This window comes from Saccostrea echinata, unplaced genomic scaffold (genome assembly GCF_033153115.1).
Source record: "Saccostrea echinata isolate AGI-Se365-2 ecotype Australia unplaced genomic scaffold, CSIRO_AGI_Sech_v1 ptg000010l, whole genome shotgun sequence".
Taxonomy (NCBI): Eukaryota; Metazoa; Mollusca; class Bivalvia; order Ostreida; family Ostreidae; genus Saccostrea; species Saccostrea echinata.
In genome coordinates, this window is record NW_026889759.1 from 13491026 (window position 1) to 13779383 (window position 288358).

A 288358-nucleotide genomic window follows, 5' to 3' on the forward strand; every position below is an offset into this window, starting at 1 on the left:
ACACACGACGCACACCGACGGACGAGAACGGATAGCAATAGGTCACCTGAGTGACTCAGGTGACCTAAAAATACAGTTGAACTTCAGTATCTCAAACATGGATAGCTCAAATACCATGGATATGTTGAAGTGATTGGGAAGTCCTAACCATGTATTTCTTAAGTACTTTACCCTCAATATCTCGAACCCTCAGATTTCTCTCGTTTTTTTCTCGGTCCCATCGAGTTTGAGATAACAACATTTTACTGCATCTTAAATAGTTTTTTGAAACTGAACTCAACACAAATTTTTGAAAAGTGAGCTTAGTGTCAAAAGAAAGGTCAAGGTAAAAAAAAATGATTAAAAATGATTTGAAATATTGTATGATGAAAAGAGTGGTATCTGAAACCATTACATTAACAGCAAGGAGCCCACAACATTATAGAAGCTGATAAACTTTACTTATTATTAGTTGAACCCTAATTGCTAAAATTCATATTCCAAAAAATATGACAACTCAATTTGGGGTAAATAATGATTTATTAATCCACTGTTAAAACATTCCTACTTCATTCACAAACTGGCTTAAGCAAAAAAATTGTATTTATAATCAAGTTTATCTTAATATATCTTTTTATAGTATAATTTATAATCACATAAAACATACCAATGTTTTGACTGAAAACAAATAATGGGCAGCCTATAAGCAGTAAACATCTTGCTCTTTAGAATTCCAAAAATAAGCTCATAAAGCAAAGAAAAGATACTGGCGATGACGATGCCTGAAACTATAACATTAATTTGCAAAATCAAGAAATGATTGCTGATTTTTGGGGTACAGTAGTTTTGGCTATAAATAGATGTAGCTCTTTGCATGACAATAATACAGAGATACTTTCTGAAATGAACATAAGGCACATTACTGTGAATATTTTGTGAATGACTGAAAAATCATTAAATGCTGAACTGAATTTTTAAGTAAATCTAAATGCATATATCAACCCTGACTGTTAAAAGTTATTAGTATACTGCTTCTAAATTATTGCATATATACAGTATAATTACAAATGACAGCCTGGCTTTAAAGTTAATACTTCTGAAAAAGTGAGATTCATTGCCGAAATGCTGGCACCCTGTGACCCAATACATGAACTATAAAGGTAATCAACTATGGTGTCACCATGTTTTTACATGTAAAACATAATATCAATGGACTAGCATGAAGGCTGGCTACTGCGACCTTCATATTTATATGATATGTTATAACATGCTAATATTTCTACAGCTTACAACAGCACTTCTGAACAATAGAATTTTTTATAGAAGTGATTGACACCAATTTTCATTAAAAATATCCATTGTCATTAATCTATTTTTTGGCACAAATCTTAACAATTTTCAAAATTTTGTATATCACATCTATGTTGAACATCATGCACAGGAGGAGGTGGTTCCAGTCCAGTGGCCATGGATGGAGGGATCTAAGATTATCAGGTGTGGATCTTTATCTGGTGTGTTTCTTGCAGTAGGGTTTACCTCCTTTGGCATAGAAAGGCTGACCTTCTAGATTGACTCCACAGGTCTGAAAAGTAGACTCATAGGTATTAACAGTCACTTGAGTAGATGTATTATGCTGCAAAATTTTTCTTGGAATAATCTCTAAACATAAGTCCCCAGTATCTCATAAGCTTCCATAATTTCTTTTACAAACTTAAGACCTAGATGAAAAATGTCTTCCATGTTAAAAAAAAGAAAGCATTGAGCAGATGATGCAGTCATTTTACTTACTGAACAATTAAAACACTCCGAGTGGAAGTTGTTGCCCATGGCCTCTACCCAGTGGTCCCCAGGTTCGATGGGGAAGTCACATCCCTTGCACATAGTCTGGAACATTTGCCTCCAGTCTGAAGGTTTCAAAATAGATAATTCATAATGATGTGCAAAAAGGTATGTAAAAAAATAAATCAATAATGAGAGCAAGATAATGGGAGTAAATACTATAAGAACTTAAAAAGGCAGGGATTTTTTACCAGGTGGTAAATTCCAGGTGAGGGTGGGGCTTATTTTGTACAAGTGTGAATACCTTGAGGGCTAGCAGTCTACCTGTGGTCATTTGTCTCCTAATCCCTATACACTGGCAGTGATTTAATACACAATACATGGGTGCACTACATGAATAGAACTTTGACTTCCTCTACATTGCAAGTGAACCATATTCTGTGCCATTGCACACAGATTTGTGTATGTAGCAGTAATGAGTTGTTTTTGCCAATTGTCTTATTGATAATATGTTGTGGTAATGAGCACCCAAAATTTCAATGAACAAGCTAATTAGAGAATTTGTATCTCCCTCTTAAGGAAAAAAGTAGAACATGCATGGATCAGGGGGGGGGGGGGGGTGTCGGGGGGTCCAGACCCCCCCCTCCCCCCTTGGATTTGCAGATTATTAACTGTATATACTGAAGCAAATAAAAATTACTTTGGACCCCCCACATGTCATAACTACTGGCATGAAATTAGGCGCAGATCCAAATACTTTGTGCTTTATGTGTTATTCACCTCTTCTCATTGGCCTTTTTCTACATACCGGTATATTTTTTTTCATCTGACCAACAAATACTTGTAATTTATCTGAAAATATCACAGATTTCCACTGTCCTCGTAACATCCAATTTCTTCGTTCTTGACACATTTGATATTGTCAAAATTTTCCAAAAAACATGTCTAATTTAGCCTTTACTTAACAGTTCTTACACTAATAGATTTACCATGTAATTATATAAAGTTTGCCAATAACCTGTATTATATGTAATAACTCTCCATATGCTCCTGTGCTAAAAATAGTGCACACAACTTTTAATACAAACAGGGAGTAACTCTAAAACTTTGATCATGATCGATGCCAACAAACTTCCAATTAACTTTTGATAAAAAAAAATTGATCAAGATAAAAAAAAAACAAACAGACGGACACTTTGAGAGGGGCTGGGTGGGGCCAAAGGGAGTTATGGTATAAAATTTCATTGCAAAAGCTTTTTGAGATATCCCCCAGAAACAAAACAGTTACACACAGACAGAATATATGAATTTATGTCCTTGACCTTTGACCTTGACCTCAATTTATATAGGGGTCTTTCTTAGGCTATGTGGAGTTGTGGTATAAAATTTCATTGCAAAAACTCAAAGGCTTCTCGAGATATCGCCCGGAAACCAAAGTGTTATAACTGACAGAATTTATGACCTTGACCTTTGGACCTCAAAATGGATAGGGGTCTTCCTTAGCCATAGAGAATTTTTATGTAAAATTTCATTGCAAAAGCTCAAAGGCTTCTCGAGATATCATACAGAAACGAAAGTGTTACAGATGGACAGAAATACTGACAGACAGTTAGACAGATAGACAAACAGACCCAAATTAATATCCCCCACTTTCAGTGAAAGCAGGGGACAAAAGTAGCGGTCATGAGTCGGAATTTTTTCTAATGTAGCAGTAATGTTGAACTCCCCAATACTTAACCAAGAAGTCCAACTTTTCCTGTGTTGGAATTGACTTTAAGACAATTTATTAGAAGCAAAAAGTAGTACATAAAATTTGACCTCAATAAATTATATTGATTTGTGTTGGTATGCATTTATTATTATGATTTTTTAATAATATTATTTCTTATTATTAAGTAGAGGAATGTACGAAAATTGGTTTGTGAAAAAATTGCCATACAATTGCAAGACATATTTTAAATTAGAAGTTATTGTAAATAAACTTCATCTCAGTAATGTGTGTCAAAATGTTCCAAATATTTAAAAAAAAATATTTGTAAAGCCATATTTAAAATTACTTCCAGTTTGTATGAAAAGTTCCTTGACTCTGTTTTAGCAATTGAACTTACTCCACTATCTAGTCACTACAAGAGTAAGCGGAATGTAGTGAGTGATAAACGCTGACCAGTACCTGCATCCAAATTATCACTTCAGAGAAGGAAATTTAGCTACCATTCCACAGATGCATCTTTTAAACTTGATACAAGTAAGCGAAAACTTCTATCAAATTAAATTGTATAATTACCATTTTCACAATAAGGATTGCCATCTTCCAAATGGAACTGATTTCCACCAATCGGCTGCTTACACTGGTAACAGAGGAAACAGCTTGGATGGTAAGTCTTCTGTAGTGCATTTACACACTCCTATAACAGAAAGAATAAAGGAACTCCATAATCATACAATAGACTAAAACACTCCTACACTACATCATCAAACAATAGACACACACACTCCTAGCACAGAAAGAGTCAAGTTACTACATCATCATACAATAGACACACTCCTATAAAAGAGAGAGTCAGGTTACTACATCATCATACATTAGACACACACACTCCTATAAAAGAGAGTCAAGTTACTACATCATCATACAACACACACACTCCTATAAAAGAAAGTCAAGTTACTACATCACCATACAATAGACACACACACTCCTAAAACAGAGAGAGTCAAATTACTACATCATCATACAACACACACACTCCTATAACAGAGAGTCAAGTTACTACATTATCATACAATAGACACACACACTCCTTTAACAGAAAGAGTCAAGTTAATACATCATCATACAATAGACACACACACTCCTATAACTGAGAAAGTCAAGTTACTACATCATCATACAATAGACACATACCCCTATAACAGAGAGAGTCAGGTTACTATATCTTAAAATTAGGCCCTTCGTAAAATAAAGTTTATCCTCAAATTTTTCATAGTTCGACCCATGCACAATGTATCTCCATTTAATACTGATTAAAGTTCAAAAGCTTTTATGAATTTCCAAAAAACTACAACTACTTTAAAAAGAGTGTTGTCTGGTTTATAATAACAAAATGATTATTTAGTGTAAGGGTATTTAATCTAAAATATTTTCCCACACTTTTCCTTGCACTCTGGATTCAGTCTAATCTGGTCAATTTTCATGGAACTGGTAATATCCAGTTTGGACTAATTATATTGTACTAGACAACTTGCATTCTAAAACTATTCTTATTAGCTTAATGTGTCACTGTTCTCAGAACAGTGTAGTAGACCTCAACATACCCCTACGATGGGTTTTCCACACTTGTTGCAGGTTGGAGCAAAGTATTGCTCATAGTCCTTTTCACAGTACAGGTATCCCCCCTCCTCCACAAATCCTATGTCCAGCAGTTTTTGTCCACACCTAGGATTCTGACACACGAAGTGGTCAGGGCACCAGGTGTTACCCAGGGCAACCACAAAAGGCCCTCTGTAAAATAGAACAGATAATGGTAATGATAACAAAAAGTTATTTCCCTTACAAACAAACTTTATTTTACAATGTCATGTATATCTTTACATTAACAAAATGAAAAATATGTATTTTGAGAAGTGTCTGGTAAATAAAACACTGGCCACTGACTTGTAAAGTTGCATCGCTTGTAGCTATATGCCTTCTTTTAATTGAACTTTTGAAAGCTTAAAGTTAATTGTAGGCCAGTGTGCATAAACATACAGCTGTGAAAAGATCAGATTACCCAAATGAACAGAATGATTTCTCTACCTGATAGAAACACTACAGGATGCACAAATAGGTATCCTGGAGATTCCGGGGGGAGTCTCTCCACTCTTAAAGACCATAGCTTCACCCTTCTTGGCCCTCACAGCATTGACACCAGTGGGGTTCCTGGGAGGTCCCATTTTAGGACCTCCTGGAGCAGCAGGGGCTGGGGGCTGAACTGTTGGGGTGAAGGGCTTGGCAGCTGGAGCACTTGGAGGAGTCCACACCCCTGGTTTGGGAGCTGATGGTGCAGCTAAAAAAAAAACTAGGTAATCTAAGATTACGAAACTCACCTCGACGAATGTTATCTTTAAGTAAGGCAAATTTCACATCATATTCTTTTTTTAGTTAGTGTACATCCCAAGATCAATATCCATGCAAGTTTGGTTTAAGTACGACTTACAGTTACTTGGAAATGGACCTGTTAAAAAACATTTATCCTGTTTACTAATCAAGAAAATTTTGGTCAGTTCCAACATCCAAGGTAAGTCTGGAAGTTTTCATCCTTAGATGCACCATCTATGCAAGTTTAATCATAACAGGCCATAATGTTATATAGCTACTCCAAAAAAAATTATCCTGGTCACTCATCTGGAAAATGTAGGTCAGATTCAGAATCCAAAGCAAGTCTGGAAGTGACCATCCCTAGCTACAACATCCATGCTAATTTGGTTAAAATATGGCTAAAATTCACTCATGTGGAAAATCTAGGTCAAATCCAGCATCTGAAGCAGGTTGGTAAGCGTACATCCCAAGATGCATCATCCATGCAAGTTTGGTCCAGGTAGGGCTTATAGTTACTTGGGAATGGACTTGCTCCTAAAACTTTAACCGGAGCGCCGACGCCAGGGATATAGCATAAGCTCATCTCGACTTTGTCGAGGTGAGCTAAAAATGTTTATGTGATTGATTTAAATTGCAGCTGTGCATGTTTGCATACAAATAATGAGGTGCATATTTTTATCTTAAATTTTACATAAAAGTCAGTAAGAAATTATCAACTATTTCTACTTAAAAGTTAAAATCATACTTATCTAATGTACTTGCCAAAGAAAACAAATAATCAAAATAAAGGTTGTTTTCTGATGTTTCAATTTAATAGGGTCCCAAATATTTACTTCACATATACATGTATGTATATGGATGCAGGGGCCAATGTGCAGAGCAATGGAAATATTCTATACATAAGAGGAAGCTAAACATAGAAGGAAATCAGGTAATAGGTAGATAATTTTACCTGGTGCTGGGGGTGGTGCCTTTGGTGTTGAGGGCTGGTCCCTGTAAAAAGTAAAACATTGTATTTAAGGACAGTATTAATGTCACTAAAAAAATACTTCAGGGATATTTCTCAGAGATTTTGATTTTTACTTTTCACTGAATAAAAAAAATTTAAATGCTATATGCTATTAAATTTCTGAAGTGAAGTGTATGCAATGCTCAGCAGGATACCAATACATGTACTTCAATCATTTAATGCAAAAGATATCATGAGGGTGAATAAATATATAACATAAATTTAGGAATATCACTGACTGCAGGTAAACACAATGAAGGTCATGCAATAAATATGAACACTACATTCAGATTTTAAAATTTCCTGTCTGTGCCAATTCAAAGACTTTGAATGCATATTTATAAAACTGTCTACAAAATTACCCCGCAATTTTTTTTAAAGGGAGTGAAGGTCTGGCATTAAAAAAAACCCAAACTTTTAAAATCTAATTCATCCATCATGAGTCCCCTCCCCCCATTCCCACCTGGCAAGGGCATTGGCACAAACATGAAAGTGTGATTAATGCATTACCCTGCTCCCAACTTCTCTTGGAGCATTTTAAATGTTCTGGAGTGAGTGGGTTTATAATCATCTTCATGCTTGGCTGACTTAGGAGTGTCTTGTTCATGCACCATTTTGAATGTTTCAGATGGACGATACACAATCTTCCCTTCACTGTCCAAATCGCCACCTTTTTCATCTTCTTCTGCCCTGAAACACGCATGCAGGTTTCTAGGTCTACTCTCGCTTCATGCAGATTTCAAATACAATATACATGTAATATGCATTATTTTTAGTTTTCTTGACTTTCAAATATATTGCAAGATTCAATACTGACAAGCATAATGTGCATACTTGACTGACTCAAACTTAACACAACACTTATTACATGCAGCTCTTAAACTTCACAGTTTTTTAAGAGTTAATTTAGTACAGATACTTGAAATATTTTCCTTAAGTACCCCTATTATAAACGCTTCCTGACTAAATCCCCCCATTATAAACACTTCCTGACTAAAGCTATTAGGCTTTTCATATCCCTTTGTTACAGACGAATGAGGCCAAAAGGTTGATAGCATGGCTATTTAATCATTTATAGCATGCCTCTAAATCCATGTTGATTTTTCATTAACTGTGTAAATACAGCATGTCTTGTAAGATTGTTCATGTGAATCTGTAGGATAAAAGATTTTGTGTAGCAACAAAGAGAAATCAGCAAATAATTTTTTATGAAGACCAAAAAAAAAAAAAAAAAAAAATTAAAATACCCTTGCAAGTGTCTGGTACAAAATTTTTCTTCCAGAAATCTAGTAGTCACCTTGAATTTCACCTTCAGATATTTGCAATTAAATGAAAAAACTACAATATATTATATTTACAAACTTAATGAATAAAGAAAATTTAAAATATTGAAATGTGATGCAGTAAACAACTCTGTCCATAATAATACCTGTCTAACTTTTAATTAAAGGTGTGCAAAGGATTTTGATATCACTAATCCATGTTCTACTAGTAACTCAGCTGTACTGTACAAACCATGGCAAAAAAATATTTTGTTTTTACTTAAAATTATGCCTGTAAACTTCATTGCTAATTTTGTCAGACAACCAATGAACAAGTACATGCAAATCCAAACAGCCTGACTGGAGCACTCTGTCCACTCAAACATGCTGCACTTAAAAACAATATAAAAATAACACAAAATTAATCAAACTCCAGAATGATGCAACTCCATGGAACCCATCTTAGAAAGGGCTACATGTCTCCCTCTTCTCTCAAACTTTGACAGTGTACATATTAAATCAATTATTAGTTTCTTTTTTTTATCCAAAAAACTTGCTTCTTTACTTAAACTAACTACCCCCTTTTGTTCTTATCAAAATTTTGTCCAACATACTGTTTTTCTCGAGTTTTAGGATGCACATAATTTATGTAGAAAAGTTCTTTTTAGATGACAAATCATCCATTTAGGGCACCTGCATCAAATGATAAATAAAAATGCACTGTCAAAGTTTTTGGTATAGGAGACACTTGTGTGATAGCACCTTCCCAGTGAACTGATCCATCTAACAAGCAGAAGTTACCTCCAGGGTGGACTTGGCTCGGGCTTAGCAGGGAGATCTACAAACAAAATACCAAAGTCAGAATTCCACGTATGTTCTGAACCTCACTGTGAAACCCCTGATGCTTCGTCAGCCTTCCCTCTTTATAAGGCAAATCAATGAAATATCTTATATGAAAAGTAGAACAGAGATAAGTTGTTTTAATGCCATTTTTTGTGATATTGTTTTACAGTATGAATTTGGTTAAAATCAAATTTTTGCTTCAGATGCTTTAGCAATTAGAGACCAACTCAACCCTACACAAACTGACAACACTTCAATTCACAGCAACTTCAAGCTCAAGCCTGGATTTACAAACACCGTAATTACACAAACACCTTAATTACCCATATACCATGGTGTTTATGTGTCTGATTTCTAGAGATGGATGACAGAATTCAAATCATGCAAAAGTAGGAAATATACTAAAGCCTGGACACAACTGCAAGCAATCTAGTTAAGACATAAGTGTAGGTAGTTATGATTATACACACCTTACTAGCTTGCTAGCACTTTTGGTACTTTCCTCTGAATAGAGTCCTTGGGGGGTATTGAACTGACGTGGTTTGGCATTATAGTTGTTTTGTGTGGTGCTTGGGGAGACACTTCGTACCACTTGTCCAGGAGCAGGCCGCAAGGCTGAGGGGGGTTCTGAAAATTTGGGGGTGTCATAAAAACTCTATGGCATGCATGGTACAATATGCACTTAATTTTGGATGCAGTTTGATAAGAATAGATAATTTTATTAGTAGACTTGATAAAAGCACTTTGAATTAAACAAAAATATCTGTTTTGAATATCTTTAAAAAATGGAACAGAAACATTGTGTGTAGATGTAAATTTTGCATCCGATCATAAAAATGACCTAAAATGACTTCATTCATGGTAATAAATAAATATGCAAGCTAAGGATTTTGAACTGAATCATATTATAATACTACATTGTACAACATATCAATTTAATCTACATGTAATATTCTAATTATGGAGAGCTTAGGAAAAATACAATTTAAATCTGTTCAATAAATTAAATATAAAAAGAGATCAATGAAAAGAGTATTCAGGTCTTTCTTAATTAACAGGTACAAACTTACTTATGTAATTAGATGACACTCTACAGGACAAGCTTTGTGGGGAAATGCTTACCACTACCCAAATGAAAACAAAAATTGTTCTCAGCTGACTCAGAATTTTTTTTTAAAAATATCGATGGTTTGGGAAATTAAAATCTTCAATAAAACTGAAACCTTCATTCTTTGCATAATTCAGTGAAATTTATTAGTCTTCAAATGACTCAATGGCTCTTTTAAGGTTTAAATTCAGGATACGTAAGGAGCAGGTATTTAATAGCTTACTAGTCTTTTTGGCAATTGATCATAATTATTCACACTGCATTCTTAAACAAAGGTGCAGTCTACTCAAGGTATAAAACATGCTCTCAACAACAGGAAAATGTCATTATGCATATCATGTTAAAGGACATGCAACAGGGCCAACTTCACAAATAAATACTGTTATTATGCAACTACAAATACTATTTTTTTTAAAACCATTTCCGATTCCCACCCTAACCTGTTTCCTATTCTCACCAAAACTTCCTCAAAATAATTTTCTCACTATTTCTGAGTACATAATAATGATATGGAGTGCCTTATATATTACAGTATTTTCTACTGATTCACTATTTTAAGAATTTTGCTCCATTTCCTACTTTTTCAATGACAACTGTCTTTTCCTTTCAATTCATATGAAAAGATATTCTTTATCTAAATGAATTTTTTTAATGTAATTTTTTCTTAAAACATGTACCTTTTGGCACAAGTATAAACATTTTATTTTGAAAATGACCTTCACATTTCATTTTAAAACAGCCCAGAAAACAGTTGAAAATTGCTTTAGTTCTCATACATGTTATGTATTCTCTTGAGTCCCCCCCCCCCCACAACACATACACACCCTCTTTCATCAGATTGCTCTACATACACTCTCTGTGTAACATCTAAGATTCCTGATTTCTTTACCTTGTCCACTATCCATCATGCCTTGGAGAAACTTGAAGGACCGTGACTGATAGTTAGAGGGTGCTGGCTTCTCTTCATTATCAGCATATTTCTGTGCAGCAGAGTAGAAACCTGGAGTCTGAGAGGGAGGGGGTGGGGGTGGGGCAGCAGGTATCCCAGAGGGTGCTGGTTTCCTGTATAAAATGTGATATCTTATCATAAGGAAACAAAACAAGGAAAATGTTTGCCTTAGTATTCAACATTTTTCTAATCTAAGAATTTGAAGTTTATGAGGAAATTTCTTTTTATTCTCAAGGAAGAAAAAAAAAAGACATACGGGGAGAAAGAGAGTTGACTAGTTTGCTGTGTGACAGAATCCACATCAGGCCTGGGAGCTGGAGATCCAAATGGTTTAGCTGCTGTATTGTAATTCTGAATAAAAAAATTCAGATCTTTTATAATATTCCTTTTTTAATTCAGCTTGGTAATATTTATATCCACCTTTAAGATGGAACCATACTCTTTCCTTGCTTGCACTACACGTTTACACTTTCAAACCAAAAAAAAAAAAAATGAAAAGAATGTTACACATAACCCTTTTTTCATTTTAAGAAGAAATACCTATTGATAATTGTCTAAAAATTGTACTTTCATTTGTTAACTAAAAAAAAACCTTTTCAATTACAGAAAAAATGTGCTTCCCTCTGAAACACTTAAAACCTATGCTGTAATTTTTCAGGAAAAAAAACCCAAAGTGCTGTGTGAGGATAAAAACAATACCAGTGATAACGTGAATTTTTCACTCTCTTACATTTTTGAAATTAGGAAACTGATTTGTCTGAAAATAGGAATAAAAGGAAAGGCATATGTAACAAGAATACATCACTGACTGATATACAATATTCACATTTCCTTTTTGAACCCTGCTTCATAATAAAGATTCAGTGGCTCCAAACAATGGGAACTTGTTCTCCGCATACAATTATTTTGCAGAGAGGATAATATTTTTTGATAGGAAGCAGTAAAAAAACTCTTTCCTGAACAAATGAATTTTTATATTATAGAATAAATAGTGCACACACACATTCTCCATCATATGATATAAGGGGGTGAACTGAAAATTACCACAAGCTATGCAGTCTCTACGTAACCCCAAAGTAAATCTTGTGGTGAATTATCGTCCTATATCAGCATACTGTCAGACATTGTTTACATGCTTGTTATAAAGTGCTTCCTTTGTAACCTTACATCACCTTATGAACCTATCTAACATTATATGACTAAACCCAACTCTATTCATATTTGTCATTTTAAACAATAAACATATACTTTAACCACTTAAAATTCATTTTTATCTGTGTCCAGCATACAAAAAATTAACATCCTTTATGACTATCTCTCCATCGATAACTTATAGTGTAACAACAAAAGATCCATATCACCTCCTTTTAACAGGTAAATGTTAAAATAACAGCATCTACTTGTTTCATACCTGGGGGCCTGATGGAGGGGCACCAGAGGGGCTAGAATATGAGTTGAATGTGGGGGTTGCAAACTTCTCATAGGTGTGCTGAGGAGGTGGGGCACCCCTGCAAAAATGGAAATAAAATTTGTAGCCATAGATTCTATAATCTCCAGACAGAATTCAAAATTACTTCAACTTGTACAAAAGTGAGGAATCTTTTTTAACTTAAACATCTTAACAGGGCTATACTTTCTATACAGTATTGTAATATTAAAACATGGGATTAATAGAGGATTCTGCATGTATTAATGCGCAACATATGATCATAGTTTAACACTAGAAATTTCAGCTTCAAAATGTTTGTAATTTTGGTTAACACAATTAAGACTGCATACTGGTTCATCATTCAAATTTGGAAATGTATGCCAATGTATTCCCTGCTATAAAGAAACATCTAAAAGTTCTTTTTATCTAATATATACATGTATAAACTTATATTTTCTTGGACAAATGACATCCCCTACATAAGTGCTATAGCATTCCAACAAAGTGATAAAATCTTACATATATTTAGTTCATAAATTCAAGTTACCTACTACAATGAACCGAGCTTCACATATTTTAACAGAATTTTGTAACAAGTATTCAGTGAAACTCAATTTCTAATTTACAATCTGTAATGTGTTAGGGATTGTTGTACATAAATCAAATTCTGAAAGAATTTGTCCAGGTAATGATGCCTATGTAGGCAGAATATTTCAATAAAACTTGCACTCCCAGGTACAATATAGAATCTAAAACATCATTCATTCATAATGTACATCAATACAGTGAACCCACTGAAGAATGTTCTGGGTATACATGTTTTTCTGTGTGCGTATGTGTGTGATTAATAAGCCAAAAGAATGTGTCTGCTTCCCATCTAGGCCTTTATGAAATCTTATCTGATACACTCAGAAAGTATACAGCTATGTAACAATGTACACCCATTGACACAATGCTTTCTCAGCAGATCTCATATTAAAAATCCTCTGTTTCTAAATTACTTGTCGAGAACATGATAAAAGTAAGTTCTCTCACAAAATGGGAATCATTCAGAATTGAATTAGCTGGTAAATTATAGTTCGTTATCATTACTTATCTTTCTGGTTCTGTAAAAACATTTTAATTAAAAATCGGGAGGTTTGAGAACTTGAAGAATATTGTCGATGTAGTGTATTTTTATGCATTCTCAAACTCTTAATCATAACATGGTAAATGCATCAGCTCTAGTCTGAAAAAAAAAATTCAAAATCAATGCAAGTTTTAGACTAATCAATCAAGTATTCATGGTTTTTATTAAATGTCTTGACTCCTCACTGTGGAATTACATGTATTGATGTTTAAAACATCTTTATTCAAATCAAACATTTAAATATTACCTGTACCTGTGTATTTTTACTACCAATTAAATACATAAATGAGGAATTTTTGTGTAGATGGAGAAGTTGTGTATCTATGATCTGCAGTTCTTCTACCTCCCAAATGTTCATAAGATAAACTAATGTAAGCTCTGATGGTCTATCATATACACACAGAAAACAGATGTTTCTCGGAACTACTGATAGACAGATATAACAAGAAGGGAAAAATAACGATGCTTATTGATTTGTTTGACCAGTAAGTCACAATAATTATACATCTAAAATCAAAGTGCTGTGTTAACCCATGCTGCAGTGATTGAATTAAAAGAAGAATCTACATACAACCATTAAATTTAGCCTTACTAATTTACGAAGAATTGAGTTAGCAGAAGATTCAATTGATCGTAATTTTTTCAGATATAAATGCCATCTGCTATAACTTAGCTTTAAAGAGAGATTTTCACACCTATAAAACATTTATAAATTGGCAAAGTTGCATATTATATAGAACACCATTGTTACGACTACTACTATTTACTGACAGGCGGTAAAGAACCTAATGGTGGATGCACCTGACCTTTCAGCACTTAGAATGACATGGAAATATGGGAATATCTTATAGTGATAATCCATTACAACAAGATGATGTATCTGACTATTTTAGCGCTATCTCTATCACTGTTTTTTTTCCTCGTGGAGATTATTGATGGTTATCATTAGATTATGAAGCACTGCAGAGATTGAAGCAATTCAAAAGTAAATATATACTGTGAACAACAAACAATTTTTTAAAAATGTCAAATCTGACTCTTTCTTTGAAATTAAAGTGTGCAAAAATCAGACAAACATTAATAGCTAGTGGACAATTCCATTGTCAAGGCCTCAAATCGAGACAGAAGCCAAGGGGAAATTCTTATTGTACAATTCTAAGTAATGTTTTATATTCCACAAAGACAGGTTAAATGATGCCATAACTGAGATACAGCAAAACATCTGTTACAAAGTACAGTGCCATGCATTATTTGCATCATCATATCTGATTTCAAACAAATTCTCTGTGGGCTAGTAAAAACTACCTATTTCTTTTCAAACATTTGACCCATAAACTTAACTTTTACATTTTAATAGTATCAGGCAATTCACATCAAACACAACAAGAAGATTTTCTGTCTAAACTAGAACTGAGTCATTCATTATTTTTTTTCAGCATTCCCGTACTTACCGATTAGTGATAGACTTTTTTTCACGGATTCTTGAATTTAAAAGAAAAATATGAATTGAAAAGGAAGTGCATGTACTTTAATAAGCCCTGATGAAGGTGCTGGGTGAAAGATTCGTTAAAAAATAAACACTGCACTCTAGATGTCTCAGGATAACACTATATTATTATGAATAAACATATGGGACTTTGGACCCAACCACCCTTTTCAGAAAAATATTCCATAAAATATAATTCAGCTGCATACATGACAAACATGCAAATCAGAATTTATGAGCCCATGGCCAAAACAAAATGCACAGCTTTGCTCTTTAATTTTGTGGCAAATAATTCATTAAAACTGACAGCTTAATATATTTTTTTATAAACCCAGTGCTTTCAATCTGGATGAACGGGGGAAAAAAAATGCTTCACATCCCAAAAAATCCAAGGATGGTCATTTTCATTCCACATACACAAGAAGTAAAAATTCATAATAGTGTAGGCAATAGGGAATGGGACACATTTTGATCATAACATGCACAAAATGACTTTGCAATGAAGATTCTAAAACCATCTGTAATGACTTGTGATGTACCTCTGCAGAAGAAGATCTAATTTGTTGCCAGACCCAATGATTAAGTCCTGGGCTTCCTTGTGTTTGTGATTTGTAGTCTCATGGTTACCAATCTTCAGAATTATGTCCCCTTGTTGGAGACCACACTTGGCTGCCAAGCTTCCTTGGTTCACCTGAAATAGGGGGGAAAAAACCTTGATTTTGAATAAATGAATTGGAACTGTATTCAATTTCCTGCTTAATTTCAATAATTATTTTGAAATCAGGAAATAAACTGATGTCTCACTTGGGATAAATTGAAATAAGCACTAGCATATTTTTCTTTAAAACTTTGAATAAAATGATGTTCAATTTCAATTGAAAGAGAAGATAAATGAAATTACTAAAAATGAAAAATTATGATGCACTAATTAGGTAAAATACATACTAGTGTGTAATATGATTTAAAAAAAAAACAAATGTAAAAACAAATAAACTGTAAATCCACCTTCTATTATATGATCTCTCTCTCTCTCTCTCTCTTAGGAAGATTACATAGGAATATAAGGAAAAGTATTGTTTGATGATGCCAAATACAATAAACTGTATAATCTTTTCCCAAAACAGTGGTTAAACTCTAGATTCTGCCAAATGAAATAAAATGCCAAAAACTCTTCTATTTAATCAAGTTTTCAAAACTAAATGTTGTAACTTTTAGCATGAGCAATTTCACACCCCCACAAAATCTCACTTCAGATAAAGTTGTCTGATAATTTGGATCTTCATGATAGATAAATGATTCTATATTCAACATAAGTCTAAAAGATCACATCTTCCTCCACTGATCATTATTATCACCAGTCTGAAAAAAAGTTATTTTAACTCTGATGCCTGGCTGAATGGTTAGCAGGAAGATAAGAAATGTATACAAATCCTAACAGGTATGTGCCAATGATTACTTTCCAAGAATACCTCCACAGATATTGGCAAGTAATGGCAACACATTCCCTGCTGATGTAACAGTTTCCAAATCATAGAAACAACTTACATCTGTTATTGCTGCATACTATGTTCTGTTCTTTGTATATAGTCATTATAGGTACTCTCTACACAACTATTCATCATAGAAAGGGTAAGTAATATATAGTACGTTAACCCTGTTAACTTTGATGGTGTATCATTTATCCTATATTAATAGTTGATCCTTTTCTGACCCTGTTGTAAAATTCAGTTCAATCTACGGAAGCTGCAATCATGAAGTTAATTATAATATATGATTCACTGAACAATAGAAAGGGATTGTGTGAAAATGCCCAACACTGGAGCCCTGCACATTACTAAAAATAAAAGAATGAATTCAATGTATTATAATGCAAAAACACTGTGAGGATATTACTGAAGTTGCAGTTTAGATTGACGTTAATCTCCTTACACAAAGAGGTACAGTCTTATAACATACATCCATCAAATATTATCATGTATTATTATACACTATCCTACCTATTATTACTGTATGATAAATACACAGAAAACTGTGATTTACAAGTCAATGCATAATAATTAAGGTGTGTCAGTAACAGTATTTTTAATTAGTTCATCACGTAAGGCGACACAAAATTAACGGAGTGGAAAGAGAAATTCACAATTAAGAAACCGGTTCAGAACAATGTTTCTTTCAGGTGAAAATATTGTTTGGGTCATCAGACAACAGTCAAACTGTCAAACTCAGGTCAGTCGACCGGAAAAAATTACAGGTGTGAGTGCAGGTGTCTGCTCAGAGAGGGTGTGTCCTTGAAGTGGAATCAAAAGTGCCGGCTCTTACCTTCAGAATAGTCAATGGGCAGCCGAATTCTTTTCCACCTTGCATTCGAAATCCCCATGGTGTTGTGGGATCAACTCTCTCTAATTTAGCCTCCAATGTTAGAACAGAAGCCATGCTTTAAAAGTCTTGTTTCTGTTTAAGTGTAAGCATGTAAACACTTTTTCATACCCCCCAAAATGACACACAGTTCAATATTCAGCAAGAACTTTTGCACACGGTACGTTCTTCCGAAGGATATTAGCTGGTACCCATACTTTCACGTTAATTCATTATTAAATTTAAGGACTGAGAACTAGTTGTTTAGAAAGGTTCCGAATAGGTCTTGATGGGAACGCCCACTTGATAGGAAATGTGTACTTATAAGGCAGTACGAATATAAATATGCATTATTTATGCTTGTTAGGAAAAGGGAAAAACACAAGAATTAGTCATGAAAGAGTGATTGAAATCATAAACTTAAAGGAACAGAAACTGTCAAAGTGAGATAACGAATGTGGTCGAAATATTTTGCCTATCATGCAGACAGGACAGGTGGATCTAAGTTTTCTTCCTACAAATTTACATTTGTTTAAATTACTTCTCTGATGGAAATTGCTCGTATTAGATGTGGAATTTGTCAGAACTCTTTTAATTTGCATAAACATTTAGACAATACTCACTTTTTTTTATGAAAAAAAAAATTGAATGAAAGACTATTTCTAAAGTCCATATATATATAGGCTAATTGATTCGAATAGTTCTTATTTTATATCACTATCGTTATATTTTAATTTTTCTTCTTTTTTCATATTCTACTCACTAAACCATCCAAACTGTTTTCCTTTATTTGGATTCTATATCAAATACATTTTTTAGACAGACTGGACTTGTAAAAGTGTTTTGATTGAGCTCTCTCTCTCTCTCAACTCAGAAATTGGATGGATTTGTGTTAATATTTTTCCTGTTTATGCATGCAATTTAATTCTGATTTTGAAACACAGATACTCACAGATATTTATAATTATTTTATTGTATTAATAGTTGTCCATTAAAAAGGAGCCTAATTAATTAAGGCCTTAACTTATTTTTTTACAAGATGTTTTTAGTTGTTGGAGACAAAATGATTACCCCCACCCATCCCAACCCCACCCCCAAAAATTACCACCACCACCACCACCACTCACACTCATACAGTATTTAGATATCAGAGGGTATACATGTGTACTTAAGAGTATGCCTATAATTTTCCCCAACAGCTTGAGCAGGATAGACCAACAGATGGCCAAGAAGTTTCTAAGATTTTATCTGACTGTAGGGGGGGGGGGGTGCAGCTTGTCTTTATAAATCTAGGTTAAAAAAACATTTGTGTTGTGAGGTTGTTCGACTCAGTAGACCTGCAAATCCAAATCTCCTAGATTTGTAAACATTATACTCATTGTATTTAGACAGTCTACATAGACACAACAGATGCCAGCCCAATCCTTCACAGTACAATGGATATGTTCTGGTTGATTAAGAAATGCAAACTTTCATTAAAACCTGCTGGTGATAAACTGTTGTTTACATAAGCAGTAGCTGGGGTCAGTGTTCAGGCCAACATTAAAACCCAGCTCTCTGATTCTCTATCAGACTGTTATGTATCACATTAAAATTCACTAATCCTCTCTCTGTGCCAAGATACACTGGTATTTAAAAACACAATATCAGGGGACAGCTCTATACAGTTTGAGAGTAAAGTTAGGGACCTTAAAACTTCACCTCCAATATCACAGAATAGTTTGCTTTGAATTTCAGGACTTTGACCCGGCCTTTAAAGTAACAAAAAAAATCTTCAAGCAAATGTATAGAAATTCCTCAAGAGTAAAAGAGACATCTACATTTTGTATTCTGTGCTACATTTGAAATACATGTAATATTTGATTGCAATATGAAGCAAGGTTGTACCTTAAGTAATACACTAAATGCTAATGTATGAAACCGTATAGCATGTTATTTTAGCGGGGTGCTAATTTTGGCTTATTTTAATGTTTTGGTACATGTAGTAACCCCCTAAAATTTTAATCGCTAAAATAATCAATATTCTTCCTACTTTTCTTTTGCAAGTTTTCTTTTGTAAGGTGTAAAAACCATGTGTCGGCTAAAATAAATGATGCAAAAATTATTAGCATACCTTTGAGCAAGCAAAACACCAAATTTTACACCCGCCAAGAAAACCCGCTTTACGGTATATAAGGATATGACTGGGGAAATACTGTAATTTATATATTGAATAAAAGTGACATTTTTTCACAGTGTGAAAAAACATCAATAATTATTATAAGTTAGTGGAATAAATAAACCATCCTGATAGACTAAACTGCCAAATTTATCCAAATTGTTGTTAAAATCCATGTTTACTATTTTCACTCTTAGACTAACAAGATTCATTCAACTATGATGTCACAGCTTATTACAATGCATTATGAAAAGAGAGAGGCAAAGGGAAAATCAAATGGAAAATTCAATCTGTAGTTGAATATGGAATTTATTTCACAAACAAGACAAGATTTTTATTATATTTTCACCCAAAAATATAAAAAAAATCCTCTCCCACTCATGAAATAAATTCTGTATCCATGCAACTACAAACCATTTAATAATTACTCAATCTTATCAAGGAAATTATTTTATCAGTGAAGAAAACTTGAGGGTATATATGTGGGAACTTTATATTAGGTTTGTGATACTATTTCTACATGAAAGAAGTACATTTCAGTTTTCTCTTTGGAAATAAAACCTATTTATAATATCCCTGTACTTTTATTCAGACTTTCAAAAACAATGCAATAACAAGTGTTATTTTCAAATTTCTATTTAACAGATTCTACAGCATAGTAATACATAAAGCAACTTGTAAACATTTCAACAGGCAATCATATCTATATAATAACAAAGCAGTGATAAACTTCTCAAAATATCAACTGACCAAACAAAATATAGGTAAATAGGTGAATGTCCATATTCTTATATTATGCTCTAAAACAATATCAAGGTTATCACATTTCACAACAGATTAATGTTAAATGTACACAAATTCAAAAGATAATTAACACCCTGTTTAACCTTAAGTAAAAGATATGACAGACCATGAATTCAAACAACTAGATTTTAGATTCACTTAATATCAAGTGCTCTTTCTTAGTTTGCATCTTTATATAAGCATGACATAAGTGGTAAAAATAAATTAAACAAAATTGTTATTCATCATATCTTGAAATATGTTTGCAGTACAAAAATACATAAGGCACAATTATTTGGTTATTTGTTTTTGCTGAACACATATGACAGTATGTATAGCCCTTATTGTTTAGTTTGGGGGGAAAAGTTTCAAAAGAATAATGCCCAACAATAGTTTCTTCAAATGAGCAACTCATTTGCATCAAATATGGAGCATGTATACAAAACAAGAGCAGAATACTAAATACCTGATTACTACTGTATAACTGAAGAAACACAAGGGTGTACTGGGTTTGGATAGCAGGTGCTCTAATAGTGTGGGGAGGAGGGGCCTGAGGTGTGATGTACCCTCTTACCCAGCCCTGGAGCGATAAATTATCAATACAATAAACAGGGTATGTATAATTTATAATAAATAGTAAACCTTATAGGTTAATTATAATTTGGTAAAAAAAAAAAAAAAAAAAAAAAAAAAAAAAAAAAAAAAAAAACAGAACACACAAAGGATATACAAAGAGTGTAAAACATAAATATTTGGAGAACAAATTGCAGCTATATGTACACAAAGGCTACACTATATAAGGTACTGTATAAAGGGAAATTTTCACCCCCATTTCATTTTCGACCCTTTCACCCTACTCACAGGTGGGTGAATTTAAAATGGGGCGAATTCAAAGAACACAGTATAATTTCTTAAATAAAACTGTGACTGGGGAAATTTAAAACAGGGTAAAATTGCTTGCAAGTGTGAAAGGGCAAAAATAACCCTGTATACAGTATTTAAAAGATGGGGGAAAAATAATTTGCATGAAAATTAGCAGATGATATATACTGCAGTTGCATCAAATATTTTTATCAGACAGGTGTTGGTTTTAAATGTACATGTATAAGTCATACCTCAGTAATTGCACATTTGGAGAGAATACTTTTGAAATGTCAAAAGAAATGAAAACAAATGCATGTGTTAATATACTGACCAATTGAAACAACCTGTAAATACTAAAATTGACTTAGATCTATTGACTAAACCCTTCATAACTTTTAGTTTCCCTAATCCTCTTAACTGAGGAAAAATATTACTGGACAGGGAGATCAATCTATTCCAACAAAAATAAATATATTTCAGGAAAAAACAAACTCATATGCATAGTTCTTGGAACAAAACACTTAAGAGCACTTGAGCAGATTAATATCTGGATTTCTCTTCAGAAAAAAAGCACAATAATGTCCCCCAAAACACCAGTCTGCAATGTTGGTATACAGTTTGTGTAGTATATTTTCATTTTTGTCAAGTGCATTATCCAGTATTCAGAATTGAGTTCTCAGTCAAAATCAGAATCTTTCATTGATAAACTGGAACTGCCTTCATATTTGGACCTGGGGGTTGGGCAACTTGTTTGGCATGCACTTCACAGTATAATCTCCCATCTACCACAAAGTACCCTGCAAAAAGGAGATAATTTCATCAGTCAAATAATATTTTAACATATCAGGGGAAAAAAAAACTATTCCAAAAACACCCTTATATTATGCTTCCTGTAAATTTGATCCTTTATTTTTCAAATACAAAACATGATGAGAACAGCCTATGTAATTGAAACTTTATAACTGACAGCTGGCATTGATAATGATTTATGCTTAACCTGTCCTATGCTGAAATTGCAGTCAGTGTTTTGAGAGAGTGCACAACCCACAGGTTAAGGTTGCTTTATATAACAGAAATATGATGAGAGAGGTTTATAATATTAGACGTCTGTGCAGGTTCTACATAAATTCCAACAAGTGAACTTTGACCTTACCTTTCTGTTTCAGGTTCACTCCACAGGAAGTACATTTGAAGCATTGTGGGTGGTATGGTACTCCTTTAACTCTCACAAACACTCCTCTGCAAGTTTACCGAAAAATTCTTATGAAAGTTAATACCCGGTACTTAATTTTTTTTCTATATAATGCTAAACAGCTTCAATCTTTTGAAATAAGAAAATAAACTGTGATCGTGCATAAGTAGAGAGAAAATGAGAGAAAAGTTAAAGGATGTAAACAAAAATTTAGATAGGATGTATTAACCAGTACTTACGTAACAAGCATGTTGCAGTCTCCGCAGTGCATATTCTCTTGGTGAGGTTTGGAGGGGGATGGAGTGACTGGGTCTGGTGCCCTAACAGAACGGAAACCAGATGGCTGGGCTGTAAAATACAAAATTTTGATATTTGATGGGTCACTTGATAAAACCGTTATTTAATTTATTAGCAAAATTTAATTATTCATTTTACATTTATTAAATAATTTAAATTTGTTATGAACAAACCAAGGCAATTCACACCTATAAGAGACACAAAACTGCAAAAGGATTAGATGCTCACCAGAATCAAATGTTGCAAGCAGATATATACACTCGGTCAATATGATTTATAAAGATTAATTTGAAGGAAAAAACTTGATCATTAGAATCATTAAAACAACAAAAAGTGCAAACAATTCATTTTCACTCCACTCCATTGAGAATTGCAATAATGCCACTCTGAGAAACATGAAGCAACAAAAATAAACAAATTCTGCTATAACTGTAAATCCCAGTATTTGAAACTATTTAATTATGCTTAATTTTACAAGGATATCTACATACTAAAATAGAGTTTTTAGTAAAAAATAATGGGATGTAACTTATTATTTAAAATATTTACTGTATGAGTAGGATATGGGAAAAGGTAGTTCTCATATAAAAATACATCTATTTTGTCTCATAAAAATGAAGTTTCAAAATGCAAGATTTTTTTCAATATTACATATATGAAAGTGACACAGTCACTGTAAAATGATTCTCACAATCACCGATAATCTTATACTTCTAATTTTGCATATACAGTATTATACATTTCCACCCTTTCCACTTTGACTTGAATACTTGTATTACAATTTCACTAATAGTGTGGACTTCAAGTGGACAGTGACAAGTTTATTATTTATACTCGCATTACACTGAACTGTCAAACAGCGACTTATGCTGCACATTTCCAACCTATTGGTGAAAATGTCCCAACTACTTGACTTAAAAATATCAAGTTGAAAGCCTGAAAAAGGTCTAGGATTTTCTTATCTTGAAAACTTTTTAACATTTATTTTAGTTTTCTCAAGTATAACAACTAAAAACAGAAAAATAGCACAAAAACCACAACATACTGAGCTTTGTTTCATTTGCAACATGCAAGTTAGTATCATTTTGTGATATGGATTCCGGTTGGTTAGAAGACAAATTTTGGGTGTCACATGACAGATGGTTGTCAGAGGTCACAGGGGTCACATCATCAGCTTCAGAGTTCACAACAGGCACAACACCCTCAGGATTGTCTTCACCTTCCAGTGGTTGATAGGTGCCACTCATTTTAGCTCCAACTGGAGTTTTAGCAATGTCTAATCTAAAAAAAAAAATTAACATACATGAAAATGTGGAAAGAATGTTTCAATATACATGTACAATGTACATGAAATGCACTTTTTATGCTAATTAAATGTTTATATGTACATATTAGACAATCTAACATGTACAGGGACTTTGTAGCAGTACATCTGCATAAAAGTTTTGATAAGAAGATCAATCTTGATATAAGAGGGCAATGCCCTCAGAAATGGAAACCCTGCGGCTAATTAATACCCTATTTCATTTATGCTAATAACTAGACTCACCCCTGCATTTGCTGTTGAATTCCTGCAGTCTGAGCAGCATAGGTGTCTGCTATGTTATTAGCTGAATATAATCCAATGGGAGAATTAAACTGAGCATGGACTACATTGGGAACTGCCTGTTTGGGGGACTGTGGAGTGAATGGCTTGCCAGATCTGTTGTAGCTGCTTCCTATATTCAATGGTTCCTATAAAAACAATGTAAAGGTCAATGTCAGGTCATCTGATGGTCAACAAAACATTCATATGAGGACTAATCTAAAGAAATGTCCTGGCATCCAGTTTCATTTTATTCAGCACTGCATAAACTTAAAACAGAGCAAAATGCACCCCATCTTAATTCTGACTAATAGGGTCTACATGTAAATCATTGAAGTCTCTATATTTTTGTTAAACACAGGGATTAATGCAAAACATTATTAACAGTGTGCAAGCTTTTAAAATATCTGATTACTTCAGGAATAATTCAAAATCCTCAGTCTGGAAGAAAAATTAAAAGAGAGATAAAAAGAGCAAACAGTTTTGGTGATGAAGATGAACTTGGGAAAGAAATGTCATTTTAGAAATCAGTTACACCATGAAAGGCACAACTTTGCTCTATTTCTTGATATTTGAAGCATAAGGATAATTTTTTTTGACAGTATACATAATAGGTAATAGATGGAGTCAGGACTTATATTGCTCCTGCATGTGCTTTTGGATCAAACCTCATCTGTGCACCGTTCAACCTTAAAATGGCATACTGAAGGCAATGGTCAATAGTTGAAAAAATATGGTAAACACTGTATAGTTCTGTAAATTGATCTGGAATTGGTTTTGTGCAGATATATGTGCATGTATCAATGGTAAAGGTATTTTCAATGAATTCAACACACATTCTGGATAAAGTAACTTGTTCTGTGATGTACAACATTATTTTGCCATAAGGGTTGTCTAGACATGTTTGAATGTCTTTTAATTCCTACAAGGTGGAACTTTTGGTCAATTTAACAGGTCAAGGTACACAATTAAAGGGTTTAGTGTTTGGATTTCTGAATTGATAAAACTTACTCTTAATCATCAACAGACTATACTGCAAAGCAAATGACAATAAAAGCAGAAAATTCTCAACAAGTACTCACAATTAATGTCAATGTAAACAATGCAATCTGATCACTTCAACATAAATACAATGTTTATATATGCACCTTTCTATCACTCAATTTTACAGAGTCTTGTCACTATCTAACTTGACTTATTTTGATACCCCAAAAAACCTTATGTATGCTATTTAGCATGAAGCCCTTCTTTATTAAATGAAATGAAGCAAACTTACAGGCTGGTGATCTCTAGTTAGTGAGGTTTTCTGTACAGTCTGAACTTCATCCCCTGTTGCTGTTTTGATGGTGTTCATCTGAGCTGGCCTAAGGTCAGACATGGGGGTAACTTTGGGTTTCCAAATTTTGACTGCACCTCTACAATGAAATGATTTGTATTCAAAATGAGCTCATCAAAAATGGCAATTCCTTTAGGATAAATCTGTGGAAATGCAATATGAAATAATATATTGTTCAGTTGATATACGGTCACCCTTGGGAGCAAATATCATGAAAATGAAACCTTTATGAAGAACACAATTACAAAGCTCTTCTAAATTCCCTTTTGTTCAAATTTAAATACATTTCCCCAAAATACTGATGATGACACTTTAGTGACATACTTACCTTTGCACGGTCATGTTGATGACATTCCCTGCTCTAATGATTTCCATCTTGGCCTGTTCATGTGACAGACCATCTGCATTGGTGTTATTGATGTAAAGGATGCCATCACCTGCTTCCAATCCACTGCGTTCTGCTACACTTCCAGGATTGACCTGAATTCAAAAAACTACTTAAGTGCGACTACTACATTACATAAGTGTATAAGTGTACTCTTTTAAATAAACAGATACTAGTTTAAATTAAAAGAGCTTGATTTTGCACTGTGTAAATTTGTTATTTATCAACAGTTGCTAACATACTAATTCCTCTGCCTTTGACTAAACTTACAGAAACTGTTAATCTTTAGTCTTGAACCCGCCATCAAATAATTGCCCCCCAAAAAGAGTGAAATAAATCACCAGCAAGATGAAAAAAGTTCTCCAATGTGTTTATTCTGACATTTTGTAAATACTCAATGTTCCAATATATTTTTTATTCCCTAAATGATAAATAAATACTGATCCTGTATACAGGTATACAATTTGTTACAGTAGTCAGACACTATGAGTACTTTCAGTACTTTCATTTTGAAATTACTTCTAAAGTTAATTAAATGTGAAATACTTAAATAGATATCTGAAAAATTCAGCAAAGCAATATGATATTAGCCAGACACATGAGGTTTTCTTCAGAATATATATATTTGATTTTTCATACGATGGAGTTGAAATCTTTGATTTGCACATGATAATTCAAAAGGAAACCAAAAAGAGTGAAGTAAATCACCAGCAAGATGAAGAAAAGTCCATCAGTGTGTTTATTCTAGCATTTTGTAAACACTCCACGTTTCATCGCTAAATGATAATTAAACACTGATCCTGCATAAAGGTCTTGAACAGTCAAACACTTTTCTAGTACTTTCAGTACTTTCATTTTGAAATTACCTCTAAAGTTAATAAACATGATAAACGTGAATTACTTACATAAATCTATAAAATTCATAACATGATTTAGTAGTAGTAGTAGCCAGGCACATGAGGTTTTCCTTCAAAATATATATAATTGACATGTTGGCGTTAAAATCTTTGATCCGCACGTGAAAATTCGAAAGGAAGACGTATCCGCTTTCATGCTCTTCAGCGGCAAACCAAATATAGAGCAAGATTCTAATCGCGAAAAGCCCCGTTGCTGGGAATTTGTTTGCAAATAAGCAAAGGATACTTGAAATAACCATTAAACGATTGCTATGTAAGATGACTTATTTTTAGAATCTTTAAAAAAGAATTGAGAACCCGACACTTTCGGAACACCTGCAACTTTTAAACATTTTCTAATCTTACCGATTGTATGGAGAGGGGGGTACTGAAATCTACCCCTCCCTGGAGCCGAAATCCCCAAGAGATCCCTGGGTCCGGGCGGTATAACTGTACCGTGAGGGTCTCTGCCGGTTGATATTCGATGTTGGACATCCTGCCGTCTGCTGGTGTCTGTGGGGTACAGATATTACTTTCACTCCACCGAGGGCATCTGGTACCGTTTAGCTGATGTATAGGCTCATTTTTTGCACACGTTCCCTTTGTTGTTATTTACTCCAGACGTCAAGTTGTGAAAGGTTGTGTTGTGGGCGTGCTATACATTCCAATCTATCTTACGATTAGAGTACACACATAGTTTTAAATGGACGTGTGTATTGGGCGGGGCTTCAGCTATCACTGAATTCTTATATTATCCAAAATATATAGTATTTCATGCATTCATTCAATCATTCACAGGTAATTCCATTCATTTTTCATTGAGATGTCTAAAAATTATCAGATTTAAATCGCAATCCATGACAAAAAGAATTTTACAATCCTATGTTACCTTCCTATGTAGCCTGTACATGTAGGGCCTACATGCATATATCAATTGATTACAAGCAAGACCTTAATTTTACTACTATGGAGGCACAAGGTGCTTCATAATCGTTTAGAAGAGGAATGTAAAAAAAAAATAATTCTAAATATGAAAACTCTCAAAGATTTAAGTCTTCAATTCAGTTATGAAAACCCAGGTTTGTCGAACTCACCCCCCTCTACTCCCCCGAGAACCCCCATCAGGTCCGACTACCCTGGACACGCTTGGGACTCGGATGACTCTCAGATCCCTTGTCTCACTAAAAATTTGAGTCTAGTTACGGCCTTGCCAAACTTTGGAAAGTTATGCAGGAGCATCATATTACTCCAGGAACCTATATGTCCCTGATTACTCATTATGCACATAACCTGAATGAAACATTTTAGAGATGTTTTCTTTTCTTTTGATGACAAACGGGAAATGAGTCATACTTCCAAGTTTTGTTCAAAGGGAAGTACGTTATACACCGGCTACCTGTCTTTGCCAATCTTAATTTATTTCAAGTTAATATACATACAGTGATTGATTTGACCAATTCGGAAATAATGAATTTTATCAATATGATATTATTCTGAAATGGCGGTCCATTTTTAACAATTCTGTCATAAAGTGACGCATGTAAAATAATAAATTTAAAGCTAAATAAAAAGACGCAATGTTTAGTGCAATAATGTATCCCTATACCTGTGACCGACTTTACTGACATTATCTACCACGAGAATGTTGTATGTCAGTCAACCTCTTTTTATGAGTACTGAACTGCATCTTGGTACACATATCGTTTCAGCAACTCTTCTAGAACCTGCTTCATATTGGAAAACTACACTAAACAGATTATCAAATATATTGTTGTATCTTTGAATATTGTAATCATGGCCGTAGGAACCGGGGGGAGGGGGGGCATGGGGGGCCGTCCGTGCCTCCCCCAATAATTTTGCCGATATATATAATATATAGTGTACTAGTATAGAAAAAAAATAGATACTAAGTGCTTGTGCCCCTCAATAAAAACCTCTGATGACCTTTTTTTTTTTTTTTTTTTGCTTGTCAAGAAATTTTTGGTAGTTGATAGTGCTCCCTCAACTGAAAATGTATGGCTGCCCCCCCCCCCCCCCCAACTGAAAATGCTTCCTACGGGCCTGTTGTTTCCTATATAAATCTATGTATGCTAAAAAAGTCTAACATTTCCAATGCTTTACTGAGTGATAAAAAAAATCAATGTTTGATCGCAGAGTGAGATATTGGCACTATGACCGCTTACGTCACACTGTGGGCGTGATCACTATTCGTTGGTGTTCGATAGTGACGGAATTGACCGAGTTTAACCCTAGTGCTGGTAAAAGGTATCTCATGGAAGCCAGCACAAAATACATGTATTTAATTAAAAATAAATATATTGACTGTGCTCTAGGGCAAAATGCGTTTGTCGACCCCTCGAACCAAACCTTTTGCCTTCGCCCTCACGCAAACAGTTTGGTTCTTGGGTGTTTCCCTCGAACGTATTCTATACAAAGTATTAGTATTTTTTTTTTTTACGGTTGGCACCCCCTTTTTCTTTTCTTCATAAGCTTGTCAAGTAATTTCTCGCCGGTTGTCCACCCAAAACCTGAAATCGCTTCCTATATACGTGCCTGAAAGATGTTCTCTGGAAAAGAGCTGGCTTTCATTACTACAGTGGGGTCCATTAGATTTACTTACTGGCTTATAACCCTCCCCCATGGTGTAAAATGTAAAAATAGATTCTTAAAAAGGTTCTAAGAAACTTTACAGAAACAAAACTTTATAGATTTGTAAAACTCTTTATTCATATTGAACTGTTAAATTACATTTTCCCACTTTTCACCAAATTATGTGTCTTGGTCAGACATAAAATTGTTTTACCAAACAGAAATCACTTCTTCAGTGAGAGAGACATCTATTGAAGCAAAGATACTTTAATTTTTTACAATACAAATGGAAAACTATAGAATAAAAAAAAATGAACATCATAGAATACAAATAAAAATTATACAATACAAATTGAAAATTATACAGTACAAATGGAAATTATACAATACAAATGGTTATTATATAGTCTATAAATAGTCCCTTTATAATCTATACAAACGCAAATAGTTCATATTATTATATAGTCTATAAATAGCCCCTATATAATCTATACAAACGCAAACGGTTCATAACACTACATATTCACTGGATTTGAAGCCGTATTCACCGGAGGGTCAGTGCGCGTGCAGCGGCATTGTGACGTCACAATCAAAAACCCCAACGTTGAAAACAATGTGGTTACAACGGCCGGAGCCAGCTGTCTACTGAGCAGGAAAAATGTTAGGCAAGTGTATCACAGGGTTATTTTCCAAACATTTCGATGTCTTACACCCAACAAATTGAAATCACGGAAGTTATAAATTGTAATCTGTACGTTTTTTTTTTATTTTTCTACGACAGAGGTTCGTTAATGAAAAAAGGTATCGTCATGCAGCCTTCAATGTCTTATTTCTTCAAATCCGGACTATATAATAAAACAAATATGGACTCTTTCGGTGGTGAACATGGTTTGTTATTCACCAGAAAAATATCAATATTTTAAAGAAAAACAAGCATTCTGAGAGTATTGCATTAGCAATACTAGTCCCCTACCGGCAAGTGTAATCTGGTTCCCGTTAAAAATTGAAAATGCTATACTTCCGTCAAAAATCAATGAAGCGGGACGAAATGCAAACTTGATCTATAACTAATCAAGGTAAAGTCACATACCAAAAATCAGCTCAATATCTGCAAGCGTTTAGAAGAAAATTGCGGAAAACCCCTAAAAATTGAAAAGGCCGTAATTCCGTCAAAAATCAATGAAGCGGAATGAAATGCAAACTTGATCTGTAACTCATCAAGATACACTTGCATACCAAAAATCAGCTCAATATCTGCAAGCGTTCAGGAAAAAAGTGCGGAAAACCAAGTGGGACAGACTGACAGACAGACAGAGGGACAGACAGACAGACGGACAGACAGACAGACGGACAGACAGACGGACGGACAGACTCAGAGGAAACCTATAGTTCCCTCCGGTTTCACCGGTAGGGGACTAATAAAGCGTCCATAATTGTATAATACTACATATTCACTGGCTTTGAAGCCGTATTCACCGGAGGGTCAGTGCGCGTGCAGCGTCATTGTGACGTCACAATCAATATTTCGAACAACGTTGAAAACAATGGTTCCGACGGCCGGAACCAGTTGTATATCTGAGCAGAAATGTTGTTAGACAAGTCTATCGCAGGATTATTTCCAAACATTTCGATGTCTTACACACAGCGAAAGGAAAGCTATAGTTATAAAGTTGTAATCTTTACATTTTTTTAAAATTTTGTTTACGACAGACGTTCGTTAATGAAAATTGAAACGTCTTGCAGTCTTCAATGTCATTCATTCAATTCCTGACTATATAATGAAACAATTATGGACTCTTTCGATGGTAAGTATATATGGTTTGTTATTCACCAGAAAATTATCAATATTGACCTCGGCTTCGCCACGGTCAATATGGATATTTTTCTGGTGAATAACAAACCATATTCACCACCAAAAGAGTCTATAATTGTATAAAATTATACAATACAAATGGAAAAGATCGAATATTGCAACGTTTGACATGCCATACACTCGTGAAATAAATTCCATATTCAACTACAAAACATTGAATATCCTCTATATATTCACTATATATGTAAAACTTTGATCATCTAATGTGGCCCTGCCCTAACCCGGGGACATAATTTTAACAGACTTGAATCTACACTACCTGAATATGTTTCCCTATAAATATTATTAAACACCACTCTGCTGTTCTTGAGAAGAGAAGACTTTTAAAGAATTTTTCCTATATATTCCAGTGTAAAACTTCGATCTCCTAATGTGGCCTCGCGGGAGTCATGATTTGAACAAACTTAAATCTATACTAACTGAGCATGCTTCCACATAAATCTGACTAATCAGAGCTTTGCTGTTCTTGCCAAGATTTTTTTAAATATATTTTTTCCTATATATTCCCAAATAAAACTGTGATCACGTTATTATCATGGCCCACCCTACCCCCAGGAGATCAGGATGTGAACAATCTTGAATTTACACTACATATATAATGAAGCTTTCATATGAGTTCTTCAGAAGAAGATATTTAAAAGATGCCATTAAATGTTCCATTGTTCTTAATTATATCCCATTGAAAGAGGGCTGACCCTTCATTTGAACATACTTAAACCCCCTTCATCCAAAATGCTTTGATGTAAGTTTGGTTGAAATTGGCCCAGTGATTATTTAGAAGAAGTGGAAGCAGGTTTTTTTGCATTGTATATTGTGTTTATTTAACATGTACATACTTGCTGTTTAGTCCCCTTGTAACGTTCTGACACGTAGTATCAGGGTTCATTTAAAAAAAAAATCTTGTTGGAAGTCTGCACCCACCCCCCCCCCCCACCCCCCAATAAGATTTCGAGTTTTGAAATTCTTTTTTTTTTTTTTTTTTAAATAAAATATCGTTTGTCAAAAATTTTCTCTGCTTGTCAAAAAAAAAAAAATAATAATAATAAATAAATAAATAAATAAAAATCCGTGAACTGCACCCCCCCTCCCCCCAGGTTTTGAAATTTCTGGATCCGCAACTGAAAATTGTACAGTTTTATAAAATGATTCCATAAGATTCAAAACTTGATAAAAATAACTTGTTCGCATCAATTCATGTGAAAATTGTTTGACTGGTCTCCTCTTATGGTGACTCAGCATCCCAAACCCGAAAACCATAAAATCAAACAATTTTCACATGAATTGATGCGAACAAGTTATTTTTTAACAAGTTTTGAATCTTTAGGAATCATTAGGTCCCGAATAAGTCACTTCGTTCCCCGACAAACGAAGTGATTATATTTGGGGGATGATTCTAGTCAGACTGTAGAGGATCGGGATGAAATGCTGTTTGACACATTTCCGACTTTTTAAAAAATTGTACAAGTGAAAGAAATCTTTAAAATATTTTATAATTTTGTGGACATTGCCGATTTTGGGATGTTGTAACTCTTCCCCCTATTTTTTCCGGCTTGTAGCATGTTATCTTCTCAAACAACGTTAGCAATGATTAGAACTTCATTATGACATCATCCACAACACCGACACGTACATCCTCAATACTGTATTAATAACTTTTCTTCACTTTCTCGGGCGCTTATATGTATTTATGATAAAAATCTGTTGTGAAGTCAACAGGATTGTCTTTCCAGGAAAAGAAATAGGGGATCGGAATTTCTTTTAAAAACATTTTCAATAAAATTCTGAGAAAAATTGAGCAAAGAGAATGCTTTTTTTCTATTACCTCTTGTAGTGGACCCCTTTAACGTAGTTTGATCCTCAGGTTCTGAAAATCAGCAGTTAAGTAATTGAAAATGCTCACCAAAATGTCTCTGAATTCACAAACTAATGCGTATTTACCCATGGCATTTCTTCAAAATTCAACATTAAAGTTAATCATTTTATAAAGAGAAAATTATAAAATCTCAGATATATTTTCAGGAAACGCGAATAAAAGCACCAGCTATGCATTTTCTAATTGAAAATTGATCAGCAAAATATTTTAGGATAAAATAGAATAAGTTTCCAGGCATTTGGAGAAATTTGCATGTTTTGTAGTTTATACAGTGTTTTAGTTCTTCTGTTTACTTTCATTGTTATATGATACATAGTATACAAAGTTTGTTCATTGCAAAACATCAAAGGTCACTTGTAATTTCATCCATGCTAATAAGCGTTGGTAATTAGGGCTAGATTACAGGAAATTCGATTTTTCTAAAAATGTATAAAATTTATTTTTGTTCTTTTATGGGGATAAAAACGTCAACTTTGTACAATATTATTTCTAAGACTTGAAAGAACCTTGAACCATATTGAGATGCATAAAATGAAAATTTTAAGCTTCCTTTTGAGACTTTTTAAATTAAATAGTGATTTTAAGAGTTATCTTTCCCGGCTGAGGAGCGAATATCCTTAAGTAGTTTGAAAAAAAAACCCTACTACAACCCGGGTCAAAAGAGCAATGCTGTTCAGTAAGTGTTTCCAATAGGCACTCCCAATATTTAAAAATATATATATACATGTTTATTACATTTTCAACAGTGAAATACTGTGATTTATTTTTTGGATAAAAGTGATATTCTGACATAGTGTGAAAGGATATCAAAGTGATATTCTGTCACAGTGTGAAAGGATATCATAGCAAATAAAATTAAATTCATTTCTGGCCTGTCATAAGATATAGTAACTAAACCATCTTTATAGAGACTAAAACTGACAATTTCTTCCCAATTATGTTGCTAAAATTCATGTTACAATTGCTAAGTTATGATGTCTCAACTGCTCAACTATGACTTTACAGCCTATGACACTGTGTTAAAAGACAGAGGCAAAGGGAAATCAATGAAAATGTAATAAATAGAAAATTCGATTAATGTTTTGTAGTCGGGTATAGAATTTATTTCCCTTGTGAGACAGGATTTTTTTTAAAATTTTCACTCGTGCTTCGCACTCGTGAAAATATCAAAAAGTCCTGTCCCACTCGTAAAATAAATTCCATATCCAACTACAAAACATTAAATATCCACTATATATCTACTATACTATAAACGTTATGCTTATAGTGTAGTAGATATATATTTTTTAACAATTAAGCTGGGGAGAACCTATGGTATTTCCGGTGAAAAAACTACATTGGTTCAAGATCATTTCCTTTATATGTAAATAGTTTATATAACTATAAATAAATCTTTGATAAGTAACTTGCTTTCCCCTCGTTTTTAGTTTTCAATTAGTTTAGTTTTCAATTAGTTTTAATAGTCCAGATACTCTAGGCATTGTGTTATCTCCTCAAAACAGGGCTACATGAGATTGGTTGAGTTATTCTTCCTTGTTTTTCTTTTTCAAATTCTTTTCTGAGGCGTTCCTCGTACTCTTTTTCTCGTCGTTGTTTGGCACCGTCCTTCACAAAAAGTTCGCGACGAGCTTTGCCAGGGGTCTGCGAGTCTCTAGAACGGTAAAAACTATTGTTTTGCAAGGCCTGGCATGACGTCGCTCCGTTGGACATCGTTGTAGTCGCTTCTGTCCTCTGTAGTCGTGGATCTTGCCAATTCTGCTGATATGTCTGTGGAAACCAACTTTCATTTTGACCATTATTACCATACCTCCTCTGCATCTGACTCTTCCAGTAATTCTCCTCAAAATTTTTTCTTCGTATTTCTACCCTGTCTCTCCTACTGATAGCAAAATCATCAGGGTGGCTCCCCTCTTGAGAGGAAGACCGACCTGTCTCGATTTGTTGATTTCTGGAGTTAGTGTATTTTCTATGCATTTGATGTTTTGGATTGTGTTCCTCGTATGAATTTCCTCTACTCCGCCTGTTCATTTCAAAATCATCTGAGGAATAACAGTTTTGTGGTTTTTTTCTCTGAAAAGTCTGCAGTATTTCAATAGAATAAAACAGCAATCATGGAAGATTAAAACAATATTGAAAATTATTTACTGCATTTAAAATAAAATAGGGCAACGAGAGAGAGAGAGAGAGAGAGAGAGAGAGAGAGAGAGAGAGAGAGACTTACTTGATCCTTTATAGGGTTCTTTGGCAAGTCATCATAATTGTAACAGTGATTAAAATTACGTGGCCTTTTCGGTATTTTGTAATCTTTCCAATCGAATGGGGTGTCATTAATCAAATGACTTATATCAGACATCTGAAACGACCCATCATCATTGTTAAATTATATGTACAAAATTACACTTCGTTATACCTTTAAAAATTTGTTCCTATGTAATTTAATACTAATAAAATCTAACATTTCTAATGTTTTACTGAGCAGGCATAAAAAAAAAATCGATGTTTGACCGCGGAGTGAGATATTGGACCTGTCGATGAGATGTTGGACCGCTTACGTCACATAACTGGCGGGGTCAGCTGAATCTCATTTGCATTCGTTGATGATCGACATACATATATATAAAAAAAAAATAAAATAAATAAATAAAAGGTATAACAAAACATTTATTGACTGTGTTCTCGGGCAAAATGCGTTCTGTCGACCCCTCGAACCAAACTGTTTGCCTTCGGCCTAACGGCCTCAGGCAATCAGTTTGGTTCTTGGGTCCGACAAAACGCATGTTGTCCTCGAACCCAGTCAATAAATGTATACTATTATACCCTTCAATAAATTCTGCACCTTCTTGAATATAATTATTTAAAAAAAAAATCAAGTTAAAATGTTCTGAATAAAAACGACGTGCAGAAGGCCTAATCGAAAAAAGCCTCTAGAAACTGTGTCATCAACATATACGTTAGATGTCTCTCTTTGCAAGAGTAACAAAACAAATTAGCTTGTATTCACAAGGATGTGTCTAAGAAAGTAGATAAAATGCCTCCTAAGAGTCGAAATGATGTTAGCTGCAATAATGTATCCCTCTCCCTTTTTTTTTTTTTTTTTTTTTTGGGAGAGGGCTACAACTCCTAAGGATCTCCGTAATGGTGCAAGTGCGGGAGTGATTCACTCCCGCACGAATTTCGGCTTAAATTATCAGTAAATGGCTATTTAATTGACATTTCTTACCTGAACTCTAAAAATGTAGTTATGCAAAACATAAATCAATCCAAACATACACAGAACAATCCATATATCGGTTATTTTTCGTGTATGTCAACATCACAACTTGAATTTATCCGCCATGTTTACTGACCTTGATCGATTTTATTTTGGGACAGCCAATGAAACTAGGGATCTCTAGGGAGCGGATCTCTGTATGAATTACCTTATTTTAGGCATAAATATCGCTGTTTACGAAAAAATGTCACATGGAATAGTTTTATTTATAAATATTTAATGATGCCATACAGCATAATCATTTAGTAACCCCGAAAATCTACTTTAAAAAGTAATTTATAATTTTCAAGCGCAAGTCTCAGTGCATCACGCGAGAACTGTCATGGCTTCTGATGAGAGCGACTGGTAAACAAGCAGATTAATTTTATCTGGTTTTCGCGTTTAACGGGCTATGTTGTTGACAGTGAATAAAAATTTCGCCTTTTTAGAAGTAAGTTGAATGTAAAAACAATTTATTTTGCCTGCAGTCGCCCGTATTTAAAAAATATATTTGCACCATTACAGAGATGCTGTGGAATTGTAGCCCTCTCCAGAAAAAATCAGATAAAAAAAAATCGGAGAGGGCTACATTATTGCAGCTAAAATGATGTCAGTTTGTCAGCGTAGGAGGAACTCAAGCTTAACAGGTTACGATACGGATGTAAAATTCAACATCGCAACTGCATATAGCATGCAAGTTTGATCCAGCCTATGGTTACAAAACACCATTCTATAATTTCCGTTAAAATATATATTTTTTTCAATCTGCTTGTAACGTTCCGTAAAATTTTCTTTAGTTGTATCTGGAACCATTACATGTATTACGTTAGCGCCGAGCTAGTAATACATACATTTATTTCGAGAAGAATTTTTAGAAAAACCAGCAAACAAAATTAGACTCGAATGAATAATTACCATGTCCTTAGGCACAGAAACAGTCTCCGTCAAACTCTTTCTTTTCATTATTTTCTATGTATTTCCGTTAAGACGTACGAAATTGTAACCATGGAAAATAAACGTAACGTCATAAAATGGTTCGCAAAATTTTATCATTACATTACGTGAAATTTTGAACAATACTTTTAAAATCGAAGTATAATTTTTTTTATTTGTTCTCACTATGTAACATGAAATGAATAATGAAATTCTTCAAGGATGTGATGCCACCATTTCTTGAATCCATTTAATGTAATTCATAACTTTCGTGTAAGCTCCTGGGCTTTTCTCCTCTGGAAAACAATAATATTATATTGATTATTGGTATTGATTAATAAGGACAGGAATTATTCTTTGTTGATTGATAAAAAAGCTACTCGTATTGACAGTATGGATGTTATATGAGATTGCAATTCAAGTGAAATGAAAACAAGTAGTTTTACTGCACCTACCAGCACATCCATTTCCCCAAGACACGATTCCCTGGAGATCCCATTTTGTTCCTGACTTACAGACAAACGGACCACCACTGTCTCCCTTTATACAAAAATACGTAAATAAACATCAGGTACCAGCTGTACGAAATATAATGATCCAGTAAAAACTTCATAAAAAGGGGTTACTTTTTCTTGTAAGTTAAACGTCTTTTAAGGATGTCCGCTCCTTAGCTAGACTCTCAAAAGCTTTTATTAATTGAATTTTAAAGACATTTGCACCCTTTAGAAGTTTGTTTAAAAATACTTTTATAGAGAAATAAAAATTTCTTTAATCTTGCGTTGGATACCAATGTTTTATTAACATGAGAAATTGGAAGTGATCGGTAATATCTCAATGATATCACATGCTTTTGAGTACGTATTATATATCAAAAGAAGTTGATAAACAACATCAATATAAAACATACATTTTTTCCCGAATGCCTAGATATAGTTTTGTTTTATCCTTAATCAATTTTCAATTAAAAAAAATATATAGTTGGTTGAGATTTTCCCTATATAATATCATGAAATAAAACGATGAACTTTGAAGAAATAACATGGACAAATACTCATTACTTTGTGAATTCAGTGTCATTTATGATAGCATTTTTCATTTTTATAGAACCCGATGAAATTATATTTTAAAGCAACAAGTTTACGTGCAACTCAGCTCTATATACAGATGTTTATGCATTTTCGTTAACATCTTCATTTCGAACATTAGAAGCTCCGGAAATATTATTAATAATTTTTCTTTTAGTTGCATGTCTATTTTTTATGTATTCTATTCATACTCTGGCATTATCCATTGAATTACCTGGCAGGAATCTATACCGCCTTTATCATATCCAGCACATATCATATTGTCTGTGGCATCTCCGTCCAAGTAATCGGTACTATTACATTTGTCAAGGTTAACGACCGGTAACTGCGCTTGTTTAAGTAACCCGCCGCTACTGGTATCTAGAAAGATCAACGCGAGATGAACTGTTTGCATTTTTTATATCATGACTATATGCCAATGTATGATGGTGTTGTCAATAAATGAATTGAATTGAAGGAAGCTTACACTTTCAAAATCAAAGTTCTTTTTTTAAAAAACATTTTGAGGCCCTGTAACACTTCAAAATGCGATAAAGATGAAAAATGAACTAATACAATATTTATAATTTAAATGCAAATTGTTACTAAAATGTAATATTTTGTTAACATAATGATAATATATGGGGAAAATACCGAATAATATCATTATATAATATTAAAAATAAAGAAAAATTGTGTCATCAGTCAGAATATTCATTCTGTTCAGCACAACATAACATTATATTTGATACTGTATCAATATATATAAATAGAGCAGTATGTTAAAATCATTACACGTTAGCTGAACATTTTTGTTATCAAAAGAGCTAAAAAAAAATCTTGGTTAAGAAAATTCATATTTGATGGTATGTTCATCTCCAAACAAAATGCATTGCAGTAATTTTGTTCCATTTTGCATTGTTAGACCAGCACGCATCAATTTTAATGTCTTGATTCAAATGTTAAGGTGCAGAGATTATGATTTTAGCAGAACAAAACCTTGATATCTTACTTTTAGTATCTCCCCATCCAGTTACCATGCAGTTGGCGCCATCTCGCACCAATACGCTGGGAAGACAAACAGTGCTGACGTAATCATTGAGGGTGAAAGGTCGGTCCAGTTTAAATAGTGTAATATCATTATCAACTAGGTCTGGATCATAGCTCTCGTGCATCAGAATTTTGTCCACCCTTCTTATTTGTTCATGGGGATCCGTCTTTTTTTCGTGGTGTTTTCCAGCTTCTATGGTGAGATGGTCCGTGTTTCGATTGCTTAAAATTAACAACGTTTAAGAAAACTAAGCATGGTTTCCTTACTTTGCAAAAGAAATTGGTTTAACTTTATGAGTGTGAATACTCCATAAACATGCTACAATCAGAAGAGTCGCCTGATTTGCGAAGTTCATAGTGGACAGGTACCCTTGATGTTTCTCTTGCTATTATATATCTACATGTGTGGCTCTGGTTGGGAATTGGTATAGCAGAGATGTTATATTCTGATAAAGTTTTAACCACTTTCGATCAAAAACCGAAAATAAGCACCAATTTCTTTTTTTACATCGGTATTTCTTTGACAAGTACAGTGTTTATTGGGCTTTTTTTTAATTGTATACATTAACATCTAGTTTAAACACATGGAATGTTAATTTGGTAGAAGTACGAGTGTTATAGCATTACAAGACAGTACATTGGTGAGACACAAGGTAACTTTTCTATTTTTGAACTTCATTTCTTCAGCTAAACCTTTTCCAGTCGTAATTTGAATACAACACTCTCATAAAAACTTTAAGATTTTCAATTTGCTAATTATAAGTTTGTTTCTTTCATATTCCGTGCGCTTACTCTTCCACACAATGCGAGGCGGTGATGACCCACTGGGGGTGGATGATACTGCCCCCACAGCTGTGACTTCCGTAATGTTTCATGGAGATCTGCCAGGGCCAGCTGTTGGGGATGGCTTCTCTTCCTCCCACAATTCGAGTATTACCCTCCACTGGTTTAATCGCTGGTCGTCCACAAACACCATCATTACCTAGTTAATTTAAGAAGCAAAGACAATATGCTTATGGGAAATTGTTCTAAGACACCCCCCCCCCCTTCCTGGCACAACGTGCCTGCTGTAAACCAATATCACTCGCAACTGTCAGCCTAGAATCCATCTGCGACTTTTAATTTTTGCGATTTAGGGAATATTATAATTCAAAAATAAATACACCATTGCATAATTCGTTCACGACGAGAAATTAATATTCGCGAGTAAAATAAAGGTTGCATGATGGGTATTTCACACACGCGAATAAAAGTTGGTTTACAGTATCTACACAAATAGCTGTATGAAAGATCTTTATTTGAACGTTTTCAAATGTCGAGGTATGCTGCTCACCACAGACCAACTCATCAGATCCGTCCCCACAGTCGTCATGTCCGTTACAGACCTTGGTGTACGCAATACAGTGAGTGTCTCGGCATCTAAACTCGTCGTCATCACAGTACGCTAAAAGACACCATAAGATGGGTTAAAAGCTAAAGATTGAAATTACAATAAAATATGATTTAAAAAAAAAGATTTCTTAACCACTGACGTAATGGGTCGTGGATGGTGTAGGTCAGATTGAATCCGAAGCCACCACCAGACTCGTCCGTGATGAACTGCATGTACATGTGGTTAGACTCAGTTGTCATCTTTTCGGGGTACACCATGCCACAAACTTTGTCAATCAGTTTACCGTATGTATTTTTCCCATCGTACACTGCTAAGTAGTCATAGTCACAGTTCTCTGTACTCTCTGCCTCGAATGTCTGCAGAAGGGATTAAAGTGGGAATTGATAATTTGAAATGCCTGTCTTTACTGTTTAAGCTAAACTGAAACTTGTGGATTTAATTGGACAGACAACTGAGAAAGCGAAACAGAAATCTTCCAAAGAGTTAACAAAAAGTAGAAAAATGACGAAATGGAGATTGGGACACTGTAAGTAGAAGATAAAATGATAAGTACATTAAACCACAAGGTAATGACTTTTCCAGCAGGTGCGTTAATTTTCCATTGACAGTTTAAGTTATTAGGGTACTCTGTAACGCCGTCGTAAAGATCTGAGATAATTGTTCCTGTTTGCGCTGTGTATACTGTAGGAGTGCCACTACAAGCAGCTATATCCGTGATTTTGTGATCTGAAATTATAGATTTTATGGATAAATTATAGGTTGTATGTTGTTTGGTTGTTCATTTACTTTGAGAATTCCACAAAGTAAACCAACGGTTCTTAAGAATAGCCAACAATTTATCTTTACCATTAGGTCTCACTGCTGTAAAAACTGCCCTGAACCCAATGTCGTGATAGACTTTGTCACTAGTGAAGACAACCATCATATTGTTCGTCTTTGACCATTCTTCGTTAGGCAATCTGTTGCCGCAGATTGTGGCGATTAGACCATCAGAGAAACTAGGACCATCGAAGACTTTTAAGCTATCGTATTTGCACTCATGGGACATCTCCGTTCCAAAGTCTTTAAAGTGGAGCTTGATAATGTATCCCTCTGGACCAAAAATTCTCCAAACACATGTTGTGTTGTCTTTGTAGTGACCACTAGTATCAAACCCTGGGGTTTCTATTGTACCAGGTCCTGTGTAGTAGATGTCCTTATCGCAACCAAAAGGACCGGGATCAACCGTCGGATTAACATACGTGGGGTCAGCTTGGTAAAAGAAAAGTAAGTTTTGAAGAAAAGTAAGTATTGAAATTTCCACACCATTTCATCATATAATATAGGTTAAAAGGCGTATTCATTGATTTGTAACTTCAATATCCATACAAATACATTATAAACATCTTAGAAGAATATATATGGATTCTTAGTTAAGTTATGAAAACTACTGACGTTTTTATTTTTTGTTACAAATACTATGCAGACATACCATCCACAGCAGTCCATTTGATTTGGAAGCCGGCCTGTGATTCTCCTTCATCCGTGAAAAACCTGACGATTCCATGTGATCCTGGGATAATGACTGGAGGAGGGGCCTCAGTACCACAATACTCACCTGGTGGAGATAAAGATGCTATTAGGTTTGTTTGCTATTTGTCAAGAAATTACCCAAAGTTTGTCTGAAAAGATTAAACTTTACCAACAAAATGGCGTCCTCCACTTCCACTGTACACTGTGACGCGATCGTATTCACATATAACAGGCGTCTCACCGGGCTCCACATCAAATGTTTTGTTGAATTCAAGTCGAATATACTACAAAGAAAGACAAAGAAGGGAACTCTACAACTACATGCATTATGACTACTCTCTATTGCTTTTTCATTGCTCTACCAAGTTAAGATTAAGAATGACCAGATCTAACCTTTCCCGGAGGAACATTGATGTCCCAGTGACATTTAGATTCGTTGTTATATTCAATGGGATAATTCATCGAGCTGATGACACCTGATGTTCCGTTTTGTATAGAACTGCTGCCACACCCTGATATTCCTAAAATATGCATCTTTTGTTAAGCTGATAAATCTTATTTTCCACAAACTTAAATAAAATCGCAGTGCTTAGAAAATTTCTTTCCGTTTTTAAGACACCCCTTCTTGTCTGTTGTTAATGCATCTCTTTATTTCTATCCGTGTTTACTATTGAGCTATCTCTACAATCTGTTCAGGCATATCTATGTGATTGTTGTTAAGGTATCCCTACCTTTCTGCAATTGAGATCTCTATATACAATGTATCTGTTAAAACATTTCTACTTGTCTGTTATTAACTAGAACATCGCTTCTTGCCTGTTGTTTTAAGATATCTCAACCTGTCTGTTGTTGACATCTCTTCCTATCCTCTGTTGAGATATCTCTACCCACCTGTTTAGGCATTTAGATATTTTACCTTTTACCAGCTGAAATAAATAACTGCAGTTCTTAGAAGAAAAAAAATTCTCCCTTTTTAGGACCGTTCTACTTTTCTGTTGTTGACATCTCTTCCTGAGTTATTTAGATATCTCTATCAATATACTAAGACATCTCAAGTTATCTGCTGTTGAGATGTCTATCAATATGTGAGACATCTCTTACTGTCTGTTGTTGAGATATCTTTACCAGTATGTTAAGACATCTTTACCTTTCTGCTGTTGAAATACCTTTACCAATATGTTAAGACATCTCTACCTGTCTGCTGTTGAGACATTTCTACCTGTCTGCTGTTGAGATATTACTCAATAAATAAATAAATGAATAATTATAATGATAATAAATACCAATATGTTAAGACACAACACTCCTACCTGTTTGTAGTCCACAGCCCGCCTCGTCATCTCCCCCAGTACAATCAGGTTCACCATCACATAACCAGGTCTTGGAAATACATTTTTGATCCGCCACACAGGCATACTGATGATCCTCACAATTGTCTTGATAAAGAGACATGTTCAGTCAATGTCAGCATAATTACCAATGGGCTGTTGCTAACCTACATGTACTTTGATATTCTTCATTATTTTTCTTATATGTTATCATTTATACCAAACCATTCACTGGTCTTTCGAATTGAAATTCTCCGTTCTAAGTTGAGATATTGTTTGATTTTACATGTTCAACTAATGAAGTAAAGACTAACGATTTTCCCCATTTGTCGGTCTGTCGATTGCACAAATGTCTGGTACCTAACATTTCAATTTAGTAATTCGTATAGGACTGAATGCATTTCAATTATGCTTTGAACAAAGACGATTATGCACCGGTCCAGAGGCAAGTCTCTAAACATTGACTCTGTTCTAACGTTGACCATCATATTTATCCCAAAGAAATAAAGAATTTAAATATGATGAGCATATTTCATTACTGAAGTCTTTTTAGAAAATCAGCTGGGTAAGTACATTGGGCGATACGGGGACCGTATTATGATATCAGAAACATTTGTGTTCTACACACACAAATTTTACTAGCAATGTGAAATAGTGAGGGTTGACTAGCTGTGCGAGAAAATTCAATAATTTGGATTTAGGGGGGCTTTAGCGATGTATGATATGATGCCCTTACTTGTAGCAATTTTGCAGTTATTGCCTTCGTCTGAATTATCCCCACAATCATCTTCTTGGTCACAGATTAAACTCTTCTGAACACATCTGTGGTTCTGACACATAAAGAACGAATGTCCACATCCGGCTGTTCAATAAACAGAGATTATCTATTAATGAACATTCAATGACTTAAAAAACTCAGCCTTTTAATGACTAGTAAAACAAGCATTCTGAGAGTATTGCATTAGCAATACTTGTCCCCTACCGGCAAGTGTAATCTGGTTCCCGTTAAGAATTGAAAATGCCATAATTCCGTCAAAAATTAATAAAGCGGGACGAAATGCAAACTTGATCTATAACTAATCAAGGTAAAACTACATACCAAAAATCAGCTCAATATCTACAAGCGTTTAGAAGAAAATTGCGGAAAACCCTTAAAAATTGAAAAGGCCGTAATTCCGTCAAAAATCAATGAAGCGGAACGAAATGCAAACTTGATCTGTAACTCATCAAGATACAATCACATGCCAAAAATCAGCTCAATATCTGCAAGCGTTTAGGAAAAAAGTGCGGAAAACCAAGTGGGACAGACTGACAGAGGGACAGACAGACAGACAGACAGACGGACAGACAGACAGACAGACGGACGGACAGACTCAGAGGAAACCTATAGTCCCCTCCGGTTTCACCGGTAGGGGACTAACAAGTGTAATCTGGTTCCGTTCCCGTTAAGAATTGAAAATGCCATAATTCCGTCAAAAATTAATGAAGCGGGACGAAATGCAAACTTGATCTATAACTAATCAAGGTAAAGCCACATACCAAAAATCAGCTCAATATCTACAAGCGTTTAGAAGAAAATTGCGGAAAACCCTTAAAAATTGAAAAGGCCGTAATTCCGTCAAAAATCAATGAAGCGGAACGAAATACAAACTTGATCTGTAACTCATCAAGATACACTCACATACCAAAAATCAGCTCAATATCTACAAGCGCTTAGGAAAAAAGTGCGGAAAACCAAGGGGGACAGACTGACAGACAGACAGAGGGACAGACAGACAGACGGACGGACAGACTCAGAGGAAACCTATAGTCCCCTCCGGTTTCACCGGTAGGGGACTAATAATAATAATCTCGTTAATTGATAACAATCTTTTATAACTTGCGATTCAAGGTGAAAGGAAACATTTATTAACATTTGCATGGAATTTGAAACAATATATGGATTTCATTTTGTACAAATTAATTACTTAGAACCTCTACCTGAAGCTTGTTGAAATGTATATTTAAATCTGAAACCAGTAAACTGGTTGCTATCGTCTGAGTGGAACTCCAGATAAAGAGACCGAGATGACGACACAACTTCAACGTCACTTCCTCCACAAAATTTTCCGATTAGTTTAGCGGATTTTGAGTTACCGTCGTAGATGTTCAGATAGTCATAATCACAACTGTAACAGAGTAAGTATCACTCTAATAGAATAATTGTGGTTGGATAGTGTTTCGAAAACGAAATAACGAAGAGCACCACCGAAACAAAGATAAATGGTAATGTATGGAAGGACTTACGGTAGGTAAACTAGCACTTAAAATCTTACAATTCATCAAATGTAATTTGTTAAAATTTTATTTCTGACTCGAAAGTCAAACTTTGGCAAAAACATTACTTTGCATCTGGTTCTAGATCAAAATGGATGGAAGACAACCGGATCACGTGACCAGCACTAGCTCGAATTCTCCAATGGCAGTTGCTATTACGCTGATAATGGTTATGATTGTTGAAGTGTGAATGTGATGTGATTTCTCCTGTATGACGATTTAAATATGATGGACCTCCACATCCAGAATGCCCTGAATCTGAATTGAATCAAGATTGGTTATTCTTTTTATTCTGTAAATAATAAAGAAATTTGAATGCGTATTCAACGAACTGGGAAAAGGGGACACAGGTTATACAATATAAACTAATTTTTCTAAACAACCAAATGGCGCGTTACCAGAATTCAATTATTTGAATTTGCCTGGCTTCGCAGATAAATGTAAAATCCACGAAAAAGTGCCAGCTTACTAGCCCGCTACATGGAGAGTTAATTAGTCTCGCAATCAAGTAAAAATGGACACATCTATGTCACAGACTCAAGACAATACCACTAAAACAATCCCTAATTGAATATAATAGATATCATGGAAATGAAATGCATGCAAATTATCATAAAAGTAATTATTGCAACCCTTCTATGTGGGTATGAACTATGAAATTACTCAACACAGAAAACGCTGATATATCTAGCTTAGAACCCTAACATTCCACAGAAATATACCATAAAAGTTCCTGTTTCTAACGTTCTGAATTTGTTCAGGCTTTTATCAATTTAACTAATCAATTTGTTATATTTTTTTTATAATCTTTCTAACAGGTTTATTGACTCAAATTTTAACTCACTCGGTGTATAGTTTTCTCAAAGAACAATACACATTTTTATTACAATTAAGAAGAATATAAAACTTCAAATAAGTTATTGTTATGGACATTGTAGTGAAACGTAAAGATAATTAAAAGTAATCATGCTCAGTAAAATGTAATGTTCTTCCGTAAAAATTAGAAAGTTATGTATTTTTTAAAGTATTTCACCACTGATGTGAATAATTACGGAAGCTTATTGATGCCAGTTTAAAATACTTTTTGCTTATACGTACAAGATACTTAGTCGTACGTACGAGATAATAAGTCGTACGTACAAGACAATAAGTCGTAATTTCGAGATATATGTTTCCTACGAGATACCAAGTCGTAAGAACGACATAAGTCGTAATTATGAGATAATAAGTCGTAAAAACGACATAAAGTAAGTCGTACAACGAAATAATAAGTTGTACGAACGACATAATAAGTCGAAATATCGAAAAAAAAATAAGTCGTAATAACGAGATACTAAGTCGTACGTACGACATATTAAGTCGAATAAAGAGAAATACATGTATAAGTCATAATTGCGAAATAAAAAATCGTTATGACGACATATTCTTAGTTGTAATATCGAGATAATGAATAGTTATAACGACATAATAAGTTGTAATGACGATCGAAATTCTAAGTCTTTATAACTAGATACTAATTTAAGTCGTACGTACGAGATACTAAGTCATACATACGAGATAATTTGTCGATATTGATATTACCAAGTCGTACATTTGCCATAATAAGTTGTTATAACGAGATTACTCTCCTTCTTCGCATATACACACACAAACACGCTATTTTCACGTTTGTTATCATGTTTTGTAAAATATATAAAATATCATACTTGTCATTATCCTTATTTTCCTGGCCAAAGAATTTCTGAGCTGGATTTTTTGAGCGGATATTGACACCATCACCGCCGAATCCCACCCCTATCCACATTTTCCTTGATAGACCTTTGAATTTTTATTATTTAAATGAATTCTTTTGTTAAAAAGTTTGATATTCTTTCCCATTTCTAATATACTCGATCATTAACACAAGTTACAGAGAATAGCTCTTAATCATCCAGTAAATCAGATATAACAGAAAGATCATCTCGTTTATCTTGGAAAAATTCACTTAAACTACTTTGCCACGCATGGTCACCGATTTTGATGAAACTTTACCCTTTATTACAACTTGACACGAAAAACATATATCGAGTAAAATGTGGTTGTTATGTGTCTTGGTTGCTATGGTAACAGCCGGAAAAGTTTGAAAAATTGAAATTTTCAGTTACTTTGAATCTTTATTGAGCCTTAATAACGACTATTAAAAACAAACAAACCATTCTCACAAAATCATGACACCTTGTTGCCACTTAAGCTAATTTAGAATATATCTCTAAGTAAGTGGTAATCATGGGTACATGTGGAATACATTTTAAATGCAGAACAGAAAAAATGCTGAAAAATGCTCAATATTCACTAATGATAGGTGTATCATGATCAAACTCGATCAACAACTCAAGAAAAACAATAAAAATAGTTGTCCTAAGCAATAAGGTATTGGCATATTTTTCTAAAAAAAAAAAAAAACAACAACAAAACAAAACAAAACATTGTAACACAGTGGAGCCATACAAAATTTGTTGCTAAGTTTTGGTTAATGCCACTATCCAAGGAAATACATGGAAATTCAAAACTGGCAAATGTACATCGTTAAGACCTTGTAACAGATAACATAAGAAAAAAAATGGGAATTACTGCTACTTTGCTGTGTAACCATGGAAACAACGTACAGTGGTTTAAAGTTTTGAATTTTTTTCGTTGCTTTAGAAATATAGTTACCATTTTATCAAGAAACATATGACTCACCTTGAATAGTTCTTATCTGATAGAACTAAAGTTGAATATCATATATTGATGAAGAAAATGACACTGTTGCAATGGTTACCAAGAAGGGAAAATGTTCAGTTTTGTTCCTTTAAAGCAATATTAAACCCCATGTGGTAGCTATTTGCGTCCAGTTAGAGATTGTGTGGAAGTCAGAATAGAAAATCAGGTTAGTTGTTCATAAATATCAATCATAAAAGTTTTGGGAATATACATGCAAGGGTAAAATATCCATGGAAGCAAAATATTTTTCAGCTTGTTATATATATTTTTTCTGCTTATTTCCATAGCAACGCTGTATTTAAAGAATTCAATTTGAATTGTTTGAAATGTGAAAATTAAGACATCACCAATGCCTTTAAAAATTTATCACCAATTAAATAGAAATGTGCTTTTTAAAAAGAAAAGATCAGATTAAAATATAAAGAGATTAAAACCATGACAACCATTGCCAACCAATAATAAATATCACATTTCGTCTTTGGTATGTGTTACGAGGATCTTTGTCTATTATTTGTTTGCATTTCAACCTATAATTGCTTTTATTTTTGAGTGCATAACTTTATAAAAGTGAATAAATAAAATTATTACTTTTAAATTCTTTGTTTCCATGGTAACGTATTTAATAGTTGATTTCCCAAATATGTTTATTGTGTATTTAAGACATGAGACCTTCAACTTAATTTTGGAATCGGTCATTGCCACTGCTGCAAACGTTAACTATGGGACTCTGAGCATGTTGAAAAATGTCATTTTCAAGTTTTATTGCATGTTGCCATGGTAACCATGACACAAACCAACCAATTTTTGTCTGATTTGAGATTCCAGTATCAAAGACTTTCATCATAGATATTGGAGAAATATTTAGATTATGCGTGCCACAGCTCCTATATGAAATTTCAAATCATTACAGAGAATGACTCTTTAAAGCACGCATATTCCTAGTAAGATATGTTATTGTTTGCTGAAAGTTGTTGCCATGGGCTTATTTTACAAATAATATTACATACATGTATTACAATGTTTATTTTGCTTAATCGCAATTTTATGACGAAATTTAAATAATCTTTAACAACTGTTGGAGCAAATATGCGAAAAATAACTTTCTTTGTATTGTTGCTATGGTGAATTTACTGTTGTCATTAAGAATAGATATGCTTGAATAGAAGTCTAAGTTATATATTATGGTTTGAATTTGTTTTTGGTTCCGGAAACTGACAATTAATATATATTTTTCAATATTTTACATATTCTGTTGATAAGAAATTCAAGGACCGGTCCAGAAAATTTATCTCGTACGTACGACTTAGTATCTCGTTATTACGACTTATAATGTTGTTCATACGACTTTTAAAATATCTCGTACGTACGACTTATTATCTTGTTATCACAACTTGATATATCGTTATTACGACTTATCATCTCGTTATTATTACTTACTATATCTCGTTATCATGACTTATAATTTCGTTTGTTATTATTTAATATCTCGTACTAACGACCTATTATCTTTTTAATATCTCGTTGTTACGACTTACTATCTCGTTATTATGACTTCGTATCTCGAGGACTGAATTATTTCGTACGTACGACTTAGTATCCCGTTATCGACTTAGTACCTGTTACGTGTGACATATTATCTTGTAATTATGACTTATTATCTCGTGTGTACGACTTATTATCTTGTTCGACTCTTAGTATCTCGTATGTACAACATAGCAAAAAATATTTTCAACTGGCAGCAATACACGTCCATAAAATAGAGCAGGGGACAGTTCTATCACATAGAACAGGTTTTATATTGTAAAGTATTTTCTATAACATACGGTAACTTGTTATTAGTATCTAGATATAAAAGCTAGTTAATATCGGATATTTCTTGATATTTGCACAGAAAATTCAAGCCTAGTATGCAGTTTTCATATGACGTAATTTGCTGAAAGAAACTCTTATAATCATCGTATTAGGTAACGAAGGTGTTGCATGGCTGTTTAACCAGAATAAATCACAAAGAGAGAAAAAAGTAATATTTTTATCACCCATTTCTTAACTTTTTAAACATGAATATCAAGAAATGACAATGAATGTGATCTCATTTCGAATTGTAATAATCTCCTTAATTTTAGCCACACAAGTTGTGTAAAATGTTACGTCCTCCAGAAATATGTTATATGTTTATCTATTTTTTAGAATTATTTTTTTTACTGCTTGGACTTTCATAATAAAGCACTTTTAAATAAGTAAATTTTTCTTTATTTTATTTAGTTATTAATATTAGAAAAATACATTGTATTTAACCACAAATGTGATAAGGATATCTTTAGTGCAAATTCTTCTTATTTATTAACTTGATACAGTATTGTTCTTTGAAGAATCACCTTCCCAAGTTAAGATTATATATATATTCGAAAATTTAACTTCTCTTTTGTAAAGTTGTACTTACTTGCTATCACTAAATCACTTAAAAAGAGCTGAATCGCAATTAAAAGTATCATTTTAACTGATTTCAGAACACACGTCTAGAAACCCGTGCACATAAGGCTTCTGATTAATGGTGACCTACTAGAACTAAATTGTCCAACCTTGACTGATTCTTGCACACAGACCCAAATTTTGAAATCATAATCAAAATTCCTAGATAATATATATATAGCCTATAGGTAAGTTTCGTGACCTGATTATATTTCAACAAATTAAATAGTTTTGCATTCAAAGTGGTTAAAATTGTCTTAAAATACTGAATTATTTTTATTTTCGAAAAGTATCACGTGTTCCTCATAAGACTTTTTTGAAAATGATAAAATTCTCAGTTGCAGTTTAGTAAGGAGAACGTGAGAACTACAAGGTATGGCGTGTATATTCAGAATTTAGGACTTCATATATGGTGGATATATGCGTTGTTCTGTATATCAACTGATAACAGCTACTATTACATGTATCACAGTGAAAAAGTAATTGTTAAAAAACATGCCACTTTAGCTTAACTTAAAATAAAAGTGTGAAATATGCATAAAAGGCTAGGATTTTTTTTTTTAAAAAATAAGTTATCTTTTTATTGTGAAAATTAATTATCATATTAAAATTCAATTTGAAAAAAAAATGTACGGTAGCGGACACTATACATGACACCATTATGCAAAAAAGTGAAAGCAGTTTGGCTTTTTTCCTATACTTATTATTCTGAACAAAATGTATATTTATTAAATTTTTCAATTTTTTTTTTTAAAAATTCATTTTGTTATTTCACTCTAAGTTATTTTTATGGATCTATCTGACTCTAAAGGTTAAACTGCCGGTTAAGAAAATTGTTTATAAAAAAAAAACCCGATGAGGATAGTTGAAATGTTACATATAACTTCTATAGCTGTTACATTCATTTCACGATAACGAGTGTATGTGTTTCGGTCATTGTACCCTCAGATGTGAGGATTCATGTCTTTTCTCAGAATTAATGAGCACCAAAATGGATGATTTCCAGCTTAATCCGTTAGCCCTTTGCTTCGTGAATATCTACTGTTTCTGCGAACACGTGATGTCAATGACCGAAGTACAGGGTCTTGTTCATGATACATGTGTAAGTATTTTGACCTTGTGTTTGGCATTTGTCCTGCAGGAATAGAACAGAATGGATAGTTTGTGTAATTAATCTAGAATATAAGTTCATGTAAACATGTTTCCTGTAAATAGACTGAAGAATTTATAATAAATCTGGTTTAAGAAGCGGTTTGTAGGATATTTTAACCTTTTATTAGTACATCATCCAACTAATGTTGTGTTTTTGTATAGATCTTATGTAGTCATTAATATGGGGTCTTGTTAACGTCAAAAACATTGCAGCTTTTTCTGCAGTGAATGTCATCCAACGTGTTCTCTTGTGGCAGCTTGAAAAACCAGAACCAACTCGAGTCATTTAGAATCAGCTTGAGTTATGTCTCTTTAATCTTCTACGTGATTAAGTTTGGTGTGAGTGAAACTGGAAATGTATCAAAAATATATTTGTACTTCCAATAAAACAGAGTATTTCCTATAGCTACATGTCTGTTACTTAATTATTATACCGGCACAGTTGGGGTACATGCAAATTGTTATCCCGGTCCGTCCGTCTACTAGGAGTGAAACGGTTCACCGCGGTATCGATGCACCGCGGTATTTTTTCTCGGTTTGATACACGGTGCAAAATCTCTAATTTTCGGTTCGGTTCATTTTTCGGTCGGGATCGTTATTCAGTCGGGTTTGGCATAAGGTATAACACGTTACTCAGAATAAATAAGTATAGAAAACGTAAATTTTTGATGACTGATAGCTTGTAAAATAATTTTTGACAGTCAAACGATTTTAATCAATTTCTTCTAGTCAATTTTCAAATAAAATTCGTAAAATATGTGACTAGATTTAGAAAAAGAAAGCATAAAACAACGTAGAATTTGTTTCCTTCTATCAAAATGTATCGTATCGAAAATAACCGAACCGAGACAAAATTATACAATACGTATCGAACCGTGTAGGAGGTGTATCGTTTCACCCCTACCGTCTACGCTACTACTCTCACATTTAAAGTAGTAGCCAACTCATCTTTTGGAATATGATTTGTGGTGCCTTGAACATAGGCCAAAAAAAAAAAGATTTCGAAACTTTCATTTTCACCCTGAGGGCCATCTGGGGGTAAAAAGGTGTTTTTCTTCAAAAACCTGGTTCCCTGAACTCCTACATTTTTTTTCCATTCATCATTTGGAATATGATTGGTGGTGCCCTATATGTGCAATAAGGTTTTGGATTTTCAATTTTCACCCTGGGTGCCATTGAGGGTCAAAAACGATTCCTACCAAAACCTGGTTCCCTGAACTCCTTTTACATTTTTTGCAGTAGCCAATTCATCTTTTTGAAGATGATTGATGGTGTCCTGTAGATGTGTTATAAGAGTTTGGAATTTTCACAGCCTAGAATCCAAGTGAGGGTGAAAAAACGTCGTTTTTTTCCCTACAAAATCCAGGCTCCATGAACTCCTGTTGCATTTTATACACTTATCTACAAAAAGCTGGTTCCCTAAACTCGATCCTTACATCTTTTGCAGTAGCCGAATCGTCTTTTGGATGGTGATTGGTGTTGTCCTGTAGAAAAGGCTTAAAATTTTGATTTTCACCGTGGGAGCCAAATAGGGGTTAGAAAAGATGTTTTTGTTTAGGGTTTTTTTTAAACAAAAAGCCTGGTTCCCTGAAGTCATCTTATACTAGAATTTTTCACAGATGCCCATTCATATTTTGAATAAGTCTGGGAGTGTCCTGTATATGGGCATTTAGTTTAGGAATTTCAATTTTCACCCTAGGGGTGATTGGGGGTCGAAATGGACTTTTGTGTAAATTACAGAATTATTGTGGCTTCTTCCTTTGACACCCAAATATGAAAGTGAGTACATTTAGAGGCAAATACCTTTTGTGCGCGTATTACTGTGTTATAACAGCATCTAGTTTCAACTTGGAGAAAGAGGGAGTATTAAAAATAGTATTTCGTGAAAGAATCACGTTTCAATATATATTGTATTTCTGTTTCTATTGGCTTTTTTTTTTACCTAATACAATCTATTATTGTTCAGATTTTGATTGACATATTTCATACCAATTGTTAGACCTGTTTTTACACTAAACTTAACTACGGATTATTCCGTCTACCTGATCAAGACATAGAGCTCACAGCGGATGTGACCAGTCGACAGGGGATGCTTACTTCTCCTAGGCACCTGATCCTACCTCTGGAATTTCCAGGGATCCGAGTTCTATGCCCCAATCACAGATTTTTATTGTTTTCAGATTTTTTGAGATTGCTCACTGTTTGTTTTAAGATTTTTTGAGATTGCTCACTGTTCGTTTTCTTCACCTATTTCATCTTTACTCATTCTAGCTACTAAAATTTAATTCTCCGATAATTTTAAGAAACTCTTTCTAACATGTGGTCTTTGAGCTTCCTTTTTACTCTTGATACGTTATCCCCACATTATGATCATTTGAATGATTACACATAATAGATATGAAGACAACTGTTAGCCGGTAATCCTCATCTAAATAACACATAAACATAATATTCGTTATCTGGTCTAGTGTCCGAATCAATTGTTGGTTTCAAATGTAAACTTTCTTTAGTTCACTTCAGTATTGGATTTACATTTCACCAACATACTTGGCGTTGAAATACGTATTGGAAAAGTGAGATAGTTCGTTATAATGTTTTATCAACGATTCTTTAAAAAACAATACCTTCCACTTCTACTTATTATTCACACAACTAACATTAGTAAAACTAAATAAAACATCTCACCTTTTATTTAGAAACTTATGAAGTCTAGCGATAACAAAAATAGAGACACCATTTTTTTTTTATAAATAGATATTTATTCGAAACTTCAGTCCGTTTAATACACTAATGGCTGTATAAAACATGCTGATACACTAGATGCCAAGTCTTATTATGATACAGTAAAAGTAATATCATGCAAAAAGGGAGATATTGCTAAAAGTAAGGACTACTCTTTAAAGCTATATTAATGGCACACATCTACCAGAATAGTCAAAATTAGTCCTAGCCAACCAGTCTTTTATTGCAGCTTGTTTTGATTTCAGTTCTGAACTTGGACAAAGAAATTTTGGCAATTCTATATGATCCTCTGAGGTGATTTTATCGTCATCGCTTGTCAAAGGCACGTTTTCTTTTCCCACTGGCCCGACCTTTTTATTTTCATTTGATTTTGCGCTGCAAAGACGGGATTGGGTTACTTCCCCTGTGTTCTGTTGGTTTTCATCTGTTAGATCCTTCACAGACTCACTGGTTATAGTCATATCGTCCACCCAGCAATGAGGACCTTTTAAGGGTTTTTTGACCTCGGGCTCCTTTTCTATTTTCTCGGGCTCGGGAGGCGGTGGGGGTGGAGGTTCAGGTTCCTTTTCCTTCTTACCTTTTGCACTTCTATAATGAAAGGAAAATACAAAAATCAAGATGGTAATAACAGAATACTGTAAAGAAAATTCAATTTAAAAAAAAAAGAAAGAGAGAATTATTACAGACTGTCCCAGCATACTTTCTTTCATTAAATTCTATTGAAAATAGGTAATTTAGCCATTTTAACAATGTGTAGAAACATTCCACACCAAAGTCAGTGACCTCTCAGTTAAGGTTTATAAGGAAAATGAGGCATGTTTGTGTTTTTACTCGAGCTTAATAGTTGTTGATTTTATAGAAATATTTAGATAATATTAAAACCGAACCTAATGTCAATATGATATAAAAGCATTCAAGCTTTTCCTCGGAGTAGCATGCCTTTTGCAGTAAGTCTTACAGGATACTTTTAGGTTTCTTAGCATATGGGATTTATCGACATTAGTGCTCTTTTAATGAAGTTTTAATTTATTTCCTGGCTTTTGATGATGACCGCTGAGTCCATACAACAGTGCACCGCACTAACTAATGAGTAATCTACGGTGACTAAATGACTCTATGTAAAACAGTCCTAAACTGCTTATCACCCTTAATACTTGAGATTATAGATTTAAAATATAAGAAGATTTTATGTTGTAATGTACTCAGTCAATCTTTTTAATCGTAATTGTCTAGAGTGCTAAAGTTTCAAATTAACAATAGCCTTCTAATTTAATAAGGCAAACAATTGGTTTCTCATTTGCGATTGAACAAATTATTTAACATTATAAGTTTGAAATGCATAATGAATTAAGTTTTGATAAGTTTTCTATAATGTTACAATATGTTTATGTCTCCTTGTTTTTATGTAGATTCTTGTCGTAGATTTTTTATTATGTTTTATTGAAAAGAACAGAAACCTTATATGTAGCATACTGTAATGTTCCAACAAATGATCCTATCAAACCACACTTAGGACAGGTATAAAAGTGGGTGTACCTGAATTCATACTGTCCTTGTGGCCAGTATCAGATAGATCTATATCCTTAAGGTTAACTTGTGCGCCTCTTGCCTTCTGTCCTTTTTGCTAATTAGATAGTAGAAAAAGTTTGATTCACTCTTAGGGAAGGACGTATTTAGATTTTAGAATTTTGTCCGATCTCACTTATTTAAAGGCAATAAAATGTGTTCAAACCATAGAAAAAGTCCATAAAATGGCATTGTAATTTGGTCTGAATGAATTACTTTGCAATTAAGATTTATTGCTATAAATGGTTTGACATGGATCCGGATCTTTTTTTTATGAAATGTTATCATAAACGTTTTAAAATTGTATTGAAAAAAAAAATCATGTAACCAACATCAGCTGAGTTTAAAATTGATCGATCTTTTCATAAAATTTCTAAAGAAGCGGCTTGAGTAATTTTCTATTCCGAACAATAAAGACTTTTTTTTAAATGTTCACAAACTTTGTCCCCACTTACGTGTTCATTAATAACTCAGATCAGGATTTGTATAAAATGTGATACAATTTTACGCAATGCTACCTATTATAAGACGCTTTTGACCAATTTATTACCCCTAAGTTAAAATTCCTTAATATAATTTTCTTTTTAAATTGCAACTGCATTATGCGAAAACAGTCGCTAGTTTTAAAATTTTGAGCCTATCATGACAAGCTACATTAGTTTCTGTTTAATTGAACGAAGTTTATATACAATGTTAAGATATGAACTGCTCTTTGGTTACCTCTGACGATTAATTGTCAATAGAAATTATAACATTTTTTTCAAAGCAATGGTAGCAAGGTTTTCAAACTGACTGGGACTCAAAACATTAACAAGAAATTTGATGGAAAATAAACCCAGGGACATTTTAAAGTCAAAGAGATGGATCTCTGCTTCCATTGTAAATAACAAGGTGTCATAGGGTTATCATCAGAAGAAACAAATTTATCGAGATAAAACTATCATCAAGTCCAAAGAAAAATCAAATTTTAATTTTGGGATTTTATAAAAATGAAATTTCATTGTATATTAAGTAACATAGTTATTAATTTTTTTTTCTGTCCGAAAAAAATACGTATTCTAAAATATGTTCATCTAGAACTGCATAAATTAGAAATTATATTTAAAAAAAACATCATTATCCTCGTTCAAAGACCCCTTTTTGTGGGCCATGATAAACCTCCACGTTTTAATTGTAAATTTAATGATAATCAAATCTTAAATCTGTACTCATTTAACCAATCCAATTAGATACATACATGTCAATAGAGATAACAAATAAAAGGTTAAATTATTAAATTTGTGACAAATGCCTGGACTCTTTCATCTTTTGATATAAATCACTAAGTTGGATATTATTTCTCATCTTAAGGCCGTTACATTCCGCAGTAGTTATAGGCTTTAAGCGTCAATTTTGACACATCATTTGAAACTGAATAAGTCGGGGACTGCAAAACAATAAGTAATGAAAAGAAAAGTCTTCTTCAAATATCAGGGCTTTAATTTTGAAATTTTAATGGATTTATTGTTTATAAAGATATTAAAATACTGGCCGAGATCTTAGCACTTTCCATCAAATCACAATTGATATTGCCATCTATCAAAGAAAAACTTATACGGGTTATAAGGTCCTCTGGTGAGGCATATCTAGGCAATGTACACGTAAGTCTCAAGTATCAAGAGCTATTGGGAGCGAAGAATAAGATAGATCTTAAAATGGTATCCAACCTTTATTGAATTTTCCAATCATACAAATAGTCTTACGTTTTTTTCCCTAGAAAAAAAATAAATATGAGAAACTATCAATATTTACTTTTTTGTGAATGAATTGTAATTTTTTAAGATGTAATGATTGGGTTTTCAGTATTTCAATATCCTTTGTGTGAGGTATTCTTTCCGTTAAAAATAAACACAGGGGAAAACGATTTGACCTAACAAAGAGAAACATTTAATTTAAAATAAAATTACATCTGCAGAATATATATGTTAAAAGTCTCTCCTGTCAATTATATAATTTTTTTTTCAATGTTTGGACTTTAATAAGTCTTTTTGTTATCCTGCTAATGCGAGTTTATTCAGTTTCGTTTTAATGCCATATCGTGGAAGGTATTCTCTGAATTAATCCATTAAAGACTGTCTAACAGAACAGAAGAATTGGCAATGGTGTTCTGTAAACATCCGCACATGTTGCATGAAAATAAAAATCTTCGCCAAAACAATCCAGTCATGTACGGAACAGCTTATAAATAAGCAGGTTAGAATAAAAACACTTATGATTAAAGTGTGAAAAGTTGTCTCTTGGAAATCCTTCGGTTGCAAAATTGATTAAAATCTTTTCGAACACTATACGGACATTTCAGACAAAAGGAATGAAAATATTTAATGAAGAAATATTAAACAGCCCCCGTTACAAATTATTTTATGTACTTTATACATTAGTGAACTAATAAAAAAAAAAGTGAGAAAAAAAATGCATTTTTGAAAAAAAAATTCCTCAATTAAACAATTGACCAATCTTCATCAGAATAAAATGAACAACAACGGGGAACACTTGTACAACTTTTTTTTTTTAAATACAAGAAAATGCTTACTTCTTTGGGCTTTTCCCTCTCGCTTTCGGGCTTTTTCCACGGGATCCGCTACTTTTGGGTCGTTTTCCACTCTTTGGCTTTTTTTCTGGTTCTGGTGGAGGGGGTTCTGGTTTTGGTTCCTCCACAGGTGGGGGAGGGACGGTGTCCTCTTTTTTACTGTCCACAGAACTTATAGATGATTCTTCTTCTAAAGAATAAAACCTGATTTTTGACTGATCACAATGAGGCCTGGTATACGTGTATTCCGACTTAATGGTGCTGCTTTTGGAATCGCAGTCACTAAACACACTGTCCTGGGTGGTGCTATCATCCAGGTCAGGGATAGAGGAGAATTCAGACAAATTACCATTCAAAGGAACCAGATAATACTCGCTCGATGACGATGCTGTCGATCTTGCTGAGGAAGACATCGGCGTTATTACTCGGAAATCGCTGTTACTCTGAGAAAGAGTTTTGCGTATTTCTGATCGAATCTCGGTTGAACGTTCGTGTTTGAATTTGAGAGGAGGTTCTGAATTTGGACGCAATCTGATAGAATTCAAAATCTTACTTCGAGCATTGTACACAATGCTTCCGCTTCTCGAAGGACCTGTAGCTCCGTTTTGATATTTAGGGACATGGCCGGGTACTACAGCAGTGCTGGGACGAATCGCACTATTCTGTTTCTTAGCTTGGATCACAGTATCGAACATTTTATGGCTATAATCTCTCAAATTCTCACTATCTATTCTTGCTTGTTTAACCCTTCGTTCCAAATGTTTCCTGATATATTGTTGGGATTGAGCCATTTTCACTGAGTCTTCTTTAGTATGCTGCATTGGATAATTATTCAGAGTTCTCTTTTGTAACGGAGAATCTGAGGCCGGTTTCCTCTTTTCCTGGGCCTTCCCAGTCAACGCCCTTTGTTGTAGCTTCATCGTTGTGATTCTGAGGTCCCTGAGATTGGATGGTCCGTGAGCAGCATTGTTAGAGAGAACAGCCCAGCGTAATGAATCGGATTCCATGATTTGTTCTCTTTTTATCGTTGAATATAAACCCCTTCGTTCAAGGAAATGTCAAACAAAATATCTTCTGTGGACGGAAGTCATTGTCGCTTATCGGGTGCAACCTTTCAAATAACACGCAAAGAGGAGATCTATTTAACTAGAAACAGTCAGTGTACGCGCGCACAGATCCCTTTTTATGTGATTTAAAGGAATTAATCAAATGGTTACTCCATAATCTGAAAAAGAAATTCTATGTCAGCCAAAAGCTTAGTTCATTCTGATCGGTCGTAAATCCAAATAATAACCAGGTACCGTGAAGTATTGAACACTGTGATAAAAGGTACACTCTAAATATGTAACAAATGTTTGTTTTTCACTCAAGCAAAAAGATAACTACTTGTTAAGAACCGGTTGCAATCTACAGATGTGTTTCTTCCCATTGTAACTAGGGACGCCGTGTACATAATTCGTCCTTTAATGCACCCTGTCTTTCTACTTACAGAGATCTATCGGCGCGCTGTACAGGAATTGCAATCCATTTAACGTACGCAAGATAATGTCTTTTTAAATTTCTGTAGGGTCTAACTTGAGCTGACCCGATGAAACAAACAAGTATACAAGATACAGTTTAAAAGTACCACACTAAGGTCAATATTTGAACATATATGGGATTTTATGCTGTTAGACCTCCAGAGGAAATACAAACTTTCCGCTACTGTAAAGATGCATTCGATCCGATCATCAGCTTTCGTTGATAAAAGCCATCGATTTTTCTATTGTCATGATAGTGGCACTCATTAATTATTATCAATGATGACTTTATGACGTATGATTATGAGAAAATTTCAATTCTTTGTCAAAAGTACCGATAAAAAGATACTTCAACTGCAATGTCTGTGATAACATAATCATTGTGAAATGGTTTTTAAAGAATAGAAAATGCCCTGTTCACACGAACTTACTCTGAGGTGTGTAATTTTCCTGTTGGGCCACTATCGACCTTTTCGACAAATTGTGGAACTGACAACGTAGATATTGCGAATAAACACATTTACAATCCAGAATTTCATTATGCATGATATGGATTTATTGAGCGTCGATAGTCTACACAAAACAAACATGCATACATTGTGTGTATATATCCGTAAAGTGGTACCAAACAGTACAAAATTTATTGACTTGGTTCTCTCTCATAAAATTACCTTTTATAATGGATATTAAAGTATAATTTGTCTTTTAACTGTGAGTGGAAATGGCCTCGTTTTTAGACCGATTTATGCTTCTGATTAACTCATAATTTATTGTGTAAATTGAAATAATCACGTTGTAATTAAGTAGAAAATTGTCTGGAAAAATTCAAATTAACCGTGACTTGTTTTAGCTTATATAACAACATATTAAATCTATTTATCAAACTGGCTCGGAAGCAATCGGGAATTAATCGGTCAACATATCGATTCCAAACAAAAACCGTGATCCCTGAGAAAGGTTACAATGTTCATTTTTTAAGACAATGACTAATTTATGCATGGAAATGTATTTATTGACACTGTTTTCCAAGTAGATCTGTGAACAATATGCAATATTTTTGTCCATAACAAAATCAATTAATCGAGTATTAATTGAAAAAAAATATATTGCAACAAAAAATAAAGAGGGCCCATTGTATACGAAAGTTAAATAGGTCAACCTGTTAAAAATTATTGTGTGCACCATTCTGGCTAATCCACAGTACAATAATGTACCTCTACAATTAAGTGAAGCCCCTGACGTTACGAAGAGTAAAATAATAAAACAACTTTCATAACAAAACAAATTCCATACTTTTTTTTTTATCTTCTTTTGAAAGATTTCTATATTTTTTTAAAATAATTTATTTCACACTTTATATCCTTTTATTTACCTCATGATGGACTTGTAATTCTATCGTATGTCTGGGACCTAGAGGGCCATTATTCATGTCGTGGACATCTGTTTGTATACATTTTACCTCACGATTTACAAATATTTATGTAATCATTTTCCTTAACCTTATTTACTTTAACACATTTTGTGTAAACATTTTGAACATTATATATAAGCTCTTAGTACAATTATAGACGTAACCAAATTTGGTGCCAACACTTAAGACATCAAATTTCCTTTTAACACTTCAGACCTCTTGTAAAAGCTATTCTCTTTATTTTAAAACAACATTTGTACTTTGTCTCGTAATTTATGATATTCTTAGTGTTAAACATGAAATACAAATGAGTATTACTCGTTTTGGGTTTCATCTCACATGTTAAATCTTTATCGGCTCTGCCATGTACTTTTTGGTGTCTGACTTTCTGCAAGCATCAAAATACTTCAAAAAGAAAGAAAGAAAGAAAAATGACATGTGGTGTCAGCACAATATTATTTTATCCAAAGTCTGAATATCTCTTTTCATAAATCAAAGTGATTGTTAAATATTATAAAAATTCACTTGACGTTTGAGCAGTCCCAACACTTCTGAAGGTGATATTAAAAAGATGCTAGAGTTCCTTATTGACAACAGCTATGTAGTCTTTGGGGACTTGTTGCCCTTTTCACACACACACAAAAAATCTTACGACTAAGATAAAAATTTTACTACTCTGTAATTATTTTGTTTGATATGATATTATTTTTTTTCTAAAACATTTTTCACAATATATATATGTATTGCTATGTAGTAGGAATATAAGATTTTTGGTGACCTACTATAGCTTAGATACTTTTGGGAGTATTGGAATTTTTTGTCCTAATTGTAAGATATTTTATGAAAAGGTCCACAGGTCTTCAAACAATCTGTTGGAATTTCGATGGGAACTAATTGTGCTCCTTTCTTAGCTGTCCTGTTTTCATATTCTAGTGAAGCAGTATTCAGAACTTCTACATGAGAAGAAGAACTCTTGCTTTGGCTTTAACTCGACATTAATATATAACGACGACGTCTTATCAATTAACAACAGTTGCTTTCATTCATATGTCGACTAATATATCCCAGTGAACTCGAAATTAAAGGCAATACAGAGTCTGCCACATCTGTATCATATTTGGATATTTTACTGACTATAGACGATAATGGCCAACTACTAACTAAACTGTATGACAACCGGGATGACTTCAGCTTTTCAAACGCCGCCAACTTCCCTTATTTATATTCATGTAGTAATATTCCAATGTCATCTGCATATAAAGTGTTTAAAATATCTCCCACCTGATTCGATTCGCAAGAACATGCCTTCAATACGATTAATTTCTAATTAATTTGATGTTACAAGGATTTCAACAACCTCGTTTAAAGTAAGTTTTTCGCAAATTCAACGGTCGTTATAATGACCTTGTTTGTAAAAATTGTCTGACATGCTGATTTTGTTAGGTACCTTGTAATTTTGACTACGGAGTACTCCATATACCTGATCAATATATACGGCTCACGGCGGGTGTAATCGGTCAACAGGGGATGCTTACTCCTCCTAGGCAGTCGCGAGGTAAGGAGTTGATCCTTACGTCGCGGGTTCGAATCCCACTGTGGGACGTGGAGACCGGTCCTACGGAGGAGACCGTATAGACCGAGGTCCCGTGTCGCAGTAGGTGTTGGCACGAAAAAGACTCCTCACTGCTCAATGGCCGTAAGTGCCGAGCATAGGACAAAATTTGCAGCTCTCCACCGGCAAGTGGTGGCGTCTCCATATGAGTGAAAAATTCTCGAGAGGGACGTTAAACAACAAACAAACAAACAAACAAACTCCTCCTAGGCACTTGATCCAACCTCTGGTGTTTCCAGGGGTCCGTGGTTTTGCCCTGTTCCCGATTCGTTTTGTTTACTGGATTTCTGAGATCGATCACTGTTCGTAATCTTCAATTCTCTCTCTCTCTCTCTCTCTCTCTCTCTCTCTCTCTATATATATATATATATATGAAATGATAGCAAAAATATATCTTAAAACCTGAGTTTTTCGATTTCTTTTAAGACTAAATGATTAAGAAAATTTTTTTTAAAGTGTTTTGGATCAAATAATCCAATGATAATAAATAGCTTGCTTTTATTCATATGTGTGGAGAAAAACAAACACCAGTCTTCTCAGACAGATAAGATCAGCGACATAAGTGAAGATTTATGGAAAATCATTTCAATGCTTATGTAAATAATGCAAACTGTACATATCAATTTTACAATTTGATAAAGGTGCACTTCATTAGCACATCAATAGGACACTCTTCGCTTTAGAATGACGTACGACGCTTATTAAGAAGGGGCCATGGCACAGTACTACATGGCCTCATCTCTGATAAAGGTATGAGATAAAGTGAAGGTGATATGAGATATTTTTTAAAATATTACTGAGTAAGATTCATAGGAATTTATGAGAGTATCTTCTCAGCCTTGATACGTAAAGTGGAACATCTCACCTCATGTTATGTGTACTTTATTTAATAACATTAAACGAACAAAAGAATAGATCTATTATAAACAGGGATACATGTACAAGCTGATCTGTTTTGAGAATTGCTTTTTTTCAATAGAGAAAACATATCCATAAGAAACACAAGTAGATTACATATTTATCTCATAAATTATCTAAATGAATTATTATTCAAACGATAAAAGAAAGCAGCAAAAAGATATAATAATTAATAATAATTATAGAAGAAATAATCCTACATTGAAATAAAAAAGTAACAGTTATATGTCTTCAAGTCATTCTGTACTTACCACATAGGGTAAGGTTAGATCATGTTGTTCATATTTTCATAGTATTGCATGTCAAAGCATTGATATGATGGATCAGTTCAAGGTAAAAAAAATTTAAAACGACTGGTACCTATAAAAGTATAATCAATGACAAAGTACATATTCTTCCTTCCTAGCTTTATGTGCTGTTGTACAAGAACTAAAGATGCTTACGTTTCTTCCTTATACATATACAATATATGTATTTTGCTTTGATTTCGTTCACCTGAGCACATTGGCTAGGAGGAATCAGAAATCAGTTCAGTATTGAACGGGGTGGTGGGGGGGGGGGGGGACTTAAGTTTACACTACCTCAGGATGCTTCCATATCTATTACTAACCATGGCTTTGCTGTTCTTAAACAAGAATTTAAAGATTGTTTTCCTATGTAAAAATCTCTCAAAGTGGCCCCACCCTACCCACTCTGAATTTGAATCTTAATTACCTGAGGATGCTTCTATAATAATATGTCCCACCCTTTTCTGATGGCACGCATATCAGTGCCTGCTTTATGGTATGTTTATTTTAAAGGGGGTCAGTTTGCATAATATGATGCCAAAGATTTTTGTGTTCTTATAAGTTTTTCTAGTCTCTTCTGACCCCCTTACTATGTGTATTTTTGTTTTGCGTCATTTACTTAAATAAATGACATTTTTTCACTTTCAATACTGTTGTTATTTTCTTCTATCCATCAAAAAACTAGCTCAGTTGACTTGGCTTCAGACTTGCAACAATAAGGAACATAAATAATAATATGACTAATCATAGCTTTACTGTTCTTGAGCAGAAGATTTTTTCAAGATGATTCCTATATATACTTATGCAAAATTTGACCCTCTGTTGTGCCTTCAACCCCTTGGGAGTCATAATTTGAACAAACTTGATTCTACAATACCTAAGGTTGCTTTTGTATTAATTTGACTAATAATGACTTAGTTGTTCTTGAGAAAAAGATTTTAAAGATATTTCCTATGTAACGTGTATGATCAGGTTCTTACAAGGGATTTATAGGTTTTCTTTTTACTCTGAATTAATGATCGGAATGATTATTAAGACAGCTCTGTCTGAGGGTAAATCACACAGTACTTAAATTTTCTCTTATTCTAGAGACGATGACTGGGCAAGGTACTACTTGCACTGTGGTTCTCCCCTAGGTTCCCATTGATAGATAAGAACTGGGTATCTCACTCTTCTTCAGATTTACTACACTCAAAACTTTATATCAATTCCCTAGGATACTTGTCACTGGTGTTCAAAGAGTTTACTATTCTTATTTTAAAACATATCATTCCTATTCGATAAAATGTGATTCCTATTCGATAAGCTGTTATTCCTATTCAAAAAAGTAATTCCTATTCGATAATTAATCATTTCTATTCGATAAATTGTTATTCCTATCGGAAGAAATATGATTCCTATTCGATAACATGTCATTCATATTCGAAAATATGTGATAATTAATTCTAGATAAGAAAAAAAGTTACCCCCAAGGTATGGAAGAGCGAATCTTTACAAAGCTAATTCCATAAACCATGAACAAGGGATGGATTCTTTGAAACCAGAAATATTGACTTAAGTCAAGAAAATTGTTGTTCATGGATAGGAAGACAATGCTGATATTGTTAACGCATAATTGATATAATTTTACAAATTCATTTTATTCTAGATGTGTTGTTTGGTTGCTGGCAGATGAAAGGATAGACTGCATGTCTCAGAGATCTGCGAAACAACAGACTGATCTGAGAAACTATAACCCTTCGAGTACCAGAATTTTCAGAGATGAGAAATACTTTGAGAAATGAAGAAATAAAATAAGTTTCCATCTTGAAAAAAAACTTTATATATTTAAAAGAATCTTCAAGTTTTTTGAAACGTCATCATGAATTAGATAAATACAACACCTAATTTAGCGAGTCACGCGAAAATTAAATAAGAAAGATAAAGACCCCACTATAAGCCAAAGATAATTATAAAAATAGAGAAAACTGGATGCTGTCATAAGAGTTATACCCGCCTTAAGTGTTTGCTTCTACATGTACTTTCTTTCTTACGTAGGTAGTTAGCAAAGAAGTCACAACAGTTATTCTATTATTTACATGAATATAAATGTATCAAACTGCTCAAGTCCGAATGTTTACCATAGGCCTCTTATGTCAGTAATTCAGAAAATGAATTAATTAGGAAAAATGAACTTAGATAATAAAATGGAGCATTAATTCTGTTTTTTTTTTTATTTTGAAAAAAAAGAAGCTTTTTGTGAGAGAAAAAGGTGTTAATTTTTTTTTTGGTCCCTAGTTGTTCCTCGTGATTAAAATGAAAATTCCGAAATAACTATATATCTATAAGACACCATCAATCATATCAAGTTATTTTATATCTACTGCTTAAAATATGAGGAGTTTTCGGAACAAACACGTCGTTTTTCAGCCCTCAATCAATATTTAAAAAAAGAAACTGAAAATATTAAACTTTTCGGGAAAAAAATACAATATACAATGAAAACAACGTTTATCGACCCCAATTGGCCTCAGTATGAAAATGAAAATTCTGAAATCTTATTGCAGATCTAGGATACCACCAATCATATTCGAAAAGATAAATTGACTACTGTTTAAAATGAAAAAAGAGTTTGAGGAAGAAGAAAGCGTTGCAGACGGGCCGGGATAACAACAATCTATCCGAACTTTTTCTAGAAATTCGACTTTATTAACAAGGGAAAAAAGCTGAATTTGTTAAACCTCTCAGAAAACAAATTAACGCAAAAACTCTTTTTAAAAATTAAACAAATTTAAAACAAAACACAAAAGTTGGTCAACTTCAAAAGTAAGAAGCATCGGATTTGAAATTTTTTGAGAACTGCTGTCAGTAAAGGTAGACAACCACAATTATTTCACAGAAGGAGAACGGAGTGAATTTTATGACATTTAAAATTATGTTACATTTATTTTATATCTAGGAAAGAGAAAAAAAGGAATGGAGGAATAAGTGTTTATTACGTTATCAATTACAAATGATCAGATTAGAGGTTTATATGGATTTCTTACACATCTATCAACATAAAGCACATTTTTGCATTTTTCATTGTGATGTCATTAAACTTACAGCCATCAAATAAATCTAGAACATTTGTTATAGTTTTTTCTCATCTACACACATCAAAAATGTAAGTTCTTCTGTGCTATTTAGAAACGCATATTCTTATTTATGTTTCGTTGGGGTAGCAAAGTTGTTTCTTGTTGCTTTCGTAGTAATGACATTTCTTATTTGGTTTTTATAACATAATGAAATGTTAGATTTGAAAAGATTGATAGATTTTTTTAGTCCCTAGATAGATTGTTGATAAATGTTTTATATCCGATCATATTCAAAATTTAGTGGTCATCAACTAATTAATGTGATGTGATCATGGTTTAAAGTGTACCTATCTAACAGATAACATTTAAATTTCTTTCTTTCTTTTCTTTAATCTGTGTTTGTTTTTAAGAGATATTCATTCATACGTTAAAGCACTTTGTTACACCCCTCTCCCAAAACAAATAAAATCCAGCTCGATGCCACCATAAGACATTAATACTTGCACATAAGTCTTTGCCTTTAAATGTACTCTTCTTCACGCTACGTAACGAGAAAATATTTTATAATTTACTTAAATATACATGTATCAAATTGTGTACAAAATGCTAAGGTGAGCATTTGTGGCAAATGAGCCTCTTATGTAAGTATTTCATATATTTAAAAACTCATTACCGGTTTGAAGTTAAAGAATTCAAAATGCATACATTCTGTGTAAAAATGAAGCATGGGTTAGAGGGTTTGTGAGAAAAAAAGTTTTAATTTTTCGGCTCCCATTTGGCCTGGATTAAAATAAAAATGCACATCTGCAAGAAATCACCAATCATATTCCGCTATATGGATCTGGGGGCCCAGTGTTCTGCAGAAAAAAGTAGAATTTAAAAGACAATTTTCTAAATAAAAAGAACTTCGCCAACCAAGGATTTTTGATTCGCTACTCTTCTTACAAACCCTGTTTATTAGAAGAGTAGCGGATCAGAAACCCTTGCGTATCGGAGAAGAAATAAAAAAAAGTTAAAAACTGCTTTTTATTTCAGCCATTACAAATGTTTGTGGTTCTATCTGTTAATAATACTTATATTTGTGTACATTTTCATATACAGATGAAATATACATAGGTTTGTTAACGGCAAATCCATAAGTAAACATCACAGACATTTGTTTCAGTAATATTTTTTTTACTTGATAATATAATAATAAGACAGGATATCTATCTCCGAATTACATGGAGTACTGGCCTCCCAGAATCGTTGTTTACGCTTTCAGAGAAAAACAATGAGAAACAGTTACTGTTATTACCATCCTCCTCCACTATAATTTATCTACAAAACCATAAATGACATGCTTGTCTTTTTTCCTTTGTCTCCGTAAATTAACAGCGTCCAAACTCTGGAATATTCTTTTCACACTACGAAGTGCTATGTTCCATTAGATTTTGACTGGCTAAAAGTACATCGGAATGTATTCATGGAAAACAGAACGTAAAAAATTATATTTATTGAATGCAATTTTTAAACATCAAGATTGAATTTTTGTCACTGTGTTTTCTCTGAAGGTGAGAATGACTAATATTCTGGGTAATTCAGAGTTCGATACCTTGTAGATTCCTGAATATAGGCGAGGAATTAGTTATCGCGTAATTTCGCGAGAAGCAATAAATTACTCGCATTTATTCTAATAGTACAGAAATCAATGTAAAATCTCTTGATCAACTGTCTACTTGCGAATTATTGTTCTCGCGATTTGACGTTAAAGAGCCATTTCGTGATAATAAGTACTCGCGAAAAATAGGGAATCTACAGTATGGACCCAACGTCAAATTAATTGCCATGCAAATTACTTTGACACAAATGATATCTTACATGCACAAAATATTTACAGTAATAAATCCAAGAAAATCTAATCAAAGGAAAATTTCTCTTTTACAGGAAAGCGTAATCTAGTTTGAATTTTTTGATACAGTTTAATGGATCATTATTTCTTATAGATAAAATAAATTTGAAATGGATATTTTGAATTTTATTTCATACTTTTATTTCATACTTTTTGTAAATTTGGAAAAAATAGCATTTTTTTAAAAATAGAAAACGAATGCATAATTCAAAAAGAATAAAAATAAATAAATTTCCCTTAAATTAAGATTTAGTATGCATAGTACATTTCATTTTGTACATAAATACCAAATATAATACTAAGTAATAAAAAAAACATCCATAAAGATTTGGAGACTAAAATTGATCTTTGTTAAATACTGTAGATTCCTTATTTTTCGCGAGTACTTATTATCGCGAAATGGCTCTTTAATGTCAAATCGCGAGAACCATAATTCGCGAGTGGACGGTTAATCAAGAGATTTTATATTGATTTCAGCAACATAAAAATAAAAGCGAGTCATTTTATTTCGCGAGTGGTGCTTCTCGTGTAATTACGCGATAATTAATTCCTCGCGTATATTTAGGAATCTATACTAACTTCTACCTTAAAATTTTATTATTATGAGGCAAGGAAATGCAACGTTACTTTGAAGTGAGCTTCAACATCTGTAAAAAAAAATCTAAAGTATAGAGATTTTACTGCATCTATGGATGTCATTATAAATAGTTTAATTCACTTCTTCTTTCTTCAAGTTGAAAAATGTACCAAAATTTTAACAAAAATTTACTAAATTGACAAGAGTTATGCCCTTTACTAATAGTAATTTTTATGGAAAAAATATTAACATCATATAATGATTTCCCCTCATCCGAATTAAACAGATTTTTTTTTTATTAAATTCATTTTATGCATTCTACTCTCGTAGAGTTAATTTATGACAAAAGATGTTGCGTTGCAGTTAGTTTGATGTTTCATGATAAATTGACTGGACTACTCGTAATTGTCATTATACAGGTGTTATATAAAGATTTTATTTATCTATTTGGTGTGCCTGAGGAGATCTGTTAAATCTAATTTCTTAGTTGTTGTATGAAATATGGAGATAACGAACAGTAATCAAGCTCAAAGTCCATTAAAACAATACAAATCGGGAGCAGAGCAAACACGGACCTCCAAAAACATCAGAGGTTGGATCAGGTACCATGGAGGAGTGAGCATCCCCTTCCGACCGGTCAACCCCGCCGTGTGGCCCTTGTCATGATCGGGGGATAACGGAAAAATCTGTCGACAATTCAGTGTGTAAATAATGGCCTCACTTCAAAGCTGTTCTCACCTATTGTAGTCCTTAATTTTTTGATGGCTTCAATGATTGTTTTTCAGTGAACGTTGTTTAATATGGTCTATGATCTTCAAATCATATATAAATTATTTAGTTAATATACGGCAGCGAAATCGGACATGCATAGAAATGCCGCTACCCACTTCAAAATAAGTAAAGATTAAAAAAAAATGTGTAAAGTCAGTTTCCGTAGTAACTTTAGTGTATACTAGGGAAACAACCAATAAATGAAAAAAAATATTAGACTAGCGATCCCACAACGTTCCTTTCCTTCCCTTTCGCTAATCTAATCATCACAAAGCTGCGTAACAGATTGTCCTCCTTTTGCGTTGATAAATAGAACTGTAAACCATGCATTTGTAATTTTTGATGTATTAATTGTGTCTTTTGTGTTTATTTGCTAAATAAATTTAGTACCAAAAAATCATTTCCGTTGGACTCCATGTTTACATGTACACACATTCATAAAACGTGATAAAAAAAACCCAGCATTTTAACAGAGCTTAACGGGGCTAAAGAAAATTAACACACTTGAATTTACATTTTCACCGAGTACCCCGGTACTCGATCGCAAAAAACGTTCGAGTAACCGATTATCAAAAATTGACCGATTTGACATCCCTAGACTTAATGATAGATTGTATTTGCTCATTGTATCGACCATAGAACTTACGAAATGATGACTTTAAACGAGACTGTTGTAGCTTTGTTGTAGATTACCATTAACGTCCTTTTCTAGTAAAATATCCAAATATGAAACAGATGTGTCAGACTCTGTGGCATCTTTTATTTCAAGCTCACTGGGATAAATCGTGTCGACATATGAATGGAAATAACTATTGTTAATTGATAATACGTTATCGATATATCTAAATGTCCAGTTGAAGGCCACAGCTAGAAATGTCTTTTTCTCATGTTTAAGATTTTGAATAAATTCTGCTTCATATGAATACAAAAATAGGTCTGCATACAACAACGAAGTGCAATTGGTACCCATGGGAATTCCAACAGATGGTTAGAAGACCTGGTCTCCAAGAACCACATAGATATTGTCGATCAGAAACTCAAGCATCTTTTTAATATCAACTTCAGAGTACTTATGTGTATAATTAGACTGTTTTTAACAAAATAATTTTGCAATTGACCAATGACAAGGTAAATAAATTGACGAGTTTCTTTTTTATTGAAAAAGCAGATGTCAGTGATGTCAAAAAGTCTGAACTTTAATTTGTCGTGGGGAATGGTGGTAAAACAGAGTTGAAAAGTTTTTGTTATTGAATTTGGTAAAACTTTGTGATTTCAAATTTTTCAAAGATCCTTGGAATTTTTAAGTATCCATATCTGATTTACACCATTCCTTGAATATATTGTTGCACAGTACTCCTTAAGTTTCATCTTTCCTGCTATTAATATTTTAGTGAGGAGTAAAGAAAGAGGCTTGCTAGAATATTCGCTGTATACTACCTTAAAAGCATTTATTTAAATTACAAAAACCTTGTCAAGTTTCTTTTCGACCAAAATTCATGCTTCATTTTTTTTTTATTTCAGACTGGTGAGGAATTAATTACATGACATCCTATCGTAAGAGTCCATGGATCACACGCTCACCTTATTTGATATGTGCACATGTATATTATGTATTTACGTAAATTTTAATTATATACATGGTCATTTAGAGGCAAGTACTTATGTGCTGGTATTAATTAACTGTGTTAAGACAGCATCCTTTTATTTTAAAGAGATAATGTGTAAAAAGTGAAGATATTAATCATTCATTGATAAATTAATAATGAAAATAAAAATTATGATGTACATGTATTTGTATTCGAAAACTAGTTTTATTTTACCCATGTATAATAAATTTCAAAATGGTCTTTGATCGGGCGTGATGAATCTTATTGTAGATAGTAAATAACAATTTATTAACAGAAATAAAAGCTTAACCTTTTAGAATGTAGAACTTTTGTGAACTTCCTCTCCAAAGTAGTATTATTTGTTGAAATTACCACAATCAATGTTCATTTAATGAAAGTTAATATTTCATTTCATTTCTCATTAATCTGACCTGACTAGAAGGTTAATTAAGGTATAAGTGACGTCTTGCACTTCTTCACATAGAATAATATTTTATGTTCCCTGTGTTCTCTGAAATCAAACACAATAAACATTAAATAGAGTTTCCCTTAATGAAGTTTTGTAAGAATTATGACTATTTTTGCTCCCGTTAGTTTCTCTTAAATCGTGTTTTGCACCACTAAACAAAGAGTTGTAAAATAAATTCATAAATATGTTTTCAGTTTCTGAAGTATAAGATTTATTTATTTTTTTTTCAGAATGAATAGAAGATATGCTGTATCCTTTAGATTTTATTCATTGTATGTACGAGAGAGAGAGAGAGAGAGAGAGAGAGAGAGAGAATGCTTTTACCCAACTGAAATTATTTTAGATTTTAAATTTGCATTTGAGAACTTGAATGTTTTAAATTACATTAACATTTGTAATAAAATGATAAAATGATGTACGTTTTTATCACTGAATTCAAAAATAGAAAAGCAGTTTACAGTATATTGAAAAACAATGTAAATAAATTATGTCGTATGTATGCTTCATTTTGATAGGAATGTTTTTCATTTTCATTTTTTCCCTATAAAAGAATTTTTTCTAACAAAAATACTAAATTATCGGAGTTTGTTCTCTGCCTCTCAATATATTCCACTTAATTACAAACAAACACCCTAATTTGAAATGTGACCTTTAATTAAGAATGAATAGGCATCAATATTAGCTTTGACAGCAACATTAAAGGAGGAGGAAATTTCGTAAAATCAGGTGTTCATGCAAATAACACGTATTCAGTTCTTAATACAAGGTACATAATACTTTTAATTAACTGAAGTTTATTAACATTGGGCAGACAATAAAATACACATATTGCATTTTGAGACAAATTTTGGCTGCATTCTTATCATTTTTCATTTGGAGAAAATGGTTTTATTTCTAATAAAGATGAGTGAGTAGTTTGTCATTAGTTTCCTAATAACCTGTAAATTTCTACAATATTACTTTTGTATAAAGGGCGTGTTTTTGAGGACAGCATCAAATCCTAGGATCCAATAGCTATTGTCTAGAAGAAATTTGCAAAAGTATTTATTTCGTTGTGGGTATATATTAACATTCAATTAAATTCTGTCTGACAAATCTTAATTTTGACTTTGTTTAAACAATCACTGTAAGTCATTCTCTTATAATGGATGCAGAGAGAGCTTCTTTCTCCAACGAAACCGACCATTCCCGAGAGACCCAAGAAAAATCCGAGGAGATGAACGAAGAAGCAGTTGCATTCGAACATTTCCTTATAGGCCGAAGCAGACAGGTAAGTTCATTATCATTTTTATATAAAGTTTATTTTTTTCATTTTGTAAAAAACTATTGATTGATTGATTGATCTTATGTTGTTTTACGTCACATTCGAGAATTTTTCACTCATATAGAGGCGGTACCATATACCGGTGAAGGGCTTCAAATTTAGACCTTTACTCGGCACTCATGGCGATTGAACAGTGAGGGTTCTTTATCGTGCAAACGCCTACCACGACACGGGGCCTCGGTTTTTAAGGTCTCATCCGAAAGACCCGCAACTTTCACTTCAAAGTGCCGAGCGCTTGGCGAAGGAACAGTTGATACCCATTTTTTATCGATTTAGGTCAGTCGCGGCCGTGATTCGAACACACGATCTACCGATCACGGAGCGAGCGCTTTGTAAAAACTAAAATTACCTATTGAAAAGTTTGTTTGAAATTGATTCTGTTGGCATGGAGAAAATTAAAAGAAAAATTACCACTGAAGGAAAAGGATATCAATTGGTAATTCTTGTTTTAAAAAAATTCAAACAAAATTTTCACAAAGCGTCCTTAAAATTCAAATGAGTAGCACACCTTCCAAAGCATTAAATACGTGCACAGGAATAGAGAAATTAAAGAAAAAAACCCCCAACTCTTTGAACATACAACGTTTATCTATATATAAACCAAGCATATTATATTTGTATGTAGTGTTCTGGTTCAATAGGTCTGCAATAAAAATCAGAAAATTGTTAACAAACGTTGCATAAAAGATTCTGCGACTGCTGCCATAAATTGAGCATAGGATCAAGATAATAACACATCAAACTTTAGAGAGTATACTAGTAATTAAGAATATAATAATATAAAAAACTTTAAGCTATCTTCATCCCAAGAATCCAAGTGCCACGTCTTGTCTAATTTATGCTAATAAGTACTAGTATACTAGTATGACAGCTTTAAGTTGAAAATAAATACATAAAGACAAAGACGACGTTTCTGGGTTTTTTTCACGAAATACTTGTATCTATTTAATATAAGCCCAATAAAATATCGCTACATTTTGTTCAATGGTATGCAAGTATCTTCATATGGAAAAAATCAAGTAATTTGGTCATTAAAAGGGTTTCATGTCTTAACTATCAACAGAAACAGTAGAGAAATATAGTGAAAACAAGCTAGGATTTATGATTATATTGCATTTATCATTTTAAAAATGTTCAAGGAAGTCTTTGTATGTACCCTAATATTCAGAACATATTTGTTATTATCAATGACTTGCTGTTTTTCGTACAGAGAAGACAACGGACGACTTTTACTCCTTTCCAGATCACAGCTTTAGAGGACTTGTTCTCCAGGACCCACTATCCAGACATCTTCGTAAGGGAAGAACTAGCTCTTCAGATCAACCTGTGTGAAGCCAGAATACAGGTTAACACTAATCCCTACCCTTATCTATCATACAATCAATAGTATTTTCATATATTTTTTTACAGAATATTTTTATCGCTTCATGTTCAAGAAATAAATTTCGCTTTTACTAATTATATTGTCAGTTTTACAAATAATACCATGTTGAGTTCTCAAAAATTAATTTTGACATTGATTTTTTTTAAATACAGAAAACTAAACTTTTATCTTTTTAAAAATCTGAATCACCAAAATCCCGTCCTGTTGCACAATGTGGTATTTTGTCTATTGCTTAAAAATACTAGCATGCTAAATAAAAAGATAAATAGCTAAAGAAATATATGCGAGGGTTGTCCGGTAAAATAGTGGACAGGTTGTCTAGAATGAAGAATAATCATCACTGTGTTCTAAAATTTTCACTATTCTTTAGTGCATTTTTCATCAATATACATAGCAAATTTCAAATGGATATATGCTCAAATAAACAAAATACGAGATGTTATGTTATGTGTTGTATCGCATTAAGGCGCAGGGATGACAACGTCAAAGTGTCTATCTAAAGCAGCGTCACGTTTCCTCTTTGCTGAAAAGGTTGGATAAGCCCCACTTAGATTCGGGAATTTCATTGATGCACTTACTTAGTTTTCCTTTATTCCTCCATAAATAGTCGAAGAACCAATCTCGCACACACATGGGACCTTTTGAAGATTTATTAGAAAGTTATGGACAGTACTCTCACCGTCATTCAACTAAAATGCTATCTTATATCGACGGTCTACGGTAACAGCGTCTTTCGCTCTTGCCAGTAGCTGTTTGTCCGTATGATTTGTTCTACCCGAGGACTCGATCAAAAAGCTTCCGCTTAAAAAACTCCAGTTTCACTTGTATACTAAAGATCAAGTGATATTTTCATTTTTTTTTCTTCTGTAGTCATTTAAAGTCTCTTAGGGCGTCATTACTGCATCTAAACCAAACTGAACTGCTCTCCGGTGTGCCGTACGTAACATCATCAAACGTCGTCATTTTTAGTGGGTTGTGTTTACCACTTTCCCATTTCAAATGCTCTGGAAACTGGCAAAAATTAAACAAATTAAATGCCATGAAATTTAAAAAAAAAACAAACAAACAAACAAAAAAAAAAAACCGACATAATAGATATCGGGTTAAAGATAACATAATTTTTTCCCACAATCCTTTCTATTTAATACTTTTATTTCGAAATAATACTCGTGTATTCTCTAATGAAACCCTGTCTTTTTATCGTGCGCCATAGGACCGTACCGTGTGCACACTCTAGCATAATAAAATCTTTATTTTTGTCTTTATTGTATAAAAAAAAATTGAGATGTATTCAAATCTGATAAATAAACATTACCGGACAACCCTCGTACATATATAATATAAACATGTAAACTCCATTTCTAATTTTGAATAGTTTCCACCTGATCCCACTTTTAGCGTTTGGACGGGTCTGTGCTTTGCCGAAATCACGTTTTTTTTAATCGTTTATAGGATTTATGATATTGATCACTTTCGTTTCCTCCTTTTATTTCTAAGATTTGTTATATTTGTATTTTTTTTTTTACAATGATCAGGGTCTAACAGATGAAAATGTAATATTGTAAAGATCATGCAATGACTCTGAAAATTGAAAACTTTACTTTTAAAGATGATAAGAATAAATGGCAGGGTTATTTTAAGAAATATATCAATTTGATATTTTTTTAAGTATATTAATTTAAGCTAAATGAATTTAAATTTTGATTACATTAATTTAAAACATCGTCGACAATTTCTAGGTATGGTTCCAAAATCGCAGAGCTAAATGGCGAAAAGAGGTGCGATCGGCTGGACTTGACTCTCCTCTCCGCCTCCGCAACATGGTGCAACAAATTCAAAACCAAGTACATTCGTACCAACCACCACTTAAAAGAGGAATACCTCAGATAACCAGCACTCTATTTAATTACCAATTTATGTCTCCAAACAAGTTTAATGGTCTTGCTGCTCATCAGCCACCAGCACTATTTCAACAAGAACAACAATCCAATCAGCAAAAGTAAGACTTCTTCTCGAAAAGGAAAAGGAAATTTTATTATTTTTTAATTTTTTCTATAAATTTAATATTTAATATATGTGTGGGTAGTATTCTAATTACGTTCCCATTTAATTACTTCATAGAGCTATGCATATACTCTCTGGATTTCGACCACAGTATGGAAGTTTGTGTAGCTGTGCACATCACTCCCTGAGTACTTTACCAGGAGATCAAGCGACGCATTCTCTTACACTGGAACCAGTTCCACTGGTCATGAAAAATTCTACAAATATTGGGAATACTCCGGAAAATGATAAAAATTAGATTATTTAAACATGAAATGATACCATAACTCTTGCTTTTCTCATGCAAAACTTGATTATTTTTCTTTGATCAAGTTTAAATGGTAACTTGAGGTGAAGTATCGTGTTTTTAAAATATAATGGTGTACGAGTACTTTATCAGTGTAATGATATTTATGCAGTTTTAAGTTACAGGTGTATATAGTGTACAATTTGTGAGGGAAATATGGTGGACTTGGATCACTACGTACCAAAGCAATGAAATTCCTTTAAACTTTTTTTTTCAAAGGAGAAAGTAAGATAAATTAATTTTATAGCATTTGTAGTTTATTGTTTACCTGTTTGAAATTAGGAATAGTGAGTGAAATTGGAAGACAACGAACAGTAAACACTCGCAAAAATCCATTTAAACAATACAAACTATGAGCCAACACGGACCTCTGAAACAGAGGTGGGATCAGGTGCCATGGAGGAGTAAGTATCCCCCAGTCACACCTATTTTGTCATGATCGGGTAAACAGAAAATCCTTAGACAATTCAGTGTTAAAATAATGGTTTAACAATTTGTATAAAACACGCCAATCAACATTCTTTCTAACAACAGATTGTATTTACAAACAAGCTCATTGTATCAACCATAGAATTTACAAAATGTTGGCTTTAAACGAGATTGTTGATATCCTTGATTTATCAACTTATTTGTCATATCTGTCTCGTTTTAGAAATTGTTAGTTCATAGAAGATATTCTTTCGTATCGAATCAATTGGGAGACATAAACTCTACATGCAGGTGATGATGGTATTTTGTTACATAAATGAGGGAATTTGATGAGAGAAAAAGTTGAAGTCATCACGTTTATCATAAAGTCTAGTTGTTAGTTTGCCTTTTTCTAGTTAAATATCCAAATATGAAACAGATGTGTCAGACTCTGTGGTTTATTTAATTTCGAGTTCAACGGGATATACCGAATCAACATAGTAATGGAAATAAATGTTGTTAATTGATAGGTCGTAGATATATCTAAATGTTGATTTGATTTGATTGACTGTTTATTGTTTATCGCTGAGTCGGCAATATTTCAGCCGTATTTCGGCGGATGTTGATTTGAAGGCCGCAGCAAGAGACTTCTTCTTTTCATGTAGAAGTTTTTAAAAATAATTCTGTTTCATATGAAAACAAAAACACGTCTCTAAAAACGTAAGAAAATTAGTAGCCACAAAAATTCCAAAAAGATTGTTGGAAGATCTGTTCTCCGAAAACCACATACTTAGAACTTGTCAGTGCGAAATTCAAGCATCAACCTCGGAGTACCTGTGTTTAGAATCAAAATGGTTTTTTTCCCAAATAAGTCTACAGATGACCAGTGACAAGATGTGCAAATTAACAATTTCCATTTTTATTGAAGATGCAGTAGTTTTTTTTTTTATGTCAAATGAATCAATTAATGCATATAAATACTGTTTAAATAGTTTATGAAATGGATTATAAATTATCTTGAAAAATAAGTTACTTTTCCTGATGATTTCCTGAATCTCTCTCTCTCTCTCTCTTTCATTTTACTACCATTTAAAGATGCTTCGATGTTAATATACCTAACAAACATCTCTAAATATTTTTACAGCGTAGCAGTTGGGTCTTGCAATTACCGGTACTTTTTCTGTTAAATGTATTTTAAATATGCAGCAAACATAGTTGGCTGTATGTTTTGCATATTTGTGATATTTTTACCCGAATCGTGATCATGCAGTTTCTATAATTAGATTTATCTTAAAAACTAAGTCTCTTTCAAGTCCTCTTTTCTCCTTTGAAGGTTGATACTTTATAAAGAAATATTTGAAATTTCTAAAAGCATTCTCTGTAAAGACACACATATGATAGCTTGATGAGAGAGTTATCACGTGCGATGACGGCGATATTCTTTTCAAACTTTAAGATTTCTTTTTTTTTTTTTACTCTTGAGAATAATTTACTAACGTAAATTTTATAGCAATAAAGATCCATATCGCTGTCTGTATGACAATGATGTACAAAAGGGTGTCAGATACCGCCTCTACAGCCACACTGTCAAGAAGAACCTGGGGTCATTGTTCTAAATCTTATTGTAAAGTACGGAATAACATTCTCAGAGTATATTTTGTTGCAATTATAATGATAAATTAATTATTTATCTGAATAATATCTAAAATGTTTGAAGAAGAAGAATATGACAAATTTCAATGTTTACCTGTCGTGAGATTTATGTGAACATAAATACAATTCTATAAATTACAAGAGAAATTAATTAGAAAAGAAAACTTCTTTCGCTAAGTAAATTTTAACCAAATATAATGAATCCTTCTTAAAAGCATTTAGCTTGACAGACATTCTCTGTTTTAAATAATTACAAAAGTTGATATGCGTGGGACATGATATTTTAAACAACTGAAGATAAGCTTTAGAAATTCACTTAAAAGAAAATAAATACACACACTTTTAAGTTGTTTGTGATTTTAAAAAAAACAATTGTTTCCAGCGTCCTTAAAATTGACTTTACAATTTTTTGCTTTAAAAAAGTGAAATGTCTTTTAGGTATATTTCTGTCTTTTGTTTAATCATTAGAAAATGAAAGCTTTAAAACGTATGTCATTAAGTTTGACATTAAGAATATCTTCATATTGAATAGATCTATATAGAGATGACGGTTATAAGTGTATTTTGGCCTAATAGTATAGTGTTCAGACAAATAAATTCGCCCCTTTAATTTTATAATGCAGAGGGATGTGTAAAACTCAACAAGAGTCTAAACCCTCAAAAGTTGAGTGGTTTTTCTGATTGAAGTTGTATACTTTAAACATTGTTTAAAAACTTGTCCGAGTGTAGTAAGCACTTTCCCTTTTTAAGTGACAGTGAAATGAATGAAATTTCCACGACTTGATAGTGTATAATTGGAGCGAGTCCCCGCTGACAGTCACCTTAATAACTATGATTAAAATCACGTCGAGTTTTGATGTGTTTATTGCAGATCATTTTTATGATGAACAATTCAGCCACGCATATTTTATTGTTATCATTATATCTAGTAGTGACTCAGCGAAATGTGCCATTGTCTTTTAGCTGTTCAGAAAAAGAATCACCCGATATGAAACTAATCTTATAAATGCATAGTGAATGTTATATTTTTAGCGAACTCTTGGTTGACAATATTCAAAAACATTTTCCTAAGAATGCTGTTAAATTGTATATATTTTATAAATATTTCGTTGTTTGGTTACTGACAAGTTCCTAAGTTTGAATTAAAGTTAAAAAATTTACTTATCTTACGACAAATGAACACTTGTAAACAACGTATCGAATACAAAATATGTTTGGTACAGTTACTCGCACGTATATTTTTTCATATTTTAAAGTACATATAGTGTATATTTGTTAAAAATTATATTTAAAGAATAGCTTGAATATGCATTGTCCATGTATACGTAATACACACGTAAATACCCGTTTATATCGCCTGGGGTTGTGTATACAGTAGGGCATGTATACAGTTATTAACGTGACCAATCACCTGGTATACAGCTCTTATCATCTCTGCAGCCCTTAATTTTTAGATGGCTTCAATGATAAGTTTTCAATGAACATAGTTTAATTAACATAGTCAATTATTTTTAAATGATGAAGATAGTATACGGTAGCGAAATCGGACATACATAGAAATGCCACTTCAAAAGAGAATTACTGTTTTAAAATCAGGAGAAAATTTAGCATATGTAGGGGAACAACACACCATAATAATTAAATAATATATGACTAACGATCCCAATAAAGTCCTTTCTTTTAAAGATATTCTCTTTCGCTAGTCTAATGACTACAAAGCTACAAATTGTCCTCCTCTTGTGTTGATCAAATCGTCTTCCAAAACATGAAATGTAAACCATTTGTATTTATTGGTGATGTTATTTGAAAAATAAATTTTGTGCCAAATATATCGTTTTTATTGGGCTCGATGTTTATATAAGTACATCATAAACATAACAAAGAACATCGTTAGTTTTTAAGAAGGATAAACTGTCTCAAGAAAATTTTAACAATTGTATTAATTTCACATTTTACCGAGTACCCGGGTACTCGATCGGAAAATCGTATGAGCAACCGATTACCAAATATTGACCGATTTGACACACCCCATATATATATATATATATATATATATATATATATATATATATATATATATATATATATATATATATATATATATATATATATATATATATATATATAATACAATGCACCAAAAATACAAAAATGCAAAAAAGATAAAAAATAAATTAATTAATTAAAAACACATCAAAATTATGTTTATTCTATAAAATTCATATATTTTATAAAATATACGTGTAAACCTGTTCAACATTACATATTGTCCTTACAAGTAAGATTTTTTTTTTCCAAATAGTCATGTATTTACTTGATTTATTACATTTTCAATAGTGAAATACTGTGATTTATTTATTGATTAAAAGTGATATACTTTCACAGTATGAAAGGATGCCAAAATGATATTCTGGTACAGTGTTAAAGGATATCAAAGTAAGTAAAAATGATTTCTGGGCTGTCATAAGATAGTGATAGTAACTAAACCATCTTGATAGAGACTAAAATTGTAAATTTCCTCCCAAATATATAGAGGATATTCAATGTTTTGGGGTTGGATATGGCATTTAGTTCACGAGTGGAACAGGATATTTTGATATTTTCACGAAGTGCGAATCACGAGTGAAAATATAAAAAAAATCTTGTCTCACGAGTGAAAAAAATTCCATGTTCAACTACAAAAAAATTGAATTTTCTGTTTATTACATTTTCTTTGATTTTTCCTTTGCCTTTGTCTTTTCTTAAAACAGTTTCATAGGCTGTGACGTCATAGTTGAGCAGTTGAGACGTCCTAGCTTGGCAGTTATGAGATTGAAAACATTGTAACATGGATGTTAGCAACATTTTGGAAGAAATTGGCAGTTTTAGTCTCTATCAAGATGGTTTAGTTACTATCTCTATCTTATTACAGGCCAGAAATTATTTTTTTACTTACTTTGATATCCTTTCACACTGTGAGAGAATATCATTTTGGTATCCTTTCACATTGTGAGAGAATATAACTTTTATTCAATAATAAATCACAGTATTTCACTCTTGAAAATGTAATAAATTGCTAAAATCCATGTTACAACATTTTCAATCTAACAATTGCTAAGTTATCCACTGCTGAACTTTGACGTCACAGCCTATAACACTGTGTTTAGAAAAGACAGAAGCAAAGAGAAAATAAAGAAAATGTAATAAACGGAAAATTCAATGTTTTGTTGTTGGATATGGAATTTATTTCACTCGTGAGAAAGGATTTTTTTTTTTTACATTTTCCCTTGTGCTTTGCACTCATGAAAATATCAAATAATCCTGTCCCACTCGTGAAATAAATTCTATATCCGACAACAAAACACTGAATATCCTTTATATACTCATTTCTGCATATAACATTAATAAATACAATAAATAAGCTATTCATGTAAAATCTCAAAGCAGAAATAAAAATTCTGACACAGAGGAAAATATTGAAACTGCTATTGCAAGCAATGACATGTGTCACCCTGAACTGATGGTGATGAAAACAGAGTAAACAACAACTAATTCAAAATTTTGCAAAATGTTCAGAAATATACAATTTTTGTTTCCTTGATCACGGCTGCCATTTTTGAAATTTAAACCCCCAAAAAACTTTGAGGAGACACTATAGACGACAATAACATGCAGTTAAAAATGTTGGCAGAGAAAAAAAATCAAATTAAAATGAGAATTCCCCCTTTTTTATTTCCACGGCAACAGTAAAGTAAATTTCAACCAATTCCAATATTTTTGACCTAATGCAGAGAAAAACTTGATGTTTAAAATAATTTGGCTGGAAAAGATTTTTTAACAAAAAAAAAAAAAAAAAAAAAAAAAAAAAAAAAAAAAAAAAAAAAACAAGGCCTACCTGGTATTTTAATTCTTACGCTTTCAACTTCTTTTTCTTTGGAGAACTATAAATAATAGGGTATGAAACTTATATTTTCATAATTATTCTGATATATTCAAGCTTTAATAAATGTAAAAAAAAAAAAAAAAAAAAAAAAAAAAAAAAAAAAAGTTCTTATTTTGAGTGTATGTTTCGTTCAAATGATATTTACAGCTGTATTTTATATTTTCAGTGCTTTGTAACTGCTAAAATTTAAAATAGCCTCTCTCTCTCTCTCTCTCTCTCTCAATTTGGATTGCTTTTTGTATCAAGTTTTCGAGTATAATTTTATATTGAGGGGGTTTACATAAATCCTTCTTATTCTATTCATCGACCAAATCTGCTAAAAAAAAATTAATTAAATTACAATAACCTTTGAGTGAAAGTCTAATAGCTGTTTAATTGTATTTTATAAGATTTTTTTTTTAATTTAAACACTTTTAAGAGCAAAGAGAAATTGCTGATGGTTTGATTGATGTTTATAAATGTTATCTGGTTGTTAAGTTTGAATTAATCAGCTGAAATGAAAACCTTGAAAAAAAAATCGCCACAAACTGCATTTACCTGTTTTAAACACTAATAAATACTTTATTTAAAAAAACACACACAAGAGAATGGAAGTTTATTTTTAGGAAACCACCGTGCAAGATTGTTAAATATGTCTTAATGTAAACATATGTCTATCGTTTGATAACAAAAATGCAAAGTATCTTCAGCTTAAAGAGCTTGAAACTAAAAGAAAAAAAAGAGATGGTCTCAGCAAAAGTAATTTTACAAATTATATTACTTGATTATGAAAAATGAAAAAAAAAGACAGATAAAACATTTAAAACTGAGGGTTGAAATTCGGTAAAAGGAAATTAAAAAGATCAAGGAAATGTAAAGGATTTAGCAATAGAATTCAGAATTAGAATGACAATGTGAAATATTGACGTATATGAAAGAATGTGGAAAGATATGAAGACAGATAATATACAAAAATATTGATAAATGACTCAGCAAGATTTAGATTCCCATGTTACATTACTTGAGGTGATAGTAGGTCATATAATCTCAGCTGTGCAATGCCTCTGCAGGATGAACGTGACAAACGTGATTGATCTACAAACATTTCGTTTTAAAAAATCCCTTCAGTAAAATTGATATCTCCTGCACAGCCATTTAGAAAAGGCAAGAGAAGGAAATCCCTATATGAATGACAAGCATATTTAGTGAAGAATGTCAGACTATAAAGCAAATGGTCAGTCGACCAATCGCAATCCATCCTACACTGTGTTTACAATGAATTACTTATAACGGTATTAATATTAAATTCGACAGAGCCATGGGTTTCATTTCAGACTGCATGTCCGCAAGGTAAGTGCAGTATTTCAATTCATATTATGTTAGATGTTCAACAGCTTTACAGTTTTTTTTTTAATTTTTCTTCAACGAGTTTTGCATAATATTAACTTCCCCAATGTAATTCTTATTTTATTCTTTCAATCAAGACCAGTTTTCTTCCGTATTGAATGTTATGATATTAAATGGCAATCGAATAACTTAACCGCAATATTCATTCGAGAAGAAAATCTTTCATCTCGTTTTAAACAAATGTAAACACATCACTGCGATGTACTATATGCTTTTCCTGTATATACAAATGCATATATATGGAGTATATCCATTGATAGTTCAGACACAAAAACAGTGAATAAGGAGAGGAAGCGACAACGCTGAATAGCTCCGTAGTGAAAGGTCATTCAACGGTGGTCTACTGTTTGTTATTAGACGGATAACGAAGGACAAGCTACATTGACAAAACATGAATGGACAGAAACAAGGTAAGTGAGGTTTCAAATCTTCCCCATTTCCCTTGTGCAATGCTATTCATTTATTAGGACGATCTGTTTATTGTTTACAGGAGTGACTCGACAAAAAAGGCAGATTAATTGGAAATCCGTTTTTCCTTTTTATTTATTTATGACCACAAGTTCCTATCAGTCCGATGAGGACTTTAATATCACGAAACAGCATTGCTTAAGTAAATATTGACAAAGGTTTTTCTGGTTTGTGTCGTCAAAGCCGATATTATATGTTGACAGTTGATTTTTTCATCCTTGTATATTTATAATTAGCAGGCTGCATACAATACTTCTATTATTTTCAGATTCGTCTTTTTTTCATTTCTTTTCTTTAGAAACCCTTTTTTGTATAATAGGTCGGTTTTTTACCGTGTATTTTTAGGAAGCATTAATTGTTTATTTTATTACCCATCTTTACAATTAAAAATTGTCTTATTTAACCAGTCTTTTTTCACGTACAAACGATTTTTTCCCAGTATTTATATGGGTTTGGGATGCATATTTTACACAGATAGTACAAAACATTGAGGTTTTATTAAAACAAATGTGCATTTCCTAAACGATTGTAGTATATTTATACTAAAGGTATTTCCATATTTCTAATCAATGTCTGAAGTAAATGATGTACCTCTCAGTCATTGCTTGAACTTGAATTATTTACAAATGTCATTCATTTGTAAAGAATAACATAAGATGACATTTAGCACTAAAAAAAGTTTAGGACACATATCATTTATAAATTTGACATCAATTTTCCCTTTGATAAATTTTATGTATTGTATCTAACATTTTAAGCAATTAATTATGTAATGCAGTTCGTTGTGACTCATGACTCAATGTCTTCATGAGTTGTTCATGCATTCGTTGTGACTCATGACTCAATGACTTCATGAGTTGTTCATGCATTCGTTATGACTCGATGACTCATGAGTTGTTCATGCATTCATTGTAACTCATGACTCAATGACTTCATGCTTTTGTTGTGACTCATGACTCCATGAGTTGTTCATGCATTGTAGTTTCAACATTATGCTGCTCTATTTTGGCCGTTTCAATTATTCAAACATTTGTTCTTAGTTTCTGTCATATTGTAAATCTATTATTTTAATAGGCGTCAGTAAGTATTGAATTTTCAATATGACAAGTCTGTCATTTCGTTAAAATATTAACATCCACTCGGAAAGTTCAAAAATTACAATATGACAGTTCGGCTAATATGCTATGCACTCTGTGCTGTCATAAAAAAGTGCAACAAATAATAAAAAAAAATATTTGTAGAACAATTACGTTTTACACCTCGTCTCACTTATCTCAGTCTCGAACTGATCAATGTAAATCTCGTGTTCAACAACATTTTTATTATTGCCGTCGATGAACTTTCAAAGATAAAAAGGAGTTATTTTGCTGACTGTGGCTTGTATTAAGCAAACTAGCTTTAGATCTTGCCTAAATCCACTTTCAAAACTTAAAGCATATTTATTTTATGCTCATTATCTGCACCGCTGAGCTAAATCAACAGCGAATTTTTTCAATGTAATAAAAAAAAAAAACAATGCTGCACACATGAGAACATGAAAATAATCATGTCCTGTAAAATTGCAACCCAAAACCCACTTGATTTTAAATTATGCAAATATTCATTAGAGCCAATTTAAATATTATTATCATTATTTGAATTTTTAGTTACATGTCTATTAGAATTTGACGTTAACTTTCAGTATTTTGTTCATTGATTCGAAAATTATCTTTAAGGAATTGTGGTATGTGAGGCGATTTATCATTTCGGAGGTTTGTAATGTTTTCAAAATTTCAAAATTATATGAATACTACGGTTTCCAAAACTTTGCAACATTAGTTGCTTTAATTATAATTTACACCTGAAATTATCATTAGTGTTCAACGCCCCAGATAGGATCTTCTCCTAAGTCTTCTTCCCTTGAATGTAAGATAGAATAAATGGGAATCTACAGTTAATGACAAAATAATAGATTTTTCTTGGTTTTAGTTTAGACCAATTTAAAGTAATTAAATAAATTGTTTGCATAATAGGAGTAAAAATTTTACAAATTCGATACAAATTAAAAAAAAACAACTTTTTCCTCCATAATATACGAGTAATATCTTTCTAAGCATAACCAGTTTCAATTTTTTTTACTTTATTTAAATAGCTTTTACAATTGAAAATGAGGGAGAAGTTTAGAGAAATAACCTCATATATATATATATATATATATATATATATATATATATATATATATATATATATATATATATATATATATATATATATATATATATGTATATATATATATACATACATGATGAGAATTAAAATTACATCACAGAATAAAAGTGAAAATAAAAAAGGAAATTTAATTTGAACAGTATCTGGAACTTCAATACATCGATAAACAGTAGGGGGGGAATGTAAATGTTTTAAAAAATAAAATAAAAAAACAAGCAAACAAACAGACTAATTAGCAAACAATGAAACCAAGAATGAAATAAAACATTGTCTTGTCCAACTTTTTGTGGGTAATAAATCAGCAAAATGATACTGTATTCCAAAACTCCTTATAAACAAAGATATATTGAAGGGTCAAGTAAATGTTCAACCAATCCTCTATCCTAATCCTCGGCGACATTTTAACTACTATGAATTGGGACCTTCAGGCGTACTGTGCTACAACATATTCAAGAAGCGGAGTAATGCAAATGTGGATTCTAAAAATTCTAAAGAATCAAGGAATATCTAAAATCACAAAACTTTTCAAAAATCAATAGCGTCAGAACATGAGACATTTTAACGCTTTATACTACCACTCCTCACGATAAATTAAAGAACAGGCTTTTTGACATCATAGACAAATGTTGTTGTTTTTTTAAAATGAAAATGGAACTCGTAAATTTTCATATTGGTCATCTACAAAATTGTTAAAAATCATCCTGCACACAAATACTCTGAAACTGATCTTAAAAAGATGCTGGAGTTCCTCATTTACAATATTTAGTAGTCTTTGGAGACTAGGTCTTTCAACAATCTGTTGGAATTCGATGGGCTCAATTGTGCTTCTTTATTAGCCGATCTGTTTTTGTATTCTTATGAAGCAGAATCTATTTAAAAACTTCTACATGAGAATAAAAAATCTCTTGCCGCGACTTTCAATTCAACATTTCGATATAATGACGACATTTTATCAATTAATAATAATTATTTTCCTTAATATTTCAAATCGATATATCCCATTGAACTCGAAATAAAATAAAAGACACACAGAGTCTGTCACATCTGCTTCATACTTTTATACTTTACGTACTATAGAAATTAATTGCCAAATTTACAACTAAGTTATATCCCAAACGGGATTAAGTTATCCATTGTCAACTTTCACTATTAATGTAGAAATATTCCACAATCACCTGCATATGGTGTTTATGTCTCCCAAATGATTCGATATTCAAGAGCATGTTCTGAGAACGATCAATTTTCTAACAGACGTTAGAAACTGATAGATAAGTTGATGTCACATTAATTTCTACAACCTCGTTTAAAGTCAGCATTTTGCAAATTCTATGATCATTATACTGAACTTGTTTAGCAAATACATCCTATCATTGGGTAGTAATTTGACTGACATATTTCCCATCGATTGCAAGTTCATTGTTTTTATACCATTGTGATTACGGATTATACTCCGCATTTACTTCACCAATACCGAGGTTTGACCGGTCGACAAGGGATGCTAACTCCTCCCAGGCACACGATCCCATCTTTGATGTTTCCAGGGGTTCATGTCCTGTTCAAGACTCATATTCTTCACTGGATTTCTGAGATTGATCACTATTCATTATCTTCACCTTTTCCATTTACATGTAGTATTTTAAGGTCATTGGAGGGTAACCTTACTCTACAACATTATCAATATGAGGTCATCCTCAGCCAAACCAAACTTCTGTCACCTGAACGATAAAAGTCATAACCCATAAGATCAGGTTACTTTCTTCAGCTTAATCTGTTTTTGTTTTGTCAAAATATAATTCTACCTTTCAGTGGAATTATGTGAATTCGACATGTACTGGGATAAGGGGATTTGTTTTATACCGAAAATAAGGGTGCGACCTTTTGAGGACAATTCTGACATTCTTGGAATAATTGCAGGCAATGTTGAATAGATTATTAATTAAGAAAAATTGTTATGAATATTTTTTAAAAGAAAGGATAATGTCTTGTCGATATTAATATTTTGGAAATAAAGTCCGTTATTTTGATAATCGCACGAATCCAATGACCTGAAATGTTTTAGACATTATAATTTGTTATTAATGAATTTTATATTCGTTCAAATGTATCAAAGGCTTACTTTTTATCTAATAATATAATCAAAAGCTGTAACCATTCTGTATAGAAAATACACTTCTCGTCAAGATGAAACTTATAAACGTCTTTATGTGTTCTTGATGAAGGAATTCATCCAATTTTTCACTTTTCGGGTCATTAAGAAAAATAAAGTCCATTAATATTTCCCGTCAAAATTAAATTAAGGGAATAGGGAATCATTTTGTTATCAAAACACTGTGTTACTGCGTGCAAACGGTCTGTCAAACACTCCCTGAAATAATTGAAAATTTAAATTCTGTATAATAGTAATGCTTTTTCATGTGATATGGGATGTAACAGCTTACACAGAGAGCATAATGTATGGTAAACTCTTTAATGCGATACGAATTGAAATAGAATACCCAAGATGCATGCAGTTCCCAGCACTACATATTTAAATGACTCTGTATCATGCTAGAGAAGTTCAATTAAATTGTTGCATTTCATTTAGGGAGTGTAAAAATCAAATAACTTTTCCTTCACAAGAATGTGCGAGGAGTCAGGAAGACACTGGCGTGAAGAGAAACCGTTGCTCGACGCCATGACACAGCAGTTATGAAAGTTTTATGTTCCAAAATAAATTTCGTACCCTGTCTGACGAAATTTTGTTCGTGACTCAGCAAAAGACTGTTGATTTTATTTTAAAACGTTAATCTTCCTTATAAACATTGTAGTTCTTAACAGAATGATTATAGAGTTTAAATTCATAAATTTAGGTGACGGCGTATTAAGTGACAGAACAGCGCTTTATTTTTCATTTGTTGTATTTGAGAAAATGTGTTGAGAGACACGTTTTCCCTTACCCTCTCCTTGACAAAGCTTTTTCCACTGCTTAATTTTCTATAACATTTATATTTAAATTGAGATTGATTTAATAAGATTAATAAAAACCAATCTCTTAAAGAAGCTTAAATTCAACTTCGACTGATCAAAGTATTAAAGGGATATCGGTAATTAAGTAAGTCGGTCGCCGATGATTTGTTAAGTTTAATGTTATACAATACATGTAGTAAATTAAAAGAGGAATTTAATTTCATAACTGCACATGTCGAGACAGTGACAATAAGAGTCCCCAACGTTTAAGATTTAAATCTCCAAGTTTTTGCACTTTTACGACTTCTAATGATGTACAAGGCTAACGACCAGATTGCATGTTCCCTTCTTCGAATTCATTGTCAAAAACATAATGAAGGACGAATTTTCCAGCGATTTATTCCACAAATAATTCACCAAATTTTCAATTAAAAGTTGATAACACTATTTCGTAACTTGCTGTTTTGCCGACTCTATATATATATATATATATATATATATATATATATATATATATATATATATATATATATATATATATATATATATATACACTGTATAGAAAGAAGCACTTCGAGTAATTCATCCCCGAAGCCTTGAAATATGGATGAAAAATATTCTCAAAATGCATTAAATTTTATTGATGTTGTAATGCCATTACAGCTTTTCTTACTCAACCAAGCATGTTTTGTTAATCAGTTATGAATTTCATGCTGTATCAATCAATTTTCCGGCTGAAAAGCGCATCCAAAATATTATCAGCTCCACAAATCAAAAATGACAGATGGAAAAGCAATCAAAATAAAAGTCTTTTTATTGACTTTCATAACTCATTTATGAAAAGGGACTAAAATCGTCCGACATTTTATGCTGTTGTGAGGGACACAATCTTACAAAAAGAAGGCGTGACGGCTACTAACTTTTGTCACCAAGGCGGCTTGAACCTCTAAAACTCACGATGAACATGCGTTTTTTTTTCTTCCAAACCATGTAATTACCTAGATCATACACAGTTTAAAAATACTATCGGGAAAAATAAACTTACAGCCTTGATGGTTACAAATGAGATATTTAAGGACTTTGACAAACCATAATTACACTTCGCACGCAAGATTTTTTCCTGTTTTAGCTCTAAACCATTTGACCCTATTCATTGCAGCTCATTAGGGTAAACTGAGGAAAATGTTATTGACATTCACCGGTCGTGGCATTTATGGATCTTATACGAAAATTAAATTCATTATCGTGAAAAACAGACATCTTGTGTCTATGCGTTTTCTTCTTGCACAAATGCTTTATTATTGCCATAAAAAGGACTCTTTTTCAACTGTTTTTAAACTAGTCTCTCTATAATTCCACATATAAAGCTGAAAAGCACCAAAAAATGATAAATTCACGATGTTCATTCTTGTTTCCTAGTGAGAACCATCTTTTTTTTTTAAATAACAGATCGGCGGATTAACCAGTTCGGTGATTATGAGGATACAAGCAACATGAAACCAGAAGACTGGGACTACAGATGGGGAAAATCCCAGACACAGTTTCACATGCCTAAAACACATCCGTATGTTTTCTGTTAAAAAGACTCACAATGTGCTATTGAATAAGTGTAAATACAAAATCTATTTTCTTTCAAGACCAGACGTCTTTAAAATTTATTTATCGCAAATTTTACTGGTCATTTTTCTTGATGAAAATGTGGGAATGCACTTTGCAGATATTTAAAAACAAAATAAAACTAAAGAAATATCTCTTAATTTTTAAATTGCTTAATTTATTAAGTACAACTCCTGTCTTTCAATATACGCCGTCAATAATATATAGGTTTATTTCAAACTATAAGCTGACTGGTGCTCACTTTTTTGATAATTTTTTTAAAATTTATTTATCTTTTATTTTGTAGAATGCTCTCAAAACATTATGATACGCTGACAGGAAAAAAGAACAATGTACGAATTTTTCTACCACTTTGTGGGAAAGCAGTTGATCTAAAATGGTACAAGTTACTAGTATACAAAAATTGCATTATTTAAGGTCAGACGATACATTCCTCAAATATCTGTTTAGCATATCTTCGTATTGTATGGAAACTATTCCAAATTTTAATTACCTTCTGATTTCTAAACTTGTTTCAAATTGTCTTTAAAAAATTGAAACACTAAAAAAATGTGATATTGGCAAATCAAGTTTTTTCCAAAAGAATTTTATAGGAAACAACATCCTCTGGTATCTTGCACAAATGCCTGGTAAGGTACCTCAATTTTTTGCAAGTAAACATGTTGAAGTAGCAATACTTCAATGACAAATTCTTAGAAAAAATTATATATTATTGAGGAACGTATCGTCTGTCCTTAAGAATATTCCTAAGTCACGGATCTGAATCTTCAAAAACATGTTAGTAAATAAATTTGATATTTAGATATTTTTCTCAATCTTAAGGTATTTGACATTAGAAAGCCGTCCCGGTAGCTCAGTCGGTAGAGCGCTCGCTCCGTGATGGGAAGGTCATATGTTCGAATCACGGCCGCGACTGATCTAAGTCGATAAAAAATAGGTAGCAACTGTTCCTTCGCCAAGCGCTCCGCACTTTGAAGTGAAAATTGCGGGTCCTTCGGATGAGAAAAATCGAGGCCCCGTGTCACAGTAGGCGTTGGCACGATAAAGAACCCTCACTGCTCAATGGCCTTGAGTGACGAGTAAAGGTCTAAATTTGAAGCCCTTCACCGGTATATAGTGACGTCTCTATATGAGTTAAGAATTCTCGAACGGGACGTAAAACAACATACAATCAATCAATCAATTTGAGCTTAGACAAAAAATATAATTAATTATAAAAATCGAACGGAAAGATTGCTTCTTATTCTACAGGCTTGCTGACAAAGGACACGAAGTAGTCGGACTGGAATGTGCAGAAAAGGGATGCAAAGAATTCTTTGATGAACAAGACATACCTTATACTACAACTGATCTCAAAGAGATTGAAGGCAAAGTATTTAAGGTGAGTAATTGTTTAACTAATCAACAATTTCTGCCTGTATATGTTGATTAATTACGAGATTGTTAGACTTAGAATACACTTCTGCTGTTCGCGAATTCTACCATACGACCAAGTTTTTTTTTTTAATTAAAAAGAAGATCCATAAACGTATACATTTCGAGTTGCTTCATACTTTTGCTTCTTTGTGGAGGTCCTGTTTTATTTTTTTAGTTAAAATTCTATCAATGATACTTTAAAAAAAGATCTTTTATGGTTGTAATTGCCGTTCCTTGTGTGTAAGTAACCTTTGTAAGGTTTGTTACGTGTAATGACCCCTCGAAACTAATACTAATTCGAAAAATACGGTTAAACATTTGCCCCTTTTTTCGCAAACAGATGCACAAAAGACTTTTAAACTGTTCCCAAACAATTACATATATTGAAAAAAAAATAATCCCAAGAACCCAATATACTGCAATAAAAATATTAACTTTTACAATTTTTTTTTTTATCTTTCATTGAATTGTATCACAGATAGCTTGTATTCAAGGGAAACCCAATTACCCAAAAGTGCGGAAAGTCAATGATGTCCATTCATCAAGCTAAGGTGTTATAATTTTTTTTTCATAATACTTGACCTCTATTTCTAATCAGATGGTCTTCGTTCAAGACGATAAATTTACACTGTAATAGTCTTATTGAAAACAAATTGACTATTAAAGTTTAAAGTTCAAATAAAATGGACCAAAAGCTTACATGGCTAAACATTTGCATTGATATACTAGCGGTGTGATTTTCGTAATCTGAAATGACAGGGCACTTTTTAGTTCAAAGACGGGTTTATATTACCAAAGGCGGCAAACATCAAGACATTATTTATAAATCTTAAATCAAAATCCGATGAAATACATTTTTAATTTTATTAACTAAAGCACCAGTTGAAACGGACTAACTGGATTTTTAACAACTGTTGAATGAATTTTGCAACGTCTAATAATAGTACCTCTGTTCCGTATAATAGAAAAATAAAATGTACAAAAATTTAATAATTAAAAGTTTTTCAATTAAAAAAAAATCATATACCAATTTTTAATATTTATGTGCATCTATGTAGATCGATTTAAATGTAATAAAGAATGATAATTTTTTTTTGTAAAGCAAAGTAGATATAACAGAAAGGGTTTTTTAAAAAAAAAAAAACAATTATATCCCACCGATCCCAGTCCTGCAAATTTTCATTCTTCAGTTCTCGATGTCACATATGCAGATTCAAAGGTCTTTATTTAAACGTTTAAAATTGGTATGCTTACTCCTCCATGATACCTGATCCTCTGATGTTTTTAGAGGACCGTGTTTGCTCTGCTCCCGATTTGTATTGAACATTTTAATGGACTTTTGAACTTGATTACTGTTCATTATCTCCATAGTTAACTTGCACATCAATAATCTGCAGTTTAAAAATTCCTATATTGGACTTTTTTAAAAGAAACTTTTTGTTTCATGGCAACAGTGACAAGTTGTCCTCAGAGAGAAAACTTGAATAGACATTTTGCCTCTATCTAATCCCTTACCTAATAGAAATTACTTTTTTTTAAAAGTGTGTTTAAATGATAAATGTTTTTTCAATCATTTTTTTTAAAAATCAAATCACATTGATGATGCAAAGAATAATCCTCTAAAGGATTGAAACCTTGATTAAAAATATCTTTTTTTATGCAAAAGTCAAAAGGGGAAAAATATCAATAGATTAAATGATATGAAAAATTGCATTTAGAGAAAATTAATATCCTTACAATATATAATATAATATAATATCCTTTAAATTGTCTGGGCAGTTAATAAGAAAAATTAAATCTTAAGCTTTTATAGCTTTTTCCCATGTGCCACAGTCGCCATTTAGATTTTGCGATTATTATTACTACGAAGTAACATTAAAGTTGTTCAAGCAAGGTGCAAGACGCAAGGACAAGATTTGGTGGAGGAAGAAAAAAATACAAAGAATCGGACCGGAACAATACCAAATGTCACACAACTTCGTTCGGAGTGAAATAAAATGTTAGAAAAAGCAATATATTACATATTCATTTGCAGCCAACTATAGATTTACCATTAACATGGTGTAGTGATTGACATTTTTTCCTTAATAACTGCTATCTTCAGAGGTGTTCTCATATTTGTGTACTTTCGTATTGTCGTGACATTTGCGAATTTTAGGCCCAAAGAAGGGCGACCCCCACCTTGGCATAATTCAATGAATAAAGGATGTTCACAGGGGGTTGTTCTGCGTTCTTGGCTGTTGAGAAGTTTAGAAAGGTTACGGTAGGAGACATACTATTGAGTAGCTCTCCCATTTGAAAGTCCTGAGTCAATATTGAAGAGGCACACATTTAACATTAATGTTATTATTTGTTCATTACTTCAGTATCTATTCAGATTGAGTAGATATTTAAAGCAAATATTGGATAAAACCCATTAATCTTTTATACCCTATAGCTAAAGTTGTTGGTATCTCTTAAACAAGAGACGACATTGTTTAAATATAATATATAATATATATTAATAATGATATAAATACATAATATATATAAACAAAATATTTCTTAGAGATAACACTGCTGTCCTCATCCATGTGGTAGGATGTTATTCATTGTATTGGTTCACATAATTGTTCACCTAATTACTACGTACGAGATTCAAAGTGAAGTTTGAAGCCTTTTACTTTTAGTATGGTCTCACATAAAGCAAAATATAAATTTCTTTCCAAATCCACTTTAAGTTTCTAAGAACCATGTCATATTTTTTCTTTGAGTGTTTTTGCTTTATCACCGTTACGAAGTGTTTTTATATGAATGTCCGATTCAGGTGGCAGAGAGAGCGAATAACATTGTATGGCATTATGAATTATAAATGTCAGTATTGTTCCAACGTTGGATATCTGTGTGCTTGAGTTCATATTTATGGTAAAAGAAAATGATGAGTTGATCGAATTTCTATTGGTTTTTAAAATTCCTTATATATCATCTTCCTAAAAATTATTTCCAACCTTTAAAACTTAAACAAATTTCCTGTGCAATGTCCCTAGTACCTAGTAATATTTTACCGACGGCTGACATAAGAAAAAAATAGATTGAAATAGATTTATTGCAGTCGTATATTTTGTAAGGATATTAATTTTCTTTAAATACAATTTTTCATATCATTTAATCTATTGATATTTTTTCCCTTTTAATTTTTGCATAAAAAAGATATTTTTAATCAAGGTTTCAATTGCATTTAGAAACATAAAAGAATATTTTATGCCTGCATACCGTAGAATGGAATTTAAAGGAACTGCATTTTAATTTTGGTTTACATACATTTTCAACAGACATACTTTAAACAATTTTAATTACTTAAATTTTTTCGACAAAATTTTCATTTCAAAAATTTAACATAAGTGTGATGAGCATTTCAGGGAAAAGATTTAAATCAAGCATAATATATGTACAGTAAAACATGGTTATATGGCGTGCAAGCTTATTGTGAATTCACTCTAAAAGTGGAGTGAATTTCATGCCCTGTAGTTTCAAACATATTATGAGCTTAACGGGTAAAACGAATAACATTTATAACGACTCAAAATCATTATTATCTGGCACTTCAATATAAGCATGTTTTAATATTATATATTATTTATTACTTTTCAGGCCACCGATAACAGAAAAATATCCATTTACTGCTGCGATTTCTTTAAAATTTCAAGGTAATTTGAGGTTTATTTCGCATAGTTGAAGCCATAAACTAGTACATGTATATATATAAACATTTTTTTTTTTGTTCTCTCAAAATGTAAAACAATCTTACAATCTAGATATAATGTACCTTTTATAAGGGAAAAATTATTTGTTATATAATAATTTGCTTTCCTGGTACATATATATTACATGTATATGAATATCTGCATATCTATAGTTACTTTTTTCATAAACAACCTTTCATTAGATATGAAATACTCTAATGAATTCAAACAATTCTTTACAGTAAAATCCTGGGTCAGTTTGATTGCATTTGGGACAGGGGGAGTTTCGTGGCTATTCCAGTCCCTCAAAGAAAACAGTAAGATCAATAATCTATAGTAATCTTCACTAAGTAATATTACTTTTCCCGTTAATTAGTAAGATAATTTTCTGTATACAATATATATGATTATTTCTCTCTATAGGTATAGCAATATTATTACACCAATGATGCACCCTGATACAGTTTACCTACTAGACTCCTTTCTGGTCGATAATACAGTATTTGGAGGTATGTAATGTTCTTGTTTTTTTTTTTTTTTAAATGAAATACTTATTCAAAACCATTTATTAACGCATTTGTTTTTTAGGCCCACCATTTGATTGTAATGAAGATGACCTGAAAAAGGCCTTTGGTAAGATTTTTCATTTCAGACTCATGGATCTTGAAACACTTTAACATTCACACCGTTTTAGATCTGAATGCTATTGCATCTCTTTGAATAGACGTAAATAATTTTATGTGCTCTTACACAAATCTTTCACAATCATTCATAATTTTCATTCATTTCAGATAGTTTGTACATACAGCCAATGTGGCTGAAATACTGTCAACTCAGCATAACCCCCCCCCCCCAAAAAAAAAAGAACAATCATTCAATATAACCAATGTGCAACTTTCATTATCTTTATCATCCCAGATTTTAGATTCAAAGTATATTTTTACATGTCAATTCTTTGGTATAATGAAATATGAACTTTTATTCCATTGTCAGGGTCCCAAACAGATATCAAGAAAATAGACGAAAGAGATGCATTCGGGAAATGGCAGGAGAGTTGGGGATTAAAATCTTTCATAGAGGAATTGTATTTATTGAAGATGAAGTGAACACAATAATTTTTTTTGCTTATGTACAATGAACAACAGGAAAACAAAACAGCATTTCCACAATTGATACGCAATGTAGACATATTGTATGAACAATTTTCAACGAACAAATTCATTTTATTTATGATGTCATTTGCATTGCATATTTTTGTTTATAAGCCTTTCTTTTCAATTATTTAATGCCTAATTGTTGTGGTTTTTATTGTGATCGATTGTATATAGACTCCGTAAATGTTATTGTTGTTTCTTTGTTTTAACAAGCTTTTGAAAGACATTTTAAATGGAAGACAACTCTGTAAGGGTTCGTGATCAATTTATTTTCAAACTTCTTAATGAGTTTGCAAAGGCTTTAGTTACCTTTTCAGGCCAACACACGTATCTGGATGAATTACTAAGATGTATTGTCATATTCTTCTAATTAGCACACTACAAGCTTGTCATTGCTCGATTCACCACACGAAGCCCGAAGCTATTTCATATTTGGTCGGTTTTTGTCGAACAGAACTCTGTGTTTCCAAGGGAGCTTTTGTTTTGGTTTTCACGTTTATAAAATTGGCCGGTCTTGTTGTTTTGTACTTGGATATGAATTATATGTTTCGCCTTATTTTGATAAAGATGTTGATCTATTTTCACCGAGATGGATATATCTAGGTGCTTAGTTGGTCGTTTTGAATACGCTTTGACATTGTTGAGGGAAGAAACTTACAGGGTTTTTTTTTTCTTGCGACACAGTAGTACTCAAATCAGTGCATTGTGCTGCACCATATCACATATTTGATATTTTTCATCTTGTCTCGTTTAAGGTATCATTTCCCATGCTTTAATTTCTATGTCTATTTGTACATCATCGCACGTACGAAGTTTTTGCATTGAGAAATTAAATCAAAAATTGAATTTTGCAATGCAACTTACTTCAACATTGGCAAAATGCATAATTTAAAGAAAGACACTATATGCAGCCATAAGACAGTAATACAGACATATATGTAAGTGTTTGTCTTTAAAATTATTCTTCTCTCTACCTGGGTATCTAATGAAGTGGTAACAATAGGTAATGATATTGGCATCCTTCAGTCCAAAGACTGGATTTGTGTCTGTAGAGTTTGTTGAGGAGCACCGTCTTCTGTCGCTGTAAAGGCCGATCCTGGATTTGCACTGTCGGCTGTATCCACACAGATAAAGAATGGTAGACTGACAGGTTTTTCTTTAATCTGATGTTGTCTTGCTTTCTTTTTTTTTCTTTTTTTTTGATATACCTTTCTTCGGTTGCATGATCTTTAGATTTGTTTTCACCACCAGCCAGTCCTGATGCAATGAGGAATTTCTATTCTGTTTTGTCCACAGCAAGTCCAGCTGTTTGTGTCAATGTCTTGTTTGTGTCCCTCCTTTAACATTGGCAGACGTCCAAGAAGCAGAGTTGAGGGGCTTTTCATGTGTTTGCCTACTGCAAGTTCTCCATACGGGAGATCCTTAGGTTTGCGTCCGTCAACCATTCTATGCACAGAAAGCGTCTCTGACGGTGAAGGTTGTAGTAAACCTGCTTTTGTAAGCTTGTCGTTGTTGGTGACTCTGTCTTGTCGGGTGATCCAAGGATTCCTGCAAGCATCTTATTTGGTATGCATGTTTTCTTTTCCTGGTGCGTATAGGTTGCCCAAAATTAACTGCAATAGAGCTTACAACATAGGCCTCGTAAAATTGAATTTTTGGTGGAGAAAGTCAGGTGTTTGCATTTCCTTATATACATGCTTGGATAGTTAGGCAAGTGTTGATGCAGCTTTACCGATGCGTTTGTTGATCTCCTACCTTAGGTATTCTATTCCATAATTAACAGAATATACATGCGTCAAATTGAGCATTAAATTTTCGGGTAAGTGGCCCTTTGGTCTCTTATGATAGTCATTAACTGTATGAAACTAGAGAGTTAAATGAAGCATAAATTCTGTTTAAAAGAGTTTTGGAAAGAAAGCTTTTGTGTTAAAGAATTACATTTTTGGCCTTCTAGATGGAAAAAAAATTCAAAAACCTTTTTTCATATCTCCTGGACACCATAATCATATTCATGAAGTTGATTTGAATATTGCATAAAATGTAAGAGCCGTTCTATAAAGAAAAATGCTTGGCCACTGACTAGGTTCCCCTATGAAAATGAAAATTCTAAAATCTTATTGTATATCTACAGGACACTATCAATCATATTCCTAGAGATGATTTGGCTACCATATAAAAAGTAAGAGGAGTTCTTTGGACATTTTTTTAAATAGAAAAACGTTTTCGACCCCCCCCCCCCCATTGGCCCCCAAGATGAAAAGAAAAACTCCGAAACCCTAATGTACATATACAAGATCCCATCAATCATAATTCAAAAAAAAAAATGTTTGGATTCTGTGTAAAATGTAAGAGGTTTACCGGGAGCCGGGTTTCTTGGGGAAAAAATGAAGAAAAAAAAGTCGTTGACAGAATTGACCCTCAGGATGAATATGAAAATTCCGAAACCTTATTACACTTCTACAGGAAACCACAAACCATATTCCAAAAGATGATTTGACTACTGCTTAAAATGTAAATGGGGTTATGGGAACAACATTTTACATAGAAAATTGTCGTTTTTTCATATTAAAATGGCCCCAGGATGAAATTATAACCTTTATGCCCATCTAAATGTAGGACACGACTTTCATATTCCAAAAAAGAATTGGCTATTGATTTAAATGTAAAAAGAAATTGAGAACGAAATTTTTGTTGAGAATAAGGTGTTTTCCGCATCCATTGGTCAAAAATGAAAGCTTTGAAACCCCATTGCACATCTACAGGACAACATCTATTATATTCCCTAAAAACGAATTGGCTACTTCTAAAAATGTAAGAGAATATTACTCTGAGAAAGAAGATAGGGTGGCAGACGGACGGACTGACTCGAATAATAACAATGAATCCGAACTTTCTTTAGAAAGTCCAGGTATAAAAATATTCCGAAGCACAATGTCTTACTCTTTAAAATGCTTATATCTTATCCTCTAACAAAATGCATATTGTTTGTACTGTAGATGTTTAATGAGGGTTTGGAATTTTCATTTTCACCTATTGGGCCTATTGAGGGTTGAAAAACGAAGTTTTTTTTCTACAAAATCTGGTTCTCAGAAATCCTCTTACATTTCATGCAGTAGCCAATTCATCTTTTTGGAAAGTTTCCGGTGATGACCTGTAGGTATGCAATAAGTTTTAATTGGGGGTTCGAAAAACGACGTTTGTGAATGAATACCTGGTTCTCAAAATTTCATTTTATAGGTAGCCAAATTATATTTTGAAATACGATTTGTGATATCCTGTATATGCATAATAGGGTTTGCAAATTTTTATTTTCATCCTGAGTGCATCCCAGGGTCGAAAATTTTTTTTTCCACACACACACACAAACACACACACACAGAGTTCCATCAACTCCTCTTTCATTTTACACAGTAGCAAATTAATCATTTGGAATATTATTGTTGATGTGCAATGAGGTTTGGGATTTCATAGGAGAGGCCAATTGAAGGCCAAAAAAAAAAATCCGACACTATTCCTTTAAAAACATGTTCCCAGAATTTCTCTCACATTTTACGCAGTAGCCAAATAATGATTTAGAACACTGGTGGTGTCCTGTAGATATTCAAAAAAGTTTTGAAATTTCCTTCCCATCAAGCAAGCTAATTGGGGTCAGAAAATTTATCATTTCTTAACAAAAAAAATTCTTACAAAAGCTTTTTAAACGGAATTTATGCTTTATTAAGATGAGATTCTTGTCTGATATCTGACTAAATGAAATATTCAAAGTATATTTGTTTATATGGGTGAATTCAAAAAAAATGACCACCAAACTGAATTTTTTGGCAAAATTCAACTACTTATAACATATTTTTCACTTATATCATCATATTGCAAATGCATTCTAGTTTAAAATCCTGAAGTGGCAATAGAATAGACAATTGGATTAAAAAGTTTCAGAATTTTTATTAGTAAAATTTCTTTTGAAAAAAGAAAATATCATTACACCTTAAAAGACTTTCTAAAATACATAATCACAAGAAATTATAGTTTTTTATGCTTCAAAATGGTAAAAGGGGTATAAATGATTAAATCTAGACCTTGAATGAGTATCTTCTCTTGTACATGTGACAAAAAATTGGCTTTTTGATTGTTATTTTACATTATTTTTTCAATTCTGGTTTGAAAAGTTTTAATATGAAAAAAATATGAAGCAATAAAATTCCCCAAAATTCACTTTTTTGTCCGTCCAAGTCAATTCTTTAAATCTAAGCCAAAAAAGAATTGTTATATACGAGTTCTCTTACAAAAAATACTAGATTTTGAAGTCACCCTATGTTACATTATTGTGTTGCACTCCTGACATCTGATATGTATTTTATTTAACATTGTTTTAAAAATTATAACACACAATAACCCATTCTTACTTTGTAAATCAATTTGTCGTGTTGATATTTTTCATCGTTTACAGCAAGTTTTTCATATTTTGAAGACCTTAAAACATGATTATTTGCAAAGTGTAATATATATATATATTGTATTTAAAATATATGTGATATGATGAAAACTATTCCCTGAATTGACTGTAAACTTTCTGTAATTTGTTGATAGACATAGTGTTTTGAACATCAAATAGTATCAAGCATTTTTTTTCAACTTATTTTTTAGAAAAGATAGTTAAAAAACATTGGTAATTATGAAGCAGTTTTGTTGCACTCCTGACTGCAGTAAAGTTTAAAATTAAAACCATAGAACACAAAAATTCATAAAGTGTTGGCAACATCAAGTGGTAATGAAGTTGTGCAATACTTATAGTCCAATACTTCATAATTAAAACAGATGAAAGTATTTAAAATTCGCATTTTATCTGGAATTATACCCTATTTTATGCCAAAAAACTAGCTTAAATGTATATTTAGAAGATAAAATATATTTTAAAGCATATTTTCCTTTAGAAGACAAACACAGTAACCCACCAGAAAAATTCTACTCCTCATTTTTTCTTTATTTTTATTCTTATTGGATGATTTATAATTCTAACATATTTGTTGCACTCCTGACCAAAAGCATTGGGGCCTTTAAAGTAGAATTGTGAAGTGAAAATTACATAAGAACTTGTTCTGTTGTTTCAGTGAAGTTGAGGAGGAATTACTTGAATTTTATGACAATGTTTTAGTGTGTTTATTTTTAACGTTCATTAAAAAAATCACAAAAAAGATAAAAACACATCTGAATTGATAAAATTGAAAAAGGAAGGATTTTGATAATAAAACTGTCAATAATATAGCATTAAGTTATACAAAAAGATCATTATTAATTAATTAATACTTCTAAGCATGAATTGAAGTCTTTTCGTCACAGAACTTGAATCTTTAAAAAAAATGTGTTGCACTCCTGACCATAGAAATATGGATCTGAAGCACAGACAGATCCTGTAATTGATAAATCTATTTGGTAAAAATGTTCTTTGTGTCTTTATTTTCCAAAGTAAAAATCAGAAAATCATATAATGATAATAGTTTTTTCATGCTTGGAAGCAAAACATCAAATGTTGCACTCCTGACATTTTTGGGTATGCACATATACTTGACTCTCATTAATGCTGCTTGTGATTTATATAACATTTTTAAGTTTTAAAATGTATATCAGTTATTATTTTACACTTCCAAAATTCTTTTTTGTCTTAATTTTCTATCAGAATTTTACAATCGATGTTTTTTTGGCAACACTACATTTTTTCTGTTCCACTCCTGACATGGTATAACATTTTTTTAAACATCAGCCATGACCACAACTTGATTAAACAAAAGTTTCAACAGTCCACATTTAAAGCTCAATACTTTGAATATTATCAGGAAAGTCTTTATTTTCAACATGAAGCATTATTTTTTATTTCACAGATCTCCAAAAAATATTGAAATTTCAAAATGTCACGAAAAGGTGTTGCACTCCTGACAATTTTAGCATCATTTTTGGGCATATCTTTTTTGTTAATTGAGATATCAACGAGATATTTGGCAGGTATTTAGACACTATCTAAAGACATATGCTGAGACATAGAAATCTATTTTCATTGCCTGTATTTTTAGTGTGGGTTGATAAATATGCGTTTGGTCATTTTTTTTTAATTCACCCATATGTCTTATATATTTAGATATAAGGGATTTAAAAGATCATACCAATATTAAAGATTGAAATGTGATTTATGGAGAATTTCATCTTTAGAAAGTGAACTGTGAGTATAATGAATGTAGTAAAAAAAAATCAAACAATCAAAGACTTAAAGATATTTTTATTGTAACTAAAATTAATAATAAAGGACTAAAATTTTAAAACACATCAAATGAATATGATTTTCTAAACAAACTACAATCTTGTTAGCTTTTGAAAGCCTCCAATCTTAGTAAAAATATTATATAATACGAGCAAGATTATATCCGATTCGCCTCTGCATTCCTTGTTTATTTAGATCAATCAAAATGCTATGAAAAAACTTGACTTTGAAACTGAACAAAGTTTTCATGTTGCTCATTATGGATATTTTCTAATAACTGATGTGCTTAATGGCCTTTTTATAGCATTAAAAATGTGATAAGCTGCTAACATCACTAAAATTGCGCACCAATGGATGTAAAGTTTCATGAGGTGGAGAAACTTAAGCGTCATCTGCTCTCTTGTTCTTCTCCATCTTCGAGGGCTTCCACAACACTTGAGTTTGGACTGAAAACCCAGGACTTATCTGTGCAAGCCGAGGGTTTTCGATCCAAACTGTGGAATCGCTTACTTTGCAATCCAGTGGTTATTTACCTGCTGACTTCACAATGTCACTCTCAGGCAAAGGGGGGAAACTGTTGTAAATTTCATTTAAAAAAATGAACTTGCTGATGTAACTTGACACAGTGCAATATCCTACATATATCATATTCTTTCGTTTTATCTCAAACTGATTTTCTATTATTGACTTGATGATTCATTGATGATATTCAATACTCACAGTTCACTTTCTAAGGATGAAATTCTCCAAAAGTCACATTTCAATCTTTAATACTTCTAACATTCCAGTCAACGAAGATGAGTCCAATCTACCCTACCTATACTGGATTCCTAAACTTCATAACAATCCTTACAAAAAAAAAAGATACATTGCTATGTCCAGCAAGTGCTCTACAAGTCCCTATCTTTACTCCTCACAAAAATATTAACTACTATAAAGGTGAAACTTTAAAAGTATTGTGCTACAACATATTCCAAAGTGGTGTAAATCAAATGTGGATTCTAAAAATCTCCAAAGAACTTTAAGAAAAAATTTAAATCACCATTTTTTAAAAAAAAGTTAGTAACATCAAAACATATTACTTTTCTTCTCTTTATACAACCATTCCTCACAATGAATTAAAAACTGGGCGTTTTTTATATAAAATATCATAGACAACTTTTTCAATAAAAATGGAACTCGGAAATTTTGTGACTGGTCACCAACAAAATTACTTACAAAATTACAAACTGTTGGAATCCCGATAGGCACTTACTGTGCTCCTTTATAAGCCGACATGTTTTTTTTAAGTTTCCATGAAGCAGATTATTTAGAAACTTCTACATGAGGAGAAGAAAACACTTCAACTCGACATTAAGGTATATCGACGACGTCTCATCAATTAATAATACGCTTTAGCTATTTCTATTTATACGTCGACTCGATTTATCCCAGTGAACTTGAAATAAAAGATACCACAAAGTTTGCCACATCTGCTTCATATTTGGATGTTTTACTGACTATAGACGACAAAGATTAACTGACAACTTAACTGTATGACAAACGAGGTAACTTCAGATTTTCCATCGTCCTTACTTTACCTTAATTTTCTGCGGCGTGCCGTGTTCTAAGAGTTCCAGTCTGCATCATCCCGCTCCACCTCCACCATTCGCCGCTATGTTGTCTTGGGGCAGCCTCGCTTCCTTTCCCCTCAGCGTCCACCCGAAGGCCACAACACAGCCATCCGTTGAATCCTTCCTCAGCACATGGCCGATCCAATTCCATTTCATCCTCCACACCTCGCCAGTGATGTTTTCTGCTCCTGCTATCTACAGAACTATCTTGTTTGGGAAATGATGCTGCCATCTGACAATCCTTCTGAGGCACTTGGTCTGAAAGATGTTAATCCTCTTTTTCTCTGTCTTTGTAAGCTTCAAAGTCTCACATCCATATACATGTAACAATACGGAGAGGACCAGGCTCTTGAAGAGGGAGATTTTGATCTTTCTACTGATGTCTGTGGCCTTACAGATGTTGGCTAGCCTCCTGAAGGATGTGCCGGCAAACGCTATCCTCTTCCTGATGTCAGCAGTACCTCCGCCGTCCTAGGTGACATTGGCGCCAAGGTATGTGAAGCTGTCAACCTTTTCGGCTTTTCCCTTTCTTGGGAATTTTGAAGATCAGTCCCGTGGTCCATTCTTTGGGCATCTTCTCCTTCCATATCTGTCAAAGAAGTGCTTCAGTTCCTGACTCGCCTGACTGAGGTCTGCCTTTAACATTTCTGCTGTTATTTGATCTGCTCCAGGGCCTTCCCATTCCGAAGCGTCTTCAGTACGGCCCTTATTTCCTGTGTGGTGGGTGGCTGAACTGAGACGTCTGGCTCCTTTCCCTCTTCATGTTCATATTGTGGTGGTGAGTCTGGAGTGTCCCTGTTGAGCACTTCCTCAAAGTGTTCCCTCCATCTTTATTCTTCCGCAGCTTCCCATCCTTGCTCTTCACTGCTGGTGTGTGTCTATTACTCTTTCTTGTCAGCTGCTGTACGATGCTGTACAATTCCTTCTCTCTCCCGTTCTTGGCCGCTCTCTGTGCTCACTCAGCTTTCTCTGCCACCCACCTCTTCTTGCCCTCTCTCACTCTTTTCTTGACTACATTATCTTTCTCTCTGTAAGTTTCCCTCAATCTAGTCTTGACTCTTTCTGATTTTGTGCTGTCTATCTTTGCCTTGATGTCTTTTCTTTCGTCTATCAGCTTCCCGGGGTTTTCGCTGATCCAAGGCTTGGTTTTTCCTTTCCTGAAGCCGATATATCCCAGTGAACTCGAAATAAAAGACACCACAGAGTCTGTTACATCTGTTTCATCTTTGGATGCTTTACTGACTACAGACGATAAAGGCCAACTAGCAAATAAACTGTATGACAAACAAGTTGACTTCAGCTTTTCTATCGTCAACTTTCCTTATTTATGTAGTAATAATCCGTTATCACCTGCATCTGGTGTTTATGCCTCCCAACTAATTCGATACTAAGAGCATGCTATGAGTACCATCAATTTTTGAACCGAGGCAGGCAACAGAAACATAAGTTGATGCTTAACGGATCTCAAGAATCTCATTTAAAGTCAGCATTTCGTTAATTCTATGGTTTTTATAATGACCTTGTTAGCAAATATAACCTATCATTGGGTCTCATTTTGACTGCAACATTTCATACCAATTGTTAGGCCTTTGTTCTTATACTAAATTTGACTACGGAATATTTCGTCTCCCTGATCAATACATAGGGTACACGGCGGGTATGACCGGTCTACAGGGGATTCTTACTCCTCCTAGACACCCGATCCCACCTCCGGAATTTCCAGGGTCCGTTTTTTATGCCCTGTTCAAAGATTTGTATTGATTGTAGGTTTTTTGAGATCGATCACCGTTCGTTATTTTCATTTTTTTCATTAATTAATTAATGGGTAATGGAGATATAATTTCACAAAATTACCCGTTGAATTATAAACATTTAGTCTTCGAACAGCATCAGAAAATTTATGCTTTAAACTGTTTTAGTTGCACTCAATTCTTTTTAGTTGCAGTGATTCTCTAATTTTGAATAATATCCAAAATAATAATATTGTCTTCTTGATGGTGCATAAAGGATTTTCTGTTATTTTAGGAATGACTCTAATTCTTGACCAAATTATTCGCGTATAACCTGGTTTGGGTCAGTTTACGCTTTATAATCCGCGAAGCGGATTATAAAACAGCGTAAACTGACCCAAACCAGGTTATACGCGAATAATTTGGCCAAGAATTAGAGTCATTCCTTATAATTTAATTTTAAAATCATCAAATAACTATGGGTGTAAAATTTCGTTGCTTTTTATTAGTTCAAATTTGCCGCTCAATAATACAACCGTAGTAACGGAAGTACCGGAAGTGATGGGAAGCGAGGGGAGGTAAAAACTGATACATAGGCCTAGCAGCCTTGTTGTTTGTTTACATGTGGTAAGATCGAATTATTGTTTGGTACATTCATTAAATCTGGAATTTTCCATGAATCCCGAGGACTGGAAATGAGAGGATTGTATGGATACAGATGATTCAGCTGGTTGTGAGGGGGGTGTGTCCCCATACCAAACCAGGTTATACAGAAATAATTTGTGTTCCTTTTTGGATATTAACCAATCAGAGGTTAGAATACAAACAAAATTAAATTATTCAAGAATAGTCGATAAAACAACAAATGTAAATTTTCACTACAACGTACAAGCCTTTTCATGGACTTATATTTTATTAATGCTTTGATGGATTATTCCATTTGATAACAAGGACTACTTCTAAGTGCTCTGCATGCCAATTATGCAGTTCATTCAATTAAAAAATAAGTAAACTATTTTGGTCAAACTATGTTTCTACTTGTGTTTAGGTCTACATACTTGTGTAGGTCTACACAAACTGTTTTCTTCTTCGTGCATAACTTCAAATCGTCTAGGTCAATGACAGAACGACTAACTTTTGAAGACTTCTGTTATACATGAACTGGACAGCAAACGTTTGGTTCGTACAGCAAAGCGCTCATCAAAGTGATTCAATCTTTTTGGAGTGGATCGCTGATCTCTGGCTATCTCACTGTTTTTTTTTTCTGCAGTTTTTCTATGAGACCCTCTGGTTTGTTAAATGATAAGGTCAATATAAATATCATGAGTTTCTCTTTTCTTGCAGTGGATACTTTATTGGAAGTATTTTACAAAAATAACAACAAATACGAAATGGTAATAGTTAAAGTAGCCAATTTCAAAACATATAGATATTTTATTTATATTTTATTTTATTTCTCGGTCCCTGTTGATTCGATACGCAAAAGCGTGTACATGCTCTAGGCACGAACAATTTCTAAACCGAGGTAGGCTACTGACAAATAAGCTTATGATACAAAGGTATCACCAATCTCGTTTAAAAGTTAATATTTCTCTAATCCTATGGTCGACACAATGACCTTGTCATTCCATCTGTTGTTTGATCAATTGTTGACTCAAAATATCAGGTCATTATTTTTATGATGAAGTGTCCAAAGATTTCTCCCTTAACCTAATCAAAAGAAAAAGGACTCAAGATGGGTGTGACGGTCGACAGAGGACGCTCATTCCTCCATGGCACCTGATCACACGTCTGATTTTCTTTCCAGGCATCGTGTTTGCTTTGTTCTCAGATTGTATTGTTTATTAATAATTAATTGGACTCAAGCTTGATTATTGTTCGTTTTCTTCATTTTGAATGGGCGAGAAACACTTTGATATTGTCTATTATATTCTGTATACATCCCCAACCCCATCCAACAACAAAGTTATTCCTACCTTATTCTACCAACTCTACTTTTGAAATCCATGTTTACAAACAGAGTTGTCATTCTTTACTTATACTTCGGGTTCGATAACTGCAGCACAAAAAGAAAAAAAAAGAAAAGAAAAAAAAATGAATAAATCAGTAAATTCATTTACCAGTATATTTAACTGGGATTACCATACATAATTTGCCAATACTAACATAACCATACTCCTAAACAGGACAGAATATTAAACACGCAAACTAAGGTACGAGATAAAGGCATTTCCAGAGAGGATCATTCCTTTAGTTTTCTTTAATCAGAACACTGTTCCTCTTAAACGAATATATATATACCTTGAGTATTGGGTACAGTACTTTTAAGACTATTAAATTTTTTCATCAAAGAAGAAGAGAAATTGAAAGCCAGCAAAATTAACATAGTTACATAATATTCACAATTATTTGATCTTATTTTATTTTAAATGGGTCAGTCGAGGCAAAGAAGAATTTAAAAACTGAATAAACAAAATAATAAAATTTGAATGTAAAATGTAAATTTGAATAGCTTTGAATCCACTAAGTATATTTTACACGGGTGATTTGACATTTTAATACAGAGGTTCAAAGGGTACCCATTCCTATATTTTCTTGTCGCATCGGTACTTGTTTTCGAGGATATTGTAGGATAATCCCCGAGAACATTTCGAGACATAGGAGCTTATCCTGCATCATCCCCGACAACAAGAACTTTCAACAGGGACAAGTGTGACGCTGGTCGTTACACCAGCGAGTTAATTGCAATGAAATGCAGACGATCGAGCTTTCATTAGATGTAAAATATCCTTGAATTATCATAAAATTATTGTAACATAAATTATATTGATTAATTTTTATGACTGTAAAATGAAAAAATTCGTTGTAGATGTTATTACTTTATTAGTAAAATGTTGTATGGAGGTCCATAGAAGACCCACTTTATCTATAAAAATAGAGATTTATCAGCTGTTTTATGCAATACATAACTTTCTGAATGCAGAATACAATGGTTTTAATAAGTACTGTACAAGTTTGAAATGTGTTTTTGACCCATTTGGAGTTCCTCGTGTGGCTCGTACCTCGCACACTAACCTCGGACGTGAACAGTGTTCCACCAATTTGCTAATGCAGTCATGTGATTCAATTTGAAATTCTTCCAAATAATATTCCTTCGTTTTTGTTTGTTTGTTGTTTAACGTCCTTCTCGAGAATTTTTCATTCATATGGAGAAGCCACCACTTGCCGGTGGAGGGCTGCAAATTTAGACCTATACTCGGTACTTAGGGTCATTGAACAGTGAAGGATCTTTTTCGTGCCAGCACCTACTGCGGCACGGCACCTTGGTTTATACAGGGTGCGTTCACAATTTTTCCATTGGTACAAATATCGATTCTGCCATTGGCTGTCTTTGGCACCAATGTTAAACAATGGTACAATTGGTTGCCTTAAATCTGTGAACGGCATATTGGTAAACCAAGGGCAAAACAGCCAAAGGTTATACCAACGGTTGCCAAAGGTGACTAATGGTACCACTTGGTTACTAATGGTCACCGGTGGGAATCAATGGTTACCAACGGCTAATATTTATTTTTTCACTATTTTTCAGAAATAACAAATTCAATAAAAAGTCTTTCTGTTGCACTGCTCAAAAAATGAAAATTATTCTTGTGGACATAACTTTATTTGTCTTCAGGTGATATTTTTTGCCAACTAAATGTTCATTTGTACCAAATGTGCAATACTATGTGGAGATACCACTAAATTCACCCTTAAATAGTTTTTAAATATGAAGTGGAATTTATATGAGGAAACTTCACTTGCGCTACCAGGAACGGTCCCGGTAGACATCTTGGTGGTGACTCTAATAAACGAAAAATCTGCGTTGGCAATTCTGCCGTGAATGTGGTTGGCCTGCAGAATTGATAACCAATAAAAGTTACCAATGGTAAACATTAGTACCAATGTTTTGCCAATGGTAAATTGCACCACCAATATCAACCAATAGAAGAATTGTGAACGCACCCACTGTCTCATCTGAAGAACCGGTCTCCACGTCAATTCGAATCGCGACATGAGGATCAACTGCTTACACCGCGACTCTATAGCAAATGCTCTAACCACCGCACCACGCGGGCGATTTATTCATTTGAAATCTGAGTTACTTTGTTGCACGTCCAACACTAGATTTCTGCTTTCAAATAATACTTACAGAAGATTGTAATCAAAACAAATATACAAGGAAGCATTAGACAAGATAGGAGAATGTTTGATGAACTTTACGCAGTGCAAAATATGAAATAAGTTAAAAGGCACTTCTGGTGGTTTGTATGGATGGTAATGAAGTCATCTGAGGATTTCCGATTATTTCCGATCTGATAATCTTTTGATGACATTCGTGATCTTTGATCTCGGCGATATCTTTAGTAGAATTTCATGCAATACATGTATTCAGTCAAGTTACGTTCATGTTTTTAAAGATATCTATCTGTTTACATGCATAAAAATAAAAATAAGTTCAAATATATATTTTATCATAATTATACTAATAACTTTCAATATCTACTTTTTAAAATCCCTTTGTCAGAAATTAAACTACGAACAGTAAAAATACTTCCTTTCTACATAAAGCTACTGTTCTTCGATAGGCGTGGTTTAAAAAAAATCACTTGCGGGGCGGGACAGAGAGAGATAGAAATAGGTGGGGCTTGTAGCACTGTTTAAACGGAGTCAAGTGCATGTAAATATAAGGATTTTTTTTTTGTTTAATGACGATGATCAAGCAATTGGCTTGCGTTATAATGGTTTATTCCCCGAACGTCTACTGGTTAAAACAACTATTTAATTATCACACTCAATTAAGGAGCCCTCTAAGGGGTACAGGTAGAGTTTACCTGTGTTACCTTGATTGAACAAAGTAGTCAAAATCAAATAATTTTATATTTACTGATAAAACTGTGTACTAAAGCATAGATTTATTGATTGAATACTTGCTATAATTGAAGGCACTAAACAATTAAATATTTTTTCATGTACATGTACATGTAATAAATAATTTATTATAAATTATTTTCAATTAAGCATAACTTTTTTTAACTAACACTTGGCACTTAATTGAAGCATCACTTACACCACATTTTAACATTTTAAATTTTTTTAATCTATATTAAACTTGGGGAACTTTTTTCACATCGCATTTACAGGTCCATAGAACGAAAAGGGGAAGGGGGCATTTTTGTGAGCAAAGACTTTTCCTGTAGTATAGTCTATTCCTCTAGATCTAATATGTAAATTTTCATTTAGATGTTGCCCCCTCTTACACTCTGTTGCTGTAAGGTCGAGCTCTGGCGAATATTCCAGCACTTGAAAAAAATCTACAAACAGAGAAAGTCCACCCCTTCCCACACACGAACACACAAAATAGGATTTTCAAGGTTTTTTTTTTTTTTAAATTAATTAAATTTTACTTGTTAGATTTCTCTGGGGGTTGCCTCTTCTCCCACTGTTTAAAAACCATTGCTACCTCTTTGTTTGGAAGCAATATCTAAAGTTGGGGGGGGGGGGGTAAAATTCAAATTGATTTTTTTTTTCAAATATAATCGTATCTTACTCTTCTTGATGGATTTTTTTTTACCAAAATAAATTACATGTATACGCCCTCGGCGTTTATGCAAATTATCACACAAGCTAATTGCTTGATTACATCATGAAACCAATAATTAGACATTTATTCCTTAATAAGTAACAAAAAAATATGTGGAATATTTTTGACTTGAACCAGAGACCTCAAATACAATAGAAAATTTGTGTAAACCACTAGGCCAGGAATTCTCTATCAAACTTAAGTTGTCTTTTGTGTATATGTAACCCCATATTCAAGTGTTTTGAAAAATATATCACCAATATTTAATATGAAGACCAAGTTAAACCAAAAAAGATTTTATTGTAAGAGAACGCATGATATATGAAGAACATAAGTTGGTTCAAATACACATTTATTATTTTTATCGATGATGACTGTTTTTGATAGCTACATTATTTTTTTAATTCGTATTTGTTAGTATAGTTAGATTCACTAAATATTAGGGATGTCAACGAATAGTCGACTATTCGACTATCAGTCGAATGGACCGACGATCGAATAATGAAACAACATTCGAATATTATTATTAGATAAATGCAATACAAGAGTGATAACGAGATGGAATTCGTATAATCATGCTATCTATATATGTATGCATTAATTTTGATGTTACTTCTGTGTAGACTTAACTAAAAGGTTTTTAGAGTTATAAATACGTCATGTATCAGCGAAGTTTGAAATAAAATTTCATTTTCATAAAATTTTCCGAATATTTGACTATCGTTCGAATAATGCAATAAAATAATCGACTAAAGAAAATAATTATTATGACATCCCTACTAAATTGTCAAAGTGTTCGATGTTTGAGTGATCGAATAGGTGATATCGCATACCGATAGTACTATTACGTGTGCTATATCATTTTTGCAAGTACTTCATACTGGAATTATAGAAACGGTCACTAAAAATATATGGCAGCGGTGGGATTCGAACCCACGCCTCCGAGGAGACTGGTGCCTTAAACCAGCGCCTTAGACCGCTCGGCCACGCTACCACATGCGAAGTGGCTTTCTGAGTGGTTTATATTAGCTAATTTTATGAGCGAAGTCGTACACATTCTCAGCAGTGCACTCTAAAGTCGCACATTCTTATTTATGTTGATTTGTGATCACTTAACATGATAATGACCATACTGTACAACGATAAATCATCTGTAATTGTTTAGCAACATGTCATTACACATAACACACTTTTCAAACACTTTTTCACGATAAGCATTAGTCTGATTTACTGACAAATGGGTGACGGTTAACTATGTCACAAAAATTTATAAACTATATCAAATATATTTAGTATCAGATGGCAGACAGAAGATACTTCTCTTTTTTGTCTCGCCACATGCAGGTGTTTGCACTCTTTACAAAACACATTCGTCAAGAAGATATAAAATGACGTACACTGCAGGATTCCAAGATGATAACTTCGCATTCAGTCATTCTACGATAAATGGACCAATTCAGAGTAAAAAACATGAAAAAAATGATTGTTTCAAATAGCAAAATGAACATCATAATTCTCTAAAGGACCTATCAGTGAACTTGAAAACAAAGAATTGTCCACAAATCTGGCATCATTAACTTTTTGCAACAATTTCAAGATACCATTGATTTTAAGGTAATGTTACGGAAGTTAATGCTTGATCAAGCCTTATTATTTTTTAAATAAAGCTGAATTTGACCAATTTTTCGTTTCTGATGTTCAGTAAAGAACGCTTAAGTATGATTCATGAAGTCTCGCATGAATCCGAATTTAAATTAAATTTTCGGGAAAAATATCGTTACGGAAGTTAATCGTTACGGAAGTTAATTCCCAGCAATAAAAGTTAAAATTCTCTTCAATAATTAAAATCAAAGTTTGTTTTAGGATATTAAACAAAAGTATGAAGAATTTCGCTCCCAAAATAATCAAAAATTTTATACCTTAAATGCAAAAACTTTCCTGAATTACCGTTACGGAAGTTAAATTTTTAAGAGAGACAACTGTTTTTGCCTAATTCATTTTGTTATGTCGAAAATGTAATCGTGTAAAATAGCTGAATCGCAAGTAGAATCGATGATATAAGGTTCCGTGGTCACTTTCAGATAAATTTCAGTTCTTTTTGAAATATGCATTTTATGCATGAAATTTAAAACAAAATCGTTACGGAAGTTAATCGATTTTAAGCGACATGCTTATAAATTCGCATGAAAGGAGATCTATGCATTTCTTTGCGAGAAGTGGTTTGATTTCTTTTTATATAGAATAAAAGACATTTTTTAACATTCATTGCACTCTATTCGGAACGATTTTACGGCTGAAAACTTCATCTTGAAATTTGTATATAAATGAAGCGACATTAAGATTTGCAGTGGAATACGTTTTTCAACATTATAATATGTTCATATTAAAACTTTAACTGCATATATATCGGTGAATATTTACAAAACCATGTGTGTATTTTAAGTCTTAGAGTTGAAATCGACCTTTAAATTTATAATTAAGATATTACAACGGTAAATTTGCAAGCGACATAAAAAATTCTTAATCGGTCATGTTTTTGTAGAATGACTGTTTATCCATAAGAAGTATTCGAGTATTTGAACTGATTTTTGTGTATTCACTAAATTGTCATTGAATATCACATATTTTTAGCTCTACTGGTCAGAAACTAGAACTTGTACGATAGTAAGGTGTCCGTCGTCCGACCAGCTGTCTGTGTCCGTCTGTCTAGCTGTCTGTTCAAGGACTGCTCCTCCAACAGTTTTGGTCTGATTCCAATAAAACTTTGTATATATACAAGTAGAGTAATATACATAATTCTATTTCAGTTTTTAATTTGGATGAATGGTGTCGCCATGCTTACTAAACACAGAAAAAATCTGTGAAATTGATTTGAAACGCTTCTTTTCCTACAGTTTAGGTCTGATTGCCTTAAAACTTTCTACAGAAGAAGACTATATTACTAAGATACATAATTCTGTGTGTCGATTTTTGATATCGATGAGTAGTGTCATCATGGTTACTCAAAATAATAACATTAGTGAAATTCTTTAGAAATGCTACTTCTACAGTTTTAGTCATTTTTCAAGAAAACTAGGTTCACAAGTAGACTATACACTTAAGCTTAAATAGATAATTATGTGAATACGTTTTATTTCCATTAGTGAACTCTTCAAAATTAGAGGCGCGTTTGGTCGTCTGACTGGGACAGCTTGGCGTTGCGGATAATACAAAACATGCCAATCTCAATCCAATTTTAAATGTTAAATGTATTTGTCATTCCAATTAAAGAATAGAAGAACTAAAAGACATATCTAAGGGAGCAAGAACCCTAAATTTATCATCCATTTATAAAAAAAATACGACATTTCCGAGACATGTGCATTGTATGTAGATGTACCATAAGATAAATAGATACATACGTCAACAATAGATATAATTTGATATCGTTGTCATTCCTACTCTTGATGTATATAAAGTCCACAACAATAAAATATTTCATTTGCATTTTCTTAGGAATTGTTCATCGACATTCAACATATTGTTTACATGTTTATGTTACGTTTGTCCCAGAAATCTCGCGAGATTTGTACGTTTTCCGACTTTTTCACAAAAGAGCGCACTAAGAAGTATAACTCTTCCATAGTGGAAATAGAACGTAATTTGAAATTTCAAAACGCCAGAGCAACAGTCTCGTCCTGTGGAGACTTCTGGGGTTTTTTTTTCATTATCTAGGAGAGTACTGAAGAAAGATTGTAAATAGCTTGACAGAAAGAAGAATAAAATATACTTATCGCTAAAAAAAATTATAAATGAAAAAAATAAAATAAATAAATAAGAAAATAAATGAATAAAATGAATAAATAGTTGTATCTTTTAATAATGAATACCAGAAGGATGTCTTCTGCCCCACTTTAAGATCTTTCATTTGATTCTACGATTTTTATATACACGTTTATGCCTTACTGTGTTCAACGAAGCTGTCCCTATTCGGAAGACAGTTTGCTAACTTCGGTCGAAAATCTGCCAGACAATTCCAAGTTATGACTTCCCGCACTTTGTAACTATGCAGATTTAATTGGAAAGGAATGAAAGGAGAAAAAATTATGACCAGGACCACTGCATTACCAATCAGGTATTCTAAACACTGATTTGCCCATGCAGGCCGATATCAATGGCCCATATAGTCCAAGCCAATACACATAATAACGTGCACATGACATAATATCTCGTGCGAACGAGAAAACATTTTCCAACTGTTACACTGTTACAGTTTTAGTCCAAATTCAGTAAGATTTGATACACAAGTAGAATATAATAAGATACATTCTCTTAATTGGTCATTGATTTTGACAAACGATGTTGCCATGGTTACTAAAAATAGAAATTTCTATGGAATTCTTTCAAAACTCTTTTCCATTTAGAGGTTTGGTCCTATTTGAATACGACTAAGTGCACAAGTAGATTATACTAAGATATATAATTCTTTATATTTGTTTTTGATTTGGACAAATGGTGTTGCCATGATTACTTAAAATATATATATTTTTAATTCTTTCAAAATTCAGTTTTGGTCTGAAAAGATTTTTTACACAAGTAAGCTATATTAAATACATCTTACTACGTTATGTTATGTTTTTACTATGTTATGTAAAAATTGGAATTTTTGGAGATTTTTCAGCGACTTTAATTCCAGTAGACTGTTCACAATATATATGTATGAAACTTTTTTTCTGAGTGTACTATTTTAGGTTTCATCTACATACATGTTCTCTCATTTGTTGAATTTGCAGAAAGAGGGATTAATATAAGCCTCATGGCTTGTTTCCCAATTCTATTGTATTTATTACTAGTGTATTTGTACCTTTGTCAATTTCGTCAATAAAATATTGTTTAAACGAAATACATCTTTATTAAAAGTGTGTAGAGCTACAGTCTCGTCAGAGACTTCTGGATTTAACCTTGTAATACTTTTTTATTTCATTCGTGCATATGATGTGTGCACAATTTTACTTCCCGTTTGCAATTTTAGCCTCCCACCGTGCTTTTATGGACACCTCTGTTTCACCTTGTCAACGTACAATAAATCAAATCTTCCGTCAGTTTTAAACACCTACTTCGATCGCCCTTCTACTGGATTCTATGTGTCCGTAATCACTCATTCTTTGACAGAGAGTCTGGATTAATGCTTTGAAGAGCAAATTTTGCTGCTAGATACGTTTTGCCTATTTTTGATATAAATGATTCATCGTTCTTTCAAAAAATAGTGTTTCTTTATTAACCATCACTGTCATGGGTTATACTCAGCTTGTAGTGAACGTGTGTATCACACGATATTAAATGAATAATGTGATAAATGGTAACCTACATTTACATGCTATCCACATAATTTGAACTATTCTGCATTTTACAATAATGCTAGCCTTTAATTAAAAACTGAGAAGAATGAAACATGAATTATATATTTTAATATCTTCCAAGACCAACAAATATTAGTAAAATTCGGTAGAAATAAGGCATCCAAAACTGCCTTCAATAACTTTAACCTTGAATCCCCAAAGCTCAACCTTTTCCAGTGCGCTTTCCTCTTCGGAAAACCCGGAAGACATTCAGCAAATCAGGATCATTATCCATGACACTAATTGTGCGCTCCTTTAGACGCGATGAACTTTCAACCTCAACGAAAGGATTTATGTTTATTGCACTTTCTCTTACTTTGAAGACGAAGCCAACATCAATTTTAGCCGGCGCTCTTGGAGATGGTTTCTTCTTTAGCAAATCTTGTATAAAAAATTCATTTACAGAACAGACAGTTGGTTGAAAGATGAAAAGTTAAGGAATTAATGCTAAAATATTATGCATTTACTATATTTATACTTAGTTAATCGTGTTCGTAATATACTCCAAATGCAGGCCATCGTTTATGTTTGTATGCAAACATAAATTACCTATCAGTATTTCTGTGTCATAGAAAATCGTGTTTTGACGGTACGGTAATTGATGTTTGACGCACTGATTTTTTACACCAACATAGATCCAGTTAAAATAAAGGAGATGATTATCATGTTGTAAATTTTGAATCACTTTGTGGATGTAAATGCAAGTGTGTGTGTGTGTTTAAGGGGGGGGGGGGGTAAAGCACAAATTACCACTGTATGCAGTAGTCATTCCACTAAATGCCGGTGTGTATCTTTTTTCGTAAAGTCTGGCGATGGAAATCTTCTCTTTTTCCGTATTTTGGGTGGTTTGGTTGGACGCCTCAGGAGATGGTACTTTCCTGCAATTAATTGCCAACAGGATTCCATTATTTGGATCTGAGGGTCCAGATTGATTAGGATTCTTATGAAGACGGTCCTTATTCTTACACATGGAAGTACCCATTGCCTCTAAAATTAACAACTATAGATACATTGATTTGAATTAAATTTTTTTTCATTAAATTATTTATTTAATTAATTTTTTTTCATTAAAAAATGTTAATCTATATATTCAGATTTCACAGATCTATGTTTATTCCTATATATATTGTTTTATATTAATTCTTTCTTCTATTAACATGATACTTAATGATTACATGTTTAGAACACGTAACAAATGCATACATGTAATCATGTGATCAATGCGTATCAAATTTTGGAAATAAGTACAGTAACAGATGTATTCACATACGGAAAATACCCCTGTTTCTTCCTAACCTTTTCTTGTTTGTTAGCTTTTGTGCCAAAGAAACGTTTAATTTTACTTTAATATCATCTATAGGACTTGAACCCTTTTTTAGGTTACCTGACCCGAAGGCTCAAGTTAGTTGCAGAAATGTAGCTCTCTGGTTGAGAAAATTCGTATAGACAAACCAGAGAGCTACAGATCCAAGCGTTGTAAATTCTTCGAATTAAGGTGACGCCTTTTTTGTCGCTCGTTTCGGGTATTATTTCTTGTATTATATGCGTTCCCCCGTTTAAAGCATGGTTTCCGTTAATTACCCATACATTATGCTCATATTCCTGATATTTTACCTTTCAGAGCGTTATTCTAGCAAGACCCCAACGTGGACGTAGGAATGAGAATTTTTCAAGCTGACATTCGAAGGCTATATAGACCTGTTTGGAACGTTTACTTACTTAACGGAAACCATGATTTAAACGGGGGAACGCATATAATACAAGAAATAATAATTATTTATGTGAAGGCTTCCTGACATAGGATAGATTCAAATTTGTTCAAACGACCCCAGGGGTAGAATGGGGCCACTATGGTCAAAGTTTTACATGGGTATATAGTGGGAAAATATATAAAAATCTTCTCCTCAAGAACAACAAAACCATGATCAATCATATCTATAGATTTACATTTCCAAATATTTTTCTTTAAGATTCCTTCAAATTAGAAAAAGTTCATGTTCTCGTGAACTTCCGTGCGATGAGTCAGAATATTTCCATTGTAACCTAATTGAAGTCCAAAAAAAAAAAAAAAAAAAAAAATAGTGCAAACTTTTTTTTCAAAGATGATCGTTGATTGACAAAACTATTTGGCAAATTATCAGAGAATAATGTAAATATAAGGAATGAAATTAATTTTTGAGAATTTGTGAGGTACATGATCTACAACGCTTCACGCCTGCATATGTATAATGAAGATGCATCGTGAAATATGCCGGCCTGAAGAGTCGTAGATAAAATTCATTACTTGAATAGAAGCAACAACAGTTGTTGTAGATTTATGTTTGTTCAAAACATGACCCCCAGGGTAGGTGGGGCCCTATAGGCGATCAAAGTTTTACACAGGAAAACATCTATATTACGAAGAAAAATCTTTTAAAAAATCTTTTTCATATATATATATATATATATATATATATATATATATATATATATATATATATATATATATATATGGAAGCATCTTAGGGTAGTTTAGATTGAAAATTGTTCAAATCATGACCACCGGGGGTAGGGTGAGGCCACTATGGTCTTTCAAAGTTTTACATAAGAAATGTCTCTAAAAAAATCTCCTTTTCAAGAACAGGAAAGCCATGTTAAGTCATATTTATATGGAAGCATCCGTAGGTATACAAGTTTGTTCAAACCATAACCCCTGGGGGTAGGGTAAGGCTACCATGAGTGATCAAAGTTTTACATAGGTATCTGTAAGAGAAAAGAACAAGAGGTACCATCGTTAATCAGGTGAGCGTTATAACCCAAGGGCCTCTGGTTGCTCTTGGGAAACCCCCTCCCCGTCTTTTATTTCCATTAGCCATATGACTAAAATATTAAAAGAAAAGGACTTACTTGAATTTACTCCCTATTATTTTCTTTATGTTCTTGAAATTTCAGCCAAAAACACCGTTTTATGTGACGTAGTGCAACATCACAGTCGACTCCCAGATGTGACGTCACAATTAGAAGCAAAGAAGCCTTCACCCCCGTTTTCTATTCAAAAGCATTCACGACGCTTCTACTAGCATACAAATTATCATCTAAATTACAAAAATATTAATGATGTAAAATAGCTTAAAGATTAAGATTTCATTTTTATCTCATTCTCTTTTTTTATATGGGGGAAAATCCTATATTTCGTTTACAACTTCCCTGACATTTTTGGGATAAACTCGAAATTAAAACACCTCCAAATAATAGAGCATCAAACATAAGAGGTTTTTTTTTTTTTTTTTTTTTTTTTTACAAAATTGCATAGAAGATTCTTATTAATGGTAAAGTTATACCTTTTCTTTCATTTTTCTATATAAACTTTGGAGACGAAAACAGACAGAGGTACATGTACAATATACTAGCTAGGTCTCGAGTGTTTGCAAACAGACATTTTTTGTAAACCATTTCTATTTTCGGTCACCTAGTGAAAATGAAAAAAAAAAGAGTTCTCCCGACCAATGATTGCTTATTTGAAATCCTGTTTTTCTATGATGCTAAAATGCCCACTGGATTTTAAAAAAGACAATTCTTTCAGATACACATTAAAAACCGCAGAAAAAAGTTTACATGATCGTGAATATAAACGAATGCAGTACTGATATAGCAAGTAATCTATCGAAACTAACAGAGAAGACACACTTCTCTTTTTTATCAATATATAATTAATGCTGAAAATTTGAATACATGCAGGTGCTGTTGAAATTGTTGGAGCATTGTCCGAGAACTGTTTGAATTGATATTGCCCAGCTACAGTCTAATGTGCAGATTCTCATATTTCTGTGGTCACGCGGGGGATTCAGATTGGGTACCAGAAATAAAGTATTCATGTAAAGGGAATTACTACTACTGTCTTTAATGATTCATTTTCTGAAAAATGGAGCAGATTTCCCTATTCTTAATTTATTTGTTCTGTAATAAACCTGTAAAGTGTGTGAAATTATTTAGATAGATAATTGCTTTGATTCTGGCGTACACAGTTTTTTGGCGTATTTAAAAAAAATTGTTAAGCGCTCCCCTGTTAAAATGCCACCCTTGCTTACCGTTAAAAAAATTCCTTGCTGTATATATACCCGTTTTAATACCATTTCCCCGCCTATCGCCATCCGCCAACGTATTATGGGTGCAAATTTGTCTATTACCGTTGCCCCCCCCACCCCCCACCCCCCGATATTTTTCCTGAAAATTGGATTGGTATAGGTCTTTGTTATATTATAACATTAAATGACAAACGTTTACATCAGAAATCAGAATATATATTTACATCCATCTGAAAAAATATTCAAATGTTGAAAACTGATTTACATTAATCACTGAGTGTGTCATTCTAATCCTTAAATTGTCGGTTGTCTACGGTAGTTGATATTTGGAATCTTTTGTTATTGTTTGATAATAATGATAATAAAAACAACCAAAATTCGATAAATAATTTCAAAATTAAACGTGTATCAAAATATAATAATGAGCGCCTATATCTTGTGCTTTCAAGTGCCCATTAGCATTCCCCCGTTTAAATGGGCTTGGTGTAAAATATGGAGGATGGCGTCAGCAAAAATGGAAAGTCACAGAGTGCAAGGGGTGGAGTCTCTCTTGTCAATTTCACCACCTTTGCCTATTTTATCTTTCATTCAGTTTAAGACCTTTAAACCTAATTAAATCTGTCAATACTTCATGTGTTACTGTGGGATAGCAGCGTGGGACATAAATCTTACCGAAGTTTATATGTTTCCGTTGCACACAGCATCTGTTATTTAACAAAATATAAATCAAAAGCACAAGATGTATGCCTCCTTCTGTTTTTTGATACCTAAAGGTCCTTTTTGGGCTGAATCCCATTTTGTTATTTCTCAATCGTTTCTCGTTCTTAGAGAAAAGAAAATGACAACAAAACGCACTAAAGGATAATTTTGATGCTGTTTTTGTTTCATTCAGTCTCCTTTATCTTCAGACTTTAAATCAAAAACAAAGCTGTTTCCCTGCTGAAATGTGAAGGTCATTAATTGTTTCACTGTTTCCTGTTTCTCGTTAACATACTTCATAAGATATTGTCAAATGGTCTACAAAAAATTGAGTTTCGGGATAAATTAGATCCATTCAGTCAACTTCAGAGGAATTATCTTTTAATTGTTTGGATAATGTGACACTCTAATAAGTTCCCGCGGAAAATTAGAAATTGAGATAACAGTTCTAATTAGCAAGTACTTAGATTGCAACAAGATTCTCCACCTCTTACATCATGACTCAAAAGGCTCCACCCCTTGCACTTATTTTCTGACACTCCGTTATTGAGCCTCAATCCTCCACATTTTACACCAAGTCAAAATGTTAACCCCGTTGTAACGCCAACATTCGGCAAACCTCGGCTGATTCCGTCACCTTCTTCAAGTTAGATGAGGTAAGAATCGGCCGAGGTGTGCCGAATGATAACGCCAAAATTGCCGAGGTACAAAATGTTGGCGGTAAAACAGGAGAACACTTTATATTCTATCATTTTTTTCCATTGAACGAGTTATTAATTATAATATTAATTGAATTTGACGACAACAACAAACAACACATAATCAAACACGTTTGGTATTTTACACTTTGACTTTTACTGTTTACTGACAATCTTAGGACTTGAATTTTGAAAATGATATAACATGTGTAAGATAAGCTCAGTTTTTGTCTAATTCAATTGATTCGATTACAGTAACTTGTATGAGCACTGTTATTGTTCATATAACATTTTCAACGGTGCAGCATTATCATTTACAATTTCCATCAAACAAAAGTTGAAAACTTTGCAGGATCCAAGGTCGGAGTACGAGTATATACTTTGTCTAAATTAGACACTGACATACCACACTAAGATACATGTTAAAAGAATACGAGAGAAAATAAAAGAAAATATGAAGATGTTACTATTTTTTATTCGACGATGGGACATGTACCCTGACAAATATAAATGCCCCAATTAAATATTTTCATGTAAAAACTCGACATCGGTAACTTTCGCAGCCTGCAGATTGTTTTTTTCTGCTGTCGTTTTTTTAAACAGATTTTATTTCAAATAAAAATCTGCAATGTTATTATACTTGTAGGTCGTTGATATGATACACTCTGGAAGAAAGGACGCAGGACAAAGACTTTTCATGTAAGCGGAGCTGAGGGGGGTTCTCACGCTATGTTGAAGAATGCAGCATATCAGTTTCCTCTGAATAGTATTACAAGTTTAACAACTAATATTTAAATTGTTAAACATAAGTTATCTAGCACAATCTCCTCGAATGATCTATCACAATCTCGACGAATGACACAGCCCATGAGTCCTTCAGCAAATAATTCTGTAAGGTGATATGATTCGATATCTAGGTCGTTTATAAATGACTAACTACGTAAAGCGCTATATTATCTAGTCCAGTGGTTCTTTACATGTCTTTCTCTCTGTGTCATATATATATATATATATATAGAGAGAGAGAGAGAGAGAGAGAGAGAAATTCACAATACAAGGATATAATTTAATTTTGTTTGTATTCTAGCCTCTGATTGGTTAATATCCAAAAAGGAACACAAATTATTTCTGTATAACCTGGTTTGGTATGGGGACACACCCCCCTGACAACCAGCTGAATCATCTGTATGCATACAATCCTCTCATTTCCAGTCCTCGGGATTCATGGAAAATTCCAGATTTAATAAATATACCTTTAACTTCAAACAATAATTCGATCTTACCACATGTAAACAAGCTGCTAGGCCTATGTATCAGTTTTTTACCTCCCCTCGCTTCCCATCACTTCCGTTACTTCCGTTACTACGGTTGTATTATTGAGCGGCAAATTTGAAGTAATAAAAAGCAACGAAATTTTACACCCATATTTATTTAATGATTTTAAAATTAAATTATAAGGAATGACTCTAATTCTTGGCCAAATTATTCGAGTATAACCTGGTTTGGGTCAGTTTACGCTGTTTTATAATCCGCTTCGCGGATTATAAAGCGTAAACTGACCCAAACCAGGTTATACTCGAATAATTTGGCCAAGAATTAGAGTCATTCCTAAAATAAACTACTGACGCAACCCTTAGTTGAAATCTCGACCCGCGGAACCTGTATCCTGCATTCCAGACCGCTCGACCAACTAGAAAAGCAATAAAACTTGCATTCGATGGCGATGAAATTCATGCAGCACCGCCGTGCACAACACAATTATAAATATATATATATATATATATATATATATATATATATATATATATATATATATATATATATATATATATATATATATATATATATATATATATATATATATATATATATATATATATATATATATATATATATATATATATATATATATATATATATATATATATATATATATATATATATATATATATATATATATATATATATATATATATATATATATAAAACCAGATATATTCAGCGGGCTAAATCTGTTATAAATAAAATCTCTAACTATATATATATTGTATAGCAAAAATAATAATAAAGGGTAAAAATAAAAATAAAATAACGTCTTATTGTACTATTCAAAGTAAGTTTTTAAAGTTCCAAGCGCGAGGATTTTGTCTGTTTGAATGTTCGATAAAAAATTATAAGTGAAAGGTTAAGATATATTGTGTAAAAATTAGATTGAACTTTAAATCCAATGTGTGAAACTTTTGGGGGCTAAACAAAAATAGTAAAATTGAACAGAAATAATTCTGGGAGAAGGTAAATATTAATTAATTATTGATGTAGGTAGGAAATTATATCCCAAATTTACTGTTTGAAAATAAGGAAGAAGGTTATTATAATTTTTTTTTTTTGTATAATTTTAAACAGTTAAGCGACACCGTGACGCACAAACGGAAATTTTTTTTGCAAAAAAAAAACGTGCAAATTTTATTAAATTCCTGAGAGTACTGGGTTTCAAAAAAAAACACAAGTCCCGAAACCTCAAAGATCCACTTTTTATTTTTGTCTGGCCCAAAACGAAAATATTTCTCCACCTCCTCCTCAATGTACGCGTGCGCATAAAAGAAGAAAAAGTCTCCATGGTCTCAAGTCCCGAGAAATGAATGTCGGTAGACCAAACATTTCAATACAATCTTCAAAAAAGAATAATATGTTGACGGTGCGACCGTTAGGGCGAGCGCAGATACCTGTTCGGTTTCAATTTAGATCCATCTCTTCAAACCGCACGTGACATTTGGTACGTCTAGACGCTGACATCACATGACGTCATATGTACGTTTACATTATGAGCCTAAACAGAGATAATTTTATTTTTTTAAAAGTTTAATTGAGATATTTAGCTGCAATTCGCAAACTTTTTAAGAATTGTGGGTCCAGTGCTTACTGCGGAAAATTCGTTTGGATCAATGTGCGAAGTCCGCATTTTCTTTTCGCCCAGGCGAGAAGAGCGAAGACCTCGCAGTGACGAGCGGCGCATGGAATATGTAGTAACACAAGGATAAATTGAAAGAAGTGTAAAATTATTGGACAAATTGGGTTGGAAATTAAAATTGAGACAACAATGGGCCTTCGTAGGTTTCTTCAGGTTCCCAAAGACCCCCTGAGTTTGCACATTGAAAACCACTAAGCGTTTCGTCTTTCTTGTTCATCCGATTAGGGTTAATACACACCAAGGTTATATTTTATAAATACCCTTTTAAACTTTGTTTTTAATGGTTATTGAAATTGCTGGAAAAAATGGCGAAAATGTCCATAATTTGTTTTGTTGCTATATTATTAGGAAATGTGCCTATCAGTAATGGAGGTAAGAGGTTTTTTTTAATTAATAATAGAAGAAAAAACATAGGTTATATCCATTAATTCTACAGTTTATAAGTGAAAGAGGCAACCTATAGTAAGATTTAATTTTTTGATTAATTTACTCCACTTCTGACAATTTTAAAAACAGTAATTTTACAAAATGCCAATTATATTATTAACCAGTCAGGGAACCCAGAACGCATTTTGACATCCATAACATTTACAATGTATTTCACTGTTGAAATAGAAATTTTGAGAAATGAAAGTACAAATCATATATTTGTTATCACTTGAAAGTCAAAAATTGCTAGGTACGTGTTTGAGGCCTTGGATTGATTGCATTTGAAGTGTTTGGCATAGCCGATAAATATGCAATTTATTTTAACAATGTTTGCATAGACAGCATAAAAATAGCATTTTGCTTAAATCTACTCTTATATAATTTTACAGTTTCTAAAAATCTTTGCAGATCAGACAGATTCGGCTTTAATACTAACCATAAACGTTTTCTGGTCCAAAAACTTTACAAGGGTATTAAGTTTCTTTTGTTTATATATGTAATTTACTTGGCATTAATGGTTATACATGTATTTTTCTATCGGGTCCATGTGAACAAACTTTTGGATACTCTCTCTCTCTCTCTCTCTATCACACACACACACAAACACACATAAAGATGTACAGTGCAGGCACTTAGCATCTTTTTTGGGGGGTTGGGGGTTGGGGGGGTACACAAAAAAAGGAAATCAAAATTCAAAATTTCCAAACTCGGAAAACCTTTTTCGTGGGGTTGGGGCGGGGATGGAGGAGGGGGATATGTTCCAACTTTTTCCGACAGCAAAATTTTCTGATAATATTACCGTAGGGGGTATTTACCACACTGCAACAAAATGTGGGGGTCTGTCGGAGTTTTCATGCCAAATTAACAGCAAAACATTACTCTTGGGAAAAAGTGAGGGGTAGACTTCCTCCCCATCCCGATACTACATGCACGCACTAATAGAAAATTATTATTCAGCAAGCAATACTTGGTCATACGAAGAGGGATCAGACGGCCCATCCTCTTGGAAATCTAATTATCCCATCTGCGATGATCGGGCCCAGTCTCCCATTGATCTCCCTCCCATCGCCAGCATGACGTATGATAGCCAACTGATGCCATTCCGCCTTCACGATTTCGATAAACCAGGCTCCATGTACAACCTGTCAATGAAAAACAACGGACATACTGGTAAGTTCAACTCCTGTAAAGCTAAATGGATTTTACTTTATTTATGAAATTTAGGGTACAGGCATGTTTTAATTGATCATTTAAGACTGTACGAACCTGGGGCTTAACCCCCCCCCCCTTCGATTATTGTGACAATATAATGTAGTTTCTTTAGTTGAATTAATCATAGATACAATATATTGCATAGATATAGAAAACAAAGTTGAGCCCCGTTAAAGAAAACTTTTGATGACCCATCCCCCCAATTGGGGGTCAAGGAGTTTCTATTCGATTGTGTCCCTCCCAAGGATTTTTTTTTCTACAGACCTTCATTAGTGTAATTTAAGGAAGTTTGATTGTTGAGGTGATTTGTACTTTCTCTTTTTCCTGTCTTGAAAAGTGAAAGTGGATGTGGAAGATAATGCCTCTGTGATGATTTCTGGTGGAGGATTGGTTCACTCCACGTATAAAGTGGCACAGTTCCACTTCCACTGGGGTAGTAACAACACTAAAGGCTCGGAGCATACATACAACGGGATTTCTTATCCAATGGAGGTACATTTAGAACTGTGATGTGCATTATGAATTTTTATGTCACTAAGTAACCTAGAACCAGAGCAGCACTTTTATAAAATATGAAACAAACGTTTCTATTTTTAGCTTCACATTGTGACGTACGACAGTCGTTATAATAACATAAATGAAGCCGCTGACAAGCACACAGGACTGGCCGTCCTTGGTTTCTTCTTCGAAGTAAATAACTTAGAAACTTTGTTACATGTCAAGAAAACTTATGCAATTTATTTTGTACCTTTGTACTATTACTGCATATTATTTATATATCTGTTTGCGTATTACCTGAAAAATTAGCGGATGTTTTATCTAACTGCAACTATTAATGGTTGGTCATTGATGACATTGATTTTTTTTTATAGATAAATGACGATACCAACTGTAACTATTCTCCGTTAGTGGATGCCATGACGAATGTGGAAGTTAACAATGGTATGTTTTACCTTCATGATAGTGTATTCATAGATTTAAACATATTTATAAAACAAAAATTATTTATTTCTATTTACTTCCCTTAAATTAATTGTAACATATATGCAGGGAACAGTTTCAAATTTCCTGGTTTTAAGCTGCGGCATCTGATGCCAATGATGTTCGGACAATACTTCCGGTACGAAGGCAGTTTAACCACGCCCCCTTGCTATCAATCAGTACAGTGGACTGTATTTTGGAAAAAGATCCCCATCTCTTCTGCTCAGGTAATCAAATGAATGAAATTAAGTAGATTTTTCCAATCACTGAAAGTCGGCACAAAGAACTACATGTAGAAACATAGCTAATATCATGATGAAATGAGAAATTAGCATGATAGATAACAAATATCTGTCTGTAAAGAAGCTATTCATAAGTACACTTTATTTTTTGTTATACGTTACATTGCAGATGGAGAAGTTCAGAAAGTTATATACAGATTCCAGCAAAGCTCACTCTTTGTCCAATAACTACAGACCTATACAGGCTCTGAATGGCCGAACAATTAGGACAAACATGAAACTTCCGGAGACTACTTCCGGTTCATCAAATGTGTTCAACAACATTTTGTCATTCATTCTTGTATCAATATTAGTGTTCAAGTATTTGTTTTAACTTTATTGTTGATATGTGAGAAATGTTTTCAAAGTTCTTATAACAGTGTTCGTGTTCGGCTGCAATATATAGGTCACTTAAAGACATCATTTACGAAAAATAATCACTTAACATCTTGTAAAGTTTTCGAGTAAGTTTAGGACAAGAATGAGGTCTTAACTTCTAGATCGCATTCACTGATGATAAAATCAAACTAGGGCAAATTCAGTTTTTATTAACATAATTATAATAAAGAGGAGTTTAATAATCATTATGATGCCCTAGATACATATATTATCAATTTAACGAGGAGTGTTACTATAGGCTAGATTACATTAACGCAAGTGTTCTTTAACACGCCAGTAATGTATACAAATTGATTCAATTCAAAAAATACAAAACTAATAAAAGAATAATATTTTTTTAAGATCATTGAAATGGATGCCTGTGATATTTGACTAAATTTTGACAAGAATAGTGTTTATGACAAAGATGCTAAGTTGCGGGCAGCTAAGGTATTTTATCTTATATTTTATCAGTTTATAGAGTTTTCTATCTTTAGGATGATTTTAGAAGATTATTTTTGAGTCAGTTCTCCCCAAGATACGCCTAATATGTATATCAGCAATTGTAAACATAGCTGTACTGTTTTTTTTTTTTTAAAGTAAATTATAAAATTCAATACTGTAATTCAGGAAATGTGTGATGAAACACTATTATTTATAATGATATATGAATTTTGCAAACTTATTTTTTATTTTGTTTTTTTATATTATTGACTTAAGATATAGAGGGTACATTGCATAATAATATGCTCCTTCTACATTTATTTGATAAAAAGCATACATTTTCAGTGTTTTGTTGTTGTTGTTTTTTGTTTTTTTTTTTTTGTAAAATATCTTTGTATTATGAGTTGCCTAAAGTAACAACGTGATTTCCAGAATATCCGCCCCAATTAGGTTTTTAATGGTTTTATTCCATAAAATGAAAAAAATGCAATTTGGTTCTCAGCTCCAACGTACCAGTCAGTCACCAACCTGTTAAAAAGGAAGGGAATACACTTCACTTACAATATTCATTAATAGAAACAGAACTCAGTCTTTATAAATAATGTAAAATTACTGTACATTCATCCTATTTGTAATTTTAGCATGGCTTCGCTAATTGTTATACTACAACAATTAACGATTCATTGATACTCCTCCTTTTCCCCCAACTTTCAGCGAAATTCGAAAAATAATCGAGATAAATTTTAATGCCATGTGCTAATTTCGTGTTCAGTCTATGTGCAATTTTGTAACTTGCGTGAATAGAAATAAACCAACCTTGAAGGACAAAAGGTTGTCTGCATACAATACATGTAATGATCCTGCAGTGGTTTATTTATCTGCGAAGGAATGTTTCCTTTGTGTCCTTTGTGTTTCGAGACAGTAAATGCAATTATGGGTCAGTTTAAACTTTAAAGGGACCTAGACATAGATTTGAAGTTAATATTTTCTCAAATTTTCAGTATAATATAATGACATATGTTGCAATAGCATTTCACACGGAAATATAATAAAAGCGTGTTCAGAAACTTGTTTTATATGGAAAGTATTGAAACTGCCGATTTCGGGACGCGTTTATAATTGACACATCCTTGCACTTTCACAAAGTAAACTTTATCCTTAATACTTAAGAAAAGTAGAAATTTTGTTGCGTATTAATGAAAAATATTAAAACTATAATCCAGAAAATTCAGAGTAGAAATATGAGAAAGCAAAATCAACTCACCGGTAATTGTCAGTCCATGCTGCAGAGTTTAACAATTTGAACACACCCGCTGAAACGTAAACATTAACAAATTGAGCTCGTGCCCTGTTTACGAAAACAGATATTTGACGTGATGTTCAGAAGACTGTTGTTGTCATTGATTTCTAAGAATATTCATGTAAGTTCAATTTAAAATGTAAACAATGCAACTGTATCCAGGCCCCTTAAAGTACCTTAATGAGTCCCTTCATCTGTATGTCAATTTGTCCCACTTAGTTTTTTTCTAAACACTTGCCGATATTGAGCTCATTTTTGGAAACTATGTGAGTGTACCTTAAAAAGTTACAGATCAAGTTTGGATATCGTTCTAATTCTATGATTTTTGACTGAATTAGGGCCTTTTCTAATTTTTAAGAGGAGCCAGTCTTCCCACTTGCTTTCCGCACTTTTTTCTCAAAGACTTGCAGATATTGAGCTGATTTTTGGTATGTGAGTGTACCTTAATGAGTTATAGATCAAGTTTGCATTTTGTTCCACGTACTTCAGTAATTTTTACGGAATTATCGCCTTTCTAATTTTTAAAGTGAACCAGAATACACTTGCTGGTACAATCGCTTCTCTTGGGCCTTTCGCAAGCTCGGAAAAACACATCACCGGATGTCAAAATTTTATACAAAATGGAGTCGTTTCCTATTCATCAGAGTATTGGATAGACAAAAATTGATTGTCCCTTTTCGTGGTATATTCTAGATAATATCTTAACATTCAATAAAGTTAAGCCCCAGACTCTGCCGATAAGAGGTCTCCCTACATTTATTTCAATGTTTATGAAAAAGAGGGGGGGGGGGGTCAAGGACTCTCACATAGTGTGATTGCTGTAGCGGACTAATATTGCTTATGCAACACTCTCAGAATGCTTGTTTTATCGATATTTAATTGCAGTCACTGATCATACGGTATTTATCAATGCGCTACTGATGGTTTATTTCAAAGTTTAACTGTATATAGTAAGAAAATATTCATATTCAAGATGCAGTTTTTAATATTGGAACATGGAGAGTTAATTAATACCGTCTAAGATTGTATACTGATTTTGAAAATACATGCATGGTTGCATCTCAAAAAATGTCTGCTGTAAAACCTTGAGCAGTCTTATAAAGCAAAATTTATTTTTGTTTCTTTTTTCTTTTACTTGTAAGTTTCCCAAACTAACGCTTTATATAACTAGGCCTTGCATCTCATACCAGTAACAATTCTTTGCTGCTTGAATATCATCTTATTGTTTAGAATAGAGGTCACCGCAGTTATCCAAAAAATGACATCTGCTTACAATACAGATCTAACAACTGTATATTCGATAACACAGGTCTAACAAATGCAGTATAGCATAACAAAGGGCTTTACAATTACAGGTAACGCAATACAAAAAAAAAATTAGGCCACAAGAACCTCTAAAGGAATTCTCTTAAAGGACATCACATCCCGCTTTACGGACACATAAAATCACTAACTGTTTCTCTCAAACTTCAGAAGGGGCTGTCAGAAATTGCATCAATAAAGGGATAATAACTAATAGTTGTGCGTGTGATATTCAGGTTCAGTTTGCTTTCTAAGTAGTAAATGTATTAAGTCGCAGCCAGGCGATACGTGTAAATTGCTTATTCACCAAGACATTATCGCCGGCGACAGATACGCCTTTCCACACATTGCAATGCATCCTTGCGCCCCTTCAGATTAAAATATTTGGATTTCCTTTTTTATAACAAAATAACCAAATTTCTTGATTCGTTTTTTTTTTTAAACTACCAATTTAACACAGAAAACGAATTTAAGTAGTGGCACCGAACTTATGTAATGTACGTTACGTACGTTAACGTGCATGTATCAGAATTACTGTAAAAATGCGTTTCAGGCACGTAGCATCTGGGAGGGGGGGCTGCCCCGCCCCCTCCCCTACTCTTTCCAAATATAACTTTGTACTATTTTTTTCATTCATATGATTTATTTGTGCTTTCACATATAAATATATCAATTAACAGTCAGTACATGAATTCGTTTCTACTTCCCTATACAAAATGAAAGGAAGTAAATAGAATATATGTATCAACGAATATTCGAGTACTCGACTATCGTTCGATCATACCGACTATCGACTAAATATTTTTTAGTCGGTTATTCGTTAAAAATTTGCTACTTAATAGTTATCTTAAATTTAAGGTTAAAAAATTGGATCTGCTCAGTTCATTTATTAACGTATCAGTGTTCGGTGTTCTCGTGAGTAAAACTCAGGGAAAGGCTTAACCGGTGTTCGTTAATTGTTCAAAGGAATTTACCCCCCTTTTGCCTATGTACCTCATGTTACAATGTTGTTATGGTGCTGGGGGTCAGATTGTGCAATATTTTGCCTAAGATACTCTATATTTGAGTCCCCCTTTCTGACCCCCTTTTTGTTAACTGTGTTTTACTTCTTTTCGTCATTTACTCAATAAATGACGTATTTCACTTCTACATGATATTATTTGTTTTGCCTGCTTTTAACAAAAAACAAGCTCAGTCGTTTAGCAGGAGAACTAAGGAACAGAAAAGGATTTTTTTGTTCCGCAAACATGCATTGACATACTTTAAAAGATCCAAATTGTAAAGTTTCAACCTGCAATTCCTTAAGATCTCGTATAATGCAACTATCAATCAATAAATAATAATTAAACAACTGATAAATACGTATTTGTGAATTGGGGGACAGTTATGAGCATAATTTAAGGGTGTTTCTTTCTGATATTAATATCAATCATAACCCTCTGTATATAGATAAAATGTGCAGTAAATATTATATTTGAAATCCAATATATTGGATACATATATATTTATTACTACGTAGTACTAAATGTTAACGATTCAATAATTCGTTGTATAATGGTTAATGATTGTAGAATGGTAATAGCCTATAGATTAAATATCATATATAGTAAGTGCAGGAGAATGAGTGCGGGTAACATTACTATTGAAAATGTTCATTGAAAGGCCGGTCGTACCTTCTTTTTGTTGGAGTATAGTCAAATAAGGGTAATGTAGTTGTGTATGAAAAAAATTTGGAACTGTACTGTTGGAACCTAACACCCCACCCCACGAAATAGGATTTACATGTTTGGACAATAGTCCTTTTTTCTTGTCCAGTTTTTTCAGGCAAGTTGATTTTTTTTCTGTTTGCCCCCCCCCCCCTTCAAAAACGATGTTACGTCCCTGTATTTTAATGTGTAACCACAAAGTAAATGTACATGAAAATATGTAATAAATCATTTATTGTGACTATAGGAAAGATGTCAGAGGACAGTGAAAAATCACTGGTGCTTACTTAAATGGGGGAATTAAATGCATTTTTTTTTTAATTTTTAATTATTTATATGCATATTAAATTGTCACGGAATTAGAAATCTTTAGTCTGCAGATTGTAAAGGATACCCCAAACTGAACATTCAATTAGTAATATGGATAGAAAGCGATTAAAAGAAGTCGTCAATACACATAGATTTTATTTTGTACAACTATCACCGTGGGAAAGGTACCCTAAAGACATAATAATCATCCCTGTAGTCATGCACGTCCGGCTGAATGAATTTTTACCCCCGAAGATCGGGAGCATCATTTTTTGTTCTGCCTGTCCTTCTGTCTGCTCAGAACTTTATTAAGTAGACTTTTTTAAACAGTACGTAGTGGTTAACCTCTTGAAATCTGACACAACATTCAACTGCCCTCTTAAATGTACTCAGTTCAAAGACCTGTGTTTGTTCATGATGGATGAATTACTACCCTAGAGGGATCGGACAACATCTAGAAGTCTGGAACAGGTCATGGTAATATAATTACCGTGGTTTGGTTGCTCGGTTCGGAACCGGGGACCCCCGATTCAATGCCGCGTCAAGCCTAGTAAATGGACATTTTAGATTTTAGTTTAAAACAGTACTCTCTCTGTCCACAACAAAAGTTTCGTGTTATGTCCAAGAACTATTATTTATAACAAAACTGACCACATTAGGGGACATTTGTGTTTAACAAACATATCTTGTATATTCTACGTGATATTTTGTTTATTTTAATTAACAATTTAATTGATCTCTGTTTGTATGTTTAGCTTTTCCATTAGATTCTATTGTTAAAATATTCGGTGTCTCAGTTGTTATGTTACGGCAGTTGGAGAGCGACAGCAAAGGCCTTCGGAAACCTACTTACGCAATTCCTATTGGTCCGCGAAATTTCGGGATTACGGGCGATCAGTGACGTTTTGATCTTTAAAATACAACGTAAATATTAATATATTAGGCTGAGTCGATGTAGTTCAACTAAATATTTTGATTAATTCTTTTAATAGAATAAAAAATTAAAGGATGTGTTCTTATATACTTGATCAATATAGAGATATATTATTGAAACTATAGTACAAAATATAGGCCCGTGACGTGCGAAATATCACGAGACTTGCCTAAGTGGCAACGCACTTTGAAAAAAATACGCACTTTGAAATTTTTTTCAAAGTGCGTTAAATTTGGGACAAAATCAATGCACTTTGATTTTTTTTTGAAAGTGCGTTAAGAGTGTAGGTCAACATTTTTTTTTACCATGGAGACACTTTACGCACTTTGAAAAATATGAATAAAACAAAAATTCTGGACTTGGATTTTAGTAAAAGACAGCATTATTTTGCTATAATTCTTTCAAAAAAACTATCCTCATCGAGATTGAGGAGAAGACAGGTAGAAGGTCCCTCAGCTCATCTCTTGATTTTTCCTACCCAAATACATGTATTTTCATAACTGGTATCACCTTGATATACTTTCTCTCAGTAAATTTGAGATAACATAAAATAGATGAAAAAATTGAGAAAAGCTTTCCTGAAAAAAAAGTAATAACGCATCCTATTATGTTAAAGAAGAGAGGCTCAGGGACCATATCGCTGATCTAAGCAACAATAGCCAACTGACTCTAATTTGGCCAAAGTAGCTTTACAAAATCATACAATATAAATTTATATATATATATATATATATATATATATATATATATATATATATATATATATATATATATATATATATATATATATATATAAAGAATCTCCCAAGACGTTTAAAATGATTTTATTCGGACTTAAGAGAATTAATAATTCATACTTTTAAAAAACTGATTTCCGAAAAATGTTTGACAAAAAGTGCTAGTAGTACGTTAAGTGCATGTAGGCTAGGACAAGATCACATGTACGACTGAATGTCAACCCATTACTTTTTAAAAAAAAAAAAAAAATTCTAGTAATAAAAGGCTGAAAAAGTAATGAAATACTGACACGGTACTGTATAAGTGTGTTAAAGCTCAGGATGTGGTCAAGAGACAAGATGTCTCTGGCTTTGAGGAATTCATTTTTGACCTCTGGCCTCCAAGTATGCCATTATGTTAACAAGAGGCCCAACTTCGGATTCGATTCGAGTCGTTCTGTCTTACATAAGTTCGCTGTTGTAAGCAAGATTAACGTTCTGGATAGAAAAACGATGATTAAACATCCTTGATCCCATAGATATAAAAATCAACAAAACATTGAAAGCTGAATGAACTTAATGGGCTGTGTCCAAATTCTATATCAAAATACACTGAAATGCTGCGTCAAAAGTAGATATCAAAATACATTCAAATGAATGTTAAAAGATTTCCTCACTACAATGTCACCTTGTAAACTTCAGGATAGGTCGGGCATGAATTCTGGATTTTTTTTTTAAATCTTAAGATTTAATTTACGAAAAAAGCCTTCCAAATAACTTCAGTGCGATAGTTAAGATTTTATGCATTTCTGATTTAAAACCTGTGAAACGCCATGCATAAAATTTAAAGGAGAAATACATGTATAATTATTTTAAACCTCAATATCAACAAAATGAAAGGATATGATTTTTTTAAAATGCAACACGGATAGATAATTTTATTGTTATGCTAAGAAGCAAAAACTTGGAAAACCAAAGAAGATGGGCGAACAAGGCGAGCGAAGTGCCTATAGTGCGACAAACATGAAGGTGAAAATTAAATCTCAATTATAACAAAATTTTCTTCGATATTTCTTCTAACATTAAGATATACTTTATGTAAAATCTCCAAAATTTGGAAAAATCTCACAAAGATTGAAAATATTTGCCTATGAAATAGCATACACGCACTAAAAAGGGCAAAAAGGATCATTTTCTCATATCATAACACAATTTTTCAATATGAGTGGGTCTTTGCTCCATTTTTTTGAAAGTTTATCCTTAAAGTTTGCGTAAAAACGTTCATTTTTTGGTTAACAAAAATATGGAGCAAAGACCCAATACACTTTTATGACACAACATTCGTATCTTTCCGAGAAATACTTGAAGTCCATTTTGTCAAGGGTCATATAACAAACATGATTTAAATGCCGCTATTCACCAAGAGTTGTTGTAGCGTAGTGGTTAGCGCGTTGTGCAGGAAACAGTGCAGGAAAAAACAACACTGCATGTCCCTGTAAACAGAGTGGAGAAAATTTTCCTCAGAAAAGTTTGTTTATCGTTATTTCATAAATTTCAATAATGAGAACTTTACTCTAAATGCTGAATTCACAAATTGAATATGATTTTTATATATCTGAAGCTATAGGCATTCTGCACGCCTTGTTCACCCATCTCCTTATTTTGAATAACAAAATTATTTTTAAAAAATCCTTAGTAAAGGTAAGTATTCTTATATATTGACAAAAAAAGTTAAAAAGTTGATACGATGCCTTTGTTTGTTTTTCTAGGTAACATTTCATCTGCCATGCGCGGATCTAGAGGGGAACCCCCCCCCCCCCCACCCGGCAGGAATTTGCAGAGTTATTAAAAGTATATACTGAAGGAAAGAAAAAACTTACTTTGGACCCCCCTAGAAAACGTGGACTCCACCATCAGCACCACGAAATAGGTGTTTTTCACGTCTGGGAAATGGATTTTACGTGTTTTTTTTTTTTTTTGTTTTTTTTTTGGTTTTGTTTTTTGTTTTGTTTTGTTTTATTTTGCTTGTCAAGGAATCTTTGGGTTGGAATTTTTTTTTGACCGCAATCGACCCCCCCCCCCCGGGAAAATAAATCCTAGATCCGCGCCTGTCTGCACACAAGCAAAAAATATATCAATTAAATAAATAAAGTATAAATAAATAAATAAATAGATAAAATTAAATTAAATTAAATTAAATTAAATTAAATTAAATTAAATTAATTGTACAACTAATTATTTTTAAAGTAAAAGACCAAGGATTTCTTTGAAAGTTTCTTAATATTGAACACATCTTAACTTTACATAGGTACAGTATCTGTTATTGAGTTACGAATCGATTAGGCAATTTCAGCTACAGAGGTTAAAAGGTCATGGTCATCTTTCGAAATAGTATCGGAAACCTCTCGTCAGCCTCATTGTTTACGTGGAAGTGAATCAAATAATTATTCTGATAGGTCAGTAAAAAAGAAATGAAGATGTAGACACAGACAGACCAAATATATTTATTTGATAAAACAGTTTTATAATTATTTTGTTTTGGTTTGTTTTTATTTCTATTTATTTTTTTTTCTTTCAGTATTACTAATAGTTCCATGATACAGATTGAATACTAAAATGCTGCATTGAACTAGACAGCAAGTCAGCAAACATACTTTCAAAGTTATATTTTGTTTTGGTTCAAACAAAAAACAAAATCCGGATATACCAAAATTTTAACCCAAATGGGCTTCCGTTCCGAAAATCAACTAAGGCTTATTACATACATTTAGTGTTTTAAATATTCTTAAGCTTCTGACCTAACAGGGTTCATACCTCCATGACGAAGCTTTATACCTGATAATCTGTGATTGTTTCTCCGAAAGAAAAAAACCTTGAAATCATTTTCCTTCAATTTCCTGATTTTTTTTTTAAATTCCTCTAGTTTTATAGTAGGATATTGGAAGATGAAGGGCATATTGGTACTTTTTACCATTTTTGAGCATGCTTTATTGTCTAATGCTGCTGGCCATGAAGGTAAGACTTTAATTTTTTTTCCAGTGTCGTTAAAAAGATTATAGAATTAGTCTTATTTTTTTTCCCAAAAAATAATAATAATAGTAATTATAACAATAAAATAAATAAATATATTTTTTTTAAATCCGGCATCCTCCTATTCTCTAATATTTTTAAACGAAAGGGGAAGAAGTGGGGTGGGTAAAAATGCATTAAAATATTATATGAAATTTAAGATCTGAAATGCGTAAATATCGTAATTTTCTTTTGATTTACTAATCAGATTTACACAAACAAATGTACTGAACCACTTTTGGACTTATAATGTACTGTAACCTTGATATATCAGGATATAGTAATTCGCTGCATGGTGAAACCCTCTCTTCCAAATACGAATCCATGCTGTTTTTCTTCAATACCCCCCCCCCCCCTCAATATTCTGCGAAACTTTTTTAGTTCATAAAACTTACATCCCATTTGCGTGTGTAAATAATAGGGGCATGAATTTTATTGAAATATTGTTAAAGAAATATGCACATGGTAGAATGATTAGGTTTTGAAAACATTTAAATAATTCTCGGCAACTGAACAGGTAATATATTTTATATACAGGCAATGTTAAGTATACCTATTAAAAATATCGCATGAAATTGCTAATCTTAAATACATATTCATTATTATGTCTGGTCTGCATGTTGTAAATTTAAAATTTTATTGGTAGTTAATGCAATTTTACGGTATGAAAGTAAATTCGTTTGTTTGCTTGCTTTGTTTTTTTTTAATATGCCAGAACCACATGACCATTAAATGCTGACCAAGCTCTTTTGAACTTGCTAAGGCGCTTAAAATCTGGATCATATGGTCATTTCATAACAAGGAAATACACAAAGGGCAAAATTCTTAACTGGTTTTGACAAAGAAAAAAGATTACGTGGCTCCTGTTTGTTGTGAATCCTTTCACGCTGTTTTGGTTTGGTAATTAAAGATCAAGTGCAGAGAGGTATTGGTATCTTGTGAGGATAGCCATTGGGTCGGCGATAGGTGGCAAGTCCTTCTTGATCAATTTGTCCCTTATTATAATTAAATGAAAATTCAAGGCAAGCATCCATCTGTTGATGTTTTTATAGCTTTGATTGAATTTGATTGCTTCACATAGAGTTAAAAGAATGAGTGCACTTTAGAGTGTCATTTGGAGCCTTTTCGGCCACCCATTTTAAGCCTTAAATTAGACTATATTGCTAAATTAATCTATGGTTATTGTACATACATATGCTTTTGATATTTATACTTCGAATTTTTTGTTAAACATATTGCTATAATTCCACACAACGTCATTGAAAAGAACATGTATAAGCCTTAAATTCCGGAGATTTGAACTGGACCACTTTCGAATTTAAGGTACCCGCAAATGGGCAGAGATATTTAAATCGCATGGAAGTGGAATGTAAACATTTGCACATTATTTCCAGATTGATTCTACAGTATGAATTTAGATGGAGGAGAGAAAGATTGTGTAGTTTCATGATTCACACAAATAGTAAATGATTCATGGCCATACATATTAATGATTTTCATGATTCGTATCCATGCATATGTTTGATGCCTAGCGCCGAATTAGATCAATCATAAGTTTTCGTATATGATAAAAAATGCTCCCTCTTTTTTCTTTAGCTTTATCATTTTTCGTTTTATATGCTGAATGCTTTTCAATTCAAAGAATGAATGTATGTTTTAAGAAAGATTCACATTTACATGACTTCGATGTCACACTACATTTAATCATAATTATTCACTATACATGTAGTACGTAGAGTAATACAACGTACGTGTAGTGAAACAAATTATACATGTATGTAGTACTCACGGTGATACATATTTTATTATATGCATGTTTAGATAAATAACATTCGGAAATGATCGAAATATAAAATTTTAACTTAAAATTTGAGTCGCTAGGTTAACATGAAAACTCCAAGAAATACAAACTATCTGTAATTTAAATTAACATTTATTGACGGTACAAATATATTTCAAATTAAAAAAAACATGGTTAACGAAAATTCTACAACGTTACTATATCGATAATCACTCGCTTATGCCTTCAATATCTCTTTCATTTCGGCAATCCCAATATTGTCAGGTATGATATACTAGTGTTTAGGGATGTGTCTCTAGATGCCTGCAGACCATAATACAGAGGCGACATGAGCTAACACAGCTACATACTAATCGTGCACTTGATTTGCACTGGCAATACCAGAATTTCCTTCAAAATGCCAAACGAAAAACACAATTTAGTGAAAGAAGACAAGGTAAACTTTAAGACCCTAATAAAATTTTCGCAAAATTCTTCAAGTGCTATTTTAAAGTGTTCAGGCCGGTACAAACGGTGAGATTTGTAGTTATTGTATAATACAAGTATTATATTTATATTATGATACTTTCCTGTACACACGTTTATACCTTTTTTTAGATTGTTAATAGACTTTAGGGATGTCTACGTGTTTCCCTCGCAATATTTCTCTCTCTCTCTCTCTCTCTCTCAATAATGGAAAACGAAGTTCTGTTAGTAGTATCTGTTATCGTATTATGCACTGCATTAAAACTGAAAAAAAACATCGTAATGGAAACAGCGGCGGAACACTCGTATATGTACTTGGTGCACACAATGCATCGCTAGATGAGGTGCAAAGAGAAGACCCCAGTAGTTATAAAAACTTCTTTAGAATAGATAACGCTGCATTTGAGCAACTTTTACAATTACATGTAGTTACTCCTTTTGATCTTCTTCCCATAAAACAACGAGTTTTTCGATATTTTTACTGCTAAAGTCGACCATTATTTACCACGTGCTTTTTTTGTTATGATAAAAATAGGATAACCACAACGTGAGTACTTTTGATTGGTTTAAAAATGAAAGGTAAGTTAAGACTTGTATTTAGAAATAGAGCATTGCCCTATTCTTAATACAGTTTTATAACATTCGAAAAATCTTAGGATTCACTGTATTAAAAGTCCATACATAGTCAGATTTTGTACTTAAATACATATCCGTGTGTACAGCCCTGAAGTCTATTGACAGACACAATGAAAGCATATCGAACAGTGGAATGTCACCTGAGTAAAATGATTATAATATCAAACAGGTCAAAATAGGTTGACACTCGGTGACCTGTTAATTTAGTAGCTAACCCGACCGTAGTTTGGAGAATTTTTTTAAAAAAATACATATGAGCCGCAAATTGTCCAACATTGCCCTTTGGATATGTATAAGTTTAGATAAAAATACACATTCTGTGCAAATGAGAAGAATGGACAAGTTGCGGCTCGATGTAAACAATGTCGTTGAAAACTTGTATGCATATGAATAACAATAGAAATGTGACAAAACTGCTAGACCCCTGTCGCGAAAACCAGTGTCGCTCGGCATTATTTAATATTTTTATGTGATATAATATATCAAACCCTGCTCTAAAGATATTGTTAAATAATTCTGATTCAAAAAGTTTATAAATTTCGGAAATTTATTATTGGCAAAGCACCGGGATCCAACTCTCATAGCTTAAGTGCACTGATCCTTTCTATAATTCTGTGATTCGCCTATTACACCACTAATTCTACGAAAAGCTAATTAAAGAGCTATAACTCAAGATGAAAGCAAAGATACGCCAGCAATAATTGTTAAAATATTAACATTAAATGAATCCTTCAAATGATATTCGCTTTAAGATAAGCGAACAGGAACTTTAACACAAATGGGTATTCTGCATGAATTTAGTCAAGTGTATATTTAACGCCAAAAGAACTAGTGTCATATTTTTGTATTTGAAATAGATTCATTCTTTTGAAAATATACCGGTACTAGTAAATTACTTCCAAAAAATGTTAAATCAATATTCCATTCTTTTGTTTATATAAAGATTTTACAAACATCAGCAAAAAAAAAAGGGGGGGGCAGAACAGATAAAACGCATATAATATCCACTTCTTTTTTCCCTGTCATTTATATATGGATTCAAATTTAGAGTACACCTTCTTGGAGCGAAGGATGATATCTGCGGGTTTACATGTATATATATATATACATGTGTATATTATATAAACACACAAAGGATTATTCGAATCGTACAGCACAGAAAGCATTCTTACCTAATGTATATGTTTTGTGTTTGTTTGAGTAATAAAACATTCAATAAACCAAAAAATTTTGGTCAAATGATACTCGGATAATTGAATTTTCATACTGAGGTTCAAAATAAGATATTCAATCTACCAGGTAGATATAAAATATAATTTTTTTCTGGCTTTTTTTCGAGCTTATGATACCGCAAAAATCATTGTTAGGTTCTTGACATTTGGTTTGACCTTCTCAGTTACAACATTTACCGTCAAGGACTAGTTCATTTTAGTTCTTTCCTACCCCTTTAACTTCTTTAGACCTTTTTAAAAGGTGCTCTTTCATAGCAATTTTAGACAATTATTTCTCTATTAGAATTAAGGACCGTAACGTACTCTTTCTATTTTATATGGTACATAAAAGGATTTTCCCCTCATTTATAGGATGTCTAAATCAAATTGGCAGCTGTTTGAAAAAGACAAGACGAAGATAGCATTTACTTTTTGTGGTACATTTTGACGCTTAAAGTTAATAAAATAGAAAACCCGTACAAAATCAGGGACGACTATTAGTTTTCCCCCTTGAATGTCGGTACTATTAAATAAAAAGGGAAAATTTTGATTTTTATATTATACTTTCATGTAAAGTAGTATAGTCTGATAGGTCGAAGGGCGTTTGAAAAACAGAAATTGCTGAATTGTTTGACTGATTGATTGAGAGAGGGGTGAACCTGAATTCAGTGTGTAATAGTATTTCGAATTTAAACAGCTTTATTGGTCTTAACATACAAGCCAGTACAGGTTTGTCTTAAAATTTACACAGATTCCAAAGGTTTTGTAATAGGAACTCTCGGCATTGTTTTCAATTCTGCTAAGAGACAGAAGGGGAAGGGGGAAGAAACGCAACACCATCAAACTTTTCCCCCTCACGCTATACTCTAATTTCTGGAGCACACTCTATTGGTGATCGACAGCATCCTTATGATTTGTAATACAAAGATAATTAATAGGGTCACATCAATCCCCCTCCCCCACCCCAAGTACACATTATCCAGATGTCTCCAAAAGATCTATTTTCTAAATGTAGATATTTAACAATAAATTTAACATTTAAGTTCACAGCTGCATACAAAAACAAACAAGATGTGTTTGTGAAACGCCGATGCCCCCTTATGGCAACTTATAGCGAAGGTTAAACTTTCTCAAATGCAAATCAAATACGTTGACACCCAAAGCAAGGTCTTGTCTCGAAGAATATACCTGTGAAATATGAAAGCCCTAGCTGCAACCATTGAAAAGATATGGAAAAGGTTAAAGTTTTTCAAAAGTGAGTCAAACATCAAGGTCATGGTCGAAAGGAAAGACCTTCTCACAAGAAATACACCTGTGAAATATAAAAACCCTAGCACCAACTGTTCAAAAGTAATGGCTAGTGTTAAAGTTTTTCAAAAGTAAGTCAACCTCCAAGGTCAAAGTTGTTATCCAAAGGTCTTGTCACAAGGATAACATATGTGAAGTATGAAAGCCACACACCAACTTTTCAGAAGTTATGGCCAAGGTTAAAGTTTTCCAAAAGTAGGTCAAACTCCAAGGTGAAAGGTCAAAGTCCTTGGTATCTAAAGGAAGGTCTTGTCACAAGGATTACATATGTGAAGTATGAAAGCGCTAGCATCAACTGTTCAAAAGTTATGAACAACAATAAAGTTTTCCAAAAATAGGACAAACGGTCAAGGTCAAACGGTCAAAGTTCTTGATATCCAAAGGAAGGTCTTGTTACAAGGATTACATATGTGAAGTATGAAAGCTCTAACACCAACTGTTTTAAAGTTATGGCTAACGTTAATGTTTTCCAAAAGTAGGTCAAACTTCAAGGTCAAGGTCAAAGGGTCAAAGTTCTTGGTATCCAAAGGAAGGTCTTGTCACAAGGATTACATATTACGTGAAGTATGAAAGCCCTAGCACCAGCTTTTCAAAAGTTATGACCAAGGTTAATGTTGGGTAAAATTTTGCAAAACTGGGTCTACCTCCAAGGTCAAAGGGTCAAATATGATGGTACCCAAAGTCAGGTCTTGTCACAAGGAATACACATGTGAAATATGAAAGCCATAGCTCCAACCAATCTAAAGTTATGGGCAAAAACTATATGCCCCCGAATCTTCGATTACGGGGGCATAAAAATTCCATTCATGACCTGTTTGATTTGACTGTGATCTGTGTTTCTTTAATGTATGCGTATGTGACTTCTATACATGTACAGTAAGTGATTTCCGTGAATATTGATTTGCATGTAATTATTTTTTTTAAATACAGTACACAGACCTTTAGATCGCTTTTACAAAAAAAAATTAAGGTGTTAAAAAAATATCTTTATTATACACCCCATTTTTTAAAAGTCGAATCTAAGCGATCCAAAGGCCTGTGATACAGTACAATCAATTTATGATGACTTTTGATGTAATAAAATATTATAGTGGCAAAAGCAGGATTTATATACATGTATGTTTATTGTTGTTTTCTTTTATTTGTTTGCTTGTTTTTGTTTTGCCTTGTTTTTGTTTTGTTTTATTTTGTTTTTATTTGACGAATGCAATTTGAATATGCATATATATGTATAGAACTTTCAATTTTTTTCCTAGCCTGGAACTATACAGACCAAGGAGCATGGAGTTCGATGACGGGGTCACAATGCAGTGGTACCAGTCAATCACCCATCAATTTCCCTCCAATGGTAGAAATGGTTTACAGCGAAAACCTGAAACCATTTTCGCTCACCGGTTATGATCAATTAGTAACAAGTCCTACGATTGAAAATAATGGACACAGTGGTAAATATTGTACTTAACGAAAATAAAAACACATCAGTCATTAGGCTTTCACTCATTTGGTCAATTTTCAAGACTGATTTTAAAAATATGTCTTCTCTATTCTCGCAAAAGAACAAGCAAATATATTTTACGATTTGCTTCTGAAGCATCTTGGGAAGTCGGAAGTTTACTACAATACAATGTATTTAACATATATATATATATATATATATATATATATATATATATATATATATATATATATATATATATATATATATAATAATAATAATAATAAAACATACAAATGAATGTCTGAATATGCTGCATTCCTGTTTGGCCAGGATGTAAACCAGAGAAAAAAAAATGATTTCTGAAAAGAAAATCGCAAAAACCTCTGGAAATTTTTGCCCTACAATGTACAATAGCTATGAGAAAATCTAAACAAATACAATGTACTTCGAATATATAATTAAAATTACATGTATATTTCAAGGATGTATTCTACTGATTATGCTGAGGTGTTAGCCATTTTTTAAAAGGACTCCTTTGGTTTTACCCTTCAAGATATGCACACATTTCTCGCCCTCTGACCCCTTATTATTTATTCGCATTTTGATTTTTCGTAGTTTTCATAGTCCTCTAAAAAATATTAAGACATATTTAATTCCAGATCATAATTTTCAGAGAAAGAAATTTTCCATTCATTGTCTAAGAAAAATCCCGAGAAATCTGGTTTTCCGCCATATTTTTCAACGTCTTATATCTCAAATATATGCTCACTTACTCACATATTTTTCTACTTCACATTTCAAATAATAAATACATCTAAGTAACGTATTTTAATAAAGTTTGATATACATATGTATATGTCTTCTTCCGATTCCCCTCGCTATCTGAACACTTCTCATAGACTTATTACTTATTACTCCAATTTCATTGGATAACTTATTTCCGAATCTATAAAAATTATTTCTCGCTATTCTCCTTACTGCAGTAAATATTATGTATAAGAGAGATAACTTTCAATTTAGCCCCATACGATACATGTACGCTGAAACTGTATGCATTTTGAATTGTTTGGAAAATCATTAATGTTTTAAGAAAAAATATTGAATTTTATATTGGTGAACAGTTGGTGAACAGTGGACTCTGAATCATAAGATCTTGCCTAGGGCATTAAATGCTTGCAGGACTCGGATCTTACAGTGTACATATTTTGATTATACTGTATATTTAACATATATTATTACATATATAGAAGTACATAGAAATCAGCATATAAACTTGTGTCATCTCTTTCCAAAATACAAAATATTACATTGCAGTGATATCAATGAAAATTCAAATATGAGGAACTATTTTTCGCAGATATTTACGCGAGTTCTTATAAAGTATTGCTCTCCCTCTTCTATTTCACAATTAACATAAGAAACACACTGTATACATGTACAAGGAGACAAAAAACCATCAAACTTGTGCAATAATTAAATGAATAAAACATTAATTTATAAATTATCTAATTAATAAATGAGATAATTAATTAATTTATTCATTTCTTTCTTTTTATTTATCTGAGCCAGAAAGACTTTTTTGTTTTGGCGCATGTCATAAAGAAAGTGTAATGTGCATAACTATTATTAACTCTTTCTCTTTTTATTTAATTACATAAATATTCTTTTAGTCACCGTAAAGTTTACAAACGAGGCCCACGTTTCCGGAGGCGATTTAGGAAGCAAATTTAAAGCGGCCCAGTTCCATTTCCACTGGGGGAATGACAATAACCGGGGTTCAGAACACACCTACAATGGAAAGACTTACCCAGCTGAAGTTGGTTTTTATTTTTGTTTATATACTGAAAAGATAGAGATACCAAACAATATCTAAAATATGTGGCATGCTAATACATACAGTAAAAATACTACACTACCTCTATGTTCCAAGTAACCTTTGATTTTTGTTGAGGATACTATCCACACCTGACCTTATCTTTTTCAAGAATTAGTTGCTTCTTTTACAGCTCCATGTTGTCCATTACAATACAAAGTATGCAGACATCAACGAAGCTGTAAGCAAGCCTGACGGACTGGCGGTGTTAGGATTTTTCATAGAGGTTTGAAAAATTTACATACCTATATCTGTTTTTTTTTCCCATACTGTACATACTATTTAAAAGTTGTTGCTCGCGAAAATCCTTGCCAGACACCCCCCTTTCAAAAAAAACGGCAACTTGTGCGTTTTACCTTTTTTTTAAGATAAATTTTATGAATACGAGTAAGTTTTATGCTACAGGTTGGTCCAATTCACAACTGCAACTTTGGACCTGTTATAGACACATTGAAAAACATTCCAGACAAAGGTTAGTTTGATTTGTTTCTTTCCATCTTTGCTAGTTAAGGGTTTTCGGTCCGCTCTGCTCCCCATAAACTGTTTATGGGGAGCAGAGCGGACCGAAAACCCCTGGCTATCGAAGATGCATGGTTTCTTTCTCGAATAAGTAGTCTTCATGGAATTCTGAATTGTGAAATACTAATTATTAAAACATTTTTACAGGTATAAACCGATTTTTGAGGTGAATCTGTCACACGTAAAAGATATAAAATACTCGTTAGCCACCTGAATACTCACTATACCCTTTCACCAGTATGAAATACATGTACGGTACGGTCTGCTCTGATACACAGGTTATATACATTTCAGGTAATAGTACATCGTTGACTCCCTTCAAGCTCCGTCACATACTTCCTATGCAGCTAAGAGACTACTACAGGTACATGGGGAGTCTGACCACGCCCCCCTGTTCTGAGACGGTCAAATGGACAGTCTTCAGGGATAGACTTTACATGTCCGAAGAACAAGTAAGAAGCATCGTCTCAAGCCACGGTCCGGAGTCCGCATATAGCTCTCTCCAAAATGGGAGAGGATCATACATTATGGCCGTGGTTTGCGACGATGAGTAAGAAGTGAAGTAAAACAAAAAAAAAATGCATCGGGCCACCTTAGTTCAAGTTCAGTTTATTCACCCAAACCAAATATTGGTACATGGAGTACATTTATAACACCCACACCCACATATATATATATATATATATATATATATATATATATATATATATATATATATATATATATATATATATATATATATATATTCCTGAAGGTAAAAAAAAAAGGTTTGGAGTCGGGCCAGTCGGTCGGTAGAGGGCAACCAAACATTTTTTCAAAGATGGCCTCGTAAACTGGCCTCAAAGATTCCTAGTATGCAATAGAAATTTTGTAAAATTTTAAATTTGATTTTTTTTTTAACTTTCATAAACGATTTTCATATATTCCTCTGGTAGCATACACTTTTATCATGTAACACTATTCGATGCTCCTACAATTCTTTGGATTATAAAATATGCATACATTTTCAGTTACAAGAATTTCGCAAGATCTACTTCGACTCGTCAAAGACCAAATTAATGGTGGACAATTGGAGGCCACCCCAGCCTCGCAATGGAAGAAAAGTTTACATCAGCTTCGACGTTAAAGCGAATTCCTCACCAGTTCATCTGTTTAATTTTATCTTGGCCATAGTTATATTCTGTGTTCAGTTACTATGCGTGTAAACACAGTTTGTAATGTCAAAATTCTACAGCAATAAAACAGTGTATTAAGTATTTCCGCATTGTATTAAGTATTTCCGCATTGAAACTTTTTTTCTGTTTTCGTGTAAAGATCGTCACATACTCTGTGTTTCATACAGTTAAATACGGATTTTATCAATAATACATGTGCGATAGTCAGAAGTTGTCATATGTTTTACATCTCTGTATAAATGTTAAGGATTTGTGTATTTCATGTGTATATTAGAAATACTACTGTAGGTAGGAACTAGGAGAATTTGTATAATTTCAAGATATTCTACTGTAAATATGTACGTCATGTATATGTATACATTGTATTGCAATAATTGTAAATAATTGAAATATCCATTGTATTTTAATGTAAAGAAATTTAATAAAACATATAACGAATAATAAATTGATTAATTATTGAATTATAATACATATTACATGCATAAAACAATTTCCAGTGCTAAAATCAGCTGCACATAACAAGATTATCCAATGAATTCATGTGATAGTCTTTTGTGTGTCTACTGCAAAAACTAACCCGATGGCTCTGTCTCTGTGCGGAATGCTGTTATGTGCATCTTGTCTGGAAATTTCTGCGTTCTCAATTTCTTCGCATTTAAATGAGAACAATTTCGACTGGATCATGTTCAGATCATCAACAACGGACGCTAACTAGAGGTCGGTAAGGTAACACAGGTATACTTCTGGGATGGAAAGTAGTACTTCTCACTCCATCTGTAAAAACATCGCCTTCATTTCAAGTTTTTCTCCATGTTGTAAAGAAATCTAAACAAGCGGGGCCCAGATATGCTTTCTGTGGGAGGCTGAACCTGAACAAATCCCATTTTCTCAAAAAATGCAACAGCTCTTTCTGCGCTTTGTACGCGGACAGGTCGTTTGATGACGTCCAACATGGACGTCATCGCTTTGTCCAAGAGTCGTCTGCCAACGCCCTGGCCTTGGAAGTCTCCTTTCACAAACAAAAAAGCTACAACGTGGTAAAAATCGGAGTCAAACGTTGCATCAGGTTCCTCTAAACTAGTGTCAGCTATTTTGAAGCATATACTACCAATAAGAGTTGTTCTTCCGTGTAAAGTTTCGTATGCAAAAATGACTTTGTGTTCTTCTGGGATGTCAAAAACTTCTCCACTAACTTCACGTGAAAGTTGTCTGAATTTTGGTCGAGAGCGAATTCGTGGTTCTTCCTTCAATGTTACTTTACCTGAAAAATGTACAAGATAATATAGTACTTATCTTACGGATATGAGTTTTTTTTTCTGGGGGAGAAGGGTCCATATCTACTTTAAACAAGGGATATTATATAAATAGTGCACGTTTTTGAGGGTAACAGTTGAAATTGACACCCCAAGGAAAACCATTGTCAACCGACGCGTCAGCGGAGGTTGACAATGGTTTTCCGAGGGGTGTCAATTTCAACTGTTACCCTCAAAAACGTGCACTATTTATTTTATTATACTGAATGTCTTATTGATATCGGATGTCATAAAAAAATTCGGAGATCGTCGTTAAGTTCACGCTTAGAAGCTTTCAAACTCACCGCTTCCACTTTTCTCAATAAGAAAGCTTCGGAAAAGATTTACCAACCTCTTTATTGTTTGTTTGCTACTTAAAAAGTCCTTTATCATCTAAGTTTTGCACTCGCAAGGATGTTTCGTCTGTCGTTTGTTGTTTTCAAGTAAGCTACATCGGACGCAAGCTTTTATTGACGTCGATTAATTGGCTTCTTTCAAACGCACAACTGAAGTTTTGAGAATTCTACGGTGAACCGTACGCGCATGATTTGAACGCATGTGATATTTTCGTAATATTACCCGTTGTCAACTGTGTTGCTAACGCTGAGGGTAATATTACGGATTGTTAAATGTGTTTAAACCAATCAGATTTTAGTATTTAACATGAAAGTATAATAAACACACTTATGTCCCCCCCCCCCCGGACATATACCCAAACAGAACTTGACCTAGATATTCTTATGACAAATATGTATACCAAATTTCATTTCAGTATTTGCAACCTCTGCGAAGAAAATGAACGGAAATTGCAAATAATTGAAATTTTTCCAAGTCCAAGGAGCATAACTCTGTCAAAAGTTGCTTGATCGTACCCAAAACAGAACCTGACCTAGATATTCTTATAATAAATCTAAATACAAATTTCATTTCAGTATGTGTAACCTCTGCGAAGAAAATGAACGGAAACTGTTAGTGGACCGACAGACAGCAGCAAAACAATATGTCCTCCCTTCTTCGAAAGGAGGCATAAAAAACTGCGATAAAAGCAAATATTTAAAAATGTGTTGATAAGCCAAAAAAAAAAAGTCAAAACGCCAAAAAAAAAACTATTTCTTTTAGGTGGTTGGGATGGGGAGGGGGGTTGCATACTTCTTTTGACAACCCCGCTTTCCTTCAGGTATTTGTATAAAGTTGATAAGATATCGAAGGACGATATGGGCAAATTGCGAAGTTTCCACAACGTTATAGAAGGAGCCCCTGTTTGTTGTAAAAATAGTTGTAATATGTTTATGTACTACCAAAATGTTATCACATATCAACTTGTAAACTATTTCTAAGGCTTAGGTCGGTCCATGGGCGCCGATTGAAATGTTGATAACATCTCCCCCTGAACGTTTTCATTAAAATATAGTAACAAGCAGGCCAGTAGGGAGCGATTTCAGTTTGGGGAGGGCACAACCAAGCACAAATTCCTTAACAAATTAGGCGTTATTATTGAGGGGACACAAGCATTAAGTAGCCGTGTTTCCTTAATAATTAAGTATACTATAACCACACGTTGACACTAACGGAAAGACTGGTTTTGCTTCGGGTAGACCAGGAAGTGTCTACTGGATACGATTATAGTACACTGTAAAGTTCAATTAGGGGATCTGATTCAACTTATGTTTCTCATATGTTTTAGTTTACCGCTAAATATATTTACAATTTACCGATTCACTCATTATCTGATTCCGCCCACCCCCCTTCTATCAGTTACTCGTAATTAGATGAGACAGTGATGCACTGCTTGAAGTAAACTCAGATGAACTTATTTCGATGTCATTTTCATCCAAGTTGGTGCTCGGAAAAGGGTTAATTATTTACTGAATAATCATCTAAGCTCTCTATTGGACTTTTTTTCGTACCTTCTCAGACCGTTTCTGCTTGTAAGGTACAATGATTGTACAAAGAGGAAGAACTCTAACATTTTTTTCGTCAAATGCAAATTTATTTTTTTCCCCAAATTTTCTTCCGAGTTCATTCATTAAAGAGAGAGGGAGAGAAAAAAAGACAAGCATACATAGACGCGGGTGTTCAAGAGATACGAATAATAAATATAACCTTGTTGATCGATACGAGATCCACCCCAGTCACATCATCATGACCCTTTGCTTTGAACAATAAAATGGCGACGAGACCGTCCGACTTTGTATTTCCATCGTAGCTTTCAGTCCACATTTGTATTGAATATACGCAAAGCGCAATGATTAAAGAAACAGTTATGTTATTCTAATAAAAAACGTAAAAGGTTGCTCTTTAATGTCAATCATACTTGAACAATACATGCACTACCTGAATACGTCATTTTCCCGCCATCTATGAATCTTCGTCTTTGCTCGGGATTACTCGGTTAAAATCGTAAAAGCGCATTACTTTTCCATAACAACACCACAAAACTTCACAAAACCATTTACGTCATCAAAAACTGGGAACCGGGCACTTTCTTCGCAAAATTCATACGCCAAATAAATTTATTCCTCTATTTATCTATTTCATTATTTAAGTTTAGTGAAATGAATCAAAATTAAGATACCCTATAAAATTAATTATTTTTCATGGGGTTAAACTGAAAATCATTAAAAAGTTTTGCAAACATAACAGCATTCTATATTTTTCTGCGGATGGATTATTCAAGGTGATTTACGTCTGATAATGGTGGCCAAGTAGACTACGATAGACTTTCGAGAAAACAGCCATGAGTTCTGAAATAGAGCCCCATATTACCAAAAAGTATGAAATCAAGAAACGGTTAGGAAAAGGGGTGAGTGACTTTAAAGAAGTTTTGAAAATATTTGATGAGATTGCTTTTTAATTGGTTTTGTAGATTGGTAACGAGGTACGCTTTCGTCTCGTCTCGGAATGTGTTAGTACATGTATAGATTTCTTGATGGTCATTATTGACTTCATCTGAAAACGATAAACACAATCGAAATATGCTTTTAAATTTTTTTAAATTTTGAATCTCGTTTTTCGATAAAATGATAAATGTGTTATTTTGGCGAATTGTCAATATCATGTAAAATTTGGCAAATCATTAACATGACTAATAAGCACTGAGCTTATTGACATATCTTTCAGTGACTGAAGTTTATATTTGTATTAAATATGTATTATTCTAAAGAATGGAAACATCAGCTCCCTAACAAAAAAGTATTACTTAGTAAGTCTGATTTTTTTCAACAAATCTCTGATGAATACTTAAGGCATATAGGCCTAATAAAATAATTCTAGTGATGCGCTATTTTGAAACGGAAACATAAGTAAAACTATGTTTCAGTTCAAGATTAATGTGTATTATTTTATATTTTATGTTCTAAAACAGAATTAAGATATTAAATTAATAGAAATTCTCAATTTATTATAAGTCTTAACGTACAGTACTTAAGAAAGATGTCAACTTTTGCATATCATTACTGTGGAATAAATTTGATTTGTCAGGGTCTTAAAGAAAATTTAATGAACTGATTTGTTGACAAGTTATTGTTTATGGAGATGTAAATTCGTGGGTAAATTTGATCCATGAATTCCACAAACATGGTAATAAATTCCACAGTACATTCCAAATTTAAAAAAAAAAAAACTTTTAAAGAATTAAAAGGGTTGACAAAAGTTTCATTCACAATTTAGTAAATATCAATGTTCTTGAATACTATGATGTAATTATTGCCAGAACTTAATTCTCTTTAAGAGTCAAGAGTAGCACTGGTATTTGAGGTGGCACAAGAATGGCACTCATTTAGATCAGCTCTCATGTACACTCACAGCTTTCTTCAGTGAAGATGTGTTTTAACATATATTTGTTTTATTTTTCTCCAGGCCTATGGTATTGTTTGGAAGGCAGTGGACAGAAGAACTGGAGAAGTTGTGGCTGTGAAGAAAATTTTTGATGCCTTTAGAAATCAAACAGATGCACAGGTAGATTTTGATGCACCACTCACCAGTCCTAAGAACTCATATGAGTTTTTCTGATCAAAATTTGTGTATGTGTTCATCACTCACTGATATTCTGAGCATGCATTAGCTTTTCACCTATTTATCTTCATCTGAAAAAAATACTGATCAGACTTCAGCCAACTCTTTCTTTAAATCATCTATATAAGAGTTAGGAGTGAAACGGTTCACCGCGGTATCGATTCACCGCGGTATTTTTTCTCGGTTTGATACACGGTGCAAAATCTCTAATTTTCGGTTCGGTTCATTTTTCGGTCGGGATCGTTATTCAGTCGGGTTTGGCATAAGGTAAAACACATTACTCAGTAAAATAAGTATAGACAAGCTTATCTTTTAAAAAGATTGGTGAGCTAGCGCTGTAGCATAATAAAATACAGAAGAAGATATCCGAACCATTTGTTAAATTTGCTTAATCGATTAATTATTAACAGGAAGGCAGATTGGTGCACTGGGGGTTGAGTTTGTGTGGGGGGGGGGGGGGTTGTCACAATTCAGAATGGTGAATCTAAGAGTGTGCCTCACGTCGGCAATGGCATAACTCCTAACTGTGCTTTAAGCATTCTGTATTTTACTGTAATTTCAATTTCAAGGTGAAAAATAAAAGGTCAGTAGAACCAATGAGCACCTTCGGGCCTTTCCAGCAAGCTCGGAAAACACATCCGAGGTTGCCGCAGTTTTCCGAGCTTGCCGGAAAGATCCATGAAGGTAGATTAGAAAAGCTATGTATTCATTACAACTTTAGAAATAACAGTCTTGGTTTTAAAAGACCCGAGTTACTGTTACTTTTTGTTCATTTACCTGCAGGTGAGACAACAAAACACGAAACTTCAGATCATATGTATTTTCAGATGATAAACACTAAATTGCCATGTCTTTCCGACATACTCTGAAAAAGATTTTTGTTGTTGTTGTTGTTGTTTTTTTCCGAGCTTGTCGGAATTATCCACTAAGGTGGTAAAACTGTAAGGAAAGCTAGATGTCTAGAATCTTGGCATTATATGGCCAATTTTTTTCTTGTACTTTTATGTGTAGGTTAGACAATAAATTTAAAAAAATCAGAATCCGGATCTATACGGTATTGACTGTCTATAACCTACGAAATGTATATCGCGCATATCAGACAGGAAAGGCCAGTGTAAATTCGGATCATTTCTATTTTTGTATGACAAAACGAAATTCTTACCGTACAGTCTATCTACAGTAGTTTTCCCAGAATCCCCGACCGTGAAGTCGGGCATGCGTATTTCAGAAATATAGACTAACGTAGTTGCTAGCGCTCTCGAGCGCTAGCAAAAACGTAAATTTTTGATGACTGATAGCTTGTAAAATAATTTTTGACCGTCAAATAATTTTAATCAATTTCTTCGAGTCAATTTGCAAATAAAACTCATAAAATATGTTACTAGATTTAGAAAAAGAAAGCATAAAACAACGTTGAATTTGTTTCCTTCTATCAAAATGTATCGTATCGAAAATAACCGAACCGAGACAAAATTATACAATACGTATCGAACCGTGAAGGAGGTGTATCGTTTCACCCCTAATAAGAGTGATCAAAATAATAAAAGATTGGTAAGGTTATTTTAAATAAGGTCTTTAATGCTCTGTGTGTGTGTGTGTTTATTTTTTGTTCTGTTCCTTCTACTTATCTATATTTCACAGCCATATATTGTTTAAGGTATACAGCAACAAGACAGCTGGTATTACATACGAAATAGGGATGTCAACGAATATTCAAACATTCGAATATTCATTCGATAAGTTGATATTCGAATATGAATTTAAGATTCGAATATTCGGTGTTTTCAGATTTCATAAAAAAAAAGTACTGTGATTAATAAATATTGATTGGAAGAGTGCTGGAATTATCCCTGTTTAATCTACTAGCGATCAATTTCGATCGCCCAATTTCTTTTGCTATTTTCTTATCTTATATAGATCTACTATATTATTTTGTTTTGAGTAAGGTGTTTAAGATTTATACAATAATGCTTTATGTATAATACAAAACGTACTTTCATAGTTTTTATTAGTTAAATACGATCAAATCTAGAATCGAGGACAACGAAACGAAAACCTTCTTAGAATGTCTACAAGACGTGAACAGTATACTTATCAAAACAAATTTAATTGATCATTCAAATAAATATCCAGTACAATTAGTCTGTAATTAATATTGTAAAGGGCTCAATTTTAGAATAAATGAGTAAATTACTTGATTATCTCAGGTTGTACATAATCCTGAATTTTATATTCATTATCAGGAAATTAGTCAATTACCTAGGAAAATTGTCTATGGAATTGTTTGTTTATATTTTAAAAACATTGTATCGAAGATTATAATCATATCTCTTATTAGGCTGATAAGTGTAATTAATTACACATATTGAAATCTGAACAGTATACGACTATCTTGCCTTAGGTAAGACGACTGGTTCCTTATTTGGAGCTACTATAAATACACATGTATCATTTGTTAAAATTATACTTTTCTACATTTAAATCACTTATTTATTTCAAACATTGACAAGTATCAAATGGAATCCCTTATTGTACACCTACAAAAGTTTTCATACAATTTTATTTTAAAATATAAGAATACCTACACTAAACCTTTCATGAGAGTAGGATGATGCATTCAAAATATACCAGCTTTTATTTATTTTATCGAATATTCGAATATATTCGAATACTTTCATTGAATATTCGAATATGAATTATTGACAAAATTGACATCCCTAATACGAAAGTAATAATTTATGCTGATCTTGTAAATTTCTTCAGCAACAATCAATTACAGGGTTGTGGATAACCACTCGCCCACTCGTAAATGCAAGTAAAATTTGCTGTGGGTGATTAGATATTTAAAAAATCTGGTCGCCCACATGGCGAACAATTTTTTTTTTTCCCCAGAACATAATCACAATTGTATGTACTTTCAGTTTTTGAACAAACGCTCTACTAACCTAGATTTTGTATTGCGTGCAAGCATATTAGTCAAACATGAACATGACTTAGATCAAACATGGCGATTTAATTATTGAAGCATCTTGATGATACGAGAGCAAATGTTTCAGATTGTTCTTATAGAAATATTGTAACAATTGGCTATGGCTGTGAGACACTCCATCAGGACTAGATATTCATATAGATATAATATGAATTATCATGTCAAATGCACACAATAAAAGATTAGAATCAAACTTCATTACAGGTTGTATATAATTTAATATGCCCCGTTAAACCATAGATGCTTCATGGTTACTAACAGGGTTGGAGTCAATTACTTTGAAATGTAATTAATTACTTTCAAATACATTGATAATTTTTTCAATTACTTGCAATTACAATTACATTGATTTTTTCAAATGTAATTAATTACTCTCAATTACTTTGACAAATGTAATTAAATACATTTCAGTTACTTAAGTTTTATTTTTAAAAAGTCTTGAGAACAAATACATATATAAACGGCATTGAGATACACAAAGCATTAAGTACTGAAATGTTTTTACAGTTTTGAGTTCATTTTAATCATCATCAGATTTTCAAACACAGAATCACTCAAACGACATGAAAAGAATTCATGTTTGGTTCTGAATAAGGTTTTTACTATAGTGAACTTTTATTCAGTGTTTTTGTTCTTGGGTAGTAGAGGGGTTCACACCTGGACAAAATTAGACCTCTACCTATTTCCCTGGGCAGTGTGACATGCTGTAAAAACAAATTAAGCATTCTGAGACATTTAATTATTGCACAAACACAAGCCCATGCCACACAGGTATACTGAACTGTGTATTTTGAAAAGACACCTTTTTTAACTTATAACTTTAAAAAAAGTAATTGAAATGTAATTGAAAAGTAATTGAAAATACATGACATTTTTGGAAATGTATTTAAATACATTCAATTACTTGTAATTGAAGACTGGCTCAAATACAAATTACTTCCAATTACTTTAGAAAATGTAATTAATTACGCTCAGTTACAATTACTAATTACAATTACCCCATCCCTGGTTACTAAACACTACAAAATGAAATGAACATATTATTGTATCAAGATTTTTTAGAAAAGAGAAAACCTGATGAAATCAGTTTTAAAAAAAAATAAAGACTTTTTTGTTTTTATTTTTAATTAACATATAATGTGGGCCCCTGGGTCACATTGTGGGCCCGTAAAATTTGAAAAGTTAGGAGCCCACATGGCCCCTAAGTTTTCAAAAAACCTCAACCCTGAATTATGAAATTTCTCATCAATGACTGAAATTAGTAAGCTCATAGCCATAGACAATTGATTGTCAGTGATAATCATTTCATCATTGGTCAAGTGTAGCTTTCTTAATGGGTCAGAAGGTTAACAGATTTGTTAGGAGAGGGAGGAGGAGAAATTAGACTCAGATTTTTGTCTCATTCACTTCCACATATCTTTTACTTATATATTTTTATAATGTGCAAGAACCAACTGTAACTTTGAGTAGTTATATATGCTTTATACATGTTTTCCCTTTCGTACTTCTGCAGAGAACATTCCGAGAGATTATGTTTCTTCAAGAATTTGGAGACCACAACAACATTATAAAATTACACAATGTGATCAAAGCAGAAAATGACAGGGATATCTATCTGGTCTTTGAATTTATGGGTAAAATATTTCTTGATATATTATTTATTTTTATCTGATATGGAAAATGGTTCACCATTATAAAAATGAATCTGAACTATAGTTGTGCTAAAATAAGTAATTTTTTTTTTAAATTGTTCCTGATATTATGAATGTTTCATCTATACAAATCAATTTTTTAACAAAAAAGTTTACTTTTGAATTGCATTTTGAAATTAAAACTTCACATTTTTATGATGATAGAGACTGATCTTCACAATGTCATAAAAAGAGGGAGCATTCTGAAGGACGTCCACAAACGCTACATTATGTATCAGCTGTTCAAAGCCACCAAGTACCTCCATTCTGGCAATGTCATACATAGAGACCAAAAGGTATTCTTAATCATTTCAGCAATAACTGTATATACATTTTTCTGGTAAATATTACTGTATACAGGGAAATTTTTGGCCTCATTTTATTTTCGTCTCTTTCGTACATGCCGCAAGTGGGCAAATTTAAAATGGGTTGACTTCAAAGAAGACAGTATAATCTTCTAAACGCAGCTATGTATGGGCAAATTTTAAAACAGCAATATTATTTCCAGGTGTGAAAGGGCAAAAATAATGTGAGGAAAATAACATTGAATACAGTATCTAAGAGATGTAGTTGCTGAATTTTCAGTGAAAGTTCTGAAGAAAAGGCCATTTAAAATATAATGAATAATGAAGGTCGTTTTTATACCGATTTCATGATTTTGAAGTTCAATATAGAGTAAATATTTTTCAGCCCTCCAATATTTTACTGGACAGTGAATGTGTTGTTAAAGTCTGTGATTTTGGACTTGCTCGCTCCCTGACTCAGATCGGTGTAGATGCCGAGACGGGAGACCCAAACCTGACAGAATACGTGGCCACTAGGTGGTACCGTGCCCCAGAAATTCTACTGGCTTCTCACAGGTACAAAAAAAAAATTTGCTGCAAAATAGATCAGCACTTATTGCTAATCATTAAATTTTTAAAATAAAAGGTAGTCTATATTATTTTCTTCTTAAAGTCTCAGTTGCTGTTACTGAGATTAATTATGGTCTTTTGTTACTCTTCTATTATTTGTATTGTTCATGATTAAACTGTGAGTGATATGGATTTCAGGTACACAAAGGGTGTGGACATGTGGTCCTTAGGTTGTATCCTTGGGGAAATGTTGGGAGGGAAACCCCTTTTCCCTGGATCCTCTACCTTGAACCAGATTGAGAAAATAATGAGTACAATTCCTTTGCCATCTAAAGAAGGTATGCTCCAAAATGAAACTCATACATTAGACTATTCCAAGTTTTTTTTTGTTTTGGACATTTCCAAAAATTCACACAGATCTAGAATGAAAATTTCTGTCCTAATTTCTTTTTTGGTAAGTCTTAAATGGTTTTGAGATCTGTATAATTTGGAAAGGGACCCATATCTATATACAATGTTGGAAGCTGATTTACATAGTAGTAGTATCTTTATTGGCGTATACATTGCATATATTGCCATACATGTGTAACATTTGATGAATTTGTAAAGGAATTTGTTAATTGTTTTGATGACATCATTTATAGTCTACATTGTGAATGTATTGGAATTTGTGTCACTGTTTTATGTCAATATGTAAAACTAAATAAGTTTCTGAAAAATGAGTAGACACTATAAATTAAAGAAGAAAAAAAATGAAATGGTGTTGAGTAATATTTTGTTTTATAATCAAAATTTGAAGGTTTTCTGTGAAATTAAGATGTATGTGTGATTTAATGATATGTTTTGAACTTACAAATATTACTTTTCAGACATTGACAGTATCAAGTCAGCTTATGGTGCTTCTATACTAGAAAAAGCTACACTTAAGTAAGTTCATTATTGAATTTCACCACCAATGCTTCTGGTAATTTAGAAATTAATAAAGTTAGATGCAAACAATACATAGTGGATAGTTGTGTGTTTCTCAATATGCTATTCAAGCACTTTTGTATATAATTTTTATGCCCCCGGATCGAAAGATCCCGGGGATATATTGTTTTTGTCCTGTCTGTCAGTTTGTCTGTTTGTCTGTCTGTCTGTTGTCAACTTTAACCTTGCCCATAACTTTTGATTGGTTGGAGCTATGACTTTCATATTTCACATGTGTATTCCTTGTGACAAGACCTTTCTTTGGGTACCATCATATTTGACCTTTTGACCTTGACCTTGGAGTTTGACCCACTTTTGCAAAATTTTATGAGACTTTAACCTTGGCCATAACTTCTGAACAGTTGGAGCTTGGGGTTTCAAACTTCACATGTGTATTCTTTGTGACAAGGCCTTCTTTTGGATACCAACCACTTTGACCTTTTGACCTTGACCTTGGACTTTGACCTACTTTTGAAAAACTTAAACCTTGGCCATAACTTTTGAACAGTTGGTGCTTAGGGTTTCAAACTTCACATGTTTATTCCTTGTGACAAGACCTTCCTCTGGATATCAACCACTTTGACCCTTTTGACCTTGACCTAGGAGTTTGACCTACTTTTGAAAAACTTTAACCTTGGCCATAACTTTTGAATGGTTGGAGCTAGGGCTTTCATACTTCACATATGTAATCCTTGTGACAAGACCTTCCTTTGGATACCAACCACTTTGACCCTTTGACCTTGACCTAGGAGTTTGACCTACTTTTGAAAAACTTTAACCTTGGCTATAACTTTTGAATGGTTGGTGCTAGGCTTTCATACTTCACATATGTAATCCTTGTGACGAGATCTTCCTTTGGATACCAACCACTTTGACCTTGACGTTTGACTTTTATTTAAAAAAACTTTAACCTTCACCATAACTTTTGAACAGTTGTATCTAGGTCTTTCAAATTTCACAGGTGTTTTCCTCGAGACAAGATCTTTCTTTGGGTATCAACATTTTTTATCTTTTGGCATGCATTTTGACTTGCATTTGAGAAACTTTAACCTTCGACATAAGCTGCCATACGGGGGCATAGTGTTTCACAAACACATCTTGTTTTTTTTTGTATACTTAACACAAATCATCCTCAAACTGTTGGTTTAATCCTAAATTACAAATCATGAACTTATTAAATAGCATTTTGAAACAGGTCTAAGAAATCATTAGAAGAGCTTTTACCAGATGCCCCTAAAGATGGCATTGACCTACTTAAGAGACTGCTCCTGTTTAATCCAGACAAGAGGATTACTGCTGATGAGGCCCTAAGACATCCATATATCTCCAGGTATGCCCATAGGAAGTCCAGATATTCAAATAATGAAGCACATGTTTATCTTTGTGAGTGTAAATTAATATTAAAAGATGGATGTTGGTTTTGAAACCCTGATAATCTTATAGGCTATTGAAGTAGTCAAACTAAGTCATCAAGGGAAATGAAACTTATGATAACTGTGTGTCTAAATCATTGGACAGTTACATGTATATCATCAGGAAAACGAAGCTGTTTGTATTAATCTCTAGGATTCCATACATTCACAGGTTCCACAATGCTGCCGAGGAGATCTCCCTGAATTATGATGTTGTTCCACCACTGAGTGATGACGTTCAGCTGACAGTTGAGGAGTACAGAAACAAATTATATGAGGTAATGTGTCAAAGCTGATGGAAGAAGGAGTAGAGGAGGAAAAAGCAGGTCTTGGGAATGATTGTGTACTAATAAGTGGAGGGAGAATTTAAACACAGTCAATTGAACATTAGTTTTTCTGTTAGATGTTAACATATCTGTGTGATTTTAGATGATAATTCAGAAGAAACAGGAGAGAAGGCGAAGGCGACATGAGATCCGCAGTGCACAGCAATTGAGGGAGTCAAGCCCTGAGGAAAATCCTCCTCCCAGTGAACCATTCCAGAAAGAAAACACAATGCCTGCAAAGTTTTCATCTACAAAGTACAACAAGCCTGTGGCAGAGGTGCATCCCAGCTCAGCACCCCACCATCAGTCCTCCTTCACTTCAGGTCAGACTGAGTATATGAAGGTTTCAGTGCATAGACAATGAAGAAGTTACTGATTCTTTTATTGTGGATTTTATACTGATAGTGAATAAGATGATGAAATTAAGAAGGTTGTTACTGAATTATGAGAGTATTTCAAGATAATTAAAAAAATTTCCATATTGTTACAATATAATCATAGAAAAAGTGGGATCATGGGAGTTGCATAACATAGGTGAATCTTTGTAAAAATTTCACACATCAGATGAAACATACTTTCTTTCTCCTTTACAGCTTTTGGAAGGACAACACACACTGACTCAAAGGATATGAGGTCAAGGCAACAGAGCCGACAGAAGACGTATGATCAGATTCCTGCCTCACATTCCAGTACTGCCGCAGTAAGTCAAGACAAGCTGCCAGAGGGGGTGGTACTCTGTACTTATAATATTTGATAATACAAACTTTATTCCTTTATTTATCTGGTGTCTCTGTAAAAAAAAATTTCTTACAACAAATCAATGATGCATTCTGTCTAGCCAGCTAAATTTGTTAAATTAATAAACATTAGATAGTAATAAAAAAAGACAGTAGTTCTCTGTGGGTCACATGATCTAAAATTTAAGATGTCATTGAGAAACAACTAGCTTTTCTGGGGATTATATCCTATAAAGAAATTAACATACCTGGTATTAAAATTAATATAATGTTGTTTATTAGGATTTATTGTGTCATAAATAATGCTTTATGAAGTATTGCTTATAAATGAACTAAAGCAATTAAAGAACTAACATACATATACATCAATCAAAATTTTATTTTCTCCTATGCCAATCATGAAAGGGGGAAAATTTATTGGGTACTTTTTAAAAAAAGTCATTCCAATCATGGGGGTAAAGTTTACCTATGTATTGACACAGATGCAGTTGTATGACATTTTTGTTCGGGCACAAAATCCAAGACTTCAAACAAACCCATTCCTATTGGGTAGAAACCAGGTGAGACGGGTTCTCTGATTGGCTGGTTTTGAGGCAGAGCTTACTCATATATGACTAGCATGGCCGTTAGCTAGTTCTCACACTTCCTGTCTTGTGTACTTGTATCTTGTCCGCCTTAACTACTTTAAACACATATTTAAACTATTTACCTTTTAGATGTTAACAAACCTTATCTGTATTTATGAATTCATTTTATATATTTCTTGCCTCCTATAGTTTAATAAAAATGTGTTTTCAAAGTTTTTTGCAGAATTTATTTTCCATTCAGGATATTGTATTTTGACCAAATCAAAAAATAAGAATTTTATCATCTTTTATTAAAATAGAAGGACAGTGTTAAGCTGAATTTTATTTGATAGAGAATATTGTGATATATGTGTGAACTCCTAATACATGTGTTGTGATCCTTTAGAATAGACAGGATGTGTCATTAATACTTAGTACTTACATATATAAAGTAATTTAGAAAACTAGATTAAAATATATTATAGATTCTATCTTTATTTGCTGTGGGTGATATGTCTTTCTTTTAAGTACAGAGAACTTGACCAATTTTAATGCAAAAAAAAAAAAATTAACAGTTGAATGAAAATTTAGGTTTTATGTCTTCAGAAACATTAGAATGTGAAAAGTATAACAGAATAACAGTTTTAAAAAATTGGAGCAAATAATGACTTTTTCACGAAGGTTTTGATTTATTGCATAATGGCATGCTGACATTGTTTCCATGATAAACTGATCTCTCTTTTGTAGATGCAGGATCCTTATCCTCCCATTTCAAAGAACCGACAAACATCTGCCCCCGCAGCCACCAGAGCTGGATCGCGACCCACCTCAAAATATGGCAATCAGCCATCCATGACAAAGGATGATCGAGGAGGATTATCAGTGACCAGCTCTCGACTGGTAAGTTTTGGCAGTGACAGAATGGTTAAATGTGGCATGTACTTGAGAGATTCTATGAGATATTGTACTTACTTAGTCCTCTGATTTAGTTCCTACTCTTCTGTCTCTTTGGTTCAGTAAATGTGTTGCTTTGAATTTGAGGAAATTTGCACTGGTTTTCCAAGGAAGTCTATCTGATTTCCAGGTTAACGCCATGATTTAAATACCAAGCAATAAAACATCTCTCCCTTCTCTTTCAGTCTGGTAGCAAAAAATAACGTATGTTGACATTGAATTCACATACACAGATTCTCCTTTGATTGCCAGTGATTTCTGAACTTAGAAAATGCTATCAATTTGTTCTGTGATTAACTTTCAATTTCTATTTTCTTTTTTGTTGTTCAGAATTATCAGGATTTGAATCAGTTAAATTGTTGACTGTTTTGTTATTCCTCCAACTAACAAAGCAAAATATTTTTTATATAATATAACCACAAAACAGAATTTAATGGAAATAGATTATTGGATTGAATCATCAGGGTTTATATATATATTTTTTTTCCTACCACAAATACAATTTTTGGTGATGTGATTTCTCATCCTGATAATTCCTTATTGACACATGTATGCAGTGTTCAGGCTAGATATTAACCCACTCTAACTTTTCTATTTCTCTGTTGAAGTGTGTGCATCATGATACACCTCTTCATCATGTTTGTGTTTCGTTACATTCCTTTGTGTTGATTCTAACATTTTTTCTGGGTGAATCCAATAATTGGGCTCATTTTATCAACCAGAAGTCTGATAAGAAAATTTCTACTTATGTATTGTTTTATGTGCTTTTCTGGCCTGAATACTGTTTAGGTGCCATTTTATGTGTAATTTTTTTTTGTTGGTCAACACTGTATAGGGTAAATGTTCTTTGAGCCTCTTTTCTTTTAGAGAGAGAATTGATCTCTTAAAATTTATGGATAAAGGTTGAAAAGGCAAACAAACTGAATTTGGAATGTGATTGAGAGAAAGTATATTTTTACCCAAAGCACTCAATTAAGAAAAAAACCCTATACAGCAGTTTAAAAAAAGAAGTAAAGAAAATTCAGGTAACATGAACATGCCGATTTTCTCTACAGTTAGGCATTGGTCGGTTGATAAAATGTGCAATGGATCCACCACTTCCGCCCATACGATCTTCGTATCAAGCATATCGTGATTCGTACCATGACCCATATCACCGTGGGGGTGGTAACACGTACCACGATATATTCTACGATTCTTATCAAGATGGGGATGTAAGTGAAAGTGTGGCTGTTGCTTTGTGCTGTTTTTCTAATCACATATGTGTTGGTTGTAGTTTGCAGCTGTTTGATCAGTATTTTTATATCATAAGCACTGCACAAAAAATTGTAGCTAATGAATTTGATATTTTACCATTTTAGTAGTCCCAGCCAATTAGATACTTCCCATTTAAAAGCATTTATTTTCATCTTTGAATGAACATTCTATTTCACCACATCACCAGTAATCCTTTAAATCCTTTTCTGATACAGTAGAGCTATCGTTCCATGATCAGAAGGTTCTGGGTTCAAACCCTGTCCACAACAAACTTAAGTCAATAAAAAATAGGTAGCAACTGTTCCTTTGCCAAGTCCTATTACTTTGAAGTGAAACAGAAAGTTACAGATCTTTCTGATGAGACCTTAAAAACTGTCACAACAAGTATGGCACAATTAAGATCCCTCACTGTTCAATAGATCTGAGTAAAGGTGTAAATTTGAAGCCCTTCAAGAGTGTATAATGACCCCTCATATGAGTAAAATAATCATGCAGGGAATGTAATAAAAGCGATAAACAATCAATCAATCAATTTTTGATACATATAGATATAGTCAAAAATTATAAAATGACAGTTTCATCCCAGATTTTTTAACAGAACTATGGACAAATTAAATGAGCTTGATCCCTAGGACTTCTTTAAATGGAATGGTCATGGTAGCTCAGTTGGTAGAGTGCTCGCTCAATGATCAGAAGGTTGTGTGTATGAATCATGGCCGCGACTGACCTAAGTCGATAAAAAATAGAAAGCAGCTGTTCCTTCAACAAGTGATCGGCACTTTGAAATGAAAGTTGCGGGTCTTTCGGATGAGACCTTAAAAAAAACAGAGGCCCATCGTGTCATGGTAGGTGTTGGGCCGTTGACACAATAACGAACCTTCACTGCTCAAAGGCCCTGAGTGCCGAGTAAAAGGTTTATATTTGAAGCCCTTCACCGGCATAAAGTGACGTCTATATGAGTGAAAAATTCTCGAATAAAACAACATACAATCAATCAATCTTTAAATGTACCAAATTTCAAAGTTTTTGTACCAAATATAAAACATAATCCATTGCAATGAGAGTATTTTTCCTCAGTTTATTATGGTTTGGATATAGTCATTTTTGGTGCCCAGTATTTTAGGTAGCTTGAAGAATAGAGTTTTACTTCTGTATCTTGAGCATAGATATGTTGAATTTTATGGATTTTTTTGAGATGGCAATCCTGGCCATTACAAATATTCATATTCTGAACTTCAATACCTCAAATCCCAGGTATTTCCATCTTTTGTGACAGCCCTGACATGTTCGTGGTATTGAAGTTTGAATATATATAAAAGAGAACAAATTTTATTGGAATCATAGAGGGGAAAGATTTGCATTTGACAACACTGTGATTTGGTTCTTCAAGTTTTATGAATTTATTCAAAAAATCACAGGAGTCCGAAGTTTTTATTGTGAAAAAAAAAATATCGTAAAATTTTTTTCACTCTTTACTATAAAAACTTCTGACTCCTGTAGTTTAAATGTACAATGATTTATCTTTCAGCTATCACACCTGTGGCATCAGTTATTTGTACCAGATAATAGGAATATATTTTTTTCTGTTATATTGTAATAATAAGTAAATTTTGCATCCCAAAATTTTGCAGTTTGGTCCTCCAACTTTAACATTGTAATTTTCATGCTTTCCCTGACTACACCATTGGCTATTGTGCAGAAATGGCTAGGATATAAATATTTTGCTGCTATATTTTATACATTTTTAGTAGGACCACATTAGAAATTAAATGTATGATATACAAGTAATACTGTCATGAATAAATGCTAACCAATCATGCAAGGCACAGCTCATTGATAAATAAAAATAAATGCTTCATACTTAATATAAATTTCTATTTAATAGATGATTTAATATGTGTAAAGTACTTTCCATATCTTGATCCCTGTAGACTCCAAGTAGTGCCCATGTAAAAATTACTGCATACATGTAATAAAATTTACTATATGTAAATTAACTACATTTAATTAGGATTATGTAATAAAATTCACAACATGTAATACTGTCATGAATAAATGCTAACCAAGCAAGCAAGGTACAGTTTATTGAAAAATAAAAATAAATTCACTATTTGTAATTTATTAAAATTCACTACATTTAATAAGCAATTTGGCTCTTCAAATCTGTGATGCTATACATTTACTTAAAAGCATTAAAAAGGGAATACAATGTAGATGCTGTATTTTTCATTTTTATTTCAGTTTTCCTTGAGGCAAGGGTTACCAATATACTGAAATAGTCTCTTTTGCAAATGTTTAACTTTTTTTCTCTTTGCTTGATTTTCTCTAGCCTATAATTTTTTTCTTTTTTTTGAAAAATATTGTTAAGATTTCAAATCCATATTTCTTATAGAAAAGTAGTCACATATGCATTGTATTTCCAGAGTAAAACTAATTTCTGTCAATAAAGTCAGATTTTGTTATCTTGAAGGTACCAGGACAACGGCCAGTATCTGCTACAACCCAGAAACAGAAACCAATCTATGGAAAAAAGCAGTTCAACAATGCAATAAACAACCCCTCCCATGGTGCCCCCAAAGCTTACTTTGGAAGCTACACCCAGAATGTTGGAGTAATCTCCTCCTCGGGACTAGCTGCTTTGCAGGGTGGGAAAAAATCTTGATGGTCTTCTGCAGAGTATGCCATCTCCATGGAAACTTATCTGCTGTGTACTTACTATCTGGCCAATCAAAATTTCAGTTCATCAGGTTTTGAGATTTTCTGTTAGCTTGTCTAGTTTAGATGACATTAAGAAATAAGACTTGGTAATTAGAATTGTTAAGTTAGTAAAATACATTTTCTGGAAAATTTTCGTTTGTATAAAGTTTATGTTCAATATCAAGACATGGCCACAGGAAATCAGAAATTTTCTTTTAATATTCTAAACAAGAAACATTACAGAGATGATCTTGGAGTGGAATACATTGTCCATGTATACTCAAATTGCCATAAAGAAGTTTAATCAGTTTGGATGGTACATCAATATTTTGCATTTAATGATCTCTTTAAATGTTTCTGAAACCAATTTTCTCACCCCATTGCACCATACCCCCCTTTACTCCTTGCTCTTTGCATAAAATATTTTCTGTAGTTAACCATATATAACCTTGCAGTAGTTGGGTTCATTTTCAATATCTTGTTGTATAAAAAGATTATTACTCTAATTACATGTTTTAAGTACTTAGAGTGACTTAGTGGGATTGTTTCTTCTTAATCTTCGTAGTTGACGAAATCTTTTGTGGGTCTTAATAAGATCTACATCAATGAAATTAAATTTTCTTGATTTTTTCCCCTATTTCCAATGTAAAATAAAAAGTCTTTAATTTTTTCAGAAAAACAGATTTTGTCATACATCAAAATTCTTCGTAATTTTGAATTGTAAAAATTGAAATTCAGTTTCAGTTTTTGAAGATAAATGAGAAATATATCCCTCAATATAATGTGTTCATTAGCTGTATATAATAGCATTTCTTGCATGATGCAACCATCCAAGGAAACCTCATCATATAACAGTATTAAACCCATATATTTACAACACTACAATTAAAAAAAATCATCAGTCTGGTTTGCAAGGTATTTGATAATGCTAGAGCAGTGTGATTTGCAAAATGTTGTTTGTTGGAATTTGGAAATAGTGTCAGAAGTTCAATCATCAATATTTTTAATATAAATGGGACAAAGTCCAGTTAAATGAACTGGATTCTTAAAGTTGTCACATGTTTGTGTTTTTATTATTTTTTTTTTCATCAATGATGTGCTGCAATGAAAATCATTCACTCATTGTACCACATTGTATTGTTGATACAATTTTATTGTATAAAATTGTTATTCATGCTAAATAAAAATTATAATAATCATTTTGCATATTTAAGTATATACATTTAAAATGATGTGTATGTAAAATAATCATATTTATGAAATATTTATTGTGAGTGATTGTTGAAATCATATTCATGTAACATTTATTGTGTGTGATTGATTTATTTTAGTTTCATTTGAACATATGGCTTACATGCTTATTTTTCTTTTTTCCCCCTTAAAATAGTTTTTCTGAAAAAGGGACTTATTGTGTGTGAAGCTGCGAGAAAGAATCCGGAAACACTTTTTGTGTCGTGTAATACATGTACCATGATTTCTTTTTTAATCTCTAATTGCTTTTCCCAATCGATTTTGATTGCAATATGCATTTGTTTTTAATAATATTTTTTTCAGTTAAAGGCCTTATGGTCCAGAAAAGTTGTTTTTATATTAAACTTAAGTTCTTTGAGGTCCTTGTAGCTTTTAGCTTTCAGGTAACAGAGTATTGGAAAAGTTAATTGACATACATTTAAATATTATAGTTAAAGGGGAGAAACAATTTTGAGGTGGAGTGTAATATTGTGTATTGTCAAAAACATCTTGAAGTAGAGTTGGACGTACAGCCTTAAACTGTTAGCAAACAGGAACATCAGAGAGAGAGAAAAGGGGAGGGGGTGTTGAAAGCAAATACATGTACATTTACATGTATTTTCATAAGGACAGTAACTTGTGAGACAGAGGTACATATGTTGCATGAATCCATTCTTATGTGTATGTATTTTGGAGGAGCTCTATTTCTCAGATTTTAGCCACATCTTTTAATTTTTTATGATGTAAATGCTAATTCCAATGATATGTGATATATTTAAATCCTTGTGATTTTATACCAGTTGATAATTTTATTGTATATAGAGTTAATCACCAACATTCCGTCCTATACAATGTTATCATACAATTTTTATTGAATGTTAAACTTAGCATTATATTTTTAGTTGTATTTTTGTGACACATCAGCTGCCCTTTTTTTACAAGTAGGTTCACGTTGAATAGTGTCAACCTAGAACTCTAAATATTAACAGCTACACGAAAGAAATAAAGGTGGATGAAATAAATCAAGGTATTGATGTTTTATCTTTAGGTTTCATATTCCTCAATTTGGAACACCCCATATTCCATGTGTTGATATTTTTTAAAAAGAAAGGTTTTTATTATTTACGCTAACTTTTGTGACGTCCCTGAAAGGCACTTGGAAACTCTGGGAGAGGTGGAGCATTAACAAATTTTTTTTTCAAAATTATGAAAAATTGCAAAATTATGTTTATATAAGTAAAATGTAAGTTTATCCGCATGAAGTTTCATTTTTCATTCAAGATTTCTCAATTTCCTATAAAGTGATAAAAAAAAATTGTATCTATTTTTAAAGGTGATGACCAAAAGGAAGAAATTTGATCAAATAGAAAGTCTACAATTTCTTAGTATTTCAGGGAATGATGTAGGCCTATTTACAACCAAAATGAGTCCAAAAATTTTACCATTCCAAATTTTGTATGTAGAGTGTGTCCAAAAGATAGGTTCTGTCAATGTCCTTAAAGAGAAGTCGCTTTTCTTACAAAGATTTGGAGTGAGTACAAAATCATAGCTGTTACGTAGCCCCATTGTAGCGAACAGAACATGTATGTTAGCCAACCCATATGCAATGAGACTAGCATGTAAGAGCCAAATCGGTAATGGCATTCTTGGTACCCATTTCCCGTCAAACTTGATAATTAATACATAATTTTGAATTGTTTTCGCAATCCCTTGGAATTACATGTACATGTATATTTACATATTATTTTCGCTTGACTTCCCCCTCTAAAATTAATGACAGATACATGTATTTGTATCTTCGGAACATATGAACTCAGTGGCAAATGAGCAGTCCGTACAAGAGAGCTAGATATCTCGCACATAGGGGCTTACTTTTAATAACATTCCGCTAGGATCTGAATGTTATTAAAAGTGAGTGGAAATAATAATTTAAAAAGAAATCTGCTGCATTTTCATGCATCAGTTCCATAGGTAGGTCAGAATTTCTTTGTCGAAAAGTTTTTATTTTTATACAGCATTGGTCTATTAAACAAAGTTACGCGGGGAAAAAAATCGGAAGCATTTCTGGAATGAACAAGGTCATTAATGTCACAAAGACGTTTCATCATTAAATTTTAATTCCGTAAATTGTCGATAAAATTCTTAAATGAATTATAAAACACAAAAAACGTCATTCTTTCCCGTTTAAAAAGACTGTTAACACCTGTACGAAGAAATATTAAGATTTTATGAGAGTTAGTTACATAGAAGTAAAACTTCTTAATTTTTACAACCTCTTAAAGCCAACTTTATCATATAGGGCTGTTCGTCCATTATTTTAGTTTCCCGTTATCAGCCGCTTAAAGGCACCGTGTTGACATTATGATTTTATGTAAATATCCAATCCTCTCGTGCATTCGAGGTATCATCATTTGTTGCAATAATAAGCTCATTGGGGTAATTATTGTCAAAATCCCTGTAAATAAATAAACAAAACTTTATCGCCTAAATTGTCATAATTCCACACTGATGACCGCTACACACTAAGGGGGTTCTAAAGAGGGAGGTTTCTTAATAAGTATTAATACTGTCCAGTAATTACACACAAAAAATCAAAAATTAAAATTTTGTATTACACGAGGAATATAAATTTGAGATATTTTGAACATCTTTATGAAATAAAACTGACACTAAAATGGATTTTGATTTCTGTTGTATGACATCCCTTTCTTTGCCTCATATACCCCTTATGAGTAACGCAAAACAACTTTCCCACCCAAAATATAGTCTATACCAAATGAATTATAGTTCTGCAAGTCAACGAGAACCATTCAGGATAACGTGAGCACGAGTAAAATCTTTATGAAAATGGGAATTTATGTGTTTTTAATTACATTTCTTCTTGCTTTTCACGTCATTGCTGAAGATGACGTCATTCTTGCTGTCTTGGGAAATGCCGTAGTTCTGGACTGTAAGATTCCACAAACAGACACCATTATCTGGGACCGACCAGACGGTACTATCATCGCCATCAAAGGAGTCCTTCACCGGTCCGTGAATTCCAGCAGGTTCTCCGTACAGAACAACACGTTGCTGCAGTCTCTGAGCATTCACAACCTAATGCTGAAAGACGATGGCGTGTACAGATGCTATGATCTCACGGACGCTGGCATTAAACAGAACTTTACCGTAAATATATTCGGTAAGTCTCTCTTATTATAAAATGTTTGACACAATAAACTTTTTTCTATAACATTTATGCTAATCTCTTATCAACTATAAGCTTGCAAAAAGCCTGATCCTGAAAGATTACCAAACCCTTTTATATAAGTCATATAGTAAAAGAACATAATTGTAATATGCTGTGGTAATATATAGGAAGAAGAGGCCCATGGACCACAATGCTCACCTGAGTAATTTTGGCCCTGATGTTCTTCACCAGATCCCCCCCCCCTTGTAATACTTATTGTGGCCCCATCATACCCCTGGGGGTCATGATTTGAAGAATTAAGAATACCTCAGGAAGCTTCCACATAAGTTTCAGCTTTTCTGACCCAGTGGTTCTTAAGAAAAGGATTTTTTTTTTTTTTAGAGATTTTTCCATTATATTTCAATGTAAAACTTGGATTCCCTGTTGTGGCCCCACCCTGCACCGGGGGTCATGATTGGAACAATTCAGAATCTACACTACTCTACCCCAGGATGCTTCCACATGAGTTTCAGCTTTTCTGGCCCAACGGTTCTTAAGAAGAAGACTTTTAAAGATTTTTCCTGTATATTTCAATGTAAAACTTTGATTCCCTGTTGTGGCCCCACCCTACCACCGCGAGCCACAATTTGTTCAATTTAGAATCTACACTACCCCAGGATGCTTTCACACAAGTTTCAGTTTTTCTGGCCCGGTGGTGCTTGAGAAAAAGATTTTTTAATGGCTCCACCCTATTTGTGTCTTTTCTTCATTATCTCCCATTGTAAGGGGGCTTGGCCCTTCGTTTTAACAATTTAATGAGGTTGGATCCTGATATTTAAAGTCTTGAACTTTTTTTGTCAAGTATATTTTTAGTTTCTACACACATAGCTAAATTAAAAATCAAAACAAGAAATGGGGGTCAGTATGCTTCTTTTGGCGCTACAATACATTCAATATGACCTTTTTGCACTGAAATTTGTGTCTTAATCAAAAATCACATCTTCGACATTTTCCCTACAATGTTTTTATCCAAATAAATCATGGGACAAAATAAACTATTATCTATTTTAAAAAAGACACATTAAAATTGTGACTAAGAAAAAATTTCAAATTTCTTCGCATAATCAATTATTTGACCTTTCTGCACTCACAACATGTGATTTTTCTGGAATTAAAAATTTAACATGCAAAAAAAAATTATTTTAAAGTCTTAAACTTTTGCTGAATTTAAGCAGATTGATCAAAGTTATCTTATATATTCAGAAAAGAAAATCAAAAGTGGGGGTCTATGATGTAAATTTTTAGATATTGCTAAAAAAAGTGTCAACTTTATGTTAAAATTGGCTCAATTTTTATCTCGACTTTCAGAATATATTTACTATATTTGTCACTATATGATTAAAGAATTTATAAGAAATAATTTAATAGATATTTCAGAACCAGCATAGAACATTTCACTGCAAAAAACAGCTCTGTGTGCAACCAGTATGGGAAAATAGCAATCTAAACTTAACAGTACTGTATATATTTCAAAAGGGAAAAACTGATCATTTTCTTCTAAAAAACCTTCCGCCACAAAATATAGTTCCTGGCTTAATCCTACTTGAATGGAATTTAATTGCGGTTTTTTCATTGGATATAGTTAATTTGCATTGTAGAATCAAGATTTAATGTTAGAACTTAAAAATGATGCAGAATTTTAGAAATAAAGGTCCAGACCAAAATCTGCTCAAAAGCTCAGGATCGAACCTCCTTAAACTTCCCTTTACCCAAGGATGCTTTGTACAAACTTTGGGTAAAATTGGTCCAGTGGTTCTTGAGAAGAAGTTGAAAATGTGAAAAGTTTACAGACGGACGGACGGACGACGGACAACAGGTGATCAGAAAAGCTCACTTGAGCTTTCAGTTTAGGTGAGCTAATGGCGTAAAAGGCGAATCCTTTTTTTATTGTACCCGCAATTTCTTAAGAAAGTTTGGTATACAGCTCAAAAAACTTATAAACCTAACATGCTTTTGTAAACTTATCAAATTCACATTCTGAATATAAAATCATACATGTAGCTGCAAAGAAAACATACGATGATTCATGATTGAAATTTTCTTTTCCATCATTTAGTTACTTCCCCTTTTGCACAAGTAACAGCTTAAGGTTTTACCAAAGGTCAACATGCCCAAAAATTTATTTTTACAACAGCTCCAAAACTATGTGAGGTATTAAGTTTAAACTTTAACAGTTTATAAATATATCATTGATTAACAGATAGAAAGTATCACTTAAAACAAATATTTAAAAACAAATATTTTTTGAGAAAACACAATTTCAAAAAATTTGCATATTTTAAAAAAAATGCACCTGCTTATTCTGTACTGTTAGTGAAAACCATCATTGAAGAAATAATATATGTTTATCAATGAAGGGCAAGTTGGACGTGAATGGTCTCTGAAAGGCTGAAATTGAAAGCATGACATGTATAAAGACAAGACCCCTATAAAATCCGCCATTTGCAATGTACTTTCGGTTTCAGATCTTAACATTTGGACAAAATAAACAGGGAAAACAACTTTCCAGAGGCTATCGAAGTCCAACTTGCCTTTCATTGATAAACATATATTGTTTCTGCAATGATGGCTTTCACTTAAAGTACGGAATTAATTAGGTGTATTTTTTAAAAATATATGCATTTTTTAAAAAGAGTTTTTCTCGATAAATACTTTCTTTAAGTATTTGTTATCAAGTGATACTTTCTATCTGTTAATCAATTATATATTTATAAACTGTAAAAGTTTGAACTTTATAAACCACATGGTTTAGAAGCTATTGTAAATATAAATTTTTGGACACGTTGACCTTTGGCAAAACCTTAATATCACCAAGTTTGTTATGAATTAAGCTTTCACAGTACGTTTTTTTTGGAATTAAGTACCCTAAGTGTCTTCCACGTGTCTTTTTTGAGCCGTTGACAAGTTTTTACCGAAGTTTTCTTATTCCACCGTAAATTCCACCTTAAATGTTTCAGATTGAGTTTCATTCAAGATTGCTTCCCGGTCGATTTAGTGTAGAAGATGTATTGTTTTTGAGAAACTCTCTTGTGCTCATCAGGAGATACTGAAAGCTGTTATTACCATGGTACTTGTTAAGTATTTCCCAGGATTTCCTAGGAAACAATTTAAGTGTTTTATTTAGCAGCATACTATTACTCAAAAAGCACACCAGTTTCTCAGTCGAAATGTAGTTTTTACACTTCCGTTGGCCTTATACAGTCCTGATTTACACCAAAATAAAAACATTTTGGGTCAAATAAGGAAGACCGGACCTTACTCAAAACTTGGCAACAACTTTAAAAGTTAATTAAAAGATATGTGGAAGGCACGCTAGCAATTTCTGCAATAACTTAGATCATAACATGCCTAAATGTATTGAGACTGTTATTCATTCAAAAAGGGGAGCAAAACTAAGTACTACTAAGTAACTTTTCATCATGAATATCAAAATTAATATAAATTAGCAAAATTCATCATAGATTGAGCTGTATCATTGTTGTCTTGAACCGTCCAATTGTCACACTACCTTCTCCCCCCCAAAATCCTCATAAACTTTAAGCAGTAGCTACTTCTTCTTTTAGAATAAGATAGACATCATATTGAACAAGCTTATTCAGGGAGTTTGTGTCCCCCGTTTCAGGGAAAAAAGAAGAGGGCGGAAGAACTAAAAAAAAAAATAATACAAGAAAGAAGGTCAACCTTGACCTTCCAGCTTTTGGTCTGAAAGTCAATAGATGTCTTTTTTAAGCTAGAGAAACACATGACCTTAACTTTCATTGCAAAAGCTCACATGGAACTAAAGTTATCACTTGAAAAATTATATATTCAATATATAAATTTCTGACCTTGGTCTTTGACCTTTTACCTCAAATCAATAGGATTTTTTCAGTCATAATGACTAAAGGTAAAAAATTTCATTGCAAAACATTAAAGAGAACTAAAATTATCACCAGGAAACCATTTTATGCCAGATTTGGAATTTTGACCTTGACCTTTGACCTAAAAATAGAAAAAAACGTAAAGTCATCGGAAGTTACAATATAAAAATTTCATTGAAAAAGCTCTAGGAAAACAAAAGTTAATTTCTGGAAACCATCTTTGCATCGTATGAATTTCTGACCTTGACCTTTAGGCCATAGGGAGTTGTGATATAATTTCATCGCAAAATCACAAAGGCTTTTTAGATATCACCTCCAAAAGTGTAATACACTACAGATGGTAAGAAGATAGGCGAAGAAGGCGTGCAGATTGTCTATAGCTTCAAATATATAAAAATCATATTCAGTTTGTGAATTTAGTATTTTAAGTTCTTAATATTGAAATTTATAAAATTATGACAAACAAAACTTTTTTTGCGGAAAATCTTTTCGGCAAAAATTATTCTATTATTAAAGAAATAATGAGGCATTCTTGGGGTTCGAACCTAGCAATAGAAATCCTGAATATTATTTTCCTTTGAGACTAACACAACCACTAACTACAGCTAGTTGAATATTAGATTAATCATTAGGCCTATTGAATACAAGAAACACTTTTTGCTGATATTTGTAAATGTACAGAAAATGGAGGCGCCTTCTAATTTCTCAGAGGGCCTGTAGTTTTCACTGACTGGCAGGTCCTACGGGGCAGTGGAACAAAACAATTTTGGGGAAGACTGATTAGTAATATAAAATGTTGAAAAGAAAATGTACTTTTAATGCCTAAAAAAAACCAAAGTTATATGAAAACTTTTTTAGCTCACCTGAGCCGAAGGCTTAATTGAGCTTTTCTGATCAAAATTTGTCCGTTGTCTGTCGTCGTCGTTAACTTTTCACAATTTCATCTTCTTCTCCAGAACCACTTGGCCATTTTGACCAAACTTGCCACAAAGCATCCTTTGGTGAAGGAGATTCAAGTTTGTTCAAAGGAAGGGCCATGCCTTCTTTCAAGGGGAGATTATTAAAAAAATAGTGAAAATTTGGTGATATGTTTTCAAAATCTTCTTCTCAAGAACCACTGGCCCAGAAAAGATGAAACTAATATGGAAACATCCTCAGGTAGTATCAATTCAAGTTGTTCAAATCATGACCCCTGGAGGTAGGGCGGGACAAAAATGGATGATCAAATTTTTACATAGGAATACATAGGGAAAATCTTTAAAAATCTGCTTTTCCAGAATCACTTGGCTAGGAAACATGAAACTTATGTGGAAACATCCTGAGGTAGTGTAAATTCAAGTTTGTTCAAACCATGACCTCCGGAATTGGGACGGGGCCACTATGGATGATCAAAGATTTACAAAGGAATACAAAGGAAATATCTTTAAAAATCTTCTTCTCCAGAAACACTGGGTCAGGAAAGATGAAGCTTACCTGGAAACATCCTCCGGTAGTGTAAATTCAAGTTTGTTCAAACCAGGACCGCTCGGGTTGGGGCGTGGCCACAATGGATAATCAAAGTTTTACAAAGGAATATATAGGAAATATCTTAAAAAATCTTCTTCTTCAGATCCATTCGGTCAAAAAGATGAAACTTATGTGGAAACATCCTCACGTAGTGTAATTTCAAGTTTGTTCAAACCATGACCTCCGGGGTTGGGACGGGGCCACAATGGATGATCAATGAAAGTTTTACAAAGGAACACATCGGAAATATCTTTAAAAAATTTTCTTCTCCAGAACCATTAGGTCAGGAAAGATGAAACTTATAAGGAAGCATCCTCAGGTAGTGTAAATTCAAGTTTGTTCAAACCATGACCAACGGGGTTGGGGCGGGGCCACAATGGATAATCAAAGTTTTACATAGGAATACGTAGAATATATCTTTAAAAATTTTCTTCTCCAGATCCATTAGGTCAGGAAAGATGAAACTTATGTGGAAACATCCTCACGTAGTGTAAATTCAAGTTTGTTCAAATCATGACCTCCGGGGTTGGGACGGGGCCACAGTGGATGATCAATGAAAGTTTTACAAAGGAACACATCGGAAATATCTTAAAAAATCTTCTGGTTCTCCAGATCCATTAGGTCAGGAAAGATGAAACTTATAAGGAAGCATCCTCAGGTAGTCTAAATTCAAGTTTGTTCAAACCATGACCAACGGGGTTGGGGCGGGGCCACAATGGATAATCAAAGTTTTACATAGGAATACGTAGAATATATCTTTAAAAATTTTCTTCTCCAGATCCATTAGGTCAGGAAAGATGAAACTTATGTGGAAACATCCTCACGTAGTGTAAATTTAAGTTTGTTCAAATCATGACCTCCGGGGTTGGGACGGGGCCACAGTGGATGATAAATGAAAGTTTTACACAGGAATACATCAGAAATATCTTAAAAAATCTTCTTCTCCAGAACCATTAGGTCAGGAAAGATGAAACTTATAAGGAAGCGTCCTCAGGTAGTGTAGATTCAAGTTTGTTCAAATCATGACCTCCGGGGTTGGGGCGGGGACACAATGGACGATCAAAGTTTTACATAGGAATACATAAGAAAAATCTTTAAAAATCTTTTCAAGAACAGCAAAGCCTTGATTGGTCTTATTTACATGGAAGCATCCTCAGGTAGTGTAGATTCAAGTTTTTTTTCAAATCATGACCTCCAGAGGTAGGGTTGGACCACAATGGACGATCAAGGTTTTACATAGATATACATTGAAAAAAACTTTAAAATCTTTTCAAGAACAGCAAAGATTATGACTCCTGGGGTAGGGCATTGCCACAATAGAAATTAAAACTTATGGGAAAAAATCTTTAAAAATTTTCTTAAGCCATTATGTCAAAGACATATGGAAGCATCCTCAGTTAGTGTGGATTCAAATTTGTTCAAATCACCCCCCCCCCCCCTCCCAAGGGGTAAGTTGATACCACATATAAAATACTGAACTTCTAGCCAAAGTGCTCAGGTAAGCGATGTGGCCCATGGGCCTCTTGTTTTCTTGTATACATAGCCTATATGTTTACATAAATATCTTTTAAATTATCGTTTTCATCGGAATAGAATGTATCTTTAGTTTTTACCCAATCATCTCTATTCGAACTGGATGGGAAAATTCTTGTCTTTGTTTAGAGAATCTTGTACCATTTCACAAGTGATCTGTACTTTTTGTGAGGGCTAGGGGATAATGAACTCTCTATAAGTTGTAAGAATAATAAGTTTTCCTCAATATTGTTGGCGACTGAAGGTTAAATTCTTTTCCTCTGTGTTTCATATCTCTTAGAATTAATGCTTATATTGTAACACAGGGATGACAAGTTTTTGATTATGAACTATTTTATCGTTTTAAGAGACAAACCTTGACAATTTTCTTAACCTCTCACATGGTCCAGTTATCAAAATGTAGTTGTAATTTACAGGGCACTTCAGTATACTATGTTGACATTATTTTTCTAGTCCGCCCTACCCAGTTTTCTGTTAAGGGGCCAGGAAGAACTGTCAACGAAGGCTCTATACAGACTTTTACGTGCAAGGCAGACGGCGGGATACCTCCACCGTTTGTGCGATGGCACTTATTAGGTATGTCCATTCAGGATTTTCAAAAGCACCCAAACATGCACCGTATTGAATTTACCGAATTTATTATTGCATATTTCATCTATTTTACTAAAAGGTCCAAACACAAATGGAACAACTTACACAGGGCGTAACTCGGATACTAAATATTCTAATGGTACAATATTACGAGTGAATACTCTACGACTTCAAATAAGCAGAGAGATGTATAAAGGGTCTATCATCTGTGATACCAGCATACAGTATTACTACCAAGTCCAGCAGACAATTGTCCTGGATGTGAACCGTAAGTTGTCGTTCTTTGTACGTCATTTAAATGAAAAAAGTTTAAGATAACGAACAACATGTAGAGATTAAGAAAAACCTGACAGTTGGGACAAATGTATTTTTTTATTCTTAACTTTATTGCATGGACTCTTTTAAACAAACATTGATTTTTGTAGTTACACCATTGACACCCATCTTTGATGGCTTTTCTGGTTTGTTTGACGATGGAGATTCTAAACCCATCTCATGTCACAGTAACGGAAGTAGACCCGCAGCAAATATATTCTGGATGCTGAATGGCGTCCGCATAAACAGTACATCCTCACAAAGAATTAAAAACGCTGATGATACATTCCTTGTTAGAGGCACTTTGGTTCGGAAGTTAACTAAAGCCATGGAAAGGCAGATTCTTTCTTGTGTTGTCACAAACTCAGTTCTGCAGACGACAACTACACGCAGTCTAAGTCGTTCGGTTGTACTCCTCCCAAATTGTAAGAGTTCTGCTACATAAATGTAGGAGAATGATTAGCTTTTCTTGTAGTTTCTTCTTTGCTAATAGAAATACTTATATGCAAGAACATGTAGAACTAAGCAAAATTCAACAATTACTTGATCATAAACCCTCTAAAACTTCTAAGAATATCAACAACACACAGACCACTTAATTAAAATTCAAAGTTTATATATTTCAAGAGCTTACAAAAAATCGAAATATTTTTTGTCACTTTGCAGACTCCCCTTCCATATCGGCAGATAACGGTACTCGGACAGTTGAAGAAGGAAAATCGCTTGTTCTTCATTGTGTTATTGAAGCCCGACCTCTTCCCCCACAGAAACAAAAGCTATGGTTCTTCAATGGATACCCTATTTCAGATTCTAATTACAACATCACACGCCTTGATATATCGTTGTCCAAGCTAAGAGCAAGCATTTACGTCAAACACATTCATCGGTTTGTTGTTTTTATTTTAAAAAACAATCAAAATTCTTTTTAAAAATGAAATTTTTGAAATGATTATTTTGCTTGTTTCCTTGCAGAAACCAGAGTGGTCAATATAGCTGTCAAGGCTATAACCACCTTGGAGCAGCCAAAGGTCCAGCCATGAATGTACAGACGCTGTGTACGTATTAACTAAGTCACAATAACTGAATCACAACGCTACCTTTTCTAATTTTCAATCAAATACTTTAAAATAAATATTTTGTTTTTTGCAGATAGCCCTATTTGCTCTTTCTCTGGAGTTCAAAAATATGCTGCTCCCGTTGGTGGTCGAGTATCTCTCACGTGTCGTGTAACAGCCAATCCAAATAATGTTACTATGAGATGGCGATATATACAGAGAAATGCTCCAATAAAGACGGGGCTTCTTGGTGACGTAGAATCTCAAACTGTATCTTCAACAACTATTGCAATTGATGTTGCGTAAGTTCTCGTATATATATATATACTTGTACATGTATATACAAATGGAGTTTCAAAATATTTAATATGTCATCTTAGCCAGTACTTAGTATGTAGTTTACTATAGTAGGGCAAGACAGTTGCTGACCATAAAGGACTTACCGCATGTATACAGAATTGCACTGCTATAGAATGGCGTGGATAACATGAAAATGGAAATGTTGAAAACTATGATAAAAACAGAAACTAAGCTGTTTTTAATTACTGTGTTGTACAGTTTAGGTGTTCAACCGCGGTTACAAGTAGTGCAAATCATTAATTTGAAATGTATGTGTTGCAGATCAAACAACCAGTACGCAGACATCGCATGCATTGCAACCAATATGGTTGGTGATATGATGTTTCCCTGTCTGTATCGTATCATGGAACCAAGTACGTTAAGGTTTTTTATAGTGTCTTTACATAGGCCTCTCTCCTTATATATCTCTCTATAGCTCTCTTTTAATTAATAGGTAAATCTTTTTGTAGGTCCTCCTGAAATTCCAAAAAATTGTTCTACAAACACATTGAGCGACACAGAGATCCAGATTGAGTGTACCCCAGGATTTAATGGAGGTTCTCCTCAGCATTTCCTTTTACAGATGCTTGAAGGTTACAACGACAGAAATTTCAACACCATTTCTAACCATTCCACACCGAGTTTTAGAGTCCCTGGCCTAACACCGAATACAAACTACACGTTCCGGATGTGCTCAGGGTCTAGTGCTTTTGCGCGCACAATCAGCTGCGGGGGACCCCTGATGACCACTACCTTAGCAGCGCGTACGTGATTTTATTTCTATTGTCAGGGTCGATCTCTAACTTTTCTACGCATGCACTATAATGAAGAATTTTTTTCTGATACTTACTTAATAATCACGCTCTATTGTTAATTACTTGTCTGTTTCTTGGCATTTATGCTCTCTTTTTTCTGTTAACATTGATCAGGTTACAATGCGGGTCTCATCCGGTAGAATATTTAAACAAAATATATTGCCATTTATTGTCGTTTATATTGCTGAGAACAGACTCAACATCTATGCTCCATAATAAAAACGTCTGATTAAAGGATAAAAGCTACCTTTAAGCGAAAAGAAAATTGGACCTGAATCAGTTTAATTACTCATTGGTAATATTTTCAGTGTTTGTATTGATATATGTTACATATACCTGGTGGATCAATTTGAAATTTCAGATTATCAGGGCTTTGCAATTGTTCCTCATAAAAATCCAATATTTTTAAAAAGTAATTTTGAGGTACAAGAGAGGTGTTGTATGACAACCCTGTTTTAATTCAGTTAGCAGGTTCATTGTTTTATTCTGCTTTTTTGCAGATGCTGTTGACAAAAAGCGAATATCGTCACCTACTTCACAGGCTAGTACCACACCATACATTGTAGGGGGTGTGGTTGGGTTTCTCGTCCTAGTGGTACTAATTTCTGTACTGGCATATTGTCTCCATAAGAAAAGAAAGGTTGGTAAAGCTGTTGATGAACCTCACACTCTTTACTCTCAAAACAATAATTCCAGCATGCCCTCTATGCCCTCTATCACCGACTGTTTCACGCATGCCCAGTTCCAAAGTGTTGTCAATTTTCCAAAGAGCGCAGACGACAGTCCATTTCAGCGCCAAAGGTCAGTAAGATTTAACTACAAAGTCATCATGTATGGTTATGACCCTCGACAAACAGTTCGAAAGTCGTTGAAAACCAAGAAAAAGCTCAATCAAGTCCAAATGTGATTTATGTCTTGATTATATCTATAATTCTACTCTTCGTTTCTGGGACAACTTCACGTGCTTTCCATTGCAGTGCTCCGGAGGAACCTGCCTTAGTTCGTGTTGCCAAGATAAACGTCGAAAATTCAGAAGTGACGCAGCCAGTAGATAAAGAATTTCGATTAGTGGGCTACTTTTAGCTCAAGATGATCAAGAAATGTGCCAACAAATAATCAGAGTCTTGCCAGTTTTATTATTATTTATGACATCTCACATAAATTACTTCAAACAATACAGTTTGGTAGTAATCTTTTCCCTTTATTTTAGATAGTTCTATATCCGCAGCAATGCAAAGTGAAAAAAATGAACAAATATCGGAAGAGACCACGAGTGTGACACTTTCTACTAATCTCAGTTCACCTGTCAATGCATGCCTCATAAGTACACATCCACATGTACTAGAGTCTCTCTAGAACTTTTTATGGTGATAACTCTTTTAATTTATTTTGCATGTATTTCACCCATAGTTTATATAATTTGTTTCCCGATCAATTTTTATTCAGAACGTGCCAATAATTTTGAATATCAAGTTGCAACTAATATATTTTGTGATAACATTTTATGTGAAACAAGTAATAAAGAATTCTGTTTTGTGTTTACAAGGAAGCATCATATTTAATTTCCTCTTTTTTTCTTCCATGGTTATGAATGATAAGTATGTGTACTGAGCACTGATTTGTACCGTAAGGGCTATGTAATATTCTACTTACGTTCTGCTATTGTTTTCTCATGTTACAATTTCAGTTAGTTAACTATTCCTATCACATTTCCTTATTTTTTCAATAAATCATGCTTATGTATAAGATACACATAAAGAACAACGACATAATTTAATTTACCTCGGAGAAGTAATATTTTTTTTTTTTTGGACATGAAATTTCAAACTGAAACTCAAATTAAATTCTTGCTTAGTAAAATATGCTGAAGTGTTTGTAGCGATTTTTGAATGCGATTATGTTTTGATGAATATAATTTCAATTGAAATTCCATTGATTTACATTAAATATTTTGTGTACTTTGAAGAATGACGTATGTCTAATAAAATTCTTATCTTTTGTTTATTAGTATGTAAAAAGTCAGATCCATTTACTAAAATTTTGAAAATATACGTTGATTTTTACTGTGCGGTCATATGATTCACGGAGCAATCACGAGACGTTTTTTGACATTAGGTGACGTGACAACCTGATTCCAGACCTGTTAAACTTTTTCACAGTTCTAAATATCTTTCATATTCTATAGACTTTTCATGTCTTTTTCTTACTTAAAAATTGAATAACTACTGTAAATCACTTTTTATTCACGTAAACTTTATTTTTGCGTAATTTCGCGAGACAGTGTATTCGCAAATTATCATTCTCGTGTATATCAGTATTCATTAAGATTATATAGAGCATTAACCACAAATCGTGAAAATTGTGTCTCGCTAATGAAGAGTTAATGACTATCTCGCGAAAATAAGGCTTTGCAAAAATTTAGTGATCTACAGTATATCTAGACATGTTACATTTTTTTCTAAATTGTCCTATGAGGCATATCGGAAATTGGTGAGATCTCAAAAACAATGTCTACGCAGTTCAAAAACAATGCAAAATCCATGGGCGCAACGTCTAATGTGCGAAAGGCAGGATATTGGGGCAACGCAGGTGTTAATAGTGAAAAGTGTCAATCCTTCCATTCTTACAAAGTTGCTACCATTGAATATTGTCCGCGAACTTTTTTAACAACCCTCGTACTGATTTATTTACATTTCAAAAAAGATAATTTTTGGTTCAGTTGCACCGAGAGCGAAAGCAATTCCTCCAACCTAGTGAAACCAATATTCACATGCACTTCTTTTTGCATTTAACTATACCCTATTATCTTATGTGTTTATTATTCATGTGAAGTGTTACTTTGTTATCGTAACTTTTAAGATAAGCAGACTTATATATAACTATTTGACAATGTATTTCAAACTGAATGTAACATTTTCCTATTTGCGTAACTTTGTAAAGTATGTCCAGCTGTGGTCAGCCGACCAAATTGTGGACATTTAAACTATAATATTTATATATACCCATGATTTCTAAAGATCGCAGAAATACCCTCATCTTCTCTATTACAAGTCAGAAAATAAAGAATTTAATAAAGCATGAATTTTATTTTAAAAGGCGTTTTGGAAAGAAGATTTTAGTAAAAACATTTGCGACCCCAAATTAACCTACTAGACGAAAAGAGTTTTTACATTTCGAAATGAGCAATTTTAAACAAAATTATTTGGTAGGACACCTTCAGTTTTTCCTCTTGATAAGAGACACGTTGCGTCATTTTTCATATAAAATGAGCAGAAAAAAGTAATTGGCTTATAAAATGCATGGAAAAAACTGAAAACTCATTTGACAAATAAAACATGGTTTTCGGCTCCAAGTTGTCCTGCAGGATGAAATTTCGAAACCTTATTGCACATCTACAGGACATCACCAATCATATTCCAAAGAATTATTAGACTAACGCTTAAAATGTAAGATTGATTGATTGTATGTTGTTTTACGCCCCGTTCGAGAATGTTTCACTCATATAGTAACGTCACCATATACCGGTGAAGGGCTTCAAATTTAGACCTTTACTTGACACTCAGGGCCATTGAGCAGTGAGGGTTCTTTATCGTGCCAACGCCCACCGCGACAAGGGGTCTCGGCCTTTAATGTCTCATCCGAAAGACCAGCAACTTTCACTTCGAAGTACCGAGTGCTTGGTGAAGGAACAGTTGCTCCTATTTTTATCGACTTTAAAAGTCAGTCGCGGCTGTGATTCGAACACACGACCTTCCTATCACGGAGCGAGCGCTCTACCGACAGCTACCGTGAAGGTTTTAAAATGTATCAAGAAATTCTTGGAACAATGTTTTATGGTAGAAATTAAAAAAAAAACATGGAACATTTCAGTATTGACGCCCAAGATGAACATACATACTCCGAAACCTCATTGCAAATCTACATGAAAACTTCGTAAATTTTTGTATTTACTGTCACTCGGCAAATTCAAAATTTACAACATAACACCACCAATCATATCGCAAAAGATGATGCCTACTGCTCAAAATGTTAAAGGAGTTTGATGAAGAAGACAATGTGACAAACAGGGACAAAAATAATATACTCAGTGAACTTTCTTTAGGGTACAAAATACAGGCTGTTCATGTAATATTTGCAAACTAACTCTATAATGTGTAGCATTAAATCGTTTTATAATCAGACACGAACACTGTTGACTTTTCCGGGTCTGTGTTAGCTTGGTCGTGTTATAGAAATTTAACATTTTTTTAAAAACACAAATGTATGCAAAGACACGTTTTTTTAAACTTCCTACTGTGACACCACATATATTGGGTGATTCTGAATTGTTTCCGAAAAGGTCCGCATGACGTATTTATGAATATACAAGTATTTAAAAGATATCATCGCAGAAGCATTTTGAATTCGTATCAGGGCTCTAATTGGCGACTAATTTAGTCGCCATGGCGCCTAAAATTTTTAATTGGCGCCTAAATTTTTTTCCATAAGTCGCCAAATTGGCGATCGTTGAATTTCGAAAATTTTCACATTTTTAATAATTTTTCAGAAAAAGCGAAAAGAAATCAAAAGAAGAGGAGATTATTTTTAGCAATGGACAAGTCATGATTTCTTAGGCACATCATGGGTCCCTATATTCTAATAACTTTTAAAGTTGGCGCCTTAGAAAAATTGCCTGGCGACTAAAAATTCGCATCGGCGACTAAATTTTTTTGATAAGGCGCCAGCTGGCGTCTGAATTTTAGAGGCCACTTAGAAGCCTGCATATGTATGGTCGATATGCACTAAAACTTATTGGCATTGAACAGTTGAAGAAACACAAAACTTCTTTTTTTTACACTCAAACCCTAGAGTTTATGTTCTTGACGTCCAATAATGACATCATCCTGACCCGGTGTAGTTATCACATTTACAACTGCATTGGTGTAAACTTTAAAGGAAACAGTTGATTTCTTATATTTAACAAAGAAAATGAAATAAATAAAATTAGATTAAATTTAAATTTTGAAAAAACCAAATAACAATTGAAAAAACAAAAACTAGCTCGAGGAACACCTAAATTATTGAATTAAATGGCAAAGATTATAGCTTCTCAAAACTACATCAAACTTCAAGATCAAGGTCATGAAGTCAAATGTCATAATACAATCCAAAAGGTCTTATCACAAGTAATGCACAGGTGAAAAAAAATATGAAAGCCTTATCCTCTCTCATTCAAAAGTATTACAAATGTAAAAAGACTGTAAGTTAAACTTTAAGGTCAGGGTCACGAGGTCAAAAACCAGAATATACAAACGGTAAGGTCTTGAAACAGGTAATGCAAATGTCAAATGAAATGCCATACCCTGGTATCTACTCTCTATCAAAATGTTGAAATTTTTTAAGATTATGTCAAACTTCAAGGTCAAGGTCATAGGGTTAAAAAAAATCATAGATCATTTGGAAATGCACCTGTCAAATATGAATGCCCTATCTTCGCTCCTTGAAAAGTTAGCAACACTAAATTAGGTCAAACTTAAGGTCAAGGGATCAAATATCATAGCACATTCAGAATCCTTTTTGCCACAGGTAATGCTTGTTTCTTCTTAATTCAAAGTTATAAGTAAAGATAAAATTTTGAAAAGTAAGGCAAACTTCAAGGTCATATCAGACGTAATATACATGTTCATATATACATGTAATATGAAAGCTCTATCTTTTCTCATTCAAAAGTTATGACCAAGGTTAAAGTTTTTTTTTTGTGACAGACGGACAGACGAATGAGATTTAATGTCTCCTCGCTATCGCAAAAGCGGGGAACAAAAATACAATTGGTGAAGGATTGCACAGATTGCTTCCACACCAAAGGAATTCGGGATGATTCAACAGAGATGTGCAGGACAGGGTATCTGGTAATCTCGGGTGAGCTCGGTTGGATATTTTGGATGAAGAAAATCAGTACAAATATTCAACCAAACCAAATCTCAGCTGATATTGGTTATTTTGTAAATCATGAATTTTGACGATTTAGTAGAAACAACAACAACAGTTAAAAAAAAGGAAAACGAAAGAAAGGTTTTCCTTTCTATTACTAAATAGGTTATTTTCAGTAAAAGGATCATGCTCTTTTCAACTTTGCAAAACGTTCCCACCCCCGCCCAAAGATGAGGTATAATATTTTAATTTCTTGGTGGGATATGTTATTAAAAAATACGAGCAGTGAGGTAGGCATATATTATCGTCGGCGACAATATATTGCAATGGCAAGGTGGGGTAGGTGTATACTTTGTCGCCAACCACAATAAGTACAGGATAAGAAATATTGTACCATCACATAACCTGTCAGTTAACATCTGTGAGTCACGAACGGGTTATTATGTTAAGAGTTCTTCATAGAAACACGCACAATTTGTCACATTCCGGGTAATGGGTATTATCCTTTAATTCGTCGGAATATTTATAAGAAGCTATTTAAAAAATTCTGGCAAATTTTCTCTATAGAAACCTAAAACAACATATCCCCTAAGAGATGATAATTACAAACCTTCACTAATAATGGCAGAGTAAGACAAAAATGAACGATAACTTTTTGTTTTAAAGAGAGGGATAGGACAGCAACAAAGCCTGAAAAGAAAGAGAGAGGAAGATAAAGGAATTGTGCATTTTTTTTTAATATTATCAACAATCAGCTAAAAGTATATTTTTTCTACTCTCAAAGATGAATCATGGGTGATTAACTGAGTGAGAACAATGCTTTGAAAAAATATCTGCGGGAAAGTTGTAATTTAAAATTTCATGCCTATGGGTTCTTTTTTAATGATCTCAAAATGTCGGGCAGAGAAAAACAGCTTTACGTGTACCTGTCATAAATCTAAGAATAAAATGTACTTCAAGATTAATAATATAATTCAGAGGGACCATGCCTCGAGATTATTTCATACGTATTTTGTTGGACATTTCGAAAAAAAAAACAACAACATGTTTCTCGTACAAAATTTAAAAATTATAGGTTAACAAATTCACGTCCTGCCTGAAGTTATGTTCAAGAGTACACATATCACAAAGATACCGAATATTAAACATCAAATTAGATCAAAATGTCTTGGAACTTAATTAAGTTTTTTTTATTTTATCGCAGCGTGGCGGAAATCCTTTACATTCAAACCAAATACCCTGGAGAACAAATGATTGTAAGTACTGACATTCATCTCTTTAAGTCTCCATCTAAATAAGTATTTTTTTTAATTCACCCAATTTTGTAATTTTAAAGGGTTCAAACATGGAGAAGGTAGTTCTACAAGTGTCAGTGTTAAACCAGGAGTTCAGAATGCTGCATTTGTGGAGGACACAGTCCATCCAGAGAAAAGTAGCAACGAGAAAGAACACAGAACCCAAGAATCGATATATCGAATAGACAATGTAAAACTCCGCAATCTAGAGGAAAAGGACTCCATTAAGCTCTTAAAGGCCAATGCTACAACCCTTCTAGCTTTATCCCGAAAATATAACGTTAATGAATCTGAAGACAAAGTTAATAAGATTGAGTTTGGTTTCCTTGGCGACCAAATAACTGATCTAGATGAATTATCTAATCCCCGAAGTCCTGGATTGATGCTGACTTCCACAAGTCCACATCGTGATTTTTCTTACAGCGAAACAGATTTAGATTTGCAATCTCCTCAAAGTAAAACTCCATGTCCAGATTTCCTGGACATCAATTTTGGTACAGAAACAAAGCAGAAGTCTTTATCAACACACTCTTTAAATGACCTTCGATCCAGTTCTGTTGAAAATAAACATGATTACATCAATCTGTCTTACACGGATCCGGACTCCAGCAAACCGGAAAATCAAACACCTGCTCTGGAAGGAGAGATGGATGATCTGAAGAAAACATTTATATCTAAATATACACTAGAATTTCAAAGGAAGGATGATAATGGTCCATCGAAAACTCAAAACAGCCCTGCTTCATCCACTAGTACTCTATCAGGCGTGGGGAGTTATGGTGGAGCACCTCGCAGACAAAGTTATACCCTGGCGATAAGTAGCGATGAGGAGGGTAACACTATGGTTAGAGATGTCCTGTCTGCTTCTGTCAACGTCTCCTTTCCAATTTACGACATTCCCAGAAACAGTGGAGGTTTTGAGGTGGAAGTTGAATCCACAGTGAAAGTGCCTACGGAGAAGGATTTGGGGGAAGAAGAATCATCAAATAGCGATTCAAAGCCAGACAAAGAGATCATAGCAATTCTTTCACCGAAAGACAGTTTGGCTGAGGAAACGAGCTACACCTTCAAACATAAAAAATCTCCTTTACCCGCACCAGACGCCCCCGAAGATAATGAATTAGAAAAGGGAAGAATTATCACTTTAGAATTGTGTGAAAACTTAGCTGAGAAGGAATCCCAACAAATAGACCCAGATAGCGCAAGTTCGTGTGGTGCTTATTTCTGAAAAAGTATTTTTTTTTTTTTTAAATTTAGCCCCTGTCTTCTTTAATTAGACGTACACTATATCTAACCAGTAAATACAAGAGTACATGTGTAGGTTTTATCCACATCTGTTGCCTCTTGGGCAAACTAATAATAAGAATGTTGTATTATCTCCCATTAATTGTACTTTTGATATTTCACATAGCAACGGCCATGATTCATCGATTAATCAATAATGTCGTTGTTAGAAAATATCAAATTACTTACTCCTCTCATGAACATAGCTTTTGTGATCTCCAATTCGTTTATACCTGTACAACAAGGGAGTGATTCAAGCTGTTAATTTGATGTTTGATTAAAAGAAACCCTGGCATGGAAGCATCAGATATGACATTAATTTGTTCTTTCTCTCTGTCGTCTTGGTAACTCGCTCGTTATTATTTTACATTGATTGTGCAAGACTTTTACAGTCGCTCACATCAATAAAGCAAAATCTCATAATGCTTTGTCGACTTGGCAACGTTTTCTTCCTCTCAGTTGACAATTTTGTCACGTTCTGAGGAGAATTTTGAAAATTTGATATCTCCAACACGAAAGAGGCAATATGAAAGATTGTATCTCCTTTGATATTATACAGATTGATTTACCTATATGAGATGCATGGGTGCCATTCTTTTACAATCTTCTAACCCTGTAATAAATCAGTTAAGATTTTTTTTCATGCGAAGGTAATATGAGTCCACAAAATACCTTGAACTGAACCAGAATTTAACTTTGCGTTCAGGTAGTATTTCCTTGCGTTTCCTTGCACAGCAGTAAGGATATACGGTACTCAAAAAAATGTTACATATAGATATCATTTTGTAAAACAGTTTGTACAAGCATTTTTAATGCCTGGACAAATATTTATCACGAAGTTTCCCTTTAAAGTCGTCCTTATTCTTATTCTTGCAGCCTCCTCAGATCTTTTTTTGTGAATAGACGATTTCCTGTCTATCACACAGGTACGTAACCAATCATAAACACATAAAATTCACCAATATCTAGAAATCTCAAATATAATTCTGGGGAGAAACCAAATTTTTTCATGTTTTTGCATTGAATTTCCTTATAGATATGAAAGTATATATTTTAGAAGAATGCAAGAATGAGTATCGTATGTCGTTAAGAACTGATACCTTTTTAATTTTTGTCTCTGATATCTGCTTGGTCAAAATTTTTGATTAAAACATTTCATCAGAAAATATAATAATCATAATTACAATAGCATATTTCTACAAATAATTAAAATTATTTTTTTTCCGACTTCATGTATGTATTCAAATGCCTCTCTTTCGCGCATGTATATAATGAGAATGAAATTACTGAATGGGCAAATAATTAGTACGATACCAATTATTGTAATAAATTACATCCAGTAATATGACCATACTCTTTGCTCTTTATACCTTTATCGATTCGCTAGCACATAGATGATGTATGCGTAACCTACAATTTGATCGCAAAGGATTGCACGTAAAATTCAGAATCGATCGAGACAATATGTTTCTTGTCTATAAATCATAATGATATAAAGATAAACCATGGTAAAATCAAAACGGAACTACGCCCGACACAACCAGTGAAATTTGTTTTAGATTAGCACCAAATGTAGCATGTAGTTGTATCTTGAAAGATACGATAATTATGATTTTTCAAATTAAAAACATATTCAACATATATAATTCAAATTACTCATCGCCTCTGTTTTGTCTAGACTCAATTTTTAGTATTTCTTATTCTTTTTTCTTTTTTTTATTGTTGTATGTTTATGACTCTACTTTTCCTCTTGAGTGTTTACAAATAATGCTTACTCGTATTTATGTTATGCCCCCAGTGGGACCATGATTGGCAAATAAAATCAATTCTATATTGTTTTTTATCGAAATAATTTGAAAATTATCATCTCACTTTAATTAAGGAAGCTCCAAACACTGCACACTAAAGAGTTCTACTTGTAGGTAGTTTTATGCAGTTAGATTGATCTGCCTTTAGAAGTAAGAAAGAAAAAAATGGTTATTTATAGTTAATTACACAATTCAATAGATTAAAATATTCGTAGCATTATATTAGACCAAGAATAAGTAATAGAATTAATTATTCCCATTAATTTTCCCATTGTTAGTAAACAACAGTGATATCTTTTCACGAATAGTCCATTGTCTCTGACCATTTTTCCTGTGGAAGTAAGGCAGATACCCTACGTTGAAAATGAACTAAGAAGTCTCAATATGCACACCTTTATATGATATATTTTTCTCCAACTCCAAAAAGCACTTTATGTTAGTGTTTAAAGCTTCCATAAGAACAATGGACATTTAAGGGTTGTTGTTTTTTTTAAGTGTGGTTTTAGGGGTATATCAGCTTTGTTATTGTGCATATTGCAAACTTCTGACCTATCGACTCAATGAGAAACGAGTGTGGATGTCAAGTCGCATCTACGCATGCGCATGTAACGTACTGCGCTGGTGGCATTGTATTGCGGAGATACCACTATTTCGCCTTTGTCATGACCGACAAGGCGTACTCATTGGTGTCAAGTTAAAGTGACCTAGAAAGGTTACCCTAACAAAAAATCAGCTGCAAGTTTAAATTTATCGAAATACTTAGAAAGGCCTTTGTTATTTTTCCGTATCCTGTCAAATCGCCTCTGTTCATTGTAAATAATAAATAACACTATAAATTACATCAGAATTTCTGGGGGGAAAAATTCATTTGGTACCGCACTCAGTACTCTGCGCAATTAAGTAATAACATGCCTTTTAAACGTTACTATTTGTTTTTAAGTGACCCATTTCCCCAGTAGGTGTGTTCGGATTTTCATTGACGATTTAGAGGAGTTATTTGAGATGGGTCAGGATATTGACACAGAAAGTCAAAATACCTGTAATTTTTTTTTTAGGTTGTAAAGCTTGGAATTTGATACTAACGTCTATGACGTTAATCATGTCAGTTTTTCTTTAGATTACTTATGCTTTGATTGTTTGATAAAGAAGGGGATTCTAAAGACCTTTTCTTTTGACTACGTGAAGTTTTTCAAACATGAATTTATATATTATAATCACATTACATGTTTAAATCATTTTACTTTTGAGAATAATTTTGGGCATTCCAACGGTTGACCTTTGTTATGCTGTTCAAATAGCTCCATGTCATTTGAACGACACGGTCTCGATCTTGATGGAATGCACTTACATACTGTTAAGTTATTTGATGTCTGGGAAAGGACCGCATTATTTTGTGTCACCAGACCCATTCACCCACACTTCAGCATGAATGGACGACTTTTCAAAAAATTCTTTAAAGGACATTTATGGTCAATTGATTTCCATAAAGCTCAATTTAGTTTCTATTCATATAATTACGTACACTGATTTGTCATCCAGCATGCAGTAAAGAGACTTCATCAGTAGACAAGATGTGTTTGTTAAGACAAATGGCCCCAAAATATAGCAAAGTGGTATTGTAAAAACAATTCCTCATACTATTTATTTGATTATACGAGATGTTTTAATTGCCATTTAAAATTGGTCATTCAATGTTATGTCAAACCAAACATTTACTTGCAACATTAGCACGAGAAATACTAATCATTGATCTTATTTGACACGCACGTGTGATGTATCAGCACTGTTTTACAGATTGTCTGGTGCTTTTGAATTAGCAGAACTCAAAAAGTATTAACAAAAAGCGTAATCAAAATAATGTATACAATACGTTAGTATACAAACACTGATTACATGTAATTCTGGATCATCCCAATGTTTATGAGTACCTCGCTGTAAATCACAAACGTCGAAATGATCCAGAATAGTGTTGTGCGATACCGATTGGGGATTATCACTGACAAACAGACAAACAAGGGGTTTAAATAATTTGAAAGGGCATTTATGGTTGAATATTCGTGCAGCGTTTACCCACTGAAGTCTAAATAGTAAAGTTTTCGCAGACAAAAGAATAAAAACATTCTGCTCCCACCTTTGAGGTCATAATGTCAAAACATCAAGGTAAAACGAACTTTGTCAGGTCCAAAACTCTGATAGGGCTTTGACACCGTCGGTGTTAAGATTCAACTTTTTAAATTAAAATTCTGTTTTGTATTGTGCTTGGGTTGTAGAGCAAAAATTTCCCCAAAGCAAAAAATCTCTCGAGATGGATTCTCTCCATGGTGGAAATTCTGCTTTACAGGAAATATTTTAAAGATTCTGAAATGCATATGGACTTGATGATTCTAAAAATGGAAATAATCTTCTATAAAACAACAACAGTGCGGACTTCACAATAGCTATAATACATGTACATTGTATGCCTTGATGTTTCTGGGGAAAAAATATACTTCAACTCCTATTTAATATAATAGTGGTGTTCTGTAATCATTAGTAAGACGTAACAATGCCTTGAATAAGGATTTACTTTATATTAAAACATATTAGATATGTTTTTCTCAAACCGATACAAACCATAATAAAACAAATGTAGCCTTTAAAAACATTACTCTATCAGTATAAAGGCACCACAATCATATTAAATAGCTGAATTTATTTTGATCTCTAGTCTCTATGTGTTAAAAAAAGAGAAAGTTTGTGAGAAAGAGAGAAAGTTTGTGACTTAATGTTCCCATTATTTTCAAATTTTGTTTTTGTTGATCTCTGTAAAAAATAAAATAACAAATATAACACTTATATATATCGGAAACAACAAACATAGACATGATTAAATTGAGAACTTAACCAAAGATTTTCACTTATATGACATTAAAAAAAATTAAATCAGGATAGAATTAATTAAATGATATCAGAGCACCAATGCCAATATCATACAGTACATGTAATTTCTGGATCGGTAAAATAGTAGTCCGTGTACATGATTCAATAAATAAACAATCACAATAGTATTTTAATTTCCTGCTTTCTGATAATTTTTTATTCTTTTAAGAAATATGATTTTTTTTAAGCTTCCAATAAGTATTTCATCAACAGAAGTATTTCATCGACAGTGAACAGATTGTGTTGAATGTGACTTGAGATACGGTATTCTTTCCTGCTGAGTGTCTAAAACAGATTTTTATTAAAATTTCCATGTCAATGTCTGAAGTTGTTGATATACAAATCAATATAAATGGGCCACGTTTTTTTTTTTTTTCATTCTGGCGTTGGATAAATGGGGAAGAAATTCAAAGAGAACCTATACAGTATACGGGATACCAAAATATGACCTATTGTCAAGTAGTGTTTATTCATTATCTGTATTATACCAAGTATTAAAATAATGATCTAGAAGCAATCTGACATCCAAAACGTGCCTCAATGATTTTTAACTTTGTAATTTGAGACATCGCTACAAGGAGTCATGGCAACAAAACTGAAAAAGCGGTTTTTTTAGTTTATTAAGAAAAGATTCAATTGAATACTAGTATCGATTATCCGTCACTCCTCTAAAACAAAGTTGTCTTTTTTTTTTTATACATTCTAAACCTTAACCGGGCTTGACAAAATGTACTATATAATAGTTAAATACAAAAATAAATATAGTCTTTCTGTAAATATTCATAAATTTGTATTATATTTTCAGTAAAAAAGAGTAAAAGTAAATTTACAGTGTGGAGGAAAATATAAGAATTCTCCGATAATAAAGTGTTTTGACTTTCGTCGTAAATTTAAAATCCTGGCAAATCGAAAAGATCATGCTGGGGCACACCATGGATTCGTGTTTATTTTGTTTTACAAAAAAAAACTTTGAAATATTATATTTCATAATTTATTTGGTTTTTAATTGCTGGTTCATCAGGGAAAACTTGAATTTAATTTTATAGACATTGAATATACACTGTGTCAAAATTAGCCAAATCAGAAATCGTTTAGCGGAAAAAATTTTCTCCTTTTCTTGACAAAAACATTTTTCAATTATCAAAAATTTACATGAAATGCGATGCATTAAATGATACAATTATTATTGTTCTTTTAATTATATTATTATTTTATTTTTCACTTTATATATCAGTTTAAGCAAAACCTATATAAGAATCAATATGTTATTTACCCGAAACTTCATATCTAGATCCATAGTTACAATTCATCATATATAAAATTTCGCTAAAAACTGTTTTACAAACGTTTTCCAGGCAGAAAATATTTCTTTATGAGATGTATATCCTCTGCAAGCTATCACTTTTGAATCTAGATCTTTGCAATCCTTAAAGGAAAATAAAACATTGTTCATCTGTGGCAGGATATTTAGTTTCATTGCAACTATCCCTATGTATGAATCGTCCACTGCAATGTATTTCACATATGGAAACGCAATCACAAATCTTTGTGCAACATCCATACTAACGACATACGCACCTCCAGCTAAATACGGCGGATAAACTCTATTTGGATAGTCCTCTGTCTTCACAAAATGTGGACTTGCTGGGTGGCGCATAACTGGCGCTTTGTCAACTCTATATCCCACTAATAAAGATTGAGGATGTTCATGAGATCCTAGAAATTTAAGAAGATTTTTAACATTAAAATGAAAATCGTCATCCTTGTAAAGAATGTGAGTAGCATTTGGACAATATTTTACAGCCCAATTATATCCCATGACTGTCTTTATAGTCAAATTCTTATACGAATCTACAAAATCCTGTTGAACAAGGTCTCCATACATTGCATTTTCAACCATGGTGTTCTTATTAAGTTCTTTTTTGGAAGTACCCATCAAGAAAACAATTCGAACGTATCCTTTTTCGATTGGATTTTTCTCCATGGACATTCGCAGAGTCTGTCTCAAGTGAAAATTATCTGGCGCACTTTTTATGAGTATTAACACAAATAACGAATTATTTTGAGGAGGGGGTTCCTGACAAATATTGGATGGATTCAAAATATATTTATATGGATGGGGATTAAGAGGTTTTAATGGTATGCGTTGTCCACTCTCCTTCATCACAAGTAACTCTTCAAAGTTCACGTTATATGGATGTGATATATTGTAAGGATTATTCGTATAATTTTGTAATAGTTGCGGTGCTTTGGTATACTCCTTTTTCTCCAGATGTCTCTGAACTTCCGGTGGTTGGTTAAATAATAAGGTGAAGATGAACACTACAAATGTTGGAGTTAATAAGCTCAGTATCAATGGCAGTCGACACAATGCATACTTCCACCGGCGCCGCATTGTTAGCTGTAAGAAAAAAGTGAGTATTTTAAAGTACATGAGCACTAACAAAGGATTACAGAAACGTCTATACTAGTGCATTAAGTTGTGATTTCACTGAGCTACAGGTCCTTATAGTCGTAAGCTAACAGTGTAGGGAAAATATTCCAAAATGTTCGCGTTCTAATGGGGGAGACTGAATGATATCGGAAGTGCTGAGAGGAAACGTCTGATTCTCTCTCTCTCTCTCTCTCATATTCACGTTCGAATAAAATGCAGAATCTTTTTTTTTTGGATTCCCCCCTATTTAAAACATATATTTAAATCTCAGTTACTCAGAAACGTTAAGAGAAACAGTGATAAGCAAAGGCACCTGAAATGTGGATCGATACCCCCTTAAATATATATTAAAAAATAGTAAGAGCCTATATTTTCTCTATAATATGCGATTTCTCCGTCTAGGATATTTCTATGCAAACAGACTGAACTTTTTCTCACGTTTAGAGATTGGCCATGTACGGTAGAAATTCGGAGAAATTGCATATTATTAAGAAATTATAGACTCTCGCTAATTTTTTCAATTAAGGGGGATATCGATCCACACTTCAGGTGCCTGTGTGATTAGGTGAAATAAATTTCTGTTTGTTATCCCCCGCCCCCCTCCGCGTTCTACGGGACTGAAATTTGTAATATTCTTGGAAGGGAGAACATTCTTTTGAGCTGTGAAATCTCTCATTCGCAGACATGCAAAGCTTAAGTGTTTTATTGCATAATTTTGAAACTGTGGAATAAACTAAATTCATTTCTTTAATGACAACTCCCTTTATTCACTTCCAGCAATTTTAAAATTGAGATAATGTAATAATGTGAAAAACGGCTGAATACATAATGACAAATTTATGCAAACAAGACACTGCATGCACTTTTAACAAAAAGAAATACCTTGGTTTGAAATTCAAGAAATTCAAAATTAAGACTGTTTTTACACAATTTTCAAGTGCAAATTTCAAGACCAACTTATAAGTGACTGAAGGTCATTTTTGAAGGAATCATCAACCTCTCGTCTACACCTTAAGATGCATTGGAAGTGTTCTTTCTCATTCTAAATCACTTGGCCTTCCACAGTATTAGATACGGTTGAAGAATTTTTTCTACACTTAGTTCTTTTCAGGTCATCCTTGTACCACCGAGTTTTAATTTTCTGTTAATATCAGATTAAACCACTTTTTTGTGTATGTGGTTCAATGTCTTCTCAAATTCTCAAACTGTGCAGCACAAACCAGATTTGTGACCGAAAAGCCTGTATTGTTAATCTCAAAACAGGGTAATGTAACCTTCAGCAATCTAATGACATTGACAATTTTTACGTGCTCAAACGTAATAAAGGATATCATTTTCAATCGAAAAATTCCAGTGCTCTGCAAAAAAAGGGCGACGCATTGTATGCGTATTATATTAACAGGTCAGTTAGACACTTGCTAATTCATTTACAGAGATAAGATATATCAGAAATGCAGGTGCCATACAGTTTTTAGGAAAACTTGTGATATCTTGAATTACCCCATGTCTGCAAATTCACTTCACAATGCCGCCTCCCAAAAAAGTACATTGAAACCTGACTAATCCGACATGCATAGGGAGATAAACTTTGTTTCGGTATAGACAGGATGTCGGATTGCAAAGGCGACGGATAAGACAGTTTTTACTGTAAAAATCTTTCTTTTTTTATTGATTTCATCATGTGCCTTTTCAAATATTCATGCTCGGGTATATGTGAAAGTGAATTCGCTATCATACTTTGGTGCTACATGTATGTATACATGATACAGTAGTGTATTATCAGAGTCCAAAGCATCACTTCTGGGTCATTAAAAATAATCCCGAAACTTCCACGCTTTATGACTTCAAACCGATATGTAGCTGTTTTATTGTGTCAAATGAGACTATTTTAGGACTTTGGTCAGCGATACTCAAGTGCACCTTAGTCCAATAAAGAATCTCTATTTTAAATATCTTGCTAATTCATTTTTTATCATATTACAATAACATTTACAGTGTACATGTAATCCAAAAATACAATGTAGCTACATTCTCTGGTATATTTTGTCAATTTTGATTTGAAAACTGAAAGTGACGAACGTTCCTGGTATCCGAATTGCCTTGTAGATATACAATAAAGCGGCCTGTGTGATGCATTATGAAATTTCTGCAAAATTCTACGTGTCATAATTACTTTTAGTAAAAACATTGAGTTTGACACAGGTATCTGGAATGGTTGACTTTATCTTGAACAGTTCTTAATTTCAAAATCTGAATTTTTCGAGTAAACTATTCATGTTAAAGAGAAATGCAACGATTTTATACTAATACATTGATTAGTAAGGGCAGGAACCCACTTTTGGAAGGCGACAATATAAACCAACTTCACAAAACGCGAATCAGCTACGCGCAATGAAGAATAGAAATATGTGTACATATTTACATGCACAAGTAAAAGTATATGTTCATATATCCCTTATATCCTACAATTAACCCCACCAAAAAAGGGGGGATGGTGAAGCGGTAATTGAGAACATTACTGGTAGTGTTTTTATCAATAAAAACCGATTACTATCCTTCACTAAGACATTCCACCTTCTAGTACCTCTGAATAATGTATGAGATTGAATGTTTTTCTGTCTATGAAGCAAGAATGGACTTTTCACCTTTGATTTATCGACTCTGCATGTAGTCAATTAATTAGGTTTCTTTCTCTGACCACCCTGCATCTCTGGCGAGCATGAGATATAATTGTCAGATAGTATCATGTGTCAACCTTTGATACAATGCTCAGATTTTAATTAAATTAGCATTTAAATAAACATAGCATACTTTGACCTACTTGGTGTAATAATTCGTATTGACCTATTTTATGACTTCCAGAGCAGCGAGAATCTATAAATGTAAAGTTTTTTAAATTGCACTTGGGAAATTACGTTCTGCATTATTCAGAACCTTATTTGACTTTGCCAGAAAATCAACGCATTCAATGACATTTAGAAACCCCATTCACTAAGGAAACAAAGGCTGATAAAGAACAGAATAAAACTTCTAGCAAAATTAAAATATGTATTGGTAAATATACGTGAAAAACAATATACTGGTAAACTATGATAACAGATACTTTTCTTCAAATATATATATATATATATATATATATATATATATATATATATATATATATATATATATATATATATATATATATATATATATATATATATATATATATAAACAGTGGCAGTTTAAACGTGGCAAGTTATATTATTCATTACACATTAACTACAGATTAAATGTTAACTTTCAAAATAGCTCGATTAACAAAGTTTTTCCAGTCTTTTAAAATTTCATCCGTTGATGTATAACCTCGGCAGGATATGACTTTATCTAAACTGTTACAGTTTTTAATTGTGAAGCTCGCCTCGTTGTTTAGAGTAATGTCTAACTTCATTGCAAGTACACCTATATATGTGTCCGCCATGGGTATACTCTTCACAAATGGAATGATAGTCACAATCTTTTTGGCAAAATGCATGCTAACTATGTAACTATTTCCAACTAAAAATGGCGGATAAATTTCATGTGCATAAACTTCTTTGGCCACAAAATATTTACTTGCTGGCCTTCGCACAGTTGGCGATTTCAAGCGAAGAATTCCCGCGAATATTGAATTCGGATCTTTATGTTTCTTAATAAAACTGTCCAAATTTTTAACATTAAAATGATAATCATCGTCCTGGATGAGAATGTGCGATGCTTCAGAACAATATTGCACAGCCCACATGTAGCCCATCACAGTTTTATGGGTCAAATTTCTATATTTGTCAATGAAATTCTGTTGTACAATATCGTTGTAACGCGCATGTTCCACCAACACATCCGTGTTTTTATCTTCCGGGTTAGAGGAAATTCCCATAAGAAATACAATTCTCATATATTCATGATATTGTTTAAGGGATTCCCAGTTCCATCGTATTGTCTGGCGAAGATGAAAATTATCTGGTTCACTCTTAATGAGAATTAAAACACTTACGTTCGCACTCCTTTTCAGGGGCGGATTTGTACATTTGGTGGTTGGATTCGTTACATACACAAAAGAATTTACATTAATGGGTTTCAGATTAAAACTTTTTCCTTCCTCTACTTTGCTAACAAATCTCACAAAATCAATATCATATGGGTGAGTGAGAAAATGTGAATTGTTGTATGATGATTTATTGTAGAATTTAAGGAAGTCCGTTTCTGTTGTCTTCATTGTTGGTTTTGGAGTCGTTTTTGTGGTCGTTGGACTTGGTGTGGTAACTTCCGGTGATATTTGCGAATGATGCATTTGCAGCATAAAAACTAAGACAGTTGTGATAGCAAAGTAAAGAAACAGTTTCCAAATTGGAATTTGAAGCCTTCTGGTGAAACAGGAAGTAACTGAATTCCTGAAAAAATGCATCTCATTAAAATAGAAAATTTCAAAAATCTATCAATATTTTTTTTCGTAAGTTGGATAAATGAACAATTTACTTGAATATTTTGCTTTTGTTTGATTTTTTTATGATTCTGATCTAGTTTATTTTCATTTGACAAAGTAGACCTTACCTAGAACTGTGCTTGGTAATTGTCTTGTACTTCATCCTCTCTTTTTCAGACGCTGTGGGATAGTGACCTAAAACCGAACCGGTTAAGAATGAATGGTATCAAAAGTCACTGAAGTACAGAGACCTGTTTAAGTTCAGACCGGCTTTGGTTGCCACGGTTTTAACACTCTGCTCTTCGATTTCAAAGAAAAATAGCCATCAAATTATCATTGTTAAAATGTACTTCTTTTTTATGAGTGCAAACACTGGGTCAAACTAACCTCGAAGGACACAAATACACAAAATTCCAAATAAACAACTTTGCATGCTGAGGTAGTAATCTACACGTACAGATGTTTTTTGTTTTTGTTTTTCTTAAATATTTAGATGTAATCGCTTGTTATTCAAAGCACGACATCGTCCTACAAGGTGTAGGAATACGTCGTAACTGGAACTACTAATAACAGCGTAATTTATCAGTCATTTATTATGTAACAGAGCTACACTCATACGTGTACAATGTCCTGAGAACAGTAATCTCTTGTTCTAATAAATCTAACTGTTCTGCTCAGGTCACTGAATTCTTTTTAAAATTTTTTTTTTTTTTAAACCTCCCATCGATTTTCTTTATATAACTGTTGCTTGTTCAACACTGAAAGTTAATTTTTTGACTAACAACAACGGGACCATAGGGTCTCAATTTCGCACGATTGTACAAAAATTAATCAACTGGGGATCGTTTCTTCTTTGAGACAACACCACAACAAAATGCATCAAAACTTTGACATCTTGACATCAAGGATGCGCTGCAGTAGGAAATATACACTTGACGTGATGCAGCGACACAGAATACCGGATATCAGTTCGGGGACACACACTACATCCTGGTATTGAGAGTTCTATATGTACTGTAAGGTCCACTCACGGTGTAGAGAAATCAATTTACGTAATATTATACCTGCTCCGAGTTTATATTCCAACTGGGAGAGGGACAGTTGAATAATGAATTAAGTAATATTATCTTTAAATCTGTGGGGAATACATGTACTTAGAGGCACAAGGAATTATGGGGAAACATTATTATACGTAGGCTAAATATTAAGTAATAAATATTTTATTAAAAGTCAATGTCATTTGCAATATACGATAGGTTTTATATACATTAGTTATAGATGGTCACCATAAAATTGAAGGAAATTTCAGCATTGTTTTCAAAAGTACAGATAAATTATTTTCTAATAATTTTTGTGAAAACTGACTTCAAACCACAGTCATGTGAATACAATGTATAACTTACTGACCGGTATAAACACGCTTATTGTGTAACAATATAGTTTTTAAATGTACTAACATATTTCACAATTCTTATCACATTCTTGCCAGATGTTGTTATAATCCGTTTCCTGGTGTAAGTGGATTCTAAATTTCATTGAAAACTGAGAATCTGTAAATTTTCTAAGTTATATTTCTATGTGGCTAACAATCGCTATACTGCGTTAGTGTTGGAAAGAATGTCACGTGCTATTTAGGATACATTTAAAATGACCTAATCTTTTTAACGTGCCACATAAGACAATTGGTTGTTTATATCCTTTAATTCCGAGAAATCTCAAAATCTCTGTCTTACTGAAGGCAGGTGAGAAAATATTAACAAAGTTTAATCATGGGAATATAGTATTGATTAGTTATCGTTTGTTGACTTGTTCAAGTAATACTGACAGACAAAAATCTATTTTTTTTTCTTATAAAACTTTTTTTTTGGTTATCCAATTCCAAATCAATACAACTACATGTGTACATGTATGAACTGCTATATACATGATACAAAATATATTGACTGTTGGCATCGTGAAACAAGAAATATAATCTTCACTCGCTATCTGGACATTTAGCATATTCGATGACAGGAAAGTGTTCACATTATTGGTAGAATCCGATGATTCTCGGAACAATGTTGACCATTGTTGATGCAAAAGCACACAATTATCGAATCGTTTCGAACACAGTGGGTAGAAATATATCAGCTATGGATAAAGGGGGTGCAATGAGTCCCATTTTGAAGATTTACAATGTCTTGTTAACAATGTTTGACCAGTGACCGATCATTTATGAATGCTTTTATCACTCTGCTGACAAGCACTTACAGTACAAAGCAATTCCACATTTAATCTCATTTACGCCCATAGTATCCTCACTGCATTTCGCAAGAAATGTTAGAGTATAATCTGTACGCTTAGGTTTCACGGGACATTCAAAAGGCTTTACTACACTATGGTGACTACCCTAGTATTTTACATCAAGGCACCCTCACTCCTATTCTTTTAGTGTCTTCCAAACCCGAAAAAAAATTGTCCTTGCAGTAGAAATCTACAATTTTAACCAAGTTATGTGTAAAAAAAAAATGTTTTGTACAAAATGTTTTGTACTGTAAGCCTACCTTCTTTTCGTTACTCCAATGTTTAATGAACCGGTCTCGCCCCCGCCCTTCACACTATTCAGACTGACCAGTCTAGCAGATCAAACCACGTTAATCCGTTCCTGGATCTCATGTAACAATTTTTACATCTATCAGTCTATATCCTATTGCGTCCAGTTTGATACAGGATAGTCCCTTGTCATGATTCATTTAAATAAAGCTATCCACTGACCAGAATTATTCATAAGGGTAACTAAGTAACATTAAAAACACCAATATGTCAGTGTATGTATCTTTACATGATTTTACCTGAATATTCATACTTTGAGAAATACTATTCTTTGGAACCTCATTTTTTTTTTTTATTTAAAAAAAAAACGTGTTCTGTTAACAACCGCACCATTCAACAGGCACTTATTAATGGATGGATCGACAAACAAGGGGGTAGCTCCATTTAATCCCGGGGAGGATCGTAAAGAAACAATGACTTAAGAACAGCTGGGGATTTTTAATTCGTAGGAGAGGTATATACTGTGTGACCGAAATCAATGTACAGGATTAAACCATCCTTATCAGGCAAACGAATTTATCAACAGTATCAATGTATATACACACAAAGATAATTAATTACGTAGGAAAAAGGTTTACTGTAAACTTAATTAATCTCAGAAATAGTCTGCTCAGTTTTCGCAATATACATTTCACAGCGTATGAAAGGTCTACAAGATTAGGGGTTTTGATGATCCCGAAAACGTGATAATTTGAATAACCGGGTTAGTCTTCGATGCCAAGCCTATATACTCAAATATTTGTCGCACCGAGATAGTAGCTCAGGGCACTTGTTCACCTGATACTCTCAAAGGAAATGACTGTTTCAAATACTGCGTACATACACACGTGGATGAGAAAAATTTTTTTTTTCAAAAACAGATCCAGATATCATTTCAAAAATCGTGATAAAAATTCAAAGAATCACTATCATTTTTGTAGACCTTTGGACAAGCTTTTATCATGACTGACTACATTTTTCAGATAGACTATCTAATCTGACGGCACTGCACCCATAAAAAGTACACACAGCTAGTGTAAATTTAAGATATGGTTTGCAAAATCTTAAGTTATAAATGAATGACTATACCGTTATAGGCAAGACCTTCAACAATTACTGTGGTAAGTGTTATGGGTGTGCCTCCATAAAAATCTATACCCACCACATCATAATCAAAGTACTGAAAGTACTGAAAGCCGGGCTTTAATATGTTCGAGTGTATTGTCTAATCCTAAATTAGTACATATTTGAAAATCTTTCTTTCTGACCATTGATATTTAACAGGTAGAGTTTGTATGATTATGATTAACAATAACCCATCTACCAATAATTAAAATTTACGGTCCAGAAACCAACGTTAAGACCCCAGGATAGGACTTGGTGATATTTTTAATGAAAATACATTTATACCTTTCTAAACATTAAGCTCACAATGGTTATGCATGGTAACAGTGCACTTTGAGTGGTTTTGCTGATTCATACAGGCACATATATAGTATCGGAGGAGCTAGGGGTGTCACCATTTTTCAAACATAAACTTTTACAATGGACAATGTACATTGAAAGGTTGATTGACTCTTCGCAATAAAATTTAAATTGGAACTTTCATCTCACTCTTCGTAATATAAACCAGGTATTTATCACGAGCGACGAACAGATTTACTAAAAGCAAAATGGATAGTCTAATTTTAATTAGATTGTACCCATCATTTTATTGTAGCATATTAAAAGTACCGTTATTTGGTAATGAATTAATGAAATTCGAAATGTGAAAGTAAGTTGTAGCCCACCCCTACTCCTTCTCCAACGGAATAGGATTTTCGGGTTTGGACAATTCTCCTTTTTTCTGATAATGATACTACATGCCTGTATTAATCAGAAAAGAAATATTCTTTATTTTTGGTCCTCTAGGAAACCAGCTGCACGAAAATTATAATTATCTAATCTTTATGACATGAATATGAGTCTAGTTCTAGTTCCAGGTTCGGCCATAATGGTCATTGCCTGAGAAAATCATGATGTATTCAGGTCTTTATGGCTCGTACATAGATGGCTCTTCATTCTGAACAGGAAGTTTTGAAGCAAAGACTAACCAACTTTTTCTGAAAAATTATGTGTTGTACTTAGATAAAGACTTGTGAACATTTTTATATGTTGTTTTCTTTTAATTATATATTAACATAAACGATTTTTATTTCCCAGCACCCTTGAGAGCTTGCATGTGCTTTAAGACTTTTTTTTTGGAATGCGCGCGCACGCTCAATATACTGTAAAGCGCTTTGGGAGCACATGCGAGATGATTCCAAGGTGAGAAGTCTCGAACAAAATTTTCACATTCAAAACATACCATTGACTTTTCACTAAAAATTTGATCTGAATTTGTAAGCATAAAAATTTTCTATGCTAAATTGATTGTTAAATGGGTATCAATAATTTATATATTATACATAAACATATTCACATGAAATTTCTATCTTAAAGTTTACATTTTTATTTATTTATATTCCTGGCTCCACAGAATATAAATCTTTATCCCAGTCATTTAAATTAATACTATTAAATTAAAATATTAACCAAATGGAATCGCATTGTTTATTTCATATTATGAAAGAAAACAAATAGTTTTGAACTTCATTTACATCACCTTTACACAAGATCTTAGTCGCTCGCGTGGCCGGTGGTAAGAGCGTCTGCTCTAGAGTCGCGAAGTAAGGAGTTAATCCTTACGTCGCGGGTTCGAATCCCACTGTGGGACGTGGAGACCGGTCCTTCCGTTGAGACTGTATAAACCGAGGTCCCGTGTCGCAATAGGTGCTTGCACGAAAAAGATCCCTCACTGCTCAATGGCCGTAAGTGCCGAGTATAGGACAAAATTTGGAGCTCTCCACCGGCAAGTGGTAGTGTCTCAATATGAGTGAAAAAATTCTCGAGAGGAAAGGTTAAACAACATACAAACAAACAAACACAAGATCTTAACCATCATAAGGATTTTTGTTCGAAATTATTTATTAGAAAGGAGAAAGTTATTTTAATTGCATTCAGGGTTATCGAAGTAATACCGTATTTTCAAACCCTTTTCTTTAAACGCATTCAAATTTTAACTTTTTTATTTGAGTAGTAATATATTGAAAACATTACAGCATTACCAGTATTACAACTGTAAGATTAATCTTTATGAATATTTACCTACATACATCATTAGGCTGAAAAAAATTTGTTTGTTTCCGGTTATACCCGACTGACCTCCTACACATTTTTTATTTTTTTTAATTCTACCAATAACATATGGCTAGTGAGGAGAATATATAAGTCATTTGTTTTACTTAATGTCACTAATTTAAACATTTAAGGTCACTAATTTTAACTTTTAAGAAAACAATTAATTTTTTACAAAAAATGTTTGTCTGTCAATTGCCAAACCTTTTTTTAAAAGAATGTTGAACCATATGATTTGCTGATTTTTCTTTAGATATATTTGAATTAGAATTTAATTTTTTTAAAAATTATATTCATATTGGTTTAATAATTTATGTAATTCATAGTTAAAGAAATGCACATATTTTTAGAGATATTCTTAAAGTTTCAAACAAACAGTACTTTTATCGCCGACTAGATGCACCAGATACACCATGTACAATTGTCAGGCGACCTAATTCAGGCATAACGCACATTAATTAATTCTTTAAACTCCAATTTACTTATCTATGCATTTGCTGAAAGACAAAACAGAGAATATAACCACTCACATAACATCGACGAAAACGATATGAAATATAGCAACCTGTCGAAAAGCCCGCGCTTATTGAAAATAGTTCGCTTACAATATGCATTCAGTAGCGTATGTGCACAAATTGTTATATCACGATTATCCTAATAAAGTAAATATCCAATTCCTCTTTCAATTTAATTCTCAAACAAAAATATTGATCAATTAACAAATCCGTAGATTGAGATGTAAAAAATATTTGTTTAAGTATCGTTTTTCAATGTGACTATTTTGTTTATCGGAAGCGTCTGCTTTGACGCTGTTAGGCTTTTTGTTTACTTTTCTGAACATGTGCTATTTATAGTAAGGCAGTCGATCACGATGCCTACAGCCAGGACTTTGCTTTCAGCAAAGCCCGGCTAAAAACGCATGCATATTTAACTAAGCTGGCCCCTGTTTCTAAAAGTTACCTTCTGTTTCCTCAAGTAAATGTGGACAATGAATCATTTTCTCCTTCTCAATCTGTTGTTTTTTTTTTTTCGATGATGGGGAGCACGTTTATGTTGGAAATTCCAGATAAGCGTTTATACCCTAACCGGAATATTGCGCGTTAGATAATCCTTCTCAATTAAGTATTGTATTCATACAGTATTTTCTATATATTAAGTACTTCACTTACAAGAACATTATATACGTTCGTGAGTAAAACTCTTCCTTGTTTTCTTTTTTTTCTTGACATAAAACATATTTATTTGTAAAATTTCCTGTTTTAAACTTAAATTTATAAACATCTATAAATTGGGACAGCGCTTACGGCCATTATTGACCGCGGCCATGTGTACTTCAGTCTGTGCACAGTGGTCAGCCAACCAGAACATTTCCATTACATCTCTTATAAAAGCAAAATTTTTAAAGAGCTATCCTAAATTCTGTCACGCCCTCCATTATTTTTAAATCCATTGACGACATTAATTAACCGTATTATAAAAATATGGAGTCTGTTTTGCATCTTCTTACATACACTAGGCGTCGGAACCGGGGGAGCTAGGGGGAGGCTTAGCCCCCCACGTTTTTCTCAAAGATAGACACAATATAGGCTTTGAAAATTGGGGGTTAGCCCCCCAACGCCTTTTTGTCGGTTTAGCCCCCCCTTTCAATTTGCTTTCGACGCCAATGTGGTATATAAATAAAATGAAATACACACTGAACAAAATTGGCAAAGTTCTTTTCAAAAATTGATATCTCTTAATAAACATTTTCTTTTAGGGATCTATTTCCTTTTAAGTGAAAGCCAGTTTCAAAACATTTATGTTTTTTAATGCCCTGTAAACGAACTTCACAGCCTCTAGGATGTCATGCATTAATGTATTACAAGTCCAGTTCATGAAATAGAAACTATGTGTACTTGTGTCTTTTTTCTACTCGTTTTACCTACGAAGAATCGTGACGTAAATATCAATTAACATAATCATATACCCCAGTAGCACTGGGCGAGGCCGTGATTTCTAAGAATCTGCGAGAATAACAGATTAATTTAATTAACTGGGATTCAGCAAAGAAATCGATTTCCTATAAGTTTTGGATGATAACAAATGGTCTTCTTATTTCAAATTATAAAAGGTATACGACCTCGACTTATACAGTTTCTAGAGAGAGAGGGAGAGAGAGAGAAAGTCTGTTATATCAATATTAAATATGGACAAAATCACTTATACTGTATTACATGAGGGAGTGTTTGGGCACTGTTCGGCGTATCGATTGCTTATATGTTTATTCGTAATGTCCAATTCTAGAGAAGATAATAGAAGCGTCGCTGTTTGTTTACATTGTCAATGAGCCATTTCATCTTCACAACAATAATTGACCGAGAGACCATTCTCGACTGGAGGAAGACGGCCAACCTATCTACATAATACCCGAGCAGCCTCCGGTGAAGAACACTTTATACAAAACATCTTCAATTATAGAAATTTCTCGGCAGGATTTTCACAATTTCATAATTATTATGAGAAAAAAATAAAGCAACTCTGCCAATCCCGAGGAATCTTTGACAAGTTCGTTTAGATTCTCTTTGGACTTCATTGTCTTGTAATGAAAGAAGTTTCCGTCGTACAAACAAAAACAAAATATTATTTGGGCATGGACATTTTGAAAAATTCAGAGGGAACAGAGCTTTTTCACAAAGGCGTCTTTATTCAGGGTCAATTTACTTGTACTGAGCTGACTATAAATCTCGGGGGAAAAAACAATATATATTTGCATATTTCGGTGGCAATCTGGTCCATCAATATTTTGTATAATACTGATCAACCAACTTCTTGATCTGAGTGATCATTTAAATTAATCAGCTTTAGTATCAGTTGACGCGTCATTACACGTATTACCTGTTTATCAGAATGGTACCAAACATTTTTCTTGTTTTCTTTTGAACACAAGGACTACCAACAAAGAAAATGTTGTTTTTCAAGCTTAAGCAATGCAAAAAGAATTCAATTTACTTACTAACTATCCGAAATTAATCCTTAGTCCACTGCACCTCTTGTAGCGCGTCCGCTCTCCTCGACCATCTAATCAGAATTAAATACCTCAATTCATGAAACGCTGCCAAGAAGAGTCGGGTACGGCATACAGTGTATGTATCGTATGCTATATAATAGTGACCTTTTTTTTAGCTTGTATCAGAAGGAAATTTATTTTTTAAAAAGGAAATTTATATCACAATACTATCAGTAGTATGTATACGTAGGAGACATGGTAGTTTGAGCTTGTCGTGTAAAAACGCTTTTTTAAAAAAAATCTACCAAGCAAGTGCAGCATAGACCAATTGCACATCCTAGAGGCTTGATTTCTAATCTATCGGAAACCAATATTTAAAGTCTAGCTTCCGTCGCTTCCGGTTTATATAATATATAATTTTGGTTCCTTGGTGGGCTTTATGTGTTATATTTTATTTTAAAACTACAAACAGAGACATGAATGTTTTGCTCATTTTCAAAAACAACGGGGTAAAAAAAAAAATCAGAAAGCAGGATTCAAAGTTTGACAGACGCGTATTCTGAATAAACTCCATTCCTATCTTCACCAAATAACTTTATTATTATTTTTTAAATATCTTCATTCCATCGTGACTACATGGCCGTAAGTTTATTTGAATACGGGGAGATAATTAAGAGGTAATGCAAATAAGGCGTGGTATTTTAATTCATATTGTGAGTGTGGGGGGAATGGGAAGGGGAACATGAATAAACACATGACAAAAAACAAAAACCATCTAAGTACTAGTCCGGAAGCCCCGTTCACATGCGCTGATCTACTCACCGGGTGCAAATTTTGCATGCATGCAAAATCTGCACCCGGGGTGTAAAGGTATATTAATTTGCTAAGCGTTCACATGGTTCTTAACAAATTAGATCAAAATGAAATGGCAATGATTCATGAAGTTTACCTAAAAAAAGATGGCGGATTATTTTATGTTCAGAAGGAGGATATTCTCTTACTGGGTAGCTTTAGGTTTTTGTGCTGAGCCAGGTGGTATGAGGGATCAATGGGCTAGGGAAAGGTCAACAGACTGGTACGACAGAATTGTGTTACAAATGTTTGACGCTTCTCAGTGGATTGAGAACTTTCGAATGGGAAGACGCTCATTCGAAATGCTTTGTAATGATTTGGATAATCACTTGACTCACAAAGAATAATGTGTTCGCCAGCCACCAAGGGCCCAAAAGCAAGTTGCTATTACATTGTTTTACATTGCTGTCATCGACAACAGAGTACCGAACAATTGGGAACTTGTTTGGGGTTGGAAAATCAACCGTGTGAGTCTTTACACAAGGTTGGCAATGCTATTGACGATAACCTTCTACAGAGATATGTTTCTTTTTCCATCTGGAGAGGACCTTAAAACTGTTATAAAAGGATACAATGATCAATGGGGATTTCCAAATTATGGTGGAGCCATTGATGGAACACGTGCCAATCACCGCACCAGATGAAGCACACGGAGACTACCTGAATAGGAAAGGCTACTATTCGTTGGACATGCAAGCTGTTTGCGACCATATATATATTTTTCGGAACATAAATTTTGGCTGGCCCGGACGAGTTCATGATGCTCGAATTTTCGCCAACTCAGAAATCTTTCACAACATTGTTTCCTAACTGGGATCTAAAGGTTCAGTTTCAAGGGCACGAAATATCCATGCCCATTGTATTGATTGGTGATCCTGCCTATCCTTTAAAACCATGACCATGGTTAATGAAACCATTTTCAAACAGGACTAACCTCCAGCACCTTCACCATGACTTCGATCATCTATTGAGAGAGCCAGAATGATAATAGAAAATTCATTTGGAAGACTAAAAGATCGATGGAAATGTGTATCAAAACGGCTAGACGTTTATGTCCAGTTCGCATGTACAGTAATTGCCACATATGTGGTTCTACACAACATACCGGTATGCGCGGGCTAAGTAATGAAATATACAGACCTGAATGGGACGAAATGAACAATGAAGATGACGACAATGATGACGTCCTGGAGGAGGGTATTGATGCATCAGAGTATCCATGTGCTAAGCAGCTCCGTGATGACCTTGTGCTTTGTTTTGCAATGAACTTCTTTGACATTTATTTAATTTTTAAAGAGCATTTGATGATATCAGCTGGAACATTTTGAAAGGTATATAAATTTACAATGAACCCATGATCTACATGTTTTATTATACATGATGAAATTGCAACAAATCAGTTGTCATCGACGTTGCACATTGCGTTAAAGGTTTAATTTTCACTGAAATGTAGAAAAAATGAGAGAGAGTTATTCGTTTGCTTATTTTAACGAAATATTTATTGAACAATTTCAAACAAAACAATGAACAATTGCGTACAATTGTGCATGTATCTACTATGTTGGGAAAAAATGAGTTTTTAAAATTATGCAACACTTAAAGAGGAGAACATGTACACAAGATTGATGCCTGCATATTCCTTTATTCTTATTCCTTTATGTTCATATCTACAAATTATAGTAAGTTGCATTATCAAAGCTACTGGTGCTGTGTTCCTTTGATGGTACATTTTTCCTTGATGCTGGAGTAGGTAAAACGAAAGAGATACTTTGAGATTGGGGTACGTAGCACATACGTACTTCCTGTGCCTCCAAAGAATGAGGATTGTGGTACATCCGTGTTGAGCCAAGGGGGGCGCTGCCCACTAACCAAGCCAATAATCAGATTCATCATACTGAATTGATGCTGGCGTTCCTCTCGTTTCTGTCGTTCTTCCAACTCCAGTTTGGACTTGGTGCTGAAACCTTCCATTACAGCCCCAAAAGCTACCTCCAATCTACTCTTTTTTTTTGCTTTCTTCCCTTTACTGTCCTTTTTCACTGCACTTTCCTCCATTTTTTTTTACTTTTGGGTCATTAGCTTTGCTTGCTTTAGGTGTCTCCTTCTCTTTCTTATCCCCATTCAATGTTATTTCCTCGGTCAGGTGATGTATTGCGTCCATGGTCAAATCTGCATTTTGATCTCCTTTTTCAGCAGATTGTTCTTCAGATGCCTGTTGCTCGATTTCATGTCCATCGTCACTAATTTCCTAGCTTGATTAAGAGAAATCAGCACAGCGTTTTCGGATTCCACTTTCGATCACCTTAACTGGGAAGGATGCAGGTCGAGTTCCCAAAACTGCATAAAGTTTTTCAAAATATTTAAATGTTTTCCTTCCCTTTCCACTTTTCTTCATGTTACCTTTGCACTGACGATAAGAACGCTTCAGAGTGTGTATTCAAACCTTACATTGTTCTTGAGTCCGTTTATAACCTTTGGCTGTCATTTCGGCGGAAATAGTTTTTAAAATGCTTGTACTGTTGGGGGTTTTCTACTTGCTCCTCAATTTCAATTTCTTCCCAGATAGACAGCAATGTAAGTGTTTCTTCTTCTGGCCATGCGGTTCCTCTTCTTCTGGCAGCCATTTTTACGTTAACTTGGCACGCCTTGATTAAATTGGGCAATGTCGCAATACAGAAAGTATTTGCATGCGTGTGTAAAATTTGCTATGCGTTCATATGCCGAAAAATACACTATGAGTAAATGTACACATGCGCAAAAGTAAATTTGCATCTGGTCTGAGTAGATGCAAATTTACACTCGGGTGTATATTTGCAAATATGTATATTTACTTTTGCATATATGCAATTGCGTTCACATGCTCAAATTTACACACTGCAGATTTTGCATGCATGCAAAATTTGCACCCGGTGAGTAAATCGGCGCATGTGAACGGGGCTCTATATCTTTTACTATCCTTGTATTAGGAATGAGCGAGGAGTGCAAGATTTATGAGATTTTTTTACTGCTAGGACAACAAAGCAGTGTCCCTCAAATATTTTTAAACATAATTATCTGCAATATTAAGCTTAACTCTTATTTAAGTGATATGGCCCATAACTTTACTTTTATTTCGATAGAGAAAGCACTTGACACATATTTTTCGTTTTAGCCAAACTTGGGTATTTCTGATACAGGTGATAATAAGATTTTGTCACTACAGATACATCTGTATTATGGGAAAAGTGGAATAAAGTCAATTAAATTGCAGTTTGGTGATGATATCGATATTGGTTTTAAAAAGTTAATAAAAACTTTAACCTTGGTCATAAGTTTTGAACAGTTAGTACTGGGGCTTTCAAATTTCTCAGGTGTATTCCTGGTGACAATACCTTCCTTTGAATACTAACAATTTTGACTTTAACCTTGGAGTTTGACCTACTTATGAAAAACTATAACCTTCGCCATAACTTTTGAACAGATGGTGCTAGGGGTTTTATATTTTGCATATGTATTTCTTATGACAAGGTATTCCCCTGCGTACTATTAACCTTGACTTTTGACCCACTTTAAGAAAGCATTAACCTTGACCATAACTTCTGAATCGTTGGTGCTTGGACTTTCATATTTACCAGGTATATCCAATGACACAAGTCCTTTTTTTGGTAACAACATTTTTGATCTCTTGACCTTGGAGTTTGATTTGCATTTGAGAAACTTTAACCTTTGCCATAAGCTGCCATACGGGGGCATCAGTGTTTCACAAACACATCTTGTTTTACATGCACAGAAAAGATTGTGGCATATTTTGATTTAAAGAGCAACGCTTCATTATTACATTTTCTAATATGAATTAAATAAGTATGACACTAAATATTATTTTGAATTTCATATATACTTCATATTTTTAATTTAATGTTTAATTATTGATCTTTCTATTCACTGTCTCAAATTTTCTTCATATCATGATTAGATATAATAATCATTTATGAAAAAAGTAAGCAACGCTTCATACTTTAAAATATTTTCCATTTCAATCTAATGATATTGTTGTTGATGAAAAATCAATGTTGGAAATTTGGAGAAAAAAATGGTGAGATTTAGAGCAGAGGGATATTACACCTTAAGATTTTATGTTTAAATTAAAGTCAACTACTTTCTTACTAATATTATAAATCATCTAGAGTAGCGTCTTACACCACAGAGGGTTGAATGTAAATATAATAATATTTGCCTGACATGCTCATCATTCGAAGCAATTGACAACTCCGAGGTTTACAGTTTACCAGGTTCATGTGGTATCGATATCCTTTGATAAATTTTCACTCGCTTTGTCATTGTCGCAGACAACGAACAAAACCGAAATTCTCGCTACTTGAAATTGAAAAGAACAAAACAATAGTGAAATTGGAATTTTTTCTTTCCCGTATATTATCGAATATCAGCAAGTAAAGAATATGGGCTTTTAAGTCTTGTTATTTACGATTCAGTTTACTAGAGATCTTAACCATGACAAGATATCAATAAGCGGATTGGGCGTTAACCTTAGTTTCTGTAGAAATTGAATGTTTTGCATAAAAGGGATTCTTCTTCAATTGAGTCCATTAAAAATGTGACGTTACGTAAGTAGAGGCGTGCACAATAAAAAAATGAAGGTATACTTTTTAAAAAAAAAACATTCAATTTCTCATATCTCTATCAAGATTCAATATATTTCAATTGAATCTAATACATAGTGGACCTAAAATTAAATGATCAAATCAAACCACGGTTAACGTCTATTCCGCCAAATGGTATCTAACTGTATTGATTCCTTAAGTGTCAAACTTTTTTGATTTGAAAATATATTATGTATATGTATAAGATAATTAACAACAAAGTAGACAAGATGTGTTTGTGAAACACTATGCCCCCGATGGTAACACAATTCTGGAGTGGGACGAAGACTACAGTGCAATAGTTATGGCCAATGTTAAAGTTTTTGAAATGTAGGTCAAAGGTCACAGTTGAGGTCACATGATCAAAAATGTCGGTCTTGTCATAATGAACACTCATGTCAAATATTAAAGCCTTACCCTTGACAGCGCAATAGTTATGGGCTAGGTTAAAGTTGACAACAGACAGACAGACAAACAGACAGATAGGACAAAAACAACATACCCCCGGGATCTTTCGATCCGGGGGCATAATAATCAGATCAGAGGACCACTTTACTAAGTCTGGAAGGAGATCGCGGCACACTAAACAACACTCGTTTGCTATACCAGCTGCAACCAATGACTGTACTAGGAAGTGATAATTCTTTGCAACATCGTTAAAGAATGGAAAAGCCTACCACTAGACATTTCAGAAGCAAAATCACTTGAGAATTTTTAAATCTCAAGTGACCAAGAAAAACGAATTTCATACAGACCAGTTTTATCCAGTTAAAAAAAATCTTTTAAATATGCGCACACACTACTGACAGTTTGTCATATTGTAAATTTTGTATTAAAATCAAAATTTACAATATGACAATTTTTTTGTAGTCATTATCACAATCATTATTATTTCTACTACTTTAAAGTGACATATTGGCCTTTTTGGTTGTGTACAAATGTATAGGGATTGAAATACATAGGTCACTCTAATAAATTATTAACTTAAAAACTTCTTTATGCGCAGATTTTTATGTGGTGTTTCAATTATGTTGTTCCCCAGATTTGGTATATAGATGTTTTTAAAAAAGGGGCATGTGGTGCCAGATCGGACAATGGAATTTCAATCAAATTCAATTGTTTATCAGGGTGACATGATGTTGGGGGCAACAAAGCTTTAAATATGCCTATTTGTAAACATAAGAAATATTTAAACAACGAAGAGAGCATTTAATGATATTAAATAAATGAAGTTGTGTCTATAATGAAACAATTTTACATTGTATTTTCATATAAAAGTAAAAGTCTTCAAAAAAGAAAATATACAAAATGTTTTGGCATAAAACGCAAAATGACACAATTATGATTGTCGTCACATCGTCACAAACCCTTCGGGCTTAGTCGCTTTAACTAGCATGCACCTGATTACATAAATGATACATAATGGGCTTTGTCGTCAAAGGGTTAACAATAAAAAGTTTTTAAAGATTGAATTTAAATTGGTTTTAAATCAAAAAAGCCATACAAAAGAGACGATCTTCTTTTTTCTATTAAAATATTTTTTCCCTAAAAGCAATTAAACTTTTTTTTGATTGAGGTAGATTCTAGTGTGATAACTTCAAATCTTGTTACAGCAGTAATACCTGGGGGCACTCCTAGTAATTATACCAGTATTGGAAATTCCTCAACTACAAATCCAGGTCTTCAAGGATCTTTAATTTATAAATACGCTGATATGTGATTCTTTGTTAAATGGTAATTGAATAACTACTTAAATGGAAAGGAAGAAGATAAATAGCGTAATCGTATAAGACTCGTTAGACTGTCTCGTCTCCTTTAAACTTTATGAACGGAAATAAAATTGTTAAGCGTTTATGCACTAACTTAAAGAACTGAGTTTATGTTTATCTTTGTTAAAACGCCCCTCCCCGTCTCCCTCTTCTTTATAAAATTTAAAGTCCCCTCTCGGCAAAAATGAATGTTATTGTTTAAAGGGGAAATATAAAACTTTTCGAGTTTTACATCTCAAGAATATTTAAAAGTTGTATCAAATAATGTCACATATTCTTTGTGTTTATGGGATAAACGCCAATTTTTGAGCATCGTGTTATCGTTTGTATTAATTATCTCATGCTCACATTTTGATTTACATTCTCATAAATACAAAAATAAATATCTATTCTTAATATTTACTCTTAAAAACATTTTGTTGTGAATCGTTTGCTTAAATGAACTCTATTGAAAACGAAGTTTCACTAAATTACTTGTTAAGGAAGGGTGGGGGAAATATATCTTTTATAGGCCCTATATATTTAACCATGTCTATTCACCAATCAAGGGCCCTCAAGGGGAATGTACTAGGTTAAAAAGCAGTAGATAACAGTAAGTAAGTAATCAATAAATTTATTATCATAAAAACAGTTAAAGTATTACCATTAGGTATAAATACATTCCAAGAAAACACACACACGTGTTTGGACTTCGATCTGGGGACCCTGTCATAAAATCTTAAAATGAGGACTAAGCGATTTCATGGCATAATTGGTATTGTTTAACTCGTTTTACTCCGTAGGTTTCCTGGTTTAATCAGTATAAATTCACATCCACATTTATGTACAGTACATTACTTGGAATGCATCTTTAAAGAAGATCAGTTTGTCGCTCTAAAAATTATACATGTATATGGAGAAGTGAAAAGTATATATTTTACAGGCAGCATAGGGTACCAAGGAACGATGCCTATTGAACAGTCTGGCAATATGTATAGGGGAATGGTTAATAGGAGAGAAACGAAAAGAACTCAAAACAAATAAACTAAACTATAACTCTAAGTCCAACACTACAACTGGACATGAATTACTTTTCACATAACATACATGCTTCAGGAGATGAAGGTGCACTGCAGATCATTAACTTGGAGTATTATTCAGTCCTCTCCCAATTTGATATGGAAATCACTGTTACCTGACTGTTCCATTGAATCACAATTTCATTAAATGCTTATAAGATTAATCTTTTTTGTACACTTGCATTCGAAGTGCTGTTTACCTAACTAGCCTCAGTGTTTAGAACTAAAGAATTTCATTCACTACAGAGTAAATATAAATGTGTCAATGTGCCAAAGTAAACTTATACCTATAGGTAATCTCGCCCTACTTGACTTAGTTTTATGTTACACTCTATGATCCATTTTTGACTTCTCTGATCCACCCTAGGTAGTTCGTTTTAGAAGAGGAAATAAATTAAAACATTTTTATCATTTTTAAAAAATTTTATATTTATATAATATAATTGAATAATTCCTATCCCTCTGATTGGCTGAGATCCAACAATGTAGAAAAATAGTACGTTATATTTACCTGCACGTGACCTTCCAGGTGACTTATTTTCTCCACATTGGTCTAAAAAATAGATCGAAAAATTCCAAATTGATACAAATAGTTTTGGAAAGCTACTAGTATTTCAATTGCTTCGACTTCCAATCAGGTGAATATAACATGAGGGAGCATATAATTTATGGCGGGGTTGGATGGGAGGGGTGCAGGGGAACCCCCCAAAACTTTTCTCTGAACATTAATTTTTTCTTTTAATTTAGACTAAATTCACTGAACGGCTGGCTCCAACTAATGGACCTTAATCCCCCCACTCCTAACTCCACCCCAACCCCAAAACAAAATTTGAAGTTAACAGAATTTTCTTGTCGAGGGGGCTAATCAAAGATTTTTTTCAACTGTCAGTTTTCCCTGATAATGCTCACCCCTTTCAAAATCATATGTATAAAAGAGCTGACATTATTTTTCTCTTTTTTTCATAGCAGCTAAAGTAGATTTTAAAAAAATCCAAATTAATACCACTGGTAATGTTTATTTAACCCTGCTTCTCTCATTGCATTTGGCTAGGACTTCAGCAAATGTAAACAAGTAAGATGACATGAACTGCTTTTAAAAATAAGTTTGTATCATTTAATCATATAATAAAATATGATAAAACATTTCACACATACTCTTTTGGGCCTTACCCACTCATTAAAGTATTTCTATACTGATCGATACATAGGGACTACGGCGGTTGAGACCGGTCGACAAGGGATGCTTACTCCTCCTAGGCACCTGATCCCACCTCTGGTGTTTCCAGGGGTCCGTGATCTTGTCTTCTTCACTATTTGTATTCTTTACTGTGTTTTATGAGATTGATCACTGTTTGTTATCTTAACTTTTTACATTTTATATTACTTAACACTTATAAAATTGTTCAAGTAGTATAAGTAAGTTCTTCAGTGTTTTCGTTTTTTTTTTTTTTTTACCGCGTAACGGAATTTTCTCTAGTTCGAAGCGCCCATTACTTTCCACAGCATTGACAATCGTTTTCCTCGCAGGTCGACCATCGCCTGATACATAGGCTCTACCACTTGAAAACTGCCTGTGTCATTTATATACAAATGCACAGCTCACTTTTGAAATATTTCCTGCTTTTTCTAGACATTGTTTTTTTGAGGGGTTTTTTTTCGACGTCACTATTTTTTGTATTTTTCAATAAGCACTACCTTTATTCTGCTATTGAATTCTGTTGAACGAGTCAACAAATTAAACCAAAAATTTGCACAAGAGATGATTTTGCGAACGATCATTCGATATATCCCATTGAAATGGAAATAAAACACATCATAGAGTCCGATATCTGTTTCATATTTGGATGTTTTAATAGAAAAAAACATTGCTGGCAAACTATTACCTAAACTTCATGATAAACGTGATGACTTCAACTTTTCCATCATCACCTTTTCTTATTTAAGTGGCAACATATCATAATCACCTACATATGGAGTTGATTCGATACGCAAGAGCAAGTTTTTAGTACAGTTTCTAAATTGTGACAGGCTACTGACAGATGAGTTGAAGTTGGTGATACAAGGATATATAACAATCGCTTTTAAAGTCATCTTCACAATGTCAAGAATTTATGATGTTCCTTTATCTACACAAACCCTTGACAATAGTCGCAATTTAAAAGTCGGGCTGGAACGCGAAGTATATTTCATTACCTCCGTCAAGGACTGGGAACCAATCAGAAAACACCCTCTATAATATGCTTGTTTTGTAAACAAATATGACTTGCCTTAAAGTGCCAATATCGTAGGATTTGTGACTAGTTACCTCAAATAAAATATCGGGGTTTAATTTTTGGAAGATCCTTCTCCTTACAATCATAAAAGATGTATTATACAAGTATTTAATTGTTCCTTCCTTTCATATCAAGAAAATATAGAAGTAATTCTAGACATTTGAAAAAGAAGGGTCGGGATGTCAGCATAGCAAAAGTTTTGATGATAAGCAAATCATTGGTGGGTCTTTTTATTATTTTAAATAGAAACACGGGGCAAATGTTTGGTTTTTATATCACATTTTTTTTATCTTCCTACCATCCACTGTTCCACCATGAAGAGGTAGATTAGAATTTGTCTCAAATGGTCTCAACATGGAATCTGGGGTGCGTTCAACAGCGTAGCTGCTACGTAGCCTCTACGAAAAGCTACGCCCTTGAACGGAGAGCTAGCCTAGCCGCTACCTAGGGAGAGCTAGCATAAATATTTGATGCTATGTACCAAATCCAAGATGGCCTCCTTAGTCACAACTTTGCAGCACATACGATTTTAACTAAATGGGGAATTATTTTGTACGTCTTAGCATATTAAATGTATATTTACATATATATTTTCGCTTGAAATAAACTTTTTTTTGCTTCAATAATAAGTTTATACTGATTAATTTATTTTCGAAATTTAACACTAGCGGCTAGGTTAGCTGCCGGTTCAGTAGAGACAGATATCTACAACCTAGCTGCTAGGTTAGCCACTTCGATCTTGAGCGCAGCCCTGCTGAGCTCTATTCAACTCTTTTGTTTTGTGTCGATTCTGCTGATGGAATAAAGTTAAACCCACACCCTATACAGCTAGAACACAGAGGCTTTTCTTGAGGTAACCCCTGCTTCTCTTCACTCTGTCCTGGACTGACTCATAAACAACTGTATGGTTGCTTATAACGAGCCTGAAGTTACAGTTTCAATTTTGCTCTTTTAACTGAAGGTTCATTCATAGAACTAGAATCGACAAAAATTTGACTTTGTAACATGTTTTCTGTCTTTTTCCCTAGGTACATGGCACAAACATTGGAAAACTGCTCTTGGCACCTCAGGTCCAAGATGTGCCCTGTAATTGACACGAGATCCCTCCAGTCTGTAAAAATACTGTACTGGTACCTCCTCTTGTTCCCCTCCCACTTGTACTGATAGTCACTGCTATGATCACTGACTCTGCTATAATATTCTTCCAGAACTGTAAAGCCTCGTGAACAGGCATACCAATTTGTTTTGAGAACAATATCAACTGGATCCTGGAATGGTGCTGAAGTCTGTGGTTGTCATGAAGATTATAAAATATTATAGCACTGACATACATGGTGGGAAGAACTTGCTCTCTGACATCACTTCCTGTTGTTCCATGAATATTTAAGGAATGGATTTAATAGCGTACCCAAGTTATACTGTAATAAACTGGGTTGGGCAGTATACACTTATCCACTGGCTGTGAGTGGGATAGCTCTTTTATCAAACCCGCGACAGGGACTATTCCCCGAGGGCTTGCCCGAGGGGAATAGTTCCTGTCAAGGGTTTGATGAAAGAGCTATCCCACTCACAGCCAGTGGATAAGCGTTTTATTATACTGATGTATATCATAATTTCTGAGGGTTTGTATTACCTGATACTACAGTTTCATAGGCAAAACATGAAAAGTTCAAAAGAATAATTATAAAAGTTTTATTGAAGTATTTGGAGTAAGATAACACTGCAAGAATAAGCTGAAATCCTGATGACGTCACAATGCTACTGAAGTCATAATGACATCATCAGTCTATAGATTTATCGCAGGAAATCGAAACTGGCGGCAAAAATTGAATGAAAGTTTTCCGAGGGGTGGATAGCACAAACTATACCCCGGGGTATAGCTTTGTTAGACGTGAAATTTTCAGACTATAGAAAAATAGTTATTTTACCTTCTTAACTTTATATAGGAAACATTTTAACAGAAGTATAATAATTTAATTTATTAAACCACGAAGCGGTTTATAAAAAAAGAGAGAAAACTGTTCCAACCCAGGTTATACCAGTATAACTTGGGTAGCTTTTAAATTCATTCCTTATAATTTAGTTTTTCATCACTAAGTGTAAAGAATAAGACAATATCTCCTTCAAAAGTGACTTGAAATTGTACATATTTTAAATGTAACGTCGAGCGGATTGATACGTTTTTGACGTAGTGATTGTGACGTAGGCAACGCAGATTATACGATATAAACTATTTTTCCATTCAAATGACGCGTTATAACAATATTTAATTACATGGATTTATTGCTAAAATGTTTCTGCCAAATTTGGTTTTCATTAGTCGACGTTATTTTGAATAACTCTCGTATTACTGTAAAAGTGGTTATATTGAAGGATTTAAAATTCGTAAAGTTCGACAATTTCGGTAGATTATAAAACCTACAATCTACTAGTATTTAATTAACAATGCTCTTTAACAGCAATGTGAAAGTTGACGAGTGGAAACTTTGACGATTAATAGAAATTCGTCAACGTTTCCACATCGTCAAAGTTTCCACTTTTTTCTCATTTATCCAACTTCTAATTTTTAGAACCTGAGGATCGGACTACATTAAGTCTCCAATCAAAATATATTATAGTTATCGACTTATCAGCAATACAATCCACTTGACCTTGACCTTTGACTTACTTTTCAAAAAAAAAAACTGGACAGTTTAATTTAACTTAATGACTTTTTTGAATTTTGAGACGCAGGTATTCGATAATAAGCATTTATACATGTTTATGAGCTCATGATACTGTACTTCGAAATTGTATGATATTTAGTAACCATGCAAACTGCCCGCGTGGCGCAGTGGTTAGAGCGTCTGCTCTAGAGTCGCGAAGTAAGGAGCTGATCCTTACGTCGCGGGTTCGAATCCACTGCTGGACGTGGACACCGGTCCTTTGGATGAGACCATATAAACTGAGGTCCCGTGTATCAGAAGGTGTTGGCACGAAAAAGATCCCTCATTGCTCAATGGCCCTGACTGCCGAGTATAGGTATAAATTTGCATCCCTCCATCGGCAAGTGGTGGCGTCTCCATACGAGTGAAAAATTCTCGAGAGGGGCGTTAAACAACAAACAAAACAAAAAACCATACAAACTTATACATTGTATTTAACAAGAGCTGTTTGTGAAACACTGATGCCCCCGCATGGCAGCTTATGGTGAAGGTTAAAGTTTCTCAAATGCAAGTCAAACTCCAGGTCATGAGATCAAAAATGTTGATACTTAAAGAAAAATTTTGTCTCGAGGAATATACCTATGACATATAAAAGCCCTAGCACAAACAGTTCAAAAAATATGGCAAATGTTAAAGTTTTTCAAAAGTGAGTAAAAAGTCAAGATCCAGGTCAAATGGTGCCCAAGGGAAGGTCTTGTAACAAGTGATACACATGTTTGTGAAATATGAAAGCCCTAGAACCAAACGTTTAAATGTTATGGCCAAGGTTAATGTTTTTTAAACGTAGGTCAAACTTCAAATATTAATGTGAATATTCAAAGGAAGGTATTGTCACAAGATATACACATGTGAAGTATGAAAGAAAACCCAACCACTAAATATTTAAAAGTTATGGCTAAGGTAAAGTTTTTTTTCAAAATTAAAGAAGGTCAAACTCCGAGGTCAAGGTCAAAAGGTCAAAATTGCTGGTATCCAAGGAAAAGTTTTGTCAAAAGGAATACACATGTGAAGTATGAAAGTCCTAGCACCAACTGTTCAAAAGTTATAGCCAAGGTTAAAGTTTTTTTCAAAAATAGGTCAAACCCCGAGGTCAAGGTCAAAGGGTCAAAGTTGTTGGTATCCAAGGAAAGTCTTGTCACAACAAATACACATGTGAAGACCAAAAGCCCTAGTACCAACTGTTTAAAAGTTATGGCCAAGGTTAAAGTATCATAAAATTTTGCAAAAGTGGGTCAAACTCCTAGGTCAAGGTGAAATAGGATGGAACCCAGAGAAAGATGTTGCCACAAGAAATGCACTTGTAAAATATAAAATATAAAAGGTATAGTTCCAGCCAATCAAAAGTTATAGGCAAGGTTAAAGTTTTTGCGGACAAACAGATAGACAGACAGACGGACGGACAGGGTAACAAAAACTATATGACCCGAATTTTCGATTACGGGGGCATATATACATCGGGATCGGTTTTTCACAACGGATCTTGTAGACTGACAATATCAGTAACGACTGACTGAAACCTCTTTTGTAGGATTGTTGGAAATTATTATTTCTAATAATTTCAATTTAATTATTCATTTGAGGGTTGGGTAACAATACTTTCTTTGATTGTCAGATTCTAGAGTAGTCTTATACTCGTATAAATGGATGCTTTTTAGCTCAACTGTGCTGAAGGCTCAAGTGAGTCTTTCTGATCAAAATTTGTCCGTTGTCTGTCGTCGTCGTTAACTTTTAAAAAATTCATATTCTGTTGAAAAACACTGGGCCAATTTTCAACCCAACTTGTCACAAAGTATCCTTGGCTAAAGGGTATTCTGGATTGTTCAGCTGAAGGGCCACATCTTCTCCAAGGGAAGATAATTACGAATTAGTGAAAAATTAATGGCATCGTTATAAAAAAAAAAAAAAACCTTCTTCTTAAAAACCAGTGGGCCAGAAAATATGAAACTTATGTGGTAGCATTCTCAGGTAGTGTAGATACAAGTTTGTTCAAATCATGACCCCGGGTTAGGGTGGGCTGCTATGGGCTATCAAAGTTTTACAAAGGAATATAAAGAAAAATGTTTAAAAAAAATTCCTTCTCAAGAACAGCAAAGCCATGTTTGGTCATATTTATTTAGAAGCACTGTCAGGTAGTGTAGATTCAAATTTGTACAAATCATGACCCCCGGGTTAGGGTGAGGCTGCAATGGGCGATTAAAGTTTTACAAATGAATATATAGGGAAATCTTTAAAAATCTTCTTCTCAAGAACATCAAAGCCATGATTAGTCATATTGATACTGAAGTATTGTCAGGTAGTGTAGATTCAAGTTAGTTCAAAACATAACCCAAAGGGGGTAGGGTGGGACCACAACGGGTGATTAGTTTCACATAGGAAAAAAATGTTTAAAAATCTTCTTAAAGAACATCAAAGTTATAATTGGTTATAAATATATGGGAGCATTCTCTGATAGTGTAGATTCAAATTTGTTAAAATCATGACCCCTGGGGTGGGGTGGGGTCACAATGGATGATCAAAGTTTTTAATAGGAATAAATTGGAAAAATCTTTAAAAATCTTCTCAAGAGCAGCAAAGCCATGATTAGTCATCTAATATTGTCAGGTAGGGTAGATTCAAGTTTGTTCAAAACATGACCCCAGGGGGTAGCGTAGGACAACAATGGGTGATCAGTTTTACATAGGAATACCTAGGAAAAATCTATAAAAATCTTCTTCTCAAGAACAAAAAAGCTATGGTTGGCTTTATTTATATGGGAGCATTCTCAGGTAGTGTAGATTCAAATTTGTTAAAATCATGACCCTCGGGGTGGGGACGATGGACGATCAAAGTTTTAAATAGGAACATTGGAATATTCTTTAAAAAATTTCTTCTCAAGAACAGCAAAGCCATGATTAGTCATACTAATATTGAAGCATTGCCAGGTAGTATAGTTTCAGGTTTGTTCAAATCTTGATCCCTTTGATCCCTTGGGATAAGGTGGGGCCACAAAGGGGATCAAAGTTTTACATAGGAATATATAGGAAATATCATTAAAAATCCTTTTCTTGCAAAGCCATGATTAGTCATATTAATACAGAAGCATCCTCATATACTGTCGATTCAAGATTGTTCATATTAATTAAAAATCTCAACATATGAATATAATCTTTAAACATCTTGTAAAGCCATTAATAGTCAAAGACATGTTGAAGCATCCTCAGTCATTAGACATTAATGTTATAGAGAGAGAGAGAGAGTATTTGATGAAAAATTAATTTTAAATTATCAGTCAGACACTTCAGTGTTTCCTAATATCACTTTCATTTTGTTCGATAAGTACCCGTGTGTCCCCAGAAACTAGTCAACTGCCTGGAAGCCAGCGAAACACATCCTGAATTATTTACATGGACACTTGATAAGGTAAACACAAAGACGGCGTAACCTAACTACAGTACCAGGTTCCTATAGTAGTTCAAATTTAATGAAGTGGTGAAATAAATAAATAACACCCTTAATTTGGAAATGTTGTGTAACGATAAGAAATCATACTTGAGTTGCTGAGTTTCTATGATATGTTTAAATTAATCCATGCTGTGGCGTCATGTTGGAAAACCAACAGAATCTACTGATTGGTACATATAATAAAAAGTAGCACCTGGACCCCAAGTCAGTTATAATTTACAATATTAAATAATTTATAAAATTATGTATTATAATGTTTTGTAAAATCGAACTGTTTTATTAAGATCAAATCAAAACTGTAGGAGAAATAGAATTTAGTACCGGTCTTGTAGAGTACGCTTTCTCCTGTAATCCCCCCCCCCCCCCGGAAAACCGGAAAAATTGATCCCACACCAGATTAAATTTTCCGGGGGAAAATCCAACTCTGTGTGATGGATACAGAGTGTGATTTCCCCCAGAGCCAATCCCCCCCCCTAAAATATAATGGATGTACCTGTGTATGAGGGAAAGGAGGCGACATATTGTTACAAGTATCCCTTCTTCAAAATGGTGACCAGTTTCATTGAAACATACGAAGTTTGAGAAAGGAAAATTTAAAATCTCATTTTTCTCAGTAACCGTCCAACCATTTTTTTTTAATTGGGCATTAAAATCTTATTCTTTTCATCTGCTCAAATCTCCTTTCTTAAAAAAAATGTACAGTGAAATCGGTTTGACAAATTTGAACTGTATTCATAGAAACAAAAAGGAATTTTATATCAATAAATGAATTTTTTCTCCAATTGTATTTCAAACTACATGTACATAATATTGATGTGTGTAAGTTGTGTTCAATTAATGCCATGGATCTAAAAATGGGTCATTTATTTCTAAAAATTTGAAATTTTGCAAGAGAGAGTATTTGCTCTCTGCTTTCAGATACAATATTACATCGTTGGGATGTAGGACATACTTATGCTTCGGCTTAATTGTAAAAGCAGTGTTTGTTGTATTGTTGTATATGGTTTTGGCAGTTTTTCCATTTGAAGAACTACTCGATTAGAATACGCACAAAATGGCATGTGAAACTTATCAATAACGTAAATTTTAGAATTTTCTCACCATTTTTGGTAAAAAAAAAAGAAGAGATGGATCCATAGATGAAAAACTGGGCCTTAAGAGGGTAAAAAATTTATAAATAACTAAAAGTGACCTGATATAATTTAAAATTCGAAAGAGGGTGTTGAGACATCGAGTCTTACGATTTTTTGAGTGATACATTGTTTTACAATTTCCAAAGAGTTAAAATTTTGGGTTGAGACTCAATAATTTGAACTATATATTTTAAGATTATGCTGGAGCCTTGCTTATTGTGGATAAAATGCCAAACTGAAGGCAATTTAACACTGCCTAATTCAACAATTTTTGAGTCGAAAACGTTCTTATTTCCATAAAAGAATCAGTTGACTTTCATTTAAACTTCTAGCCAATTATTGTCGAGATGATTTAAGCAGTGATAAAAGAGGGGAAATCCTACTCTGAGAAAAAAGAGGGGAAATTTGGCTCTGGTGTAAGATTTCCCCTCGGGGGAAATCCTGCTCTACTAGAGTACATATTCCGGGGAGGGAAAAGCTGGCTATAGGGGAAATCCTACTCTACAACACCGATACCTATGGCAACACCAATTAAGAAAAAAATAAAAATAAAAATTAGCATTGGTTTAGTCTACTAGTGAACCAAGTTTTACAGAAATCAGAACAAATCTATAGAAGCAGTTGCGTTTTAGCTATTATTTCAAAGCATTCATCGAAATTAAAAATCGATTATTATATATAGTATAGTGTACCATATACCTGCATTCAAATATTCGATGACATAACAAAAACAAAAACAAAAAACAAAACTGTAGGAGTGGGGTTTTTAAAAGAAATTTACAGAAATTTCAGTCTCTACATTACTGTTAGTCGAAAATCAAAAACTGATGTCGATATTTTACGTATCTCTCTGTAGTCTACTTGGTATAAAGCTAATACAGTTAATTGGATTGGCGTTCTTAACAACAGAAAAAAGAGTTAATTGACTATTTTCTTGATACACAAGATATCAAAACGGAAATACCACAAAACAATAGAGACATCGGTACTCGGTGCTTTATGTTCCACAGATTCCGAGACGTTTGAACAGCAAGTCCAGACATCGAGGAAATAAGAAAACTCAATCAGGATAATTTCATTTGTACTTTACCGGTAATTCTGGTTTCTATTCGCAACCCCATTGTGTTTGTTTTTATGCACTTCTTGCAGAAACTGCAGTCGATACATCATTCAGAATGAAGACTTTAATCCGGATCTTGTCCTACTTCTGTGTAAAAAGAGTCTTTCGCGGTATAAATATTGATATACATTGAAGAGTTTGATGTCCCGGAAGAAAGGAAAACTTTCAAGGGTGAATTCTTAAACAAGAAATATTTGCATCGTTAAGTGTGCTTTAATCATGTGTTTTAAGTTTTATTTGGGCAAGACAAAAGTGTATTCCCAAGCTTTCTTTTAAATATAAATGATTCACATACATGTATTTATATACTAAATTTTATTTCTCTCTTAAGAATGCCTTATGCAAATTTTCTTCTGTATTTGGAGGCTGATTATTGTGAGAAAAAAGTACTTTCCATCTGTGTGCTAAGGCATTATTCATCCCAAGATTAATGAAAAAAAAATATCGAGAGAGAATATCTCCATTTTTTTAATTAACTATAATGAATGCTTACAATCATGTTCAAAAACAAAGGTCGTGTGAACTACCCGGTCTCTAATTATCTTGGGATCGATATTTTGTGAAATCTAAAATAAAATTTTCCTCATGTGAAAATTGATATCCACAAAGGCAAGGATAAAGGTGTATTTTCATTTTGACTTTATGAACCCCTTAATGTATTTTCTGTGTCCTCAGGTTGTAGACATTTGGTAGATGTGGTCAAAACTAAGGAAACGAATTTATTAATCGATTTCTTTTCTTTGGACCAGACTACACTTTAGTTCTGAAACATGTAGGGGACGAAATTATAATAATCTTTTCAATCTTTCAGCACAATTAGTTCGAATACGATAGTCAAATAAGAACTTTTTTAGCATTCAAACAAAAACACATACAGCGTTAAAAGGACTCCAAATTAAGAAAAGTTCATGTCCAAGATATTACTGATATGCAGATACGGTGGTAGCGATATTAACAATTGTGCAAGGGAGTACTGCTTCCCAATTATGTCCGTGCGTTCGATTTTTATGTTTGTGACCCTCGTGTGACTTCTAAAAATTCCACTCTCATGATTTCCGTTGAATTTAGAATCAGTGGCAGGAATTTTGCATCAGTTACTTCCGTATTACACCAATAAAAGTTTTTTTTTTAAGATTTGGGTATATTCCGTTTTCTCACATTTTCAACAATGAAATACTGTAATTTTTATTACATTTTCATCAGTGAAATACTGTGATTTATTTACTGAATAAAAATGATATTCGGTCACACTGTGAAAGAATATCAAAATAATGTTCTGTCGCAGATTCTGTGACAGAAATGCAGCAAAATTGGAGATTTTCCTTCCCTCGCGATGAATGTTGTATAAATACTCCCTGGACTGTTATAGCATAGGGAGGGTAAATAAACCATTCTGACAGAGACTAAAACTGCCAATATTACTCCACATATGTTTAAATCCAGTGATTACCATGGGACAGGTGCTTTGCACTCGTGAAAATATCTAAAAAAAGATCCTGTCCCACTCGTGAAATAAATTCCATATCCAACTACAAAACATTGAATATCCTCTATATACAGATGAAATAAATTCTAGATCCGCATATCGATCTTGGATGCTCCAGTGACCTTCCAGTGACTCGGTCATTTTATGTTACTACTGAGTGATAATTTGAGAATAGATTCGGGTGGCTAATTTACGTTTAACTAGGATTTATTACCACTTTCGATCAGATCCACTAAATTAAATTAAAAAGTATCAAACTTGAACAGAAACATATTGGCCATGCGAAGTTAAAAGTTTTATCTTTTTAATTTGATCAGATTGCCTTTCCGGTGTCATAATGAAACTCCCCAGTTCCTTATAGTAAATCACCATCCCCCACGCTCCTTATAATTTTCATTGGAAGAGTAGTCTTAACATGAAAAAAAAACACTATAGAGAAATGTAGGCATGCTACTTCGTTTTAGAATCACATACAAATGAAGATTGGTTATATATGTATAGCCATTTTCCTCAATTGATCAGAACTTCCGGACTTATTCTGAACCTTCTTTATTAAGAAAACCCTGATCCAAAGACAAATTTGGAACTTGAACTGTGATCAAATTGATCATGCTTATTATTATTCATTTAATTTCGCCTAATGAAATCCCGGGTCTCTCTCTCTCTCTCTCTGTGCAATTGGTTAGAAATTAACCAAGAATGATGGTGAGGTTTTGCTTCAATGAGATGGTCCTTTTTAATCATTGAATCAAATAATAAAACAATTATTGATTTTTCGGTTAATACAATGATTTAGCAACCTTTGAAGTACCTTATTTACCTCATCCTGTTGTCTCTAGGTTCAATGAATATTTTACTCCGGGGGTAAATAAATCATCACATCGACCTCAAAAAAACAACAATAGTTGTATAAACTAAAAAGATGATATTTCTTGTAAATATAATTCAGTATTCATAAAACTGACTCTACTGATTTCGAATTGATTTTTCTTATGATTTGTAATATATAAGGGGTTAAGTTTTACAACTGAAACGATATTAGATACATAGTCTGTAATGAGAAAGACTGACAATTTTTATAGATTATACAATCGTATGGACTATTTCATTTTCTATTCTTTAAATAGTTATTTAACATGGTATATATTTATTAAGCTTATTGGTTACATAATCTTATAACAAGAAATTTATTGCGTATTTTTTAGAAACTATATGTGTAAAGGGGAGTAATTTAATTTTTCTTTTTAGCTTTAAATGAAGTCTTAGCACACTTGCAAGGCATGTGTACATTATTGCATATTTACGTCATTATTGTAAGAAGCAAGAGAATTGTTTTTAAACACATTCAAGAACAAGAAGCCCTAGGGCCTTAACAGTCACATGAGTATAAAACAACAATGCATAGATAGAAGAAAATTTCATTCTCGTGTATATTAGTATTACTAAAGATTATATAGAACAATAACCACAATTCGTGAATATTCTGTCTCACTAATAAAGAGTCAATGACTATCTCGCGAAAATAAGGTGTCGCAAAAATTTAGTGATCTCCAGTACCTGAAGATATTTCTGTATTGAAATGACTAATCATGGCTTTGTTGTTCTTAAGAAGAAGATTTTTAAATGATCTCTCCTATATATTCCTAACTAAAACTTTGATCACCTGTTGTATCTGCTCCCTACTCCAGGGGGTCATGATTTGACCAAATTTGAATTAACATAACCCAAGGATGCTTCCATATAAATAAGACAAATCATGGTTTTGCTATTCTTGAGAAGTTTGTTCAAGATTTTTCCTATGTATTTATATATAAATCTTTGATCATCCATTGAGGTCCCACCCTACCCCCAGAGTCATTATTTGAACAGACTTGAATCTATACTGAGGATGCTTCCATGTAAATATAACTAATCATGGCTGTGCTGTTCTTGAGAAAAGATTTTTTTCAAGATTTCCCAATGTATTCCAAGTAAAAGTTTCATTGTCCATTGTGGCCCCACCCTACCCCTGGGGATCATGATTTGAACAAATTTGAATCTACACTATCTGAAGATGTTTCCACATAAGTTTTATACTTCTTGGCCCAGTTGTTCTGGTGAAGAAAATTTTTCCTATGTATTCCCATGTAAAACTTTGATCGACCATTGCGGCCCCACCCTACACCCAAAGTCATGATTTGAACAAACTAGAATCTATACTATCTGAGTATGCTTCCATGTAAATATAACCAATCGTGGCTTTGCTGTTCTTCAGAAAAGAATTTTTTTCAATATTATCCCTATGCATTCCAGTGTAAAACTTTCATTGTCCATTGTGGCCCCACCCTACCCCCAGGGGTCATGATTTGAACAAACTTGAATCTACACTACCTGAGGATACTTCCACACAAGTTTCATCTTTCTCGGCCCAGTGGTTCTGGTGAATAAGATTTTTACAATGTATTCCCATGTAAAACTTTGATCATCCATTGTCGCCCCACCCTAACCCCGTGGGTCATGATTTGAACAAACTTGAATCTACACTACCTGAGGATATTTCCACACAAGTTTCATATTTCTTGGCCCAGTGGTTCTGGTGAATAAGATTTTTACAATGTATTCCCATGTAAAACTTTGATCATCCATTGTGGCCCCACCCTATCCCCGTGGGTCATGATTTGGACGAACTTGAATCTACACTACCTGAGGATATTTCCACTTAAGTTTCATCTTTCTTGGCCCAGTAAATCTGGAGAAGAAGATTTTTAAAGATTTTTCCTACATGTATGTATTCCAATGTAAAACTTTGATTGTCCATTGTGGCCCCACCCTACCCCTGGGGGTTATGGTTTTAACAAAATTGAGTCTTCACTACCTGAAGATGTTTCCATATGAGTTTCATATTTCCTTTTCCAGCAGTTCTTGAGAAGAAAATTTTTAAAAGATGCCATTAATTTTTTACTAATTCTTAATTATCTCCCCTTGGTCCTTCATTTGAACAAACTTAAATCTCCTTCATCCAAGGATACTTTGTGGCAAGTTTGGTTGAAATTGGCCCAATGATTCTTGAGAAGAAGTTGAAAATGTGAAAAGTTTATGTGCTATGCACACCAGCACGACAGACGAAAACAGATAGAATAGGTCACCTGAGTGACTCAGGTGACCTAAATATGGGTATTTTTTTAAGCAATTTTTTTTGAGAGGTTACTGCATTACTCATACATTTAGAGGGATTAACTCCCTTAGGAAGGGATTCTTCTCATATTTATTGTATTTAAAAATTTATGAGAATTTAACAGATTTAAGATGATGAAATCACTAAGTGATGGTATCAATGAGAGTACATTTGACCGTTTTATTTTAGGTGCAAGGACAGGTCAAGGTCATCATCTTTTTCCTTGACATCAAGAATAAAAAAAATACTATTGCCAATCATCTGATGCCTCCATATATTTTACGATAAAATGTTTTTCTTTCTGCATGAAAAGATCTCACCATATAAAGTCTATCAGATGATACTACCAAATTAAGATTAAAAAAATATATAACTTTTAAAAATAGATATTGGCTAATCTGAATTTCCTCCATTTTAATTCAAATTTTTTAGGGAATGTTAGCTATTTTAATATACTTCATATAGTTAATTTTTTTTTATTTACATATACGGCAAAGTAGTCACATAAAGATAAAAACTGATACAAAAACAAAAAGTTTTGACCATTTAGTAAGAGAGAAAAAACAAGTTTTATTGATTTTTTGCTCAAATCTGTTCTTAGATTGGATGCTTTCAAAAGCTAATAAGACTGTGATTTGTTTGGAAAATTGAATTTATTTTATATATTTCAAAACTTTAGTCCATAGTAATTAACTTTAGTCACTTCAGAAAATTTCATTTAATCTTTAATTGTTAAAAATTAACCAAATTCAATGTTTTGTAGTAATTTTAAGATGTAGAAAAGGAAACTTTTTCATAAGACCCTATTCTGCAAGAAATATAGTCCCTGCTAGATATCAAACTTAGCCTATCATTTGTATTCAAAGTTGTACAATTATAAGAAGGAAAAAAAATATAATCTTTTACATCTAAATATATACAACTTGTTGGCAAATACATTTTGAATATTTCATTTAGTCACAAACCAGAAAGAATCCCTCCTTAAAACATTATTTTTGCGTCGCCTGCAGAGCAGAACGAAACCTTACCCTGCGTCTGTGTATATGTTTGTCTGTTCGTCCATCTGTTACACCCTATACCTTGAGAACTGTAAGAGGTATGGATTTTTTATTTCGCACATATATTGCTTGGCACTTAGGCTTTTGTAAAATACCATAGTCAGGGATTAGGTAATTGAAAAAAGTAATTGTAATTTACTCTATTTAAATACATTTTTTCAAAGTATTTGTAATTGAGCTTGCTTTCAATTACAAGTTATTTAATGTATTTAAATACGTTCCAAAAATGTCATGTATTTTTCAATTACTTTTCAGTTACATTTTAAATACTTTACTTTTCGTTAAATATTTCTTAAAAAGGTGTTTTACAATGATGCATTGTTATTTGATGAAATCAAGGATAGATATGGCTGAAAATATAGCAGAATCTCACTATAATAGTGATAGATCACATCATATCAACTAATTTATAATTTATGCATCACTCTCCAAACATTCAGTTTATACTGAAGTGAGCAGTAATGAGCAGAAAATGTCTGGTATTTAGATAGTTTTATTCTGATACAGAAAACAAAAAATGTACATCAAGATCTCTTCAAACAAAGGTAGCTCCAGCAAATCATCATAACATTTCAGAGATCTTGTTTTGAGATGGTTTGCTTTTAACTATATCAGGTATTTAGTAAATGAACTAAATATCAGCATACATGTACCTTCAATTTTTTTTTTTTACAATAAAATGGTTCTAAATATTTCTTACAGAGCTAATGGTACACAGCCTGTGAACAAGAATCCAGAGAGCTTGTCTGGATTATAGACAAAATGTTTCCAGTTTCTATGACCCTCTAATGAAATTTTCTAGTTCAACTGTCTGTTGCCTTGTAATGGTCTTCATCTATCGTGGAGTAAATGTGACCTTCACTACTCAAGAATTCTATCGCTTCTCTGCAATAGAATCAACAGTGAAATAAAATGTGTTACCTGGCTGAACCTCAGAAAATTTTTCAAACATGCAAAATACTCAGTGCCTTACATATAATGTAGTGCTCAGAAATTTCCCTAAAATGCACATTTACATAAACATCAAAAATATTTGGGCAGGAAAAAATGGCCATAACTTCAGGCATTTTCAGAATTAATTCTGCATAAAATGTAAACACTACTGACCTAACAGATCTCTCTGGCACACCTCTTAACTGCTTACACACATTTTCAATACTGGCACCTGCCTCTGTCACATTGCTCTGAATGATGGAGTGGACCTATAATAAAAAGTATCACAAACAATTTTGAGAATAATTCTGAATGTTCAGATATCTATATAATCATGCACGAAGTAGAAATTACAAGCACCATAAAGTAACTCTAGCTTTTAGAGCTGAGGAAGATAGCTGAAACCCTGGTTTTACAGTCACATTATCTGAACTTGGTGTTAAATGAAAATGGAAAGTCCATACCCAGAAACAAAGTCCTATGCTTTAGCAGAAGTAGAAAAGGACAGAGAACAGTCTAGGCAAAAGTTTTTTGGGTCACACAAGACATTCGGTCCTGTGACGAGTGTGTCCTGGAGGAACACACAGGACTGAACCAAATTTTGTCAGACCGAAAAAACCTAATGTAAGAAAGTAAAACATGTGAAAATGCAGAACCAAGGAAATATTACAGTTCATGTGGTTTTCATCACACTCATTTACGTACTTGGATGTGTGCAATATATTTTCTTAAAACGAAGGTTTTTATGACTCCGCATCAACGCAAAATAGTACAACCCAAAAGGGGACACTGAGACAACAGACACTCGGGTCTGGTGTAAAAAAAAAGATGCATCGGACCTGAGGCACTGTACATCAGTCAGGTCAAACAGTCTGATGTCTTTCGCATAGATGGAGGTAATCTAAAGCAGTATTGGCAAAAGGGTTCTAAGCACATGTATCTCCAAACACCCAAACATAATGGCTAAAGGCTGTCATAAATAATTAGTAATATATAAAAGTTGGTCCTCTGTGCAAAAAACTACACATTCACTCCCCATGATGCAATTCTTCTGTTGTTCAAATCAGCCAGATAGAAACTTGCTTCTTTTACTGTGTCTAATTTTGACATAGATTTTTCAGGCTATTTTGGGAAATGCCATTTTCAACAATTTTATAAAATTGGGGGATAAAGGAAGTATAGGGAAGACTTAAAGCTCCAAAAGTTAACAAGTCCACACCTCCTTTTTTTCCCCTACTTTTAAAACCCTTTGTATGCCCACCAAGATAAAATTATATTTTGTAATAAAATTCCATTTGAGATCTAGCTAGAAAAAAATCCAAGTGCATAATATTAAATGATTTTTCCATGTTATAAGATAAATGTGTGAGCATTTATCATGTTACATGTATTATATATTTATTATAGTCATGATTGATTTTAAAATCTTATGTTTGGTGAACAAATTTTCATATGAAAAATTAATTTGAAGTGACATAAATTATCACTTCATAATTAAAACAAATTCATACAAATAATTGAAAATGCTTTCTTAATTATTTGAATTTATAGGGGAAAAAGATGGAGCGAAAAAAAGTTGGGGTAGCTTTTAGTGGGTTAGAAGTAATTAGTCTCACCCAATCGATTTATATCCATAAATAGTTTGCTTTCTGACAACTTGAATGATAACTGTAATTGTTTTTATAAGAACAGGTGTTTTAAATAGAATGATACTTTAATTACTGAATCCACTGTGCCTATTATAAAGCATTATATAGCAGAGTTGCATCACTAATATATATAATAATAATAATCTCAAAGATACGATCTCATGCTGATGAAAATGGCTTTAAAAGAAAATACATTTTCTTTCTAATTAACTAAGATGATAATAAAAATTTATAAATTTAATTTAAAAGACGGAACGTAATTTAAACCTACAGCTGTATCTTTTTCTCTCTATCTTGAGAAGCTGGTGAAGTTTTAAACCATGTGTGAAGAGACTATTTTGCCTCAGTTGCTCTTGAACTCCATGATTTAATTCTAACAAGTATATTTATTTATTCACTATTCTATTTTGGGATCCCCCCCCCCCCCAAAAAAAATGTGGAAAATATTAGCATTAGCTGTATTTACTGCTGGGAATGGGGCCGAATTTTAACCCCTAAAAAGGTACTGATAAATCCCTGTTTGACTCAACCCTTGTTTTTGATCCTGGTTCAACATTTACTACATGTACATACATCTGCTTTTTACTGTTTTAGCAGAATTTACCACTTACCTGGTTTTGGACCTGGTTCAATCCACTGACCATACCACTGTCCTGGTTCTGGTAGATATCTCCTGTTGTGGTTTTGTTCATGGGAGCTCCTGAGGACATGCCCTATGAAATACCATACAAATAAAATATCTAAACGCAATCAAATATACCATTATAAATGCAATTTCTATATGCAATCAAAATTTCCATACTAATACAACATCAATACACAATTAAAAACATCATCCTAATACAATATCTATACGCAATCAAAAATACCATACTGATACAATATCAATATGCAATCAATAATACTATACTAATAAAATATCTATATGCCATCACAAATACCATACTAGTAAAATACCTATATTCAAATACCATACAGTACTAATACAATATCTATATTCAAATAAAATACTAATACAATATCTACATATACATATACATATGTATATGCAATCAATAGTTATTTGAATATGTATCTATTCTAAAATAGCCACTTGAGTGAGAATGGTATTCTTCTTACAAGTTTCCTACCAGGAAATTCAGATAAAAGTGAAATTTTAGCAAATTTGTTATTAATGAGATAGTGCTCGCCACAAAAGGTCTCATTTTGAGGTGAGGAAATATACATCTGAAAATTAATTTCAGAGATGCAATTAAGGTCACTCTGCTTGTATTTTTCAAATGAAAATGAGTGATAATGCAAATGGCACTGGGTTTACAAAAGAGAAGATCCTTAATGACTTTATCAATAAAGTGCCACGCCACAGCATGATACGCCCGTCAAATATTGTTCAATTATCACAGACAGTTTAGAGTGCAAGAAAATCAAGTCAACCTTGATACAAGGATTTCCAAAATTTTTCCATTTCTTATAATTTTTGTTTATACATTTCCTGTGGTGTAGGCATTATAACAAATATTACATTATAGATCCTCAACTGGTAGTGTCAGAGCTTGACAAATGCCCATCTGCAGCCCCCCCCCCCCCCCCCCCCCCCATCTTTCATATTTGTGAGACATGATGCTCTGAAATTTACTAGTTGATATTTTCAAAATATTAAATAAGAATTTCATATTAAACAATATCAATTTAGTCTTAACAACTTAATCTATACCAATTTAATTTTAAAATAAAAGACTAGCCATCAAATGACATATGCTATAAACTGACCAGCAGTTCTTCTTTCTAATTCCCAAAGGATACAGATAAGAGCTGCTTGATCAGAGATCCTCTAACTGAAATGATTGAGACAGCTAGCCTTCCTACACTGAACTCATTAATTAATCTTTAACTGGATGCATGTCCACTCATTACTCCCAAGGGATGAATGGATCTGCTTTGTATTGCAATTAAAATGCATATTTATGTCATTCTGAATTTAAATTTGAAAATGAAGATTTTTTTTTTCAATTTGTTACAAAGATTTTAAAAAGAAAAAAAAATTGTAATCTTGATGCAACATTTTTAATAAGGTTTCTGCTTGACTCTTAGATTTGTAGGGACTATCTACCATAATTAAAACTTTTTTTTTACATGTAAATACTCGTTGTTTTTTTTTTTATTTAGATTCAATGTCAGAGTGGTTTTAAGCTGCAATTCATATGGACAATGGGAATGCTAATTCAAATTCCAATATCATACCCCCCCCCCACCCCATTATAATTAGTTTTAATTAATTAGTTTATGATACGATATCAAATGAGTTTATTATACAATATCAAATTAGTTTTAATTACTTTTCACTAAATTCATTTTGAAAGTTAGGCTAGCCCACAAAAACTATTTAATCCAACATGGCTGATTCCTCTGCCCAATTCCCAAGAGATATAGATAACACCTGCTTGATCAGAGATGCTCTACCAGTTAGCTCCTCACACTAAACTCATTAATTTCTCTCTAATTTGACATGCAATTTTCTGTTATCAAAATTCTCCTTGACCAGTGCTTGATAATTACACCCATGGGAGAGGTGGAATTTCTCTTGTAACATTATATTTGTTATAGATTGCTGTAAAGTATATAATGAAAAAAATAAGTATTTCTTGATTTTAACATTTTTTTAATAAGGATACTGCAACACTTTTACATTTTTTGGGATTGTGTAATTTAATAGTAAAAAGACAGTTTTCTTTTTAAATTTCACTTAAATTAAAGGTCACAGTGACCTTGAAATAGGTCGCGACACACCTTCTACCTAAGATGCATAAACTGGCCAAGTTTGATGATTCTAAGTCTAATAGTTTTCTAGTTATGAGCCAGACAGGATTTTTCCATATTAGGTCATAGCATCTTAATTAAAGGTCAGAACGACCTACTTTTAGTGCGCGACACACCTTCTACCCAAGAAGTATCAGCTGACAAAGTTTGATAATCCTAGGCCTAATAGTATTAAAGTTATGAGCCGGACACGAGAAAAGCTAACAGACAGACAGACGGACGGACATGAACGCCATAACATAATACGTCTCATCTAAAGACGGGCGTATAAAAACCTGTAACAGTTGTGATATTGACCTTGCAGACTTGTCAAAATTTTGAAATCACTGTCAGACATTTGGTCTGACAAAGTCAAATGTTCTGTCGGACTGGACTAAGTTTTGTCAGACCAGATACATGTACTTTTTTTGACGCTGAGAAAGGAAAATAAATAAATGCACCAAAATGCCCTTTATTATTTTCAACAGCCTCCAATCTCACAAGTTTCTTTTCTTAGGATAGAGAGTCTTTAATCAGAGACATAAATGACATGTTTCATGTATTTGCTGTAACAAATTTAATTAACCATCATCACCACATAACCATTTCTGCTGTTTTTGTGACCTTCACCTGCGCACCCCGATCTTTTTAAAATTTGCTTCACTCTCGATTTTTTCAAACGGTCATTTGGACCTACATTTTCTTGAAAGTTATCGGTCCAGACAAATTTTATCAGCCTTGCCGACAGGACCAATTGATTTCAACAAGTCTGACCTTGGTTCAAACAATGCAAATCCTTCAACAAGGTTCCCTGTGATTGCGAGTGTGTGGACCATACTGGTCCAAAAAGAGAAAAATATATACTTAAGACAAAATCAGCTTTGACCCTCACCACTGGCCTAGAAGCTAATGGTCACTGTCCATCCTTTATCTGGACATTTGGACCAAGTGGAGAGAAATTACGCTGTGGACAAGGATTTTACCCAAAGACCTGTTTTCCTGGCAGCTTTGAATAATGACGTCAGACTTAAAACATGCCAATATGAGCCAGTTCAAAGACAGAAAATAAATACTCCAGAATAGGATTTTACTTAAAAATCTGCTTTAACCTTGGTCTTTGACCCAGATATTTTGTTCAAGGTCATTGCACATCCTTTTCCGTATTGTACTATTTATGAGACATATTAGCCAAAATAGTCCAAGGAAAAGAAAACATGCTCCTGACAGGATTGACTTAAAGATCTGTTTGAAACTGACCTGTTTAAAAACTTGATCAAGGTCACTCAATATGTATCCTTTTACCCATGGGCACTCTGTGGAAAAAGCAAGAGCCAGGTTTGGCCAAGTGTAGAGAAAATATACCCTGGACTACTGATTTCTGAGCTTTCAAAATTTAGCATAAAGTAAGTACATTTATTACATTTTCAACAGTGAAATACTGTGATTTATTTATTGAATAAAAGTGATATTCTCTCACAGTGTGAAAGGATACCAAAATGATATTCTCTCACAGTGTGAAAGGATATCAATTAGAGTAAGTAAAATATAATTTCTGGCCTGTCATAAGATAGAGATAGTAACTAAGCATCTTGATTTGAGCTAAAACTGCAAATTTCTTCCCAAATATGTTGCTAAAATTCATGCTATGTAATGTTTTCAATCACACAACTGCTAAGCTATGATGTCTCAACCTCTCAACTATGACGTCAAGCCTATGACACTGTGTAAAGAAAAGACAGAGGCAAAGGGAAAATCAAAGAAAATGTAATAAATAGAAAATTCAATGTTTTGTAGATGAATATGGAATTTATTTCACGAGTGGGACAGGATTTTTTGATATTTTCATGAGTGATTCGCACTCGTGAAAATATCAAAAAAATCCTGTCCCACTCGTGAAATAAATTCCATATTCATCTACAAAACATTGAATATCCTCTATAAATATACTAACTTTTCATCTGAAATATCTATCAAAATAGATGGTTAGTCTGCCTAAATATTCTTGCAAGTTTTCTGTCTATATTTATCTGCATACAAAACTTACATTAGCCATTTGTTTGGACAGTGCCAGATGACTGTGGGTGACTTCTAGCATGTGGTAAGTAACCTCATTCATATCCATGACTGGTACCATCTTGAAAGCAGTTACATTCCTTTTCCCTCCAAAGGATCGTACTGTTCCATAAACCCTAACATAAGTATTCTCTCTCAAGGCCGCAATTCTCTCTGTGTCAGGTACACTTTCCTACAAAAATAATGAAATCTAAGCCAGGTTTCCTGATTTTCTGATTTTTTTTTAATTTAATTCATGTCATCATACTCAGTGCTTTCTTTAACAATAAATTAAGACTGGAATTATATCGGGATTTAAAGTTAAATAGTCAAAATCTAAGGATATATTAGACTACAACAAATTATTTTAAAAAATTTTATTTTAATTTTAGTGAAGTTCTTTTTCTGTAAAAATACTGTGCCCCTCAGATTTTATTCTTGGACTGTAACACATTCAGTATCAGGTGGCCCATATGTACCCCCCCCCCCCACCCCCCAATATCCATCTCTTAGATGCAATCCAAATATTAGCCCAAATGTGATGGTAAGAGAAGAACAAGATGACTTTAGGGTAAAACATCCTTTTTGGGAAAGGGTCAAGGACGTAAATATATTTCTACTTACATCATTATCAACAAACTGTTTTACTTCCAGTGGTGGTCCAGTCATATCATCCACCTCATAATCTATTCTTGTTGGTGACTCTTTCACAGCAATAATTAACCCAACAATGGTTATCTGAAAGCAGACATATAGCTTTTACCTTTTGAAGGAGATTAACCTAAATCCTCCGTTAAGAATAAGTCTGTATATTTCAACCAACTGAAAAACTTATCAAGAACCCTCTATACACTGCAGAGTTCAAGAGTTCTATTAATTCCAAGTTTCAAGTTTCAAGTTTTTATTTAAGACACAGACCCCAACTGGGGTATATGAATGCAAATGATACAACAAAATAACATACAAGCATGAAAATGAGTGGCACTAATGTTAATTACTATAGATATATGTACATGTATAGTTCAAAAAATCAAAGTATAGAAGGCCTCTGCTAGTATTAAATAAATCATTACAACATATTTTAAACAGTTGTTTTGATATTATTAATTTATTACTGACAATAAAATTTAAAATTTCCATGGTATTTTTATGAAGTAAGAGTGATCTGCCCTTGGGTATAAAATAAAATAAATTGAAATCTTAAGTTTATTATTCAATTTGGAATCAATTCAAGCATTCTAAACATTTCATTGGATTGAAAACTTTATTTTTATGCATTTTTCCCATTTAAGTAAGCAACAGTGATATCAGTTCACCACCTGGGGCTGACAAATCCCACTGCCCGACACCCGGGGCTAGTGAATTTTAGGGGTAGGCAAGTGAAATTTTATCAACCACTTGCCCATGGGCAAGTATCTTTAAAAAAAAAAAAATTTATATTTAGTCATAGATTTAAAGCTGGGCACAGGCATCGCATGAACTACTCAGTATTTTTCTTCCTATATTTTTGAAATATACATATACAGTATTAGTTTATGGTGAGGCAGGCAAAAATTCAGGTAGGGCAAGTGAATTCTGACCATGCACTTGCCTTTGGACAAGTGCCTAAAAATTCTATTTGTCAGTCCCGACCACCACTTAATTCTCTTCATATTTTTCCCGAGGGTGAATGGCAGGTACCCTATGTTTAAAATTGAATAGATAAACTACATATTTGTATCTTTATATGATACAATTTTCTCAGAACCCCAAAACATTTTTCATTGGTGTATAGAGGGTCCTTAAATGTATTAAACAAGTAAATTTTTATTGTTGTCTTAAGATCATTTGACCTCCTTATACCTGAGCTAATTCAATGTCTCCAGAGTAAAATTTATCATCATTCTGTGATGCACTGAGAATTTCAGCAGTTGTGCAAGGGAGTATGTTCTGTGCTCTGTTACGACTCTGAAAAAGCATCAAAACCCCAAAATATATAGAATATCTTTGAAGGGTAATTTTCAAGTCATATTTTTTTAACAAAAGAAGCAAATATAATTAAGTTAATATACATAGCATATCATGCCAACAAGGCAATAAACAATATATTGAAATAAGGCACACTCTATACCATCATCATTCTGCAATGTAATCCATACAAGATACAATTCAGCATACAAGATACTGCATATACAATGATGCACATTGAAGAGGTAAAATTTTCTGTTTGAATGAAATGCTTTAAATGTTGGTTGTTACATAATGACAGACCCATTTCTTCAGAAAGAAAATTTTCTCACATGCTTCATTCAAATTCCTGTAGAAAAGTAATTCTATAAATACCATAGCTAATCATACTGGCAGTCTACATAAACACTGGGTACAAACCTGTTCAATCGATACATGTGTTGTGATAACTTAGATAATCATGACAAATGTATACATGTTATTATGTACATATTTGTTGCAATATGCAATTTACAGAAGCAGATAAGCTCTTGCTCTCTCTCCCAGCTTTATAATATCCCCATTTCAGCATGACTCGCATTCCTAGTCTCAGAGAGTGGGGTGTCATAAAACAATGTGATGAATATTGCTTTCCCATTCCTAAAGAAATGGATGAGTCATTATGTAACAATTGATGTTTGATAAAAAAAAAAAACAACAAATTTTTTCATTCAAAGAAAAATTTTACCACTTCAATGTGCATAATTGTACAAAAAGGACGTTAACTTTCTTGCAAAGTTTAACACTCAAGCTCAATAAAATGGTGCAAATGATGTCGCTGGGGGTTAAGCGTAAAAAAATAATGAAATGTCAAAGAAAATACTTTTTGAATGAATGCATGAATATGTAACCTTTAAGGCAAAAGTACAAAAATGAAGTGAACAAATCATATTGAGATATTTTATTTGGCATATAGTGATTTTTTGAAAAGTACATTACTGTCGCCAACATCGAATAATTACACTTAAATGGCTATTTTTTGTACAAATAACAGTTGAATCTTAAATTAGATAGCATATGTCTTCAAAACATTTATTTGTAAAATGCTTTTAATAAATTATTGAGCATAATCACAAATATATTACCGAACTTTGATTTGATATCCTCATGTCGCCAGAAACAAAAACATAGGTAATCAAAGATTACGAAGCTCACCTCGACGAATGTTATCTACATGTAAGGCAAATTTCACATCATATTTTTTTTCTAGTTAGGGTACATCCCAAGATCAATATCCATGCAAGTTTGATTTAATTATAGACCTGCTCAAAAAACTTTTGACCTGTTTAGTAATCAAGAAAATTTTGGTCAGTTCCAACATCCAAAGCAAGTCTGGAAGTTTTCATCCTTAGATGCACCATCTATGCAAGTTTAATCATAACAGGCCATAATTTTATATAGCTACTCCAAAAAAATTACCCTGGTCACTCTTCTGGAAAATGTACATCAGATTCAGAATCCAAGGCAAGTCTGGAAGTGTCCATCCCTAGATACATCATCCATGCTAATTTGGTTAAAATATGGCTAAAATTCACTCATGTGGAAAATCTAGGTCAGATCCAGCATTCGAAGCAGGTTGGTTAGTGTACATCCCTAGATGCATCATCCATGAAAGGTTGGTCCAGGTAGGGCTTATAGTTACTTGGGAATGAGACTACTCCTAAATCTAAACCTGGTCTCACATGTGGAAAATCTAGATCAGATCCAGCATCTGAACAAGTGTGGTAGTGTCCATCCCTGGATGCATCATCCATGCAAGTTTGGTCCGGGTAGGGTTTATAGTAACTTGGGAATGGACCTGCTCCTAAAACTTTAACCTGGTCACTCATCTGGAAAATATAGGTCAGATCCAGCATCCGAAGCAAGTTTGGTAGTGTTCATCCCTAGATGCATCATCCATGCAAGTTTGGTCAAGGTAGGGCTTATAGTTACTTGGGAATGGACCTGCTCCTAAAACTTTAACCTGGTCACTCATCTGGAAAATCTAGGTCATATCCAGCATCCGAAGTAAGTGTGGCCATGTCCATCCCTAGATGCATCATCCATGCAAGTTTGGTCAAGGTAGGGCTTATAGTTACTTGGGAATGGACCTGCTCCTAAAACTTTAACCTGGTCACTCATCTGGAAAATCTAGGTCAGATCCAGCATCCGAAGCAAGTTTGGTAGTGTCCATCCCTAGATGCATCATCCATGCAAGTTTGGTCAAGGTAGGGCTTATAGTTACTTGGGAATGGACCTGCTCCTGAAACTTTAACCTGGTCACTCATCCGGATAATCTAGGTCAGATCCAGCATCCGAAGCAAGTGTGGTAGTGTCCATCCCTAGATGCATCATCAATGCAAGTTTGATCCAGGTAGGGCTTATAGTTACTAAGGAATGGACCTGTTCCTAAAACTTTAACCTGGTCACTCATCTGGAAAATCTAGGTCAGATCCAGCATCCGAAGCAAGTTTGGTAGTGTCCATCCCTAGATGCATCATCCATGCAAGTTTGGTCCAGGTAGGGCTTCGTCGAGGTGAGCTAATAAAAACGGACTGTGACATTAAATATAGCGTGAGTATTCAGTATTGTATGCCTGTAAGATTGGAATACGTTTTATTTTGAAGGAAACTTCTTGAAAATAAAAAATAAATGGTACAAAGCCTTGTATATGTTACCAATACTTCGAAATTACATTCTATCTTCCTATTTTACATGCATATGGATAGGCATGAAACATTCGTTGTATTAGTTTAATAGATGAAATAGAATGATATCATGGTTAAACATGTGATACTTTTTCTTCTATCCAACAACTGTATTCCATGCTCCAACAATGATTTAACTATGTCTTATTGTTAGCTTTCTATTTAAGAGAAAATGATTAAATGAAACAACCGTTACCGAAACATTCGTTACCAAACCTCTTAAAAAAGAATGATTTATGAGTTCAAACATCTTCTGCAAATATACGTAGTCAAATATTTTGCGCCAGTATTCAAATTTTGACATCCGGAGTATGGTACTGCCTTTTTATGATTTTTTTTTTCTAAAGTCTAGACAGTGTTGGTGAGTTTGTTTTCTAGAATGCAATAACAATGAATCAAATGGAATGAATTAGTATGTAACTGTTAATATTTATATAACGACCGACAACAACTACGCAACCAGTATCAATCTACACCTGAATGTCCTCTATTAGTCTTGAAAGGTGTTGAAACATTCGTTACCGAAGGTAACGAATGTTACGAACTTTTTAACAAATTATATATCAAAATTGCAACAATATTTACAGAATTTCTTTCATGACTAATTGTTCGAATGTAAACTTTATTGATTGATTTGTATCATTTTATGCTTAAATTGCATAAATTTTAATAGAAACTGATTCTAGAAACGCATTATTGAACACACACATTAATTCTGAAGAAAAACATTAAATTATTTTGAAAAACATTTTTTAGATTGAATCATATGATATTGATTAAACAAAGGCTTGAGTTTCTATTCTGAATCTATATCAGGGTTTTTTGTTTCTCTCTTATAATTTTGATGCTGTTAAACTCGCATTTTATGTTAAGTAACGTACGTTTCAGCATTTTATTTTAGTTGAACTATGGCATTGACCCAAGCAGAAATACGAAGGAAGTTTCCATTGATGGTTAAATGATTTCAAGCTAAAAGTCATCAGAAAAATTGTTATTTACATTATTTTAGGTTCTGTTAAAACGTCTATACAGACAATTTTACATATATCTCTTATCCGTTTGTACATATAGTACAGTTCAAGGAAAATATGACACGATGATATATATGATGCAGTTCAAATTATTTCTTTTGACATTTTCAATACCATGGCACAAGTAGAGCAGAAATTACATCTCATGGATTGGTCCATTTTGTTGGAATTAATCTTAAAAACAGTAAATATTACTTCTCATGAAACATTCGTTACATACGAACGTTGTTGCATTTGAAAGTGTAAATAAGAAAAAGATCACAATTCATGAACAACATTTTATTTAACGTTTCTATAAATGGATCCTCTATTCATTTAGAACCCTCATTTGCGCTGGGCAGTTTTGATTTTTCTTGAGGCATATTTGAAATATAAAATTTTAGAGATATGTCAAAATTATTTGAAGAAAAAAATATAATACGACAATTCGACTGCATCAATTCATAAAATACATTATGACAGTTGACCTTTTTTGTCTTATCACGAAAGTAAACAGACTGATTTGCTTTTGACATTGAGGATTTCTTACAATCTATATTATTTCATCCTAAAATCTTAAAGGAAAACTATAATATGATACGTAACGCTTGTTTCTCAGCAAATAATGATCAACTATACACCTTTATTTCAAATTGACGTAATTTCTTAACCAATGAACTTAACTTGAAAAATCTTTGGGAATACAAACTTGATATGTTGATCTATCCGAAAATGTTATTAGCAGATGGATAATCAAAAGTCGATTTTTGAAGAAAAAATATCTTGAATTGCACCAATTTATTGAGTTTGGGTGTTGAACAATAAAAGCAGTGATGCTCATCACATTTATTCAGTTTTCCTTCTCATCTAGTGATCTACTTCTCAATGAAGAAGTCTTTGTGGAAAAATTAATCATATACAGTTGAACTTCGGTACAGTGCAGACTCGTTATTACGATGTTCATTTTGTCACGGTTAAATATCGTAATACCAAGGGCAACGTAATAAAAGTTTCCAATAAAATCTAGAAAAACATCGTTTTGAAAGCGTGTTGTTGTATTAGGAGGTGTATTTTTCTCCTTTTGTTTCCTTCTTCTGTTCAAATTCTTCATTAAAACGCTATATACATACAATTTATTAATAACTTATCTTGAATAGATATCTTCATGATGCTATTTCTTCTATTTCCTTCATTTTAAAAGAAATGTGCACATTTTTAATAAAAACTTTACTTTTACTTTCGTTTCTGTCTAGATAATGCAATCGTAAAATTTTCAAAGTCTTCGTATCGATACTACATAAACAACAACAAGATTTTTTAAATTTATTTATTTATTTATTTAAATAAAAAGCTCAAAGTAAACATAATATGGACAGGATTTGAGAACACACAAGCTAAATATCAAAATAAATTTGAATTTTTAAATTACTGAACAGAGTTCAATTAGCAGTTCAGCAATCATCGATTTGTATTTCTGCCGACACCTGCAAGGTTGTCGAAGCCACTATCCAAGCTGTTAAAACGTTAGAGGAATTCAAATTTTGCCAAAATTATGTTTGATACCCAAGCTGTCCATTCCCGCAAATGAAATTACACATTACGTATTTAACATACATGCATACGATTAAATGTAACCTTTTATTTAATAAATTAATTTTACTTATTAACCACAGTTAAAAAAATAAAATAAACTTTACAGAGACTACATTTATAAATAAACAGTTTAATTGTTTAACAATGGCTTTGACACGTCTCCAATATTCTGCTGACCTAGCTAGCACAGTCAAGGTGTGTGCAGTCAAGCGTCACTAATCACCTAACGGCCCTGCAAGTTAGTCAGAGCACAGGTGTTTCAATGTTTATTTAGCGTCTCCTTAAGTGTCTACCGTCGATCAACACTGAATAAACACGGAGTGAAAAAAATTTTTGGACAGAATTTTTACATCGTAATACCGAGTCACGGCATTTTAGGACATCGTAATAAACAGTTCTATTTTGTATAGATTTGTTAAGAAATGGTTTTGTGCTTTGAATTTACAACGTAATAAGCGTTCTATCTTATAAAACCGTCACCGTAATAACGAGTCCGCACTGTATCTCGAACTCGGATATCTCGAATACCATGGATATGTCGAACTGATTTTAAAGTCCCAACTGCTTATTCCTTAAGTATTTTACCCTGGATATCTCGAATCTTTGGTTATCTCAAAATATTTTCTTGGTCCCTTCGATTTTGAGATAACGAGGTTTGACTGTACTGATCTTTTCTATTTTCAAGTTAACATTAAGGATCCTTACCTTCCTGTCTCCCTGTGTACCTTGTGGTGTCCCAAATCCCCCTGGGGATGAAAATCCTCCTTGTCCTTGATCTTGACTGTAACCTGTTGGAAGATTTAGGTCATTTTTTGAAATTTACAAATTAAAATGTTATCGAATGATTGCTGTTACATACTGTTATACTCTTAGTATATCACCAAACCCGTTAAATCCATCACTACCCTAACTCCGTCACTTTCGGGAAACTTGGTGCTATTTGTAAACGAATGCGATTGTGATGTCATATTTTACATGCTGAAAATCTTCAATCAAATGCCGAGAAATTATGACAGTCAAGTTCAAGAATGCATCAAAAATAAATAACAATTACACGTGATCTATTGTACCTATTATATTTTATGTGAAATCAGTAAGCACTTTTTCCTTTATGTGCTATTCCATCGATACCTCTGACATGTGCGTCAATATGCTCATTTTTCCATGTCAGTCGTATTTATGAAGGTCTTTGACAAAGGATTCATAAGACATACCATATTCAAAATGGCTAATAATGTTTTATTTTTCCTCTCAATTTGCCCTAATAGACTATACGTTGGAGATAACGTAGCGTGACGTTATTACATATAAAATACATTATATTAACATCATTTTTTCTGTTCTTGATACTTCTCCAAAAATACTACTTTAAATCTTCAAAACTAATTTTCTATGTTTACAAGTTTAAGATGAAGGGATAAAAAACCGAACTGGAACAAAATTTATAATCAATTCGTTGTCATATTGTACGGCTGTAGAGGGCCCTGGTGACGGAGTTAGGGTTCACTGAATGTAATGTACACGGATTGTACAACTACAAGCCCAATAACTGATTTTTTTAAAATAGTTCTGAAAACAATATTTAAGTTCATTTCTAAGTGTAGCAAACAAGAAACAAATCAAAAAATAATTGAGAGAGTAACCTGGGGTGTTTTCCGCTTATGGTGACGGAGTTTGGGTAGTAGCTGATATCAATATGCAATACCTAAATATATCGAGGAATTTCGGGTTTTCCTTTAAAATAGACCAATACAATTGGCTTCGACTTATTTAATTATATCACACAAAATATATATTAATAGCCATTGAATAAAAGATTAATAATCTTACCTCCCTGATTCCACATTTCAATAGATCTTCAGTTTATCAAACGTTTCTGTGTTTTGCTGTTTTGTTGAAGATGGCGCGAAATGTACGAAGTAGTGTAACTTTGGAACCAATTCCGTAAATGATCCGGTATGTTATGTTTTTCAAGGTTTAATCAGGGACCTATATACTAAGTTTAATGAGAATGCCCTTTTTTAAAGCTTTACAATTTAATCCAGGTGTCATCGTCATACATTACTTTCATTTTCAACTTTTTTATCAGCCCCATTGGACTCTTATTTCTTATGGGTGCAAGTGAAAATGGCACCTGGTGAAAACGGCACTTCTAAAATATGCAAATCGGCACTTTTAAGAATTTTAAATCGACTGGATACTGTTCAAGCTATAATTCTTCCTCAGCGTGACGGTATCTAAGCGGATTGAGACAGCCAAGGCAACTGCTTGGGTAAAGAAAAAAAAAAGGAAGCCCAATTTTAAGGCCCTCAACGGTCAACTGCATGAGTATAATTATACAATCTGTAAGTGATCCATGGAATGGTAAAATATATATATATATATATATATATATATATATATATATATATATATATATATATATATATATATATATATATATATATATATATATATATATATATATATATATATATATATATATATATATATATATAAAGAAAAACAAACAAAACAAACAAACAAGCAAGCAAGCAAAGTGGATGTCCGGGGATCAACAAAATGGTTGGTCTGGTAAAAAAGCAACTCATCATTATCAAGACAACAGTGCTTTAGTATACGACGACTGTTATGGCTACAGAAGCACCCACGTCATCGGCCTCTCTTGGTCAGTGAATTTTTTTTTTCAATGTTTATTTTAACTTTCACCTTTATATTAAATTAACACATATAGAATTTTTTATTTATACACATATATAGACCAATGTACATAGATGTGTACAGCGTTCATGCGTACATGTATACACATATATATAAACGTATATACACGAACACTTTGACCAACTTTAAAATAATGTTTGTTTGCCACTTCGATTCGACTCAGATTGAAAAATTTGGGTCGGTAGGTACATGTAGGTGGGATTTTTTTTCCACAGAAAAATTTCAACATCAATGTTGAATTTTCAAAATCTACATAAAAAATAATTGTATCCTGAGGGTTAAAAAAGTTTTTAGTCGGGTCATTTTTAGGCAGTCGGTCGGGAGAGGACAACCAAACTTTTTTTTAAAGATGGCCTTAAATGTGAAAGTGGTTTTAATAAAGAAGAGAGAGGAGAAAGGAGAAATAGATAGGAGGAAGAGAGGAAAATAAAAAAAAAAGAAAGAAAGAAAAATTACAGGGGCACAGTGCTTGTTCAGATTAAGGAGGTAATGAGCAAAAAAAAATTCACTTCTTATAAAAATTTATTCTTACATGTACAAGATATAACATATGCTCTACCAGTTATTTTCAAACTCTGTTTGTATACATGTATTCACAGTGTACATTGTTTTAATAGTAAAAATTTCTCTATTTTATTCAATTTACCCATCAATAATATTATTTACAGTGATTAATTATTGTAAATGAATAACAAAGGGGAATAATTTCTCTTAAAGCGGAGTAAAAATTCCCATGCATGGTCATAATAGAGCCCCGCCCTAACGCCAGAACTCCTGTCTCAGGCCGAGGGTTATGATTTTCACAATTTTGGAAGAAGAACCTTTGCTCACCATAACCATGCACTTAGGTTGTCCAGGAAATACTCAGGTATTAGATACTCAGGTATTCGTGTTCATGTTCTTCTTCACCCTATAACTATAGTCCTGCTGGACACGTTATTACTGGTGACGTAAATATAGTTAATAATGAGGACCTTAGATCACTAATTTTAAAAGGTCCTAAATATAGGGAACCCCGATCCTTTAACTGGCGTCGTAATTTCATACATTTTGTCATGGAGAAAAACTTACAGTTTTTCAATATACTTATTTATCTCTGAAATATGTAATTATTTTTAATAATTCAAAACAGTTAATTTTTCATTATTTGAAATATATTTTATAATAAATTTAATTATTACAGAATTTAATGTTTTATTGATTTTTATGCTTAAAAAAAAATGTTTTCGGAAATTTTTATATATTTTATTTTAGCTTTTGTCTGATTACTCTGAAGTGTCATCTTATTTATTGCACATGTCAACTTTATTTTATCGGGTATGCCAAACTTCAGGTTTCTTTGTTCTTCTGATAAAAAGTTTTTCTAACGTGGGCTTCACAAGATTTTTTGGGAGTGATTTTGTTGTAAATGTTTTTATAGCATCCATTTGATATAGTCCATGAGTGATAAGTTCTTTGTTAAGGGATTAACGATGTCCCTAGAATTATTTACCTGGCCAAGTGTTGTTTAATTAGTTGCGTCACAAAGACCTATAGATTAAGTGGACACGCAATGACCAAGTGCTCTTTTGTAATCTAATTTTTTTTTCGGCAACCATTGTCTCCAGAATCATTTTTGATTGGTTAAAAAGAATATCTTAGAAATTTGATTTAAGCAGGTTGCGCGTCCCGGCTGGTCACTTTTCATCATTGAATAAAACCAGCCGGACGTTTGCTTTATTCCTGCCTTCTTTTAATTTATATAGGTAACTATAGTTTTATTTTTATTTTTCATAGGTAATTAATTATTGTGGTTAAACTTTTAAAATTATTCTAATTAATAAATTTTAGAGCTTAAGATGCATTTAGTTAAAGGATTTACTTAAACGTTTTATTCTTAGTTTTTTAATTTCGGTCATTGTTCACTTTGGTCTTTGTCTAAGTTAGAAATAATTATAGTGTAGTTAGTTACTTTTGTATACATACTTTATGCAAACTTGTTTACAGAGTGAAGGTATGTAGTGAAATAGTTTTTATGTTGCACAGTAAAATTTGTAATTTTTATGTTCAATGGGATCGGGATCGAGGTGCAAATTATTGCTAAAAATGGACAGACTTACTTTCATTATTGTTAGGAAATATGCGAGATGATCGCCGATGTGTTATTAATGATCTATTACATAATAATGGCATTTATAGTCTCAAAAGCATTTAAGCATTATGCATGTTTTTGCATTTTGAAGTAATGTCAGGTAAAGTATAATTTGCAAAGTTTTTCAGTTTCTTTGTATTACGTAATCGATCGCCTAGTCTCTGATCCCAACGTTATTGTTTACATTGTTTACATTAAAAAGAAAAAAAAAGGTTATGTTAGGTTGTTTTATAGCAATGTTTTATTTTTGGTTTGATTTAATCAAGGTATTGAATTATGATTTGTTGTTTAATTTCTTTTTATAAATTAAAATACCTTTAACATGTTTAAATTAAGTAACTTTGATTGGAATTACATTTTTAATGGTATCAGGTTCGTTCGCCCTGTCTACCTGTTCGCATGAGTCCGTTCGCGCAGGGTCCGTTCGCCTTTATTCTCGTTCGCCCTATATCTCGTTCGCCCTATTATATATATATACAGTATATAGTAAATATCAACATTTATTATTAATTTTATTCAATATTTTACGACTTTGTGTTTTTTTTTCAAATGTTGCTACGGGTATTTTTTTTTATTTACCGTAATCTTAATTAAATAATTCAAATTTGATATTTATGCTCTTTACATGCTTAATTGATTTAATTATACTTAATAATGTCACTGTAATTTAGGGGATCATACAATCTGCGTTATGTTTTGAAAACAATTAAAGGACTGAGACGTTAATTTTCTGTTGGTCTGCCGGGTCTTTGATAGTACAGGTACCACATGCATACGTCTGTTGTCTCCCGTGCGCAATTTATGTACCAAAGTACATATAATTTATTTTAAAAAATCCATTGGGTCATTATTCAACTTTCTGCAATATAAATAAGGCGAACGGACCCTGGGCGAACAAGTTTTAGGGCGCTCGAACTCTGGGCGAACGGGAATTAGGGCGAACGGCGTCAAGGGCGAACAAGTTTTAGGGCGCACGAACATACAACCATTTTTAATTACATTGGTAAATTTGTAAGGCCTTGAGTCGCTCTTTATAGCTTTGTTTTATAACACTTTTCATCATTGAATAAAACGTTTGCTTTATTCCTGCCTTCTTTTAATTTATATAGCCTCAACAAACGGATACATCCATTGGGTTGAGAAGCTGCCCAAGTCTTTGTTTATCATCAAGATAACAAGACGAAGAACAAAAGGGTGTGACTTAATTTGTCATGTAATCATTTTCAACTTTAGATTGAAAATTAATAAAAGACAATATTATGGATTCTGTGGAGGATTACGCCAGGCGTTGGGTCAGACATGAAAAAGAAGACGTTGACACTTTGTCAGACTGGATTAAATGTATCAGACATATGTTAAAATCTCGCATTAAACGATTGAGGGGCAGTATGAAAACCATCTATCCTTCTGTATTCAATAATTCAGAAGTGAAAAAAGAATTAGATATAGATTACACGCTCAGTACGTACTGGTCGCTGCTAACAAAGCAGGTAACAACAGTGTTTTTGTTTGTAAGGCTCATTATTTAAATTGTATTTTAGAGGAACTGGGATTTAATTCTACGAGTGGTAATCCAACTTATACCCATAGCTCCCTTTCGAAGGAGGAAATTCTTCAAAATCATATGTCAGTTTTGAATATTTTTAATATTCCCAACAACCAAAACGAATTTGAATTACAATATCTATATTGGATTCCGAAACTTCATAAAAGTCCTTACAAACAAAGATACATAGCGGGTTCCAGTAAATGTTCTACCAAGCCTCTTTCTTTACTCCTCACTAAGATACCAACAGTAGTGAAGGAGAAACTTCAAAAGTACTGTGCAACAATATATTCGAGAAGTAGTGTGAATCAGATGTGGGTACTAAAAAATTCCAAGGAACTTTTGGAACATTTGAAATCACAAAATTTTACCAAAATAAACAACATAAAAACTTACGACTTTTCAACTTTATATACAACTATTCCCCACGATAAATTAAAGTCCAGACTTTCTGACATCGTTGACAGCTGCTTTTTCAATAAAAATGGAACTCGTAAATTTACTTACCTTGTCATTGTTCATTTGCAAAATTACTTTGTTAAAAAACAATCTGATTGTACAAACAACTACTCTGAAGTTGACATTAAAAAGTTGCTCGAGTTTCTGCTTAACAATATCTACATGTATGTGGTTTTTGGAGACCAAGTCTTCCAACAATCTATTGGAATTCCCATGGGTACCAATGGCGCCCCGTTATTAGCAGACCTATTTTTGTATTCATATGAAGCAGAATTTGTTCAAAATTTTTTACGTGAAAAGAAGAAAACACTTGCTGTGGCCTTCAACTCGACATTTAGATATATCGACGACGTATTGTCAATTAACAATGGTTATTTCTATTCTTATGTCGACACGATATATCCCGGTGAGACTGAAATAAAAGATACCACAGAGTCTGACACATCTGTTTCATATTTGGATATTTTATTAGAAATAGACGTTAATGGTAATCTAACAACAAAGCTTCATGATGACTTTAACTTTTCAATCGTCAACTTCCCTTACCTTTGCAGCGATACACCCTTATCACCTGCATACGGGGTTTATATCTCTCAGTTGATTCGATACGCAAGAGCATGCTCTACGTATGAACAATTTCTAAAACGAGGTAAGTTATTGACAAACAAGTTGATGAAACAAGAATATCAACAATCTCGTTTAAAGTCATCATTTTGGTAAGTTCTATGGTCGATACAATGACCTTGTCAGCAAATACAATCTATCATTAAGTCTAATGCTGACTGACTTTTTTAGACGGTGGCTATTTATAGCCACAGTCTATTGCTGCTGCTTTTGGGCTATAAATAACAACAGTGTAAAATCACGGGGACCCTAGCGGCGATTTTTGCAGAGTCAAAATAATGAAAATAGGGTTGATTCGATGTTTGAAAATAAAATGCATATGGTTAACAAATACTCTCAAGTTATTTCAAAGACATTTTATTGATGGGCACAAAGCTTAATTCCTAATATTTGCCGTTATCAATATTTCTCGCTTCATGAATATTCATTAAATTACGCCGTCCTACAACTAATACTCATTCGTACACAAACCGACTCGTATATTCGTATGCAAACCACTGAAGTCAATTCGTACTCAAATACATGTGCTTTTTAGCTCACCTGAGCTGAAAGCTCAAGTGAGCTTTTCTGATCACCCGTTGTCCGTCGTCCGTCCGTCTGTCCGTCCGTCCGTCTGTAAACTTTTCACATTTTCAACTTCTTCTCAAGAACCACTGGGTCAATTATAATCAAATTTGGTACAAAGCATCATTGAGTAAAGAGGAGTTAAAATTGTTAAAATAAAGGGCCAAACCCCCTTACAAGGGGAGATAATCAAGAAAAGACAAAAATAGGGTGGGGTCATTAAAAAATCTTCTTCTCAAGAACCACTGGGCCAGAAAAGCTGAAGCTTATGTGGAAGCATCCTGGGGTAGTGTATATTCTAAATTGTTAAAATCATGACCCCCGGGGGAAGGGTGGGGCCACAATAAGGAATCCAAGTTTTACATTGAAATATATAGAAAAAATCTTTAAAAATCTTCCTCTCAAGAACCACTGGGCAAGAAAAGCTGAAACTTATGTGGGAGCATGCTGGGGTAGTGTAAATTCTAAATTGTTAAAATCATGACCCTCCGGGGGAAGGGTGGGGCCACAATAGGGAATCCAAGTTTTATATTGAAATACATAGAAAAAATCTTTAAAAATCTTCTTCTCAAGAATCACTGGACCAGAAAAGCTGAAACTTTTGTGGAAGCATGCTGGGGTAGTGAAGATTCTAAATTGTTAAAATCTTGACCCCCGGGGGAAGGGTGGGACCACAATATGGAATCCAAGTTTTACATTGAAATACATAGAAAAAATCTTTAAAAATCTTCTTCTCAAGAACCACTGGGGCAGAAAAGCTGAAGCTTATGTGGAAGCATCCTGGGGTAGTGTAGATTCTAAATTATTAAAATCATGACCCCGGGGGAAGGGTGGGGCCACAATATGGAATCCAAGTTTTACATTGAAATACATAGGAAAAAATCTTTAAAAATCTTCCTCTCAAGAACCACTGGGCCAGAAAAGCTGAAACTTATGTGGAAGAATCCTTGGGTAGTGTAGATTTTAAGTTGTTAAAATCATGACCCCCGGGGGAAGGGCGGGGCCACAGTAGTAAAACTAAGTTTTACATTGAAATACTAAGAAAAAATCTTTAAAAATCTTCTTCTCAAGAACCACCTGGCCAGAAAAGCTGAAACTTTTGTGGAAGCATGCTGGGGTAGTGTAGATTTTAAATTGTTAAAACCATGACCCCTAGGGGAAGGGCGGGGCCACAATAAGGAATCCAAGTTTTACATTGAAATATATAGAAAAATCTTTAAAAATCTTCTTCTCAAGAACCACTGGGCCAGAAAAGCTGAAACTTATGTGGAAGCATCCTTTGGTAGTGTAGATTCTAAATTGTTAAAATCAAGACCCCTGGGGGCAGGGCGCGGCCACAATAGGGAATCCAATTTTTATATTGAAATATATAGAAAAAAAATCTTTTTCTCAAGAACCACTGGTCAGGAAAGCTAAGACTTTTGTAGAAGCATCCTGGGGCAGCGTAAATTCTAAACTATTCAAATATTGACCCCTGGGGGTAGGGCGGGGCCACAATAGGGAATCCAAGTTTTACATTGTAATATATAGGATAAATATTTAAAAATGTTCTCCTCAAGAACCTCTTGGCCAGTAAAGCTGAAACTTATATGGAAACATCCTGGGGTAGTGTAGATTTTAAATTGTAAAAATCATGACCCCCATGGGTAGGGCGGGGCCACAGTAGGTATTACAAAAAGATCGTCTGGTGAAGAACAGCAGGGCCAATGAAAGTTATTCAGGTGAGCGTTGTGGCCCATGGGCCTCTTGTTAAGTTTTTGTTCAAAATATTGTGGGTTCAATTCTACTCAAAATTTAAAAACTTTTCGAGAAGTTACAAAAATTGTTCATATTTCCTTGGGGGAGGGGGGGGGGGGATTTGATTATTGATCACTGAGTAAAGATTTGACATTATAAAGTCAAAATTTCTAACTTCAAAAACCACGATTTTATTACACGTATTTTGTAAAATACGCATCTTAGAATAAAAATGTTCAGTCACTACACGAATATATTAGGAACCTTGATTCCCTTATGATTTAACATTAAGGGTTAACCGGTTTTGACACGTTTTAAGCAATAATTTATGGGGGGGGGGGGTACTAAAACATGAGGATCCCCAAATGCATTATTTGAATATATAATTTCAATCTATCCATCATCCTTAAATATGCTTTCATTTTAAATTTGAAATTATGACTGTATACCACAATAGTAAATATTAAAAAAAACTGAAATGATTGAAATTTCGTTTCTGGCATTTCAGCATAATTTTATTTTTTCTTCAAACCTTATTTTACAATAAACCTAATGTAGAAAACTTCATGCAATGAATTGTTTAACAACTTTGATTTATATATGTCCTCATCATACTACGGAAATATAAATTTTAGGGATGTCAACGAGTAACCGATTAACCGGGTACTCGATCGAACGTCCGAGTATCGAATACTAAAATCGCTACTCGGTTACTCGGATGTTTATATATTTTTTTCATATTTCAAAGAAAAAGTATAATTTTTTTAATCCAAAACTTATCCAAAAAAAAAAATGCAACTTAAAAATGAATTGTCCATGTTTACCTTGTAATAAGCTTCCCCCACACCTGTTAATACCCGTTATTGTCTGTGGTTGTGTACTTGTTCATACAGTAATTACCGTGACCAATCACCTGGTAAACAGCTGTTACATGTATCACCTCGTGATCCGTTATTTTTTGGATGGCTTTAATGATTAGTATTTGATGAACATCGTTTAATTAGGGTTTATTATCCTAAAATAATTTAGTTCGCATACGGTAGCGAATTCGGCGATACAAAGAAATGCCGCTACCACTTCAAAAGTGAAAAAAAACCATAAGGCAAGACCCTAAGATTTAAAAGATGTTTAAAATTAGCTGTGCAAAGTAAACATAGAGTATATGGGGAAAACAACCAACATACATGGATTAATTAAATAATATACGTCTAGCGATCTCGACACCGTCTCTTTCTTTAAAAACAATTCCTTGCGCTTGTCTAATCATTGCAAATCTACGTTACAGTCTGTCTTCCTCTTGCGTTGATCAAATCGTCTTCCTAAACAAGAACTATAAACCATTTCTAATTACTGATGTATTCATTGTTGTCTTTTTTGTTTATTTGATAAATAAATTTAGTGCAAAAAATCTTTCGTTTTGCGCTATGTTTGTGTACAGGCATAAAAAAAACGTTAAAAAAATTTCGAGGGGGTTAAACAGGGCTTAACTGGTCTCAATAAAATTAACACATTTGTATTTTACAATTTTACCGAGTACCCGGGTACTCGATCGGAAAATCGTCCGAGTAACCGATTATCAAATATCGACCGATTTGACATCCCTAATAAATTTACTTATTAAAAGCCCTGTATCGTGAAAAATTGCAATAAACTTTGAAATTCATAATTTCCATCATATCATTTTACAGATTCTTACAACATTTTATCTCATTCAATGCCAGTATCCGGTTGGCGTAGTGGTCAGAGCGTTTGCTCTAGAGTCACGGACATGAAGGAGTCGATCCTTACGTAGCGGGTTCGAATCCCCACTGTGGGACGTGGAAACAGTTAAACCGAGGTCCCATATCGCAGTAAGTGTTGGTCAGAAAAAAGATCCCTCACTACCCAATGGCCCGGAGTGTTGAATGTAGATCTAAATTTGCAGCCCACCAATGGCAATGGTGATGTCTTAGTATGAGTGAAAAATTCTCGAGAGGGACGTTAAACGAACAAAATCATTCATGCCACCGTCTCTCAGTACTCACAGTACTTTGATTCATACTAATTGTTAGGCGATTATTTACACACTGAACGGATTTTCCCGTTATTTCCCGTTCATGACAAGGAGCAAACGGAGGGTGTGACCAGTCGGCAGGGGATGCTCACTCCTCCATAGCACGTGATCCCACCTCTGATGTCTTAGAGGTCCGTGTTTGCTCTGCTCCTATTTTGTAATGTTTAAAGGACTTTTGAGCTCGAATACTGTTCGTTATCTCCACATATTTCAGGTACAGAATTAAAAAAAAAATTAATGCATTTGCGCTATTAATATGATTAATAGATCCCCGCCCTAACTCCTGACCAAGGGGCCATGAATTTCACCATTCTGGAAGAAGCACTCCTCATACTCACCACAACCATGTACCTAGTTTGTCTGTTTGAACCCAGGAACAGAGTAGATTTGTGAAGAATTAATGCATTTTCACTATATGATCATATATATCTATGCACTTAGTTTGTCTTCTTAATATCCAGGAACAGAAGATTTGTGAGGAATTAATGAATCATCACTATATGATATATAGAGCCCCAACCTAACACCAGAACCCCTGACTCTGGGACCATGAATTTCACAATTTTGGAAGAGGCATCCTTGTTCTTCATACCTATGCACTTAGTTTGGCTGCTAAATATGCAGGAGAGAGAGATTTTTGAAAAATTATAAATCTCCACTATATGATCTAAACCCCTGGCCATCGTAACATCAGAACCCCTGACTATGGTGCCAGAAATTTCATGATTTTGATAGAGTGCTCAATGCCAATCACAATCATACCAACAGTGTGACTGCTTGATGTCCAAGGGTAAAGAGTTTTAAAAATTGCATAAATTTTGATGGTTTTAACGCAACCCCTAAGGCCCAAGCGGGACAGGCACCATATTATTCATATTTTTTTTGTTTTTCTTCATCCATAAATGCTGTATGCCAAAATTGGTCTTGCAGTTTTAGAAAAAGCTAAAAATTTTAAATGTCAACGCATGATAAAAAAAAAAAAAGCAATAGGTCACCCGAGTCACTCAAGTGACCCAAAAATCGAGCTTAACATGGGCTAGTTGGTGTTTTGAAATGAAATGATATACAATGATGTGCATTGAAGTGGTATATTTTTTCTTATCAATTGTTAATTGTTATGTAATAACACATCCATTTCTTTAGAAACGAGAAAGGAATACCGGTATATGTCGGAACGTTTTAAGATACCCCACTCACTGCAACTAGCAACACGAATTTTGCCAATATAGGGATTTTATAAAGTTAAGAGAGAATGAGAGACTCCCCGATTCTGTAAAACTCATGTATTGCAACAAATATGTATATAATTTAATTATAAACTTATCATGCTTAGTGAAATTATCAGAGCAATGTATCGATCAAACAAACAAAAAGACAAAGAGAAAGATTTTGATGATTTGCCTGCCAGTGGGCAATCCAATCGACCTATAAGTCCGACAGACAATACTGGTTTATATCTGGTCTATCTAGTAAAGTTTTTCCTATGGAGGGTAGAAAAGACACCGTGGATTTTGTAAATTAATTTCTGACAGATAATTACAAGAAGATCAGATGCTTAGATCCATTCAAAGCCACCAAAAGGCAAATATCTCTTCAATCAGCAATTAAGCCAGGCGTTACAGTAAAGGTAGGAACTTAAGTGACCTTAAGCCAGGCATTACAGTAAATGTAAGGAACTTAAGTGACCTTGGATATGGTATTCCACCTCTAATGACAGCTTCCTCTGTGCACCCTGCATTACTTTCATGACCAGCATACGGACATTGATCCCAAAACCGTAAAGGATGATTTAGAAACTAGAAAAGTCAGCCGGAGAAAAGTCGTCGATGTTCCTGATGAAAGTCGACAGAAAACAAAAATCTATTTTGGAGAAAATTAGTAAAGTGTAGGAGGAAATACTTATTCAAAAATAAATCGGTATCGTTTTTATCCTTGAAGAACATCAATGATGTTCTTAGAACTGGACAAAGAAATATTTTTTCCGAGGAAATTGGGACAAGGGTCATGGGAAGGAACAATTTTCAGTTATTAATCGGAAAGCAGCATTTAACACAATTTTGAAATCCACATGTTGAAATCGAAGTGTATATGCCTCCTTAAATTTAGGAAGAATTGAATCAACAGTGTGAAACTGAGGTTCGAGAAAATATTCATAGCTTTTGTAGCATGAAATATTTATATGGAGATAACGAACAATATTCAAGCTTAAAAGTCCATTCAAACAATACAAATTAGGAGCAGAGCAAACACGGACCTCTAAAACATCAGAGGTGGGATCTGAGGCGAGCGCTCGCCAAAATTCCTTATCCCTCCAATAGAATTGTTCGCGAGCGCTCGCTCTGTTGAACAGGTCTCAGGTATGATGGAGGAGTGAGCATCTGCTGCCGACCGGTCACACCTGCCGTGTGCTCCTTGTCATAATCGGGAAATAATGGAAAAATCCGTCGACAATTCACTGTGTAAATAATGGCCTTACAATTAGTATGAAAAACGTCAGTCAGCATTAGACTTAATGATAGATTGTATTTGCTGACAAGGTCATTGTATCGACCATTGAACTTACGAAATGATGAGTTTAATTTCTTGTTTCATCAACCTGATTGTCAGTAACTTACCTCGTTTTAGAAATTGTTCATAGTAGAGCAAGCTCTTGTGTATCGAATCAACTGGGAGATATAAACCCCATATGCAGGCGATGAGGGTATATTGCTGCATAAGTAAGGGAATGACGATTGAAAAGTTAAAGTCATCACGTTTATCATAAAGCTTAGTTGTTAGATTACCATTTTAAAACGTCTTTTTCTAATAAAATATCCAAATATGAAACAGATGTGTCAGACTCTGTGATATCTTGTATTTCAAGCTCACTGGGATATATCGTGTCAACATATGAATGGAAATAACTATTGTTATTTGATAATAAATGTCGAGTTGAAGGCCACAGCAAGAGTTTTCTTTTTCTCATGCATAAGATTTTGAATAAATTCTGCTTCATATGAATACAAAACTAGGTTTGCTAATAACGGGGCGCCATTGGTACCCATGGAAATTCTAACAGATTGTTGGAAGACCTTGTCTCCAAAAACCACATAGATATAGTCAATCAGAAACTCAAGCACCTTTTAAATATCAACTTCAGAGTAGTTGTGTGTACAATCAGAATGTTTTTTAACAAAATAATTTTGTAAATGACTATGCCTAATGACAAGGTAAGTAAATTTATTAGGGATGTCAAATCGGTCGATATTTGATAATCGGTTACTCTGACGATTTTTATTGAAAAAGCAGCTGTCAATGATGTCAAAAAGCCTGGACTTAGATTTATGGGGAATTGTTGTATTTGAAGTTGAAAAGTCGTAAGTTTTTATGTTATTGATTTTGGTAAAAATTTCGTGATTTCAAATTTTCAAATAGTTTCCTGGAGTTTTTATGTATCCACATCTGATTTACACCATTTCTCAAATATATTGTTGTACAGTACTCCTGAAGTTTCTTCTTCACTGCTATTAATATTTTAGTAAGGAGTACAGAAAGAAGCTTGGTAGAACATTTACTGAAACCCGCTATGTATCTTTGTAAGGATTTTTATGAACTGACATGATTTTGAAGAAATTTCTCCTTAGAAAGGGAGCTATGGGTATAAGTTGAATTACTTGTGGAATTAAATCCCAGTTTCTCTAAAATACAATTAAAATAATGAGCCTTACAATCGAAGACAATGTTGTAGAATGGACGACGAAACAACTGATGTCTCGGAGATTTCTCAGTTGTCAATTTGTGCACTTTATCTTTAGAAAGAGAAGGGTACCATGAATGAAATCACTGGGTATAGAGTTGTTGGCGAAATCATGAATTAGCGCTTTCTAATAGATTTCAAATACACAAGACCTCACAGATTTTTTAAAATTTCAAAAGTCCCCGCCCACTGACGTCAGACACAAACACAACCGCACGAGATTGACATGCATATAAGGCTCCTAACTTTTCACTTGGCGAAATTTACATTCCGGTTGAATTATCAAGAAAACAGCTCACCTTACTTTCAAAGAGTTATCACAGAGAAAAAAAATTATAGATATATTGTATTTATAAATGATTTCTTAGCAGTATTCATGAATAAGCACATCGTTGTTTGCGCCAAAGCCGCTAAAATATGAAGCCCGCTTTTTTAAGTACACATACAGTATTTAGCGATGCTACATAATTTATCGGTAGCTGCTTTCCTGAAAACTCAAAAGATACTAAAAAAAAATAGTATACACAGCCAAATTTAGGACCTTTACAGTAATACACCATATAGCAGTTCGATAAAACATGCAAGCATTGCTATGCATCTGGTAGTAAAGAATCAAATACCAGGATATTTGTTAAGATAGTCTTACACAGGAATAAAGGAAAATAAAGCTCCGTAGGATACATTCTCAGAAATATCCAAGCATCAAACTTCCAAATCAATGTTCTGATGCAAATTTAAATCTATTTTGTGGATCAACACTCGTGCAGATGTGAGAGAATATTTTACATCTTTGAAGAAACTCAAATGCACGATTTGTAGTACATGTATTTAGGCCTATAAATGTTGGGAGTAGAATTGTGTACATTCAAATTGTGCACAATTTAAAATCAATTCACTTGAAAAGAAGCTTGAGTAAGAGTTCCAAAAGATAATTTAAAATTAATTCGCTTGAAAAGAATCTTGAGTAAGAGTTCCAAAGGATATATTAATAGGTGCAAAACAACAGGCCAACTGGTCTAAGCATCATTTACGTGCAAAACGACTCATGGGTGCTGAGACCAATCGGCCTCTTGTTTTTAAACTAAATTACATAAGCAAGAAAAAAAACAGTATTGAATTCTTTACTTAAGAGCATATTCACAAATTGTATAAAAATTTTCTCCACATGGTTTTCTGTCCAAATAAAAATGTCCGTTAGGACTAAATTGATCATGAGTTTCCTTCCCAAACTGCAGACACTGCTTCGTGTGATTGTACTGAAGCATATGCGGGTTAATGAGGGAACTCATGACTTCCATTTGGGTAGACTTCCACACCAAGTGGCTGCCATGTTGAATTCCATCTGTCCAATAGGGCCCAGGTAAGTGATCTACAACAAGTCATATTTAACTCAAAAAGAGAACAGTAGCGACAAAAAAGTACCTGCTACAAGAACAGTCTAAGTACAATCAAATCCTTTGATCCGTGTACGTAGATCGCTACACGACTGAAGTATAGACTGCCGTCGTCATGAAATGGACGTCACGAGGAATGTGAATAACACCCCCCCCCCTCTCTCTCTCTCTCTAAGTCCATCCTCTATTTAACCAATCATTTTTTTCTATTACAAATTTTCACTTCCGCCTATACCTATTTCCTCTCCTTTAACTCCAAATTTTTTCATTTTCTTCCTTTAGCCATTGGATATCCCTATTCAAGCGAAACTTGTAGCCGCAATTATTCTCTTTTTTTTCAGAATTATACTTACTTTGGAGGATGTGCTGAGTAATAGCTCGTGCCTCGTCCGTGCTACTGATGATGACAGGTCTAGTGCAACTACCATGACAATAGCGCTGGGAATTCAAGATAAAAAAACTATGTACAACTACGAAAACCTCGTGTAAAATGATAGATATTTAACATGAATCGATTCAAGATGATAAAGCGGTATTTACATACGTTGTAAATGAAATGTATTGGAACTGAATAGGAACTGGTACGTATATCATACTGTAAATCACTTTTTATCGCGAGAACTTTATTTTCGCGTAATAACGCGAGACAGTGTGCTCACGAAAATGTCATTCTCGCGTTTATTAGTATTCCTAAAGATTATATAGAGCAATAACCACAATTCGTGAATATTCTGTGTCGCTAATAAAGAGTCAATGACTATCTCGCGAAAAGAAAGTGTCGCGAAAATTTAGTGATCTACAGTACTGTAAAAAGGGAAAACCTCGCCCCCGTTTTATATTCGCATCTTTAACCTTCATCGGAAATGTGCGACTTTAAAACGGGCGAATTCAAGAAAGACTGCAATAACTCTTCAACACAACTTTTTAAATGGGGCAAACTTGTTTGCAAGTCTTTTATGACGAAAATAACACATAGCGAAAATAATCTTGTATACAGTCCATGAAATATCTCCTTATATAAATGTTCATATTTATCGTGAAAATAAAGATAAATCATTAAGAGCGTCGGCTTTTGGTCAGAGATTTGCCAACAAAAAAAAATCATGCATCTGAAGGACCATGTCATTGAAAAGCAAGACAAGCAATTGGGCCGTGTCGGTCATCTAAGTTATCATGGAATTCCTAAACTATGGCGGCCTTCGCCACATCCCAAACTGCAACTCTGGACTAAGTTCTGAACCTGGAGGACAAAAATTTCAATTTTTGTAGAGGGCTAGCTGCCTTCTCACAATCATGTCAAAAATTTGCTTGCTTGATATCCATTAGTAAAATATGAAGATTTTCAAATGTATGCTGTATTTTCAATATATGATCAGCTAAGCTCCGTCCTGGGGCTTAAACTCTGTGCTTGGGAGGGGGGCATAAATTTCACAGTTTAGGTAGAGAGTTAAGTGTTTATTATAATCATGATAAAAGTTTGCTTGTCAGATGTGCATGAGTAAAGATTTTTTAAAGATGTATTGTTTTTTCATTGAATGTTGTCTTAAGCCCATCTAAGGGCTTGAACCTTGGCCCAGGAGCCATAAATTTTAACACTTGGTAAAGGGTTAAGTATACTTGTTGCATTCATGCGAACAGTTTGCCTGTAAGATTTTTATGCGTAGAGAAGAAAGTTTTCAAAGGTATACTATACTGTATCTTCAGTGTATGACCAACGTAGCCCTATCCTGTAGCCTTAACCATGTGCCTAGGGGCCATGATTTTTAACATTTTGGCAGAATGCTAAATTTTATTATAACTATAATCAAGGAAATACTAGCAGTTTACCTGCCAAATGTCCATCAGTAGAAAAGATTTTCCAAAGTGTAATGTATTTTCAATATATGACCAACTAATCCAGAGCGCTTGAACTCTGAATGGAGACCCCTTTTTTTCTCTCTCTCTCTGTTTCCCCTCCCCCTTTTTGTAGAGGGCCCCATGCTCTTTCTAACCTTGCAATCAGCTTATGTTCAAATGGGCAGGAGTAGAGAAGACGATTTTTTTTTGTTTGGTTATTTTTAGCAGTTTTTTGTACAGCACTTTTGGGTCTCAGGGGTATTATGATTAAAAAAATCACAATTTTTGTTCACCTGATACCTAACATGTTTCATATCAACTTTGAAGACAGTTGGACAAGTTTTATTTTAGGAGAAGTTAAAAATATTCAATTGTTAACGGACGACGCACGGCGACAGACAAAGATCAATCGCAATAGGTCACCCGAGTGACTCAGGTGAACTAAAATACACAGTTTATAAAAAAGCATTTGGTATTTTCAGTTAAAGATATTTTTACGATAAAAGTATAGAAATAAAACGATTTTCTTGTACTGTTTTATACTGAGATCCCGAAGTATATTTATAAGCATACCTATTGTGTTGTTATGCTGATAATTATACACTCTTAAATATCTTTTTCAATAGAATTTTTGTGTAATGTTATACGTACATTTGCATGATCATGAGTGTCTTTTGTGTGGTAAAATTGATAGCAGGAATTCAGAATCTTATCAAAGTGAGGTGGGCATCCATGGATCTGATGTGGACACCCTTTAGATGGAATAGAGTTTGTAGAGAAAGATACATTTAATTCAATCTGTACAGATGTATTTAGAAATAGTCAAGGACACGTTAGATAGGCTTACGTGGATTTGGTTCTGGGCTAGGGGTGGTAGTACTAGTAGTTGCTATAGTCGTAGATTCTGGAAATAAAAAAATACAGCAGTCACATTAAAAAATATAAAACACATTGTAGTCCCAATATATCTAGGCAAGAAAGGTAGAAACTCTAATTTAATCAATAGTGTGTAAAATCTATTTTAATAATTGACCAAAATCCAGTTTAATACATCAGTGTAACTTCAAACACGCAAGAACAGTTTACGAAATCATCCAAATTTAAGACCATAATTGGTTAGCATAAAGAACAAATCAGACTCTTTGCACAATCTCGACACCATACATGCAGCAGCACATCGAATTCAACTCAACACCTGATGATACGATAAAATAAAGATATTACAAATGTTGCAAAACGGACAAAGGGCTTATATATCCCGATCACTCAGTGTTCCGGACAAAAAAGTGATTTGCAAAACCAATCTTTACTGGCAAAAACATAGGATTTTCTATTCATTTTCTAATTGCGAAATGATTTATCTGTATTACTTTTTACGTAACAAAACCGTCTTGAAACGATAACCATTAATAATTAAATCATGTTCAGGCGATAGCTCAGTATTCCAACAATATTCCAGCTGCTCCATCGTGGAACAAAACTCTATGAGACCATTAAAATGTATTTTTGCTAAAATGGTATATGAGCATACAATCATTCCAAAGCAGGAATCGGACATATACTTGTAGAAGTTGTAGTTCAGTAAATCTAAAGTAATGCTACTTCAGGACTTTCAGAATTTATTGACAAGGTGCAACGTAGACCAAAACAGGATGATATTGTTTTAGCCAACCAAATAACGTGGTAATTACATTAGAATTATTACCCCATTGAGAGTATAAAAGCTTCTGCAATGCTGTTTGAAGAGTCAGATTTGGTATCTTAACAAATGGCCTTTCTATGGAAAATGTGTCCATACTTAAAATGATTTAAACGGTATTTCTTCAAGACAAAATTAACTTAACGAGACAAAATTCTTGAAATTGTGCATAATCAAAGATCGCCGTGGATGAAGAAGATAAAAAAAACTAGTATAATAGTCCCAAACTAAAATCAGTAAACAATTCCTAAAATTCCGTTGTCAAATGATAAGAGGGCAAATATCTCTTTAAAATCAACAATACTCTAAATATATGACAATACCCGGACTAGGCAGGGGCTTTGAGTTACAGTTCGTAGTATTACAACAGTAACCGTCTACATGACTGATTCTGGAAGTGTCTGGAGTTTCTCTGACAGTGAAATTGTAATGATCACAAGTCTGCAAAAATAATGAAATGTAATTTTTAAAGTCTTTATAAAGAGTTAATATTTCAAATTATGCTCTGTTCATTTTAAGAAATTGGATCTCAGAAAGTGTTATAATAATAAATATTTAATTAATAAAAATTTATAAAATGTACTCACTGATTTACTAACACAGCCTAGTTTAACCTTTCGATGCGTTTGTGTATCTCTGGTTTCAATTGCAATACACACCTGAGGAAGATAAAAAAATTAGTGTTTTCAAAATATAATGGCCTCATTGCAAAACAGTGTTATTTGACCTTTGATCAAAATTGTATTATAATTTTCAGAATACCGAATAAGCATAAATTTTGAAATGAATTTAACCCAAATTGAATTCTCTGTTTCTGTCCAAAGGTTAGCACAACAGTTTAAGTTTGTCAAGGTAGATAAAGAGAGGTGCCCTAACCTCCTAAGAAATAGTGAAAAACCTCTGATCTCACAGAGATTATTTAATGCTAAGAGTATATGATTCTAATAGAGATCATAAGGTAGACTATCCAACGCTTAAAATGGATCGGGGGATCTGGTAAGGATAAGATAGACCGTCCAAAACTAAGATGGTCGAGGTGCCAAACTGATGGAATTGGGATATCCAACATCAAGGGAAGGATTTCATCTCGTAGAAATCCCCAAACTATAATCAACACTTACAGTGGTAGGTTTTCAATGAACACACATTACAAAATCTGATAGCGAAGCAAAATGAGTACATTAGGTGGAGTTGTTCAAAAATGCGCACACACTGTAAAGTTATGGCTATAAGAAACACTGGTATCAAATTGACCTTGAAGCCTAACCTTCAAATCTTAGACGAACTGGAAGCTTTAAATTTACGTCAACTTATCCTAGTATGCTTCAACGATTAAATTTGGAGGGGAAAAGTATTAATTAGCAGAAAAAGTTTCAAATATTTTATTGAACGATTTTAAACTTAACAATTCTCTTATCAACCTCATAAAGATATGTTCGAAGAAGATCGTGTATAAAACCCACTCAGTTTTGTAGCTTACTTTCATTTATGAAACTTAATTACTTCCAGAGTACCAAATCAAGATAATCCTTCATACCTTATATTTGATAACTACATTCACATTCTATATATTTTAGTGCCTTACGGACCCCCATTGTCTCAAGACTCTGACGAGGGAGAATCTAAATCGTTGAAGCTATTGATAAATAGATTGTAAGTAATAAATATTTGTTTATTTATCACCTTACACACCCCACTTTGCACTCAAATTCTGGAAAGAGAGAATATAAATCATTGATGCGATTGGTGAAAAGATTATAAATAGTAAACCTGTTTCTCACCTCGGATTGATTACACGTTTTGGTGATGTTACAATCTTCTGTGTTGTCAACCACAGAGCAACTACGGCAGTCCACTGTTTGTGATTAAGCACAACATTCATATACTTCAGCAAAGACCCGATTTTAAGGAAAAGGATATTCTCATTTTGAAGAGTTGTAAAAGAAATAACATTACTTACGTAAACTTTGGGGAGCTACAAAAGATTTTTAAAAACCACATATTTGACCTTTTTGGAGAAAAGAAGCGTTCATTTGAGCATGCAAACAAATTATCGGAGAGAGTGTATTGGACGGTTTAAATCTTTGCTTTTAGAACAAAGTTAATCTAGGAAATAAAGGTTTCCTCTGTCTGTCTGTCTGTCAATGAGTCTATTCTCTGCTTATCCATACTTTTTCAGACTTTCGTTTCATCATGCAGGGAAATTATATACATGTAAATATTTCATTCTTATTGTTGCAAATTTATTGCTCTATGCGCAACTTCTTTAAAGCTTATTAGTATGTCCACAAGCAAGATAAATGTGTCAATATGCAACATAATTCCGTCTGGTAATGTGATCGGATAAAATTAGGAATTTTTTTCCCAAAAGCATCATATATAACCCACTGAGAGAATCAGACGCAAATTGTCTTTGTCTATTTGCAACTTTTTATGTCGACGTGAGCCTATTTAATGTGGTAATCTAAAGCAACTTATTTAAGGCAGCTTCCGAAATGTCAATAGTTTTTTAAAGGACATAACTAAGGTGCATGTCAATATGAGTAAATTACATTGCAACGTCATTAAGTTGCATGGCAACATTAATAAGTTGCATGTCACCATAAATTAGTTGTTTGTCAAAATAAATAAATTGCATATGAACACAATTAAGTTAATTACATGTCGCTAGCTGCAGAACTGTAGCGTTATGGTTTTACATTTTATTTTGACCATAAGACTAAAATATAAAACCACAACGTTACAGCTCTGCAGCTAACATGTCGCATGTTGGATGCCACATGAAATGCTTCCTAATTCTTGTCAGATCAAATTTTTCTTCATTGTCAATACTGTTATGTTGCATGTCAACATAACTATCTTGCATGTCGACTTAATCTGTAGAATAATAACTATAGATAAATTATTAGTTAATTAAATTAAGTTAAGAGAGCAGAAAGATGGCACCACAGATTTTACATCAAATTATCTTACAGCATTTCCCACACGTGACAGGACACATCTTTTCAAAACATGACATATGACATTCCTTTCTCCCGCCATGGGCGCAGAACTTGGTATCAATATCTTGACAGAGTTCTAAAGGTGATGCTGCAGGCGTGGTTACCCTTTCTGGTCATCAGAAATAATCAACGTTTAACGAAACAAAAAGCAAAATACAAAAACACACAAATAATACACACATACAATCACAAACATAAAACTAAGCAAATTAGAAAGTCTATGAAGGGTCTTTTGTATTCAGTAGTGTTGATTTTCATACACTGATAGTGAATTTTTAGCTACAGCCCAAATGGCTTTTATATCTCTTTCTCGTCATAATAATATATGTAATCTTTCTAAATTATTTCACAATACTTAGTTCAAAAATTATTTTTAATGGATATTCACGGTTCATTTGTTTGATATTCATGGATAAAAGAACACTGTGACACAGGGTCTTGTTTCTTGCAAAATGAATATGTGTAAATGCTCTCAAGAATTCTTGATAAAAATCCTACACATTACTGTGTAAATATATAATTCCACAGGACTTGCAAACTATAAATCTATGTCATCTATCATCTATGCCATTTTGCATGCATCTGCTTTTTATTATTCAAAAAGGGAAATGTATCTTAGATTTGGTTACCTGTCATTGGATAAATGGTGGTGACATCCGGGTCATGTTTGTTGCAGTAGTTGTGATCACAACATCCGCCATCAAATGATATAGACCTTTTGGACTGTACACTACCGTAAAGACTCATACAGATCTAATAAAGGATAAGGAAGGTTATAAGAGACTTTTGGCTTCTTTTTGTATAAACAAAGAACGATGCAGCAATTAATACCGGTAAGTTCTGCTTCAGAAAGCTCTGGGCGCAAATAAGTATCTGCAGAATTTTATTTGTGAACAAAGAAGAGCTGGCTTGTGCTATTTCTGGAAAAAAAATATCATCCAAAAGAGGATAACTGGAACACTGTTAAATCGTATACTTTCATGTGCCACAGTGGATGCTATAACTCGGTATCAATACTATAAAACTTTATCTTAGTATCTTTAGGACAAACAATCACAATTTTTAATTTCTAGTATGTTTTGATTTTTTTAAAGAGTGCAAAGCGGTAAATCATTCTTGCAATCTTTCAAAAGCACCTTTAAAGAAAAGAAGTCGTAAAAGTAATAAAAAGTTACTCACACTTTTGTCGACACATCCTAACCTGAATTTTTCCTCCAGGGATTCAGTAAAAGTTTGAGTTACAATACAGACCTACAGAAAGTATAATTCAGTGAATGATATACCTTAAAATTGTCTCTTGTTTTATTACTAGGTTCAGTTTATCAAATCTCTGAGTTACATTGCTGTTATTGCAGCCCGGAGGACCGGGCTGCTCTATACATATAAGTTTAAGTGTTGGGGATTGAGGTGGGAGAAGTTATTCAGAATTAAAGGTTTTCTAAACATTAAAAAGATTGTTAATCAGAATGTTCTTTCCCTTTATAAATTACGAGATACACAATATATTTACTTCCATAAAGTGAATCTATAAAAATATATATGTTTTTCATATTTAATATATAAAGTTGCTTATCATTTACTATCGAAAAAACGACAAGTCCCTTTTTTTAGAACATCGAATTTTACTTATCGCATAAAAACGTACTTTACACAGTTCGTGTTTTATATTCTTAAAGTGATAGACATTTTTGAAAATAGGTGATGCATGTGTCTGGTTTCAATTTATATTTTATGCAGCCAACATTTACTTGAGGAATTGATAAAGTTTAAAAGGATATCGTTTTTGTTTGATTTTCATCCGACTATAGGTTTTCAAAATATTCTCGACTATCGTCTCCATCATTTAGACGCATGCCTTTTTCACACATATCGAAGCGGTTTGGTGATCAAGACTCATTTCCATTGTTTACTTTATTTATTTCCCGGGCGACAATTGATGGTTACATCAATGTTTTCTTGTTATCATTTGATTTAATTTTATAGTGGTTGAAGAACCAGATGAAATCGCAGTATCCACTTAGATACTATACGTCACTTGCTACCCTTGCTTGTTTTGTTAATTACCTGGTCTGCTTCACATACAGTGGTATTGTGACAGTCCTCTGGTCTGTCGACGGCGTCACATTTGTAGCATTTTCTTCCTGAAACCGGTAAATATCAAAACGCACTTAAACTTCACTTTTAAGAACTTGAAGGCATTCTGAATTTTTAACTTGAAAATTGAATTTTTCGGTCTGAGATCCCGAATATTTTCATGACCAAATTTGATTTTGCCATACCCTGAGATTTTTTATTCTAAAAAAGTATAGCCTGTATACTTACGGCACTTGTTACAAAAGCCTGGACATAATTCATTAGCCACGCAGTCATGTGAGCACATTTCTGGTTGTAGTAATGAACAGTCCATAAAGAAATTGTCCAAGCAACTCGAAGGTGCTGCCTCTAATTGGATAAAACTGCTGTACGCTACTGCAATGGTACGCACAACATCAATTGTGTATTTAGGTAGACTTAGACACCAGGTTCGTATTAGAATTTAAATTTTTAAATGAAGTAAAATAAAAATATTTTTCCGTGTTTTTTGACGCAAACATTTCTCTCTCTCTCTCTCTCTCTCTCTCTCTCTCTCTCAAATCTCCCTTTTTCCCGACACCAAAATGTCTGAATTTACAGAATTTGCTGATGTTTGGAATTTTATCACACCAATAGTATTTCTGGGAAATGAATGTCAAATGTTCTATAACATACATAAGTTTTATCTTTCAAGCGTAACATTCTGGTATACTCCACGAAATGCACGATAAGTATAATGTGCTATATTTGAAAGTCTTGTATAGACAAAATTTATTTGTACATGTATAATCACTTATTACTCAGTAAATGGATAGCCATTTCTGTTTTCAGAGAGCAATATTAATTTATTTGTTTAACGAATTAATTAAATTATTTCATGAAAGATATGATATTTTTGGTCAATATCTACCTGTTGCAAATAATAGCAAGAGTAAACGGGAAATAGCTGTAAGTTTTATATAAGTGCAAAAAGGTCAAATTCGATAACACAGGCCTAGCCCAATAACAAACCGCTAACCAATGTTTCTTGTGGCATTAGGATATTTTGCTAAGAAAACCTTGATATAATCACACAAAGGAATTGTCATTCTCGATTTATTCTCAGAAAAAAAATATTTTATATAAGTTATATTAAATTTTCGGATGACTCTCTTCTTATATGGCCAAAAAAATATTAAAAATTTTGTATGCACTTTTTCTTAAATCTTCTCAGGTAACACATATATTCACACTTCGAGCTTCGGTTTTATAAATATATTAATGGATATTTTGTACTTAACTCTCCTTTTCAAACTCATTATTATTCAGAATGTGTTTGAAATGAAATACTTAATAAAAAATGTTACCAATTCTTGACTTATCATGGTGATTACCAATCGATGGTTTGAAAGATTTCACCAAACAAAAAAATTGCATACCAATCCATGTTACCAGCAGCGACAGACCATAAGACGCCATTGCAAATATTCTTATCAGATGATCTAAAACAGTAGAGATATGTCGTCTCGGTTTACAAGTACTTAACGTTAACTTTATCATATTCACATCAAAATGTGAATACATTTGGACAAAGGCGGAACCAAAGATTTCAAATAAGAGGGAGGTGGAAAGTTACAAGACAAGATATCAAGATGAATTGGGCCTAACATTAAAAAAAAATGTTTGTTTGCAGTTGCCTACCGACCCATTTGAAATGCACCCGTCCAAACTTTTTACAGCCATTTTCTGAGATGATTTTTTGGGGGGTAATTTCAAGTTTTCAGGATATTGAAACTTTTCTTTTTCTATTTTTAATTTTTTTTTTTCAATTAGTAGCTTATAATAATGGAGCTTATTTACGTTTAGTAACGTAGTAAAATCTTTCAAACCATCGATTGGTAATCACCATGATAAGTCAAGAATTGGTGACATTTTTTTTATTAAGTATTTCATTTCAAACACATTCTGATTAATACGAGTTTGAAAAGGAGAGTTAAGTACAAAATGTCCATCAATATGTTTATAAAACCGAAGCTCGAAGTGTGAATACATGTGTTACCTGAGAAGATTTAAGAAAAAGTGCATACAAAATTTTTAATATTTTTTTGCCATATAAGAAGAGAGTCATCCGAAAATTAAATATAACTTATACAAAATATTTATTTCAGAGAATAAATCGAGAATGACAATTCCTTTATGTGATTATATCAAGGTTTTCTTTGCAAAATATCTTAATGCCACAAGAAACATTGGTTAGCGGTTTGTTATTGGGCTAGGCCTGTGTTTCTTGAACTTTTTGCACTTATATAAAACTTACAGCTATTTCCCGTTTAGCCTCGCTATCATTTGCAACAGGTAGACATTGACAAAAAAAAACTAGTCACATCTATCATGAAATAACTTAATTCGTTAAACAAATAAACTAATATTGCTCTCTGAAAACAGAAATGGCGATCCATTTACTGAGTAATAAGTGATTATACATGTACAAATAAATTTTGTCTATACAAGACTTTCAAATATAGCACATTATACTTATCGTGCATTTCGTGGAGTATACCAGAATGTTACGCTTGAAAGATAAAACTTATGTATGTTATAGAACATTTGACATTCATTTCCCAGAAATACTATTGGTGTGATAAAATTCCAAACATGAGCAAATTCTGTAAATTCAGACGTTTCGGTGTCGGGAAAGGGGAGATTTTAGAGAGAGAGAGAGAGAGAGAGAGAAATGTTTGCGTTAAAAACACGGAAAAATATTTTTTATTTTACTTCATTTAAAAATTTAAATTCTAATATGAACCTGGTATCTAAGTCTACCTAAATACACAATTGATGTTGTGCGTACCATTGCAGTAGCGTACAGCAGTTTTATCCAATTAGAGGCAGCACCTTCGAGTTGCTTGGACAATTTCTTTACGGATTGTTCATTACTACAGCCAGAAATGTGCTCACATGACTGCGTGGCTAATGAATTATGTTCAGGCTTTTGTAACAAGTGCCGTAAGTATATATGTTATACTTTTTTAGAATAAAACAGCTCAGGGTATGGCAAAATCAAATTTGGTCATAAAAATATTCGGGATCTCAGACCGAAAAAATGTAAACACTTGAATTCAATTTTCAAGTTAAAAATTCATAATGCCTTCAAATTCTTAAAGTGAAGTTTAAGTGCGTTTTGATATTTACCGGTTTCGGAAGAAAATGCTACAAACGTGACGCTGTCGACAGACCAGAAGACTGTCACAATACCACTGTATGTGAAGCAGACCAGGTAATTAACAAAACAAACAAGGGTAGCAAGTGAGGTATAGTTTCTAAGTGGATATTGCGATTTCATCTCGTTCTTCAACCACTCTAAAATTAAATCATATGATAATAACAACAAGGTAACTCTCAGATTTGATAAACTGAACGTAGTAATAAAACAAGAGACAATTTTAAGGTATATCATTTACTGAATTATACTTTTTATAGGTCTGTATTGTAACTCGAACTTTTACTGAATCCCTGGAGGAAAAAATTCAGGTTAGGATGTGTCGACAAAAGTGAGAGTAACTTTTTATTACTTTTTCTTTTCTTTAAAGGTACTTTTGAAAGATCGCAATAATGCACTCTTAAAAGAAATCAAAACATACTAGAAATTAGAATTGTGATTGTTTGTCCTAAAAATACTATGATAAAGTTTTATAGTATTGATACTGAGTTATAGCATACTCTGGGGCACATGAAAGTATACGATTTAGCAGTGTTCCAGTTTTCTTCATTTGGATGATTATTTTCTAGAAACATGCAGCACAAGCCAGCTCGTCTTTGATTTTCACAAATAAAATTCCGCTGCATGATACATTCTTTCTTATTTGTACCCAGAGCTTTCTGAAGCAAAACTTATTAATTGCTTTGATTATAAAACTGCTGCATCGTTCTTTGTTTATACAAAAAGAAACCAAAAGGCTTTTATAACCTTCCTTATCCTTTATTAGATCTGTATGAGTCTTTACGGTAGTGTACAGTCCAAAAGGTCTATATCATTTGATGGCGGATGTTGTGATCACAACTACTGCAACAAATATGACCCGGATGTCACCACCATTTATCCAATGACAGGTAACCAAACCTAGATACACTTCTCTTTTTGAATATAAAGCAGATGCATGCAAACTGGCACAGATGATAAATGACATAGAATTATAGTTTGCAAGTCCTGTGGAATTATATATTTACACAGTAATGTGTAGGATTTTATTCAAGATTTCTTGAGAGCATTTACACATATTCATTTTGCATGAAACAAGACAGTGTGCCACAATGTTCTTTTATCCATGAATATCAAACAAAGGAAGCGTGAATATCCATTAAAATAATTTCGAACTAAGTATTTTGAAATAATTTAGAAAGATTACACATATTATTACAACGAGAAACAGATATAAAAGCTATTTGGGCTGTAGCTAAAAATTCACTATCAGTGTATGAAAATCAACATTACTTAATACAAAAGACCCTTCATAGACTTTCTAATTTGCTTAGTTTTGCGCGCGTGTGTGTGTGTGTGTGTGTGTGTGTTTACCCTACTTAAGGCGTAAACAGCTCAGATCTCTCATGTTGTGGTTACAATAAATAGATTGCTTCAATTGTTTGATTTTAGCTTATAATATCTACAAAATTTGACAATTTTTATACTGGATTAAAAAAGCAATTAAACACATTCCAGAAAGACCTAATAAAAGTTGTATCAGATAATCTTTTTGATATATCCTCTTTATTCAATCTAACTTCATCTCTATAATAGCTTTTTCTGACAATCCAAGTATAACAACTGGGGTTTCATAGAAAACAATGTTTTCAAACAGATGTGGTCTGCATTTTCTGCTGTTCTTATTACACATATCAAGCTTTAATGTATTAAAATGATAATTAACCTCGAAAGAAAAGTAAAGCATTTTGATAGAAAAGTCATTTTTAAAATACATATTATCCCGTCTAAGCGTATCATTATTGTTCTCGTAAATAACTTCCATGTGGTGATCATGCATTTCACCATAAACAGCAAAGTTTTCTGCATATGGATCACGTGGTCTCAGAAGAATTAGGAAAACTATAACCCCCGTTGTAGAACGTTCATACCTTAAACTTTTGGCAAATTCAATGCTAAGAGAAAAATTATAGCTTTTTACACGGAATCGGAATGGATTGTAACTGTACAACGTACTAGTTGTGTGAGCAAAGTGAAAATGCTGATCAATTTCTTTGGGGTCTGAAGTTCTAGGTTTCTGCTTGCATTTATCAAATCCGGTTAGTTTTTTATTGGATATAGAATACTTTTCCTTGAATATGAATATATGTTTGTTGCATGAAGGCTCATAAAAGAGATGTGAACCAAGACTGGCAATAACATCTCTCTTTTTGCTCAACACAAAAACCGGCCACAAATCTTCTTGCATATTGTTGATTTTTTCAAATGTATGTATGTATACGCCATCTGGGGCCGGTGTATCGGGCATGTCTGTAGTCTGAAATGTTGCCTGTTCCCCAGAATTGTCAATGTGTTTCAATTTTGATGTCTGTGATATTTTCAAGTAAGCGGAAATATTTTGCTGTAATTTTCGTAATGTTAATCTGCCAACAAATTCGCTTCCTCTTCTGTTATCCGACAAATGTATTGTTCTAATTGTTACTCCAAAATTGATGATCGCCAAACAAATTTCATTATCTTCACACACCAAGACTGATATGACCAAACCTTTCTCGACTTGTATTAATTCGTCTTTATCAATGAACTGTGTTGGTATGAACCCGATTTGTAATACTGTGTCACCGACATTCATTTTCTCTAGTATCTTGTAATATATCTGGATCTCTATATCCATCAGAGAGAAAAACCGAAGAGGAACAGAACTCGCTATACCGTTTAAGTTATGAAGTCCACCATCCCAAAAATTGGCACCAGAATTTCTTATACGTTTGCCATTGTTCCTCACTTCTAGCTGCTTGGAATTGGTGGTCAGTAACATTGGATCTAAAATAATAATCTAAGCAGAGTTAAGCACAACAAAGTGATTTATATCATGAAAAAAATCAAGAATTCTTTTAATAAAATTTAATTTTTTGCATGTAATTAGTACAAACTTGGTTCACCTCGAGGACCCTCTCTCTCTCTCTCTCTCTCTCTCTCTCTCTCTCTCTCTCATACATAAAAGGAGTCTTTTTTCCCAGTTATATCCTGGTCTAGCGAATGAATTACAAGTTGACGGTCATCTGAGTATAACACAACACTGTAAAGGATCCATAGAATTATAAAGCAATATTAACTGATAGATTAAGCTAAATGTATGTTGCCCAAGAATTTAAAAAAAATCTGGTAAAAATACCCTTGCTTACTGCATTATGCCAGACCCATATGATCTCCTTGGGATCATACTTGGTTTGCCCAAGTCTTACAAGGATGATAATGAATGCAAAATATACAAATCCAATGGACACTTGCCTAGTGTGTAACGTATTTAATATATGCAGAAATGTTTTTGTCATTTGCCTTGTGCTACATTTAAGTACACAAAGAGAAATCTCTAATGCCTGTATATTTACTCGAGGTGATGCCTCTTGGCTACACAAACAACTTAGCAGCTTGCCACTTTGTAACACTTGGTGCCAACACTTGCCTATTAGATATACAAAAAAAACTTAGTAATCAATACTTGTTATCATCAATCACCACTCATCATTGCAAGCCACGGGTTTTGTGTCCATTCTACTTCCACAAATAGAAAGGACACAAAACCCGTGGCTTAATTGCAACGATGCTCACCACTTGGCTTTATAACATGGCTATTTGCCACTTGTCAAAAACTACAACATGTACCTTAGTCACCCTGGCTCTCTGTGATCACTTGGTCACTTTATATGGCATAAAACAACTTTATTCAGGCTTTAACAAACTAATCTGTGGTCTCTGACAATAACTCCTCAATTATCACCCAGGACACCACATTATTCACATACTCTCTACAATTGGCTATTTTGCTACATAAATAATCTTTGTCAATCTTTTATATTGGTTTACAGGCAAGAATCCAACTTTGAGCATGTTTTCCTCATTTAAACCATTCATTTTTACTTGTTTCTGTACATTTACCATTCTTTCTTGTATTTTCAATCAATTAAATAACTTGTTAATTAAATTATATACAATGATTTCCTGGTTAATACAATATAGCAAAGAGGAAATACTCTCATTTGCTTTAATTATTATAATTTTGAACTCTTGTTTGCCTCCTAGATACCCAGGAGCAGAGAAGAGGCACATTTTTTTTATATTTATATATTTACATTTATATTATTGCGTTTACTAAAGTAAATGCTTAAAACTCAGGGGCAGTGGAGAAAATTTTCAAAGTATTAATGCTTTTCGCTATAAAATCAACAGAGCCCTTCCGAAACACCAGAACTCTTGAGCTAATGGCCATGACATTCATAATTTTGGAAGAGGCACCCTTGCTCATCCTAACCATGCACTTAGTTCATCAGCTTAAAACCAAGGAACAGAGAAGAAGATTTTCAAAGAATTAACACATTTTCACTATAATATAATCACAAGAGCCCTGTCCCTAAAACCAGAACCCCTGACTCAGGGGCCATGAAATTCACAATTTTGGAAGAGGCATTCTTGCTCATCATAACTGTGCATTTAGTTTGCTTGCTTAATACCAAGGAGCAGAGAAGAAGATTTTCAAAGCATTAATGCATTTTCGCTATAAAAAAAATCAACAGAGCCCTTCCCAAACACCGAGAACTCCTGGCCCAGTGGCCATGAAATTCACAATTTTGGAAGAGGCACACTTGCTCATCCTAATCATACACTTAGTTCATCGGCTTAAAACCATAAAACCAAGGAGCAGAGAAAAAGATTTTCAAAGAATCAACACATTTTCACTAAAATAAAATCGTTAGAGCCCTGCCCCTAACGCCAGAACCCCTGATCCAGTGGCCATGAAATTCACAATTTTGGAAGAGGCATTCCTGCTCATCATAACTTTTAGTTTGCTTAATAGCAAGGAGCAGAGGAGAAGATTTTCAAAGCTTTAATTGATTTTCAATATATAATAAATAAGTCCTCCCCCATGGACCCTGGGGCCACATCTTTCACAATTTTGGAAGAGGCACCCATGCACATCATAACTTTGCACTTATTTCATCGGCTTAATACCCAGAACCAGAGGAGAAGATTTTCAAAGAATTAATGTGTTTTCATTAAATAATAACTAGAGCCCTTCCCCAACACCAGCACCCCTGACCCAGGGGCCATGTAATTCACAATTTTGGAAGAGGCACCTTTGCTCATCATAACTATGCATTTAGTTTGTTTGCTTAGAAGCAAGGAGCGGAGGAGAAGATTTTCAGAGAATTA

General features: G+C 33.3%; 16 protein-coding genes and 1 non-coding gene across 18 annotated transcripts; 6 read left to right on the top strand and 11 right to left on the bottom strand.

The window, feature by feature from the left end:
* Positions 1-500: 500 nt before the first annotated feature.
* On the bottom strand, positions 501-27514 carry LOC133184561 (PDZ and LIM domain protein Zasp-like). The gene is made up of 21 exons (XM_061319649.1): positions 27269-27514; positions 25950-26101; positions 25562-25700; positions 24250-24434; positions 23746-23981; positions 22643-22751; positions 22365-22450; positions 21915-22008; positions 17371-17485; positions 15591-15742; positions 12419-12515; positions 11264-11358; positions 10948-11120; positions 9421-9577; positions 7356-7535; positions 6789-6829; positions 5555-5804; positions 5074-5260; positions 4043-4163; positions 1768-1883; positions 501-1561 (listed from the first exon to the last, which is right to left on the bottom strand). Exons 1-21 carry the CDS (start codon positions 27395-27397, stop codon positions 1484-1486), a joined length of 2892 nt encoding a protein of 963 aa, XP_061175633.1. The 5' UTR covers positions 27398-27514; the 3' UTR covers positions 501-1483.
* A 7064-nt stretch (positions 27515-34578) lies between these two features.
* On the bottom strand, positions 34579-37456 carry LOC133184747 (uncharacterized). Its single transcript, XM_061319818.1, has 3 exons — positions 37403-37456; positions 35459-35590; positions 34579-35316 (listed from the first exon to the last, which is right to left on the bottom strand). Exons 1-3 carry the CDS (start codon positions 37448-37450, stop codon positions 34723-34725), a joined length of 774 nt encoding a protein of 257 aa, XP_061175802.1. The 5' UTR covers positions 37451-37456; the 3' UTR covers positions 34579-34722.
* Positions 37457-37590: 134 nt separating this feature from the next.
* Positions 37591-45868, bottom strand: LOC133184442 (ovochymase-like). The gene is made up of 15 exons (XM_061319525.1): positions 45748-45868; positions 44504-44629; positions 43750-43875; positions 42833-42960; positions 42604-42723; positions 42399-42519; positions 41774-42178; positions 41481-41653; positions 41067-41283; positions 40868-40978; positions 40327-40516; positions 39497-39756; positions 38720-38865; positions 37876-37960; positions 37591-37716 (listed from the first exon to the last, which is right to left on the bottom strand). Exons 2-15 carry the CDS (start codon positions 44604-44606, stop codon positions 37637-37639), a joined length of 2265 nt encoding a protein of 754 aa, XP_061175509.1. The 5' UTR covers positions 44607-44629; positions 45748-45868; the 3' UTR covers positions 37591-37636.
* Positions 45869-55215: 9347 nt separating this feature from the next.
* LOC133184748 (proteoglycan 4-like) lies at positions 55216-60811 on the bottom strand. Its single transcript, XM_061319819.1, has 2 exons — positions 59324-60811; positions 55216-55776 (listed from the first exon to the last, which is right to left on the bottom strand). The coding sequence occupies exons 1-2, from the start codon at positions 60325-60327 to the stop codon at positions 55350-55352; spliced, it is 1431 nt and encodes a 476-aa protein (XP_061175803.1). The 5' UTR covers positions 60328-60811; the 3' UTR covers positions 55216-55349.
* Positions 60812-74583: 13772 nt separating this feature from the next.
* Positions 74584-78449, top strand: LOC133184562 (homeobox protein aristaless-like). Its single transcript, XM_061319650.1, has 4 exons — positions 74584-74709; positions 75974-76108; positions 77887-78146; positions 78269-78449. Exons 1-4 carry the CDS (start codon positions 74584-74586, stop codon positions 78447-78449), a joined length of 702 nt encoding a protein of 233 aa, XP_061175634.1.
* Positions 78450-86133: 7684 nt separating this feature from the next.
* Positions 86134-99666, top strand: LOC133184749 (probable thiopurine S-methyltransferase). Its single transcript, XM_061319821.1, has 9 exons — positions 86134-86276; positions 92938-93052; positions 93392-93484; positions 94357-94486; positions 98152-98207; positions 98486-98560; positions 98667-98752; positions 98832-98876; positions 99237-99666. Exons 1-9 carry the CDS (start codon positions 86258-86260, stop codon positions 99347-99349), a joined length of 732 nt encoding a protein of 243 aa, XP_061175805.1. The 5' UTR covers positions 86134-86257; the 3' UTR covers positions 99350-99666.
* Positions 99667-115525: 15859 nt separating this feature from the next.
* Positions 115526-115607, bottom strand: Trnal-aag (transfer RNA leucine (anticodon AAG)). The gene has a single exon. It is a non-coding gene; the product is annotated as a tRNA-Leu (tRNA).
* A 4436-nt stretch (positions 115608-120043) lies between these two features.
* LOC133184447 (uncharacterized) lies at positions 120044-122946 on the bottom strand. Its single transcript, XM_061319530.1, has 3 exons — positions 122878-122946; positions 120742-120978; positions 120044-120372 (listed from the first exon to the last, which is right to left on the bottom strand). The coding sequence occupies exons 2-3, from the start codon at positions 120971-120973 to the stop codon at positions 120155-120157; spliced, it is 450 nt and encodes a 149-aa protein (XP_061175514.1). The 5' UTR covers positions 120974-120978; positions 122878-122946; the 3' UTR covers positions 120044-120154.
* A 5710-nt stretch (positions 122947-128656) lies between these two features.
* On the top strand, positions 128657-132486 carry LOC133184443 (carbonic anhydrase-like). Its single transcript, XM_061319526.1, has 7 exons — positions 128657-128792; positions 129807-130019; positions 130399-130553; positions 130659-130751; positions 130934-131003; positions 131112-131269; positions 131454-132486. The coding sequence occupies exons 1-7, from the start codon at positions 128726-128728 to the stop codon at positions 131655-131657; spliced, it is 960 nt and encodes a 319-aa protein (XP_061175510.1). The 5' UTR covers positions 128657-128725; the 3' UTR covers positions 131658-132486.
* Positions 132487-141222: 8736 nt separating this feature from the next.
* Positions 141223-152352, top strand: LOC133184444 (carbonic anhydrase 2-like). The gene is made up of 7 exons (XM_061319528.1): positions 141223-141427; positions 148159-148347; positions 150011-150156; positions 150347-150439; positions 150619-150685; positions 151027-151184; positions 151743-152352. Exons 1-7 carry the CDS (start codon positions 141358-141360, stop codon positions 151935-151937), a joined length of 918 nt encoding a protein of 305 aa, XP_061175512.1. The 5' UTR covers positions 141223-141357; the 3' UTR covers positions 151938-152352.
* Position 152353: 1 nt separating this feature from the next.
* LOC133184446 (uncharacterized) lies at positions 152354-155612 on the bottom strand. The gene is made up of 2 exons (XM_061319529.1): positions 155534-155612; positions 152354-153168 (listed from the first exon to the last, which is right to left on the bottom strand). The coding sequence occupies exons 1-2, from the start codon at positions 155544-155546 to the stop codon at positions 152699-152701; spliced, it is 483 nt and encodes a 160-aa protein (XP_061175513.1). The 5' UTR covers positions 155547-155612; the 3' UTR covers positions 152354-152698.
* Positions 155613-155886: 274 nt separating this feature from the next.
* LOC133184448 (extracellular signal-regulated kinase 2-like) lies at positions 155887-172326 on the top strand. 2 transcript variants are annotated; one of them, XM_061319531.1, is made up of 14 exons: positions 155887-156002; positions 157058-157156; positions 161716-161836; positions 162059-162189; positions 162584-162753; positions 162946-163085; positions 163617-163674; positions 164912-165046; positions 165301-165406; positions 165558-165777; positions 166048-166154; positions 166674-166751; positions 167505-167657; positions 171439-172326. In XM_061319531.1, the coding sequence occupies exons 1-14, from the start codon at positions 155937-155939 to the stop codon at positions 171628-171630; spliced, it is 1776 nt and encodes a 591-aa protein (XP_061175515.1). In that variant the 5' UTR covers positions 155887-155936; the 3' UTR covers positions 171631-172326. The 2 variants fall into 2 exon arrangements, with proteins under 2 accessions (XP_061175515.1, XP_061175516.1); XM_061319532.1 differs by lacking the exon at positions 166674-166751 and having other exon boundaries at positions 171439-172325.
* A 3395-nt stretch (positions 172327-175721) lies between these two features.
* Positions 175722-194571, top strand: LOC133184563 (uncharacterized). Its single transcript, XM_061319652.1, has 12 exons — positions 175722-176076; positions 183477-183599; positions 183694-183882; positions 184040-184354; positions 184596-184815; positions 184902-184984; positions 185079-185286; positions 185606-185697; positions 185794-186087; positions 186639-186778; positions 193253-193304; positions 193385-194571. The coding sequence occupies exons 1-12, from the start codon at positions 175737-175739 to the stop codon at positions 194569-194571; spliced, it is 3243 nt and encodes a 1080-aa protein (XP_061175636.1). The 5' UTR covers positions 175722-175736.
* A 5760-nt stretch (positions 194572-200331) lies between these two features.
* On the bottom strand, positions 200332-215089 carry LOC133184450 (UDP-GalNAc:beta-1,3-N-acetylgalactosaminyltransferase 1-like). Its single transcript, XM_061319534.1, has 2 exons — positions 215009-215089; positions 200332-201755 (listed from the first exon to the last, which is right to left on the bottom strand). Exon 2 carries the CDS (start codon positions 201747-201749, stop codon positions 200664-200666), a length of 1086 nt encoding a protein of 361 aa, XP_061175518.1. The 5' UTR covers positions 201750-201755; positions 215009-215089; the 3' UTR covers positions 200332-200663.
* On the bottom strand, positions 205012-215058 carry LOC133184449 (beta-1,3-galactosyltransferase 5-like). Its single transcript, XM_061319533.1, has 3 exons — positions 215005-215058; positions 206358-206424; positions 205012-206197 (listed from the first exon to the last, which is right to left on the bottom strand). Exons 2-3 carry the CDS (start codon positions 206390-206392, stop codon positions 205057-205059), a joined length of 1176 nt encoding a protein of 391 aa, XP_061175517.1. The 5' UTR covers positions 206393-206424; positions 215005-215058; the 3' UTR covers positions 205012-205056.
* Positions 215090-240163: 25074 nt separating the features above from the next.
* On the bottom strand, positions 240164-256321 carry LOC133184750 (replication protein A 32 kDa subunit-B-like). Its single transcript, XM_061319822.1, has 8 exons — positions 256225-256321; positions 255100-255182; positions 248961-249065; positions 247743-247856; positions 247111-247311; positions 242882-242983; positions 240796-240890; positions 240164-240573 (listed from the first exon to the last, which is right to left on the bottom strand). Exons 1-8 carry the CDS (start codon positions 256238-256240, stop codon positions 240492-240494), a joined length of 798 nt encoding a protein of 265 aa, XP_061175806.1. The 5' UTR covers positions 256241-256321; the 3' UTR covers positions 240164-240491.
* A 14751-nt stretch (positions 256322-271072) lies between these two features.
* On the bottom strand, positions 271073-281437 carry LOC133184564 (uncharacterized). Its single transcript, XM_061319653.1, has 13 exons — positions 281388-281437; positions 280219-280365; positions 279961-280037; positions 279076-279147; positions 278526-278649; positions 277868-278005; positions 276676-276749; positions 275482-275553; positions 275218-275335; positions 274043-274099; positions 273847-273947; positions 271713-271797; positions 271073-271334 (listed from the first exon to the last, which is right to left on the bottom strand). Exons 1-13 carry the CDS (start codon positions 281425-281427, stop codon positions 271087-271089), a joined length of 1353 nt encoding a protein of 450 aa, XP_061175637.1. The 5' UTR covers positions 281428-281437; the 3' UTR covers positions 271073-271086.
* Between the last annotated feature and the right edge of the window lie 6921 nt (positions 281438-288358).

What these genes read in the sequence shown, in the direction of transcription:
- LOC133184443 (XM_061319526.1), top strand. Translation starts at nt 128,726, where the DNA reads ATGGCGAAAATGTCCATAATTTGTTTTGTTGCTATATTATTAGGAAAT. An exon ending in GGATTTCTTATCCAATGGAG is followed by an intron (nt 130,554 to 130,658) that starts GTACATTTAGAA and finishes TTCTATTTTTAG; the next exon opens with CTTCACATTGTGACGTACGA. An exon ending in TCCCCATCTCTTCTGCTCAG is followed by an intron (nt 131,270 to 131,453) that starts GTAATCAAATGA and finishes GTTACATTGCAG; the next exon opens with ATGGAGAAGTTCAGAAAGTT.
- LOC133184448 (XM_061319531.1), top strand. Translation starts at nt 155,937, where the DNA reads ATGAGTTCTGAAATAGAGCCCCATATTACCAAAAAGTATGAAATCAAG. An exon ending in GAAATCAAACAGATGCACAG is followed by an intron (nt 157,157 to 161,715) that starts GTAGATTTTGAT and finishes GTACTTCTGCAG; the next exon opens with AGAACATTCCGAGAGATTAT. An exon ending in CACATTCCAGTACTGCCGCA is followed by an intron (nt 166,155 to 166,673) that starts GTAAGTCAAGAC and finishes GTATTGACACAG; the next exon opens with ATGCAGTTGTATGACATTTT.
- LOC133184447 (XM_061319530.1), bottom strand. Translation starts at nt 120,973, where the DNA reads ATGGGTACTTCCATGTGTAAGAATAAGGACCGTCTTCATAAGAATCCT. An exon ending in AATGACTACTGCATACAGTG is followed by an intron (nt 120,373 to 120,741) that starts GTAATTTGTGCT and finishes TTTTTATACAAG; the next exon opens with ATTTGCTAAAGAAGAAACCA.
- LOC133184442 (XM_061319525.1), bottom strand. Translation starts at nt 44,606, where the DNA reads ATGTGTCAGAACCACAGATGTGTTCAGAAGAGTTTAATCTGTGACCAA. An exon ending in GACGCCATTTTGTTGGTAAA is followed by an intron (nt 42,520 to 42,603) that starts GTTTAATCTTTT and finishes CCACCAGGTGAG; the next exon opens with TATTGTGGTACTGAGGCCCC. An exon ending in TCATTACCTTGTGGTTTAAT is followed by an intron (nt 41,284 to 41,480) that starts GTACTTATCATT and finishes TCCCTTCTGCAG; the next exon opens with ACATTCGAGGCAGAGAGTAC.
- LOC133184564 (XM_061319653.1), bottom strand. Translation starts at nt 281,427, where the DNA reads ATGGCGTCTTATGGTCTGTCGCTGCTGGTAACATGGATTG. An exon ending in TAGGATGTGTCGACAAAAGT is followed by an intron (nt 278,650 to 279,075) that starts GTGAGTAACTTT and finishes ATCCTTTATTAG; the next exon opens with ATCTGTATGAGTCTTTACGG. An exon ending in TAGGCTGTGTTAGTAAATCA is followed by an intron (nt 275,336 to 275,481) that starts GTGAGTACATTT and finishes TTATTTTTGCAG; the next exon opens with ACTTGTGATCATTACAATTT.
- LOC133184747 (XM_061319818.1), bottom strand. Translation starts at nt 37,450, where the DNA reads ATGAAAAGAAAGAGTTTGACGGAGACTGTTTCTGTGCCTAAGGACATG. An exon ending in TTTCTGTGCCTAAGGACATG is followed by an intron (nt 35,591 to 37,402) that starts GTAATTATTCAT and finishes GGGTCGTTTCAG; the next exon opens with ATGTCTGATATAAGTCATTT. An exon ending in AGAACCCTATAAAGGATCAA is followed by an intron (nt 35,317 to 35,458) that starts GTAAGTCTCTCT and finishes GAAATACTGCAG; the next exon opens with ACTTTTCAGAGAAAAAAACC.
- LOC133184561 (XM_061319649.1), bottom strand. Translation starts at nt 27,397, where the DNA reads ATGTCCAACATCGAATATCAACCGGCAGAGACCCTCACGGTACAGTTA. An exon ending in ATCAACATGACCGTGCAAAG is followed by an intron (nt 25,701 to 25,949) that starts GTAAGTATGTCA and finishes ATTTCATTGTAG; the next exon opens with AGGTGCAGTCAAAATTTGGA. An exon ending in ATTCAACAGCAAATGCAGGG is followed by an intron (nt 23,982 to 24,249) that starts GTGAGTCTAGTT and finishes TTTTTTTTTTAG; the next exon opens with ATTAGACATTGCTAAAACTC.
- LOC133184449 (XM_061319533.1), bottom strand. Translation starts at nt 206,392, where the DNA reads ATGAAGTACAAGACAATTACCAAGCACAGTTCTAG. An exon ending in ATTACCAAGCACAGTTCTAG is followed by an intron (nt 206,198 to 206,357) that starts GTAAGGTCTACT and finishes GCATTTTTTCAG; the next exon opens with GAATTCAGTTACTTCCTGTT.
- LOC133184748 (XM_061319819.1), bottom strand. Translation starts at nt 60,327, where the DNA reads ATGGAATCCGATTCATTACGCTGGGCTGTTCTCTCTAACAATGCTGCT. An exon ending in AGAGGGAAAAGCCCAAAGAA is followed by an intron (nt 55,777 to 59,323) that starts GTAAGCATTTTC and finishes CTTTCATTATAG; the next exon opens with AAGTGCAAAAGGTAAGAAGG.
- LOC133184563 (XM_061319652.1), top strand. Translation starts at nt 175,737, where the DNA reads ATGAAAATGGGAATTTATGTGTTTTTAATTACATTTCTTCTTGCTTTT. An exon ending in CATGAATGTACAGACGCTGT is followed by an intron (nt 184,985 to 185,078) that starts GTACGTATTAAC and finishes TGTTTTTTGCAG; the next exon opens with ATAGCCCTATTTGCTCTTTC. An exon ending in GTCTCCATAAGAAAAGAAAG is followed by an intron (nt 186,779 to 193,252) that starts GTTGGTAAAGCT and finishes ATTTTATCGCAG; the next exon opens with CGTGGCGGAAATCCTTTACA.
- LOC133184749 (XM_061319821.1), top strand. An exon ending in CGATAATACAGTATTTGGAG is followed by an intron (nt 98,753 to 98,831) that starts GTATGTAATGTT and finishes TTTGTTTTTTAG; the next exon opens with GCCCACCATTTGATTGTAAT. An exon ending in TGACCTGAAAAAGGCCTTTG is followed by an intron (nt 98,877 to 99,236) that starts GTAAGATTTTTC and finishes TTCCATTGTCAG; the next exon opens with GGTCCCAAACAGATATCAAG.
- LOC133184562 (XM_061319650.1), top strand. Translation starts at nt 74,584, where the DNA reads ATGGATGCAGAGAGAGCTTCTTTCTCCAACGAAACCGACCATTCCCGA. An exon ending in TTATAGGCCGAAGCAGACAG is followed by an intron (nt 74,710 to 75,973) that starts GTAAGTTCATTA and finishes TTTTTCGTACAG; the next exon opens with AGAAGACAACGGACGACTTT. An exon ending in CAACAATCCAATCAGCAAAA is followed by an intron (nt 78,147 to 78,268) that starts GTAAGACTTCTT and finishes ATTACTTCATAG; the next exon opens with AGCTATGCATATACTCTCTG.
- LOC133184450 (XM_061319534.1), bottom strand. Translation starts at nt 201,749, where the DNA reads ATGCGGCGCCGGTGGAAGTATGCATTGTGTCGACTGCCATTGATACTG.
- LOC133184444 (XM_061319528.1), top strand. Translation starts at nt 141,358, where the DNA reads ATGAAGGGCATATTGGTACTTTTTACCATTTTTGAGCATGCTTTATTG. An exon ending in GAAAGACTTACCCAGCTGAA is followed by an intron (nt 150,157 to 150,346) that starts GTTGGTTTTTAT and finishes CTTCTTTTACAG; the next exon opens with CTCCATGTTGTCCATTACAA. An exon ending in TTTACATGTCCGAAGAACAA is followed by an intron (nt 151,185 to 151,742) that starts GTAAGAAGCATC and finishes ATACATTTTCAG; the next exon opens with TTACAAGAATTTCGCAAGAT.
- LOC133184750 (XM_061319822.1), bottom strand. An exon ending in TGAACCAGGTCCAAAACCAG is followed by an intron (nt 240,891 to 242,881) that starts GTAAGTGGTAAA and finishes TTTTTATTATAG; the next exon opens with GTCCACTCCATCATTCAGAG. An exon ending in GTGCCAGAGAGATCTGTTAG is followed by an intron (nt 240,574 to 240,795) that starts GTCAGTAGTGTT and finishes ATTCTATTGCAG; the next exon opens with AGAAGCGATAGAATTCTTGA.